General features: G+C 45.7%; 9 protein-coding genes across 11 annotated transcripts; 2 read left to right on the forward strand and 7 right to left on the reverse strand.

Annotated features, from left to right (window-relative positions):
- Nucleotides 1-1,997: 1,997 nt before the first annotated feature.
- Nucleotides 1,998-53,052, reverse strand: LOC132571770 (uncharacterized). Its single transcript, XM_060238562.1, has 12 exons — nt 52,291-53,052; nt 51,589-51,715; nt 49,297-50,729; nt 39,225-39,710; nt 37,057-37,183; nt 36,087-36,854; nt 24,070-24,307; nt 8,022-8,148; nt 7,776-7,902; nt 7,479-7,574; nt 5,226-5,402; nt 1,998-3,986 (listed from the first exon to the last, which is right to left on the reverse strand). Exons 1-12 carry the CDS (start codon nt 53,035-53,037, stop codon nt 2,041-2,043), a joined length of 6,399 nt encoding a protein of 2,132 aa, XP_060094545.1. The 5' UTR covers nt 53,038-53,052; the 3' UTR covers nt 1,998-2,040.
- LOC132571079 (zinc finger protein ZFP2-like) lies at nt 35,248-42,326 on the reverse strand. Of its 2 annotated transcripts, XM_060237743.1 has the most exons (5): nt 42,210-42,326; nt 40,411-40,575; nt 39,225-39,710; nt 37,057-37,183; nt 35,248-36,854 (listed from the first exon to the last, which is right to left on the reverse strand). In XM_060237743.1, exons 3-5 carry the CDS (start codon nt 39,687-39,689, stop codon nt 35,401-35,403), a joined length of 2,046 nt encoding a protein of 681 aa, XP_060093726.1. In that variant the 5' UTR covers nt 39,690-39,710; nt 40,411-40,575; nt 42,210-42,326; the 3' UTR covers nt 35,248-35,400. The 2 variants fall into 2 exon arrangements, with proteins under 2 accessions (XP_060093726.1, XP_060093725.1); XM_060237742.1 differs by lacking the exon at nt 40,411-40,575.
- A 16,008-nt stretch (nt 53,053-69,060) lies between the features above and the next one.
- On the reverse strand, nt 69,061-70,372 carry LOC132571119 (zinc finger protein 239-like). The gene has a single exon (XM_060237801.1). It carries the CDS (start codon nt 70,341-70,343, stop codon nt 69,303-69,305), a length of 1,041 nt encoding a protein of 346 aa, XP_060093784.1. The 5' UTR covers nt 70,344-70,372; the 3' UTR covers nt 69,061-69,302.
- Nucleotides 70,373-71,011: 639 nt separating this feature from the next.
- On the reverse strand, nt 71,012-72,502 carry LOC132571771 (zinc finger and SCAN domain-containing protein 30-like). The gene is made up of 2 exons (XM_060238563.1): nt 71,798-72,502; nt 71,012-71,173 (listed from the first exon to the last, which is right to left on the reverse strand). Exons 1-2 carry the CDS (start codon nt 72,500-72,502, stop codon nt 71,012-71,014), a joined length of 867 nt encoding a protein of 288 aa, XP_060094546.1.
- Nucleotides 72,503-75,998: 3,496 nt separating this feature from the next.
- On the forward strand, nt 75,999-241,205 carry LOC132571772 (uncharacterized). Its single transcript, XM_060238564.1, has 19 exons — nt 75,999-76,056; nt 80,402-80,467; nt 83,983-84,131; nt 88,172-88,271; nt 90,717-91,923; nt 100,674-100,912; nt 102,591-102,781; nt 103,615-104,031; nt 109,315-109,710; nt 110,074-110,147; nt 146,807-147,551; nt 148,822-148,933; nt 149,773-151,608; nt 157,060-157,140; nt 158,446-159,176; nt 166,042-166,159; nt 168,253-169,515; nt 196,220-196,531; nt 240,884-241,205. The coding sequence occupies exons 1-19, from the start codon at nt 76,038-76,040 to the stop codon at nt 241,183-241,185; spliced, it is 8,358 nt and encodes a 2,785-aa protein (XP_060094547.1). The 5' UTR covers nt 75,999-76,037; the 3' UTR covers nt 241,186-241,205.
- LOC132571053 (zinc finger protein 135-like) lies at nt 124,963-134,553 on the reverse strand. 2 transcript variants are annotated; one of them, XM_060237688.1, is made up of 7 exons: nt 134,433-134,553; nt 131,177-131,488; nt 130,836-130,935; nt 129,979-130,049; nt 129,658-129,784; nt 129,015-129,134; nt 124,963-126,960 (listed from the first exon to the last, which is right to left on the reverse strand). In XM_060237688.1, exons 1-7 carry the CDS (start codon nt 134,541-134,543, stop codon nt 125,144-125,146), a joined length of 2,658 nt encoding a protein of 885 aa, XP_060093671.1. In that variant the 5' UTR covers nt 134,544-134,553; the 3' UTR covers nt 124,963-125,143. The 2 variants fall into 2 exon arrangements, with proteins under 2 accessions (XP_060093671.1, XP_060093672.1); XM_060237689.1 differs by lacking the exon at nt 134,433-134,553 and adding an exon at nt 134,212-134,349.
- Nucleotides 178,217-184,665, reverse strand: LOC132571086 (zinc finger protein 883-like). Its single transcript, XM_060237757.1, has 4 exons — nt 184,574-184,665; nt 181,655-182,154; nt 180,774-180,873; nt 178,217-179,879 (listed from the first exon to the last, which is right to left on the reverse strand). Exons 2-4 carry the CDS (start codon nt 182,111-182,113, stop codon nt 178,486-178,488), a joined length of 1,953 nt encoding a protein of 650 aa, XP_060093740.1. The 5' UTR covers nt 182,114-182,154; nt 184,574-184,665; the 3' UTR covers nt 178,217-178,485.
- LOC132571076 (zinc finger protein 436-like) lies at nt 201,402-219,790 on the reverse strand. The gene is made up of 4 exons (XM_060237738.1): nt 219,642-219,790; nt 215,518-216,601; nt 205,009-205,135; nt 201,402-203,828 (listed from the first exon to the last, which is right to left on the reverse strand). Exons 2-4 carry the CDS (start codon nt 216,331-216,333, stop codon nt 202,696-202,698), a joined length of 2,076 nt encoding a protein of 691 aa, XP_060093721.1. The 5' UTR covers nt 216,334-216,601; nt 219,642-219,790; the 3' UTR covers nt 201,402-202,695.
- A 23,338-nt stretch (nt 241,206-264,543) lies between the features above and the next one.
- LOC132571095 (uncharacterized) lies at nt 264,544-272,869 on the forward strand. Its single transcript, XM_060237771.1, has 3 exons — nt 264,544-265,729; nt 267,695-267,956; nt 271,478-272,869. Exons 1-3 carry the CDS (start codon nt 264,938-264,940, stop codon nt 272,164-272,166), a joined length of 1,743 nt encoding a protein of 580 aa, XP_060093754.1. The 5' UTR covers nt 264,544-264,937; the 3' UTR covers nt 272,167-272,869.
- The last annotated feature ends 555 nt before the right edge of the window (nt 272,870-273,424 follow it).

The raw sequence follows: 273,424 nt of genomic DNA on the forward strand, positions 1-273,424 counted from the left end.
AACAACCTGGTAGCCCACCACTCCAGAACTGGTGCAAAAAGGTATGGGAAATCTTGATACAGGATAAACTGACAACGGCTATCGCTTTGCTAGACAATACCAAAGAGGGAGATTGGTTTCTACAAAAATGGTTTGACTTCCTTGAACACGTGAATAGCGCTGACACTATGTTCGGGAAAATGCCGGCAAAATATGTGAACTTCACGATCTATTAACACTGAATTGGACACAACCCATTGATCACTAACTTTCTGTTATATTTGCACTCTGCGAGAGACTTCTCTTTGCTGTAAAAGCTGTCTAACAACAACGAGCGTGACGGCTCATGTAAGGTTATGTCTTGGACCCCGTGTCGGGGTGTGTTGTAATTGTTGAAATGTTATTTAAAATGTTAATAAAAATTTTAAAATTTAATGTTATTAAGTTTAATGTTTTAATGTTTTATATTGTTAAATCTAAAGGTTTTTATCTACTATTGTATGTTTTTATAAAATGTTGTTAGCCGCCCTGAGCCTGCCAAGGTGGGGAGGGCGGGATATAAATAAAATTTATTATTATTATTATTATAGGAGATTGTGAGTCACTCTGAGATTCACAGTGGAGGACAGGATATAAATCCAGTGCCATCTTCTTAGTATTACTACATTATAATATATAATGAAATAATTATACAACTCACAGACTCGTTGCTAACAGGTCATGGTCCAGTACTGGTTCATGGCTCGGGGGTTGGGGACCCCTGCTCTAGAGAACGTCTCTCTTTTCTCCACACACACTCCACTGAACTGTCTCTCTCACACAAAGTCCCTCTGAACCATCCAGTTGTAACACACTTCAATCTCCTATCCAGCCGCTCTCATCCTTACACTATAGGCCTGCATATTAAATCACAGCAACATAATATAAAGCTCCTCATTAAAACACAACAATAAAACACACATATTGTTTACATACAGAAACACCACAGGTCCCAGAGAAGTTGGACTACAGTTGGGGATACCTGGATTCAAATTGTCCTCAGACATGAAATCCAGTGAATGAGATTAGGACACATTTTCTCTCTGTCAAACCTACTTTTCGGAGTGGCAGGAGAGTATTATTAGTTGAGCTTTTAGTGAAAAAGATTCAAATAAAACGTGTAGACAAGAAGCATTGTGAAATGGTGTGACTAAAAAAAAAAACATTTTCAAAAGGAAAACCTGAATCTTCTGCTACCAAAATTCTAATGAGTTCAATATACTCATTATCTAACATGCAAACAAAAAAAAATAAAGAAAAATTAACATACAGGTAATAGCAAGATATATACAAGTATCTAATTACAATAAATAGCTGCCATTGTTAAATGAAAACCTTGTCCAGATGTTTTTTAAGTCTCTGGCTGATGAATTTCTTGTATGTAATAATAATGAATACATGAACTGTTTCCAAAATTCAGTATTAGGTAGAGTTCCAGTTTCCATGACTGGTCAATCAATTCAGCACAGTTGTTGGCATAATCTGAATTAGAGCTAACTGACAAAGGAAATCAATTCCTAATGACAGCTATTAGTGGGAAGTGACTATGATCAAATAAAAAGGGTGTTTATGAAAAGCATCAAAACATTGTCCCTGCTTAAATGTCAAATCCAGTATAGAAGATGTTCAAACATTTCTCCACCTCTTCGCTATCACTTCTAGACAAATTTCTCCCACATTCTCTAACGCATATCACCAGATGTCTAAGCAGGCTCAAATCTTTCTATCAGAATATTTATAGGGATTTTCTGATGTAACAGTCAGAGAGGATGGCAGAGGTAACTCAATGGTATAGCATCTCCTGGGCATGCAGAAGGTTCCAGATTCAGTTCCTGGCATCTCCAGTTAAAATGGACCAGGCAGTAGGTGACGCGAAAGACCTTTGCCTGAGACCCTGGAGAGCCACTGTCAGTCTGAGTAGGCAATACTGACCTGGATAGATCAAGGCTCTGATTCAGTATGGCAGTTATATGTGTTCATTTGACTCTTCTGTGATTGGCATTGGGGCCATTTATATGGTATCTACCCTGCATGAGTCTTTTTGTGGGAAGTAAGGCTTTGGCCATGACGGAAGTCCTTCCCACACTCCAAGCACTGATATGGTTTCTCCCCAGTGTGAATCCTGTGATGAACATTAAGGATTTTGTCGCTTTTGAAGCTCTTTCCACACTCCAAGCATTTATATGGTTTCTCCATGGTGTGGATCCTTTGATGACCAGAAAGCCCTGCACTCTGGCGGAAGCTCCTTCCACACTCCAGGCATTTGTAGGGTTTCTCTCCTGTGTGTATCCTCTGATGAGTACTAAGTATTGATCTCTGACTAAAGCTCTTCCCACACTCCAGGCATTTATATGGTTTCTCTCCTGTGTGAGTCCTGTTGTGTTCAGTAAGATTTCTGTTCCGCCTGAAGCTCTTCCCACACTCCAAGCATTGATACGGTCTCTCTCCAGTGTGAATCCTTTGATGAACAATAAAGCTTTTGCGGCAACTAAAGCTCTTTCTACACTCCAAACATGTATATGGTTTCTCTCCTGTGTGAATCTTTTGGTGAGAATTCAGGGTTGCACTCTGCCTGAAGCTCTTCCCACATTGCAAACACTGATATGGTTTCTCCCCTGTGTGAATCCTCTGGTGAACAGTAAGGCCTTTGCGGCAGCTAAAGCTCTTTCCACACTGGAAACATGTATATGGTTTCTCTCCTGTGTGACTCCTGTGGTGAATATTTAGTCTTGCTCTCTGACTGAAGCTCTTCCCACACTCCAAGCATTTATAGGGTTTTTCTCCTGTGTGAATTCTGTAGTGAACAGTAAGTTGCGCACTGTGACCAAAACACTTTCCACACTGCCTGCATTTATACGGTTTCTCACCTGTGTGAATCCTGTGATGAGATGCAAGGCTTTTGTTACAAATAAAACTCTTTCCACATTGCAAGCATTTATATGGTTTCTCCCCTGTGTGACTCCTTTTGTGAGTAGTAAGGGTTGTGCTCCGAGCAAAGCTTTTCCCACACTGCAAGCATTTATGTGGTTTGTCACCCGTGTGACTCCTTTGGTGAGAAGAAAGATTTGTTTTCCACCTGAAACTCTTTCCACATTCCAAGCATTTATATGGTCTTTCCCCAGTGTGAATCCTTTGATGTACAGTTAGACTGTCACTCCGAGGAAAGTTCTTGCCACACTCCAAGCATTTATAGGGTTTATCTCCACTGTGAATCCTTTGGTGACATGTAAGGTCATTTTGCCGACGGAACCTCTTTCCACACACCAGGCATTTATATGGCTTCATCATGGTGTGAATCTTCTGATGAGTAGTAAGGCCTGTGCTCTGACGGAAGCTCTTTCCGCATTCCAAGCATTTATGTGGTTTCTCTCCTGTGTGAATCCTCTGGTGAATAATAAGTCCTGATCCCTGACTGAAGTTCTTTCCACACTCCAAACATTGATATGGTTTCTCTCCTGTGTGAATCCTGTGGTGAAAAATAAGTCCTGATCTCTGGCTGAAACTTTTTCCACACTCCAAGCAGTGATATGGTCTCTCCCCCGTGTGAATCCTTTGATGTGCACTTAGACTGTCACCCCGAGAGAAGCTCTTTCCACACTCCAAGCATTTATATGGTTTCTCCCTATTGTGACTCCTTCGATGAACAGCAAGACTTTTCATGCACCTAGAGCTTTTTCTACCATGTGAACCTTTATATGGTGTATCTCCAGTATGAATTCTTTCATGGTTCTTTGGACTAGATTTGCAACCAGATCTCTTGTCACTCATAGGGTGCTTATTACTTCTACTTTCCTCATGTCGTTTCTCTTCAAAGAGGATTTCCTGGAGATCCTTGCCTGGAAAGGAAAATGACTTCTTCTTCTGCTTTCCTCCTCTCTTTGGTCTGCCTCGATTCCCAGCTTCTTCTTTTGCTTCCATATCCTCATCCCTTTTCCCATTTAGGGTGCTTGGTTCCCCCTCATCTCCTTCTGGAATACAGACAGAAATCCCGTAAAAGCCCATGGAACAAATACCAAAAAACAGAAATAGTCACAGGTGAAATATTCATACTTATATGGGCCTAGAGAGGCTCCTGAATCCTCTACCAGCGAAGACATTTTGTAAAGGGATAGCCAGAGGAGCAGAACTGGGCTGGTAAGATGGGGTATTGAGGCCTGCTGTTCCTTTTAAATACCCAGAATATAAGCAGCAAGTCAGAGCAAGTTTCTGTTTCGTTTTCTTACATATTACAAGGGAAGAGGAAAAAAAGAAACACCATCTACATTTCCCTTTTACTAAGCAGTACTTTATGTGTCGGACAAACTCCAAAGTCTGTGCAGAAACCTACCATTGCCCTAACTCTGCCCCCTCCCCTTCCTGTCACAAGACTCCTTTTCCTGTGCTAGTAGATCAGTTGTGTCTGATACCACATAGGTGTTAAAAGTGGCACCTGAAGACCACTCCCCTAATAACCATGAAGAGCTGTATCTCTTTGAGGAGTATAGTTCATGAATAAATCAGGCTGGAAGGATTTAAGCCCGTGCTGAACTGAAGACCTTCTCTCTTTTTAAACTGAGGCTCCTTTATACATGTATGTTACCATTGAGTATGGGAACAGTTTCTTTGGGAGAAAAAAATGACTGAATTAATCCTCCTAATCTGACATCATATTAGGATACAAAACATTTTTTTCTTTTGCACTAGACGGAATACCCAGCAGGAAGACACATTTCTTAAAGGCACTGAATAAAGGGGCATCATGATGTGTTTATTTTATCCTTCCAACAGTAAGAGGCAGCGCAGGCTGAGGAAAAAGACTGTCCCAAGGTCAACCAGTGAACTTCACTGCAGGAGATGGGACTCAAACCTGGGACTCCTCTGTGGAGAAACAGGCCTTTCCTCAGCCAAGTCAGGTCCCTCAGCTGCAAGACCCATAACAAGGATGCTTTCCCTCCACTTCCCACAGTTTCTTAGGGCAAACTTTAAGACTCCTGCGCCTGCACTGAGAACAAACCCAACAATAAACCTGTGGTACTAGACTCCTGAGGCAGACGGCATTTCAAAACATCTCCAGTCTCAGACAGGCACCTCCACCCGCTATACCACACTGCCATGCTTTCCACAGCTTGCATTCTGGTTTTTTTAACACAACATCTCTTTCACAATGAAGAAATCCTGCTAGCTGATGGCACTTCTGTGTCTTTGACGCGTCCATAAAGAAAACTTACTCTCAGCCACCTCTGTGTGCAAGTTAATGTTCTCTTGAGAGTCTCCCAGGAAAGACTCCACTGCATCTTCGGACTCAAGGCCTTCCTGTGGAAAACTCTCTGCTTTTATCTCTCTCCTACTCATGTCTTTTTCCAGACAAAGATGGTCAAGCTCCTTGTTCCAGCAAGAAAGGATGGCTAATAAAGGAGAGAACAGCACAGTTATAAGTTTAAAAAGATGGAGCACCCAATCCTGGTCACAAGTTTGAAAGAAGTAAATACTTCTGTTTCAGAGCCATACCAGACCCCAACCATGCAACCATACAATAATCATTAAGTGACTTGCTAAAGTAGTTTTATCTCACACAATTCTAGAAACAGTTGTTTTTTCACCACATAAGGCTCAAGTGCAGTGGAATTCAATTAATCAAACATTTGTAAGTTACAGCTCCTAAACGTCTAAATAGTGACTCTTAAGCTCATAAATAACAAGTCCTGCACAGCAATTCCTCCAGCACAAAGCTTCTATCTGTTTTCTTTTGTAATGGGAGCACTATACTTGACCAAATCATTCCAGGAACACCAATAAAGCAAAGTCACTTTCAGCTACAACGCTTGCAGCTAGCATTAATCTTTTAACAAGTATTTCTTTCTTACTCAAATCATTATCTCAAGTAAATACATCAGTCATCAGTTAATATTTCCTCTAGGCAGCCAACAATAGAGCTTAGAGCCTGAGGCCTTCCCGTGATGTTGCCTCCTGGCTCTGGGTTTCAGAAACTTAGTGCTTGTGAATGTGGAGGTTCCCCTAAGTCACCATGGCTAGTAGCCATTGATAGACCTGTCCTTCATTAATACTGTGTATCTAATTCCATTTTAAAGCTGTTTATTCCTGTGGTCTCATCAGTACATCCTGGGGCAGCAAATCCCACATTTTAATCACTCTCTATGTAAAGTAGCATTTCCTTTTGTCCATCCTGAACCTACTGCCCATCAGTTTCATTTGGATGCCCCTGAGTTCTAGTATTATGGGGGAAATACAACAGTTTCTTTTTGTCAACTCTCCTCACCCCATGCATAATTTTAAAAATCTCCATCTTGTCCCCCCCCCCCTGCTTAATAGTTTTTTTTTCTAAACTGAAAAGTCCCAGACTCTTCAGCCTTTCCTTATAGGAAAGGTGCTCCAAACTCGCTAATTATCTTGGTTGCTCTTCTCTGTAATTCCAGCTTTGCAATGTCCTTTTTAAGACACAATGACCAGAAATGTACACAGTATTCCAAATGAGGCTGTACCATAGATGTATACAGGAGCATTACAATATCAGCAGTTCTCAATCCATTTCCTAATAATCCCTAACACAGAGCTTGCCTTTTTCCAGGTCTCAGATTCAGTGGGAGCTCACAGGAACACAGCTCCTGAACCTTTCTGAGAGTGCCACCTCCTTGTCCATTGAATAGTATGTGCAGCTGCATAACAATCCCTGGATGAGCTCCACCACCTATTTTTCTACAAAATGACCACTACCTTTTTCACTGCTGAAGTACACTGTGTTGACACTTTCATTGAGCCATCCACTATGACCCCAAGATCTTTTCCCCTCTCATTCTCAGCATATTCATAGCCCATTAGCCTGTATCTGAAGACTGGATTTTTTTTGTCCCAAAATGCAGCACTTTATACTTACCGACATTGAAGTTCATTTTCCACGTTGTTGCTCACTACCCAGTTGTGGAGGTCGCCTTAAAGGTCTACACAGCCAACCTTAGCTTTCACCATACTGAATAATTTGATATCACCTGCAATTTTGGCCACTACACTACTCACCCCTAGTTCCAGGTCATTGATTAATAAATTAAATAGTGCCAACCCCAATTATCCTTTTGGGACCCCACTGCTTACTTCCCCCCCATTGTGAGAACTGTCCATTTCATAGAATCATAGAGTTGGAAGGGACCTCCAGGGTCATCTAGTCCAACCCCTTGCACAATGCAAGAAACTCACTAATACCTCCCCCTAAATTCACAGGGTCTGAATTGCTGTCAGATGGCCATCTAGCCTCTGTTTAAAAACTTCCAAGGAAGGAGAGCCCACCACCTCCTGAGGAAGGTTTATTCCTACTCTTTGCATCCTGCCATTTAACCAGGTTTTAATCCATACATGAAGGGATGAGAGGAAGCCATAAGACAAAGTGATCAATATATTCTGGGCTAAGCCAAATGTAACCACAATTGTCAGACAGTGAACGGCCCTTTCCTCCACATCTAAGGGAGTACCTGGGGAGATCTTCACTTCAGCAGAGTCCTGGATGAACATCTCACCCACTTCCTCCAGCCAAGAGATGAGGTCAGGTTTGCAGGTCCGAGATCCTTCTGGGAGGAACAGCAACAAAAACCAACATGTCATTTCGGAGACTTTGTAAAATTAAGATTGTGTACATTGGAGACTCTCATTCATTCTCCAGGGATCTTAAAGAAAAGAAATTTGAGAATCAGGGATCTCTACCACAAAGTTCTCAGGACACTCACAAAATGACTGAGGACCATTCACCCACCAGCCATCTACTTGCTTACCTACGAAGGCCACACTCCCAAAATTCTCCAGCATGACTTCTCTGTAAATAACTCTTTGGTCAGGATCTAGCAGAGCCCACTCCTCCTCTGTGAAATACACAGCCACCTCATCGAAGGACACAGGGCTCTGAAAGCAGGAGAAAGTATTTGCATTTCTATAGGAACACAATTAAGTAGCGGTGTGGAATTTTGTGTTCTTGTGCATGTTACAATGCTTTATGTGGGAAAAATTAGTGAAGTTTATACCTTGCTTTGACATCCTGTACCAGTTGAAAGGCTCCTGTGATGAAGAGAGGGGGACCCAATCCATTCCTTATTCATCTCCGTAGCCTGAGGTTCATGCAGAATGTCACTTTTCTTTCTTCCACCAAGACTGGGATCCAGTCAGTGATCACCTTCTGCTGCATGTGAGAAAAAAACAGTGGGAATGAACATTTATGTTACATTCACAATTCCCTATTTCTGTGTCTCAATACTGTTTCATCTTTCATGTATCCCTTTAGGAATACGACTTTCTAGTGTGGCGGTGTGTGTGTCAAACATAAGGCCCTTCAAATAATCTGGCAGTTGTTGACAATCTCTGGCTTGAACTCCCAGCATCACCCCACCATGGATTGCCTGGTGGCCTTGGCTGGAGGTGGATGCTGCCACATAGGCGTCTCTGGCTTATTGGTGTTTTCTTGAACTGGGTCCCACTGCACATGTGGAATCTGGGCCACTACCCATCACATCAGCAGGTGGGGCAGTTAGCTGAACATCTTCCAGTCCCCTTCCATAGTAGCTTGGGAGCAAGGAGGAACTTGCAGCACCCAGTTACTTAGTGTTTTTTTCCTGGGCCCCAGGCTTACAGCATTGGTGATAAAAGCAAGCTGGGAAAGGGTTTGTTCCCCCCTCCCTTTCAGGCAATGCAGGAGTGTCTGCCCATTGCTGCATCACTGCCTCTCCAGTTCACCCATATGGGTTTTTGTCTGTACCCCCTCCCCGCCCATGGAGACTCACAGTGAAGACACACCAATTCAGAGCTTGCCAGTTGCTGTCCTTTATAAAGTTTATATCTCTGGTTTAAATCTTATCTCTCTGGTACCTGGCATTATGTTTTATGGCATGCATGGCCCAGACTGACAAAGTCACATTTATGTCAGATCTAGCCCTCATAAGAAATGAGTTCGATATCGCTGCTCTAGGTCTACTGTTTACACAAAACAACTTCTGCGCATAATTGTACATTGTTAATATGATTTAGAAAAGCCATAGTGTCTCTTGAGCAGGGCCTTTTTTGTAGAAAAAGCCCAGCAGGAACTCATTTGCATATTAGATCTCTCCCCCTGAGGCCAAGCCAGCCAGAACTGCATTCCTGCTCAAAAAAATCCCTGTTCTTAAGTAAAAGCCAGTTGTCTGGACAAAGCACTTGAGAAAAAGATCCAAATCCTGGAGAAAGGTTCTAAAATAGATCCACACCCTGAAACTATGGATCTTCCTGGAACAGGGAAGGTACCTTTATGGATGAATATGGAAAAGTTTTACTGGTCACTGCACAAGCACACCCTGCGCAGAGGCCACATGGAAAAAAGCCTTTAGATGCTGTCCTCCCACTCCCACAGCTATTGTTCTTCACCTCTGGAAGCCTGATTCTCACTAGCAAGTCTCAAGGGTTTTTTGCTCTTTAAGCCATAAATCAGGGAGGATTTTGGTATCTAAGGATGTTAGAAAGAAGATGCCAATGTTTTTCTATAACTTCCTGAACTGGTTTAGATGTACTGTTGTATGTCTAGATGTACAGTTGCATGTCAAAGGAACTATCATTCTATCAGCACTTCGTTTTTTGTCCCTTGGGGTAAGTAAAGATGTCCTTGGTGTATTGTTAGTCCTAAAGAAGGTTCATTTTAATATTCTGGATATTTCAGAATCCATCCAATACTAGGACCTTCTATTAACTCATTCAGCAATTGTATCTCTAAGGCAGGGGTCCTCAAACTTTTTAAATAGGGGGCCAGTTCACTGTCCCTCAGACTGTTGGAGGGCCGGACTGCCGTTACTGTACAAGGCCGCGGGCCGTCAGTTCTCCGTCTTCTGCATCTCTCTCCCTTCCCCACACCACACACCTCGGCCTGGGAACTCACCTCACCTCGGTATCACCTCACACTCTGTCTCCGCCGCCTCAGCCCAGTGCCAGAAGTGTGCGTTGCTAACGCGAGTTTAGGCTGAACGTCACTTCCGGTCTGATTTTGCCATAACCTGGCGGGCCACATAAACGTCCTCAGCGGGCCGCATCTGGCCCGCGGGCCATAGTTTGAGGACCCCTGCTCTAAGGGAATAATGTATGCTATTCAGAGTCTGCTGCTTTTGCCACTCAGTCATTTTATCTTTTGACAGAGAATTTATACGCAGTTCTCTGAAGGGGCTGCTGAAGGAAAGGAATGGGGAACACAGGAATTAGCAGACAAGAGACAAAACAGTTATGCACAGTGAATATATTTACCAGGACAGCATCCAATATTCAAAGTTGTTGCCAAGCCAGGGTCATACGCATTAAGCAGTCCAAACTACAGCAGATAAAAGTAATATCAGCAAGTATACAGAGAATAATCCAAACACAGTAGCTAAGATTAACATGCAGTATTTGCTGCCAAATGTGACCGTGAGTAATGCAGTACACACGTCCTTACCAGGCAGGAAGAGCAAGCTCACTGACCTTCCTTTTATCCACATACCAATCATGTAACCTAAGCAGAGGTTGCATCAGTCTTCGTGAGTCAGCACAAAGCCTAATCACAGGTGAGGTCATTCCACCTTGCAACAGTAACAAGAAGCACCTGCTGCATGCCTCAGCATGACTTGCAGAAACTACATCACTAGTACTCAAGATGGAGTTAGTTCAGCCATTTTAGGAACTGATTCCTATCATCTTTGATGATAATATACACCTATGCTTTACACACCATTCTGTACAGCTGCTCCAAAACTATCGAAGGCACTAAATCCTGCCTGGATTTAACCCAGCTTCCACCTTGTCATGTATTCAGGATCCTGGCTAACCTACACCCTAATTAACTAAATTATTCAATAGATAGGTTAGAGCCAAGCAGCAACTTAGGCCCAATAAGATTTTTGTGTTATAAACAATATACCGTATTTGCCGGCGTATAAGACGACCCCCCAAAATTTCCACTCAAAATATAGAGTTTGTTATATACTTGCCGTTTAAGACGACCCCCTCTTCCGCACACCTTCCACACACTTTCTCCTCTTTGTTCCTGCCTCATCTAGCGCCGGGTGGCAGAGCTTGCAGAGTAGTCTATCTCTAGACCGAACAAGCGTGGCCCTTTTAAGAGGGATGATTTCTCACCCCCTGAGCTCCCACCCTTAGCCTTCACTGGAGAGGAAGAGTGGCAGAATATGGCAGCTGAGTAGGGAGAAAGCGTTTTGGGAGTTGTAGTAGTGCGTAATATAAACACAGAAAGCAAGTCCCCACCTGAAGAAATCTTATAGTTAGAACTTCAATAGTACAGAAACAACAGAAGAAGAGGAGGGAGAATTTAACAAGGAGGAAAGTAAGTTCAAACACAGGCATATTCAGGTAAAATAAACTAAAGTCTCCTGGCCAGTGTGGTATAGTGGTTGCTGGACTAGAATCTGGAAGACTTGAGTTCAAATCCCCAATCTTTCAGGAATTTAATTTGGTGGTGTTGGGCCACTTTTTCTGTCTCTCCCTCTCTCATTGTTACCCAGCCAGGTCAGAGAAGGATGCCTGCACACGCACGCAAGAGCACCCACAGGCTCGCGCACTTCAAAGACAGCCCCCCCCAACCCCGAAAGCAGCATGTGCGGAGAGGAGCCACTGGTTTTCGTGAGGTTTTTTTCCCTTTTTAAAAATGCCAGCTGGGAGGCCGCTCATCGCTTTAGATGTGCCAGCTTCTCTCCCCACCAGCCAGCAGGCCAAAGGATGCAGGGAGTCAAGGTGCAAATAAAAAGAGGGGGGGGGAGCCATCCTCCCTGCCCTGGATAATATCTTTTTACTGCGTTTTCCCATCCTCCATCTCCGGGGCGAAATTGGAAGCTGGAGAAATGGGAGACCATCTGCAATAAGGGCGTTTACAGCCGAAGCGATACAGGGAAGGGAAGGGGGAATGATCGTTGGTGGAAACTGGGGGTGGGGGGAGCACATCTCTGCCCGCGTGCAGCTACAGTCCCAGACAAACACACCCGGCCAGCAGATCTCTTGCCTCTCCCCCTCCCCGTACAAACAGAGAACGACAGACGGAGCCTGTAAGCAAATGCAAGTCTGGTTTGCCCACCAGCAAGAAAAGGGAGAAAGGCTCGAAGAGCATCCACGGCCCCTTTCTCCTGCTAGATGAAAACTTCCACCTTATTCTCCCCCGAAGCGAGAGCTGCAAGGCAGCGAATCCCTAGGAACAGGAGACAGAAGGTCGCTAAATACCGTAATGTATAGGTGGTTGCTTTGGGTTTTCGTTTCAAGGCTGCAAAGACAGCAGCCAGAGAGCAAGCAACCGCAGAACTCAGAAGGGGCTTACTTCCAAGTAAGCATGGAAAGGATCGGGCTTGCACAGCACCTTTTCCCTCCACTCAGCAAAAGACAGCCTCTCGCCCCCGTGACCCCGTCCCTTGTGCTTTGGATCTACCGTATTTCCCCGAAAATAAGACCTACCCAAAAAATAAGCCCATCACAAATGCATAGAAATCCTGCTAGGGCTTATTTTTTGGGTAGGTCTTATTTTCGGGGAAACACGGTATCCCAACTGAAGTGCACCCGGCGTATAAGACGACCCCCCCACTTGGAGGCATTTTTTTCAGGGCAAAAAAGTCGTCTTATACGCCGGCAAATACCGTACTGCAAAAATCTTATTGTCCACTTGAGGAGATGGTGGGCTAGAAAACTAAAGTAATAAAGTAATCAATCAACCAACCAATCATTTTAAGGTTCTACTGAACTTTAATCTAGCTGTTCTCCCGCAGATCACCACGGCTACCCTCCGAAAATACAGGATTCAAATAAACCCATTTGCCACATGAGATGTCCAGGCCTCTTAGAGGGGCCTTTTCCTCCTCAAAATTTATGAAAGGACATAAGTGTACAATACATGATAAACATGCAAGAGGTCAGCTAAATATTCTGACAATTATATACGATGCAGAGTTAAACTTTAGAAATGTGGGGGGGACTTCTGCTTCCTGAGGTAAATTATTCTTCCCCACTTCACCTTGGTGACTCCCTGGATACCTTTAATTTAACAAAAAAAAGTTTACTGTCACTTCTGAAGAAGGGTAAACACTTATTCTGGTCAAATATAACTCAATTATGCCCCCAGTATTTGCAGCTAAGTGGGATAGAAGGTTCTTTTAGAGCACTACAGTGTCACCACATGCACTCTCAGACATACACCCAGATGACAGACTCCTTTGTCCTTGTGAGAGAGGAGTTTGTTTTTAAAGCACAATAAAGATCTGTTCCTTTCACAGCCACCTTTATCCCAAGAGATGAATGCCAGAACTGTGCTCTGTCTCTGTTCAGTCCCTGCACTTCTCCAGTCCTATTCACCTCAGAACTGAACCCTAGAGATTAGGTGAACTTACTTCTGGATCCTACCGATCCAGTAACTAAAGCCTAACCTCCTATCTCCTGAAGATAGTCTACCCCATTTAACCCAGGAAACATAAACCTTTCCTTTCCCTGTTAAGCTCCATCTCTCTAGCTCTTTACTTGCCAAGGCCTGTGTGAAGAACTGACAGCTTTTCTCTCCTTCCAAAATTCCTCTCCACTCTGCCCCTATCTCAAGGGTTCCACAGCCTCCCATTGACTGATGCCCCCCCCATTCCATATCCTCCCCCCAATTCCATTTGCTATGATGCCTGGAGAGTGGAATCAAACACCCTCACATCCCAATCTGCAGGAAAGGGACAATACAGGTGAATGCTGAACAGTCTAGCAGTTGCTGTAGAAATGCTAAAATAGGTAGGGTTTTAAATGGAACCTTAAAGATTAGCAAAATGTTACTCCTACAAATACTGGAAAAAAACCTTGTCTTTAATATATTACTAGACTGGCTATTTTCAGTGCAATAGTCAAGCAAGGGACCCTCCCCTCCCCCAATTATTATGTACTATAATTTATTAGTTTATGTCAATGTGCGTGGAAGTTCTGCAGGTATGAGTGCCCTGATAAATGCAGCCCCCAGTAAAAGTTCTATGAAGACAAAAACTTCAGCAAGCCAGTTGAAACAGTTATATTTTGGGATTAGGCAATAGAGTAGTAATAGGCAGTCCAAATGGTCAATATACAGTAAGTTCAGTCCATCCAAGTTAGCAGTACAAAGTCACAGTCCAAGAGAGTAGTCTTACACATACCAAGTCATCATCATCATCAATCAGTCCGACAGAGTAACAGCCTCTGATCAAAATAGCTCTCCACTCCTCTGCACGTCCTCCTTCCTCATCAACCCACACAGGACTAAGAGTTAGGCTCTCTGTTGATATGGTGCAGCTAGCCAATCACATTGCTTATTTCTTAACTAGCTGCACATGCTTCTCACATGCATTTCATTAGCAGGTATAGTAGGAGTTACATAACAGTGCATCAGCACTTTTCCCCTTAAAGTGCCCAATGCTGTCAGTTTATTAGCATGTATTAGCATTCTTCTTTTTCTATATAGACCAGGTTTTAGTAAGTGAACACACGAGGGCAGAAAGGTGGGGTATTAATTCTGTAAATAATGACAATAATAATAATGATCCAGCACCCTTGCAAGTCAAAGACTGGTCAGGGCCTGGAGTGAAGCTTCCCCTAACTGCCTAAGGGACACCTCACCCCTTCCCAGATGCCAGCCATCTTCAGTTTCTCAATGGAAGAATGAAAAGCTATAAAATCATTATGGTTAACAAAACAAAAGCCCTGCTAGATCAGACCAAGGACAGAACTGATCTAGCATCTCCTCCCTATGGCACCACCAGGTGACCTGGAAGGCTCACAAGAACTCCTCTCCAAGTAGCATTCATCCGTGCCCTGCCTCTAAACGTGGAGGCTCTCTTTAGCCGCCATTGTGAAGAGCTAATGAGACAGCCGTCCACTGTGAAGGCACTTGATCCCTTTTTAAAGCCCACCTAAGAATGCAGATACTACATCCAGTAGCAGCAAGTTCCACAAGTCGATTAAGCATTAGCAAAGTTTAGCAGCTCCAGTGTGGGCTAACCCTGCTGCAAGATCACACGGTATGGGTGTATTAGGCTGGGGTATATTTTGTAAGCCCAGAGGCTACCATCTCTCTTCCGCCTCTCTCACCGCGCATTTGCAGCTCGTCCTCCGGCCGAAGTGACCCCTCCGGGCTTCCTCCTCCTCTGACTCCTTCCTGCAGCTTCCAAAGACCTCCTTCCACCCGCTTACTCATTTGCAAAAATGTCGAAAAACGGTTTGCACTCTGAGTGCATTAAATCCAAAATAGGAAATACTTATTTTCTCGGAGTATTTAGTTACACGGGATCATGCATTAACTTTTTGGGGGGGGAGAGCCAGAGGAGGGAAGAAAAAAAGAATAAAAAGGTGCAAGCACCAGTCGTTTCCGACTCTGGGGTGACTTTTTACGGGGTGGTTTGCAATTGCCTTCCCCAGTCATCTACACTTCACCCCCAGCCAGCTGGGTAATCATTTTACCGACTTCGGAAGGATGGAAGCTGAATCAACCTTGAGCCGGCTACGTGAACCCAGCTTCCAGCGGGATCGAATTCAGCCCTTGAGCAGAGAGCTCGGACTGCAATACTGCAGCTTTACTACTCTGGGGCACGGAGAGGAGAAAAGAATAGACACCCTTGAAACACATGAGTCTTATAATGAATGCAACGGAATGATTACACAGCATTGTCAAATGCAAGGCGACCTACCTAAAAAAACCTGGCTTTTTAACATGCAAGGATCCAGAGGACCTCAGCATCGCCTGTATTCTTTCCTCCAACCGAGTCCCTTTGTTGTCTGTTTCCAATCATGTGACTGAAAGCACAGCCTGGCAAAGCGAGCCCTATCCAGTTGCAGCTAGAGCACATGGATGTCTGGAGGACCCTCGTGCATCCCCTACCCCACACCTCCTCCAGGGAAGTCCACTCACATACTCAGGAGTCGTTTGTAGGAGGGTAGTAAATTGCAAACTTACGTTGGTAACTGGTGCTTATAGGGTTGCCAAATCAAATTCAAGAAATATCTGGGGACTTTGTGGAGTGGAGCCAAGAGATTTTGGGGGTGCAGCCAAGAACAAGGTTGCAACAAGCATAATTGAACTGCAAAGGAAGTTCTAGCCATTACATTTAAAGAGACCACACACCTTTTAAATGCCTTCCCTCCGCTGGAAATAATGAAGGATAGGGGCATCTTTTGGGGGGGCTCATAGACTTGAACCCCCTGGTCCAATCCTTTTGAAACTTGGAGGGTATTTTGGGGAGAGGCACTGGATACTATGCTGAAAATTTGGTGCCTCTACCTCAAAAAACAGCCCCCCCCCCGAGCCCCAGATACCTGCAGATCAATTCTCCATTATACCCTATAGCAGGGGGGTTGTAGAAAAAGCCCAGCAGGAACTTATTTGCATATTGCATATGATTACAGTATTTAGCACCCATTTTATACATTTTATCTATTTTAAAAATCTATTATGCAATTGATATATTTAAATTGTTTACATTGTTTTATGAATCATGGGATCCCCATGTCTGTTAGCCGCCCTGAGCCCGCTTCGGCGGGGGAGGGCGGGATATAAAAATAAAGTTGTTATTATTATTATTATTCTCATTATTATTATTCTCTTATTATTATTGAGAACGCACGCATAGCTGGTCTTGAGGACAAAAGGAGATTGAGGAAGAATCGCACTGCTACAGCACCAACCCTAAATCAGACCTTTCCCTGCAGCCGCTGTGGCCGGACCTGCCTGTCCCACATTGGTCTTGTCAGCCACCAGCGAGCCTGCAGCAAACGTGGACTATTGCACCCTTCTTAAATCTTCGTTCGCGAAGCCAAGCCGAGAGAGATTATTATTATTATATTGGGCCACACCCCCTGACCACCATTGTTTCACACCGGGCTTTTTGTGGAAAAAGCCCAGCGGGAACTTGTTTGCATATTAGGCCACACCCCCTGATGCTAAGCCAGCCAGAACTGCATTCCTGTGTGTTCCTGCTCAAAAAAGCCCTGCCCTATGGGAATCGGTCTCCATAGGGAATAATTGAGTGCCCAGTAGACATTTTCCTTCCCCCCCCCTGCTTTCTGATGACCCTGAAGCGGGCGGGGGGGGCCTCCTAACTGAGGAATCTCCTGCCCCCATCTGGGGATCTGAGACTTCGTAAATGTGATGTTTGTTATGTGTATTATTTTGGTTTTTTGAATTATGTGTTGGTATAATTATTAATTTGTGATACTGTTAGTTCCTAGCATAAATATGCAGCCTGTTGAAGTATAAATGAAACACGGGAATAGCCGGAATCGTGTTGCTGCACCTGGTGGATAAGCGGACTGCTGCCTGAAAGAAAAGGAATTTGAATACATGGTACTTCCTGCGAGTAAAAGTCACACTGGACAGCAAGTGTTGGTATCTTACAGTGAAATTTGGCATCCAAGAATGGATTTCTTTGATTTTGTGTTATGAAATGGACTGTGAAGGATTCTGAAAAAACTTATAAGGGCAGAAGTGTCTGAAAGAAGAAAAAGGTTATATAACTAAATGGTGTGATGAATACTTAAATTTTATTTGCACAGCTTTGATTCTATGTGTTTAACCCATCTGGGGATCAGCAACCGTAGGTGCACACCAGAGAATTTCAGAAGAAACCAGTTTGTGTTTCATATATTACAGCAAAGTTTTTGACTGTGGGGATAATGAAAAGCTGTAGTTGGTTTTAAAGGAAATGAGTACACAGCTGCATCTGATGGTTTTGATGCCTACCTGTACTCTGGACAAGAGGCTACTGTTAGGAATTGTTTTCAATAGGTAAAAGGGTCAGACAAAGATGTATTTCATCTCGCTGTCTCTTCAGTCTCTGTGCAGAACATATCACCAGAAAAACTAGATTAGATTTCAATGATGGTGGAGTGAAAATTGGCAGAAGCTACATTGAGAGTTTGAGATATGCAGATGATACCACGTTACTGCCAAAGTATTGAAGACTTGAAACCAGTTAAAGCAGAAGGTGCCAAAGCAGGGTTACAGCTGAACATCACGAAGACAGAAGTAATTAGAGAACTGCACAACTTTAAGGTTGACAATGAAGAAACTGAATTTGTTCAAGATTTTTGTGTTCCGTATGTCTTCTGAAGCACCTCCCAATCCAGTGAAGTGCGGGGGGGAGGGGCGGGAGCCAGGAATGTCTGTCTGCTTAGGAAAGAAATGTTTTAGGGAAGAAGCAAATGGAGGCCAGCCAAAATACCCACAGTGGCCACCATTGGTCCCGCAGGTGCCACACTGAGGATCACTGTACTAACCTTAAGAAAGCTTGCTCTTTCAGGCTCTGAGTTCTAAAGCTGTATCTACAGAGGACAGAACAAGTTCCAGTCTTGTTCATTAACAGATTGGCTCTCTGCCTGCTTTACCCATGCTGTCTAGATGGGCAGATGTTCAAGCCGCATAACACTGTGCATGGTTAGAAGCAGGTTTGCATCTGCTGGTCCACCCCAAATAGCTACATATTCAGCCAGATTTATGTACCTGCAGCAGGATTTCTGTACGTACAAACGTGTGTGGTCTTTTGTGCAGTTATCACTGGGGAAAAGCAGCATTCCCAGTTAAGAACATGAGAAACATAAGAGAAGCCATGTTGGATCAGGCCAATGGCCATCCAGTTCAGCACTCTGCCACACAGTGGCCAAAAAACCAGGTGCCATCAGGAGGTCCACTAGTGGGGACAGGACACTAGAAACCCTCCCACTGTTGCCCCCCCCACCAAGCACCAAGGATACAGAGCACCACTTGCCTCAGACAGAGAATTCCATCTATACCTTATGGCTAATAGCCACTGATGGACCTCTGCTCCATGTTTATCCAATCCCCTCCTGAAGCCATCTATCCTTGCAGCTGCCACCACCTCCTGTGGCAGTGAATTCCATGTATTAATCATCCTTTGGATGAAGAAGTACTTTTATCCATTCTAACCCAACTGCTCAACAATTTCATTGAGTGTCCACAAGTTCTTGTATTGAGAGAAAAGTAATTCTTTCTCTACCTTCTCTCTCATGCATAATCTTGTAAATCTCTATCATGTCACTCCTCAATTATCATTTCTCCAAGCTAAAGAGCTCCAAGCGCTTTAACTTTTCTTCATAGGGAAAGGGTTCCAACCCTTTAATCATTCTAGTTGCCCTTTTCTGCACTTTTTCCAATGCTATAATTTTTTTTTTAGGTGTGGTGACCAGAATTGTATACAGTATTCCAAATAAGGCAGCACCATTGATTTATACAGAGGCATTATGATACTGGCCAATTTGTCTTCAGTTCCTTCCTAATACTCCCCAGCATTGCATTGACCATTTTTTACTGCAGTCACACACGGTCTCGACATTTTCAGTGAGTTATCTACCATAACTCCAAGATCTCTCTCTTGGTCGGTATCCGGCAGTTTGGACCCCATCAACGTGTATTTATAGTTAGGATTTTTGGCCTCAGTGTGCATTACTCTGCACTTGGCCTTGTTGAACCTCATTTGCCACGTTGATGCCCACTCACCCAGCCTTGACAGATCCCTTTGGAGTGCTTCACACTCCTCCCTGGTTCACAACCCTGAACAATTTAGTGTCATCCTCAAACTTAACCACTTCACTGCTTACTCCCAACTCCAAATCTTTAATGAACAAGTTAAAAAGCTTCAAACCCAGTACTGAGCCCTGCGGTACCCCACTGCTTACCACCCTCCACTGTGAAAATTGCCCATTCACACTCACTCTCTTTTTCTTATTAATTAGCCAGTTTTTGATCTACAAGAGGACTTGACCTTTTATCCCTTGGCTATTGAACTTACTTAGGAGCCTTTGATGAGGAACTTTTTCAAAAGCATTCTGGAAAGCAGGGTAAACACCACCTATTGCAGGGGTGTCAAACTCATTTCTTATGAGGGCCGGATTTTAGATAAATTAGGTAGCAAAGATATAAACTTTATAAAAGACACAGACAAACACAATTAAATGTTTTGTTTTTTAAACCCTTAAAACATTACCACTGGTGCTTTCTTTGTATCTCTTACATGGGATCCAAGGAACTGGGCAAAGGAAGAGCTTTTTCCTTCCTTCCCCAGGGGACCAGGAGGGGCAGGAGCCTCAGCCAGCAGCAGGAAGATAGGCTTGGCTCAGTAGCTCTGCTGTGTGAGCCTGGCAAAGTAAGCTCTCCCTCCCCCTTCATCCCCAAGGGAGGAGCCTCAGCCAATGGAGAAAATAGACATTTTGCTCTGTAGTTCCTGTGCAATTGAACAAGCCTTGCAAAGCAAGCTGTGATGCAGAAGGAAGCAAGAAAGAGGGAGAAGGAAGCAGATGACAGCCAGTTGCTCGGGGGCCTGATAAGAGCCCTCCAGGGTCCTGATTCGCGCCCCAGACCACATGTTTGACACCCCTGGACTAGAGCCTGAATACTATTGATCACTTGTGCTGGGCCAATCCTCCAGGGGATCCTAGAAATCATGGAGAATGGAACTGGACTGAGCCTTACGTCATTGTCCCAGGAACAACATTAGACAGCTGGCTCTCCAAAATCACCTGGCACATGACATTATCCTAGCCTCAAAGGGGGGAACGTGTACCTTGAGTGGCCAAAAATGTTTTATTAATGATTTATATTCTGAGATATTTGATCAACACATCATGCAAAATGACCACTCAGACACAGCACACTCCAAGGATGGGTTGCTAGGGGGATTTGATCTGTCTGGGGGGGGGGGGGGCGGTTAACTCATGCCTTTGGATCTCTGGGAGGATGGCTCAAACCAATAGTACAATTATTTTTATAGGGCTGATAGTGTTTGTTGTTATATATCTATGCACCTTATGCTGCTTCAAATGCATAGCTATGATGGGAAGAAAATTGGTGTATCATAGAATCAGAGTTGGAAGGGACCTCCAGGGTCATCTAGTCCAACACCCTGCACAATGCAAGAAACTCACAAATACCTCCCCCTAAATTCACAGGATATTCATTGCTGTCAGATGGCCATCTCGCCTCTGTTTAAAAACCTCCAAGGAAGGAGAGTCCACCACCTCCAGAGAAAGCCTGTTCCACTGAGGAATCGCTCTAAAGGTCAGGAAGTTCTTCCTTATGTTGAGCCGGAAACTCTTTTGATTTAATTTCAACCGATTGGTTCTGGTCCTACCTTCTGGGGCCGCAGAAAACAATTCCACACCATCCTCTATATGACAGCCCTTCAAGTACTTGAAGATGGTGATCAGATCACCTCTCAGCCGCCTCCTCAAATGTCAATGAGGCTGAGTCCGCCAGAGAGGCCTCAGAAGTAGCAATTTAGAATGTGATTGTTTAAAAAAAAATCAAAGAAGGGAAAAGAAGGCCAGACTGGATGAAGGTGAACTTAATTCTAGATGCTTTTGTCTGCATTTGTGCTTTGACATTTAAAGCATTAGAATTATTCAGCATAAGATTTTGTATTCTTTAACTGTGTGAAAGGAGACCAGCACAGGGACTTCTCTGTGTTGCCCAGCTTATTCTGCACAAAATAGTGTCTGCATAAGGCAAAACCAGGAAACTGCAACGATGAAATAGCAGTCATTGTCGTATTCATTTGTTTTGATTAATGTTATGATTCTATGTCATAACATGTCCCGTCCCCATCCCAAAAACTGTATTCTACTTACAGGTTATATAAGATTGTCATATGTTTTGTTCAGAATGACCCTCCTTCAGTCTCCTGATGTTTGTGGGCTCTCCTTTGCAATTTCAAATACCTCCCCCCCAACTTTTGCATTATTTATTTGATTTATTTATACCCTGCCTTCCCCATAAAGCGGGCTCAGGGTAGCTTACAGGGTTTAAAATACAGGCAATTAACAATTTTTAAAAAATTAAAAATAACAAGAGTTGCCTCTGTGTAAGTTTATATCGACTCCCAGCACTGCATCTGATCTCAGCCGGGGAGGCTGAAAGTTCCCCAACATCTAATGAGGTACAAATATTTCTTAAAATTAGACAACTATAAGGCTATTCTGATATAGGAGTGTCAGATCCGTCTTCTCTGAGATTGGGAGAAGCTTCATTGACATGTTTTTTCCCAGTGTGAATCCTTTGGTGGGAAACAAAGTTTGCTCTCCTATTAAAGCACTTTTTACACTTACATACATTTATAGGATTTCTCCTTTGTGTGCACTCTTTGGTGGGAAGTAAGATTTTTTTCTCCTACTGAAGCTGTTCCCACACTTCAGACACTTGTATTGTTTCTCCCCTGTGTGAATCCTATGATCTACCGATAGGCTTGTGCTCTGACTGAAGTACTTTCCACACTCCAAGCATTTAATATGGTTTCTCCCCAGTGTGAATCCTTTGGTGGCACGTAAGGTCTATCTTTCGACTGAAGTTCTTTTCACATTCTGAGCATTTATAATGTTTCTCCTCAGTGTGAACCATTTTATAAGAAGTAAGGCCTGTCCTGTAAGTGAAGCTCTTCCCACACTCCAAACATGTATAGGGTTTCTCCCCCCAGTGTGGCTCCTTTGGTGAGAAGTAAGGCCTGGGCTCAACCTAAAGCTTTTTCCACACTACAAGCATTTCACTAGAAAAGGATAGCTGTCATTCTAGAATAACACTGGCTTAACAGTTTTGAATCAGGAAATTAGATCCTAGTTACAGTCTGGGAAGAAAGAGGTTGGTTATGTGGAGATCAATGGGAAAGGAAACAATAGTTCAGACAATTTCACTATTTTGTTAAGCTGTTTATGAGCCATTTTAGATTACAGTGGTTCCACCTGTGAGGCATAAAAACCTTTGATCTAGACTTCTGAAATCAATAATCAAAAGTAGGCTTGGAGGGAAACTTTAACTGGATACCCCAAGCCTGACTGGCTAGGGGGAAAGTCTTTAAATAGGTTAGACAGGATTGGTTAACCAGTCAAAGCTAGTGAAAGGACAAAATGCCATCAACCATTAATCAAGTAGCAGGCTTGGTCCAGCAGCACCCCCAAACTACAGACCGGCTCCTCTGAGGGGAGAGCAGCCCCACCCAAAGCAGAAAACACCTCAAAACCTGACTAGTCCTTCCACACACCCCAACACTTCTGTCTTGTCAGGATTAAACTTCAGTTTCTTAGCATTTTCTTAGCCCTCTTCCAAATTCAAACTGTCTCCTGGAACCAGTTCATAGATCCTACAGCCTCCCAGGATCAGTTGGAAATGTGAGACAGAACCAAATGTTATTTGTATACTGGTGACAACCCAATCAAATCTCCAGATGGCTTCACCTAGCAGATACTGAGTAGCATAAGGGAACCTCATGGGAAACCAGAGGCCTAAGGGCTGAAGCAGCATCATTTTCTGAGACATACCTTCAAAGAAGGACAATAAACACAGCAGAACAATGCTTCCCACTTCCAATCCTGAAAGGATTTGGTAGGACTCCATGATATTTAAAATATTTGTTGCCTTTCCTTCAGGCAACTCAGGAGCCAAGGATCAATGTTATCAAAAGCTGCTGGAGGATCAACTAGGGCAATTTGCAGTGTAAAGACTAATTCATTTTCCAGGGATCTGAAGTGAAATCTGAGGAGGGGGGACAGAGATAAGGAATGAGTAGGGATCTCTACCAAAGATTTCTCAGGACACTCACGAAACTACTCAGGATCCAGGTTCCTAACATTTTCCAGGATGACTGGAAACCCCAGAGGCAGAACAATCAATATATTCTGGGTAGAATGAAGGTCAAAGCACAACTATTATGCCCTCCCTCAGTCTACACATTTAAAGAAGTACCTTTTGAGTGCATGACTTCCTTGGAACCCCAGACAGACATCTTATCCACTTTCTCCAGCCAGGAATGAGGTCAGGTTTGGAAGTCCAAGATCCTTCTGGGAGGAAAAACAACACAAACTGACTAGTCATATCTCTTGAGGCTATGTCCACATCACATACTGTCTAGCTTTTAAAAAAAAGCATTCATCCTTCAGGGCATTTGAAAAAAATGAAATGCGGGGAGGAGTAATGAGGAGTGGATACAGATCTCTACCAGAGAATTCTTAGGATGCTCATAAAATGAACATGGACCACCCACACACGAGCCAATGACTTGCTTACCTAGAGAGGCTACATTCCAAAAATTCTCCAACGTGACTTCCTTGTAAAGAGCTTTTCGGACAGGATCCAGCAGAGCCCACTCGTCCTCAGTGAAATACACAGCCACCTCCTCAAAGGAAACAGCACCCCAGAAGAAGCATTTGCTATCAACAAATAAATCTATTTGGGAGTTTTTATATGTTTGTGCAGAGCATGATCCTTCACGTGGGAAAAGGGAATGGGAGTTCACAGCCAGCTTTGCTTTGACGTCTAGCACCTGCTGAAAGCCTCCTATGACAAAGAAAGCAGAACTTAATCTGGTTGCTTCCTCAACTTTCTGACTTTAGCCTTATGTGGAATGCCTGCTCTGCAAAAAAAAAGCAGTGCTCTAGATCTCCTCAATGATGCCTTTTTGGGCTTGTGGATAGTCCAGGCTAGTCCAGTTTCCTCTGATCTCTAGCAATGAATTCCACATTCAAATCATTCTATGTGTAAAGTAGTATTTCCTTTTTCCTTCATATTCATTCAAAATATCGCCAACCCTTTGCATATCCATGGACACAAATGTCCAAATGCATTGGAAAGATGGAAAGACATCCATACCGTTTAACCAGTTATATGACTGGAAACATTTGTTGCTCATTTTACATATATAAATTCTGGAACTTGGTTTATTTAATCTGTTCGGGAATCAAAGAGGAACGGAAAGGTGAAATGCAAAATACAAAATACTTGGGGTGAGAACTAGTTTGGACACCCCCACCATTTGCTAAAGTAGGAAAATTAATTTCTCAAAACCTTGGGAATGGTCCACCAGTACAGCCTGGAATTCTACTGGGATATGCTCATATTTTGCTTTCAACTGGGAGAGGGTGGTGTTTCTTAAAACTACATTTTACAGCTGGTGGACAGCAGGGGATTAAAGATTAAGGACCACTGCCCTCTATTATCCCTGACACCAGACAGTTGCTCTCATCCCGCAGGATCTCTACTAGGTTTGCCAACCTCCAGGTGGGGTCTGGAGATCCCTCAGAATTAAAATTTATCTCCAGACTACAGAGATGAGTTCCTCTGTAGAAAATGGCTGTTTTAGAGGGTATTATATCTCACTGAGGTCCTTCCTTTCCTCAGAGATTTCCCAACTCAGAGTTAGCAATGTGTATCCCATCCATCTTCCAAGAGCTCCAAGCTTCCCCCTAATCTTAACCAATCAACCACCCTGCAAGGTAAGTCAGTTGGAGAAGGAATGCTTGACCCAATAAGAGTAAACTCAGACCTTCCTCCAAGCAGTTGTCAAAACATATGAACATATGAAGCTGCCTTATACTGAATCAGACCTTTGGTCCATCAAAGTCAGTATTGTCTTCTCAGACTGGCAGCGGCTCTCCAGGGTCTCAAGCTGAGGTTTTTCACACCTATTTGCCTGGACCCTTTTTTGGAGATGCCAGGGATTGAACCTGGGACCTTCTGCTTCCCAAGCAGATGCTCTACCACTGGCCACCGTCCCTCCCCTAATCTTAACTGTTACCCACCTCTCACCCCCTGGTGTTTCTCAGGGCACAAAAATTATTGTATGGCATTATGTGTAGAATAGCCTGGAGATCCTGAAACTGTCTGGCAGCTGCAAGTTCTAGCTCTTAGCATTATGATAGTGGTGAGCTAGGCTTGTTTTTAGGGGCTGAGAGAGCTCTGAGAGAACTGTGACTGGCCCAAGGTCACCCAATTCGCTTTATGTGGAACACTGAAGAATTGAACCCAGTTCTCCAGATTAGAGTCAACTGCTCGTAACCACTGCACCAAAGTGGCTCTCTGCACTTCTGAAGACCTTGTCCCTTTGCTAGGGTTGTCAACTCCAGGTTGGGAGATCTGGGGGTGGAGTCTGTGGAAAGCGGGGTTTGGGGACCGGGTCAAGCCAGATATGATGCCATAGAATCCACCCTCTGAAGTAGCCCTTTTCTACAGGGGAACGAATCTCTGTAGTCTGGAGATGGAGATCCATGGTTATTCGAGAGCACCTCCAGGTCCTACCTGGAGGTTGCCAATCCTATCCCAATCACAGCACAAATCATGTGTGGAGCAACTCCCAATCCCCCAGCCCACCGCTCTTTAAACTTTCCCACCCAAAGTCCTCAGCCAAGGCCCTGCACCCCAGCAATCCCCGCTAAAGCTTCTGGCCCAAAGGCAAGCAAAAGGGAGCCAAACCGACCCCCCCTCCGTCCCCGCTCCAGCTAGGCTGGGCTTCAGCTGCAGCAGCTCCCTTGGCCAGTCTAGCAAAGAAGGCAAAATCCAAAATCTCTCCTCCCATCGGGAGCCCCCCTCCCTTACTTGCAGGACTGATGCTGCACATCAAGGGACAAAACCCCCGCCATAGATTCGGTTGCGGGGGGCGGGGACACGTGTACGGAAGAACAGTGCGATTCGTTGCACTCCCCGACACGTGATCGGGGCAAGACTTCCATAAGAAAGGGGCTTGCTCATTGTTGAGAGGAAACTATAAACGGGGAGCGTCCTAGAAGAAAACAGGGTTTTTGTGGGATGTTATTCTTATGGCTATTGTCTGCTTTAGCCCACAGAGAAGCTTATCTAACTGCCCTCACACGGGCATTTTTTTTGTTCTAGAATGGCCTGCTTGAGGAAGTCAGAACGGTTCCCAATTCTCCTGGCATTTTGCGAACTATGCTAAACTGATTCGGGTGGGGAGCTGCCTTGGTCTGAAGCAGCAGAACAAAGTTTGAGGCCAGCGGCACCTTTAAGACCAACAACGTTTAAATTAGTTTTGCATAATTCCGTTATTTTGAATCATTCAGTTTTGCATTTCTGGGTATAAGCATTCGTGTGCATGCGCATGAAAGCTTACACCAAGAATTTAACTTTCATAGAGACTCATAAGAGTTGGAAAGGACCCGCAGGGTCGTCTCGTCCAACCCCCTGTACAGTGTAGGAAATTCACAAATACTTCCCCCATACAACCTGTGATATCGGCTCCACGTCCAGAAGAAGTGTGTGTGTGTGGGAACCAAAAACACCTTGCCAGGGGTCCTGGGTTTCCTCCCCCCCCCTTCCATCTTCTGATTATGGAGCAGATGTTCCTGGGGATATGTGTTAGGGAGGTATTTCTGAATTTCCTACATTGTGCAGGAGGTTGGACTAGATGACCCTGGTGGAGGAGGTCCCTTCCAAGTTCCAACTCTGTGATCCTCTATGAAAATTTAATTCTGGGTATAAGCTTTTGTGCATGCACACAGAAACTTATACGCAGAATTATGCAAAACTGAATTATTCAGGAGGGCATTTTTACACAAGTAAATAGGGCTGTATTGTAATGAAATGATTTGGATGCTTTAATAAAAGGATAGGGAGTAAACTTTACCATGGCACCCTCAGGGAGGGGGGATACAAAAATGTAACTGGAAGGCAATGTTCTTGCAAGAATTTTGTTTCAGTTTCTCAGGGAGAAAAATAATCTTGCATGAGCATTGTCCTCAAGGAGGGATGTAGACTTCACAGTTTCCACTTCTTCCATGCCATACATAATTTTATAAGTCTTTCATGCTGCAGTGATTTTTTTAAAGCTCAAAAGGCACAAATGTTTTAGCCTTTCCTCATAGGCTTCCCATTTCTGTGCCTGACTTAAGATTTTGAGATGGGGCAACCTCCAAATGTGCCCACTTCTGACCAATGCAACACCAACAGAAGCTCTTTGACCTTTACCTGCCATTTGGCTAACATCTCAGCTGGTTCCCAGAACCTATGGAGCTGTCATGGCAACAGAGAGGACTACTGGAAACATTGGCAGTCATGTGATCTGTCTGGTGAATCTTTCTCCAACATCCTGGAGAGCAGCACTGGCAAGAATGACATATGGGATTGTTTCATTTGTAAAGAAGTTTTAAATTGGATCTTTGACCCTTGACATCTCCAATGAATAGATCTGAGGTAGCAGGGAAGGCCTTTCACTGACTAGTAACCTGGAGTTTCTCTGCCAATCAGAGCACAGAATACAGAGTGGCATGAATCACTGGACAGATTCAGTATAAGGCAGCTCTGTATATTTAATCCCATTCGTTCTTCTGTTCCCAAAGGGGAAAAGATAAGTGGAAGTCCTATAATACAGAATTTAATGAAGAAAACAACCAATTTCAACATAAAACCTGCTTCAGTGCATTTATCCATATTAAATTTAAATAACATGGTGAATGTACTCATTTAAAATTCTCTTCTTGTCACCGGAGCAACTCTACAGCAGGTAATCTTGGTGAAAAACAGTATAAAATGCAGACATTAAAACATCTTAAATGGTAAAAATATCCTGTTCCCAGTGCCAAGGGAATAGATTTGTTCCCTCAGGGACTGCATATGTTTGTCAGTTGGGCTTATAAAGTATTTTAAATTCCTATACATCTATCCTGGGCCCAAATAATTTTCAGTGCAATAACAAAGCTATGCACTGTAGGTAGGTTAATATTTTTTAAATGATAAGAGTCTTGAGGAACCATAAAGACTAACAAATCTATGGGTCATAAGCTTTGGTGGACTGTAGTTAATTTTTAATATATATTTAGGGACCATCTTTTAATTATAATGGCCCCCAAGGTTTATGATGTATGGAGTTTTCAAGACAAGAGACTTCAGATGTGGTTGAGAGTCAGTTTGGTGTAGTGGTTAAGTGTGCAGACTGTTATCTGGGAGAACTGCGCTTGATTCCCCACTCCTCAACTTACAGCTGCTGGAATGGCCTTGGGTTAGCCATAGATCTCTCAGCAGTTGTCCTTGAAAGGGCAGCTGCTGTGGGAGCCCTCTCAGCCACACCCACCTCACAGGGTGTTTTTTGTGAGGGGAGAAGATATAGATTGTAAGCTGCTCTGAGTCTCTGATTCATAGAGAAGGGCAGGGTATACGTCTGCAGTCTTCTTCCTCCTCCTCCATGCTGGTGCCTCTGCATAGCATTCCTGGACTTCCTTGGTGACCTTCAATCTAGGTACCAACCAGAGCTCATCCTGTTTAGATTCTGAGATTTGATGAGCTCAGACTAGGCTGGGTCATCCAGGTTAGGGTACAAACAACTATAATATGGATGCTTTGTGGCCATACCTCTGGGCTGTTGATTGGGATTCCCCCCCCCCCCCAGTTTTTGAAAACTTTTATTGAACAAATAGAGGAAAGAATTACAATAAACATAAATATGGAGGAAATACAGTTAATATATTCAAACAGGATGACCTTATACAGGAGGAGAAAAGCAAAAGGGAGGGTTTTAAACCATGTAATACATTGAACAGGACTGAAACAAGGATTAATATATCACGTTAATGGCTTGATAAGACTTTGAAATTCTGTCTTGGGAGCCAAATAATTGAGAAACAAGAACCAAACTGAAATGAAGTTGGAAGTATAAGGATCTGATTCTCCCTGTTTTGCGGAGTCAGATAGCTTGTCCATAATGCAATACTCCTGAGTTTTTAAGAGCCAATCTTGCAGAATTTCGTTCCAATGTTTGGCTATAACAGTCTTTGCTGCTGCACAAAGATTTTCCAAAAGTGCCAAGTGTGCAGAACCACTGATGTAGGGATGCCACTGGTTAAGGAGTAGGATTTCCATTTTGGACAGAAAATGTGTGTGAATGATGAATTTGATCAAAAATCAATCTCCAAAAATCTGTGAGCTGATGTTCAGTCCTTCTCCCCAGCCCTCTACATAATCTGGCTTGTGAAGATGGAAACAGCAAAGGCCACACAGAAGAGTGGGAAGAAATAGTCTAAACTGTAACAGAGAACAGCCCTAACAGATCACATAGTAATTTTTCTAAGGGGCACAGAATGATCTGAGTAACCAAGTTCTAGTCTACAAAAACTTCTCACCAGAAGAAATCAGTCATATTTTGAGATACCTCAGGCCTCTTGTCAGCGGGGGTTTGTTCTAACTGACCAATCAAGAAGAAAATGATATTGGATTTATATCCTGCCCTCCGCTCTGAATCTCAGAGTCTCAGAGCAACTCACAATCTCCTTTATTTTCCTCTGCCTCAACAGACACCCTGTCAGGTAGGTGGGGCTGAGAGAGTGCTCTCCCAGAAGCTGCCCTTTCAAAGGCAGCTCTGCAAGAGCTATGGCTGACCCAAGGCTATTCTAGCAGCTCTAAGTGGAGGAGGGGGGAATCAAACCTGGTTCTCCTAGATAAGAGTCCACACATTTAACCACTACACCAAACTGGCTCTCAAACACAGATCTCCATTAATCTTTAAAAAACAGGGCTGGTTCAAAGGGTTTTGGCACCCTAAGTGAACTGGGACATCAATGTCCCCCAAACCCAACATGAATACACAAATGGAATGAAACATCAGTAGTCTTATTCCTAAAATCTTACATACCCAGGGGAATGCTGATTGCTGATTTGGAGTCAAGAAGCAATCTTCTCCAGGTCAGTTTGGCCAAGGATCCTGGAGGTTTTTTTACCATCTTCTGGGCATGCAACAAGGTTCACTGCATGTGTGTGGGAGGTATTTGTGAATTTCCTGCATTGTGCAGGGGGTTGGGCTAGATGTTCCCGGAGATCCCTTCCAGCTCTATGATTCTGAAAAGGTTTGTGTATGTGTAAAGTGCCATCAAATTGCAGCTGACTTATGGCAACTCATGGAGCTTTCAAGGCAAGAGATGAACAGAAATGGCTTATCACTGCTTGCCTCTGTGTAGCAACCTTGGGCTTTTTTGAAGGTCTCCCGTCCAAATACTAACCAGGACTGACCCTACTTAGCTTCAGAGATCTGAAAAGATCCAGCAAGCCTGGGTTACCCTTGTCAGGCAACAGAATGTGTCATCAAGTCACAACAGACTCATGGCAACGCCTTCTGTGGGGTGTTACGGGCAAGAAATGAGCCCAGCTGGTTCACCATTTCAACCCCAGTTTTCCTTGGTGGCCTCCCATCCCAGAACTAACTGTGGCCAATCCTGCCTAGCTTCCAGGCTCCGACAAGCTCAGGCTAACTTGGGCTATAGTGAGACTTCCTTCTGAATAAGCATGGTCAACATGCACTGGAGGAATGCTGGTTCAGCTCCTTCTCTGCCCTGCAACCTGGACTTCAAGGGCTGCCAGTGGCTAACTATTTTTAACCCTCCTCCATTATGGCACCCTAGGCATTCTCCTAGGTTTGCTTAGTGGACTGGCTGGCCCTTGTTAAAATTGCAGCTGTGCTCAGCCCCAATTTGGCTAGGGATATTCCACATTGAACTCCCACCCAAGACACACAAAAAGATTATGCCCTTTTAGAAAGGAGCTGTATCAACACACATAGCAAAAGTGTGTAGAAAGAGAGGGGTTAAACCAGGGCTTTTTTCTAGAAAAAGCCCAGCAGGAACTCATTTGCATATTAGGTCACACCCCTGGTGTCACCATTGTTTCACACAGGGCTTTTTGTAGAAAAAGCCCAGCAGGAACTAATTGGCATATTAAACCACACCCCTGACACCAAGCCAGCCGGAACTGCGTTCCTGTGCGTACATGCTCAAAAAAAGCCCTGGCTTAAACTTTCTCAACTCCTCACACAACTGTGTTCTGAATCCGGGCACCCATAATTCATTTTGAATGTAACATTTTTCTGGAACAAATATTTCAAATTCCTTCTGTTCCAGCATCAGTGTATTCCACGTTCAAATGGCCAAATTCATCTTATTGTTCTAGCATGCATTTCTGGTGAGAACACCCATTGAACATTCAGTTGCTTTCATGGCAATAGCTGCACAGTCCTTCCACTGAGAAGTCTCAGAATTGCTTTGCTTGGGTTGAACTTTGCTAGGCTGAGTTCTCAGTAAAGTTCACTTGTGCAAAGTAATGCTAGGCCCGGTCTGTATGCCCCGCTTAAGAACAATATCAAAACTCAAAGTGAGCAGAATTGTTATTGAATGGACTGTGACATTTTGGCACGCAGAGGGAAGATCACTTTTCTGAATCTTCAGAAACTCCCCACAAATAGAAAGTGAGTACAGAAGGGCAAGAAGAGCCCCGTGGCACAGAGTGGTAAAGCTGCGGTACTGCAGTCTGCTCACAACCTGAGTTCGATCCCAGCGAAAGCTGGTTCAGGTAGCCGGCTCCAGGTTGACACAGCATTCCATCCTTCCGAAGTCAGTCAAATGAATCCCCAGCTTGCTGGGGGGAAAGTGTAGATGACTGGGGAAGGCAATGGCAAACCACCCCGTAAAAAAGAGTCTGCCGTGAAAATGTTGTGAAAGCAACATCACCCCAGAGTTGAAAACGACTGGTGCTTGCACAGGGCATTACCTTTACCTTTTTACCTCTGCTGTGTTTGTCTCTGCTGGCAGGGAAGTTTCTTTTTACCTTCCTCACCCCTAATGCACAGTATTGAAAAATGTTATCCTCCAGCCTGCCACCTGAAGTTGTACCATCCCATGTGGTTTTTGACTCTACCATCAACTATCCAACTGTGCATAATCTGAGATTTCGCCCGTTTCAGTAAATGCTGCTTCAAAGATTTCATTTTTGTAGGGGTTCCCCCAGTACCTGTACCTAACCAAGTTCTCAATATTGAAGTAGCTCCTGTCCATGTTCCACACATCTACATCCCTAACCATGTTCTACCCCCCTACCCCAAATAGAACCCATCACCACACAAATTTCCATCCCCCCCGACAAAAAAAACAAACCCTGAGAGATTGCATGTAATAAGCAAAGAACTTAAAAATATATAAATTACTCCTCTGGCTAGTGTGACCGGTAAATATCGGCAAGTTAAGGATATCATACCACTGCCAAAATGCTCGCCAAAAGTAATCCAAGGCTGAGTGTCCTTTCCTGCATTTGGCTGCAGACACACAACAAATGAATCCAGTCACTCCAATGGCACTGCTCTGCCTGGCTGGCTGCCCACACTGTGCCTCTGGGACAAATTTCACATGATTTGAGAGACCCATCATTAGAATATCTTGGTTCTTTTTAAAAACGCTATTTATAGCAATCATACATAGCTGTTTGAAAGACTGGGCATACGTCCCTGAGAGGAGAGGAGTGTAAAATCCTTTGTCACAGTACAATTTATATATTCCCCCCCCCCTGTTTTCTAAGGTGAGAACTAGAAGCAGAGGGTTAGATCCTGTCTGCTTTCTTGCTAAGTCTAACCTAATTATTTTCTTCACTATCACCCCATCCACATAGCATTTAATAAACACATCCCATGATCCTTAATATAGATTTTCTAGTGGTCAAAGAAGAGCCCTCCTTTTTTTACCAGCAAAAAATCTATTTGGATCCAACCCAAATCTTTCCTAACTCTGCCTTTAAAAAAAAACCCAACAGAATGAAAGACATTAATCTCCAAATCATCACATCCTAAGTGGTCTGGACCTCCAAATAAGTGGCTGTCTGGAGGGAAAATTTAGGCTGCTAGGCGGGAGACTTAAGGCCAGGACCTCGAAGGTAGCCTTCTCGGAAGTGCTACCTGTTCCATGTGCAGGGCTGGAGAGACAGGCACAAATTAGAAGTGTGTGGATGAGACGATGGTGTAAGGAGGAAGGGTTTAAGTTTGTTAGGCACTGGGATGCTTTCTGGAACAAGCGGGAGCTGTACAAAAAAGTCGGTCTCCACTTGTCCCCGGATGGAACCAGGCTGCTGGTGCTTAAAATCAAAAAGGTGGCAGAGCAGTTTTTAAACTAAATCTAGGGGGAAAGCCGACAGGAGATGAAATGTCTCTGGTTCGGGAAGACTCATCTCAAAGAGATGAAGGGTTAGCTGATACTTTTCTACCAGGTAATGGAACAGAGTTGTCCACTGAGACGGTGACAAACAGAATGGACTGCCTGCCAGAGTCTCGAGGCGGCAGGAGGAAGGTGGCGGGCGTAGCTTGCCTAGGAAATTATAGATGTATGTACGCAAATGCTAGAAGTCTTCGAAGTAAAATTGGTGAGTTGGAATGTTTAGTGTTGAGAGAAAACATAGACATTGTGGGAATTTCAGAAACTTGGTGGAATGAGGAGAATCAGTGGGACACGGTGATTCCTGGATATAAGTTATACTGGAAGGATAGAACAAGAAGATATTGGATTTATATCCCGCCCTCCACTCCGAAGAGTCTCAGAGCGGGTCACAGTCTCCTTTACCTTCCTCCCCCACAACAGACACCCTGTGAGGTGGGTGGGGCTGAGAGAGCTCTGACAGAAGCTGCCCTTTCAAGGACAACCTCTGCCAGAGCTATGGCTGACCCAAGGCCATGCTAGCAGGTGCAAGTGGAGGAGTGGGGAATCAAACCTGGTTCTCCCAGACAAGAGTCCGCACACTTAACCACTACACCAAACACCACTACACTACACCAAACTGGCTCTGGATAGGGAGGGAAGGGTTGGAGGTGGGGTGGCTCTGTATGTCAGAGAGGGCATACGGTCCAGTAAGACTGAGGTCAGAGAATTAGACTCCCTTATAGAAATGCTTTGGGTTGAAATAGAGGGCCCAAAAGGCAATTTAACTATGGGAGTTTGTTATCGCCCACCAAATCAAAAGACAGAGGACGACTATAATATGATGGAAGCCCTAAAGATGGTGGCTAGACGAAAAAACTGTGTCGTCATAGTTGATTTTAACTACCCACAGATTGATTGGGTCAATTGTTCTCGTCGAGAGAAAGAGACCGAGTTTCTAGATGCTCTCAATGACTGTGCTATGGAGCAGATGGTCACAGAACCTAGAATGATTACAGGCTTGGAACACTTTCCCTATGAAGAAAGGTTAAAACGCTTGGGGCTCTTTAGCTTGGAAAAACGTCGACTGCGGGATGACATGATGGAGGTTTACAAGACTATGCATGGGATGGAACAGGTAGAGAAAGAAGTACTTTTCTCCCTTTCTCACAATACAAGAACTCGTGGGCATTCAATGAAATTGCTGAGCAGTCAGGTTAGAACGGATAAAAGGAGGTACTTCTTCACCCAAAGGGTGATTAACATGTGGAATTCACTGCCATAGGAGGTGGTGGCAGCTAAAAGCATAGCCAGCTTCAAGAGGGGATTGGATAAAAATATGGAGCAGAGGTCCATCAGTGGCTATTAGCCACAGTGTGTGTGTGTGTGTGTATATATATATATATAAATTTTTGGCCACTGTGTGATACAGAGTGTTGGACTGGATGGGCCATTGGCCTGATCCAACATTGCTTCTCTTATGGCTATCTTAGCTTTTCAGGCACCACCTTTGAAAACATGTCCACATACTCCACACTGGGAAAAGACACTGCATAATGTAATGTTGTTTTAATAAGTGTTGATGTGTTACAAGGCCAGCAATATCCAGGATAGGTGAGTCCCCATTCCTTCATTCTAGTTATACTCCTGGAAAGTCCCCCTCCCCTCTGGGTTTTCCTAACACAGCCTTTCCTACAATTTATGTCCTTATGATGGTTCTCCTGGGTGGATCTTCATGTGCCTGTGGAAAACTGAGGAACTACAGAATCGTTTTTCACACACTGCACATTCGTACGGTTTCTCTCCAGTGTGAATTCTCTCATGTACAATGAGGTTTGATTTTTTACTGAAGCTTTTCTCACAGTATGAGCATTTATGTGGCTTTTCGCCTGTGTGCACCACAGCGTGTTTTCTAAGATGAGAGCTAGACACAAAGGTCTTCCCACACTCTGAGCACCCATAAGGTCTCTCTCCTGTGTGAGTTCTCTCATGTATAACGAGACGGGACCTCTGGCTAAAGTTTTGCCCACAATCCAAGCAATGGTATGGCTTCTCACCAGTGTGTGTTCTTTTATGAGTTTTCAGTTGAAAACTGGTCCGAAAGCTCTTCCCGCACTCAGAGCATTCGTACGGCTTCTCTCCTGTGTGGGTGCGCTTGTGTTTGATAAGAGAGGCTATCTCCCTGAAGCTGTTGCCACAGTCTGAGCATTCATGTGGCTTCTCCCCTGTGTGTGTCCTTTTATGAATCACGAGCTGGAAACTGATCCGGAAGCTTTTCCCACACTCAGAGCATTCGTAAGGCTTTTCTCCTGTGTGGGTTCTCTCATGTTTCACGAGAGAGGCTCTCTCGCTGAAGCTTTTGCCACAATCGGAGCATTTATGTGGTTTCTCACCAGTGTGTGTTCTTTGATGAAGCTTTAGGTGGCAGCTGATCCTAAAGGTTTTCCCACAGTCTGAACATTCATATGGTTTCTCTCCCGTGTGCGTCCTCTCATGCTTAATCAGGGCACCTCTCTCAATGAAGCTTTTCCCACAGTCTGAACATCGATGTGGTTTCTCTCCTGTGTGGATTCTCATATGCTTAACAAGGATCCCTTTCTCACCAAAGGCTTTCCCACACTCTGAGCACTCATATGGCTTCTCTCCAGTGTGGGACCTCTCATGTTTAATTAGAGTGGATTTTGCATTGAAACTTTTGCCACAGACTGAACATGTGTATGGCTTCTCTCCTGTGTGGATTCTCTTGTGCTTCACAAGATTTGTCCTCCAGCCAAAACTTCTCCCACACTCAGAACAGATGTATGATTTCCCTCCCTCGTGAGGTGCTTCATGTGGGATGAGGGATACTTTGTGGTTTGAGATTTTCCCACAATGCAGTTTACCCTTCACCTGCACCTGCTGGTTCTTGGGAACACTGATGCTGTGAGGCCATAGCTCCTCACTATTTTGCTCACTGTCCTCACAAAGGAACGTTCTGCTTGCTGGGTAGTTTCCATGATGCCATTCCTCTTCCTGTTCACTTCCATGCCTCTCTTCCATCTCAGGTCCCCAGAAAAAATTTCCTCCAGCTCTTCCCAGTGATATTCCACTGATGCCCTCCGGCTCAGGTCTTTCCACCTCAAGGGGGTTGTCCTCATTCTTGTGCACATGCTCATCACATTCTGGAACAAAGAACCATACGTTTAGGGTGAATAAGGGAAGATACTCTGTGCATACTCTTACAGGTGGCAGGAGGCAAGATGGCCACAATAATGATGCTGAGGTAATGCCCACAGTTGCTTGGAAATTAACACAAAAATGGATTCCTGGACTTTCCAGCAACATCCACTTTGCTGTGGTCCAGGATCCAGTTTTGCTCCTTACCCAGTGGGCTGACTTCCCAATCGCTCTCCTCCTTGATTTCCAGGGGGATCCGCAGCTTGATGATCTCCAAGGGATCTTCCTCTGACTTGGGGGATTTTACTACCTCATATCCCAAGGGGTCTGTTATCTGAAACAGAAGAGGGCGGGAATCAAGACAAATCACAATAAATGATTTTGGAGGGCCAGTCTGACCCATTCCTTTCATGTACTTCTGTAAGGGGTAGGGTTGCCAACCTCCAGGTGCAGCCTGCAGATCTCTCACTCAGCATTCCCTCTAAGCTGAGTTAGCATGCGCTAGCTCACAAATTTTTAGCCGCCAGCTACAGCTCATTTTTGTCTTGGCTCAGGAAGGATGACTCCAGAGCACAATAATTTATGCAGAAGCTCACAACTTTAATGCCAGTAGCCCACAAAGTAGAATTTTTGTTCACAATACTGTGAAGCTTAGAGGGAACATTGCTCCCAGTATTATAGTTGATCTTCAGATGACAAAGATCAGTTCCCCTGGAGAAAATGGCTGCTTTGGAGGGTTGACTCTATGGCACGGTACCTGCTGAGGTCCCTCTTCACAAACCCTGCTCTCTCCTGTTTCCACTCTCAAATCTCCAGGTATTTCTCAACCCAGAGTTGGCAACCCTTGCAAGGCACCTGGGGAAATATAGTTCAGAGGATGCCTGATTTCCACAGTATGGATTGATGCTTGGAAAAACTACATTTTCCATGAGCAACGGTATTCAAGCTAGAAGCTCCATTATAGCAGCTGTGCATGTGTCCAGGGACAGTTCAATTTCTGGGACTCACATATCTGAAGGACAACATCTACCTTTACAGAACCATCCACCACCTTAGGTCAGCCCAGTGCCTTCTTTTTTGAGATGCATGCTTTTAAGAACATAAGAACACAAGTTCAGGTGGTTTAAAGCAACAGAACAAAGTTTGAGTTCAGTGGCACCTTCAAGACCAACAAAGTTGAATTCTGGGCATAAGCGTTCATATGAACGAACACTTTCTCAGATACACTGAAACGGATTTCCACAACTAATCCTCCTTATCTTTACCTAACACTTGAGGAAATCTGTTTCATTGTGTCTATTGCTCTATTATTTGAGCAAAAAATGCTAAGTCTCTACTATTTGAGCAACATTTCCAGTTTGTTGAATGTCACTTTTTCTTTCTAACTTAGTTCTTATATTTTTATGATTGTTCTTCATTTTTTAAAATACAAGCCACTAGGATTGAAGCTGTGGGGGGGATATAATTTTAAAAATGCCTCAGCCTCACAGGATGATAGTAGAGAGTTTGAACACTGACAATGCTATGTAAATACAAGGCAATATTCTTAAAGCAGCTTTCTATGTTCATCGCCTAATAATTTAAATCAAGATCCACATATGGGTCGAGATGGTGTCATGGCTGCCTATTTGGCATTAAAATCTCCCACTTAAAACACGTGTGAAATTCCCAACATGGACTACAGCTCTTATGTCCCCCAGGACAAGAGAAACATGGTTTACCGATGCTATCTCTGGAGCTCTTGGGCTGCCTTCTGGTAATAAATGCCCTAGGAACCAGGCATTAGTTCCCTAGCATCAACACCACCCCCCCCTGGGCTTGTTATATAAACAAATATCAAACCTTCAAAGCTAGAATTCTGTTATCACAGTCCAGAATCTTCTAGGTGTGGGAAGCAGGTGACCACAGGTAGCCAATCCCATGCCTCTGTTTGGTACCACACTCCTAAATCCCCCTATGACATTAGATTAATTCTCTGGTCCTACAGGCAGGCCTGCCTGCCGAATGTATTGTACCCCAGATACTCGCCTACACTAGGGCTGCCAACTTCTGAGTCAGACCTTTGAGCTGAAGTCCTGTTAACAGCAACTGGTTTCACTCCAGGCCAGGAAAAGCTGGACCTGCAGATTTCTACACATCAAAACCTCTGGTAAAGACAGAGGCACAAGCCAGGCCTTTTAATTATTATTATTTATTTACCAGCTGTTTAGCAACCCTTTCAATCTGAGGGCCAGAGAACCTGAACCCAGTTCTGCATTTACACTGGCAGGATCATCAGGAACTGCTCCAGGATCACCAGCTCTGGAATTCGCTCCATGGTGTATCTCTTGGGCTTCAGCCCATGGCTGGCAAAGCTTTCAGAATGGGCTCAGTACCTCTTGGGGTCCCTCATCCTGCCGGTAGCAGAACTCCCTGAAGTGCTGGTGGTCCATCTCCAAGCTGACAATGTCCTCATCCAGAATCTCCTCCTTCACTTTCACTGAAAAATCAGGGGTTTCATTAGTTTCATCACTTTCTCCTGGGGAGTGGTTCCTATGCTCTCCTCTGGGCCACAGTCTCCCATCCATTTTACTGTTGAAGGAGGCCTGGTTTTCCTTTGCGCCATCCTCTGAGGAAGACTGAGGCCACCCCTGCTGAGGAGATTCTGCTGTCTTCAGGAACTCCTGCCACTGGGCACCCCAACACTGTTCTTGACCTTCATCTGGTTCTTGTTTAATTTGTTGAGGACATTCCATGGTTAAAAACTCTCCAATGGTCCCAGCCTGAACAATGGGGGGGTCTCTTCTTGCTTCTGCCAATCTCTCCTCGGATTTGGCTGCTGGTGGCTCCTGTTCCTCCATTTTGAATCTGAGCTGCACTTCCTGGATTGAAACAGGAAGTTCAGAGTTTGAGTGCCAAGTAGGGCCACAGCAACATTTGCTCAAATCATTCATCTAATCTGTTTTCATTGAGTAAAACCAGACACTGAGTTTAAAAAAAACAACATTATGAAAAGATGTTCTGCCATAGGATTGACAACAGCCTGGAGAACAAAAGTCCAGTCTCATTAACACAGGCTCAATGGGATGTTATTTACCAGGTGATATTATTTATGCCATTAAAAAGCATAAGTCTCTGAAAAAGGGGCAAGACATTTTTTTCTCCAGTTTGTTTAGGGTTGCCAGGCCTTCCTTGGCCACTGGAGGGGGACTGGGAGACAGGGTTGCCAGATCCAGGTTGGAAAACTCCTGGAGATTTGTGGATGGAGCCTGGGGTGGGCAGGGACCTCAGTGGGGTACAATGCCTCCCTCCAAAACAGCCATTTTCTCCAGGGGAACTGATCTCTGCAGTCTGGAGATGAGCTATAATTCTAAGGGATCCCCAGGTTCCACCTGGAGGCTGCAGCTGGCATCCCTAGGAAGGAGGAGGGGGAGGAGGAGGAAAGTCTGGTTTTATACCCCACCCTTCACTACCTGAAGGAGTCTCAGAGTGGCTTACAACCACCTTCCCTTCCTCTCCCCACAACAGATATCCTGTGAGGTAGGTGAGGCTGAGAGAGCTCTGAGAGAACTGGTGACTCACCCAAGATCACCCAGCTGGCTACATGTGGAGAAGGAGTGGGGGATCAAATCTGGTTCTTCAGGTCAGAGTCCACTGCCCTTAACTGCTACACCAAACTGGCACAAAAGGTTAACACCAGAACTGTGAACATGTGAAAGATCTTGGAGAGCTGAGGCCAGTCTGATCCTGAAAGATCAAGGAACTAATACAGTATAAGGCAGATTCTTAAGAAGAAAACAGAGCTTAAAATCAGAATGGCCTAACCGGTATCCTTTTTGTTGTATTTTTTATTTGTCTCCTTCTTCCATTTTATCTAACATCCCTGTGGGACAAGTTAGGTTGAAATGGAGTGACTGGTTCTGGGAATCTGAACCCAAGCCTTCAAAAAAAAGACAGGGCCTTTCTGATCATGGCATCCCACTATGGAAACCCCTTGGAAGACCTGCAGTCCTAATCAGCGTGACATCCTTCTAGGTCCCTTGACTTCAATGTACTTAGCAGGATGTAACTCTGCTTTGACTTCATTTTCTTCATTTATTCAAATATGGCTCCCCCACCATGTTCAAAACCGAGATGCCTCAGGCAGTTCCCAGTGTCAGTAACAATTAAAACAAGTGATAAAAAAGGAGAGGGAAACTAGTAATAAAGTAGTAAAAGTCTAAAAATCATGATGCGCAAATCCCACAAAATTGATACAAAAGGAACACAAGAACAATTCTAGTCAGGGGCAACAAAGAAACAGATAACCAGACCAGGAAAAGGGCGGGGGGGGGGGGGGGTGGCTACCAAAATTCTGTGGAGAAGGAAGGATTTTCATCAGGCACCTAAAAGTCAACAAGCTGGAAGCTAAGAGAACCACTGTAGAGAGAAAATTCCAGGTGCCACTATAGAAAAGTCCCCATATCTTGTCACTAAAACTGGGCATGTAGAGCAGACAGCAGAGCCTCTGTTGCAAATCTGAAATGACAGGCAGATTCTATGGTGTGGTCCTTAGAGTCTCTGATTCCGCCAAAGCAGACCTGAGTTCAAATCTCTATTTGGCCTTGAAATGCACTGCATGGCTAAACACAGTCACTTTCTCATCAATTTACTTCACAGAGTTGGTGAGAGGTTAAAGCCAGAAAACTTTGTGCATCAAGCCCAGCTTTTCAGAGGCAAGGGCTGGATAAAAAATATTAAAGATAGCAGATGTCTTGGAATGCCTTTATGAGTATCTTACCAGGTCATGACTTATGGCATCTTAAAGGAAAATCATATACAATATAATTTTCAAACACCTGTGACTACCTGATTCCTTGCCTGTCAGTGTTTGATCAAATGCTGGCTATTTCTTTGCTCAGGGCCTTCATGGAAGGAAGGGGAGACCCCCTTGACATGGAGGATGTCTAAGGGTTGCCAGCTTTGAGTTGGGAAGTTTGTGGAGATTTAGGAATATACCCTAGGAAGAGCGGGCTTTGGGGGATGGGAGGGAATTCAGCAAGGTAAAATTCCATACAGCCCACCCCCCCCCCAGGCAGCCATTTTTTCCAGGGGCACTGTTCTTGGCCTTCTGGAGATTAGATGTAATTCCAGGACATCCAGGCGCTACCTGGAGATTGGCAACTCTATATCCAGAGTAAAAACTGTGCTGATCCATTAGGAGAAATCTCTACCACCACCAAAACCCCATTCAGCAACAATTCCTTTTATCAGGGACTCCCCCCTTCCTTGCATCTCTGTCTCTTTGCAATGCAACTTCAGCCTCTTCTCCCCCCACCCTTTCATGACCATAGATTTCCTTTTTAGCCCCTGCACCTATTTCCTGCCCCCTTCACACTCACCTTCCCCCTGCAGTCTTTACATTCCACGTTTCTCAGCAAAAGGTAGGGGAGCGGAGGGAGGGCAGGAAGGTGGTTTCCTCTTGTCACCCCCCTTCATAATTTTTCCCTAGGCCTCTCTAGGCCACGGAGCTCTCTGCACTTAACCCCTTGAGGCGCTGTGGGAAAACAAACCCGGGTGCGAGGCGAAGAAGCATCTTTACGTGGGGCGAGTCGGAAAGGACACAGACGAATCTCACCTGGAAATACTTCTTCCTTCACATGTTTGCAGGAATCACTGGCACAAGACGTGAGGAAGGTCACTAGGGCAGGGATTATTGCCCGGAGGGTATTTCGTCTGGATGGCCCTCATCAATCTGTTTCTGTAGCAGCAGAACAACACTGGAGTCCTGGACCAGACCATAACTTCTCCCAGGCTATAAACTTTCGTAGACCGGCACACTCAAACTGAATCACAAATCTTCTTGTGGCTAACGGATGCAGCATAAACCTTTGAAGACCAATCCAGAGGGGCACCCTAGAACAAGGATGTCAAACATTTAGCCCAGGGGCTGAATCAGGCCCCCAGAGAGCTTCTATCATGTCCCTGAGCAACTGGCTGTCCTCTGCTTCCTTCTCCCTATCTCTTGCCTTCTTCATAACAGCTTTCTTTGCAAGGCTTGCTCAATCGCACAGAAGCTACAGAGCAAAACCTCTGTTTTCTCCATTGGTTGAGGCTCCTCCCTTGAGGAGGAAGGGGTGAAGGTAGTTTATTTTTCTAGGCTCTTTCAATCATACAGCAGAGCTACTGAGCCAAGCCTCCCTCCCTTCTATTGGCTGAGGCTCCTTCCTCCCATGGGGAAGGAAGGAAAAAGCCATAGCTTACTTTCACCTGGATCCCATGGGAGAAATACAAAGAAAGCAGCTTTAAGACCAATGAGTGCTAACATTTTAAGCATGTTTTAAGGTTTTTTAAAAAATTAATTGTGTTTGTGTCCTTCATAAAGTTTATATATTTGCTACCTAATCTTAAATAGGTACATGCCTGGCCTGACATGGCCCGGCCCAACAAGGTCTCATTTATGTCAGATCTGGCCCTCATAAAAATGAGATTGACACCCCTGTCCTAGAGATTAATTAATTGATTGAGATCCTTAGTGATATAAACTGTCATGGACCAATCTAGTGGCACCTCAAAGCTTCTCCTGGTTAGGAACTTCCTGGACATTTTGGGGTGGAGTGCGGGGTTGCATTAGAAGAAGGACCTCAGAGAGGTATGATGCCATACAGTCCAAAGTAACAGGTTTCTGCGGGGGGACTGATCTCTTTAGTCTCTCAAGATCAATTCCAGAACTCCAGGCAGCCCTAGAAATTGGCAACTGTAATCCATTGTGGGATACAGTGCCATAGAGTCCACCCCTAAAGTATCCATTTTCTCCAGGGGACCTGATCCCTGTTGACTTAAGATGAGCTCTGATTCCAGGAGATCAGGCCTCATTTGGAGACTTGCATCTCTAACTACTTCACACTGGCTCTCACTACATAGATTTGTGATCTAATCCAACAGAGCTTTTCTGATGTCCATTTGGGATCTAGCCTTATGACTTGATACACAGCTACTAAGGGATGAATATGCAGGTATGAACCAGCCCCTTAAGAACACCTGTATTTCTAACCAATTGGTTCCCTAAAAACCAAGACCTGGTTTACACAAATAGCAGATTGAGGTCATGGAATTCTGAAGTGCTGGGCTTAATAGGAACACTTCAGAATGCATGTGAGAATCTTTCTCTAAAGTTAAAAAGGGGGGTGGGGGGTGGAATCTCACAAGTGAAAACCGATCATATCATAGCCTTGCTCATGATCACACAAAACTCCCTAATACTGAATTAGACCCTCAGTCCATCAAAGTCAGTATTGCCCACTCAGATTGGCAACGGCTCTCCAAGGTCTCAGACAGAATCTTTCATTCCCCTTACCACTTGGTCCTTTTTTAATTGGATGGTGGCTCAGTGGTAGAGCATCTGCTTGGTAAACAGAAGGTCTCGGGTTCAAACCCGGCCTCTCCAACTAAAAAGGGTGCAGGCAAATAGGTGTGAAAAACCTCAGCTTGAGACCCTGGAGAGCCGCTTCCAGTCTGAGTAGACAATACTGACTTTGACGGACCAAGAGTCTGATTCAGTATAAGGCAGCTTTATATGTTTATGTTTGAGATATGGAGGACTTATCTGGGACTTTCTAAATGCCAAGCAGATGCACTCTCATTGAGCCACAGCCCCTCCCAAGCAGAAAGCAGCACTAGCTTTCTGCTTGAAAAAGGTAAAACTTAATGGAATATTTAAAAATATAATCTACTGAACAGGTAGTCCAGAATAGTGCCACAAGAGGATTCTGCGACCGGATGTAAAAATAAGGCCTGGTGGAAACAACTGGCCTCTGTTTTAGGTGTGCATGCCAAAGATACAAATCCCTGTGCTCAAAGGCATGGGATTATATTGCTGCAATGCTTATGCTTTAGGGTTGCCAGAATCCCCTGGCCGCCGGCAGCGGATAGGGCAGGGTAGGGTTGCCGGACCCAGGTTGGGGAACTCCTGGAGATATGGGTATGGAACCTGGGGAGGACAGGGACCACAGTGGGGTTAAAGGCTATAGAGCAAGGGTGGCCAAACTATGGCTCAGGAGCCATATGTGGCTCTTTCAAATATATTGTTTGGCTCTTGAAGCCCCCACCACCCTATTGGCCAGCTTGGAGGAGGCATTTGTCTTTTTAAATCACTTCTCCAAGCCAGCCAGTGGCTTGGAGAATACATTTAAAGTAAAGTTGCTTTCTTTCCACCTTCCCTCCCTCCTCCCTCCCCAATCTCCTTCCTTCCGTGCAGCTCTCAAGCATCTGATGTTCATGTCTTGTGGCTCTCAAACATCTGATGTTTACGTCTTGTGGCTCTCAAACATCCGAAATTTATTTTATGTGGCTCTTATGTTAAGCAAGTTTGGCCACCCCTGCTATGGAGTCTACCCTCCAAAGCATCCACTTTCTTCAGAGGAACTGATTTCTGCAATCTGGAGATGAGATGCAATTCCAGGGGATCCCCAGGTCCCACCTTGGAGGCTGGCATTTCTACATGACATATATAAAAAGAAAACAACCATCAACATACATTCATGCATTTTTATTTTAGCAGTTTATTGAATCAGCCCATGACGGGAATCTAAAACCCTTATTTCACAAAATTCTGAAAGTGTGCCCTTGCTATTTTGATTATGTTTGTCATTTGCTGTCCATCTATTCGGTATCTTTTTATCCCACATCTCTTCAAAGGAGCTCAGGGTTCTTTTCTTTACAGCAACCCTACAAGGCAGGTTAGGGTGAAAAGGAGTGATTGGCCCACGTTCACTTAGGGATAGGGTTATCCACCCACATTTATTAGAAGGAACCAAGGTCAAAACAGTGAATCATGCAGAAATGCAGGACGCTGCAGGAGTCTGAATACTGTAGGTGCGCAAGAACCTTTCTGGCAGCAAACTGAGTTTTCTCAAGGCACACAAACATAGGGTTTCTTACTAGTGTGCATTCTCTTGTGCTGAATGAGATGTGCCAGCTGGCTGAAGTTGTACAAGCATTTACATAGCTTTTCACCTGTGTATATGTGTATGTATGTATCTACTGTCAGCCTGAGTAGGCAGTACTGACCTTGATGCACCGAGGGTCTAATTCAGTATTAGGCAGATTTACAAGTGTTAATGTAATAAGAATAATGGCTGCTTTTTTTTTTTTTTTGCAGTCTTAAATTCACAGTCATCTGCTTCTGCCTATAACCGTCTCTTTTGTAAGGGGGGGTCGGGTCATCTTCCATTCACACTCAGCTTTCTTTTGGCAAATGCAGTGTATCCTTGTTTAAAGAATGGCCAATAATCCCAGCAGTGACAGAGACACATCTCACAATTTAATAAGCATGCCATGATATTTACAAGCTCCCCCCCCCCCCTTTGGTCACAAGATTGCAAAAGACATAGTAAAGGATAACACATGAAAGATCAATTAGGAAAGGTAGAAATAACAGGGGTACCAAAAAAGAAGAGTTAATATATCCTGAATGTGCAAAGGTAGACACAGTCGTCACACTAACTAGCCAGTAGCACCCTTGATACTCTAAACAGAAACCCTTTGTGGAATATAATGTAATGGAACTGCTCATGTTTTGCAAGGAAAAACAAATGCTTTAGCTTAAAACTTCTAATTCAGACACATATGCGCCCCTTCTAGCCCATCCCGACCCACCAAAGCAGGGTAGATAGCATCTTATTAATGCAAATAAAAGTTATATTAAAAACATGACTAACTCTAAAAATCCCCCTCCCCAATGCAATGCAACCCCCTCCCCCACACCTGCATACACTCCATCTACAATGCTACAAAGACACTGGTGTCAAAGCAGAAGAATCTGAAGCAAGGTTGTTTTTCTTTCTTTCTTTTAGAGATCAGAGTTCTGAGCAAACATTTCAAAGTCTTTCAGCACTGAGCTTGGAATCCCAGATGCTTGAACCCAAGGTTCAAAAAACAAAAAGAAGAAAACTTTGCAGCACATTGTAAAAATATATACCGTAAATGCCAACGGAAGTTTGGGCCAGACTCTCTGGTGACCAATTTTATGAGGAGCATTTAGACTGATGTATGTTGAGATTCTGTCTGCAGATTCCAATCGGGAATGTGCCCTGGTGTTTGTCGCCCTCTAGGGAGAAGTTCCACAATGTAAAAGATGCAGGCCGCAGTTTGAAATTTCAGCTGAAACCAATCCCATCATTTGAGCCACTGTCCAGCTACATATCTTTACGTAACTCCTTCTGCTAGATCCTGACCACTGAAGAACATCAGAGAACTGCTGCTACACACACACACACACACAATTCTGGGGAAATTTCTAGGTCCCATATTCAGATTCCAAGGCCAATGGTGCAAAATCAGGTATTTTATTACTAAAAATTCCTTGGGAACAGGCTTCCTTGGGAGGTGGTGGGCTCCTGGAGGTTTTTAAACAAAGGCTAGATGGCCATCTGACAGCAGTGCCAACCCTGTGAATTTAGGGGGAGGTATTTGTGAGTTTCCTGCGTTGTGCAAGGGGTTGAACTAGATGACCCTGGAGGTCCCTTCCAACTCTATGGTTCTATGAAGAGATTCCTCTGATGAAGCCTGTTGGTGAAATGCATAGTGAATTTTTTTTTTAATTTCTCGCCTGTTTTGCACTGTTGTCCTTGTCCTTATCTTTTATCTCCTCTGGCTGGTGCAGCCCTTTTACTTTCTTCTTCAAACTCTGTTTGGTCTCACTGTCCCTGTAGCATACAGAACTCAGAATCATAAAATCATAGACTTGTAAAGGGCCATACAGGCCATCTAGTCCAGCACCCTGCTCAATGCAGGATCAGATATGGTAAGGGCTTTTTTTTGTAGCAGGAATTCCTTTGCATATTAGGCCACACATCCCTGATGTAGCCAATCCTCCTGGAGCTTACAGTAGGCCCTGTAGGCTACATCAGGGGTGTGTGACCTAATATGCAAAGAAGTACCTGCCACAAAAAAAGCCCTAGATACAGTTAAGACCAGTAGTTTTCAAATCCGTGTTTTAGGTAAGCTTGCAGTTCCTAGAAATCATACCAGTGATAAGGTCATTAATGGGGGATCTTGAAAAGTCTCTTTGGCTACCATGAACAGTTTTGTTCTTTGAAGCACTGGTTCAGCATCATTCAAGAGTACACACAGAAAACTTGCCAATAGCTTTTGTCGACACCCCTTGTGTTTTAAATTTTAAACATTTTTAATCACAACTTCGAAACACAACATGTTTCATATGCTCCTCGTCGTGTGGAACATACCCAGAATCCTCTCTGACTTGCAGGGATTCTTCACCACACTAGTTCATACAGAAACTGTCCCTGAACACAGAGATTCTGAAAACAACTCTTGCAGAAGAATTCTGGGAGCCTTTTGGGGAAAGCTTATCTGCTATTATTGATTTCATCACAAAGGAATCCCCAATGACCTTTCAAAAAAACCAACAACAAACACATATCTCCCCCAAGGGTTTCTCAGAACAGATTGAAAACAAGTGACCTATATTTTTTCTACAGGCAATGCGATCCACCATGCATTTTCAATGTTTCTGGACACTTTTAGGGTTTCAGTCCTGTATGATTTTCCTGATGCATATGAAGAACACAGGGAGATTCAGGACAGACAAAAGGAAGTACTTCTTCACACAGCGCACAGTTAAAATTGTGGAAACCACTGCCACAGGATGTGGCCAACTTGGAAGGCCTTAAAAGGGGAGTTGACCAATTCATGGAGGACAGGGCTATCAGTGGCAACTCGCTCCCTCTGGTACCAGAGACAATATGCCTCTTTGTACCAGTTGCTGGGGAGCACCAGCAGGAGGATACTGTTGCAGCCTTCCTGTTTGTGGACTTCCTAAAGGCTGGTGGTTGGCTACTGTGTGAACAGAATGCTGGACTAGATGGGCTTTTGGTCTGATCCAACAAGGTTCTTCTATGTTCTTAACAGAGTAATTAATTCCTGATTGAAGCCCAAAAACCAACATGGTAGCAGCAAACCTGTGTTTGTAAACGTGAGTCTGTCTTAAACGGGAATTTTAGGGGCCTGATTTTGGGTTGGGCAAAGACAAGGGCTACTAAATCCTTCCATTCACCTGTGAACTATCTCCCCATGATCAGATCACCTCAGATATTTGCGTGACAAGCTTCCCCTCCTGTTTATCTCCTCATGGTCTGCCACTCCGGTCTTATCACCCCACTGGATTCACTTTGTCTGTGGCCTAATGCCTGGAACTTGGATCACCCCAGAAGACTTTGCTCCCAGCAAGACTCCATTCCCCACACTGGCAGCTTGTTACAGTCTGTCTCTCCTCTCTCCCCAACTTTTCTCCCACCTGGATTCATTTCATTCTGGCTGAAGAAAAGTGAGGAGAAATACTAAGGGAGGGAAATAAGCTGTCTTTTAAAATCAAGACCTCCACCGACACCACTTACAGCTTCCACTCTACATGCTTTTGGGACAGGGCCATGTTGAATAAGATTGAAATTCAGCTGTCATTTGGCTTTAATAGGGCTGTCCTCCTGGGTGTATAATTTCTTGCTCCCCAACCGCAGAGCTATACGTGAAGCCTTCAGCACGGACTGAATGTTTTCCTCGGTGTACTTTCTTATGTTTTGTAAGGTCCGAACTAGAAATGAAGCGCTTCCCGCACTCGAAGCAACCGTATGGCTTCTCTCCTGTGTGTGTCCTCTTGTGAGTAATGAGGGACGACTTCCGGTTGAAACACTTGCCACAATCTGTGCATTTGTGTGGCTTCTCTCCTGTGTGGATTATATTATGGTTGAGAAGGTTAGAACTCGTGCTGAAGCTTTTCCCACACTGGGTGCATTGGTACAGGTTCTCTCCAGTATGGGTCCTTTTATGGGTAATAAGCGGTGCTTTCGCATTGAAGCTTTTCCCACAATCAGAGCATGTGTAGGGCTTCTCTCCTGTGTGGGTCCTCTCGTGGATGATAAGGTGGGTCCGTTGACTGAAGCTCTGCCCACAGTAGGAGCATTTATACGGCTTCTCTCCTGTGTGTACCCTCTTATGCATCATCAGGTTGGTCCGGGTGCCAAAGCCTTTCCCACACTCAGAGCATTCGTAGGGCTTCTCTCCTGTATGGATCCTCTTGTGCGCAATGAGTGAGGCAATCTGATTAAAGCTCCGGCCACATTCTGAACAATGATATGGTTTCTCACCCGTGTGGACCCTTTTGTGCCTGAGAAGCTGGGAGCTGTTGCCAAAGCTCTTTCCACAGTCAGGGCACTTGTACGGCTTCTCTCCTGTGTGGGTCCTCTCGTGCGTGATAAGGGATGACTTCCAGTGGAAGCTTTTGCCACACTCTGAGCACTTATGTGGCTTCTCTCCTGTGTGCACTATGTTGTGGTATATAAGATTCGAGCTGGTTGTGAAGCACTTCCCACACTCGGAGCACACGTACGGTTTCCCACCCGTGTGGGTCCCCTGATGCTTCAGAAGAGATGCCTTGGTGCCAAAACTTTTGCCACAGTCTGAGCACTGGTACGGCCTGTCCCCTTTTGGGAGTGTCCCCTTGTGCGGCTCAAGGGACGTTCCATTCTTGAAGGTTTTCCCGCACTGCTCACATATGTAAAATTCTTCTCCCATCTGAGTTTCCCGATTCGTGGGGAGGTCAAAAACTTCACAGAGATTCCCACACTCTGTGCAGGTCTTTTTGCTCTTACACTGAAGCATCACCTCACTACTTGCATAAAAGGTTTTACCACCTTCTTTACAAAGAATGACCTTCCCCTCTCCTTTCGCTGGATGATCTTCCTGCTGCCTGTCCGATGCCAACTCATTTCTGCCCTCCTCATCCTCCTTGTGAAATGGGACGGTCTTCCCTCTGGCTTTTCCCACAGAGGTCTCAAGGGGCTCTGCCTGCTCAGGTCTTTCTGGCTGAGCACTCTCCTCCTCTTTTGCCATTGTTCGATCATCACCTGGTGGAATAAATGGGAGGCTAATGAAATCACTTCCAAGGAGCACAAAGGACACATGAAACTGCCTTATACTGAGTCAGACCCCTGGTCCATCAAAGTCAGTATTGTCTACTCAGACTGGCAGCTGCTCTCCAGGGTTTCACACCATCTACTGTCAGATGTTTTTATTGGAGATATTGAGGATTGAACCCCCTCCCCACCAGGTACTTTTCCTATTCACACAGGATCCACATATCTTTCCCCCTGCGAAAAAGCAGCTTGGTGAAGGTAAGGGCAGCAATTAAGAACATAAGAGAAGCCATTTTGGATCTGGCCAATGGCCCCACCAGTCCAACCTTCTATGTCACATGGTAGCCAAAACCCAGGTGCCATAAGAAAGTCCACAAGCGGGACCAGAATTCCAAAAGCCCTCTCACTGTTGCCCCCCAAGCACCAAGACTACAAAGCATCACTGCCCCAGACAGAATGTTCCCTCTATAGCTTGTGGCTAATTAGTCACTGATGGGCCTCTGTTCCATATGTTTATCCAATCCTGTCTTGAAGCTTCCTATGCTTGTAGCCACCACCACTTCCTGAGGCAATGAATTCCATGCATTGATTACTCTGGGTGAAGAAGTAAAATTTTGACTAGGGTTCAGCTTTCTCTCTCAGCTGCTGCTCTGATCCAATCTGGAGCCTCCCACAGTTACTCTGGGTGTCCTAAGGACAACATTCCTAGAAATCCTTTCTAAAAATGAGAGGTCAGAATCTTCTCCCAAGGGTATCAGGAATTCTACAGGCCAGTTAGCTCAAGCCACAGAAAAATCCTGAACAGAGTCATGCAATAAACTTTTACCACACTGTAAGCTCCAGGCCTTACCCAGCAAACTGGTCTTCCTGTTACCCTCCTGGTCGGCATCTCTTGAGACTGACATTTTCACAGGGTCTGACATTATCTGCTCCAATACAGAGGAACTAACAGCTGCATCTTCCACAGGTCCCGGTGCCTGAAGCAGAAATGGGGATACAATACTGAGACATAAACAGAGACATGAAATGCCAGCAGACATGTTGAGGGCTTCTATTCTCTCCTCTTCCCACCTCAAACAGTCAGGAACTGAAAGCAGAATTTTCAACTGCCAAGTCAACCAGTCAGAGAGCTCAGTTTCCTGTCCACACAGGAAGCTGCCATAGACCAAGTCAGACCATTGGTCCATCTAGCCCAGTATTATCTACTCTGATTGGCAGCAGCTCTCCATGGTCTCAAGCAGGAGTGTCTTTCCTGACCTTGCTAATGTCAACTGGAGGCCGAACCCAGGACCTGTATGTGCTCTAACAGTATGGTCCTTGCCTTGAGATTGTATGTGAAGCTTCAGTATTCTGGGATGGCATGTGGGATATCTAGTCCTGTATTTTCTGTGGCAGCAGATCATCAAGGGCTTTCCCAGACCAGCCCTGCTGTCTGAGATCCTAGGGATTGAACCTGACCTTTCAATATGCAAAGCATACACTCTACCACTGAATTACAGCCCCTTCAGAACCCACAAATCATATCGGAAAGACATAAACCAGTCCAACAGACATTCCAAGGAAGCCGGCCGCCGTTGTTTTCTCTGGGTCTCTTGGGACAACTTAGCCAGAGCTTCTCAGCCTCTGGATATTTCGTCAAGAACTCTTCCGCCAGGGCCACCGCCTCAGAACAGGTCTCTGGTCCACGTTCCATGACCCAGTTCTGCATTTCCCGAGGCAGGATGGTCAGAAACTGTTCCAGGATCAACAGCTCCAGGATTCGCTCTTTAGTGTGTGTCTCGGGCTTCAGCCACTGATGGCAAAGTTCCCAGAGTTGGCTAAAGACTTCCCGAGGCCCCTCGGCCTCCTTGTAGCAGAAATGCCTGAAGCGCTGGCGTCGCATCTCTGAGCTGATGGTGTTCTCATCGGGTATTTCTTCCTTCACTTTTACAGAGAAGTCCAGGCCTTCATAGGCCTCTGGGTTTTTGTCACCGAAGCCTACCGTGGTTTGGGTCGCATATTCTCTCCTCGGCCAGTGGTTGACCTCAGATGTTCCTTTCAAGGAGGCCTGGAAATATTTAACATCATGGCCTGACTGGGGCAATAAGTTCTTCCATCTTGAATGAGGCACGTTCAGGAACTCTGACCACTGGGCTTCCCAGCCTTGTTGCAGCCCTTCAGTTAGTTCCTGCTTCACAGGATGTGGAACTGCTTTTCCAATCAACTTTCCAAGGGTTTCCGTTCGGACAACACCACAGCTGCTTCCACCCTCTTCCGATTTCTCCTTCTGTTTCAGGCCAGTTGTGCCCGGCTCCTCCATTTTTATTCCCAGCCACAGTTCCTGAGGCAGAAAGGACATTCTGCATTAGCAAGTATCTCCTGAGGCAAATCAGGTAAATGAAAAGGAAATTCCCTCATTCCCAAACAACACTACTTTAAAATTAATTCCATTCCCTCAAACTATTGATTGTCACTACCATGAAGAAGTTATTACTCTACAAAACCAGCATTAAAAGAGGTGGTAAACCTGGGTCTGGACTGCAAGTGAGTGCTGCACATTTTAACACCCCTCCTTAGGAAAAAAAAACAACAGTCTCTGCCCACAGAAAACTAGTGTCAGGGGAAAGGATTCTGTTCCTGAAAAGCTAGCTTAAACTAGGTTGCTGCTGCACATTTGAATATGAACCGCTGATGGAAAACAGGAGAGGATGTCATACCTTGCTTCTGGGCTTCTTGGAGACATCTAGGTATCCACTGGTGGAGACAGGATGCTAGGCTAGGAGGACTGTTTGGTCTGATCAAGCAGGACTTTCTTAAGTTCTAAGCAGGGGTGGAATTCTAGCAGGAGCTCCTTTGCATATTAGGCCACACCCTCCTGATGTAGCCAATCCTCCAAGAGCTTACAAAAAAGAGCCTTGAAAGGTCTTGGAGGATTGGCTACATCAGGGGTGTGTGGCCTAATATGCAAAGGCGCTCCTGTTAGAATTCCACCCCTGCTTTTAAGTATAGCAATCTTTCCTTGGGAAATAACTCCAGAAGGGTAGCAGTGTTAGTATGTCACAACAAAAATGAACAGGACTCTAGCAGTACCATAAGGGCTGAAATCATTTCTAAGCTATGGCCTTCATCCATGGAAGCTGCTGCTAGAACAACAACATGCTGGTCTTCAAGGTGCCACAAACCTTTGTGGATCATTTTGCAACAGGAGCCTCCTCCCCTACCACTCGTGATCAGAAAGCAAAGCTTTCCTTGTCCACAAATCAAGATTTTAAATCAGGATTTAAACCACAGTTTGTAATACCAGCTTGCCAGCAAGAGACAAAGCCACAGTTTGTTAAAGCATCCATTGCACTGAATTGTGGTTAGCTCAAAGAGTTCCTAAACAGGAGAATTTTTCAATCCTAGCTCTGCTTACAAGGAGAGTGGGGAGGGCACATGAAGATAAGAATGCCTTCTCTCTTCACAAACAAATGCAACCTTACTCATGGTGCTTGAACACCCACAGAGAAGCAGAGGGTCCAGATAGGTGCATTGTCCCTTGCAGCAAGGAACACCAAGTGACATTCTCATTTAGAGACATTGAATCATAGAGCTGGAAGGGGCCATACCCCCTGTTCAATACAAGATCAGCCTAGAGCATCCCTGACAAGTGTTTGTTCAGTTGTTGCTTAAAGACTGTCAGCAAAGAATTTTAATTTATTCATTACAAGGTTGGCATCTTGACTCACCTGCGCTCAAGACAGCTCATATTATTTAAAAATGTGACATCTTTTTAAAAAACCACTGCAAAAAACCCTTAACTACCTCACATGTCAAAACATTGCCCGCATCTCAGGGACACAACAGCTGCATCCAGATGGCAAATGTTAAGGGTGGTTAAACTGAAATTCAGCAGCCTAGCTTGTCATTAGGTTTACTGGCTTATCTACCTTGTTCCACTTGTCTTGCATGGAAACCAATCAAGGCCTCCCAAGATTAAAAATTCAACCCACCTACTTTAATACCCTTTTAAACCTTTCTTGATGAAGACAAACTGCAGGCCTGTTCTCAGTGGGAGGCAGCTATGTTGCTACCCCAGGAGCAGTCTGATTCTAGCATACCCACATTCCTAAAGGTTAGGGAGAAAGCATCTTTGGGCATGTGCAGAGTGTACTGTTTAAATCGATGGTGTGGCCTCACTTGGAGTACTGTGTACAATTCTGGTCACCGCCCCTCAAAAAAGATATAGTGTTGGGAAAAGTCCAGAAAAGGGCAACTAGAATGATTAAAGGGTTGCAGCATTTTCCCTATGAAGAAAGGGACCCTGATGGATCCCAATAGTGTGAGTTAGTAGAAAGCAGCTTCATGTGTCTTCATATTTTGGGAGGGCTCAAGGCTCAGTGGAAGAGCCAGTTTGGTGTAATGATTAAGTGAGCAGATACTTATCTGGGAGAACTGGGTTTGATTCCCCATTCCTCCACTTGAAGCTGCTAGAATGGCCATGGGTCAGCCATAGCTCTCGCAGAGCTGTCCTTGAAAGGGTTCAAGTAATTCAGCAGCAGGTTAATGCTCTCTGGCCACGCACAGGAGATTTTTGAAATGTGAGCCGCTCTGAGGTTCGTAGTGGAGGGCAGGATAGAAATCCAATAATATCTTCTTTTTCTTCTTCCTCTTCCTTCTTCTTATGCCAAAGTCCCAGGTTTTATCCTTGGCATCACCAGTTTTAAAGAACCAGGTAGGAGGTGATGTGAAAGACCTCAGACTGAGACCCTGAAGGAGGGCTGCCAGTATGAGTCAGCAATACTGATCGTGGCAGACCTCAGTGATCTAATTCAGTTTAAGGCAGCTTCATGCATTTATGTGCACTTGCGACATAAAAATGTAACATGCAGGTTCACAGTTATGGTATTAACCTTTAAGACCCTAATGGTCAAGGACCAGATATCTTCAGGACCCCCCGAAGAGCATTATGCTTGATTGATAAGAATTTGCTGGTAGTCTCTGGCCTGAGGGACATCTAGCTATCCTTTACCAGTGCCAGGGCATTTTTAGCCCTGGCCTCAACCTGATGGAACTCTCTGCTGAATAACATCCATGCTCGGTGGGACTTAATGCAGTTCTGCAGAGCATGGAGGGCAGAGATGTTCAACCAGACATCTGGTTGAGGACAGCAATAGCTTTCCAGCTGGCTGGCCAGGGCTTTTTTTGTAGCAGGAACTCCTTTGCATATTAGGCTACCCCCCCCCCACCCCGATCTAGCCAATCCTCCAAGAGCTAACAGTAGGCCCTGTAAGAAGAGCCCTGTAAGCTCTTGGAGGATTGGCTACATCAGGGGGGTATAGCCTAATAGGCAAAGGAGTTCCTGCTACAAAAAAAAAGTCCTGTGGCTGGCACTCCTGTTTCTCCTGCCCTCCCCCCTGGGCACTAGCATAGTCTGGCAGCCTTATTGCCATCTTATTGGTCATAGGTTCACCACTGTTGTGTCAATACATTATGGATTTCTAAATTACAGTTGAATTCTGAAAATGTTTTTATTGGTGTACAAAACCCTGAGCCCTGTTTTACAGGTGAGAGCAGTTTTAAAATATCATTTAATAAACTGTGGAATCATTTTTCCCCCACCTCGCTAAATAGAATTCTATCCTCTGGCTTGAAATCCCAGTTCACAGAAGGAATACTAACTCAGGTTAACCCATGCACTTGCATTTTGTACATCTCAAGTAGTCGGAATTAAGTTTCTAACTGGGATTAGAATCATAGAGTTGGAAGCAGCCATACAGACCATCTAGTCCAACACCCTGCTCCATGCAGGATCAGCCTAAAGCATCTCTGACAAATAATCATTCAGCCACGTTTTGAAGACTGCCAGTAAAGGGTAGCTCACCACCTTCCTAGGCAGCTGGTTCCACCTCTAAACTACTCTGTAAAAAATGTTTTCCTAATAGCCAGTCGGTACCTTTTCGCTTGTAATTTGAGCCCATTGCTTCGGGTCCTATCCTCGGCTGCCAAGTGGAACAGCTCCTTGCTCTCCTCTAAATGACAGCCTTTTGAATATTTAAAGAGAATAATCATGTCCCCCCTCAATCTCCTCTTCTCCAGACTGAACATTCCCAAGGCCCTCAGCCTTTCCCCATAGGGTTCTTCCTCTACTGATTCACTCAGTGTAGAGGCTTTCAGGAGCCAAAAGGAATCTAGATCTTGCTGAGGGGCCTGGAATCTCCTGGGCAGAGGGGAGCCATCAGCAGATCCTACTTAGGAGACATGGGAGAGCAATGGATCTGCATGGGGAGTGGTGGGGGGGAAATGCAAATTCTTCAGAGAGGTTGGTGGGGGGGGAATGCAAATTCTTATACCCAACTGGTGATATATTAGCTTGCTGCTTAACTTTGATCACATCAGGAAAGAGATAGAGCTTCCCAAACATTTCTTTTTTTACTTCAACAAATAAATGAGCTTGGACTTGGGGAGGATCATGGAGGCAAGCGATTGTCCTTCCCCCAAGAGCTGCTAAAGGAATTCACGATCGACTGGAGTTCTGCATATTCAGATGCTAACTCTAAAGAACAGTTTCTTTTCCCCAACAGCCAGTTACACTGATTCATTGCGAGGCCCTTTGCTGAGTCTTCAGGTATGAGAAAACTGTGAGGGTCTGTGGCTCAGTGGTAGAGCATTTGCCTGGTGTGCAGAAGGTCCCAGGTTCAATCCCCCCCAACCCCAGTTAAAAGCAGGTGATGTGAAAGACCTCTGCTTGAGACCTTGGGAGCTGCTGCCAGTCTGAGTAGACAGTACTGACCTTGATGGACCAAGGATCCAATCCAGTACAAGGCAGCAGCATGTGTGTACATCTATGCTCTTGCTGGTCAGTAACAAATAAGGAGAAAAAGTTGCAAATCCTGACACACGGCCCACATTATTATCCCATGCACATTCTGCATGAATGCATCTCTGATTATTCGCTTCCCTGGCAGGGGTTGTGTATCACAAGGTCATCATGCCTGACAGCTCAATTAAAATGCTGACTCTGTGTGCACAGTGTGGTGAGTGCCAGTGTGGTAGAGTGGTTAGAATGATGGACTAGGATCTGGGAGACTCCAGGTTTGAATCCCCCCTCTGCCACAGAAGCTTGCTGGGTGGTAATTTGGGCTGGTCATAGAATCACAGAATCATAGAGTTGGAAGGGACCTCTAGAGTCATCCAGTCCAACCCCCTGCACAATGCAGGAAACTCACAAACACTTCCCCCTAAATTCACAGGATCTTCATTGCTGTCAGATGGCCATCTAGCTTCTGTTTAAAAATCTCCAAAGAAGGAGAACCCACCACCTCCCGAGGAAGCCTGTTCCACTGAGGAATTGCTCTAACAGTCAGGAAGTTCCTCCTAATGTTGAGCCGGAAACTCTTTTGGTTTAATTTCAACCCACTGGTTCTGGTCCTACCTTCCAGGGCCACAGAAAACAATGCCACACCATCCTCTATATGACAGCCATTCAAGTATTTGAAGATGATGATCATATCACCTCTCATCTGCCTCCTCTCCAGGCTAAACATCCCCAGCTCCTTCAACCTTTCCTCATAGGACTTGGTCTCCAGACCCCTCACCATCTTCGTCGCCCTCCTCTGGACCCGTTCCAGCTTGGTCACACACACACAGTTAGCCTGACCTACCTCGAAAGGTTGTTCTTATAAGAATGAAATGGATGGGAGAACAATGTAAGCGGCTTTGGATCCCCACTGGGAAGAAATGCAGGATATAAATCACGGGTTTTTAAAGATTTTTTTTTTAAAAAGTAAAACCTATGCAAGGAATTGCTAGGAAACACAGAGTTTAGCTACATCAGTGGCCAGTTTGGTGTAGTGGTTAAGACTGATGGACTCTAATCTGAAGAACTGGGTTTGATTCCCCACTCCTCCTCTACCTGCAGCCAGCTGAGTGACCTTGGATCAGTCACAGTTCTCTCAGAGATGTCCTAGCCCCACACCTCCACATCTTACAGAATGTCTGTTGCAGAGAGAGGAAGGGAAGATGATTGTAAGCCGCTCCAAGACTCCTTCAGGTAGTGAAGAGCGAGGTATAAAACTAACTCCTATTCTTCCTTACCAGGAAGGCTAAGTGGAGCCTAGATGTTCAGAAGCAGTATAGCTCTGAAAAGAAAAGGCTGGGAGGCAACAGCAAGAGGAAGCTTGTAGTCTCCTCCTTCAGGGCATCTACTGTGGGAAACAGGATGCTGGTTAAGATGAACCCTTGCCCTGATGCTACGCAGCTCTTCTTTTGGGGATTATGTTCAGTCACACCTTCTCCTAGCCAATCAAAATTTGTTTCACCCTGAGCAACAAGGCCCTTTTTAACCACCCAGTGCATTTTAAGAAATCCTGCTCTTTCTCCAAAGGAGCTCAGTGCAACCTGCACCGTTCTCCCAGTGTATCCTCACAACAACCCTGTGAGATAGCTGGGGCTGAGGGAGCACAACTGATCTGAACAGAACTGGCAGAGTCGGGTACCTGAACAATATGGTCCAGTCTTGTCCCCATTATCTTACCCTACTGCTTCAATTTCAGGCCCAATTTAAACCCAACGTTAAGGGGCAAGAAGCTTTTATCTGCACAATGGCCCACACATCTGATAGCTGCTTTAAATGGGGCTGCTACACATGGCAAGTTGGCAGACCCTTGGATTGTTCACCAGAGCTAAAGTTCTGGCACTGATACGGAGGATACTATGATTAAAGGTCAAGCTTAAACTACATGCCATTGGTGGGAGATGGGTGAGAAGCTAAGGTTGCCAACTCCAGGTTGGGCAATTCCTAGAAATTTCAGGATGGAGCCTGGGGAGGACCCTCACTGGGCTACAATGCCATAGAGATCACTGTTCTCTCTAAGCTGCAGAGTCTTGTGAGCAAAAATTCTACTTTGTGAGCTACTGGCATTAAAGTTGTGAGCTGCTGCAGAAATTATTGTGCTCTGTGGTCATCCTTCCTATGCTAAGACAAAAATGTGTGAGCTGGAGGCTAAAAATCTGTGAGCTAGCTCCCGCTAACTCAGCTTAGAGGGAATACTGAAGTCCACCCTCCAAAACATCCCTCTTCTCCAGGAGAACTGATCTCTGCAGTATAGAAATGAGCTGTGATTCCGGGGCTTCTCCAGGTCCCACTGACATTTCTATGTCCTGCAGGAAAACTGCACTATCCAAAAAGTCCCTCTTTTGTATAAACTAGCTTAATAAAAGATGCTTCCCTTTTTGCCTTATTTAATACGCTTAACATGGCTAGGACTAGGTGTCTGGAGTGCATCAATAAAGTAACTGTCGCAGCCGATTGATGGCGACCCCAAATAATTTGCAAAGCCACCCCCGGCTGGGGAGGATCCTGAATGGTCTATTTGCGTCGCTGCCCCTTCCTTCCACTCACCGATTTCCTGCTCTTTGTGTTGATCTTTCTCCCCCCGCTCCAACACCCCCATTTCCCCATCCATCCACCTATCCGCCCCCAACTCACTTTTCCGGTTGGGTAGTTGCAATCCAAGGGGGAGGGATCCCTCAATCTTGCACCATCTAAAAATGCTGGATCTTGCCACCCAGCCAGGAGGAGGGACGGGAAGAGGAAGTCAACCCAGAGGCCACCACATTGATGTTTTCTGGACCTTTCTAGGACTTAGAGCTCTGTCTCTTTAACCCTTTCAATAAGCAGCAATATTGCGGCACCTTAAAAACTCACCAATTGTTCCAGCATAAACTTTTTGGGGTGGAGCCTGCGTCCTGGAATGATGTTCAATAGCTTAAATCTCGTGGCGGAATATGTGTGTGTGTGCGTGTGTGTGTGTGTGCGTGCGCGTGTGTATATCTATATGGTGATGATGATGGATAGATGGATAGATGGATAGATGGATAGATAGATAGATAGATAGATAGATAGATAGATAGATAGATAGATAGATAGATAGATAGATAGATAGATAGATAGATAGATAGATAGATAGATAGATAGATAGATAGATAGATAGATAGATAGATAGATAGATAGATAGACAGACAGACAGACAGACAGACAGACAGACAGACAGACAGACAGACAGACAGACAGACAGACAGACAGACAGACAGACAGACAGACAGACAGACAGACCCAAGTTCAATTCAAGAAATATCTGAGACCATTGGGGGTGGAGGCAGGAGCAAGGGAGTGACAAGCATAATAAACTCCATGGGACTTCTGGCCATCACATTTAAAGGGACCACACACATTGTTCCTTTCATAGGGAACAATGAAGAATAGGTGCACCTTCTTTTGGGGCTCATAGAATTGGACCCCCTAGTCCAATCTTTTTGAAACTTGGGGGTTATTTTGGAGAGAGGCACTGGATGGTATACTGATAATTTGGTGCATCTACCTCAAAACACAGCCCACACCAGAGCCACAGATACCCATGGATCAATTTTTCATTATTTCCTATGGGAATAAGTCTCCATAGGGAATAATAGAGTTCCCAGCAGACATTTCCCTCCCCTCCCCCCGCTTTCTGATGAACTCCAGTCCGATGGATGGATGGATGGATGGATGGATGGATGGATGGATGGATGATGGATAGAAAGATGGATGGATGGATGGATAGATGGATAGAAGATAGAAGATAGATGATGGATGGATCGATGGATAGATAATGCACGTACATTCACATAAGCAGGGGTCATTAACACAACTCATTTGCATATGCCACACACCCCTGACATCACCAGAAGGTGTACTAAATTATATCAGCTCAGCATCTACCTTAAAATGCTTCTTGAATTATAATAGAATAAAATCTTACTCCCATTATACTTTTAAAATACATCCTATGTGGCCACAGTGGCATGATAATTTCTATGTCTGCTTATATATTTTGGTCATTTTCCCATTTTTCATGAGACAAAATATTAGAAAGTTTGTCATATCTTAGAGACCAGTAAAATTCTCACAGGGGAATTGAACAATGGAGCACAGAAGCAAGTGGTTATTTTTTTTTTTTTGGGGGGGGGGGGAGAAAGAAAGAGCACAATAAAATTTAGAGATTCCAGAGCTCCACTCCTGTGAGCTCCTGCCCAAAATGAAGCCCTGCAAATAAGAAGGAATAACTGGCAGGGTCTTCAAAGGAAAAAGAGAGACCCATTTCAATCCCTAAAATGAATGGCGGTCTTGGCTAAAAGCTTTAGGCAAATCTCCAGGTGGGCCCTGGAGTTTTCCAAGATGGAGTAAAGTGACCTCCAGACTAGAGATCACGGGGGGGGGGGAGAGACAGAATGGCTGAGGGGGGATATGTGTTGCAGCATCACATCCCTGCAGAGCTCCCCCATCAAACTTCCCCTCCCCTATCCATTGGTTCAAAGTGGATTTAGGTGGCTGCTTCTCTTGTCTGACTCAAGGTCCACTCCAGCCTGACTGGAAAGAGATCTGTCAACCTCATTGTTTATTCCCAATTGCACCCTTCCTCCAGGGGGCGAGGGATAGACCACTTAGATCTCCCTTGCACAAGTCATCCTAATAACAACAACCCTGTGGTCAGTCTGAGTGGATTTATTTAAGTATTAAAAATATTAATATGTCTGCCTTTCTCTTTAGCATCTCAACACCCAAGGAGCATAACAATATAAACCAATCTGCTAAACATTAAAACAAATGGAAAAATTAACAAAATCTTTTTAAAAACTACTTTATGCTTCCCCCTCTCAACACCAGAGTATTTCCGCTTTGCCTGGGATTGGACTCTCCAGAACAGCTTGTTTTGGTAGCCTTGCTGGAAAGCAAAAAAGGATAGAAGCTCTTCTGGCGTCTTCAAGAACTAGGGGTGCCAGGTGCCCCTGGCCATCAGCAGGGGATAGTTTGTGTGTGTGTGGGGGGGGGGGGTTTGCCAGATCCAGGCTGGGAAACATGGAGATGTGGGTTTATGGAGCCTAGGTAAGGCAGGGACCTCAGTGGGGTACAATGCCACATAGAGTCCACCCTCCAAAGCAGCCATTTTTTCCAGGGGAACTAATCTCTACAGTCTGGAGATGAGCTATTATTCCAAGGGATCCCCAGGTCCCACCTGCAGGCTGGCAGCAAGAGGCTCTTCCAGTCTGCCTCTGAAAAAGTTTGAGGTAAGGTTCCAGCATCCAGGTTGGACCTGAAGTAGGGTTGCCAAGTCCAATTCAAGAAATATCTGGGGACTTTGGGGGTGGAGCCAGGAGACTTTGGGGGTGGAACCAGGAGACACTAGGGGTGGAGCCAGGAGACACTGGGGGTGGAGCCATAAGCAAAGTTGTGACAAGCACAACTGAACTCCAAAGGGAGTTTTGGCCATCACATTTAAAGGAACCGCACACCTTTTGAATGCCTTCCCTACATTAGAAATAATGAAGGATAGGGGCACCTTCTTTTGGGACTCATAGAATTGGACCTCCTGGTCCAATCTTTTTGAAACTTGGAGGGTGATTTGAGGAAAGGCATTTGGATGCTACGCGGAAAATTTGATACCTCTACCTCAAAAAAACAACCCCTCCAGAGCTCCAGTTACCCCCAGATCAATTCTCCATTATACCCTATGAGAACAGATCTCCATAGGGAATAATGAAGTGCCCGGCAGACATTTCTCTCCCCCCTTCCCCGTTTCTGATGACTCTGAAGCGGGGGATTGGCATCTCTACTCACAAGTTGCTGAACTTCCAACTTCTTCAAAGTAACACAGAGCAACCAAAGGTCCAAGTTTACCTTTCCTATGCAAAGAACCTCTGAAAGGATTGTGCAACCACAGCCACTGGGAGCAGCCATGTTCTTCTGCTTACTCCCCTGCCCCCCGCCCCCATTCAACCTTAAAGACACAGACACACCATCCATTCAGCCTTACAGACACAAGAGGAAGCCTTTCCAAGCAGAGTCTGAAGCCTCCGGAGGTGGAAAGGCACATGGGGGCTGTGGGGACGGGACTTCCCCCCCTCCTCAGCCAGCTGACTGGGAGCGGGAAGGAGCCTGGGAAAGCAGGAGAACCCCTGCTGGGACCTAGGGATTGGCAAGCCTAACTGAAGTTCTCCTGACTTAACAACTAATCTCCAGACTACAGACATTAGTTCCCCGGAGGAATATTCAGTGGATTCTATACTACAGATTCTAGGCAAAATCCCTCCCACAGTTCTCTGCTCCAAAGCCCACATCCCCAAAATCTCCAGGTATTTCCAGGCTGGAGCTGGTGACGCTAGTCCTGGACTGTTGCCCAATATACCATAGCCAAGAGGGTTACTTGACAGCAGACGTTGCTGGGAAGAATGAAGCATGAAGGGAGAGGCGGTCCTTCCTGTATGTGAGCCCAGGCACTGGCTCTGCTGTGGCAATTAGCAAGCAAATTTGCACACAGGTGATTTGGGGAGACCCAAAGTGGCTAGCAACAATGAGTAGAGGCCTCAGTGCAGGGCTAGATTAACAATTAGGCCAAGTAGGCACTGGCCTATGGGGCCTTTAGGAGCCCCTGGCCGGCTCCCCCACATTTCCCCCCTGCTTGCAGCCCTCCCAGCCTGCAGGCACAGCCAGCAGCTGAGCTGCTCTTTGCCCGACTTGCCTGGTGTGGCTGCTGGTGTTGTCTCCAAGTCTGCCTCTCTCCTGCAGCTTTGTTAAAGGGGCTTTTGAGATGGTGCTTGCAGCGGGGACGGGTAGACGCTCCAACTCTGAGATAATTTGTGAGGGGGCCCCCAAGATTTTGACTGTCTAGGCGCCTGCACAGGGTTTAATCTGGCACTGCCTCAGTGTATATTTGCTTGGGTTTCTGAGGCTATCCCCAACCCCCACAACAGAACAGTGAATTTTCAGTCTGATTCGTGACTGGAGCTGTGAGGATGCATGATAACATTACACGTGGGATGGAGAAAGTAGACGGAGAGAATTTTCCCCGTCTGCCAAAGTACTAGAACTTGACATGAGGTTACCCTCCCCAGGCTTCACCCGTAAATCTCTTTAATGTTCACCCTGCCACTTCAGTGAGGATTTAAATTATGAGTGTCACGAGCTGGGGCCAGGCCAGGCGAAGTCCAGGGGCAGTCCAAGGTCTGTAACCGGTGAGCAAGAGTGTCCAAGGTGCCAAAGCCAAATCGTTGTCCAGGTATCGTAGGTCAGAGGTTCAGAAGCCGTAGTCAGGGGGTCCAGAAGTCAAGCCAAGGTCAGGAGGTCCAAAGTCAAAAGCCGAAGTGGATGCTAGGACGTCAGGTAGATGACTAGTTGCTTCCACAAAGCCTCCTCCCAAAGCCTACAGCTATATAGCCCTCTGCTGGCTGTTGCCCATTTGGGCTAATTGCTGGCTCAGAGAGGCAGCCAGGATCCTGTTGCAACTCAAGCATCCTTGCTCTTAGAAGGGCCAGAATCCTCTCAAAACTCAGGGCTCAGGGAGCGTCTTGCTTGTGAGCGTGCCGCCCTCCTCCGATCCCTGAGGTCCTGACGGAGGCGGTCACGCACACGCGCCACCCGAGAGGGCGAGGCAGGGGGGCTGGGATCTTCTCCAGCAGGAGGCAGGGGCACTGGTGCAGGTGGCAGGAGCACAGTTTCTGCTGCAGGCTCAACTTCCTCTACAGGGTCCCCAGCACCCATGACAATGAGCTGGCAGAACTGCCAACTTCCATTTCAAAACATTTTGCAGTTCTGAACTATCGGAAGTCCACCCAAACTTGGACCCCATTTCAGCCTGCTCATTCAGTAAATAATTTTTTGTTTTGTTTAAAACACTTTTATGCCACCTTTCCACCTGATCAGGGTCCCCAAATGTTCCCAAACTATTCACCCAAACCAACCTGTTATTTTGTGAGATGACACATTCTATTTTATATTCCTACAAATTTTAAAAAGGGAAACTTCGGAGGTCTGTCCACAGACACATTCATCTGTATATATGTCATGGTTTTAGAATTAACACATACAACATCATTTAAGAAGAGAACCTTTGATAATATGTGATTCAAGTAGTCCTGCCATAAATTGTGTATTTATTACACAAATATATTACAATTCTAATCTGAATCCTGCCCTTTCTCTGAAAAGCCTACGGCAGCATCCCACCTCAGAAACACCATAATGGCGCAATCGCAGCCAATGCAGAATTAATGGCTCCCACAGCTTCCTCGAAAGGAGACCAGGCCAGGGACTCATGCAAAGCTGCAGAAGGCACCCTCATTTGCACCTGGATACTTTATGTTCACAGGAAACATTAAAAAAATAATTTCTCACATCATACAGGCAGGGTTTTTTTTAAAAGATTCCAGTGAATGCTATCACACAAGGATATCCTGAGGATATGTGCCTTAGGTTTCCCTATCTTGTTTCTGAATGGCCAGCCTAGGGTGATGTCTACTTTGACTGGGAGCACAACTCTGGGGTGAGGGTTCCCAATCTTTTTGAGGCGGGGGAGCAACTTTGCAATTCTGACAAAGTATGGGGGATGCAACCACAGAATAGCAGCTGCAGCTCCCCTTCAGTCACCCAGTGAAGATAAGAACACAGAACATAAGAGAAAACATGTTGGATCAGGCCAATGGCCCATCTAGTTCTGGCCTATGTCACTCTATGTCACACAGTGGACAAAACCCAGGTGCCATCAAGAGGTTCAGTCCTCCCACTGTTACACCCCACCTCCAAACACCAAGGATACAGACATCACTGCCCCAGACAGAGTGGCTAAGAGCCATTATGGACCTCTGCTCCATATGTTCATCTAATCCCCTCGAAGCTGTCTGTGCTTACAGCGGTGAATTCCACGGGTTAATTACTCTTTGGGTGAAGAACTTCCTTTTATCTGTATCAAACCTGCTGCCCATTTTCACTGAATACCCATGAGTTCTTGTATTGTGAGAAATGGAGACAAGTACCATACTTTTCTCTCTACCTTCTCTATCCAATGGATAATTCTGTAAACCTCTATCAGGTCACCCCTCAGTCAACATTTCTCCAAGCTAAAGGACCCTAACCTCTTCAGCCTTTCTTCATATGGAAGCTGTTCCATCCCCTGGATCATTTTAGTTGCCCTTTTCTGCACCTGTTCCAATTCTATAAATATCCTTTTTGTGGTGCAGTGGCCAGAACTGTACACAGTATTCCAAAAGAGGCTGTACCATAGATTTATACAAGAGCATTATGATTCAACTGTGGTTGTAGCTGCTGCCAAAGCAACATCTTTCAAAAATCCACATAGCAAATCAAATCTCCGATGGCTTCAGCAGGCTCCATCCACTTTTTAAAAATGAGCACCAGGAAAGGTGATGGCAGGTGCCATAGTGTCCATTGGCACTATATTGGAGACCCTTGCTCTGGGTTTTCAGCCAAAGCAGTCCTTCCTAACATCAGTTACAACAACATCTTCTGGCTCAGGGGTGTTAAACATGCAGCCTGGGGGCTGAATCAGGCGCCTGGAGGGCTCCTATCAGTGCCCTGAGCAACTGGCTGTCATCTGCTTTCTTCTCCGTCTCTTTTGCTTTCTTCTGCATCACAGCTTGCTTTGCCAGGCTTGCTCAATTGCACAGGAGCTACAGAGCAAAACCTCGATGTTCCCCATTGGCTGGGGCTCCTCGGGGAGGAAGGGGGGAGGCAGAGCTTGCTTTGCAAGATTCTCTCTACTGCACAGCAGAGCTACTGAGCCAAGCTTCTCTTCCTTCTACAGGCTGAGGCTCCTGCCCCCTCCTGGTCCCCTGGGAAAGGAAGGAAAGATCCAGAGCTTCCTTTGTTCAGTTCCCTGGATCCCACAGTAGACATACAAAGAAAGCACCTTTAAGACCAATGAGTGCTAATGTTTTAAGCATGTTTTATTTTGCTTTTAAAAAATCTTTAATGGTGCTTGTCTGTGTCTGTTTATAAAGTTTCTATGTCTGCTACCTAATCTTAAATAGGTACACACATGGCCTGGCCCAACATGGCTCAGCCTGACAAGGTCTCATTTATGTTAGATCTGGCCCTCATAACAAATGAGTTCGACATGCCTGCTCTAGCTGGAGATGCTGGCGACTGAACCTCTGACTTTCTGCCTGCAAAGCAGATGCCCTGCCACAGAGCCATACAGCCCATGGTGTTAATTCTGTTTTAGTTTTTGCACTTAAGTACAGCACAAAGGGCTGGCATGTGGGAGTTGGCCACGTAGGTGGCCACCTAGGGCGCCATTGATCTCCAGACTACAGAGATTAGTTCCCCTGGCTGGGAGTGGGCACTCCTCCTCCCTGCTTGCGCCTCCTAGTCCAAATGTGCTGCCCTCCCTGCTCAGCCCCTTCTAGATCCATGCTTCAGCACAGATGTGGAAGGGGCTGAATGGGGTGGGAGGGGTGGTGTGCGATGCATTTGCTCACATCGGAGGTGTTCAGAGCAGCTCCGAACACCTCAAAGGCAAGTGAAAGCGTCACACACTGCTCCCACCCAGCCCCTTGCAGGTCAGGGGCTGTGCTGAGCAGCATGTCTGCTTGCCTCGGAGGCATTTGGAGCTGCTCAAAACACCTCAGACGTGAACAAATGCGTCATGCGCTGCCCCTGCCCAGGCTCCACCCCTCAAATCTCCATCTCAAAGGACTGGACAGAGTGATGTGTGCCCTACCTCCTTGCCTGGGGTGCTGGAGACCCCAGTGCTGGCACTGAGCACAAAAGGTTTTGCTTGTGTATTTCCTAGCCCCAAAAGTCCAATGGGACTTGATGTTCAAGTAAAGAGTTTCCCACAGTGTAAGTACATATTTTATCCCTAAAACATTAACAGCCTGCCTTTCCCCCTAACCTAAATTGGGGGGGGGGGGTGGCTTCCATCTAAAACGTAAACCATTTACAACACAGAACAATGCATTCTAATCTACATAGAACAAAGCAAAAACTTATAGGGGGCTGACAAAACAGAGCATATGAAACCCTGACTTGGATAGTCCAGGCTAGCCTGATCTTGTCAGATCTTGGAAAATAAGCAGGGTCAGCCCTGGTTAGTCTTTGGATGGGGGATCACCAAGGAAGCCCAGGATTGCTATGCAGAGGAAGGCAATGGCAAACCACCTCTGTCAGTCTTTTGCCATGGAAACCCAATGCAGTTGCTATAAGTTGGCTCCAATATGACAGACCTTAACTTGCATGTACATGAAGCTGCCTTACACTGTTCATCTATCTGACTGACTTATCAAGACACACAGTGGAGACATTTTAGAACAGGAGAACAGCCCTAGGGACACAACTTAAATCATCTTCCACTTCATGCCAGAGTCCCACTCTGAATCAGGACTTTAAAATATCTTGTGATATGGAAATCCTCATGTATTGTCTGAATAGGCCCTCACTAGCAGTAGGTGTCCATGTTCTGAGTACAAGGGCTGAATTAGGATCTTCTGCCTCCCAAGCAGGAGTTCTATCACTCAGCTCCTACTTTAAAGTCTGGGGCCACCACAAAAAAGGCCATTTTCTGGGGGCCATCCACCTCACTTTTGAAGCTGTAGGCATTTGCAGCAGGGACAAATTCATAGGAAAAAAGGACAGTCCTTCAGATAGCCTGGAACCTACACTGTTCCAAGGGAAGAACCAAAACTTCAACTCCTACTCAGTGGAGATTTTTAAGCGCTAGCCAGATGCGGTCAGATCTTTGTACCACAACCCTTCCTGTCCTCCAAGGGTCATTACAGCTTCATTCCTACATGAGTTTTCTTATGTTTGCGAAGCCCTGTGAGACCGCAGAATCTTTTCTCACAGTCAATGCATTTATATGGTTTTTCCCCTGTGTGGGTCCTTTTGTGAGCTTTGAGCAATGAGGTCGACCTGAAGCACTGGTCACACTCAGGGCACTTAAAAGGTTTCTCTCCTGTATGAATCCTCTCATGCTTAATGAGATTGGTCTTTCGACTGAAGCTCTGTCCACAATATGAGCATTTATATGGCTTCTCTCCTGTATGTGTCCTCTTGTGAACTGTAAAAACTGAGCTGTTCCGGAAGCTTTGTCCACAGTCCGGACAGCTATATGGTTTCTCTCCTGTGTGCATCCTCTCATGTACAACGAGGTGTGGTCTCCGACTGAAGCTCTGTCCACAGTCTGAGCACTGATAGGGCTTCTCACCCGAATGTATCCTCTTGTGCGTTATAAGCTGAGAGCTGGTACTGAAGTTCTTCCCACATTCCAAGCAGCCATATGGCTTCTCACCCGTATGGGTCCTCTTGTGAATGACGAGAGAGGCCTTCTGGTTGAAGCTCTTCTCACAATCTATGCACTTGTAGGGTTTCTCTCCTGTGTGGGTCCTCTCGTGTCTCAGAAGGTTAGTGCGCTGGGAAAAGGATTTGTCACAGTTTGAGCACCTGAAGGGTTTTTCTCCAGTGTGGATTCTCTCATGGACAACCAAGTGTGATCGATCCTGGAAGCCTTCTCTGCAGTATGGACATTTATAAGGCTTTTCCTTTATTTGCTGCCTCTGATTCTCCAGAAGATCAAAGATCTGATGGATGCCATGCTGGAAGGTGCTTTCGTTTAAATCTCTGCGGCCTTCCTCAGAAAGGAAAGCTGCATTTCCTCTCTTCTCTGGGTGGTGGAGCGATCGACATTCTAATCCTTCTGGACTTCCAATCATCTTGACCTCTTCAGTATCCAGAAGGCCATTCATATCAGCTTGTTCCAAGCATCCTTCACTGACATTCCCAGGTTTGGATGTGTCCAAGGGCAGGCTTTCCATAGTATTCTCCCACTCCTGCTCATTGCTCACTAGAACAGAAAGTAAATCAGAACCTGAGTAATCTCTCTCTATCATCAAGATCTGTTCTGTCTGAACCTTTTTGAGTCTGTGGACACCTTTTGAATTCTGACAGTGTGTGGTAGGCACAGCCAGAAAATGGCTGCCATAAAATGGCTGCCACAGCTAACTTTCAATCACACAGTGAAGATTTGTGCTGTGGTGGCAGCTGCTGCCAAAGCAACATTTTAAAAAATTGCACAGCCAATCAAATTCTCCAGTGGCCAATCAACAGCCTTACTGGGCAAAAGTCTCACCTAGCCCCACCTACACTTGGCATGCGCCAGGAAACATGTTGAAAGGCACCATGACACCCACGGGCACCACACTGGGAATACCGCAACTGGTAGCAGGTGTTCAGACAGGGCTGCCAATTGGCCTGGAAAAAAATGTCCTGTCACTTTATTAGGGGCTTAATGGGATGCTGTTTAGCAAGGGAGGTTATTTCCCTCCAAACAAAAGGAAGAGTGTTCACACCCACCCATCCACCCCAACACACTGCTGCTGTAGCCTCAGCAACTGATATTTAGATATACACTAGGTATGAACATGGAGGTTCCACCTAAATGTCCTCTGTTAAAGCCATCTAATGCCTTAGCTTATATACCACATCATACTAAAGAATGCAGTTCTAAATATTTACCGAGAAAGCTGGTTTCCTCCTCCTCCTCCTCTTGCTGATCCTCAATGGAAATGTGCACCTGCATAATGTCTGAGTCATCCTGTTCAGATTTGGGGGAGTTTGCAGCCATGTCTTTAAAAGTCCCCAGAATCTGCAACATAAAAGAGTGATGCAATTTAAATTTCTAGCTAAATGGAGAACAGAACTAGAAGCCAAATTAACATTTCCAGGAAACACACACTGTCCTCTTTCTTCTGTTTTTTCCCCTTCCTTCCATATTTAGTCATTTCTCCCTTCTTTTTCTTTCTAACTTCCTTTTTCTATCATTTTACCTACCTTCCTTCCTTTCCTGTTTTTGTTCACTCCCCCCCCCTTCCTCTGCTTTTCCCCCTTAAAACTCCACAACAAAAAGGCTAGATATTTTTTTTAAATGAAAGCTGGAAAAAAATAGATTGTGGCACTAAATTGATAACTATAATATTATTGCACCATCGTGACCTGTCAATTACCAAAAGACCTCAGCAACCTCCAGTAGCACAGAAGATATAGCAGCTGCTGGCGGAGGCACTTCTGAGGCAACAAAAGTGCAGAAAAATTCTGTTGCTAATGTTGCATTCTCACTAGCTATAAAAAAAAACTGGAGAATTGTTAGTATATGGAAGCAGACCTTGTTTGAAGAGGCAAGAAAATAGACAAATTCCCAGCTCTTGGTTTATACGTTAGGATCAACACAATTTTTTGCAACTTTTACACCTGTCTAAAACATTATCATCACCTTTTGTTCCAGCCTTTCAGCCTCTTGTGGCCTTTTCAAGATGTCCTCTGCCAAAACCACCGCCTGGGCACCAGTCTCAGGGCCGCGTTCCCTCACCCAGCTTTGTATTTCCTGAGGCAGGATGGACAGAAACTGCTCCAGGATCACCATCTCCACAATCTGCTCTTTGGTGTGCCTCTCAGGCTTCAGCCACTGGTGGCCAAGTTCCCAGAGCTGACTGAAGACTTCCTGGGGACCCTCAGCTTCCCAGTAGCTAAACTGCCTGAATTGCTGACGCCACATTTCTGGGCAGGCAGAATCCTCCTCATCCTCAATCTCTTCCTTCACTTTCACAGAAAGAGCTGTCCTTTTGTAGGGCTCTGGGGTTTCTCCACTAAAATTGGTCAGGTTCAGAGTCATACATGCTTTTCCAGGCCCCTGGCTGACATCAGTAGGTACTCCCTCAAAGGAAGCTGGAAATACCTTCATGTCCTCCACTGACTGGGCCTGAGGAAGCTTAAAGTGTTCTGCCTGCCTCTGTGGGGACTTCACTGTGGTCAGAAACTCCGGCCACTGAGTTTCCCAGTGCCTGGATGGCCCCTCATGTAGCTCTTGCTTAATTTTTGGAGCAGCTGTCCCAAGCAGAAATGCCTTGATGGCCCCAGTCTGGACGAGAGAATCTTTTCCTTCCCCAGCGTTGGGTTCTGTCAGGCTCAGCCTCTCCATGTTTAGTTGTGGCTGCAGAGGAATACAAATGTTAATTAAGTGTAAGGGTATGTTTGTGTGGCTAAAAAGCCCCCCCTCTCTCTTAAATAATACTGTAGAATAACAAGAGGGGGGTCCTGAGGAGAAATCCTATTTTTCCATTTTCTTACACACTCTTCTTTGGCTCTCTGTCATCTCCCCTGCTCTCCATCACCTCTCTGCCCCACAAGAGGAGGGTGAAAAGAGGTTTTGCATGTATTGAAGAAGAAAGGTGTTACAAGGGTGTTGGACTGAGTGATTTCAGTGGGAACAAGGGATGACAAAGAGTAGACTACAAGGCTCTGTGAAAAGACAGTAGAAGAAGAACTCTTTCCAAATGTTATTAATTTTGCTTTTGCAAAGTACAAAGCTACCTTTCCACTGGGTCAGACCATTTGTTTACTGAAACTAAAGCAACTTCCTGGGGTCTCAGACAGGTCTTTCCCCATTAAGGCTACCAAGTTCAATATTTCTGTTGGTGTGGCAGTGGCTTCCCAGGGTCTCTGGCAAGGTATCTCTCTTGAACCCAGTGCTCTGACATGAAGTATGCCCCACCGCCACCCTACAAATCTGATTCTGTTTCCAGTTCCTCCTAGACTTATTTCTGGATTTGGTCTCTCTTGCTCCCATCAGTATTTTGGAAAATGAACTGTTTCTATTCCAAACACACTTTGATTCCACCCTGGTTGCACTGTTATCAAACTTCCCACCCTACATAGCTCCTTTGTCCTTTTAAGAATGTAAGAGCCATACTGGAACATATCAGAAGTCCATCTAGTCCAGTTTCTTGTTTCATTTACTGGACAAACAATTGTGGGAAAGGGGCCATAGAACATCCCTGTTCAATCCCTGGCATCTCTTCTTAAAAGGACCAGGTAGTAGGCGATGTGAAAGACCTCTGCCTGAAACCCTGGAGAGCTGCTGCCCATCTGCTGCCCTTGATGGACTGATGGTCTGATTCAGCAGAAGACAGCTTCATCCATGTTCTAAAGAGCCAAGAAACCAGGCACAGAGGCTGCAGCCTTTTCCTGATGTTGCCTCCTGTCCTACCACTGATATTCAGAGGTTTACTGCCTCTGAATGTAGAGGTTCACTTATCATCAGGACTCAGTAGTAGCCAGTGATGGACTTCTCCATGAATCATCCTCTCTTAAAGCCATCTATGAGACTTAGGGTTGCCAATCCCCAGCTGGGGGCAGGGGATCCCCCGATATGCAGGCCCTCCCCCCGCTTCAGGGTCATCAGAAAGCGGGGGAGGTGGGATGTCTGCTGGGCATTCCATTATTCCCTATGGAGACCGATTCCCATAAGATATAATGGAGAATTGATCTGTGGGTATCTGGGACTCTGGGGAAGGCATTTAAAAGGTGTGCTGTCCCTTTAAATTTGATGGCCAGAACTCTCCCTGGAGTTCAATTATGCTTGTCACAACCTGGCTCCACCCGCAAAGTCACCAGATATTTCTTGATTTGGACTCAGCAACCCTAATGAGACTTCAGGATAGATCAGGATAGAAGGGGTGTGTGTATGCCAGGCTGCCAACATTCAGTAGGCCCTGAACTTTTGTACCATTAACAGTAGTTTGATCAGTAAACAATATTTCTAGCAGATAATGCTTTCATTTATAAGCTGTGAAGTGTTCTACTTATCCCTTCTTGCAGATCAAGGGGTTGCTAATTAACTAATTATATAGTATGGCAGTGGATGTGGTATAGCCAGGAGCAGGACCAACCCTGCCACTAACCAAACTAGGTGACTGCCTAGGCCACTGCCCTTCTGGGGTCGCCGAATTGGGCACCCCTCATGTGACTTGAGCGGCCCCCGTGGTGCAGAGTGGTAAAGCAGCAGTACTGTGGTCTGAACTCTCTGCTCATGACCTGAGTTCGATTTCGGCGGAAGCTGGATTCAGGTAGCCGGCCCAAGGTTGGCTCAGCCTTCCATCCTTCCAAGGTTGGTAAAATGAGTACCCAGCTTGCTGGGGGGAAAGTGTAGATGACTGGGGAAGGCAATGGCAAACCACCCTGTAAAAAGTCTGCCGTGAAAATGTCGTGAAAGCAATGTCACCCCAGAGTCGAAAACGACTGGTGCTTGCACAGGGGACCCTTCCTTTCCTTTCCATGTGACTTGGTGACATTATCAGTTGGAAGGGGGCAGAAGTTAGCCTTGTCTAGGGTGCCAGACAGTGCAGAGCCAGTCCTGGCCAGGAGATTATCTAGCAGCCTGAAACTCTAGCTCTTATTATTATTATTTTTTGTGGGGAGTGAGGCTTTATTTTTTGGCATGTAACAAGAGCCTATTTAACACACAGTAAATAACACACTTTCAATGCAATTTTAATTCATTAGGGTTTGTAGAATCTTTCAGGCTCAAGTGCCGTGTACTACTGGAGAAAGTTTTCCTTCCAGACGTTTCATTCTCAGCTGCGGAGAACATCCTCAGTGGCGCAGCCGGAGCAGGCACTCTGACCTTCTTGGCTGCTGGTCAGAGGTCAGGTCAGAGCACCTGCTGGTCAGGTCATAGCGCCTGCTCCGGCTGCAATGCCACTGAGGATGTTCTCCGCAGCTGAGAACGAAACGTCTGGAAGGAAAACTTTCTCCAGTAGAACACGGCACTTGAGCCCGAAAGATTCTACAAACCTTAATGATGTTACCAGCCGTGAAAACCTGAAATCTTTGATAATTTTAATTCACTTTGCAACTGGATTTGGCCATTTCACATAGCAAAATCCACTTGCAAACAGTTGCTGGAGTGGATTGAAATTGCAATTTAGCATGCGTGAAAATGCCCAAGGTCACCCAGCTGGCTTCAAGTGGAGGAGTGAGGACTCGAACTCAGTTCTTCAGATTAGAATCCGACGCTCTTAACCACTGCACCAAATTGGCTCTCTTAAGAAGACCCAGTAGCTGGAAACACTGCTTTTTTCCCGGTCAGTTGACACCCCCAATCTGGAAAGGAGAGGGGCTCTTTGCCCGCCCTTCTCCACTCAGCGCCCCCCGCCGTACGGATTTTCCTCTCCTTCGGGCTCTTTTCTGCTTCAGCTCTTCCTCTCCAATCCTCTCTAGGCTCACCTCTCCCGATTGCTGCGCTTTCCCGCAAATCTGCAGCCACGTCCAAACGGCCAAGCTCAGACCCTCGACAAAGATCAGCCGTTTCTTCCCGTCCAGCCGAGGGAGAAACACAGGAAAAGGAAATTCGGTGCCATTCAAGTTTCCTGCTTTCTCTAGGCATCGAGCTGCTGTCGATTTAACCCTTTGAATTCATTCTAGCAAGCCAGGGGGGAGGGCTAGGCTTGTGTCCTTTGTATCGAAGCATTTCTAAAATGGGAGGTTCTTTTTTTAGATGCTCTGGTTGCAAGGGGGGCGGGGCTTGCAAGGGGGAGTTGCTTGCTGGAGAGTGGGGAAGGTCTCTCTCCGCATGCTCAAGGGTACTCCCTCTTTGATTGACTTCCAGAACCGCGTCTGAAAACAAACTTAAGCCATTCGGGGCGAGGGCAGCAGTACATACAGCGAGCGAGGAGATGGGACGGAGCTATTGGGGTAAAATCAGAGTTGTGTATGCTAGAGCTGACAGATGGGCCATCCAATCCAGGGTGCAATAGCTAATCAGATATCCCCCAAAGTCTAGAACAGAGGTTGCCAAACTGAGGCTCTGGAGCTACATGTGGCTGTTTCACACATATTGTGTGGCTTACAAAGCCCCCACCGCCCCAGCAGCAAGCTTGGAGAAGGCATTTGTCTCTTTAAATCACTTCTCCAAGCCAGCTGGCGGCTTTGAGAATGCATTTAAAGTTAAAGTTGCTTTCTTCTCACCTCTCCTTCCCTCCCCATCTATTATCTATCCTTCCTTCCTTCCTCTCTCAAACATCTGATGTTCATGTTTGTGGCTCTCAAACATCTGATGTGTATTCCATGTGGCTCTTACAGTTTGGCTACCCCTGGCCTAGAAGGTCAAAGCCTTCTACTGCTGTTGCCCCCACCCCACAAGGGGCCTGGAGAAGAAAATGGTCTGCCCTTTGTGTCAACGCTTGATGAGCAGGTGAAATTTTCTTATAGCCTGGAAGTAAATAACAGCATCTGGTAAACAAAATCCCATGATGAAGGTCATTTTTCTCTCTACAGGCATTTGGTAACCCTAGTCATAAGCTGTGATATTCCTGGAAGGAATTTTAAGTATGGTGTTTTTAATTTTCAAAAAACCCACAGAAATAAGATACAGCTAGATTTGACTACTTGGTGCTGAAAAGATGGGACTGACTTCAAAAGCATGTTTTAATTGCCTTAATGTTTTTGTATGTATGTTAGTTCTGGTTTCAACTGTGTTAATAATATGGACTTTTTTGTTGGTTTTAGTAGTTTTTAAAATGCAGTTTTAATTTGTTAGCCACTTTGGTGGCCCTTATGAGGGCAGAGAAGCAAGGTATAAAATAAATAGCCTGTGAAATTGCTCTTTTCTACTGCAATACATTGCAGTATTGCAGTAGAAAAGAGCAAGTGTCCAGTAGCACCTTGAAGACTAACAACATTTGTGGCAGAGTATGAGCTTTCAGGAGTCACTGCTCACTTTTTCAGATACAGCTAGAATGAAAAAATGAGCAGTGACTCATGAAAGCAACTACCCTGTCACAAATTTTGTTAGTCTTAAAGGAACTACTGGACTCTTGCTCTTTTCTACTGCTACAGACTAACACAGCTATCCATTTTGAAAATTCATAATATTTTAATTTTACATTAATGAGAGGTTTTATACCATTCAAGGTGAGCAGCTTGTGTGCCCTTGCCCCCCACCAAGTATTGAGATTCAGGAATCAGCTTGTGATTCAGTTTTATCTCCTACCCACCTACCTGTCTAGGCGATTCTCTGACAAAGCTGGTGTAGAAACCCCCCCATCCATGGTATCTACTGTAACTCCAGTGGTTTGCGTAAGTCTTACATAGAGCCAAAGCCTGTCTTGGTGTTTATTGGATCTAAAAAATTCTGAATGGACGGAGTGCCAATGAAGGTAACTGAGGCTGACAGGGCTACCAGGAGCCCCCCAGACCCACCAAATGAAGACTCCATCTGTGGCTGGTCTCCCAGATCCAACCCAAATAATTATATGACATTTTTCACCTGCTGAAGCAGCCTAAGGGAGGGGGCAAGATCACCTCATCCTACCTTACTGTGGCCTTGCAGCATTTTTAAATGGAAAAATTCTTCTCTAAAAGGGCACCAGTGGTCAGGAGCTGCGCCTTTGGCTGCCATAATGTCTCCTCTGGCTCCTAGACTCTATGGTTCTTCCAAACAGGGTTGCCAACCTCAAATTCCTGTCGATTTGGGGGAGGTGCTTGAGGACATTGGGGTTTAAGGAGTGGAGGGGCCTCAGTGGAATACCATATAGTGCACCCTCCAAAGCCATCATTTTCTCCAGGGGTGGGCCCTGGAGACCCAGAAGACTACAGATCCATCTCTGTAGTCAGGAGACCCAGTTGTAATTCTATGAGAAGTCCAGGCTCCACCTAGAGGCAAGCCTGGGTGCCAAGTTGCAGCATTCCACTTAAATCAGGCCTCACTATGCTTGTGAGAGAGGTAAGGAAAAGCCCTTCATTCAGCTGGGCTTGCCCAGCACATATTTCCTCAAGAAAGGGGAATCGGCCGGAGAACACAGGAGAGCCATGATGGACAGTGGATTCCCAACGGCCAGTGAATCTTTGTACTATCCCGTCTCTCTCCACAAAATAACCTTCCTATCAGCCTCGTTTTCTGGTGGGCCAGAGCCTCTCTTCCTGCCATACTCTTCACACAGAGCTTCCATACGCAGAGACATCAAGCTTCTGAATTCTAGTGCCAGGAGGCAACATTAAGGGAAGGCCTTGGTCTCTATGCCCTAATTGTTTGACCCATGGCAACTGCACAGCTGCTGTATTAGACAGGATACTGGACCAGATTGACCACTGGCCTGATTCAGCATGGATCTTATGTTCTTATTAGGGTTGCCAAGTTCCCTGCTTCCCATAGTACCTATTGTACCATAGAGTTTTCCCTTCCCAATGGCTAGAGCATCCGAGAAAACAATAGAGTCTTCCTGGAAACACCTAGAGCGGCCCCACACACGTGCCACCATTTTGATGATGTCACTTCTGGGTGACATCATTGCGCCAGTGATGTAGGCAGAGGTTCCCCCTGCCAGCCCAATGTGGGCTGGCGGGTTGGGAACCTCCCAGGCGGGGGAACCCTGCTCAGACCAGGGGCTTGGCAGCCCTGGTTCTTATGTTCATGACAGCAGGGAATTTTTAGGCCCTGGTTCATTGCTTCTAGGGTTGCCAGATCCAGGTTGAGAAACTCCTGGAGATATGGAGGTGGAGCCTGGGGAGGACAGGGACCTCACTGGGGTACAATACCAAAGAGTCCACCCTCCAAAACGGCCATTTTCTCCAGGGGAACAGATCTCTATAGTCTGGAGATGAGGTGTGATTCTGAGGGATCACCAGGTCCTATTTGCAGGCTGGCATCCCTAATTGCTGGAGGGTCTAGCCCAGAGGTGTTGAACTCATTTGTTACGAGGGACGGATCAGACATAAATGTCGCTTTGTTGAGCCATACCAGTTGTTCCATTAAATGTACTGCCAAGCACTGGACACATAAACTATAAAAAGGACAGAAGCAAACCCAATTAACAATTTTTTAAACTCAAAATACAAACCTGCTTTAACACTCTTACAGTATTTCCTTACAGTATCTCCTTGATGCCCATGCTCCCATTTCCACCACTCATTACACATTAGCACTGGGGCAGTACACAAGAACATCATGCCCAGCCTCTGTCACCTGACAATAAACGCAATGACTAATTGCCTGCAGACTGGTTAAGAGCCCTGGATGGGCTGCTTCTGGCCTGCGGGTCATATTTTTGACACCCCTGGTCTCACCCATCTAGATAGGATCAAACCTCTTCTGTCGGGTTCCCAATGCATGGCTCCCATTTGAATTGGATCCCCTCTAACCCTCTCTGACTGTATGGTTGCCAGCCACCTGGCAGGGGAGGGAGGATATGGTTGCCATCTCAAAGCGGGGGAACTCCAGGAGCTGGTGGAGCTTGGGGAAGGGAGGGACTTCATGGGGCACAAAGTCATAGAGTCCACCCTCTAACAGGGCTGGCTCTGCCACTAGGCAAACTAGGCAATTGCCTAGGGTGCCAGTCTTCTGGGGGTGCCAAATTGGGTGTCCCCATGTGACTCTGTGATGTTATCAGTGCTGTGGGGGGGGGGGGGGCGCCAGAAGTTAGGCTTGCTTAGGGTGCCAGATGGTCTAGGGCCATCCCTGCCCTCCGAAGTATACATTTGCTCCAGGGGAACTGACTGGAGATGAGCTATAATTCCAGGGAATCCCCAGGTCCCCCTTGGATGATGGTGTTCCTATCTGGCTGGTGTCAGAGAAGGCACACCACCACTTGGTTCACTTGGACTTGAACGTGAAGGCTGGCCTGACACAGAATCTGCAGGCTTTCGGACAGTGATGGCCAACAGTTTTGCTAGGTGCTGCTCCTGTGCTTTTACACACAGCATAAGCTGCAGGTGATGGAAATGCTACACACACACACACTGTGTAATGGTTGCAGCTCATGGAATGCCAGAAGAGCCATGCTGGATCGAGCCAAACTTTCTATCCTTGTGGTGCTGAAAAGACAGTAGTGCTGTGTGGCAAAGGAAAGTCAGGCGCTGCCCCCTAGCATAATTTCCTTTCCCTCCAAGGGTTAAATCAACAGAGCAGAGTTTCACAGAGAGGCCCAGGAATTTGAGAAGGAAGCCCGTGTGTTGAAGGCCCTTTCCTGAACCTGGCAGAAAAGTGGCCTTTTGGTGGGGGAGATTTATTTATTCATTTAAATCCCACCCTCCTTTCTACCAGATTGGCTTGCAGAGAGATCCCTACAAAGGCGATTGCATCGCAGAGCTGGCTGTAGGCAAGGCAGAGGTGAGTGGGTGTTCTGGGAGAATTGCCGGCAGTGATGGGAAAGAAATGGGAGGGGATGAGGAATAGCATTCAGAGAGAAAATAGGTAATACTCCAAATTAAATAAAAGGGGTGTGTGTATGTGGGGGGGGGGAGGTGATTCTACTGCCAACTACTTCTAAACTCCCCAAGTAGAAGGGAGGGGGCATTCTGAAAACAAAAGAATAAAAATTTAAACTCAGAATCTTTAGGATTCCCTCCCATCCCCTCACCTAATATTTCAGAACATTCCCCCCTCCCCCAGAAAAAGAAATCAGGCTTGTGTTGATCATAATAAGGAAGATGACAAAAGAATAAGGTAGCATTTTTCTGGACCTTTGTGGTTTGTCCTGGGATTTAGATAAAGCAATCTGTTGTTTGAAAGTTAAAAAGAACCTTTTCAGGGGTTAAAAAGGCATGCCTGTGCCATTTTGAACACCAGCTCTTTTTTTTGTGTACAGTTGGTTAATAATTTCATTTCACTGTAAATGAAAATTTATAAATCCATAAAAGAGGCATTCTCCCCTTTCGCACGCACAGAAGAGAGTCCTTTTCTACTTGTTAGGATGACCCCATGTACCCATAGTTGAAAACTCCCCAGAAAAAAATGTGTTCCCCTTTGAAGCTTAGTGCTTCACTCATATGAAAATGTGTGCAGATTTTAATGGTTAAAACGCCTGAAATCAATGGACTCAAATGTCTTTATTGGGGGATAGTTTTTCTGAAGGGTAGGCAAAATGTGCTTTCCTCATATGAAAATGTGTGCAGATTTTAATGGTTAAGATGCCTGAAATCAATGGACTCAAATGTCTTTATTGGGGGATAGTTTTTCTGAAGGGTAGGCAAAATGTGCTTTCCTTGGCATGCTAGTTTTCAGTGCACAGGGAACTGGAGAGGGCGTTTGAGGGGCATGCCATCCCCCTGCCTCTTACAGTTTGACAGAATTTTTCCCCAGTGCCCCCACTCTGAGAATTAAGCTGGGTTCATTGGGATCCACACAGGAGATAGAAAGGACAAAAGACCCTGAACGCAGATGAAACTGCGTTACACTAAAGCTGTCTTGGTCCATCAAGGTCAGTATTGCCTAATCAGGCTGGCAGCACCTCTCCAGGGTCTCAGATTGAGGTCCTTCATATCACCTAAAGGTAAAAGGTAAAGGTAGTCCCCTGTGCAAGCACCAGTCGTTTCCAACTCTGGGATGACGTTGCTTTCACAACGTTTTCATGGCAGACTTTTTACGGGGTGGTTTGCCATTGCCTTCCCCAGTCATCTGCACTTTCCCCCCAGAAAGCTGGGTACTCATTTTACCGGCTTTGGAAGGATGGAAGGCTGAGTCAACCTGAGCCTGCTACCTGAACCAGCTTCCGCTGGGATTGCTCAGGTCATGAGCAGAGGGCTCCAACTGAAGTACTGCAGCTTTACCACTCTGTGCCACGGGGCTCTTTCCCTGTATCACCTACTGGTCCTTTTAAAGTGGAAATGCCAGGGGTTGAATTGGACCTTCTGCATGCAAAGCAGAAGCTCTTCCACTGAGCTACAGCCTTTCCCTGAAAAGTCAGAGTGATGGTCCATCTAATCCAGCATCCCCATTTCCCACAGTGGCCCACATGGGATCATGCCCCAGGTTTATTAGCATGTATCATAGAGAATGTCACATTGAGAGTTTTTTTTCCATACAATGAAATACCTCAAGCAAGCCATAGAAGAGTGAGGTTAAAGCGGAAATTATTTTTTAAAAAAATCATGGCAGACTATGTTGGACTTGGAGATAGCAAATCAGGACCTGCCCTGCCCATCTCTGAATGTGGATTGTTTGGTAAATAACAATAACAGTAGTAGTAATAGTAGCAGGGCTTTTTTTTGAGCAGGAATGCACAGGAATGCAGTTCCGGTCAGCTTGGTGTCAGGAGGTATGGCCTAATATGCAAATGAATTCCTGCTGGGCTTTTTCTGCAAAAAGCCCTGTGTGAAACAATGGTGACATCAGGGGGTATGGCCTAAAATGCAAATGAGTTCCTATCAGCCTGTTTCTGACACCAAGCCAGCTGGAACTGCGTTTCTGTACATTCCTGCTCAAAAAATGCCCTGGTTCCAGGACCATTAAAGACTGGGGAAACTGAATGGGGAGGGGGTTTAAATTCTGCCCCATGCGGTTGACAACTGATTTTTATTTTTAAAATATCTGGGATTGTCAAATGGCCCTTTAGATAAGCCCATGATGATTCTGTTCCATTTCCCATGTTCTCAATTTTGTAAGGGTCTCTAAAAAAATGGCAGCCCTTCCTAAAGAAGCACGATTTGATTATAGTTACCCATGTTGTTATCTGGCTTAGATTGCTGCAGTGCTTCCCATATGGGGCAGCTTTTGAAGTTTGTTTAGAAGCTTCCACTTTTAAAATCAGAATCCTGGACTAGTCCAGGGTGACAGTTGGGTGAGGAGGGGCCGCAAGGCTTAGTGGTGGAGCATCTATTCCGTATGTAGAAGCTCCCAGGTTTGATCCCCAGCATCTCCAATAAAAAGGACCAGGCAGTGGGTGATGTGAATGACTACCTGAGAAAGCAGCTGCCAGTCAGAGTAGACAATACTGAGTTGAAGAGACCAATGGCCATTCAGCATAAGGCTTATTTATGTTTATAATGTAGTTTATTGATTGTCCCCCCCCACCCCCGTTAGTTCATTTCGATTGTATTTTTGTAAGGTGCTGTGGGGCCCCACTGGGAATAGGGTTGCCAAGTCCAATTCAAGAAATATCTGGGGACTTTGTGGGTGAAGCCAGGAGACTTTGTGGGTGGAGCCAGGAGACATTAGGGGTGGAGCAAAGATCAAGGCTGTGACAAGCATAATTGAACTCCAAAGGGAGTTCTGGCCATCACATTTAAAGGGACAGCACACCTTTTCAATTCCTTCCTTCCATAGGAAATTATGAAAGATAGGGGCACCTTCTTTTGGGGCTCATAGAATTGGACCCCCTGGTCCAATCTTTTTGAAACTTGGGGGGTATTTTGGGGAGAGGCACTAGATGCTATACTGAAAACCTGGTGCCTCTACCCCAAAAAAACAGCCCCCCCAGAGCCCCAGATACCCGCGGATCAATTCTCCATGATTTTCTATGGGAATAAATCTCCTTAGGGAATAACAGTTCCCAGCAGACATTTCCCTCCCCTCCCCCCACTTTCTGATGACCCTGAAGCGGGGGGAGGGCCTCTGAACCGGGGGATCCCCTGCCCCCACCTGGGGATTGGCAACCCTAACTGGGAAGGGGGGAGGGATTCCTATATCAATATACTTTCTCATTTCATTGTGACACCTGAATGGAAATCCTTACTTGTGTGTATGTTATTTTTCATCTTTACCAATTTTTGCTTCTTTTCCCATTCCTTCGACTTGTATAACCTGCTATAAAATTTAATAAAATCAAAACCTCCCCAAGGTTCTTTAAATTTCACATTTCTGGTGATTCATTGATTCATGTGTGTATGTTTTGGGTTTTTTTCCAGAGCATTTTGGGGGTGAAACTGGCAGTTTCCCCCCCTGGGAAATGGAGAACTGGGCCAAGGAACGTGGCCCAGAAATCTGTGCTCAGGTAGTTGCCTTGGCAGAGGATTTCCTCCTGAGGCAGCGTGAAGCTCAGAGATGGGATCCGCAGGTGAGTGAACTTCATCCTGGTACTCAGAGGGTCCCAGAGCTAGAAACAGCAGAGGGACAGCTGAAGATCTAAGTGGGTCTTAGGCACAGGTTGTAGTTTACAGCTCCCTTCCTCCTCCCCCACCTTATTTTGCTGTTCCCTCTCTTCCCATCTTAAATTTCCCTTCCTTTTCCCATCTCCTATGTCATGGCTCCACTGGAGAGGTAATCACACATTTCCTGATGGAAACAGCACCTTGAAAAAGTAGCCAAGCAGGGCTCCCTGGTGTTCTGGCATCTTATGTTGCTGCCAGATCATCCCTTTCCCAGTCATTGGTTGGACCTTCCAAAAAACTATCTAAACTTTCAAACAGTGCAGCAAAGCAAAATTATTCACATCCTGGCAATCCAATAGCATGTCAGTTGCCATGACACATCACATTCACATCCTGGCAATCCAGTAGCGTGGCATAAGTCCCACCCTATGACGAAGTATGGATGAAACAAGCAACCAAGTCGACCGCTTGTTCGTCAGGGCTGTTCTAATGCACTCATTTGGGGCTCTGAGAAGCATGTATACAAGTACTTTGCAAAGTAGCCAATTTCTTTATGGAATGAACTAACTTCTAAAGAATTTTCTATTCATCTCCGGCATTCAGTGAGATATATATGGACTCTTTAAAAGGATTCTTTCAGAGGATATTGGTGTGCAATAAATGCCTTTGAATATTGTAATTTTACACAGAATGAATTCAATATGTGAATGAATTTGCATGAATTTATTAGATTGTATGAATTCACATAAATATTTTGAATAAAGATTCGTTATTGTGGATTGTGATACTTTCTGTATCTTCTGGTACCAGCCTATGCACAGTCCTCTCCCTTTATTACTTTTTAATCTCCTGGTGGGGCCTGGTGATCTCATGGAATTACACCTGATCTTTAGAGGGCAGAGATCAGTCCCTCTGGAGGAAATAGCTGTTTTGGATGGTTGACTCTATGGCAGAGATGTCAAACACATGGCCTGCGGACCAGATCAGGCCCGCAGAGGGCTCCAATCAGGCCCTCCAGGAACTGGCTGTCATCTGCTTCATTTTCCCTATCCTGCTTTTTTGGGTCACCATTTTGTGTTTCTCCCTGGATAAGCCAGGCAGCAAAGCAGCCTTTCCCTATTCCCCCCTCCCTTTTCCCAAAGGGAGGAGGAGGGAGGAACAGCCTCAGCCAGTGAGGGAGCTTGGCTCTATAGCTCTGCTGGGTGATTAAGTTTGCCAGGTTCAATTAATCACCCTGCAGAGCTACTGAAACATGCCACTCTTCCTTCTCTTTAATGGCTGAGGCTCCTCCCCCTCGTGCCCTGGGGAAAGAAAGAAAGAGCCAGAGCTTCTTTTGCATAGTCCCCACCATTAGGAGAGCAACAAAGAGTGCTTTTAAGAGTAGCAATGTTTTAGTGAAGGTATGAGCTTTTTGCCTTGCTACAGAGAGAGAGAGAGAGAGTTTTGTTGGGCTTCTTATGGGTGTAACTGGGTTCCCCTCCTCTTTTTCACTGTACTAATGCCCTCCAGTCTTTCTCAATAGGAAAGTGTGTGAACTATTTAGAAGAGAAATCTCAACATTAGGCTGAGAGTGTGTTCCACCCCAGGTTTATCCAGCAAATTTTCCTTAATTTTTCTTTCACATTTTCCTTTGATTGGGGGTCCTGAATTTAGACTTCCCAGATAGTAGGCTGACACTGACCACTGTACATGGCTGTCTCTCTGTTCTTGTAGTTGTTTTTTTGGGGGGGAAGTTGTATTTTTTTTTTAGTTGCAGTCATTTTTCCGGGGAAAATTATAGTTTTGTTGACAAGCACATAGCCATGGTGCCTTCACATGTTCTTGCCTAGTACATAAGCAACTTCTGTACAAAAGCTCACAATGCCCAGCTGCTTCATATTCCTCTGAGTCTTAGGCTCAAAGCATTGACCATGAGATGTCTGTAATGAACATCAATGAATCAAAAGTAGGTGGGAAAAGGTAAAAGTGGGCTCTACACTGATCTTCATGAATTCATATGATTTTTACATTGAAATGAAATCAAACCACTATTATTCTGTAGATCCTGTCATAGACTATAGGAAGGACCACAAAAATCATGCCTCCACGATTTGTGATGCCTCACCAATGCAAAAAACAGGGTTCCAAAGCACGGATCCTCATGAATTCATATGATTTTTACGGTGAAATTAAATCAAACAACCATCATGTTGTAGATCTTGTCTTAGACTATAGGCAGCACCAGAAAAATCATGCCTCCACGAATCTGTGGTGCCACAACAGTGGAAAAACATGTTTCCAAACCACAGATCCTCATGGAGCCTCATGATATTTACTTAGGATCCCCCCAATTCACCATTAATTCTTATATCATGTCCATGGGCAGAGTTTGCACCACAGAAATCATGGATCCACAGCTTTGTGGCAGCACCATGGACCAAAAACTTGGTTTTGAACCACGGATCCTCATGGATCCTCATGATTTTTGCTTTGGATCCCCCCAAGCCCACCATCCAATCACATATCGTGTCCATGGGCAGAGGCTGCACCCCAGATAGCATGGATCCACGGCTTTGTGGCAGCACCATGGTGTTGCCACGAAGTTGAGGATCCATGTTTTCTGTGGTGTAAACTCTGCCCATAAACAGGATGTGTGATTTAATGATGATGTTGGGATAACCCAAAGCACAAAGCCATGGATCCATGATTTCTATGGTGTAAGCTCTGCCCATGGACATATGTTATTTGATTGTGAATTTGGCTTGACCCAAAGCAAAAATACGATATAAGAATTGATGGTGAGGTTGGGGGAATCCAAAGCAAAAATCATGAGGATCCATGGTTTGGAAACATGTTTTTCCACTGTTGTGGTGCCACAGATTCATGGAGGCATGATTTTTCTGGTGCTACCTATAGTCTAAAACAGGATCTACAGCATGATGGTGGTTTCATTTCATTTCACTATAAAAATCAAATGAATTCATGAGGATCCGTGCTTTGGAACCCTGTTTTTGTACTGGTGATTTTTGTGGTCCTGCCTATAGTCTAAGACACGATCTACAGAATAATAGTGGTTTGATTTAATTTCAATGCAAAAATCATATGAATTCATGAAGATCCGTGTAGATCTGACTTTTACCCAGACCCAAAGTCGGTTTGCAACTTACAGATGTGCACACCTGAACAGCACATATTCAAGATTGGTACAGCACAGATGTCTGCAGTTATTGATGCAATAATTCATAGCAAGAGGTGACATTTATCAGAGACTGTAAAACAAAATATTGCAAGCGTGCTAATATTTTAAGCATGTTTTATTTTAAAAAATCTTTAATTGTGTGTCTGTGCCCTTTATAAAGTTTATATGTCCGCTGCCTGGCATTACATTTTATGATACACATGTACCTGCCCGACAAGGTCTCATGTATGTCAAATCCGGCCCTCATAGCAAATGAGTTTGACACCTCTGCTCTATGGCATTATACCCCACTGAGATCCCTCCCCTCAAGCCTCACCTTCCTCCCTACATATATATATTTTTCTAAATCCCTGCATATAAAAACCCTAGTATGTCAGGTATGACAAAAGCAACTTTGTCTCAAGCAAGCTAGATTTCCATGAGCAGGGGATTTTTTTAAAAAAAATGGACAAACATTCAGGCATGTGAATTTCTACGTGTGCCCTGGGGTGGTACAGCCCAGATACAAACTGACAAGCTTGCTAAGTGGGGGCTCAGTCATTGTGACTAGAAACTTTCCTGTCCTCTTTGAAGCTTCCATCCATATTTGATGCCCACAGTGCTAACAGTGCTGTTTTAAGTGGAGTTATCCCTTTCTAAGCTTAATGACTTCACTTGGCTTGGAAAGGTATAACCTCTGGGGTTACTGTGGGCAGGGTCTGCCCCCCACTTCTGGAAAGCTGCATCTCCTTCTGCTCAGGTGGCTCAACAGCAGTGTTTGAACATCTGCTGGTACCCCTGTAACAATTCCTATCTCTAAACTTTCTGATCCTCTGCTTTGTTGCACAGGCAGCGGCCATGAACCTGTCTGATATGGAGCAGGCTCCATCAGACGTGGAACAGGAACAGAGCTTTAAACAGGAGGAAGATGAGGACACCATCTCACTGGGTAAGCATTAGCCTCTGAAATGAGGAGTCTTGAGTCCCACATGCTATCCAGATGGCCTACTGTACGCCTTAAGAATCTTAGCAAGGGTTTAAGAAAGATCAGAGCCAGGATCCATCTAGTCCAGCATCTGTTTACCCGCAGTGGTTAGCCAGAGGGCCTTCTGCTGTTTTTGCTAAAGAGCAAAATGGTATCCAGATGTCTATTCTTTCTGGCAACTGAGGTTTCCTCTGGCCATCTTGGCTACTGACAGATTTCTTCTCCTGGAATTGTCTAATCTCCTTTTAAAGCCAATTTCATCAGCTCTCAGAAGCTAAGCAGGGCTAGTATTTGGATGGGAGACTTCCAAGGAATATGGGGCCAAGACAGAGGTATGCATGGTAAACCACCTTTTAAGTATCTTGCCTTTAAAACCCTATGGGATCACTGTAAGTCAGTTGTGATTTGATGGCGCTTCCCCCCCCAGGGCCAGTGCTAGGCTTTCTGGCACCCTAGGTGACTCACCCACTAGCACCCCTCCTCCCCCCCATTATTAAAAAATATAGGGAAAATGAAGAGCGCCAAATTTGAAACTTTTTACATTTTTAATTTTTTTTATAAAAAATATGATAAGTTATTTAAAAAGTTGTGAGAATAAGTGCTTGCTAGCCATGCCAGGAAGCTGGGATAGGATGAGGTGGGAGGCCAAGTCACACATCGGGGAGAGGGGGATGGCTTGGCTTTGTTGAGGGCAGCTTGGGGTTGGGAGAGGACAAGGTGACAGTGGTCAGGAGCCAGAATCATACGTCGGGGAAGGGACACTCAGTGATGCCTCCTAGGCCAGGTGGTGCCCTAGGTGACTGCCTACTTTGCCTACTCCCACGCACCGGCCCTGCCACCACCAATGAGAGGCCATCACTGCATGCAGTGAGTGCCATAAGTTAATTATATGTTGTGTTTAAACATTTTTGTCTGTCTTAAATTTACTGCATCACTGAAAGACATTCCATTCTTGAATCTATAACTGAGAGGCATTCACATTCTAATGTTTATGGGAAGATGGAGAAATAAATTCTCTACAGCTTGCATAATTTTTTTAATGCCCTCTTCTGCCATGGCTCCTTCAATTTCTGTCATGCCCTCTTCTTTCCCCTCTTGTCTATACTGAACACCCATGTACTTTTTGCCCTGTGCTTGCAGGTAAGGTGTTTTGACTTGACCATTTTGATTGTCTTTCTCTGCATCTTTTCCAGCCTTATGAGATCTCTTTTTGAGATGGTGACCTTGCCAAGTATACCACTAGGTCCCAATCAATACTCCCTCTAAGACAGAGGCGGCCAAACTTGCTTTATGTAAGAGCCACATAGAAAAAACATCAGATATCTGAGAGCTGCAAGACATGAACATCAGGTGTTTGAGAGCCACAATACAGGGAGGGAGGGAGAAAGGGAAGGAGGGAGGGAGGTGGAAGGGAGAGGTGGAAAGAAAGCAACTTTAATTTTAAATGCATTCTCCAAGCTACCGACTGGCTTGGCGAAGAGATTTAAAGATAGAAACACTGATGGGGCAGTGGGGGCTTTGAGAGCCATACAATATGTGTGAAAGAGCCACATTTGGCTCCTGAGCCACAGTTTGGCTACCCCTGCTCTAAGCTGTGGAGTCTTGTGAGCAAAAATTCTACTTCATGAGCTATTGGCATTAAAGTTGTGAGCTACTGCATAAATAAGTTTGCTCTGGGTCTATCCTTCCTAAGCTAAGACAAAAATGTGTGAGCTGGGGGCTAAAAAACTGTGAGATAACTCACACTAACTCAGCTTAGAGGGAACGCTGGTGCCAATATGGAATTTCTTTGGTTCAGACTCTCTAAACCAGAGATACTCACCCTGTGGCTCACAGAGAACCACAGTTGCTGTAAGCCAATTTACCGCAATCCTGTAGGGGTTTCAAGGTAAAAAAGACATTCAGAGGTGGTTTGTCATTGCCCATCTCTATGTAGCAGCCATGGATTTCCCAGGTGATTTCCCATCCAAGTACTAACCCTGCTTAGTTTCTGAGAATTTACAAGACCAGGTTAGCTTGGGTCACTCAGGTCAGGGCACATTTACAATTATCTTCAATCAGAATAATCATATTTACTTCCATCCCTGGCTTGAGGCCTGCAACTCAGGGAAGCTCACAGTTTACCTTTTCCTCCAATGGTGGCTTTTTCACGGTAGAAACCACGTGCCAAACACAATCCCCACTGGCCTTTCCAGGAATAGGGCAAGTGCCTCATTGGGGAACCGCGCTCAGAAGAACCACAAGTGGCCTGTCAAAAGCCACGTGTAATTCCCAAGCTTCTGAGTTAGTAGTGTTGCTCCAGATGGAATTAGGCCCCATGTTATACCTTCATTATTTAATCTCCCACGTGGGAGTTATTGTTTCTCTTCCTACCTCAATTAATATAAGCTTTTCTTTTCATCCCCGTAGATGATGGTCAGGTGAGCGAAAGTGAGGAGGCTCACCTTCCACAGGAAGGCTCTGAGCTGGAGGAACTAAATGAAGCATCCTTAGGAGAAGACAAGTGGGCCATTTCTCAGTTTGATGAGATGGGAGAGACATCCAGCAATCACCAGGCATCAGGCAAACTTGAGGGAAGCTACCAAAAGAAGAGAATGGACATTCCTGTTCCACCATACAAGGTGGACAGCTGGGAGCGGAAGGAACCCAGAATGCGGGCGAGAATCTACAACTATGGAGGACTGAAGATGTGTATGGACTGTGGGAAAACTTTCAAGCAGAGCTCTAGCCTGTACAGGCATAGGAGGCTCCATACTGGAGAGAAACCCTATGGCTGTCCAGAGTGTGGCAAAAGCTTCAGCCGGAAGTCTCACCTCATTGCCCATGAGAGGACTCACACAGGAGAGAAACCCTATAACTGTGCAGAATGTGGTAAAAGCTTCAGCCGAAAGTCTCACCTTACTACGCATGAGAGAATTCACACAGGAGAGAAGCCCTATAAATGTGGAGAGTGTGGGAAATGTTTCAGTCAGAGTTCAGCCCTTGTGGCGCACGAAAGATCCCATACTGGTGAGAAGCCATTTGTATGTCTGGATTGTGGGAAGAACTTCCATCGGCGGTCAGGCCTTTCAGCACATGAGAGGACTCACACAGGAGAGAAACCATATAGATGCACAGAGTGTGGGAAGAGTTTTAGTCAAAGCTCAGGACTTCTGGCCCATGAGAGAACCCACACAGGAGAAAAACCATATCGGTGCACAGAGTGTGGGAAAAGCTTTTGTGAACGCACAGCTCTTGTTAGACATTTGAGAACCCACACAGGGGAGAAACCATATACATGCACAGAGTGTGGGAAAAGCTTCAGTCAGAGCTCAGGCCTTTTGGCACATGAGAGGACTCACACCGGAGAAAAACCTTACAAATGCTCAGACTGTGGGAAAAGCTTCGGCCACCGCTCTGACCTTCTCAGACATCAGAGAATCCTGAAAAGAGGAAAGCCATACAAATGCTCTGAGTGTGGGAAATGTTTTGGCCGGGGCTCTGACCTCCTCCAGCATCAACAAATCCACACTGGGGAGAAACCATATAAATGCACTTATTGTGGGAAGTGTTTCAGTTGGCGATCAAACCTTATTAAGCATGAGAGAATCCACACAAGAGTGAAAAAGTGCAAATGAGCTGTTTGAGTGCAGAAGTCACAGATGGTGCTCACATCTGCTGATAGAGGAGAACCCACACAGGAGAGCCATTGTGCAAGAGCTCAGATAGTGGGAAATGACCTGTGGTCAGAGATTGCTCCATATGATGTATCTATAAACAGAAGCATGTGGGAGCAATAATTTTTTCCTGACTACAGGTGCAGGTTTGGGTCTTGTGCCACTAATGACCGGATAATTTTGCTGGAGAAAGAATTTCTGAACTTTTCCATCAGGGGTTGAATCTTCCGCTCCACATAGTAACCACCAGAGAATCTAATGCAATTTCAGAGGCAAATGGCCATAGAATTACAGAGCTGGTAGTAACTGTCATTGGTCATCTAGCCCTTTGCAGCAGCTAAAAATACTTTTAAAATTATATTTAAAACCTAGCCTAGTAATGTTGATGCATTGTATTTTAATAAGGATAGTGGAGTTAATTCTGCTATGCGCCTGCATTTTTTGGGAACTTTTCTCACTGTCCATAGTCCAGCCTCATGTTTTTTTTATGGTGCCATTTCCTGATTTGGAAAAAACCAAACTAATGAAATAGATAGGAAGGAGAAGGAAATCTGATGTTCTAGAAGCATGATAGATAGAATCAATTGTATGCTCTGTGCCCCTTCCCCAAGATAAGGCTACAGTGAACACATATATAATCTGTGTACAGTGTACATTTGATTTTTCTTTATACATGCATTGAGTGATTCTCACATCACATTCAATGAGTGATTGGAACCACACATTTATGCAGGTTCTGGTTCCTGATTTGTATAGTGAATGCACATTGGCTCTTCCTTACAAACAAATGTATGCAGGATGTATGTGCATTCACAGTAACATGTGAATGGGGCTTGTGATAAGCCCTCGTACCAAAGCCCTGATTGAGGAAGGAACTTTATGATATTAAACCTTCCAGTCCCCAGTAGCCACATATTCTCAGGAGGAGCTGGAACCAAGGTCTGTTGCCTATTGCTATCTGTACCTTGTGTTACTATTCCTTGGCAGAGTTTATGTGCAACTTTTAGCCCAGGAATGAAGTCAGACATCCTCTTCTCTAGAATCTCAGGCAGAAAAAGTTCTTTCCTAACACTAGAGATCAAACTTGGGGGGGGGGGGGCTTTCTGCATGTAAAGCAAGTGTTTCTACTGGTTTTGGACAGAGAGATGTCTTTCCCAGCCTAAGATTTTTTGACATTGGTAATTCCAGGGATTGAACCTAGAACTTTCTGCATGCAAAACGGGCTCTAACCACTGAACCACAGGCCCTTCCTGCAGCTGGGTTGATGGAGAGTCATGGAGTATACTGTAAAACTGCCATACTAGTTAACCATGTGAGCATCCAGGAGGGGAAAGAAATGAAAGTGACATGCTTGTTTCTATGGCCAGGTAGGAAAATGAGTATATAAGAAGTCCAACTGAATCAGAGCAATGGTCCATCTAGTCCAGCATCCTGTCTCACTCAGTGGTCAATCAGTTCCTCTGGATGGCCAATAGCGTTGCCAGGTCTGTGTTGGGAATTGCCTGGATACTTTAAGAGCGGATCCAGGAGCAGGTGGGGTTTGGGGAGGGTGGGGCCTCAGCATAGTACAATGCCATAGAGGCCACTCTTCAAAGCATCCATTTGCTCCAGGGAAGCTGATCTCTGCCAGCTGGAGATCAGTTGTAAAAGCAGGACATCTCCAGGCCCCACCTCAGCACAGAGCCTGAGGCCTTCCCCTGGTGTTGCCTCCTGGCTCCGGGATTTAGAGGATTAGTGCCTCTGAATGTGGAGGTTCCCCTCAGCCACCATGGCTAGTTGCCATTGATAGACTTATCCTTCATCAATCTGTCTAATCCCCTTTTAAAGATGTTTACTCCCGTGGCAACAAACTGGGCCATAAAATGCTTTTTCATGCACCTATTATTTAGACCAGCGTTTTTGTCTGTTTGAATGCTATTCTCATTCCAGGGCTAATATGCAAATGAGTTCCTGCTTGTACTAAAAGCCCATGTGAAACAATGATGACAACAGGGGTGTGGCCTAGTATTCAAATGAGTTCCCGCTGAGCTTTTTCTACCACCACCACTCCCAGTTCAGTAGGCCCAGGCTGCTCCCTGGGAGTGCATCATTCCAGAAGCGTGGGGAAATATGGGGTAGATTATGAGAGAAGGGGGGTAGATTGAGTAAGAAGGGATAGGGGGCAAATGGGATGGGGGTAGATTGCTTTCCATCTCCTCCCCACTCCCTTCAGCCTAGGAAAAGGGCAGTCTTGCTCTGCAGTGGGGACCAAAGCAGCTTACATAATTTTCCTCTCCTCCTTTTGATCCACACAACAACCCTGTGAGGTAAGTTAGGCTGAAAATATGTGGGTGGTCCAAAATCACCCAGTCAGCTTCTGCAACAGGAACCTGGGTCTGGCAGACCCTGCTCTGAAACACTGACTGCCATGTCATAGTGGCTGTCATAGGGGGGCTGCTGCTGAACAGAAGCAAGCAGCCGGACCTAGTTAAGTCATGCCAGTCAGGTGGCATCAAGTTGCCCAGAGGTGCTGCCAGACCTAGGAGTAGAAATCCTCCAGGTGGAGGCAAAAGATCTCCTGGTATCACAACTGAAATCCAGACAATAGATCTCTTTCCCCCCAGAGAAAATAAGTGCTTTGGAGGGTGGACTGTATATTATATTGATCTGGTGGCTTCCATAGACTCTACCACAAAATCTCCAGGATTTTCCCAACCAGGAGCAGACAACCCTAGTCAGGACTTTCCCTCAAGGGACAAAATAGGCCTGAAAAGGCCCTCCCCTACCCTTTAACTATAGAACCAAGCTTGGTTGTAGGCAGGGGTTGTTTTGTAGAAAAATAGGTGGTGGAGCTCATCCAGGGCTTGTTATACAGCTGCACCTACTATTCAGTGGACAAGATAGGTAGGTGGGGAGGAGAAGGGGGAACCCTCAGAAAGGTTCAAGACCTGCGCTCCTGTGAGCTCCTGTTGAATTCAAGTCCTGGTTGTAGGGTTGCCAAGTCCAACTCAGATAATACCTGGGGACTTTGGGGTGGACTTGGGAGACTTTGGGGGTGGAGCCAGGAGACTTTTCCATTCCTCCAAAAAGCATGAATAAAAATACAGCAGTGCAGTTCCCCTGAATACAGTCTTCATTTTCCTGTACCCCAGAAGATGGCTGCACTTCCACTAAATGAAAGTGAACATGCACACACACACACACACACTCTGACAAAGCAGCCAAATAAACACAGCATGCACATACTTTTGTGATCTCACTGGGGCAACTGACTCACTGGAGCTGCTAAATATAACCATCAGGTATTTCAACCAGCCCGTTCAGACTAACAGGAAAACAAAAGCAGAGCAGCCTAAGGGGTGGAGTATTACTCCAAGCAAACAGAGGGACTCCGCTGCTTTTCTTCCTTTTATACACTCATCAGGAAGACCCAAGAGCCCTCAGCCAACTGAAAGATGGCTTTCTGTGGCAGTTTCTCTCCTCCCTCTGTCTCCTCTATGAAGCAGTGCCTCAGTCCTCAGCCAATGGAAGACAAAAGACCTTGGTTGATGGTTTGATGGGCCAAAGGTTTACGCAGCACAGTCCCAACCACTCAGGGTGCTCCATTTTGCCACCATGAAAGGACTTTTATTGTATAAAGAATATAGCGCAGAGCTCCATGAGTGGCTATTAGCCAGCCACAAGGCATAGAGGGAGTGCTATGTTTCAGGCACTGGTGCTCTGACTTCTTGGTGCTTGGGGCACAACAGTGGGAGGGCTTCTGGAGTTCTATCCCCAGTGGTGGATCTGATGGCACCTGGGTTTGGGCTGCTGTGTGACATGGAGTTTAAGAATGAATGGGCCATTGCCCTGATCCAACATGGCTTCTCTTATGTTCTTACTGCTTCTCAACATTAAATGCTTACTTCATCTGTTTGAACTGAAAGCCACCAACCGACCCAGCTTCAACAGCAATAGCAAAAAAATGCAGGAGACCAGTGTTTTAATAAATAAAAAGAATTCTCCATTGGAATTGTTTTAAATCTTAAAGATTTCAGCTTTTGTGTACCTGGAGAGTGTGTGCACATGAAAACTTATATCCAGAATTAAACTTTGTTGTCTTAAAGGTGCCACTAGACTCAAAGAGGCAGACACTGGGGCCAGGCTGTACCACAAAACAGTGTTTGGACCACCCCAAGTGACACATCCCCATCTCGGGACACTGTCCCCTTCAAGAAGACATGCAGTGCTGCCCAGTTCAAACACTGCTTCCGGCGCCACAAGCTTCCAATTGGGGTGGCACCTAGAAGCCTGTATTTCAAAGGAGATTTGAATAAGGAATTATTTTGATTGCTTGCCCTCTACACCTCAAAAAGCAATATGGACCACCACATGCCATATACCCCTACATTTAGGGAACTCTGCCCTTCGAGAGGACATGTGCTGCTTCATGGTCCAATGAGCACCCCTTTCTGCTGTGATTTGTTCACAATATAGCACTAGTCTTCATGTTCTCTAAGTGAAGTTGTTCAGAAAAACAGCTGTCTATTTTAAAGCACCCAGTAATGGCATTTTGTTACGGGACTACCACTTAATCTGTCATGATATATTAGATTTTGAGAAGGATGAGGTGAGGGTATGCTTCTGACATCTTGATGAGGTATTCAGGAACTATTGAAAGAGGCAGATTTCTTCCTATGTTTCAGTTCCAAATATTGGAACAGAGAAGGTGAAACTCAAAAGCTAACAGTCTGAGTAAAGAAAGCCAGTGTTGTGTAGTGGTTACACTGTCAGACTAGGATCTGGGAGACCCAGGTTCGCATCCCCACTCTTCCATAGATGCTTCCTGGGTGCTCTCAGGCCTGCAACACATTCTCAGCCTAACGAATCCCTCACAGAATTGTTGTAAGGATAAAATAGAGGAGAGGGGAATGATGCAATCCACTTTGGGTCCTTACTGGGGAGAAAGCTGAAGTATAAATGAAATAAATGAAGAGGTTTAAAAAAAAAAACCCCTTCCCATTGGTTCTGGCCCCTGATTTCTGCATATATTTCGATACCTTTAGTTTTGCTTTGAGAGCCAGTTTGGTGTAGTGATGAAGTGTGCGGACTCTTATCTGGGAAAACCGGGTTTGATTCCTCCCTCCTCCACTTGCACCTGCTGGAATGGCCTTGGGTCAGCCATAGCTTTCGTAGGAGTTGTCCTTGAAAGGGCAGCTGCTGTAAGAGCTCTCTCAGCTAGGGGTGTGCATTTGCTTTGGCGGAACCGAATACACCCCTGAAAAACAGCTGATTCGGCTGTATTAAAGCAGTATAGAGCCGAATTAGATTCTCTGATCTGATTCAGAGCCATATACTGCAGCCAGGAATTGCTGCTGAAATACGGCAGCCATTTGGCCCCATTATACCCTAAGGGTCATTGAAATCAATAGCAAAATAGGATATAATGAAGTGCAGCTGGGGGGGCAGGGGTTTTGAGGTAGAGGCTCTAAATTTTCAGGGAAGCTTCAGGAGTCACTCTCCTACAGAACCCCAAAGTTTCAAAAAGATTGGACCAAAGGGTCCAATTCTGTGGGCACCCAAAGAGGGTGCCCCTATCTCTTCATTATTCCCTACGGGCCACTGAAGCCAATGACAAAACAGGATATAATGAAGTGCGGCTGGAGGGGAGGGGGATTGAGGTAGAGGCCCCAAATTTGCAGGGCAGCTGCAAGGGCTGCATCTTCGCTACATAACCCCCAAGATTTGACCAGGGGTTCCCATTCTAGAGGCACCCCAAAAGGCTCATTTCTCCCAAAGGTGGGGAAAGAGCAATCCATCAGTTTTCACACTGTAATAACTGTAAAAAATGATTGTTGATTTATGAATGGAAGACTCCCTCAAAAAGCAAAATCAAACTTGACCACTGTAGCAACCCCCTCTCTTTTTTGCAAAAAGAAACCCACCCCTAAGAAGGAAGAAGAGGAGTGTGCTTGCAGTTAGGGTTGCCAATGAATAAGAAGCCAAATTATTCAAACACAGTCCTCAAGAAAACCTTTCCAGGTGCCTCTTAAAAGTTGAAAGCGAGGGGGCAAGAAACATCTTTGTGCAGAGGACATTCCCTAACCTTGGGGGCTGCCACCCAAAAGGTCCTCTCTAGTGTGCCCAGCGGATGAAATTGCTTGATTAGAGGGACTGTCCAAAAGTCAGTCTTGTGGCTGGCTGTTTTAAAATAATATACCCATTTTTACCCAGGCAGATCTTCAAGGCTTGGCATGCCCACCAGATCCAACCCCAAACGGTTCCCAGGGAGCGGTGTTTGATTGAGGGGGAGAGGAGAGATCCATTTTCATTGGAACTTCAGAGGGTCCCACCGGTTCCACTCTGGATGTCTTCAATACTAGTCTGAGCGGATTTTGAAGCCAAGGGCCAGGGTTTCAAAGGAACTAATTGATAAAGAACTCAGGAATTCCGAAAGTATCTTTGGAATTGAACCCCAAATTTAGACCAGTCGGAGGAGGGCACAAGGACACAGGATGGCATCTGATCAGAAGGAAATAGCCAAAGAAGAGACTGCTAAGGTGAAGGTCCGTGGATTGGTGCTACCGGTGTGAGATCAAGAGAAGATGAACTGCTTTGAAGGGGAAACGCTAGGGGCCTACTGGCCTACCCTTTGGCAGACCACTTAATACACCTCCAGCTAGGGTTGCCAAGTCCAATTTAAGAAATACCTGGGGACTTTGGGGGAGGAGCCAGGAGACATTAGGGGTGGAGCCAGGAACAAGGGTGTGACAAGCATAACTGAACTCCAAGGGAGTTCTGGCCATCACATTTAAAGAGACAGAACACTTTTCCAATGCCTTCCTTCCATAGAAAATAATGAAGGATAGGGGCACCTTCTTTTGGGGCTCATAGAATTGGACCCCCTGGTCCAATCTTTTTGAAATTTGGAGGGTATTTTGGGGAGAGGTACTAGATGCTGTGCTGAAAATTTGGCGCCTCTACCTCAAAAAACAGCCCCCCCCCCAGAGTCCCAGATACCCACGGATCAATTCTCCATTATTTTCTATGGGAATAAATCTCCATAGGGAATAACAGAGTTCCCAGCAGACATTTCCCTCCCCTCCCCCGCTTTCTGACGACCCTGAAGCGGGGGGGAGGGCCTCCAAACCGGGGGATCTCCTGCCCCCACCTGGAGATTGGCAACCCTGCCTCCAGCTCCCTTGATCAGGGAAAGCATTTACAGCTCTCTAATGAGGCTTGTTCCTTCCTCCTCCTTCTCTTTCTCTAGCCAATCCAGCTTGCCGGAATGCCCCTGTAGTTTTGCTGCAATGTGACCCTTAGGAGACAGGGAGTGCACCTTTTTGTGACATGCCTCAAGCTGTAGCCATGGAAACTGCCTGGATCAGTAAGCCTACAAGTGGCTACCAGCCATGATGAGTAAACAGATTCTAATATGCAAATGAGTGCCTGCTGGGGGGTTTTCTACAAAAAGTCCTGTGTGAAACAATGGTGATGTAATGAAATGTGGCCTATTTGGCCAATGGGTTCCTGCTGGGTCTTTTCTACCAAAAAAGCCCTGTGTCCCTTAATAAAGCCATGCTTGGTAATGCTACCAAAGGCTACCAAGGGACCTGTTGTAGTATAGAAATGGAGCTGCTCTTGGGAACCCTTTGAAGGCAAAAAAGAGGATGAGGAAATTAAGACTGTATTCAGGTGAACTACACGGCTGTATTTTTATTTATTTATTTATTTTAGGGAGTGGGAAAGTGTAGTGTATTGTGTTGAAACCTAACACCACGCGGCCACGCAGCAGAGGTGACTGGGGGGGAAGTCCCCAGGCGACTCCACGTAGCGCGCGGAAGGCCCCGCCAATTACCATCAGTGGCGGGAAGTTTGACTGGCCAGGATTGGACTGGCCAGCTTGGGAGGTTGTTCCGGGTACATGTATATAAAGCGGGTCCCGGCCACGTGTTCTCTGTTCTGTTCTGTGATGCGCTAGTAATAAATCAAGTTGCCTTCTCCACGTCTCGTCTCCAAGAACATCACACTGGTGACGAGGATGGGATGCAGCTAGGAAGGTTTTCCCCTGGGGGAAGCTGCTAACCTGGCTGGGGACGAGGAAGGCGCAGAACCGCAAGGAACCGAGATGCCCGCCACCATGGCAAACTCCAGTGTAACAACGGGCCACCTTGCAGAGTTCAACCCGGCCCACCCGGAGAGGTGGGAGACGTACACCAAACGGGTCGAATGCTACCTGAGGGCCAACATGATCACAGACGACAACCAGATGAAGGGCGTCCTGTTGAGCGTCTGTGGGGAAGAGACCTTCGAGATCGCACGCGGCCTCTCCGCTCCGGCGAAGCTGACCGAGAGGACGTACGGGGAGGTCGTCAGACTCCTCACGGGCCACTTCTCGCCCCAACCGTCCATCATCGCCCGCCGATTCCTCTTCCACAAGAGGGATCAGAAGACTGGGGAGACGGCGGCAGTCTACCTGGCTGCTCTCCACCAGATCGCAGGGAACTGCAGTTTTGACAAGCGGGAGGAGACCCTGCGGGACCGTTTCATCTGGGGCCTCCGCGACGAAAGATTGCGACAAAAGCTCTTCGCCAAGAAGAGCTCACCCTCCAACAAGCCTTCAACGAGGCGACAGCTTTCGAGAGGGCCACCAAGGCATACAGCCAGCCACGTGGCGAGGCGGTCCACCATGACGAGATGGTGCTGGCTGACCAAGAGGACGAAGAGGTGTTCCAGCTGCGGTGGCCACAAGGAGCAGACCCGAGAGCCACCCCAAGACTACGAGCACCGGACAAGCCCTCTACCACCTGATGCGCAAGCTGCGGCGACCCCCACGAGAGGCGGGACTGCCCGTACCGCAACTTGGACTGCCGAAGCTGCGGGAAAACGGGCCACATCGCGCGGGCTTGTCGGGCCAAGACCGGCCGCAGGAGACAGACCACCCACCACGAGTCGACGGAGACCCACACAACTGCGTCAACAAGCCTGCAGGTACTGAACTTGCCCCTCGCAGCCCCCGACAAGGTCAAAATGTCGATCCGCATCGAGGGGGTTCCGTGCCTCATGGAAGTGGACTCGGGTTCCTCCATCTCCATAATCTCGGAGGAAACCCTAAGGAAACTGTGCCCCCGCCGCCACCTCCAACTGAGGCCAGTGGATTTTATCCTGCGGGACTTCCAAAAAAACCCGGTACATGTGGCAGGGTGGGCCCGGGTGCGGGTAGAGAGAGGGGCTTTTAAGGGACCACTGGACATTCTGGTGGTCAAGCGTCAACTAACCACCCTGCTGGGGCTGGCCTGCTTCTGACCACTGGGGATCCGGTTGGAGGGGGTGGAACAAGTACAAACAAGTGGGTTTGGGGATGTGTGCAGCGAGTTCCCCGCAGTTTTCGACGGGTCCCTGGGGAGCTACAAAGGGCCACCCATCTCCCTACCGCTCGATCCCACGGTCAGGCCAATCCGGCTCAAGGCGAGGAGGGTCCCGTTTGCCTTGAAACCTAAAATTGAGGCGGAACTGGACCGCCTCACAGCCCAGGGAGTCTTAGAACCAGTGGCTTACGCGGCGTGGGAAACCCCCATCGTTACCCCGGTTAAGCCAAATGGAGACGTGCGGATTTGTGCAGACTACAAGTGCACAATCAACAAGGCACTCCAAGACAACCCCTACCCCGTCCCGGTGGTCAGCCACATACTGGCAGCCCTGGCCGGGTCCAAGATTTTTGGGAAGCTGGATCTGGCACAAGCCTACCAGCAGCTACCTGTAGACGCCAAAACGGCCGAGGCCCAGACAATAGTGACACACCAGGGAGCCTTCAGGGTGCGGAGGCTACAATTTGGGGTCAGCGTAGCCCCGGGGATCTTTCAGAGCATAATGGACTCTCTTCTTAAAGGGATCCCCGGAGTCCAACCATTTTTCGATGATGTTTTAATCGCTGCCCCGGACCCCAAGGAGTTCAGCAGCCGCCTAAGGGAAGTACTATGCTGTTTCCAAGCGGCAGGGCTGAAGGTCAAGAGAGAAAAATGCTTGCTGGGAGTACCGCGGGTGGAGTTCCTGGGGTTTGCAGTGGACGCGGCAGGGATTCACCCGACAGAAGACAAAACCAGAGCCATCGTACAAGCCCCGGCCCCCACATGCAAGGCAGAATTACAAAGCTTCTTAGGATTGCTGAATTTCTATCACGCGTTCTTGCCACACAAAGCGGCCATTGCGGAACCACTCCACCGGCTGCTGGACAAACAAGCCCCTTGGGTGTGGGGCAAGTGACAAGCCGCCGCGTTCCAGGTGGTGAAGGACCTCTTGGTCTCAAACGCTGTGCTCCACCACTTCGACGAAGCCCTACCGCTGATTTTGGTGTGCGACGCCTCTCCATACGGGGTGGGCGCAGTCCTGGGGCACCAACTCCCGGATGGGAGAGAGGTTCCTGTGGCGTATTACTCAAGGACCCTGACCCCCGCCAAGCGCAATTACGCACAGATCGATAAGGGGACTCTGGCAATCGTGGCGGGGGTGCACAAATTTAATGATTATTTATATGGGCGGCGTTTCACCATTGCCACTGACCACAAGCCACTCCTAGGTCTCCTCACGCCAGATCGCCAGACCCCACAAATCCTGTCCCAGCGGGTATTGAGGTGGAACCAATTTTTAAATTCATATACATACGCCCTAGTACATCGCCCAGGCAAAGCCATGGGCCACGCAGACACGCTTAGCCGCCTGCCGCTTCCCTCGACTGACCCCGACCCAGCCCCAGCCCACATGGTGATGCTAATAGAGTCGCTGCCCGAGCGGCCCCTACACGCCGAGGAGGTGGCTCAGGCTACGGGCAAGGACCGAATCCTTGCGAGAGTTCAGGACTGGGTGGGAAGGGGATGGCCAATGGGTAAGGTAGACAGGGAATTCCAACCCTACACGACCCGCAATGACGAGCTATCCTCACACAAGGGGTGCATACTCTGGGGGAGCAGGGTGCTGGTGCCGCCCCCCATGCGCAAACAGGTCCTCGAGGCTCTACATGAAACCCACCCGGGGATAGTAAGAATGAAAGCACTGGCCCGCAGCTATGTATGGGGGCCGGGCATGGATGAGGAGATCGAGGGGTGGGTAAGAAGGTGCCAGCCTTGCCAGGAATCCCGCCCCGATCCGCCCAGCGCACCAGTCCATCGCTGGGAATCGAACCAGCGGCCGTGGTCCCGCCTGCACCTAGATTTTGCCGGGCCCTACCAGGGGCAGATTTTCTTCATACTAGTTGATGCTTACACAAAATGGCTCGAGGTGATCCCTGTAGCATCCACCTCCATGGCGGCTGCGGTCAAGGCCTTGAGGAGGGTTTTTAGCACACACGGGATCCCCGACACATTGGTGACAGACAACGGTACGGCTTTCACCTCCCAGGAATTCTGGGAGTTCATTGACCGGTACCTCATCCACCACATAAGGTCAGCCCCCTTCCACCCCGCCACCAACGGTCAGGCAGAGCGCATGGTGAGAACGACCAAAGAGGCCCTGGGTTGCATCGTACAAGGGGACTGGGACCACCGCCTGGCAGCCTTCCTGTTCCATAACAGAATCACCCCCAACATGGTAACAGGGTCCAGCCCCGCAGAGCTGCTCATGGGGAGGAAGCTAACAACCCGGCTCGACCGGCTCAACCCAGACAGGGCCACGGACCTCCGCGGCTCCCCCGAAATCAGGGAAGCGGTGCGGGGGTTCTTTCCGGGAGATCCACTGTTCGCGAAGAACTTTGCAAGTGGTCCAGAGTGGTGGTGAGGGTAACAGGGTCCCGGTCGTACGAGGTATCGACAGAAGGGGGGCAGATTCTAAGACGGCACATCGATCAGCTGCACTGCTGCACCGTGCCGGAGGAACCAACAGGGGCCGGGGAAGAGCCAACAACGGGCCCTCCAGATGCGGCCGCATTGGAACCGTCCCTGCCATCGTACGATCCCCCGAGACCGGCAGCGCCAGAGCAACCTGGGGAGCCAGACCGACAGCCATTGGAGGAGCCACCCCCAGGGGAGACGCCAGTCATGGGGGCTGCTGCGACACCACAAGCAACCCCTAGGCGATCAACGCGGGAGCGCCGGGCTCCCGCCTACCTGCAGGACTATGTACATTAACTAGGGGGGGGGGGAGGAGTGTAGTGTATTGTGTTGAAAACTAACACCACGCAGCCATGCAGCAGAGGCGACTGGGGGGAAGTCCCCAGGCGATTCCACGTAGAGCGCAGAAGGCCCCGCTAATTACCATCAGTGGTGGGAAGTTTGACTGGCCAGGATTGGACTGGCCAGCTTGGGAGGTTGTTCCGGGTACATGTATATAAAGCAGGTCCCAGCCACGTGTTCTCTGTTCTGTTCTGTGATGCGCTAGTAATAAATCAAGTTGCCTTCTCCACGACTCGTCTCCAAGAACATCACAGAAAGTCTCCAGGCTTCTCCTCCAAAGTCCCCAATTATTTCCTGAGTTGGACCTGGGAATCCTAGCATGATACAGGTTCCCTTTTTGTGCCCGTGTATGAATAAATTCCCATAGAAATTTGGGATAAACTGGTTTGTGCAAATAAGTGAGTAGACAATGCCAAGACAAAGCAGTGTGGATCTGTCCATTGTGATACACTACACATACAGTGGAATTTGTGTTAGCAAAATCAGTAAAGTGTCTGATAAATGTGAGGCTCAGCCCATATAGAGCAGAGCTGGGAGGGTAGATACAATATGTGCAATTTTCAAGGGGGGTGGAATAGTGCAATAAGCAGATTTCTCCTCTGATGCCAGTTGCATTATGGGTAGGGTTGCCATCCTATTATTCCAATTGTTCTCCAAACAACTGAGGTCAGTTCTCCTGGAGAAAATGGCAGCTTTGGAGGGTAAACACTATGGCATTGTACTCTGCTGTGCTCCATCCCCTCCTCAAACTCCAGCCCTAAAATCTCCAGGTATTTCCGAACCCAAAGCTGGCAACCCTGGTTATGGGTACTAGTATCTATTGGCTAGCGTCCATGCCAACACTGGCAAACGAAAAAACCAAAACCCACCATGAAAAGCAAAACAAAGCACTATAACAATATGGCTGTGTGATGATTTTTTAGATTTTTATAATTTTGTATATAATAACTGCACCCTAGAAAAAATATCTTTCCTACCAATATAGCCCAAGAGTATACAAATGGCCTTTTTCAAAACCACACTGCTATTATATACAACCATGACTCCAAACAAATGCAAAAGCACATACTGTCCCAGTCCTGGTGCATAATGTCCATATATTGCTCATATATTGATCTTACAGTCACCTAGGATTGCCAAGTTGATGTTGGAAAATACCTGGAGACTTTGGGGTGGATCTGGGAAATGGTGGGGTTTGGAGTGGGGGAGGGTCCTCCGCATGGTACAGTGCCACTGAGTCCACCCTTCAAAGCAGCCATTTCTCCAGGGGAGCTGATCTCTGCAGATGGAGATCTGTAAAAGCAGGTGATCTCCAGGCCCCACCTGGAGGCTGGCAACCCTATTTTTCTCACTTCTTCATGGCTTCTGTTCCTAGTCTCAGTCTCCTTCTGATTTCTGGGTTGCAGTCTCCCCTTCGGTTGATGATTGAACCAAGAAAGAAACAATCTCAAACAATTTCATTTTCTTCATTATCAACCTTAAGGTTGTATGATTCCCCAGCAGTGTCCCCTCTAAACTGAGTTAGTGTGAGCTAGCTCACAATTTTTTAGCCTCCACCTCACACATTTTTGTCTTAGCTCAGGAATCAGGGCCCCAGAGCAAACTAATTTATGCAGTAGTCAAACCCTTTGTTCACAACTTTAATGCCGTTAGTTCACAAAGTAGAATTTTTGCTCTAAAGACTCCATAGCTTAGAAGAAGTGTTGTTCCCTAGTAATTACCGTACTTTTGTCTTCTTGATGTTCTAGTTCCTACTTTGGCATTTTCTCCTTTAGTCTTCATCAGTAGTCATTTCAAGTTTTCATTATTTTATGCCAGTAATGTGATGTCATCTGCATATCTCATATTGTCAGGCCTCGTTTTGGCCAGGAGCTCACAGGAGTGGAGCTCCAGAACCTCTAAAGTTTATTGCGCTTTCTTTCTTAACCCCCCCACCACCACCAAAAAAAACCCCTGCTTCTGGGCTCCATTGTTCAACCCCCCTGAGAGAATTTTGCTAAACTCTAAGATGTGACAAACTTTTAATATTTTCCCCCACACAAAAAAATGGGAAAGTAACCAAAACATATAGAGCAGACTGATGGAAATCTTCATCATGCCACTGGGGCCACACAGGAGACAGTAATTTAAAAAGTATAATGGGAGTCAGGTTTAATTAGGACAATTGTAAATCAAGAAGCATTTTAGATGCTGAGCGATAGAATTTAGTCCACCTTCCGGTGATGTCAGGGATGTGTGGCATATGTAAATGTTGTGCTAATGAGTTCCAACACCTCTTTTTCTACAAAATATTGTTAATGTCCCCTATACCAATTTTAACTCCACTTTCATCTAAATCTAATCCAGCTTTCCTTAATGATATGTTCTGAATATAGATTGAACCAATAGGGAGATTAAATACTTCCTTGTCTGACACCTTAGCCATTGAAAAACAGTTTCTCCATATTCTGTTTTAACAGAACTTTTCCAGAGCACAGGTCATACATCAAATCAGATGCTGTGGTGCATGTGTACATTCATATACCCTTCTTTTAAAAGAAAGTTGAAAAACTGAACAACATTTATTTAAGATATTGAGAGCTGGCTCCTTTGGCCAGCCCAATGATTTATTGAATAGCATGTTACCACCAATTCCAAACCAGGCTTGTTGGTTTGCTTATACTACTTATTGTATGCCTTTCTTGCTGAGACTCAAAGGAAATTACACATTTTACACCTATACATAACAACAACAAGCGACCAACAGTGACTAAAGCAGGGTTACAAATTAGAGAGCCATGCATTAAAAATTAGAGAGCCATGCATTAAAAATTATATAGTATACACCAGGGGTGGCCAAATTGCAGCTTGGGAGCCACATGGGGCTTTCATACATATTGTGTGGCTTTTGAAGCACCCCCAGCACATTGGCTGGCTTGGAAAAGGCATTTCTTTCTTTAAATCGCTTTTTCAGTCCTTCCACCTCTCTCTCCCTCCTCTCCCCACCTACCTTCCTTCCTTCCTTCCTTCCTTCCTTCCTTCCTTCCTTCCTTCCTTCCTTCCTTCCTTCCTTCCTTCCTTCCTTCCTTCCTTCCTTCCTTCCTTCCTTTCTTTCTTTCTTTCTTTCTTTCTTTCTTTCTTTCTTTCTTTCTTTCTTTCTTTCTTTCTTTCCCCTGATGTTCATGTCTTGCAGCTCTCAACCATCTAATATTTATTCTATGAGGCTCTTCCATTAAGCAGATTTGGCCTCCCCTGCTCTAGTTTCTCACCTGGCCAACAAAAATGATGGGAAGGAGAACTTGCTTGTCAAATATGCTAGCTGTTTGGCCTAACACTTAAGAGAAATTGCTAAGAGGATTGTTGCAGCTTGAAGAAGCTCATGCGAAACAAGGGTTTAGTACGACCTTGTCCTTGGAAACTTGGATTATTGGCTGCATCCTTGAACAGACATTAAGCATCTGGAGTACTACACCAGGATTTCATGGAATGAGATGGGAAGTTTTACCATAGGATGAAAAGAAAGACTCTTGGTGCTATTCCTTCCTTTTCTATTAAGGACTAAAAGTTATAGTTGTTTTGTAATTTATGATGGTGGAATTTGTGTTTATTTTTGTGGACCTTGTATAATTTAATAACAGAAGCTGGTTTTCACAGTAGGTTATGTACCTTTGATTTTTTTTGCTCAACTGGGGATTGGCAACCCTGATTCATGTTTGGAAATATACTATTTTTAAAAAATGCAGCTCATAGCTTTGCTTCAGTCACCTCAACAAATGATATTTGCAGCCACAGAGACATTATTAAAAGATTTTCTAATGATCATACTGGAATTTTCTGAAACTGTTCAATCTGCCCCTATCATCTCAGTGTTTTTCCTTGTTCTGGTCACTAAATGAAAGGTCTTTTAAAAACCTGAACTACCCATGTCTGAAGATAGCCTTATATTTGCTATAATGTGTGGTGAGAGGGGGGGGGGGGGGGAGGACTGCTTTCCTAAGATACTGTCTCATAAAGCTGAGATCTACTACTGTTTAGAGAGGAGTGAGTCAAAGTATGTTGACCTGACCCTGACAGATTATCTCTGGAGCAACTGAAGACTGGCAGTCCTCATGAAACCAGTTATAATTTAAATTATCCTCCAAATATCCATGTATGCCCATGCAGGCACTAGGCAAAAAAGAGATAATTAGTTTAGAAACTATGCTACTGCAGGATTTACAAGCAGCAGTCAGCTCTTTTTTCCAGAAGCAACCTGAGAAAGTTGTAGAGGGAAGGGAAAAGCATAAAGAGAGCAGAGAATTGGAGCAGAATGAGCGAGCAAAGGTTACTAATGGAAAATCCCCAGATGTCTACGCAGATGATCTCAGTGGCGACAGCTGCTTAGTGCATCCCACCCGAAAAATATCCCACTCCCTAAAATAAAACAGAAACATGCAAGGGAGGGGAGTTGTGTGCTCAGAAAGCAGCCAATACTCTGGAGCGCAACCAGACTGTTGATATATGTGAAGGATGGCTGAATGGATCCCTCCATTTCCTTCCCAGTCGACCTCACTTCCAGTTTAAAATCCAGAAAAGAGCTGCAAGAAAATAACCACAAAGGCCACAGTGAGGTAGAATAGGGGAAATAGAATTTAGTTCCCTTACTCCCTTTTTATTTAAAAATAGACTCTTCCCTTGCTTCAAGTCATCACTGGATGTGTACATATGAGTGGATCCCTTCTTCACTTTGACCCTTAATGTAGCCAGAAACAGTTATTGCTGTGAGTAGATTTGCTAGGCAGCGACCTCATTCATTTAGATCCCACCCTTCACCTCATGTACTTAGGGGTGATGTTTCAGGTTCTCCCCCTCATATCCTCACAGTGAACAAGGTAGTTTGAGAATGTGGCTGACCCATGGTCGCCCTTGCCCAAGTGAGGATTTGAACCCAGTTCTCTTCAAGTCGTAAAATCTCAAATCACTATACCACACTGGCTTTCACTTGGCAGCTGTTGAGTTTCCAGCCTAGGAACAAGAGCCAGGAATAAAAATGGAGGGACAAAGCCCAACAGGACACAAAGAAGAGGAGAAGTTGGAGCTACTTGGGAGAGACGCCTGTGCGGTCCAAACTGGAAGGGGGAGAGAGTATCTGAGAGCCCACAGGAAGTGAAACAGGAGGCTGAGGATGGGCCACAGCAGTGTTGGGAAGCCCAATGGCAGGAGCTCCTGAAGGCAGCAAAATCCCCTAAGACAGGATTCCAAAACCCACAGGCCCCTAAGCCCACACCAGGGAAGGACAGTAAGGAACTTGTGGCCTCCCTCAAGGGAATAACTCTGTCCAGCCAGCTCCTGACAGGGGACTGTGTGACAAAATCCCTCCCTAACTACGAAGCACAAGAAGCCTGCAACAGCCTGGATCTTCCTGTGAAAGTGAAGGAAGAAATTCTAGAGGATGAGGAGGAGAAACCTTTCAGCTCAGAGATCTGGCGCTTTCACTTCAGGCGGTTCTGCTACCAGAAGGCAGAGGGACCCCAGGAGGTCTTTAGCCATCTCCGAGAACTTTGTTACGAATGGTTGAAACCACAAAGCTGCACCAAAGAGCAGATCCTGGAGGTGCTGATCTTGGAGCAGTTCTTGAACATCTTTCCCTCGGAAATGCAGAGCTGGGTAAGGGAACATGACCCCAAGACCTGTGCCCAGGCAGTAGCCCTGGCGGAAAGATTTCTTACTGAGACTGCAAGAGGTTAAGAGAACAGAACCAAAGGTGAGTCACTGTAAAAAGCCCAAGGGGGGAAAGATCAGGGCAACTTCAATGCCAGTGCTGCACCTAAAAATAGTATACATTTATTTTATTTATTACTTTAGATTTCTATCCCACCCTCTCCACATGTAGACTCAAAGCAGATAACAGTCAATTCAAAAACAATTTTAAGGTTACAATTTAAAACAATAAAATAACAATTAAAATACTTTTTGTGGTACTGCTCATGTAGGGCTACATTGGCCCCTGCCTCTCTGACTGGGGTTCAGGTTTCTCCAAGGAGCTCAGAGTGGGCCTTCATGGCTCTCCCCTTGCCACTGTATCCTCACAACAACCCTGCGAGGTAGGTGGGGAAAGATTATATCACAGCCATAGTCTTTGTGTTCAACCACCCACATCTTTCTACATTCTGAATCTGTAGTACATAACACTGGGACTTCTTGTCCGATGTTTAAAGATCTTCATGTATATCAGGGGTGGCCAGCGGTAGCTCTCCAGATGTTTTTTGCCTACAACTTCCATCAGTCCTAGCCAGCATGGCCAATGGCTGGGGCTGATGGGAGTTGTAGGCAAAAAACATCTGGAGAGCTACCGTTGGCCACCCCAATGTATATGACTACAGCACAGAGTTGTCACCTGGAGATATGAGAAGGGCGGAGCCTGGGAAGATGGGGTTTGAGGAGGACAGGGTTTAATGTCAGCCAAAGCAGCCATTTTCTCCAGGAGAGCTGATCTTGGTCGTCCAGGGAACAATTGTGATAGTGGGAGATCTCCAGGTGTCAGCTGAAGGCTGACAACCCTATCACAGCAATCTGGTCAACAATCCAGTTAGGCAGGATGAAGGCTTTTTTGTAGCAGGAACTCCTTTGCATATTAGGACCCCCCCCCCCATGTCGCCAGTCCTCCAAGAGCTTACAGGGCTCTTATCACAGAGCCTACTGTAAGCTCCAGGAGGATTGGCTACATCAGGGGTGTGTGGCCTAAGATGCAAAGAAGTTCCTGCTACAAAAAAAGCCCTGGGCAGGACAGCGCTACTGCCTCCAGTCTGCAAGGGGTGAGGCAGAGTGGTTTGTCCACAATCACCAAGGGGTGGTGGGATTCAGCAGGTTCGCACCAGTTCTATGGAACCGTTACCTAAGAAGAAGAAGACCATAGACTTATACCCCGCCCTTCTCTCTGAATCAGAGACTCAGAGCGGTTTACAATCTCCTATATCTTCTCCCCCCACAACAGACACCCTGTGAGGTGGGTGGGGCTGGAGAGGACTCTCACAGCAGCTGCCCTTTCAAGGACAACCTCTGCCAGAGCTATGGCTGACCCAAGGCCATGCTAGCAGGTGCAAGTGGAGGAGGGGGAATCAAACCCGGTTCTCCCAGATAAGAGTCCGCACACTTAACCACTACGCCAAACTGGCTCTCCTAATGCGCTATCGGTTCTATAGAACCGTTTGTTGGTCGGGCACCCTCGGATCAACGGGGACTTTCCCCTCTAAGTGCCTAAAACTCACCAGTTTCTTTTCCCCACCAGACTGCAAAAAAGCCCAAGCGAACAAGTTAGACGTGCGCCCTGCCAGGAATTACGTCTCACTCCCTCCAGCTCCTTCCAGCTTCACCACTCCCAAGTGTGATTAAAACCCAGGCACCGAGGAAAAAGCAGCTCAAGCTAACCACTGCGGCGCCTTCTGGGACTCGTAGTCCTTGCGCTCGGTAGCGCAGCAGGCAGGAGGCTCGAAAGATTACCAGACCCGGCATGCCCCTCGGCAAAGAAGGGCTCCATTCGCTGGTGCACGCTCGCGGAGTCAGGAAGCCCCACCCACTTTCATTCCTGGAAGGATGAGTAGGCGAAGGTCTGTGGGCTGCAAACGCTTGTGGGGGCGTCGGGCTTGTTTGGTTTTTTTGTAAATGGCAGTCAAATTAGGTGACAGATTTTTCTTTTTGCAGAGAGATAAATATTGGAGCGTGTTGCCATGTATGCAAAACAAGGCTTGATAGCCGGGCTTTTCCCCAGCCAACGGTTGATCTGTTCAGATGGGTTCTGTGGCATGCGTTTGGGTGCCCCAACTGTAGTAGCTTTCAGGTGATGGTAAAAAAAAACCTCTGCCTGGACATGTGAGTCCTCCACCCGTGTTTGCTCAAGCTTGTATAGCCAGCTTTGGTTGGCACACTGCTTTTTTAGGGAGGCCAGTCTTTTAAGCTCACATTGCCAGAGTGACACTTCGTTCTGCAAAGCCGGGGTGTCAAACATCTGACCTGGGGGCCAAATCAGGCCCTCGGAGGGCTCCTATCAGGCCCCTGAGCAACTGACTGTCATCTGCTTCCTTCTTTCTCCTTTCTGTATAACAGCTTGCTTTGCAAGGCTCCCTCAATTGCACAGGAACTGCAGAGCAAAACTTCTATTTTCTCCATTGGCTGAGGCTCCTCCCTTGGGGAGGAAGGAGGAGGAATAGCTTGCTTTGCCAGGCTCCCTCAATCGCACAGCAGAGATACTGAGTGAAGCCTCTCTTCCTTCTATTTGCTGAGGCTCCCCCCCCCCCCAGTCCCCTGGGGAAGGAAGGAAAGAGCCAGAGCTTCCTTTGCCCAGTTCCCTGGATCCCGTGGGAGAAATACAAAGAAAGCACCTTTAAGACCAACAAGTGATAATGCTTTTAGCATGTTTTAAGTTTTTTAGGAAATATATTTGTGTTTGTGTCCTTTATGAAGTTTGTATCTTTGCTACCTAATCTTTAAATAGGAACACACATGGCCCAGCCAGACAAGGTCTCCTTTATGTCAGATTCGGCCCTCATAACAAAATGAGTTTGACACTTCCATAGCAGTCTGTACACTGGTTGTAATGGGCTTGAACCTCCCACCCCCACCCCGCTTCAGGTTCCACTGCAAGATTCTCTGGTTTGATTTTGGTTCTCTGGCTTGACACATTGGCTTGTGGTTCCTCTGGGATTACTGAGTTCTGTAGAAGTTCTGCTGAACTCGCTGTCTGTCAGTGATTCCTACTTGCAGACATGGGGGGGGGTTGCCCTGGAAGCAGCTTGCAGGGTTTTCTGTCCCCCCTTCCACTGGAAATAATGTTCAGAGGCCCATAAAATTGGACTCACTCCTTGGTCCAATCGACTTGAAACTTGGGGGTTATTTAAAGCAGGGGTCCCCAACCCCCAGGCCATGGACCGGTCCTGGTCCGTGGTGTGTTAGCATCCAGGCTGCACAGGGACAGCACTCTTGGCTTCCTGGGTCACAGATCTGGGAAGCTGAGAGCGGTGGGATGGATCAGCGGCGTGTGCTTTCCTCCAAGCCCTGCTTCCCAGGCAGAGAGGAGAGCAGGCTTGCTCCACCACCCCTTTTGCCCACCCACACAGCCTCACTCCAAAGACGGTGGTGGACGAAAGAGGCAGTGTGGCCTCGCTCTGAGGCTGCCTCCCCTTCCAGGGGAGGTGGCCAGAAGCAGCCCCAGTCTCCCCCGTATTTAAAGACCCCCATGGGGGCAGGGACATGAGAGCAGGGTGGCCTGGGGCAGCAAGAACCCCTGCACCACCCCCCACAGTCCGTGGAAAAATTGTCTGCTACAAAACTGGTCCCTGGTGCCAAAAAGGTTGGGAGCCACTGATTGAAAGGACAGGCACCAGCAGCTTCCCTGCGATTGTGGTGCTTGTGCCTCTAAAAGCCAGTTTGGTGTAGTGGTTAAGTGTGCGGACTCTTATCTGGGAAAACCGGGTTTGATTCCCCACTCCTCCACTTGCACCTGCTGAAATGGTCTTCGGTCAGCCATAGCTCTGGCAGAGGTTGTCCTTGAAAGGGCAGCTGCTGGGAGAGCCCTCTCCAGCCCCACCCACCTCGCAGGGTGTTTTTTGTGGGGGAGGAAGGGAAGAGATTGTGAGCCCCTCTGAGACTCTTCGGAGTGGAGGGCGGGATATAAATCCAATATCTTCTTCTTCTAAAAACAACTCCCCCGGCCACCTGGAAATCTTTCAAAACAACTGTTCCATTTCCCCAGCCATTCCCCATACAGAATAATGGTCCTGAAAAAACTGGAAATGGGGGGGGGACCCTCCAAATCCAATTACCATACAGGTATCTGGAATTCAGGAATATTGGAATTACCAATATATTCCCAGTCCAATATACCTGAACCTGAAAAGGTACTTTTTTGGCACGTCCCACCCAGGACCCTGGGAATTATACTGTTATGGACAGTTGTTGGTATTTATGGCGAGAAAATGGTTGGATCCAACACTGAAGAGGGAAAAAATCAAACATTACTAAGGACATAGGTGTATTAACAGCAGTTAGTGACTAGTTTACCAGGTTTCTATCCTGTTTATCCTTTCTATCAAGAGCCAGTTTGTTGTGGTGAAGTGTGCGGACTCTTTATTTATTTATTTATTTATTCGAGATTTATATCCCGCCCTTCCCACAAGTGGCTCAGGGCGGCTTCCAAAATTGATCAAACATGAAAATTAAACAATTTTAAGTATAAAAACAATTAAATATTTAAGCAATTAAAACCTTAAAAACCAATAACATTTCAATTACATATAAACAGATGGCTGGCCAAGTTACATCAAGTTTTCATCCTAGCTAGGTATAAGCTAGCCGGAAGAGGGTCGTCTTACAGGCCCTGCGGAACTGAACCAGGTCCCACAGGGCCCTCACCTCCTCCGGCAGCTGATTCCACCATGTGGGGGCCATAATGGAGAAAGCCCTTTCTCTGGTGGATTTCAAGCGGGCTTCTTTTGGCCCGGGGATAGTGAGGAGATTTTGTGTTCCTGACCTCAGTGCTCTCTGGGGAACATGTGGGGAGAGACGGTCCTTCAGGTAGGCAGGTCCCAGGCCATATAGGGCTTTAAAGGTAATAACCAGCACCTTGTACCGGACTCGGTATATCACTGGAAGCCAATGCAGAGTCCGGAGACCCGGACGAATGTGTCCCCACTTTGGGAGACCCAATAACAGCCGGGCCGTGGCATTCTGCACTAGCTGCAGTTTCCGAGTCCGGGACAGGGGCAGCCCCATGTAGAGGGCATTGCAGTAGTCCAACCTCGAGGTGACCATAGCATGGATCACTGTTGCTAGGTCGTCGCGCTCCAGGAAGGGGGCCAGCTGCCTTGCCCGCCTAAGATGAAAAAATGCGGACTTGGCAGCGACTGTTATCTGAGCCTCCATCTTTAAGGAAGGCTCCAACAGCACCCCCAAGCTCCTGACCCTGTCCGCCGCCGTCAGCGGCGCACCATCAAAAGCTGGCAGGGGGATCCCCCCCCCCTGGGACGCGGCGACCCAAGCAAAGGGCCTCTGTCTTCGTAGGATTTAGCTTCAGCCCACTCAGTCTGAGCCACTCAGCCACGGCCCGTAATGCCCGGTCAAGATTTTTCCGGGGCACAGACCGGCCGGTCATCCATCAGTAGATAGAGCTGGGTGTCATCAGCGTACTGGTGACACCCCAGCCCATACCTTCGGGCAATCTGGGCAAGAGGCCGCATATAGATGTTAAATAGCATCGGGGAGAGAACCGCCTCTTGGGGCACCCCACAATCGAGTGTGCGCCTCCGGGATAGCTCCCCCCCAATTGCGACCCTTTGTCCCCGACCTTCCAGGAAAGAGGAAAGCCACTGTAAGGCCAAACCCTGAATCCCCGCGTCGGCAAGGCGGCCCATCAGTAGCCGATGGTCGACCGTGTCGAACGCAGCCGACAGGTCTAACAACATCAGCACTGCCGAGCCACCCCGATCCAGATGCCGTTGAAGGTCATCCACTAGGGCAACCAACACTGTCTCCGTCCCGTGTCCCGGGCGAAAGCCGGACTGAAATGGGTCAAGGACGGAAGCGTCCTCTAGGAAGGTCTGTAACTGCATCGCCACTGCCCTCTCAATAAGTTTACCCAAAAAGGGCAAATTTGAAACCGGCCGATAGTGTGCCAATTGGGCTGGATCTAAAGATGGTTTTTTTAAGAGGGGACGGACCACAGCCTCTTTGAGTGGCGTTGGAAAGTGCCCTTCCGTTAGGGATCTATTTATGGTATCCCGTACAGGATATCTAAGATCCCTCTGGCAAGATTTAATAAGCCAGGAAGGGCATGGGTCTAATTTACAAGTTGTTGGGCAAGCCGATAAGAGAATCCTGTCAACTTCCTCCAGGCTGAGGGGGCTAAAGCCATCCAGAATATAATCCGAAGACTTGTCTGAAAGAAGACTCTTGTCTGAAAGAACTGGGTTTTATTCCCCACTCCTCCACTTGCATCTGCTGGAATGGCCTTGGATCAGCTATAGTTCTTGCAGAGGTTGTCTTTGAAACAGCAGCTTCTGGAAGAGCTCTCTCAGCTCCACCTACCTCACAGGGAGTCAGTTGTGGGAGAAGAAGATAATGGAAATTGTAAGCCACTCTGAGACTGATTCAGAGAGAAGAGTGGGGTATAAATCTATGGTCTTCTTTTTCTTCTTCTTCTTCTCTTCCTCAAAATTGTTCAAAGCAATTGTTCAAATTGTTCAAAGTTAGGAGCAATCGTGTTTTATTTAATTGGCCAGAAGAAGAAGCCAAGATTTGTTGCAATCAGAATTCTGGACTGGGAAGACTGAAGGTCAGATTCCTGCAAAACTCACAGGCTGATTTCAATCAGTCACTATCAGTGCAATCCTAAAGCCATTTCCCTATGCAGCCCAGTTGCATAGACCTGCGTGAGAGTCTGAGTTAGATCTTTTAAGGATGGTGCTGTGTCTGTCAGCCCCACCTACTGCACAAGGTTGTGCGGATTTAAAGGGGAAGGCTAGTAAACCATGTATAACATCATGAGTACCTGAATACAAAGATGGGCTACATCAGGGGTAGGGAAATGGCTGAGAAGTTGAATGCATTTTTTGCCTTCACTGTGGAAGACGAGAAGTGTTTGCCCGCTCCAGAACCACTAATTTTGGAAGGGGTGTTGAAAGACCTGAGTCAGATTGAGGTGACAAGAGAGGAGGTCCTACAACTGATAGACAAATTAAAAACTAATAAGTCACCAGGTCCGGATGGCATACATCCGAGAGTTCTGAAAGAACTCAAAGTTGAACTTGTTGATCTTCTGACAAAAATATGTAATCTTTCATTGAAATCTGCCTCCGTTCCTGAAAACTGGAAGGTAGCAAATGTCACCCCCATCTTTAAAAAGGGTTTCAGAGGATTTCCGGGAAATTACAGGCCAGTAAGTCTGACTTCAATACCGGGAAAGTTGTTAGAAACCATTATCAAGGACAGAATGAGCAGGCACATTGATGAACACGGGTTATTGAGGAAGACTCAGGGTGGGTTCTGTAAGGGAAGATCTTGCCTCACTAACCTGTTACAGTTCTTTGAGGGGGTGGACAAAGGGGACCCAATAGATGTTGCTTACCTTGACTTCCAGAAAGCTTTTGATAAAGTTCCTCATCAAAGGCTCCTTAGAAAGCTTGAGAGTCATGGAGTAAAAGGACAGGTCCTCTTGTGGATCAAAAACTGGCTGAGTAATAGGAAACAGAGAGTGAGTATAAATGGGCAGTCTTCGCAGTGGAGGACGGTAGTGCCTCTCCCCAAAATACCCTCCCAGTTTCAAAAAGATTGGACCAGGGGGTCCAATTCTATGAGCCCCAAAAGAAGGTGCCCTTATCCTTCATTATTTCCTATGAAAGGAAGGCATTGAAAAGGTGTGCCATCCCTTTAAATGTGAGGGCCAGAACTCCCAATATGGAAATATCTTCAATAAATCTTTCTTTAAACATAATCTAGTTGTCTTTACCTCTTTTACTGTTCTTATTGCAGTATTAAACTACCTTTCGGTATATCTTTTGATATAGTTAAAATGGTCATTAGGACATAGAACCTGTTGTTAATTTATTGAATCCCACCACTGCTAAAGTTGTGAGCTACTGCATAAATTATTATGCTCTGAGGTCATCCATCCTGAGCTATGACAAAAATGTGTGAGCTGGAGGTTAAAAAATCTGTGAGCTAGCTCATGCTAACTCAGCCTAGAGGGAACACTGCATAATGATGAAGGAAATGTCCTTGGTGTGTGTGGTCAGAGATTCTTTCTGTCTTTCGTGGGTTTGTAGCCTGAAGATCAGGTGTAATTCCAGGAGGACTCCAGGCCTTGCCTAGAGATTGGCAACCAACTCCAGATAAAGGAAACCTGCTGTTCCTTACGACAGAGGCTCACAGCATGACTTTGTTAGTCTCCATGCATTTGCTTCTGACCACTGCTCACTGAAAAACATTTGAGGCTTCCCAGGGCTTTTTTTGAGCAGGAACACACAGGAACACAGTCCCAGCTGGCTTGGCATCAGGGTGTGCGTATGTATAAACTGACAGTGTATGTATAAACTGTATGTATAAACTGACAGAACTAGCGTCAAACACCATCGGCACTGTCAGACCAAGTTATTTTAATTGTATTGATTGGTTTTTAATGCTGTTAAACTTAAAGTTTTATATTGTTAAATTTAAATGTTTTATTTATTATTGTATGTTTTATGAAATGTTGTTAGCCACCCTGAGCCTGCCTAGGTGGGGAGGGCGGGATACAAATAATTATTATTATTATTATTATTATTATTATTATTATTATTATTATTATTATTATTATTATTATTGTGGTCTAATATGCAAATGAGCCCCTGCTGGGCTTTTTCTTCAAAAGAAACCTATGTGAAACAATGGTGATGTCAGGGGGTATGGCCTAATATGTAAATGAGTTCCTGCTGGGCTTTTTCTACAAACAAAGCCCTGAGGCTTCCAATCTACCGAATAATCCACACATAAAAGCAGCTAAAAATAGGTTTGCCTGGCGATTTAGGGGTGGAGCCTAAGGAGGTGGAGTTTAGGGAGGGGAGGGTCTTTAGTGTTGTCTAATAACCGAGACTCCACCTTCCAAGGTGCCATTTTCTCCAAGATAAATTATCTGTCATCTGGAGATCAGTTTTGGAAGATCTCCAGGCTCTACCTGAAGGTTGGCAACCCTAATTAGAATATTGACAACATTTAAAAAAAACAAGCAAACAAGGAATAGAGTCATTAGATGACAGACAGGTCCATGATAAGAGGCTAGTTCTTGTGTACTAAATTTCTCTCTCTGCTCCAAAGTCACAGCTCCTGATCTTTAAAACTTGATTGGATTGAATAGCTACAGGGTTTTGATTGCTTCCAAATGGTATTCCCTGGTTGGCTTCTCTGCCAAAAATTTGTTACATTGTGTTTGGGAATGACCAGGATGAAGGTTGCTAGGTCTCCCCTGGCCACTGGCAGGGGATGGTGGTGGGGGAGGGAGTAGGAATGCCAGATCCAGGTTGGGAAACTCCAGATTTGGGGATGGAGCCTGGGGAGGACAGAGACCTCAGTGGGGTCCAGTGTCATAGAGTCCACCCTCCAAAGCATCCATTTTCTCCAGGGATACTGATTTCTGTAGGCTGGAGATTTAGGGGGAGTCCCAGGTCCCACCTGGAGGATGGCATCCCTGTGCCTTCCGTATGGTAGCACACAGCGCTGTAATACTAGGGTTGAATAGAATAGAACTGGAGATCAAGCAGGAAAGGGAAAACCCAACAATTAAGGGGTTGGAGTACCTTCCTGTGATAAATGGATGAGAAGTGTAGAAGGATGAGAGGAGGGATGTGAAAGCAGAGAGTTTTATAAAATGATACACAGCGATGTCAAAGATGGAGGGAGAAGTGCTTATACCATCCATGCTGTCTTAAATGATTGACTTAATGTATTGGTTTAATTGTTTAAACTATTTTGATGTTTTATTGTAGGTTTTAATGTGTTAGCTTGTTGGAATCCGCCCTGAGCCCTTCACGGGAAAGGGCGGGCTATAAATGTACTAAATAAATAAATAAGAGAGAGAAAGAGAGAGTCTGAACTATTTCTTCCTCCTCCATAATGGTTCTATTAGCAGGCAACCAGAGGCAACAGGCTGAGGATAAACAAAGACATATTTCCTCCCCTCATGCATTGTTAATTTGTGGAACTCACTGCTGTGGGACTTGAAAGACCCTAGCAGCCAATACAAATGGGTATGTACCATAAACGTAAAGTAGTGACTCTGACCATTTGTTTACATTTGTATATTTTGAACCAAAATCAGAAGACATACAATAGCAACATCAAATCAGTATGTATGTATGTGAATGTGGCACACAGCTAGATTCTGGGAGGCTCTCACGCCTTGTGTAACTTTATTAGAATATGGTCCTACATCAAATTGTATGTTGTTTTATTATTTTGTCATGTGCCCCGTGGCACAGTGGTAAAGCAGCAGTACTGCAGTACTGTGGTGTGAACTCTCTGCTCACGACCTGAGTTCGATTCCGGCGGAAGCTGGATTCAGGTAGCCAGCCCAAGGTTGACTCAGCCTTCCATCCTTCCGAGGTCGGTAAAATGAGTACCCAGCTTGCTGGGGGGAAAGTGTAGATGACTGGGGAAGGCAATGGCAAACCACCCTGTAAAAAGTCTGCTGTGAAAACGTTGTGAAAGCAACATCACCGGAGTCAGAAACGACTGGTGCTTGCACAGGGGACCTTTCTTTTCCTTTCCATGTGCCTATATGTACAGATTTTGCTGACCACTATCTGTGCAAAAGTGCATTGGGTTGCAATAGTTCCCACTTTTGTATATGGTATTTTTATTTTGCGATGAGTTTACACTTGGGTCAATATTTTTTTTTAACAATTTGATAAATACATGTATTTTTGATGTCTATCAAAGCAATTGGCCCTCTACTTGGTTTCTAACTTACCTTTTCAGTTCTTGATACAATTTTTTGGGTTGCTCCTCCTCTTTCATTCCTTCTCTCTGTTACAGGACAATATTTTGGAAATGGAAATGCTGAATTAGCGTATCCAGCCAAAAAGCCTCTGGAACACCATGGAACAAACCAGAATGGGCATTACATAAATAATAGTACCACCAAAAAAAGGGAAGTAAAAACATAAGAAAAGCCATGCTGGAACAGACCAGTGGCTCATGTAGTCCAACACTCTGTGTCACACAGTGGCCAAAATCCAGCTCCATGAGTGGGGACAGAACTCCAGAAGCTCTCCTGCTGTCGCCTCCCTAAGCCCCAAGAATACAGAGCATCATTGACCCAGGCAGCGTGTTCCATTTATACCAGTGAAAAGACCCATGTCAGGTTGCCTGGTTGGAGGGTCCATCCTTCCGTTCCTCTCTCAGTTGGGCCAGGCCGTGCATGTGTGGCCACTGCCCCCTCTCCTCCTCCTCTAAGGAGCAGGGGTCACTGTCAGCTCATCAGTGTGTATACATGCTGTGTTACACAAAGGCGGAGGTCTCCTATTTAGTTGGAGGAATTCGCTTTCGAGAGGGAGTAACTTAGGGGATCTCCACCAAAATTTACAGGGATGGTTCCTTGAGAACTCTCAAATCAACCAGGCTGGATAACCAGAAAAGGTATTTTATTATAAAAAGAATAAAGAGCAAAACCATATACACACAAAGCACAAAAGGGAACACACAAACTATCTTAAGAGGAAGTAAAAAGGGAGTAGTGGGGAAAATGTTTGCTGTAGGCAGTATTTATTATTTCAAAGACCATGGAAAACAGCGAGAGAAGAGGACCAGTGTTTCTCAGAGGAAAGTTAGGAAGGAAGCTTGCAAGCAAATGGGGGTACTGAGAGAACACACACGACCTCCATGGAGCAGATCGTGTCCAGTTATAGGAAAAATAGACCATAGGGCAGACTGACATTTGTGCACCTAAACAATATTTTGATTGGATTTCCCAGGGTGGACAAAGACCTGGGGAAACTCATGACAGTTTGCATGGCTTGATGAAAATGTTTGGTGTAAATTGGAACTGTTAATGCTTTCATTTAATATATATATATATATATATATATATATATATATATATATATATATAAATAAAGAAATAATAGGGGTACAGAAGAAAAGATATAAAGAGGGAATAGAAACAGGAATAATTATATAGGAATATTTAAATTAATCAAGGACATTCATATTATATACGGTACTTTACATGGAAATAAAATATGTTCTGAGATGTTTCATTTCTCAAATCCCCTTTTGCAATTTTATCATAGCGTTTAAGATTACAGCATCATCAACGAGGGAATATGAGGAACAGTTAAATAGAAATAAGAATATTTTAAATCTATTCCAGCTGTACACCAATGGCTGGGGCTGATGAGAGTTGTAGGCAAAAAACATCTGAAGAGCTACCGTTGGCCACCCTTGCCATAGGGTATAATGGAAAATTGATCTGTGGGTATCTGGGGCTCTGGGGGAGCTGTTTTTTGAAGTACAGGCACTGAATTTTCAGCATACCATCCGATGCCTCTCCTCAAAACGCCCTCCAGGTTTCAAAAAGATTGGACCAGGGGGTCCATTCTATGAGCCCCAAAAGATTGTGCCCCTATCCATTATTTCCAGTGGAGGGAAGGCATTTAAAAGGTGTGTGGTCCCTTTCAATGTGATGGGCAGAACCCCCTCTGGAGTTCAATTATGCTTGTCACAACCTTGCTCTGGGCTCTACCCCCCAATATCCCGTTATTTCTTGAATTGAACTTGGTTTTTATTTTATTTTATTGGATTTATATCCCGCCCTCCCTGTAAGTGGGCACAAGGTGGTGATGGTGGGAGCTACTGATGGAAATGGTCATTAGGGGAAGTGTAAGAATGGGAATGCCAGAGTGTCTCTGGAGGGAGGAGCACAGAAGGAAAGGGTTGAAGTGTGTGCAATGGGGTGCTTGGTGAAACTGCACTTGGAAAGCTATGGGAGGGTTGGAGAAATGCAGCTGTTGGGGGGAGGGAAGGTGCTAAGCAGAACTTTATTTGTAACAGGAATTCTTTTGCATATTAGGCCTCCTGGAGCTTACAGTAGGTCCTGTACTAAGAGCCCTGTAAGCTCTTTGAGGATTGGCTACACCAGGGTGTGTGGCCTAATATGCAAGGAGTTCCTGTTATGAAAAAAGCCCTGGTGCTGAGTGTTTATGTTTGTGGAGGTGGCACACAAGAGCAGGAGTGTGATTGGGAAAGGAAAGGTCCCCTGTGCAAACACCAGTCGTTTCTGACTCTGGGGTGACGTTGCTTTCACGTTTTCACAGCAGACTTTTTATGGGGTGGTTTACCATTGCCTTCCCCAGTCATCTACACTTTCTCCCCAGCAAGCTGGGTACTTGTTTTAGCAACCTCAGAAGGATGGAAGACTGAGTCAACCTCAAGCCGGCTACCTGAAAACCCAGCTTCCGCCAGGGATCGAACTCAGGTCATGAGCAGAGCTTAGAACTGCAGTACTGCAGCTTTAACACTCTGCGCCATGGGTGTGGTTGGAGGCAAAGAGAAAACAGGAGCCTTGAGCCACCTTTGAGAGTTCATGAGATATTGTTGCATCATTTTTATTTTCTAGGCATCTCTACCTGGCTTTTCTCTCCAAATGAGAACTCAAAGCAATTGACAAGTATTGTTCTGCTCATCTGTTTTTGTCTTCACCACTGTGCAGAATCAGTTAGGCTGGGAGAGTCACTGGCCAAAAGTCACACAGCATCTTCCATGGCAGAGTGCGGCTCATAAACCCGGGTTTCCCAGCTATTGGTCCCCATGCCTGTATCTGAGTACCATGGGGTGTGTGTCTTCATGGAAGGTCAGGTTTCTAAGTGGGACTGAAGTGCAAGGAAAGGCCAATGGCAGCTGACTGGAGATTTTGAGGAGCGGATTGGTTGGGATGAATCACACTGATGTGGTGGGAGAAAAGGGCTGGTTTAGGAGTTTTGATCATTGACAGGTGGCCGGTGAAACTGTGGAGGGTTCATGATTTTTGTGGTGGACTAACCAAGTGTAGAGGGCAGTGGGTTCAGTTCCTTGATGAGTTTATCTTATATGTGCACCTTTTTGAGTGGACTTCTCTATGTGTGGATGGAACCCTGAATCATACACAAAAATGCTTCCAGGGCTACAGAGAAAAAAGTTGTTGTATAGATGGAACAGGGTATAGATGGAACTCTCTGTCTGAGGCAGGGGTCATTTTGTAGAAAAGGAGGTGCTGGAGCTCATTGGCATAACCATTTGCATATGACACACACCCAACATCACCAGGTGTACCAAATCAGATCAGATCAGCATCTACCTTGAAATGCTTCTTGAGTTATAATTGTCATCATAAAAGCTTACTCCCATCATACTTTTTAAATTACTTTCTCCTAAGTGGCCACAGTGGCCTGATGAAGATTTCCATCTGTCTGCTTTATATGTTTTGGTTATTTCCCCATTTTTTGTGTGGGGGGGAAATATTATAAAGTTTGTCAAATCTTAAGAGTTCAGCAAAATTATCATGGGGGATTTGAACAATGGAGCCCAGAAACAAGTATTTGGGGGAGGGGGGTAAGTAAGAAAGAACACAATAAAATGTGGAGGTTCTGGAGCTCCACTCCTGTGAGCTCCTGCCCAAAAGAAGGTTTGGTCTGGGGCAGTGATGCTCCGTATTCTTGGTGTTTGAGGGGGGCAAAAGTGGGAAGGCTTCTAGTGTCCTGGTCCTACTGGTGGACCTCCTGATGGCACCTGAGGTTTTTTGGCCACTGTGTGGCAGAGTGTTGGACTGGATGGGCCACTGGCCTGATCCAACATGGCTTCTCTTATGTTCTTAGTGTAATGAGAAAGAGGGAAAAAGACTACTTGTGCAGAGGAGTGGTGGTGGGGAAATGGACTGGAGAACTTTCTCTATGGTGGAAGATTTACTCAAATAGGATTACACATACTGAGTCAGTATGTATAAAGCCCACAGAATGGGACATTCACACGCTCCCCACCTATCAGTGAAAGAATGTCACAAAGGATGCCACTCTAAGCACTCAAATCACAGGGAGCAGTGTGATGCTGTACTGAAGGCTAAGCTTTCTGAAATTGGCATTAGCAATTTTTATCACTTTTGGAAGTCTCAATGACCCCAAACAATGCTCGTGCTTCTAAAATTCTCTCTATGTTTGGGACAGCGCTGTATCTGTGAACAGCTCTTTTCTGTAATAAATTCCATAAATCAAAAGTACATTCTTGGCTTAAAGATACACACTAAAACAGCATACTCAAGATCGCTACAACACAGATATTGACTCCAAATTTTGATGAAATAATTTAAAGCAAGAAGTGTCAGTTATTAAAGACACTTAAAGAAAGGAAATATTAAAAGGCTGTTGATTATTTAAAGCATGTATTTTGTATTAAAAATAATATTGTTAATTGGGTTTGCCTGTGTCCTTCCTGAAGTTTATATCTCTGGTACCTGGCATTACATTTTATGGCACCCATGGCCCAGGCTGACAAAGTGAAATTTATTACCAATATGACCCTTGTAATAAACGAGTTCAACAGCACTGGGCTAAGCAGTTACATGGCTTCTCCTTATGTGGGTTTTCAGATGATGTTGAAGAGCACCACTCTGACTGAATCTCTTCCCACACTCTAAGCATTCAAAGGGTTTCTCCCCTGTGTGGGTTCTTTGATGCTGTTGAAGAGTACCACTCCGACTGAATCTCTTTCCGCAGTCGAAGCATTCAAAAGGCTTCTCCCCTGTGTGAATTCTTAGATGTTTTTGTAGACTGCCACTATGACTGAACCTCTTTGCACACTCTGAGCATTCATAGGGCTTCTCCCCTGTGTGAATTCTTAGATGTTTTTGAAGATTGCCACTGTGACTGAATCTCTTTCCACATTCTGAGCATTCAAAGGGCTTCTCCCCTGTGTGGAATCTTTGATGCTGTTGAAAATGGCCACTCCGACTGAATCTCTTCCCACACTCTGAGCATTCAAAAGACTTCTCTCCTGTGTGGATTTGCTGATGCTGTTGAAGAGTGCCATTCCGACTGAATGTCTTCCCACATTCTGAGCATTCAAAAGGCTTCTCCCCTGTGTGAGTTCTTTGATGCTGTTGAAGAGTGTTACTGTGACTGAATCTTTTCCCACACTCTGAGCATTCAAAGGGCTTCTCCCCTGTGTGGGTTCGTTGATGCTGTTGAAGAGTGCTACTGTGCCTGAATCTCTTCCCACACTCTGAGCATGGAAAAGGATTCTCTCCTGTGTGGGTTCTTAGATGATTCTGAAGACCATAACTGTGTCTGAATCTCTTTTGACACTCTGAGCATTCAAAAGATTTCTCCTTTATGTGGGTTTTTTGATGTTGTTGAAGATGGCCACTCCGACTAAATCTCTTCCCACACTCTGAACATTCAAAAGGCTTCTCTCCTGTGTGGGTTCTTTGATGCTGTTGAAGATGGCCACTCCGACTAAATCTCTTCCCACACTCTGAGCATAGAAAAGGCTTCTCCCCTGTGTGTGTTCTTTGATGCTGTTGAAGATGGCCACTCCGACTGAATCGCTTCCCACACTCTGAGCATAGAAAAGGCTTCTCCCCTGAGTGGATCCTTAGATGATTTTGAAGAACACAACTGTGACTGAATCTCTTCCTACACTCTGAGCATTCAAAAGGCTTCTCTCCCATGTGGGTTCTTTGATGCTGTTGAAAATGGCCACGCCGACTGAATCTCTTCCCACGCTCGGAACAAAGGCTGCCTTTGTTCAGATCTCCTCTGTGGATCTTTTGGTGCACAGTGAGATGTGATCTATATCTGAAGTACTTTCCACACTGAAAACATTTATGCGCCTTCATTATACTGAGCTTTGGGAAGTGTACCTTACACTGTCTTCCATCAGAGAATGCCATCCCAGTCTCTGAACAGATAACTTGTGTCTCTCCTGAGTGAATTCTTTGGTGCTGAACAAGGTCTGATTTCTCTGAAAAGTTCTTACCACAGTCTGAGCACCTATAAAGTTTCTCTCCTGTATGTATTCTTTGATGTCTACAGAGCTCTGCTCTGTGAATCCTGACCTTTCCACCCTCCTGGCATTGATGGGTCTTCTTTCCACTGTGCATTTGTAAACTGACGTTATATTGGGTTTCATCTGAGATGTTCATTCCATATTCCAAGCCCTTTCCTGTTTCCTCCACCATGTGAATGACATCTTGGAAATCTGCCCCTTGGCAAGGAATGCGTTTACTCCTCTTCTTGACCACGTGGCTTCCTTTCTGCCTTTTAGGTCTTCCTTTATTTCTGAAATTTCCCCTCACGTCTTCATTTTGGATTTCACCTGGTGATAGAGGATGCAGTTCCTCATCTTCCTCATTCCGCTGATCATCCCCTGTTGGAATAAGAGGGAGATTCTATTAGAACCCACACAAAGAGGTCCATCTGCACTGGAAGTTCCATCCACACACCAAAGATTTTAGTGGCATCTTTTTAAGCTTTTTCTCTCTAGAAAGAGAGCAGGCAAGAGTCAATGGGACAGTCAGGTTCTCTCCCCCAACCCTCAAACAGGGAATAGAGATCTGGAAGAACAGAGACTAGAAAGGCTTCAGGAAGAAACTTCTGAAGACTTCAGAAAAAGTTTCTTTGACCCAGCCTGACCTAATCAGTGGGAGGAGAAAGATAGATGATAAGACTGCTGGGATAAAGGAGGAGGGGCTCTTTTAGCTTGGAGAAACGTCGACTGCGGGGTGACATGATAGAGGTCTACAAGATTATGCATGGGATGGAGAAAGTAGAGAAAGAGGTACTTTTCTCCCTTTCTCACAATACAAGAACTCGTGGGCATTCGATGAAATTGCTGAGCAGACGGGTTAAAACGGATAAAAGGAAGTACTTCTTCACCCAAAGGGTGATTAACATGTGGAATTCACTGCCACAGGAGGTGGTGGCGGCCACAAGCATGGCCACCTTCAAGAGGGGTTTAGATAAAAATATGGAGCAGAGGTCCATCAGTGGCTATTAGCCACAGTGTGTGTGTGTGTGTGTGTGCGTATGTGTAGACAGACAGACAGACAGATAGATAGATAGATAAAAAAATTTTGGCCACTGTGTGACACAGAGTGTTGGACTGGATGGGCCATTGGACTGATCCAACATGTCTTCTCTTATGTTCTTAAGAGGCCTGACGTTAATGGAGCTCCAGTGAAAACCTGTAAATTTCTAAACTTAGGAACCTGCCTTATATTTGACAACTGCTAGGGTATAGAGAGAGGGAAATACACAGAAATTGCATTTTATCCGTTTCTTTTGAATCCCTTGCTCAGTCTGGTACTCTCCTAAAAGCATGCTTATAAACATTGTCTAGTTAGTAAATACTATCTGCATAAGATGTTTTCCTGCCTGAAGTGGGAAGGAGTCGGTCACTTGCCTCTTGGGGAGATGGGACATGGCTACAGGCAGGGCTTTTTTTGTAGCAGGAACTCCTTTGCATATTAGGCTACATGTCCCTGATGTAGCCAATCCTCCTGGAGCTTACAGTAAGAAGAGCCTTTTAAATTCCTGGAGGACTGGCTACATCAGGGGAGTAATGCCTAATATGCAAAGGAGTTCCTGCTACAAAAAATAGCCCTGGCTACGGGGCTTCTGCTATCCTGTTCTGACTCAACCAACTGTGCTTCAATGAAGAACATGACTCTTGAGTCTACTAGGTTGTCAAGGTCAGTGGGAATCTCTCTCAAGTAGTGCACGATTCCATCCGCTGTGGGTGAGGACTGATTCCTCCACCACCACATCAGTGGGTGCTGTGTGGTTTGGCTGAAGCCGGTTCCCCTTACAGTGTTAACTGGTGGGACTATCCACTGGATGTCACCCGTGCAAGGTAGAACAGCTTCAAAGAAAGCTCTCAAAACCATCTCTACCTAAGGAATGAATGCATCCTTAGGGAGGGACAGTGGCTCAGTGGTAGAGCATCTGCTTGGTAAGCAGAAGGTCCCAGGTTCAATCCCCGGCATCTCCAACTAAAAAGGGTCCAGGCAAGTAGGCATGAAAAACCTTAGCTTGAGACCCTGAGAGCCGCTGCTAGTCTGAGTAGACAATACTGACTTTGATGGACTGAGGGTCTGATTCACTATAAGGCAGCTTCATATGTTCACATATATCCAGGAGGCCACAGTAGGAAAACGTTGATGTGCTTTTGGCCTCATCCACCAGGGCTGTTCTTAGGTAAACTCCTGGAATGTCCAGTATTTAAGGAGAGTGCAGCTCATCAACAGCCACAGTTGAGCTCAGCCTCAGAAGAAGCTCCCTAGTGTCCACATCTGAGGCCCAGAAAGCCTCCCTCCCTCCTTACCTAGCAATCTTGATCATTCTACCAAACCCCAAATTGCCCCAAAGTGAAGCGGAAAGGTCCCCTGCTATTCCTTGCCCAAAACCATGAAGGATACTCACTAGCAGGCAGCTCATGTGGGAAAGAAAGAGTCTCTTGAGATCTTCCTGAGAAACTCTTCAGCCATTCTTTTGAACCAAAGTCTTCGTTGCTCTTCACTGTAGTCTCTCTTCCATTCCTGGCTTCTTTGGCAGAGAGAGACAGAGTGATCGTACTTATATGAGGAAGGAAAGAAATCCAAGGAAGAGGAAACATTCTTATGGAAGGATGGAGCCATGGTCAAAATCAAAGCCCAAAGCCCAACCAACAGAGAGGAGCTAGATCCTTTCCTGATCACTGGCTGTAATCCCATCTGGGGAAGGGGCATGTGGTAGAGGATGGCCACTGAGAAATCAAGATCTGGCCCCTTCCAGAGTCTTCCTGAGGGCCTCTCAGCCCAACCTTGGCCACAGGCCAGGGCACCCTCTCTGGCTTGGGTGAAGGCCACAACACTGGCCTCAGCTGCCCCTGGGTCAGCCAGGGGGCTGGGGTCACTCTCTCTAGCCATGCTGAACTTCCCTTTCCCTGCCACCCCATGTCCTGGAGGCCCCCAGTGTGGGGCAAATAGTTTAGCAGGCCTCACAACCACATACTGCATTTCAATATTGTGATTCATGGCATGCATCATCCCAATGGCAGCAACTGGCACCTGTGAAAGATCCTTACCCAGAGAGGCCACATGCCCATAGTTCTCCAGCATGACTTCCCTATAGAGAGTTTTTTGGCCAAGATCCAGCAGGGCCCACTCAGCTTTGGTGAAATACACGGCCACCTCCTCAAAGGAAAAGGGACACTGAAAGAAAAAGCAGATTCCCTTGCCACAGATCATGCCAGGCAGAGACAACACACTCAACAGACAGGGGCATTCTGGGAGGATGCAGTATGCAGAGCTTGCTATGTGTGAAGGGAGTGGCATTCAAAGCCTCTCATGCTCGGAGCAAAGGTGTCCCTGAGAAAGAAGCAGCCCCCCATTCATCCCCCCCTTACCTGGACAAGAGGGGGAGCAGACATTTGCGCTCCGCTACAAAGATGATGGTTAGATAACATCTCCTTATTGCCTGCAAGGGAGACAAAATCGGAATGGTGAATTCCAGCCTTGGCCAAATGGGACATCAACAGGACATCATGTCCCCCCCTATGCTCCACCTTCAAACCATATTGGGGGGGGGGGGTATCCTCTTTCTGACTGTGGCCTGCCAAAAGCCCCTGGAAAACTCTTAAGCAGGGGCCAAGAAACCCAATTATTGGTCTCTGGCAATGGGTTTTCAGAGGTATACACTGCAGAACATAGCTATGTCTCTCTATGTGTATGGTGCCATTAAGTCACAACTGACTTCTGGGGACCCCTCAGTTATTCAAGGCAAGAGATGATCAGAGGTGGTGTACCATTGCCTGCCTCTGCACAGCAACCCTGGGCTTCGTTGGTGGTCTCTCATCCAAGTACTAACCAGGACTGACCCTGCTTAGCTTCTGAGACCTGATGAGATCAGGATAGCCAGGGCTATCCAACTCACAGGAACATGGAAGTTTTTTCACTGAGGCTAATAGCTCCACCCACATTTGTCTTCATTTCCTTTTTTGAGCCACCTTCAGTCCCTCTAACAGAAGGAATGTGGAATACAGATATTTTAATCCATGTAAATCAGAATGTAATGGTCTTCCATGAATCTGTGCTCCCTTCAAGTGAATGGCCATCACTACATCCCGGGGCACTAAGTCTCAGAAGTCAACTCTGCATAGTGACCAGAAGTATTTCCTTTTCTCCTGTCCCAAACCTTCCACCCAACTATTTGACTAGGTATCCCAATTCCATCTGAAGGCACCTTTACCACTTGACAGGGCACCTTGGGCACATTTCTGGGCCTGCGTCCTCTGACTTTCCTCTGACGAAGCTCCTTCTGCCTCAGAGAACTTCACTTCTGTCTTTACAGCTGGTCCCCACATCTGAAACAACAGGAAGGGAGACTAGTAAGAGAAGAAATAGAAGAGGCTGAGGAGAAGGATCCTGTCCCACTCCCAGACTCCTCATCCCTGCATCCACCAGCAGAGCTGGTTCAATTACAGGGCGAAGAATCAGGGTTGGGTTTTCTTCCCAGCCTAGTAAATTCTCTCAAGGTAGAAATACCCGGCAGGGAAGCCTTAAGATAAAGTCTGTACTGGAATTGAGTGAAGGAAACCCCCTCACCTGCTCTGCCTGCCTCTTCTCCTCAGCCTGACTCAGGAGGAAGCCTTCAGCCAGGGCCACCGCCTGCGAACTGGTCTCTGGCTCACATCCTCTCACCCAGCACTGCATTTCCTGGGGCAGGATGGCCAGGAACTGCTCCAGAATCACCAGGTCCAGGATCTGCTTCTTGGTGCGCCTCTCGGGCACCAGCCAGTGGCTGCAAAGTCCATGGAGCTGACTGCAAACCTCTCGGGGTCCATCAGCCTCACAGTAGCGGAACTGCCGGAAGCATCGATTGCGTCCATCTGCAGTCATTGTGTCCTGAGACAGGATCTGGAGTTGGGAATAAGCAGTGAAGTGGTCAAGTTTGCAGATGACAATAAATTGTTCAGGGTGGTGAGAACCAGAGAGGATTGTGAGGCACTCCAAAAGGATCTGTTGAGGCTGGGTAAGTGGGCGTCAACATGGCAGATGAGGTTCAATGTGGCCAAGTGCAAAGTAATGCACACTGGGGCCAAGAATTCCAGCTACAAATACAAGTTGATGGGTTGTGAACTGGCAGAGACTGACCAAGAGAGAGATCTTGGGGTCATTGTAGATAACTCACTGAAAATGTCAAGACAATGTGCGATTGCAATAAAAAAGGCCAACGCCATGCTGGGAATTATTAGGAAGGGAATTGAAAACAAATCAACCAGTATCATAATGCCCCTGTATAAATCGATGGTGCAGTCTCATTTGAAGTACTGTGTGCAAGTCTGGTCACCGCACCCCAAAAAGGATATTATAGCACTGGAAAAAGTGCAGAAAAGGGCAACTAGAATGATTAAAGGTTTGGAACACTTTCCCTATGAAGAAAGGTTAAAACGCTTGGGGCTCTTTAGCTTGGAGAAACGTCGACTGCGGGGTGACATGATAGGGGTTTACAAGATTATGCATGGGATGGAGAAAGTAGAGAAAGAAGTACTTTTCTCCCTTTCTCACAATACAAGAACTCGTGGGCATTCAATGAAATTGCTGAGCAGTCAGGTTAAAACGGATAAAAGGAAGTACTTCTTCACCCAAAGGGTGATTAACATGTGGAATTCACTGCCACAGGAGGTGGTGGCGGCTACAAGCATAGCCAGCTTCAAGAGGGGATTGGATAAAAATATGGAGCAGAGGTCCATCATTGGCTATTAGCCACAGTGTGTGTGTGTATTTTGGCCACTTGTGTGATACAGATTGTTGGACTGGATGGGCCATTGGCCTGATCCAACATAGCTTCTCTTATGTTCTTATTTCTGGCATAGCTCTTTCCCAGGATTCAGCACCACTCCCACGCTGGGTGGGTTGGGGATTTTCCCTTGATCTCTTGCCTATTACAGGCCCTTCTAGGTCCTCCTCTTCCATCTTCTTCCCCTGGAAGGGAAGGATATTGTAAACTGCTCTGAATGAAGGGCAGGGTATAAATCCAATATCTTCTTCTTCTCTTGGGTCACCACCAACTGTGGAAAGATACCCTTCCTCATGTGGCTACAAAGAAGAGGCAGAAAGTAAATCAAAAAGGCAGAAAGAAACCACAAGAGAATGGAGCTAAATCACTGACCCTGGTCAAGAGATGCCGAAGGACTGGCCCGGAGGATCAGCAGGAGCATCATTGTTGCAGTTTATAGATCAGTATTAGCGTTATTGTGCTATATTATACATCAAGCTTTGTCAGATGTGGCAGTTCGGCCCTTCAGGAAAGCAAACTGTTTCTATTTGGCTTTTTAGGGCTGTGACCACACACACACAAAATAATGCACTTTCAATGTACTTTCCAACTGGAATTTGCCAGTTCACACAGCAAAATCCAGTTGGAAAGTGCATTGAAAGTGGTTTGAACGTGCGTTATTTAGTGTGTCTGATCATAGCCCACAAGTGTGTTCTGGATGATCTCATCTTGGTTTTAGATTACTTAGGAATCAGACTGTCCTAGGGGCTACATCTCAGTGTAAACCAGAACCTGGGATAAAGTGGCTAAGTAGCTTCTGCACTGCTGATATCTCAAGAGGATGGACACCTCATGGGCCAGGGGACGTCCAGCCTCTCCAAGGGCAGAGAGGCTGCCTGGATGAAAGGGAGCAGGAGGCAGTGAACCTCCAGGGAAAGGTCAGATGGGAAGGGGGGGGGGAATACTGGCTCAAATGCATGGCATTTGATGGAGCTGATTGGCATGAATTATTTCCAGGGCTTTTTTGTAGAAAATGTCCAGCAGGAACTTATTTGCATATTAGGCCCACACCCCATGACATCACCATTGTTTTGCACTGGGCCTTTTTTTGTAGAAAATGTCCAGCGGGAACTCATTTGTATATTAGGCCATACCCCTGGCACCAAGCCAGCCAGAACTGCATTCCTGCTCAAAAAAAAGTCCTGATGATTTCTCTCCTCCTGATCAGGTGTGGGACTCCTTTCTGGCCTCCCTTAGACCTTCATGGCTGAGAATTGACAGGTCTTTTTTTTAGCAGGAATACACCAGAAATCCAGTTCCAGCTGGATTGGTGTCAGGGGACGAGGTCTAATATGCAATGAGTGCCTGCTGGGCTTTTCTACAAAAAAAACCCTGTGTGAAGCAATAGTGATGCCAGGGGGTGTAGCCTAATTTGAAAATGAGTTCCTACTCGTTTTTTCTACAAAAAAACCCCGTTTACAACATTCAAATACTGCCGCTCTGCCCCCCACAAGCACCACAAAGGCAGCTAAGAAATTAAATCATACTTCATAAACTCACACTTTGAAAGCATTTAAAGCCCCTGAGAGATATTAACTGAGACCCTGCATTAAGCTTTATAGGAGACATATTGAATGTAACAACAGGGTCTCCGTTAATTACCGGTACTCACAGCATTCCACAGTTAAGAAAGGTACACTTGCCCATCAGCCTCCAATTTCGGTATCTTTATTTCCTTCACTGTTTCCCCCAGAATTAAACCCAATCAGGCCGTAACCCTAAAAACCAAGCTTGTTATTCCTGTTTGGTGCTGGAATCCTCTAAGCTTCTTAATTATGTTGTATACTAATTTGCTGCTCACCCTTAAACCTATACGCATATGGACTGGTAACTTCCATTTCAATGCATCTGAAGCAGCGCGCATGCACACAAAACCTTACACCGTGAATACAACTTCGTTCGCCTTAAAGGTGCCGCTGGACTCGAACTCTGTTCTTCTGCTTCAGACCAACCCCACTCCCTATTTGAATCTACAAGAGCGCCAACATGCTTCTCTTCCGAGCTCCTCCCCACATGTCTTACTTTTGAGTAGACCTTCCCAGGATCCGGCTGTCGGCTTTTCAGCGCTATTACTTGCCTGAAGCCCCTCCTGATTTTTTTTTTTGGCGATTCAGAAGCAACCCCCCTCCCCATACACACATAGACAGGAAAAGAGCCTCTCCACTTTCCCACCGCCCCCCCTCCCGGCTTGGTCTCTCTAGCAAGCAGCTCTGTTGGTTTAACTCCTTCAGTGCTGCAGACGAAGGGAAAATGCTTTTCGTCCATTTTCCGAGGAGCTGCGCCCGGACCTGGACAGAGCGGACTCCAGCCAGGCATGCCCTTCCGGACCCCCTGGGGAGTTCAGTGGGGCTGCTCGGGAATAACTCTTCAGAGGGCTTGTCTGCCAGGGTATCCAGTGCTGTTCAACCATCTCAGAAAACTCATTGGATCACACACACTAAATAATGCACTTTCCAACTGGACTTTGCCAGTCCGCACAGTAAAATCCAGGTGGAAAGTGCCTTGAAAGTGACCTGAAAGCGCATTGTTTAGTGTGTGTGATCGCAGCCTGGTGTGTATGTGATCTAATGTGTGCAGGGCTTTTTTAGCAGGAACGCACAGGGACGCAGTTCCGACTGGCTTGGTACCAGGAGGTGTGGCCTAATGTGCTAATGAATTTCTGCTGGGCTTTTTCTACAAAAAGCTCTATGTTAAACAATGGTGGCATCAAGGGGGGGGGCCTAATATGCAAATAAGTTCATGCTGGGCTTTTTCTACCAAAAAAAGCCCTGAATGTGTGTATATTAAAAGGTGTTCCTGCCTGGCTCATTGGAGCCTATAGGACTGAGCTAGGGGACTCGGGAACAATGGGCAGTAGGATCCAAATCCCTGCTGCCCTGCTCCAATCACGAGCCCCCTGCCGGCTTGAATGGTCCAATAAGGTGCTGGCGAGGTGTATATAGTTGGCCCCGTTCTCCAGTCTTGGGAGTTCAGCTGTTGCCATGCTGTACTTCATGAAAGAGCTTTGCTTGAATGACTGCTTCCTCACCTTCTCCATGCTTTGAACCCATACAGGCAATCAACACCCCCCACCTCTTCCTCTGGCTTGCAGCATCCCTGGCCTGCCGCCTACAGTTGCCAACTCCTGGTTGAGAAATACCTGAAGACCTCTGTAGATTGGAGTTGAGCTGTAATTCCAAGGAATCCCCAGGTCCCACAAGATGGCTTGGCATCCCTAGCTGTATATCAGGGGTGGCCAAACTGTGGCTCAGGAGCCACATGTGGCTCTTTCACATATATTGTGTGACTCTCAGAGCCCCCACCACCCCATTGGCTGGCTTGGAGAAGGTAGATCACTTCTTTAAGTCAAGCCAATGGTCAGCTTGAAGAATGCATTTAAAATTAAAGTTGCTTTCTTTCCACCTCCTCATTCCCCATCCCCAATTGATTTGCTTTCTTTCCACCTTTCTTCCCTCCCTCCCTGACTTGCAGCTCTCAAGCATCTGATATTCATGTCTTGTGGCTCTCAAGCATCTGACATTTATTCCATGTGGCTCTTACGTTAATCAGGCTTGGTCACCCCTGTTGTATAGTATATATACTCATTTTAAAAATAATTCTAATGTAACAGTGTGGCACGTGTAAAGCAGGGATGTCAAACATGAGGCCCGGGGGCTGAACCAGGCCCCCAGAGGGCTTCTATCAGGCCCCCAAGCAACTGGCTGTCATCTACTTCCTTCTCCCTCTCTCTTGCTTCCTTCTGCATCACAGCTTGCTTTGCAAGGCTTGCTCAATCGCAAAGAAACTACAGAGCAAAACCTCTATTTTCTCCATTGGCCAGGGCTCCTCCCTTGAGGAGGAAGGGGTGAAGGTAGAGTTTGTTTTTCCAGGCTCTCTCAATGGTACAGCAGAGCTACTGAGCCAAATCTCTCTCCCTTCTATTGAGAGAGGCTCATTCGTCCCGTCCCCTGGGGAAAAAAGCCACAGCTTCCTTTGACCAGTTCCCTGAATCCCATGGGAGAAATACAAAGAAAGCACCTTTAAAACCAATGAGTGCTAACGTTTTCAGCAGATTTTAAGTTGTTCTTTTAAAAGAATTAATTGTGTTTGTGTCCTTCATAAAGTTTATATCTCTGCTACCTAATCTTAAATAGGTACACACGGCCTGGACTGACATGGCCCGGCCCAGCAAAGTCTCATTTATGTCAGATCCGTCCCTTATAACAAATGAGATTGACACCACTGGTAAGGTTTGCTGGGTAACCTAAGAGTTAATGCGAGAGAGTTCTTCGTGCCTAGAGAGGCCCGCGCCTATATAGGACTTTGCATCACCCTCCCTCTTTGTTGGCCGGAGTCTCGCCTTGGCCGCCCCGCTGCCTGTTTGCAGTAGGGAGACTGTTTGGAAGGGCCGCCTTCGAGAGAGGGGAGTGCAATTGAGCACCTGAGCAAAGCAGAGCGAGGAGGAGAGAAAGCGCAGAGAAAAATCTACTCGGAGGATCCTGGGACTTGAATGGGTAATTTCTTCGCGGGGTCTTTCCAGTGGCGCTCAGTGTTCCACTTTCAACCTTTCTCACAATACGAGAACTCGTGGCCATTCAATGAAATTGCTGAGCAGTCGGGCTACAACGGATAAAAGGAAGTACTTCTTTGCCCAAAGGGTGATTAACACGTGGAATTCACTGCCACAGGAGGTGGCGGCGGCCACAAGCATAGACAGCTTCAAGAGGGGAATGGATAAGCATATAGAGCAGAGGTCCATCAGTGGCTCTTAGCCACAGGGAACTCTCTATCTGGGGCAATGATGCTCTGTTTTCTTGGTGATTGGAGGGGGGCACAGTGGGAGGGCTTTTGGAGTTCTGGCCCCACTGGTGGACCTCCTGATGGCACCTGGGTTTTTTTGGCCACTGTGTGACACAGAGTGTTGGACTGGATGGGCCACTGGCCTGATCCAACATGGCTTCTCTTATGTTCTTCTGTTCTTAGATGGGGGCTCTCAAACTGAGCCTGCATGAAGGAGGGGGGGGGCAGCCGTAGCCAGCCAGCAGTGGAGCATTGAGGGCGACGCCCCCTATTGAATTTGCAGCGCCCCCGCAGCTCGCACTCTGCTGCTGGGCCCCCGCCGGCCACGTGCGCCCGCGAACGCCACAAGGCATAGCATTGTTTCCGGGGCAGAGCACAGCGAGCAAAGCCCTCCAAAGTTGCTGGAAGGCATCTGAGCCGCTGCGTGGCTTCCGGGGCTCCGCTAGGGGGCAGGCAGGAGGCGGCTTGGCCTGGGGCCGGGAGGGCTTTGCGCGGCTGCGGAGACACATGGAGGGCATGGGGCACTTGGGCATGCAAGAGCAGAGGGGAAATGAAAGGGGGAGAGAAGACGCGGAACTACAGACTAAAGTCAGGGGTGCTTTGTTTATTTCAATCTATTTAGCGCCCCTCTGGCGCCTTCTCCAGAAAAAAAAATCCTGTTTAAGGGGCAAAGGTATGCTACTACCCTTGCATATGGAGGATCTGTTCTGGGCTATCTTGCTAAATAACTGCAGATGCACCTGCCTGGACCATATGGATAAACGTATGGAGCAGAGGTCCATCAGTGGCCAAGGGTGGCCAAACTTGCTTAAAGGAAGAGCCACACAGAATAAACATCAGATGTTTGAGAGTTGCAAGACATGAACGTCAGATGAAGGAAGGAAGGCAAATAGATGGAAGGGGAGGTGGAAAGAAAGCAACTTTGAATGCATTTTCCAAGCTGCTAGCTGGCTTGGCTTGGAGAAGCAATTTAAAGAGACAAATGCCTTCTCCAAACCAGCAGATAGGGTGGTGGGGGCTTCGAGAGCCACACAATATGTGTGAAAGAGCCACATGTGGCTCCAGAGCCACAGTTTGGTCACCCATAAGAACATAAGAGAAGCCATGTTGGATCAGGCCAACGGCCCATCAAGTCCAACACTCTGTGTCACACAGTGGCAAAAAATTTTATATACACACATACACTGTGGCTAATAGCCACTGATGGACCTGTGCTCCATATTTTTATCTAAACCCTTCTTGAAGGTGGCTATACTTGTGGCCGCCACCACCTCCTGTGGCAGTGAATTCCACATGTTAATCACCCTTTGGGTAAAGAAGTACTTCCTTTTATCCGTTTTAACCTGTCTGCTCAGCAATTTCATCGAATGCCCACGAGTTCTTGTATTGTGAGAAAGGGAGAAAAGTACTTCTTTCTCTACTTTCTCCATCCCATGCATTATCTTGTAAACCTCTATCATGTCACCCCGCAGTCGACGTTTCTCCAAGCTAAAGAGTCCCAAGCGTTTCAACCTTTCTTCATAGGGAAAGTGCTCCAGCCCTTTAATCATTCTAGTTGCCATTTTCTGGACTTTCTCCAATGCTATAATATCCTTTTTGAGGTGTGGCGACCAGAACTGCACACAGTACTCCAAATGAGACCGCACCATCGATTTATACAGGGGCATTATAATACTGGCAGATTTGTTTTCAATTCCCTTCCTAATAATTCCCAGCATGGCGTTGGCCTTTTTTATTGCAAATGCACACTGTCTTGACATTTTCAGTGAGTTATCTACCACGACCCCAAGATCTCTCTCTTGGTCAGTCTCTGCCAGTTCACACCCCATCAACTTGTATTTGTAGCTGGGATTCTTGGTCCCAATGTGCATTACTTTGCACTTGGCCACATTGAACCTCATCTGCCACGTTGACGCCCACTCACCCAGCCTCAACAGATCCCTTTGGAGTTCCTCACAATCCTCTCTGGTTCTCACCACCCTGAACAAGTTAGTGTCATCCGCAAACCTGGCCACTTCACTGCTTACTCCCAACTCTAAATCATTTATGAACAAGTTAAAGAGCATGGGACCCAGTACCGAGCCCTGCGGCACCCCACTGCTTACCGTCCTCCACTGCGAAGACTGCCCATTTATACTCACTCTCTGCTTCCTATTACTAAGCCAGTTTTTGATCCACAAGAGGACCTGTCCTTTTACTCCATGACTCTCAAGCTTTCTAAGGAGCCTTTGATGAGGAACTTTATCAAAAGCTTTCTGGAAGTCAAGGTAAACAACATCTATTGGGTCTCCTTTGTCCACATGTTTGTTCACCCCCTCAAAGAAATGTAACAGGTTAGTGAGGCAAGATCTTCCCTTGCAGAACCCATGCTGAGTCTTCCTCAATAACCCGTGTTCATCAATGTGCCTACTCATTCTGTCCTTGATAATGGTTTCTACCAACTTCCCCGGTATTGAAGTCAGACTGACTGGCCTGTAATTTCCCAAGTCTCCTCTGGAGCCTTTTTTAAAGATGGGGGTGACATTTGCTACCTTCCAGTCCTCAGGAATGGAGGCAGATTTCAATGAAAGATTACAGATTTTTGTTAGAAGATCCACAAGTTCAACTTTGAGTTCTTTCAGAACTCTCGGATGTATGCCATCCGGACCCGGTGACTTATTAGTTTTTAATTTGTCTATCAGTTGTAGGACCTCCTCTTTTGTCACCTCAATCTGACTCAGGTCTTTCAACACCCCTTCCAAAGTTAGTGGTTCTGGGGCAGGCAAAAAGTTCTCATCTTCCACAGTGAAGACGGAGGCAAAAAATGCATTCAGCTTCTCAGCCATTTCCCTATCCTCCTTCAGTAATCCTTTTACCCCATGGTCATCCAAGGGCCCCACTGCCTCCCTGGCTGGTTTCCTACTTCTAATATATTTGAAGAAAGTTTTATTGTTGGTCTTTATGTTTTTTGCAATATGCTCCTCATAGTCCCTTTTTGCCTGCCTGATCACAGTCTTGCATTTGATTTGCCACAGCCTGTGTTCCCTTTTACTAATCTCACTTGGACTGGTTTTCCACCGCTTAAAGGAGTCCTTCTTACCTTTTACAGCTTCCATTACTTTGTTTGTTAACCATGCAGGCCTTTTCTTATGCCTGTTTGTGCCTTTCCTAACTTGTGGTATGTATTTTATCTGAGCTTCTAGGATTATAGTTTTAAATAGCATCCAAGCTTCCCCAAGGGTTTTGACCGTATGTACCTTTCCTTTCAGTTTCCTCCTCACATGCCTCCTCATCTCAGTGTATTTACCCCTTTTAAAGTTAAACGTGGTTGTGGCAGTCTTTTTGGACAACTCCCTATTTATACAAACGGTGAAATCAATTACATTATGGTCACTGCTCCCAAGTGGCACAATCACTTTTACATCTCTCACCAAGTCTTGGGCATTACTTAGGACCAAATCCAGGATTGCCCCACCCCTGATAGGTTCTGAGACCATCTGCTCCATAGCACAGTCATTGAGAGCATCAAGAAACTCAATCTCTTTCTCTCGACCAGAACACATATTGACCCAATCAATCTGCGGGTAGTTAAAATCACCTATTACGACACAGTTTTTACGTTTAGCTGCTATCTTTAAGCCTTCCATCATATTATAATCGTCCTCTCTCTTTTGATTTGGTGGGCGATAACAAACTCCCATAGTTAAATTTCCTTTTGGGCCCTCTATTTCAACCCAAAGCATTTATAAAAGTGAATCTAATTCTCTGATCTCAGTCTTACTGGACCGTATATCCTCTCTGACATACAGAGCCACCCCACCTCCAACCCTTCCCTCCCTATCCTTCCGATATAGCTTATATCCAGGAATCACCGGGTCCCACTGATTCTCCTCATTCCACCAAGTTTCTGAAATTCCCACAATGTCTATGTTTTCTCCCAACACTAAACATTCCAATTCACCAATTTTACTTCAAACACTTCTAGCATTTGCATACAAACATCTATAATTTCCCAGGCGAGCTAGGCCCACCACTTTCCTCCTGCCGCCTCGAGACTCTGGCAGACAGTCCATATTGTTTGTCCCCTTCACAGTGGACAACTCTGGTCCGTTACCCAGTAGAAAAATAGCAGCTAACCCTTCATCTCTTTGAGACGAGTCCTCCCAAACCAGAGACATTTCATCTCCTGTCGGCTTTCCCCCAAGATTTAGTTTAAAAACTGCTCTGCCACCTTTTTGATTTTAAGCGCCAGCAGCCTGGTTCCATCCGGGGACAAGTGGAGACCATCTCTTTTGTACAGCTCCCGCTTGTTCCAGAAAGCATCCCAGTGCCTAACAAACTTAAACCCTTCCTCCCTACACCATCGTCTCATCCACACATTGAGACTTCTAATTTGTGCCTGTCTCTCCTGCTCTGCACGTGGAACAGGTAGCACTTTTGAGAAGGCTACCTTGGAGGTCCTGGCCTTAAGTCTCCCTCCTAGCAGCCTAAATTTTTCCTCCAGGACCACACGACTGCATTTCCCCACATCGTTGGTGCCAACATGCACCACGACCACAGGCTCCTCCCCAGCACTGTCTATCAGTCTATCTACTACACGCGTAATGTCCGCTACCTTCGCACCAGGCAGGCAATTCACCATACGGTCAGTACGCGGTTTCGCCACCCAGCTGTCTACTTGCCTAAGGATCGAATCACCAACTACCAAAACCCCCCCTCTCTCCCTGCTCAGGGATGGTTCCTTGGCACGAAAGGATACCCGCTCACCAACCGAAGAAGAGGTCCCTTCTAAGGGCGCATTCCCCTTATCCTCAGCCCGGTGCCCTGTTCCCTCTCGACCCTCACGCTCTCTGGCAGCAACGGGGCTGCTACCTTCAGAGCGGGGCTCATCTAATATGCCCCCTAGAGTCTTCCCCAAGTGCCTAACTGACCGTCTCTGCTTCTCCAGGGCAGTCACCTCGGCCTCAAGGGTACGAACTCGTTCCCTGAGGACCAGGAGCTCCTTGCATCGAGCACACACCCAAGACTTCTGTCCTTTGGGCAGATAGTCATACATGTGACACTCAGTGCAAAACACTGGAAAGCCCCCAACCCCCTGCTGGCATTCTATCTTCATTATATATATATATATATATATATATATATATATATATATATATATATATATATATATATGTATGTGTGTGTGTATATATATATATATATGTATGTATGTATGTATATATGTATGTATGTGTATATATATATATATATATAAATAAAAATACAGTCCTCTTTAAATGCTGTTTGTTTAAGTGGCTCCCCTTCTGGAGGGTCAACTTACCTTACCTCAACTTACCTTATTGGGAACTTACCTTATTTGGAGAACAAGGAAATCAGGGATCTGGGTTCCTGGTCCTTAGAGAGCCCCTAGGCGAAGAGCCACAGGCCAAGAGCCCTTTAGCTCTTGCCCTTTGGCAAGGCGCAGCTTAAAATGCAAAGAGGTGGAGCAGAGGCACTCCTCAGCAATCAGCAGCAATCACTCTCAATCTCTTTCACCCTTAGGCCAGTCAACCAAACAAAGAGCAGTCAAGCAAACAAAGAGCAGTTCCCCAGCTATCACACCTTAGAATTTTAGGCAGCCCCACAAACCTTAGAATGAAGTCCTTCAAAACTCAGAAATTCTCAGCAATTTCTCCAGCTGTCTCAGCTATCAGAGCTGCTCTGCTCCTCTCAGACCTCTATACCCCTGGTATAGATGGAACTCTGTTTGGAGTAGTGATACTCTGTATTCCTGGTACTTGAACTAGATAGACCAGAGGTGTCAAACTCATTTGTTATGAGGGCCGGATCAGACATAAATGAGACCTTGTTGGGTTAGGCCATGTGTGTCATAAAATGTATTTCCAGGTAGCAGAGATAGAAACTTTATAAAGGAAACAGACAAACACTTGTGGGGAGGGGCACAGTGGGAGGGTTTCTCGTGTCCTGGTTCCACTGATGGGGCTCCTGATGACACCTGGTTTTTTTGGCCACTGTGTGACACAGAGTGTTGGACTGAATGGGCCACTGACCTGATCCAACATGGCTTCTCTTATGTTCTTAAGGTGTTCCCGCAGTGGCTTACCAGAGCCTCCCGTAAGAGAGGCAGGGAGGGTCTTAGTGGTACGGCAGAAACCTCACAGACAGTTCTGAGTTCAGTTTCTGTGGAAAAGGACTGCAAGAAGCAGGGCTGGGAAAAGCCACTGTTTGAGACCTGCTGCTAACCAGCCTGCTTTATCCATTCATTTATTTACTTTACACCTCACCTTTCTCCTCCCCTAGTGGGGACCCAAAGAGGCTTACCTCATTCTCCTCTCTTCCATCTTATCCCCACAGCAGCCCTGTGAGGTAGGTTAGGCGGATAGTGTGCAGAGGGCCAGTGGTCACCCAGCAAGCTTCCGTTGTGGCAAAGCGGGGATTCAAGTCTGCATTTGACACTGACCAGTGTTCTCTCTAAGCTGAGTTGGTGTGAGCTAGCTCACAGGTTTTTAGCCTCCCGCTTATACATTTTTGTCTTCGCTTGGGAAAACTGGCCCCAGAGCAAACTAATTTAAGCAGTAGCTCACAACTTTAATGCCAGTAGCTCACAACTTTAATGCCAGTAGCTCATGAACTAGAATTTTTGTTCACAAGACTCCACAGTTTAGAGGGAATATTGACTCTGACCTGGGGGTCCCCAGCCTTTTCAAGCCTGTGTGCCCTTTTGGAATTCTGTTACAGACGGATGGATGCAACCCTGAAATGGTGGGCTCTGGAAGCAGAGCCAACTCTAAAATGACTGCCATAGGAGACAAAGGCCACACACAGAAAGGAAGCTTGAGGGCAGGGGAAAGAGGGGTGAGAGGGGATAAAACAAACACCATAGTGGGAGCTACTACTGAAACAATGTTATTTTAAGCTGCACAACCCATCCGATCTGCAGGGGTAAATCAGAAGCCCTGCTGGGTAAGAGCCTCACCTGGCCCCGCCCACTTTCTAAAAACTCTTGTTAGGCATTGGCAGCCTTCGTGATGCTGGGGGCGTCCTGTTGGGGATCGCTGCTCTAAGAACATAAGAGAAGCCATGTTGGATCAGGCCAAAGGCCCATCCAGTCCAACACTCTGTGTCACACAGTGGCCAAAAAAATTATATACACACACATATATATATATACACACACACACTGTGGCTAATAGCCACTGATGGACCTCTGCTCCATATTTTTATCTAGCCCCCTCTTGAAGCTGGCTATGCTTGTAGCCGCCGCCACCTCCTGTGGCAGTGAATCACTTCCTTTTATCTGTTTTAACCTGACTGCTCAGCAATTTCATTGAATGCCCATGAGTTCTTGTATTGTGAGAAAGGGAGAAAAGTACTTCTTTCTCTACTATCTCCATCCCATGCATTATCTTGTAAACCTCTATCATGTCAGCCCCCAGTCGACGTTTCTCCAAGCTAAAGAGCCCCAAGTGTTTTAACCTTTCTTCATAGGGAAAGTGTTCCAACCCTTTAATCATTCTAGTTGCCCTTTTCTGGACTTTTTCCAATGCTATAATATCCTTTTTGAAGTGCGGTGACCAGAATTGCACACAGTCTTCCAAATGGGACCACACCATCGATTTATACAGGGGCATTATGATACTGGCTGATTTGTTTTCAGTTCCCTTCCTAATAATTCCCAGCATGGCGTTGGCCTTTTTTATTGCAATTGCACACTGTCTTGACATTTTCAGTGAGTTATCTACCACGACACCAAGATCTCTCTCTTGGTCAGTCTCTGCCAGTTCACAACCCATCAACTTGTATTTGTAGCTGGGGTTCTTGGCCCCAATGTGCATTACTTTGCGCTTGGCCACATTGAACCTCATCTGCCACGTTGACGCCCACTTACCCAGCCTCAACAGATCCCTTTGGAGTGCCTCACAATCCTCTCCGGTTCTTACCACCCTGAACAATTTAGTGTCATCCGCAAACTTGGCCACTTCGCTGCTCACACCCAATTCCAAATCATTTATGAACAAGTTAAAGAGCATGGGACCCAGTACTGAGCCCTGCGGCACCCTACTGCTTACCGTCCTCCACTGCGAAGACTGCCCATTTATACTCACTCTCTGCTTCCTATTAATTAGCCAGGTTTTGATCCGCAAGAGGACCTGTCCTTTTACTCCATGACTCTCGAGCTTTCTAAGGAGCCTTTGATGAGGAACTTTATCAAAAGCTTTCTGGAAGTCAACCACTGCCCCACACTGGTTCTCTAATGCTGAACTAGATAGACCTGAGGTGTCAAACTCATTTGTTATGAGGGCTGGATCAGACATAAATGAGACCTTGTTGGGCCAGGCCATGTGTGTCATAAAATGTAATTCCAGGTAGCGGAGATAGAAACTTTATAAAGGAAACAGACAAACACAAAGATTCTTTTTTTTAAACTTAAAACATGCTTAGAGGATTAGCACTGTTGTAATATCTTGTTTATTTAACAGTCTAATAACTGATGCCTCTTGCTCTGAATTATTGCATCTAAATCTGGAGATAATGGCCGCGCTGTAGCAGTCTCTTGAGTATGCTGTTCAGGTATCGTTCAGGGGTGTATCTGTAAGTTGTAAACCTATTTTTGATTTTTACAGGGTAGGGTGTATTTAGAAGAGAATATGATGACAATGATGAATTGTTACATTCATTTGACTGGTAGATGGTGTTCTGCAATTCAGATCTAGCCAAGTTCCTGAGCCTGCCTCGGTGGGGAGGGCGGGATATAAATCGAATAAATAAATTTTAAAAATGTATCTTTGCAGGATTCTTTCTGTTCCTAGCAATCTCCAGATGTTTCTTGAGACTTTGAGGCCCTGTTCTGAGGGCTGCAATGATAATGGTAACCCAGAAGCGCTCTAACTCTATTTGCAGGTTTTGGTATTTGTGATCTCCTCCTGTTCTTTGTCTTCTGTTCTGCTGTGTCCTGGGATTACAGTGTCAATAATCCAAACCCTGTTTCTCTTTCCCCCCCCCCCCCTACAATTGTGGTATCAGGTGTGTTATGCTCCAGGTGTTTATCTGTTTGTAATCAGAAGTCCAAAAGAATCTTTGTTTCATCATTCTCTGTGATCTTGTCTGGCCTGTGCTCCATTTTTACAGGGTAGGGTGTATTTAGAAGGGAGAGAGCCATTTTGGTGTAGTGGTTAAGTGTGCGGACTCTTATCTGGGAGAACAGAGTTTGATTCCCCACTCCTCCACTTGCACCTGCTAGCATTGCCTTAGGTCAGCCATAGCTCTGGCAGAGGTTGTCCTTGAAAGGGCAGCTGCCGTGAGCCTCTCAGCCTCACCCACCTCACAGGGTGTCTGTTGTGAGGGGAGAAAATATAGGAGATTGTGAGCCATTCTAAGTCTCTGATTCAGAGAGAAGGGTGAGGTATAAATCTGCAGTCATTGCCGCAGTCCATTGATCTGTTCTTCATTATATTACTAATAACATTACTTATAGTCCTTTCGCACTGAGGCTTCTGGCAGATTACATAGTATAAGTCAAATACATCATTACTTTTGTGTTTGCTGAGATTAAATATGATGGAAGTATCTGGAATGTGTTTGGTTCAGTTGCCAAGTGCTGAACTAAAGAGCATTCATTTTATTTTCTGGTCTAGGATTGATATGGAAGAACAGAATACAATAGGATTCAAATCTGGGGAGTGTTTGGACATTGCTGTTAGGGAACCTCTGATTCTCCAAGTCGGGACCATTGGAGAATTCCTGACTGAGGCAGTTCCACAAAAGGTGAAACAAGAACCAGGAGAAGGGCTACAGCATAGCTGGGAGGCCCAATGGCAGGAGTTCCTGAAGACAGTAGAATCCCCTCAGTCAGGGTTTGAAAACCGACAAGTAGCCCCACCCCGGTCAGAGAAAGAGGTGAAGCGAACTCGGGCCTCTCTGAAGGAAGTGCCTGAAGTCCGTTGTGAGCCTACAGAATGTCGCATAACCCCCATCCAGCGAGGCCTCACCGGAGAAGTCCGTGTGGTCTGTGAGAGGCTGGTTCTTTCCAAGAAAACAAAGGAGGAGAGTGTGGATGTGGAGGACACCATCAGTTCAGAGGCGTGGCACCAGCGCTTTAGGCAGTTCAGCTACCAGGAAGCTGAAGGCCCCCAAAAGATACTGCGCCAACTCCGAGAGCTTTGCCATCAGTGGCTGAGGCCGAACAGGCACACCAAGGAGCAGATTCTGGACTTGTTGATCCTGGAGCAGTTCCTGATCATCCTCCCTTTGGAAATGCAGAAGTGGATCAAGGGACATGGCCCCAAGACCAGTGCCAAGGCAGCAGCCCTGGCTGAAGATTTCTTGCAGAAGCAGCGAGAAGACAAGAAACGGCAGCAGAAGGGAAAAGGAGAGCAGCAGGTGGGGCTGTTTGCATCCTGTGACTTGTCTCAATGAGGCAAATGTGTGTGGTTTCTCTTGTTTGGGTCAATTCCTGTCATTTTAATGAATGTGCATATTTTGTTCTGGTACTATTAATAAAGGGGAGGGAGAAAGAACCTGGCAGGGGAATGCTTTGCTGCTTAGGGCACTGAAGTCTTCTTTCAGCCACTAGAAATCTTATCCAACTGCTAGGCTGGCTTCTGAGTTTTCGACAGGCATTGCCCTGTAAGCATGAGGATTAGAAATCTGGGGGTTTTTACATGAAAGCTTTGGTTCTCAGAGGGCCTAACTACATGTTACAATTTTCTCAGATATATCCCTTGGTCAGGTACCCAGAGATCTCCTAGGCAGGCTTCTCTGGAGCCTGTAGGCTTCACTAGGTCAAAGATCATGACACCCATTGGTCTGTCCAGTTCAGTATTGTCTCCCTTGACTGGTCGTGGCTTCTGGGGTTGTCCACCTTTAGGTGGGCAGCTAAACAAGGGAATTAAGAATTCTTATATTAAGCTGTGATTTACTAATTGTAATTATTGGTTGCAAAGTATATTTTTTCATAGCCTCCTCACATTTTGCTCAACCTTCAGGTGGGGCCTGGAGCTCTCCTGGAATTAACAGTTGATCTCCAGACTACAGAGATCAGGTGACCTGGGGAAAATGAGCTCTGGAAGGTGAACCCCGTGGCATCACATGCCTACTGAGCACTTTCCTCTCCCCAAACTTCATCCTTCTCAGGCATCACCCCCAAATCTCCCAAGAATTTCCAAACCGGATCTGGCAACCCTACACTGCCCTTGAGGGTCTTTGGAAGAAAATAGGCCTTCTCCAGTCTGAGCTTCCTGAGATTATTTAAAGGGAGATGCTGGGGATTGAACCTGGGGTCTTCTCTGTGCAGTGCAGGTGCTCTATCCACTGGGCCATAGGTCTCTGTGTATGTATGAGGACATGATTTTTGCTTTATATTAAATCAGACCGTTGGCCTTTCTTAGTTCAGTCTTGTCTGCTCTGACTGGCAGTGGTTCTCTAAGACCTCAAACAGAGAGCAGCTTTTCCCTGCACTTCCTCCCTGAGATCTTTTAACAGGAGATTCCAGGAACTTGACCTTGGGCCTACCGCCTACAAAGCAGCCTCCTTGCAGTCCATCCTTCTAAGTCCATAGAAGTGAATGGGCTTCAAAGGGAGTAACTCTGTTAAGACTGCACCATAAATTTCCTGTTATGCTTTTGAACTGATCCCCCTCTCTCTCTTTCAGGTATTAGGACCTTTGGAAGATGCAGGTGGGAATGCTGAGCGGGATCCAGCAGACAAAGTGCGACTATCCACTGAGGTCAAGCAGGAGTCTAATGGCCAGGATACTTTGCTCGGTAAGGCTTAGGACTGGTGTCCCCAATGTGTTGCCCGTGGGTGCCACCTTTCCTGGTGCCCTAAAAGTATATTTAGAAAATGGGAAGAACCAGGTGGAGCATTTGTTCAGCAAGACTTCTGACTGGCCATTGAAGATTTGATCAGCTGTGCAGATTTTTTAAAAATAATGTTGCTTTAGCATCAGCTGCTAGCACAGCACAAGGTCTTCACTGTGGGACTGAAGGTAAGCTGCAACAGCCATTTCGTGACTGGCTCTACCTCTTGTGGCATGTGGATGTGCCCATCATGGCGAGTCAGAATTCCAAAGGTGCTCACAGGCTCAGAAAGGTTGGGGAGATTAACTCTTTTTAGGTTTTTCCTGGAAGGCTGGATTCACACATACAGCAGAATGGAATGTGGGAATGAGGTGAGAGAATGGACCTCATTCCCTCTACCCCTAGCTGAAAGTAAGGAAATTATTGAGGTCAGGCTACCCTGGGTCATCCAGGTCAAGGTGGAGACAGCACAGAAATCCACAATTTATTAAGCAAGTTCTATGAATAACATTTCAATTTGGCTCTTCTGCTCAAGTTACTATGTAAATGTGTTTGTGTATGTGGTGCAAGTCACATGGTTGCTTTCCATTTTTCTACTATAGTCTGTTAGAAAACCTAGCAAATTTTAGTCCTTGAACCACTGATGTAGAGGCAAGGAAATTTCTGTGTTTCCTGATCTTGTGGTACCAGCCATAGCAATTTAAGCTGCAGACTGTTTTCCCCCTTTTATTTCCTCATTGAGAGGTCTGGTCTTTCTTGTCACTAATTCACTGTCATCATTTTCTGTGCTCCCCATCCCCTAGGCGGCAACCAAGTGAAAGCAAAGAAAAAGGCCACTGAGCTGGAAAGAGTTAAACCAGTGGGGATCAGTGGACTTTCGTTCAGAAGCACTGAAGGGAAGCTATACCTGAGTCCTGAGGTAGAAGGGTTGCCTAAAAGCCAGCAGAGACCCAAAAGGTGCCAGAAAAGCCCTCCACGGGTAATGGCCAAAAAACCCTTTGTTTGTGAAGATGGTGACACTGGGTTGTGCAAAATTGCTACCCCTGAGGGAATCCGCAGGAGTAAGAGAAACAACGACCACAGAAAAAGATTCCCTCAGAACCCTGGCTTTCTAAAGAACCAGAAAGTGCAAGTGAAGGAAGGCTTGTATAAATGCTCCCACTGTGGGGAAACCTTTCTCAATAGAGCATTCCTTGTTACGCATGAGAGAACGCACACAGGGAGGAAACCATATCAATGTGCAGACTGTGACAGAAGCTTTAATTATAAATCGAATCTTACTAGGCATAGGGGGATTCACCTGGATAAAAAAGGGCATAAGTGCTCAGTTTGTGGGAAAAGGTTTGGATACAGAGCATTACTTGTGGTACATGAGAGGACCCACACAGGAGAGAGACCCTATGGATGCCCAGACTGTGGGAGGAGCTTTAATCAGCAAGCAAACCTTAGTAAGCACCAGAGGACCCATACAGGTGAGAAGCCTTTCGAATGTTCGGAGTGTGGGAAAAGCTTTGCTGCCAAGTGTACTCTTATCACTCATCTAAGGATACATACGGGTGAAAAACCATTTAAGTGTCCAGAGTGCAGGCAAGGTTTCAGTCAGAAAGGGAATCTTCAGAAACACATGATGACCCACACGGGAGAGAAACCATACGAGTGCTCAGACTGCGGGAAGACTTTCAGCCTGAAAGGGCAACTCATTACGCACTCACGAACCCACACAGGAGAGAAACCCCACCAATGCTTTGACTGTGGAAAGAGGTTCAGTAACAAAACTGCCCTCACCATGCACCAGAGAACCCATACAGGCGAAAGGCCATACAAATGCTCAGCCTGTGGAAAAAACTTCAGTAAAATGCAGAGCCTTCGCGTGCACAGGAGAATCCATACGGGAGAGAAACCGTACAAATGCTCAGATTGTGGCAAACACTACAGCCAGAGGTCAAATTTTGTTCGTCACAAGAGAATCCATACAGGAGAGAAACCATACCAATGCCCAGAGTGTGACAAAAGCTTCAGTTTTAAAATATCCTTTGTTCACCATAGAAGAACCCATACAGGAGAAAAGCCATACGAGTGTTCAGAGTGTGGTAAACGATTCAGGCGCAGGCACCATATTGCAAAGCATGAGAGAATCCACACAGGAGAGAAGCCGTTTCCCTGCTCAGATTGTGAGAAATGTTTTACTGACAAAGCCAGCCTGTATATGCACAAGAGAACCCACACTGGAGAGAAGCCATATGGATGCGCTGAGTGTGGGAAAAGCTTCCGGTACAAGCAATATCTTGTTATACATGAAAGGACTCACACAGGAGAAAAACCCTATAAGTGTACAGACTGCGGCCATAGGTTCAGTCAGAGTTCAAATCTGACAGTGCACAGGCGATCCCATACTGGTGAAATGCCATATAAATGTTTAGACTGTGGTAAATGTTTCAGGTATAGCACTGTCCTCGTAGAACATCAGAGAACACACACAGGAGAGAAACCATATAAGTGTTTAGAGTGTGGGAAAATGTTCTCCAGTCCCTCTAGTTTTGGTAAACATCAGAAAATTCATACACGAATGGAGCAACATTCAGATAATGGGGTTGGCCACGGAAAAAAAGGCAAACGAAAGCGTAAGGCATGTTCTACAAGGGACTGATTTAAAAGTGACACAGGTGCATTTTATTGTACTGGAACATTTAGGGTTGCCAGGTCTGGATTTGGAAATTCCTGGATATTTTAGGAGTGGAACTTGGGGAAGGCATGATTTGTGGAGGGGAAGGACTTTGAGGGGGTACAGTGCCACAGAGTCCACCTTCCAAAGCAACCGTCTTGTCCAGGAGAACTGGTCTCTGTCACCTGGAAATCAGTTGTGATAATATATCTCCAGCTAGGGTTGCCAACCTCCAGGCAGTAGCTGGAGATCTCCCACTATTACAACTAATGTTCCCTCTAAGCTGCAGAGTCTTGTGAACAAAAATTCTACTTTGCGAGCTATTGGCATTAAAGTTATGAGCTATTGCATAAATTAGTGTGCTCTGGGGTCATCCTTCCTGAGCTAAGACAATGTGTGAGCTGGAGGCTAAAAATCTGTGAGCTAGCTCACACTAACTCAGCTTAGAGGGAACACTGATTACAACTGATCTCTGGGAGACAGATCAGTTCACCTGGAGAAAATGGCTACTTTGGAAGACAGACTGTATGGTGTTATATTTTTAAACAGTCCCTCCTCTCCCCAAATGTCACCATCCTCAAGCCCCACCCCCCAAATCTCCAGGTATTTCCCAACCTGGAGCTGGCAACTATCTCCAGCCACCACCTGGATGATGGCAACCCTAGCAACATTATAAAGTTTGCATTAAACTACTAAACAAATTCTCAACCACTCTTTACTTGCTTTTCAAAGATTGAATGGAATTAAGGCATGTAAACGTATACATTCAATAAGGTTTTAGTTGATTCATATGGGATAGGTTTTATGTTTCACTCGATCACTTTCGCTATTAAATTCTACATTTAAAGATGTATTTCTTGTGTCTGTTGGGGAAAGAGAGGGTAGAGGATAGCTGCAGGAGTGTGAAAGGTGCAATGGATCCCAAGAGCAGAGTTTGCAGCTTGAATGAGACCCAAGCCAGTATTTGCATACTATGAGGTGGGACAGCTGCCAGGGCCCCAGCGTTTCGGGTACAAGAAGAAGAAGAGATGGTGTTTGTACCCCACTTTTCTCTACCTTGATGAGTCTCAAAAGTGGGTTACAATCACCTTCCTCTCCCCACAACAGGCACCTTGTGTGGTAGGTGGGGCTGAGAGAGTTCTGAGAACTGTGACCGATTCATGGTGCCCCAGCTGGCTTCATGGGGAGGAGGAGTGAGGATTAGAGTTCTCGGAATTAGAGTCTGCTGCTCCACCTCTACACCACACTGCCAGCACCCCCTGTCCAATCATTTGGTAGCAATCATGAATGTGTCTGTTGGGGAGAAGGAAAAGATAGATGCAAATGGGTGGAGAGGAGGGTATGAATGTCTGGTGGTAGGCTGTGGAGAGGAGGGGGAACTCCCTCTGCCCAAGCCCCCCCCAACCCACCCTGAATGAGACTACGGACACTGGGTGTGGTAACGCACCCTCCAACATTGCATAGCCAAAATGTAATGCTCCAATTCTTGCACCAAGGATCACCTTCTAACCTCACCCTCCCCATTCGACATTCCCACTGTACAATGCGCCTGTATGTTCACGCAGGTGCTTTTTACTTCCACACTGTTAAAAGCCATTTGGGTGTTTGTTCTTTTGGTTTAAGAGATGAGAAACCTCATGAGACTGTAGCTGGTTATCAGCAGTTCAAAATACAGCTTCTGAATTCCCTCAGTTCAAACGAGCTTGATGTTCGGCGGCACCTCTCCCTGTAAGCTCTCCTCACAGCCTTTGTGACTGTAGTTAGAACTGAGGGATGCTGCCTGCGTGACAATGAGGGGGGTCTCTGCTGTGAACTCACAAATAGATCAAGGTGGGTAACCGCGTTAGCCTGTCTGTAGCAGCAGAAAACCATCCCGTCGCATCTTAAAAGACTTAACAACATTTGTGATAGGGCAGGAGCTTTTGGGAGTCACTGCTCACCACTTCTGATCCAGAATGTGAATCCGTCTGCTTTATACTTGGAGAGTGCAGTGGTTTCAGATGCGGAATGATACTAGCAGGGAAATTATAATAGCAGGTAATTAACTTGCAAATAAGTAGCTGCAGAGAACCTCCATACACCAAAGATTAAGAGAAAGGGTTTCCGATAGTGTTGCATACTCTTAAGGTGGGAAATTCTTGGGAGATTTGGAGGGGGGAGGGTTTCCTCAGCTGGGTATAATGTCATAGAATCTACCCTCCGAAGTAGTCATTTTCTCCAAGGCAACTGACCTCTGTAGTCTGGAAGTTAGTTGTAATTTCAGGAGATCTTCAGGCCCTGGTTGGAGATTGGTAACCTACGTTCAGACCAGATGTTGCTAGCAGCACTTTCTTAGACATTTCCTGGCATGGGAGTCAGAAATAGCAACTGCCATTCTGGCTAGCCAGCTGCCCCTACTAAGCCTCTCTATGTAGCACATGACATCACAGAATGTTATTTTAACAGTTGTATTTTAATGCTTGCTTCGTGCTCAGGGCAAGTGATCCTGTGCTTATACAAACCCCCCAATCCTGGTCATATTACTAGGAAAATATTTCATCTGTATCACAGTTTCAGGAAGAACAATACAAAGGTGGGGCAGATGCAGTCCACATTTATCATGTCTAGGTGGGTGGTAGAATACATGAGATCACAAAAATTGTCATAATGGATCAGAGCAAGGGCTATTTGGGGTGGCATTTTGTTTTCAAGATGATAAGAGTCCAGTCCCCTTGCCTCGGCATCTAGTACTAAGAGATATATTCATTCTGTAGTAGATCGATGCTGAACTAGATGGACCACTAGTCTGATCCAGCAGAGCTCTTTTTTTTATGTTTTTAGCCTAACCTACCTCACAGGTTGGTTGTTCTGAGGATAACAGAAGGGAGAACAATGTGGTCAGTTTCTTTGGGTTCTCAGGGCAAAAAGTAACAGGTTTAAAAATGAAATAACAATTCTATTTTTGGAGGCAGAACACCTCTGGATGCCGGGTGCTGCAGGCAACTACATGATTAGAGATGGCTAATCATTTTTGCCTTGCTTAAGAACTGTGCTATTTGAAACCAATGGGACATCTATTTCAACATCCTGTTTCCCAGAGTGGCCACCCAGATTATCCAGGAATGCCCACAAGGAGGGCACAGAGATAATCTCCCAACTGTTGACCCCCCCCCCCCCGCACTGGTATTCAGGGGTACACTGCCTCTCGCTATTCAGTCATGACTGAAGAGCATGGATGGACCAAACTTCCATAGCAGGGGTGACGGTGGGGTGAAGAAGACGATGTTGACATGAGTCACAACTAGTGTTAACAACTCTAAACTGGGAAATTGCAATTTCAGGAGATCTCTAGGACCTCACTTGAAGGCTGATTTCATCTGGGCTATGTTTTGTTTTCCTTTCCTTGCAGGGATTAAAGCCTGGATTAAGCAACAGAGTCAAGCCAAAGGTCTGTTGGCCTGCGCTTCACAGCCTGTAGTCAGAGTTAGACGGCCTCATCGATCTAGACCTGTCTAGGCTGTGTTTGTTTTGTTCATTTAATTGCACTAGTTGTTTTAATTGGTAAACTGACATTCTGGTGAATTTCTATGAGCCTCTTTGAGTCCCTTGGGGAGGGGGAAAGCAGCATACAAATGTTGTAAATAAACAAACTGCATTTTTCTAGTTAGCTTTCAAAGCCAACTAAACTAGTGGCTGTCTTCTAGGGTTGCCAACCTCCAGGTTGGGACTCAAACTGCCCTGGAATTACAATTGATTTCCAGTTGAGACAACAGAGATCCATTCCCTTGGAAAAAATGGTTGCTTTGAAGGGTGGACTCTACAGCACTATGGTCTGCTGAGGCCTCTCCCACTACTCTTTGTGGGCTGCACCCCCCCCCCCAAAAAAAAAAATCTCCAGGAGTTTTCTAGTCTGGAACTGGCAGCCCTGGTGAATTCCAGAAGTTAATTACACAGTGAAGGGAAATAAGTGACTTAAGAACATGAGAAGCCATGCTGGATCAGGACAATGGCCCATCCAACACGGTGACACACGGTGGCCAAAAATACCCCAATGCCCTCACCAGTGGGCCAGGACACTATAAGCCCTCCCACTGTGCCCCCCCCCCCAAGCACCACTTGTGAGGTTGCCAACCTTCTGGTGGGGCTTGGACACTTCAGAGAATTCCAGAATTATAACTGGTTTTCAGACTACAGAAATCAATTCCCTGGGAGAAAATGGCTGCTTTGGAGGGTGGACAGTTGTATGGCATAGTAACCCAATGAGGTCCCTCAGCTTCCCGGACTCTGCATTCCCCAGACTTCATCTCCCCAAATCTCCAGCCTAGAGTTGTCAACATCAGTTGTGTCTCACAAAAGCTTCTGTTGAAATGTGTTAGTCTTTAAGGTGCTTCTGGACTTTTGTTTTATTCTGAATCTACTGTAGGGTTGCCAATCCCCAGGTGGGGGCAGGGGATCCCCCGGTTTGGAGGCCCTCCCCCCCGCTTCAGGGTCATCAGAAAGCGGGGGGAGGGGAGGGAAATATCTGCTGGGAACTCTTTTATTCCCCAAAGAGATTTATTCCCATAGAAAATAATGGAGAATGGATCTGCGGGTATCTGGGGCTGTGCGGGGGCTGTTTTTTGAGGTAGAGGCCCCAAATTTGCAGCGTAGCATTTGGTACCTCTCCCCAAAATACCCTCCAAGTTTCAGAAAGATTGGACCAGGGGGTCCAATTCTATGTGCCCCCAAAGAAGGTGCCCCTATCCTTCATTATTTCCTATGGAAGGAAGGCATTTAAAAGGTGTTCAGTCCCTTGAAATGTGATGACCAGAACTCCCTTGTGCTTGTCACACCTTTGTTCCTGGCTCCACCCCCAAAGTCCCCAGATATTTCTTGAATTGGACTTGGCAACCCTAATCTACTGAGAAAAATGGTATGACTCAGGGGTGGCCAAACTGTGGCTCAGGAGCCACATGCGATTCTTTCACACACATTGTGTGGATCTCAAAGACCCCCCCCCCCCCCATCAGTCTGTTTGGAAAAGGCATTTGTCTCTTTACATCTCTTCTCCAAGCCAAGCCAGCCTGCGGCTTGGAGAATGCATTTAAAGTTGCTTTCTTTCTACCTTTCTTTCCCCCTCCCTCTCCTGTCTATCTATCCATCCTTCCTCCCTCATCTGACAATCTGATGTTCATGTCTTATGTCTCTCAAACATCTGACTTTATTCGAGGTTGCTCTTAACATTAAGCAAGTATAGCCTGGTCTGTGTGTTCACTTCGTCCATCCCCCATCCCCTGCGTTTCCCTCTTCCAGCAATCAATAAGCGGCTTTTACAAAAAGCACACAGAACCTTCTCCTGGTTGGTGCCCTAAGGGTTAAATCAACAACAGAGCTCTGATTCTCAGAGAGGCAGGAAATGGAGGGGGAAAGGGGGGAACGAATAGTGAATGCACCTTCCTGTCCCACTGAGCTTGGAAGTGGACATTGGCCTGGCGAGTTTCTTTGGGGAGGAGCAGGCATTGTGGTGCATGGAGAGAACCAGAAATTAAAGGTAAAAAAATTACATTAAAAAATCTGTGCCAGTGGGTAGGAGGCAGAAATTGGTGGGCTGGGGGGACGGAGGGAGGAATTATTGCCAGGGGGGGGGGGGCGGTAAGGAAGAATGAATGACGCTCTGCTGCAGAAGTCACTCCTTTGCTCTCTGCATCTCAGAACCTGGTTACTGTCTCCATAACATAAATGTTTGGAATCATAGAACTGTTCGATGTAGTTATATTTTTTCTGGGTCACCCTGCCAGAGGTGGGGGACAGCAGGATTTGGGTCTAACTAAAGATGGATCCAGTAGCAAGAACTTCTGGCTCGGTAGTTACAGTAGAATTTCATTTATATAGCACTTACAAAGCGTTCAGAACGTTCCACATCTCTTATTGCAGCAATCCTCGCAAATTGTACCCAAAGGCAGTCAAATGTCTCACTGTAGCAGGGAAAGAGCTGAGAAAATACAGGCAACCCAAATTAGCATACATTGGTGTACTACAAGAGGACTCCAGGTAGTTTTTTAAACATGTATTTAAGGTTAGAGTGTGGAACGTGATCAGGGATGGTAAATGAGGGCTCTCCTCAGACCATCCCTCTGCTGAGGAAGTTGCTACCCTCTTCTTTGGCAGAAGGGGTGGCAAATGAGAGCTGGCTTCCAGCTCATCTTTGGCAAGGGAGTTATGTCTTCTGGTGGCACAGATGGCAAATGAGGGCTGTCTTTAGCCTTCCTTTTGCTAAGGAAGCCTTCTTTGCTGGCAGTAGGAGTGGCAAATGCAAACTTTCTTTGCCAAAGTAGTTGTGTTTTCTCTTTTTGTGGCATGGATGGCAAATGAGGGCTGTCCTTAGGCCTTCCCCTTGCTGAGGAAGGTGGTGCTTTATTTGCTGGTAGCAAGGGTGGCAAATGAAGGCTGGCCTCAGACCTTTCTTTCTCAAGGCACTTGTCCTTTCTTTGCTAGCAGCCAACATTGCAAATGAGGACTGTCTTCAGCCTTCTCTCTGCTAAGGAAATTGGTGCTTTCTGTGCCAGCAGCTGTAGTGGCAAGTGAGGGCTGTTCTTAGGCCTCCCTTTTACTGCAAAGTGGGTGCCTTCTTTGCTGGCAGCAAGGCTGGCAAATGAGGGCTGTCTTCAGGCCTCCTCACTTCTGAGGAAGTTGATGTTGTCTATGCCAGCAGCAAGAGTGGCAAATGAGGGCAGGCCACAGGCCCTTCCTATGCCAAAGTAGTTGGTGTCTTCTCTCATCTGATGAGTGGATATTTTTGCTCAAATATGCTTCACTTTGCCCTGATTAATACTGAATTTCCTTTCCTACCGGCCAGGAATAAAAATGGAGGAACACAGCCCAGCTGCAAGACCCTTTCAAAAAGACAGACTAGAGGCAGGAGGGAAAACTTCTCATGCTGCCCAAGTTGGAGCCATCAGAGAGCTTCTGTCTGAGGCAAATCCACACCAGATTAAGCAGGAATCAGAAGAGGGGCTGGAGCACCACTGGGAATCTCAGTGGCAGGACTTTGTGAAGACACCGCCGTCCTCTCGCTCAAGGCGGAAAAACCCACCATTGCCTCAGCCCCTGTCAGAGGAAGGGCTGAGGAAGCTTCCGGCCTCCTTCAGGGCCACAGTTGACGCCAATCAGTGGCTTAGAAAAGAGGGTGTCTCCCAAACTTTGCAGTGTCCTATTGGGAAAGGGCGTGAAGCCTGTGATCAGCTCATTTCCTCTGTGAAAGTGAAGGAAGAGATGGTGGACGAGGACGAGCCCATCAGCCTGGAGATGGAGCGCCAGCAGTTCCGGCGCTTCTGCTATGAGGAAGCCGAGGGCCCTCGAGAGATCTTCATTCAGCTCCAGGAACTTTGCTATCAGTGGCTGAAGCCGGAGAAGCACACCAAGGAGCAGATCTTGGAGCTGCTGGTTCTGGAGCAGTTCCTCATTATCCTGCCCCCAGAAATGCAGAGCTGGGTGAAGGAATGTGCGCCGGAGAGTTGTGCCCAAGCCGTGGCCCTGGCAGAGGATTTCTTGCAGCGGTTGCAGGAGGCAGAGGGCCTGGAAGGCAAGGTAAGCACGTCTCATCCTCACTACACTGAGAAGAGCAGAGATGGCGAGACTAGGTGTAGAACTGAGTGGCACCTTAAAGACTAAGCGTACCTTAAAGATAAATTGAGGTGGGTAGCTGGGTTGGTTTGAAGCAGCAGAACAATGTTGGAGTCCCATGGCAACTAAGACCAGCAAGTTTAATTCTGGGAATAAGCTTTCATGTGCATGCACAGTTCTTCAGATACAGAGAAACAGACTTCCACAACTTTACAAGATGCTTAAGTTCCTGGGTGATAAATATAATCCAATTTCAGCTATACTTATTACCCAGTTACTTCTGCTTCTTGGCTCTAACTAGCTCTTCATGGCAATTAACCTCTATGTGTAATGGTTGTGCATGTTTTGTTTTGCTGTATCTGATGAAGTGTGTGTGCACACGAAAGCTTATACCTAGAATTAAACTTGTTGGTTTTAAAGGTGCCGCTGGACTTGAACTTTGTTCTGTACTTTAAAGACTAATACTAACTGTAGAATTCAGTGGCAGTTTAAAAACTAACAATTTATTTTTATTATTATTAATTTTTATGAGTATCTAGTGTATGCGCATATGCATGAATGCCTGGAAGTCATGGTTGACTTCTGGTGATCCCTAGTGGGGCTTTGATGTTTCAGAGAGCTGGTTTGATACAGCCTGCCGCTCCTGGTTTTCCAAGGAAGTCTCCCATGCAAGTACTTGCTAGTGTTGGCCTTGCTTAGCTTCCAAGATCTAGTGAGATTGGGCTTGCCTGGGCTATCCAGGTCAGGGCTGAATGCAAATAATTTATTTTAGTATAAGCAGGGCTTTTTTTGTAGCAGGAACTCTTTTGCGTATTAGGCCACACACCCCTGATGCAGCCAATCCTCCAAGAGCTTACAGTTTGTTATTGTTGTTCAGTCACACAGTCAAGTCTGACTCTTTGTGACCCCATGGACCACATCACGCTAGGCCCTTCTATCTTCCAGTGTCCTCCTAAGTTCACTCAAATTCATGTTCGTTGCATCAATAACACTGTCTAACCCTTTCCCGTCCCCTTCTTTTACCTTCAATCTTTCCCAGCATCAGGATCTTTTCCAGTGAGTGCTCCCTTCTCATTTGGTGGCCAAAGTATTTGAGCTTCTGTAAGCTCTAGGAGGATTTTGTACCAGATCTTGTACAGCAAAGAGTATTGGGTACACAGGTTCAACAGACAAGTGGTCTGTTCAAAGACCAGCATTCTGACTTGGTATAATGCATGTTCACCAGTAAACTAGCATTGCTTTTGGAAGGAGCCATGGTTCAGTGGTAGAACACCTTTTTGGTATACAGAAGATCCCAGGTTCGATCCCCAGCATCTCCAGTTAAAAGGACCAGGCAGTAGGTAATCTCCATCTGAGGTCCTGGAGAGCTGCTGCCAATCGGAGTAGACAATACTGACCTTGATGGACCAATGATTCGATTTGGTATAAGGCAACTTCATGTGTTATTTAGGTGCCAAAAGGTCCCAATTCAGTGCTGATGTGGGAAGTGCCTCAGAGACACCACTGAGGGCTGGATGAACTAAAGTCACTTGCCAGTAGGGTGGCCAGACCGTCCCGGTCACCCGGGAATGTCCCGCTTCTGGGTCCTAATTCCCGCCTCCCGGCCTGCCTATACCGGGACCATTACAAGTCCCGGTTTAGCCAGCGAGAGGAGCCGGGCATGGGCGGGGCCAGGAAGCGGGGGGAGGCTGCGCTGCTGCTGCCTCTTCTCCGTAGCTGCTCCTCCGAGATGGGCTCAGCCTGAGCCCATCTCGGAGGAGCAGCTGCGGAGAAGCGTGGCAAGCCCCGAATCTGGGTCCTTCTAGGACCCTGAGCAGCAACGCTGGAGGAGCAGGAGCAGGCCGGACTTGCGCCCCGCCCCTCCACTCCCTGCAGGGGCAAAGGCGGCATGCGTGGGCCTGCTTCACTTCTCCGCCCAGCCCCTCTGCTGTGCGGGCGGCAAGGGACATGCTGGGCCGGCCTCGGAGGAGAAGGAGGCGGCCGGAGGAGGAGGAGGCGGCATGGCTGTGGCGGAGGCGCGCTGGCCTTCCGAGCCAAGGACTTGGTAAGTCCGGGGGTGATGCGGAAGGTGGGAGGGGAGCTGTGCTGCGCTGGTAGCCGGAGGGAGAGGCCCTCCTCGCCTTCCCTGCTGGCCCTAGGCTTCCCAACCCCCCCCCCCCCCTTCATCCCCCGGTGGGTCTCCAGAAATCAGGAAGCGGGGTGGGGGTGGGGGCTGGAGGGGGGAGAACATACCTGTAGGTGTAGCAGTTTGTAAAATGCCTGCCCCTTTAAGGCTGGCCTGGGCAGGAAGGAGGAAACAGGAAGGGCTTCGGAGAACGGCCCCTCCCTTTCTTTGCTTTCGTTTTCACAGCAGTCAGAGGGAAGAAGACCAAGTACGGTAGGTGTTTGTGTGTGTGTGTGAGAGGGAGGGGGCCCGGGGCAGGGAGGGGTGATTCCTTGGTATGGAGGCCCTTCCCCCCCTTTAGAAAGCGTGTGTGGGGGGGGGGGGGGAGGGAAATGTCTACTAGGCATTCTATTATTCCCTATGGAGAACAATTCCCATAGGGAATAATGGGGGATTGATCCGTGGGTATTGGGGGCTCTGGGGGAGTATTTTTTTAGGTAGAGGCACCAAATTTTTAGTATAGCATCTAGTGCCTCTCCCCAAAATACCCCCCAAGTTTCAAAACGATTGGACCAGAGGGTCCAATTCTATGAGCCCCAAAAATGGTGCCCCTATCCTTAATTATTTCCTATGGAAGAAAGGCATTTTAAAAGGTGAGCTGTCCCTTTAAATGTGATGGCCAGAACTCCCTTGGAGTTCAATTATGCTTGTCACATCCTTGTTCTTGGCCCCACCCCCAATGTCTCCTGGTTCCACCCCCAAAGTCTCCTGGCTCCGCCCCCAAAGTCCCCAGATTTTTCTTCAATTGGACTTGGCAACCCTAGCTGGCCCGGCCTCCACAGGGTTTAAACTGGCACTGATATGAACTTTGGAACTGTACTCAGATCAGCTCTGATGCCTAGAAACTACCTCTGTGTGCTTGCTGTGTAATAGCACTCAGGATAGTCCTCTTCAAGCTTCAACATCCAAATTTCCAGGAATTTCCAACCCAGAGTTGGTAACCCTAGCTCTATCACAGATTTAGGAGGTCTTTGATTGCTGATTTAGGAGGTCTTTGATTGCTGGGGAGGGGGTCAGCAGTAGGAAGTACCCATACAGGGAGCACATACATTGAAGGTGGAGGTATTGTGACTCAATTCACACCCTACATTTTTTATAAACATGGCACTTAGGTATGCATTTTGCAGGGACAAATGTAGTCATATTCTAATATGTTAAATGTGCCTATTTGCAGTGTTTGGTTTAGCATTCCTTGTTAACTGAACTTTCCAGCACTTATGGTAGATGCATTTCTCTGATGCATAAAATACATATATGTTAGACAATAATTTACATGGAATTTCCATCTCATTATAAAACATTGTGTGTAATTTTGCATAACTAAAGGTAATGGATTGGGCATGCAATAAAAATCCCAGTTTTATTTGATCATTACTTAAGTCCTTTCTTTCATATTTGCATAGTGGCATGATAAGAGTTATAATTTGCTTTGTTTTAATTTAGTGTCAATAAAATTGATTCAGACATCTGTTTCCAAAACAGAAAAAAGTGTTGTTTTTCCAACATGAATTTTTAAAGTAAAAGATTGCCTGCTTCTTTTAAATTTTGCCCCAGAGGTTTTACTTTAAGAGCATATTCCTACAGCTGCAAACCTGGTAGAAATTTGCAAAGTCCCATCCACTCCAATTATCTAATTAACATTGACCAGAGTTTTAATATTGCTGCTTGGTAATTCCATTGGCCATTCCATCTAAGAATTGTACACAAATTTTAAGTCAGCAGCCAATATGGTATTCCTGCAGCACAGATTAGTAAAGCTGCAGTACTACAGTCCAAGCCCTCTGTTCACGACCTGAGTTTGATCCTGGCGGAAGCTGGGTTCAAGTAGCCAGCTCAAGGTTGGCTCAGCCTTCCATCCTTCCGAGGTCGGTAAAATGAGTACTTTCTGGGGGGAAAGTGTAGATGACTGGGGAAGGCAGTGGCAAACCACCCCGTAAAAAGTCTGCCATGAAAAACATTGTGATGTGATGTCACCACAGAGTCAGAAATTACTGTTTTGGAGAATTTGTACCAGTATACCATTAACGTACTACAGTAGCAATTTCTGAAGGTGTGTAAAGCAGAACTAAATTTATTGTGCTTGGAGCATGAGTAGATGGAAAAATTCAGTTGAAAAAAGGAGGCAAATAACAAGGAACATGTTCAGATACTTGATAGCTCACTATAGGAGCAAGGGAAGACATGTACTGAAAGTATATATAATACTGAAATCTGTTGGTTATCTTACAGAATGCAACTAATGGACATGTAGTTTTACTACTTGTGATTGTGGCTTTGGAATTACTGTCTAGAAAGCTCCATTAAGTTCTGTATGGTCAGTAACAATAATAAAGTTAAGCACTTTAAAATTAAGCATTGATGCATGCCATTTAAGACCATGCTTAACTATTTAATTGAAGTTAATAGGACTGAAGTGTTTAGCTCTGGCTAGATTGTGCAAATATATCAGTGTCTTTGCAAATGTTAAAATGCTTCCCAGCTATGGATCTCTTGATTAAGGGTATGCAAACCCCCTCCCCCCATATTTCTTGGTTCAGGTCTATAGGATTTAAAAAAATCCAGTATTTCTGAAAAATCCCAGATCCCAGTATCGGTATGGTATTTGGATCCTGGATTCTTCAGAAATCCCAATTTTTTCTGGGTCCAATAGACCCAAGAAGAAAAATATCTGTAGTTTTAAAAAAACCCGCCCTGACTCTGGGGCTTCTCCTTGCAGCATGGTTTAAATTGTGCTTAAAGAAAAACTGGCCCCAGGATCTGCTTGTGGCAAGGAAGGAGATCACTCCTTGCTGCACACTGACTTGGCTGGGAGTGCTTCTCCTGGAGAAGCTATCCCCAGGATCCATCCATCCATCCTTCCTTCCTTCCTTCCTTCCTTCCTTCCTTCCTTCCTTCCTTCCTTCCTTCCTTCCTTCCTTCCTTCCTTCCTTCCTTCCTTCCTTCCTTCCGTGGCTCTCAAATATCCGATGTTCATGTCTTGCGGCTCTCAAACATCTGACCTTTATTCTGTGTTGCTCTTTTGTTAAGCAACTCTGGCCACCCCTGGAGTAGACAATACTGACTTTGGTGGACCCAAGCACTGATTCAGTGTAAGGGAGCTTTGTGTTTGTGTCTTCTGGTGCTTTCAGACATACCACCCAAATCCTTTCAGCAAAGGCCAGATAGGAGTTATGGGCAGTGTTTGCCTGCAGTGCAATTTTGTTCTCAAATCCTGTATTTACTTCATCAGTATATGGGATAAGGCACTTTCTCAACTGTGCTGCATAATACAGCCTATTTATTTTGTCCTGTTTGCTCTGTTGGCTCTATCTGCGCCACCTTCATCACTTTCGGGGTGTGGATCCCCCAGTGGCGTGGTCTCCCGACTCCCTCCGCCGGCTGTTTCTGATAGCCCTGCGCCCCCTCTTTCATTTGATATGTGTCCCATGCGGATGCCACCCTCCCGCCGGGAGATGCCGCAAAATGAGCCCCCTTGAGGCTTATGGCGGCAGGGCTTGGGGGAAGCGAGCTAGACTGCTGTTCTTTTGAGGGGTCATAGAGTGTTTCGAGCCCGTCCCTGTGGCATCGGTCCCATCGTTGTGGGGCCCAGGGGGCCGGCGCAGCGGCACGCTGAAGCAGCCTGTCGGTCACTTCCGGGTTCCTGTCCTGCATCTCGACCTGTGTTATTAGTGACAGGCTGCTTCGGCGTGCTGCTGCGCCGGCCCCCTGGGTCCCACAACGATGGGACCGATGCCACAGGGACGGGCTCGAAACACTCTATGACCCCTCAAATGAACAGCAGTCTAGCTCGCTTCCCCCGAGCCCTGCCGCCATAAGCCTCAAGGGGGCTCATTTTGCGGCATCTCCCGGCGGGAGGGTGGCACCCGCACGGGACACATATCAAATGAAAGAGGGGTGCAGGGCTATCAGAAACAGCCGGCGGAGGGAGTCGGGAGCCCACCCCACTGGGGGATCCACACCCCGAAAGTGATGAAGGTGGCGCAGATAGAGCCAACAGAGCAAACAGGACAAAATAAATAGGCTGCATTATGCAGCACAGTTGAGAAAGTGCCTTATCCCATATACTGATGAAGTATATACAGGATTTGAGAACAAAATTGTTTCCGGCGGTGATATTTGGGGGATTTTTGGGGACGTCACAGGAAGTGCTGTGAAGTCACTTCCTGTTTCCAGCAGTGGCATTTGGGGGAAATGATGTCATTTGGGGGAAGTGATGTCACTTCCTGCTTCCGGCAGGTGGCACGGGGGGAAATGATGTCACAGGAAGTGATGTCACTTCCTGTTTCCGGCAGGTGGCGCGGGGGGATGATGTCACAGGAAGTGATGTCACTTCCTTTTCCCGGCGGTGGCATGACGTCACCGGAAGTGACGTCACTTCCTGTTTCCGGCGGCGCGTGTGCTTCGCGCGCACACCCCTACCTTCCCCCTCCCCAAGGTGTCCCTGGCTGGCCTTCAGACATTATGGCCACCCTACTTGCCAGTGTTCTGACAACAAGGACGACAACTATCTGGGAGGAGGTTGTTGCCACAGGACTTTACTTGCCCTCCATGACCATCCATTGCCATTATTTGCCATTGTTGTTATTTTTAATAGTCCAGTATCTGTGAACTGAACATTTCAAGCTTCTCTTTATGTCTTGAATCCCATCTCTGTCTTTGTTCCAGATGTCATGGCCTTTGGAAGACGTAGCTGTTAATCCCCCAAAGTCCGAGCAAGATCCGATGAATGTGCAGGTCTCTGCAGAGGCTGAGGAAGAGAGTGATGGGGACACCAACTTTTTCGGTAAGGGACCCTGGGACTTCAGGAGGTTTCTTTGCGGGGATCCCACTTGGGGATCTCTGGCTCTTCCAGCTGCCTGAAATTCTGGGACGGCCCAACAGCTGGAATCTCCAGGATTTCTGGGAGGCTGTGCTGATTGCCCTTCCTTTGCATAAAACTCTCTGGCTAAGTTTATTTCTTGAGAAAGATGCTTTTCATTAAAGGTACTCTGTTTACTAAGTTGCTCAATGCACCTCAGATCTTGGCCTATAAAGACCAGTTTTGTCATCTCTGACTGGCGGTAACCAGTCAAGCATTATCATCTCTGATGGGCAGTGGCCAGTGTTCCAAATCACACAAGAAGCTGCCTTATACTGGATCACAGCCTTCGTCCATCAAGTCAGTATTGTCTACTCAGACTGGCAGCAGCTCTCCAGGTTCTTAGGCATCGCCTACTGCTTGGTCCTTTTAACTGGAGATACCCAGGATTAAACCTGAGACCTTCTGCATGCCAATGAGATGTTCTACCATTGAACCACAGCCCCTTCCCAAAACAATTTGGTATGTGATAAAGGGTTAAACGTTTATCTCCTTGGTTTCTATGGTGCTGCAGGACTCAAATCGGGCTGTTCCTCAAAACAAATGTGCCTTTTACACCTTTAGAATAATAGTGTGAAGATTTAATTGATTAACCAATTCAGTCATTAAGAAAATAAGGGACTTGCTGGATTGGACCTAGAGTGCCTCTAGTCCAGCATCCTGCATCCCATAGTAACCAACCAGATGCCCTGTCCATAAAGAAGGCAAGAAGGAAAAACCCCTCTCCTGCTGTCACTTCCCCATAGTTAATATTTAGCAATCTACTGTGTCTGAACATGGAGTTTCCATTTTTTCATCAAGGCTAACATCTGTTAACAGGAATAATGAATTTATCCTAATCTGCTTTTACAGCTTTTGAAACTCATGATGATCATGTCGTCTTCTGGCAAAGAATTCTCTAAATTATTGCTTTGGACAATTCCTTTTGTCTGCTCTGAATCATCTGCCCATCAACTTCATTGTGTGCTTCTGAATTCTAATATGGTAGAGGGAGGGGGTAAGGAAAGCCTGTATCCATTTTCTGCACTTCTTGCATAATGTTATAAACTTCCATCATGCCCCCATCCCAGTTGTCTTTCTTTTAAACTTAAAATACCCTACAATCCTTTGGAAAATATGTGGTAGGGTATGAGCTTTTGTGAGTCACTGCTGTCTTCTTAAGATACAAAAACTCATCCCCTGATACAAATGTTGTTGGTCTTTAAGGTGCTACTGACTCTTTTCTACTTCTGCAGACAAACTAACATGGTTACCAATCTTAATCCTTTAGAACAGGGGAGTCAAACATTTTATTTTGTGAACAGTCTGCCCTTTCCCAAGATGGGCTCAGGGCGGATTACAACACAATAAAACAGTTAAAATCACAATAAAAGAGTTAAAAATAGTCAAGAATTAAACAGTTAAAACCATTAAATAAAAATGAGAAAAGGCGGCATCAGTGATATAAACATCATTCACAGATAGAGACACAGGATGCAGTGAGTGCAGGGAAGCCAATTAGATGGTGTGAGGACGCCCGCCTACGTCAGCCAAAAGCCTGGCAGAACACAAACAGTTGCAAGTCTCTTCTAAATCTGCCAAGGTTTGAAGGCACATGGTGTAAACTTTATAATGCATGATGGCCCTGTTCTCTACCTTCCCTCAGAGGCAAAATTTTCCCTCTTTTTTTTTTCCTTTTGTGACTGAGCTGCCCTAGTTATATGTTTTCTTCTTTCCTGAAGAATCCTGGCTGTCCTGCTCAGTCACAGTATGATATTTGGGCTGCTGATACAGCCCAGGAACCTGAGGGAACATGCTTTAACTTGATGAACTTAAATGGCACTCAAAGCATTTTTAAATTTAAAAATGACAAAATATTTTATATAACATAGAGGAGAAAGGTCGGGTGAAATCAGGGGTTGAAATTTCTGAGGTAAAATGAGTTCGACACCCCTGCTTTAAAAAATGCTATAATATTGGCGTCATTATTGAGAATTCCCTGTCTTTTGTGTTCCTCAGTGGTTCTTTATTTCTTTCAGCAAGCAATGGCCAAGCATATGAAAATGAGGAAAGCTTCCCTTTTGAAAGGCACTCGCAAGTAGGTGTCAGTGGGCTGTCCTTGGCAAGACTCAACGGGAAATTTTTCCAGGTCTGTGAACTGGAAGAGATGTCTAGGAGTCAGCAGAGGCAAGAGAACTCCCAAGAAAACCAGATAGCCAAGCAAGATTTCCTTTGCAGCAAAAGTGATCGAGACTTACCAAGGGGAACCTTTCAGGAGGGAAGCCATAAAGCAAAGAGAAAACGGGCTAGCCCTAACTGGGAAACGGTCTTACGTCAGAGCTTTGACTTTCCAAGAAATCAGAAAATGCCAAAGTTGTATACGTGCACATATTGCGGGAAGATCTCTAACAACAGCGCACACATGATAATACATGAGAGGACCCACACAGGTGAGAAACCATATAAATGCTCTGAGTGTGGGAAGTGCTTCAGTACAAACTGTAACCTCATGAAGCACACGCGAGTCCACACAGGTGAGAAGCCATATAAATGCTTGGACTGTGGGAGAAGCTTCAGTGACAAAGCCTCTCTTATTGTACATGAAAGAACCCACACAGGGGAGAAACCCTATGAGTGCACAGAGTGTGGGAAAAGCTTCACCTCGAGCTCCAATCTCATAACACACAAAAGGGTCCACACAGGTGAGAAACCTTACAAATGCTCCGAGTGTGGGCAAAGCTTTGTCCACAGGCCACAGCTTGTCATACATATCCGGACGCACACAGGGGAGAAGCCATACGAATGCTTAGAATGTGGCAAAAGCTTCAATCAGAAAGCTGATCTCATTATCCATGGGAGGACCCATACGGGAGAAAAGCCATACGAATGCACTGAGTGTGGGAAGAGCTTCATTTCGAGCTCATACCTTAGGAAGCATGAAAGGCTGCACACAGGAAAGAAAACTCAAGCTGGGGAAGAAACGCACAAATGTACGTACTGCCGGAAAAGCTTCATCAGTCGATCCAAACTTCTCATCCATGAGCGAACACACACGGGAGAGAAGCCATTTGAGTGCGGCGAGTGTGGGAAAAGCTTCAGTACAAGCTCAAACCTGGTCAATCACAAAAGGGTGCACACAGGAGAGAAACCCTACCAGTGTTTAGACTGTGGGCAGAAGTTCAGTACTAACTCGAACCTTGTCAATCATAGGAGGGTGCACACGGGAGAGAAACCATATGAATGCTCAGATTGTGGGCAAAGCTTTGGTCATAAAGCATCTCTTAGGAGGCACAAGAGAATCCATGCAAGAGAGACAACGACTTGAATGCAGTCTGCACAACGTGTTGATTCCAACTCTCTGCATAAATTAGAGGCGAGTTGCTTCAGAAAAAAGATCGTTAGCTTAGGTCCTTCAGTATGGGGCTGCCTAACACAGTTCCAGGTATCTGTTTTACAGAAGGCCAAAAAGCAGGCCAATATTGGGACAGAGACCCTTATATGTTATAAACAAGGCACAGTCAAGACTTCATTGGAAGACTTCACTCGGAGAACAGAAGTGAAGCCATTTCTTAGAAGCACATGCATCGCACAGCGTCACAAAACCGAGTGTCAGTTTTTCCAGGTTATACAGTTGTTTGCTTCATGGGTCATAAAATGTTTTTTGATCCTTTGGTTGTGAGATGGTCCCTGAAATGACTCTTTGCAACAGTTGTTCAGACCCAGCTGCTCCAGATTCCTAAATTCAGGATGCCAGTCGAGTACTTGATTCTTCCTGACTTGCCATGGGCTGAGGGTTATGTTGAGCAAAGGGGTCATGTTGGCATCAGGTCAATGATCCATATATGACTGGGTGGCTTCCATATTGTGGCGTAAGGTGATTCTCCACCCCCTCAAATCCTGTGACCTGGCCTTTCCTTTTCTAATCTGATAGTCAAACCACCCGATCACATTAGTTGTTGGAAAAGACCCTTCCTCTTTACTTTTGACCCTGGAGAGTTGCTGTTTGTCAAAGTAGTAGACAGTACTGAACAAGAGGGCCTCAAGGTCTTACTCCTCTGATGGGGCCCCTTGCCTTGAACACAGAAGATCCCCAGTTCAAGCCTGTTTCCCTTCAGAAGCGTGTCAGGTGTAAGGGAAAGACCAGGGAGAGCCACGGCCAGTGAGAGGAGATAGCTTTGTCTGTTGTTTAGGTCACATTAGCTTAGCCGTAGAACGTCCACTTCACATGTGGAAAATCACAAATTCAGCCTTTGGCCTTTCTCTCCGTGGAGTATCCCTGCCAGCCGGACTAGACAGTCCTAGCATAAACAGGCCAATGTGTTGACTGCATTTCAGGCAGCCTCATGTATTTCTCCCTCAAGAAAGGGACCTCTGTATCTATGCCTTCAGCCTGTAGTGTCTGTGTTACATTGGGTATCTCATGGTGAGTTTGTGAACCCAAAGGCCCTTGGATATGAAGGTTGGTACTGGTAGGCCAAAGTTATCAGACTTCATTTGACTTCTAATAGGACAGTCATGCCCTTCCCTCCGCCTGCCCTGTGGAACTTCCCTTGCCTAGGTCAAGGGAATAAATCTAGTTGTAGGGAACTCGCCTGTAGCCAAGTGAGGTAATGGTCCATGGTGGATTTGACATAGTATACCTAGCCTACTGACATAGTATACTCTTGGGACTCTTAATTTTAGTTTTGTCATTTGTTACCTGAGTTTGATGGTTCATTGGCTGTATTCTACTTTAGGGCTGTGGAATAAACTTTATTGAGTTTGTAAACCTTTGACTCCTGTTGTTGAGTGGCAATGGAAACAAGCAGCAAAAGAAAAGCAGCCAGAAGTATGGTGGAAGATGGAATTTATTTTTTTGAAATTTGAGCTGCAGATCCATCAAGCGACAGATGAGTACCCCTGTTGTTGTGTCAGGACGCAAAACTGGACCAAAGGAGATAAACTGGTCTCTTGAGGATAGAATATTAAAATAGAGTTTGATACAGATTATCCCACCCCCTCTCTAAAGAGGCTTAGGGGTCCTTTAAATGTTTTTTTCTCACAACAACCCTGTAAGGTAGAACAAAGTTTGAACCCAGCAGCACCTTTAAGACTGACAAATTGGGTATACGCTTTCACAAGCATGCACAAGAAAGCTTCTACCCAGAATTAAACTCTGTCAATCTTAAAGGTGCCACTGGACTCAAGACTTTGCTCTATTGCTTCAGACCAACATGGCTATGCACCTGAATCTACCTGTAATATAGAAATGAGGATATTATTATTATTGGATTTATATCCCGCCCTATACTCTAAATCTCAGAGTGGTCACAATCTCCTTTACCTTCCCCCCCCCACACACACACAGCAGACCCCCTGTGAGGTAGGTGGGACTGAGAGAGCTCTTATAGCAGCTGCCCTTTCAAGGACAACTCCTACAAGAGCTATGGCTGACCCAAGGCCATTCCAGCAGCTGCAAGTGGAGGAGTGGGGAAACAAGCCCAGTTCTCCCAGGTAAGAGTCTGTGCATATAACTACACCAAACTGGCTAGAGTAGCATGAAATAACTGACTCAGTGTCATCCAATGAGTAAATAAATCTCAGGAGGAGGAGTAATACGTTCCTCCCTCCACTGCCAGCCTTTGGCATGGGTTGTGGTGAAAAGTGCCACCAAGTCACAGCTGACTTAACAGCGACCCTGTAGGATTTTCAAGACAAGAGACATTCAGAAGTGTACTTTCCTCTGAGCAGCAACCCTGGTAGGGTTGCCAAGTCGAACCCCAAAAATATCTGGGGACTTTGGGGGTGGAGCCAGGAGACACTGGGGTGGAGTTAGGGGGAGGGGGGAAATGGCGCTGGGGAGCGTGGCGAGCCGCCCCGCAGCTGCCGCCTCTTCTCCGCTCGCCCTGCTGCTCCTCCGAGATGGGCTCAGGCTGAGCCAATCTCGGAGGAGCAGCCACGGCGAGCGGAGAAGAGGCGGCAGCGGCGGGGCGGCCTCGCCTGCTCTGCCTCTGGGGTAGAAGCGGAGGGGGGGTGGAGGCGGGCTGGGGTCATGGCGAGCCGCAAGTCCGGGTCCTAGAAGGGCCCGGATTCGCGGCTCGCCATGCTCCTGGCCCGCCTCACCCTCCCCTGCGCTGCTGCCGTCTCTTGGCTGCTCCTCCGAGATGGGCTCAGCCTGGGCCCATCTCGGAGAAGCAACTGCGGTGGGTGGGGAGGGGGCGGCAGTGGTGCAGCGTGGTGGCCTCCGGGCGACTCGCCATGCTCCCCGGCGCCGTTTCCCCCCTCTCCCCCCGCTTCCATTTGGCTCTTTCACACATATTGTGTGGCTCTCAAAGCCCCCACCACGCCATGGGCCAGCTTGGAGAAGGTATTTCTCTCTTTAAATCACTTCTCCAAGCCAGCTGGCAGCTTGGAGAATACATTTAAAGTTAAAGTTGCTATCTTTCTACCTCTCCCTCCCCCATCTATTTGCTTTCTTTCCTCCTTCCCTCCCTCTTACGGTTCTCAGACATCTGATGTTCATGCCTGTGGCTCTCAAACATATGACATTTATTCTATGGCTCTTACATTAAGCAAGTTTGGCTACCCCGTCCTAGTCTGACATGCAAGTCACTATGCCAGGGGTGGCCAACGGTAGCTTTCCAGATGTTTTTTGCCAACAACTCCCATCACCCCCAGCCAGCATGCCCAATGACTGGAGCTGATGGGAGTTGTAGGCAAAAAATATCTGGAGAGCTACCGTTGGCCACCCCTGCACTGTGCCACACAAGCAGTTGTCAACTTTCAGGTGGTCAAGCAATATGAAAAGCTATGAAAAATAACTAACCCCAATACAGAAAATGTGCGGTATATCCAATCTCTTAATAATCACAATATCAACATGAAAATTCAAATACAAAGTTGCTATGATGGAAAGTCCTATGAAAGTTCATAAATACTTGCAAAGTGCATCAATTTTCCATTATCAACACAAGTAGGTCTCCCTTTCCACTCCTTCGTTCTTTCTGTAAAGTGCTTGTGCAGTCTTGATTTTTTTAACCACACAGAGGTCCTCCTATTCATCCCCCAAACCCTCTCTTCCCACGCTCCACCCCCCCACACACAATCTCTTGGTATTTCCCAAACCAGAGCTGGCAGCCAAGGTTTGTTAGGTCTCCCCAGCCACCAGCAGCGGACAGGGGAGTAGGGTTGCCAGATCCAGGCTGAGAAACTCCTGGAGATTTGGAAATAGAGCCTGGAGAGACCACAATGGGGTCCAAGGCCATAGAGTCTACTCTCCAAAATGTCCATTGTCTCCAGGGGAACTGTTCTCTGTAATCTGAGATAAGGTGTAACTCCAGGAGATCTCCAGCTCCCACCTGGATGCTGGCATCCTTACCTGAGCTCCAGGAACGTGGGCAAGGCCACTACCTGTTTAGGTTCACAGCCTCTAGGTGGTTTTCATGTTGAAATGCTGGAACAACTGGAGGAAAGGTAAACTGGAAGCCTCCCTGAGCTGCTCACTAGGCCAGGCAAGGGAAGGCCCATCCTCTTCAATACCCACCACACTTCTCCACAGTTAGCCTCCACAGCACTCAAGATGGCCACCAGGAGGACAGCAAGCTGGCTGCGGAGAAGAAGAAGATCACCACTCAAAGAGCAGGTTGGCCACAGTGAGGAGTGGCTTTACTCCCCCATCTCCACACCCAGCTTCCTGACTTCCAGGTGCCTTGGCAATCTCTCACTCACCTGAGCTGCTGTGCCTCATGCTGAGGAGAGAGACCAGGAGGGCAGAAAGGGAAGCCCCTTCCCTCACTCCAGATGCACAAGTGCTGGCAAAGGCTCAACAGGGGAGGGCAGAGACAAGCCTTCATGCATAGAGGCACTCTGGTAATTATAAAATGTTAGTTACCTATTAACGTTAGTATCTATTTTATGTGTACATTTGGCAGAATGGTGCACAGGGCATACAACAGTCATGTGGCTCCTCTTTATAGTGATAATTGATGATAATGATGAAGGAAACTTTGCCTCTTGAAAGCTCATACCCCCAAAAGTCTTCTTGTTCTCCAAGGTACTGTTAGGAGTCAAGTTGATGGGGTGTGAACTGTTGGAGACTGACCAAGATAGAGATCTTGGGTTCATGGTAAATAACTCATTGGAAATGTCAAGACAGTGTGCGACTGCAATAAAAAAAGGCCAACGCTATGCTGGGAATTATTAGGGAGGGAACTGAAAACAAATCAGCCAGTACCATAATGCCTCTGTATAAATCGATGGTGCGGCCTCATTTGGAATAGTGTGTACAAATCTGGTCACCCCACCTCAAAAAAGATATAGCATTGCGAAAAATGCAGAAAAGGGTAACTAGAATGATTAAAGTGTTGGAACACTTTCCCTATGAAGAAAGGTTAAAATGCTTGGGGCTCTTTAGCTTGGAGAAACGTCAACTGAGGGGTGACATGATAGAAGTTTACAAGATTATGCACAAGATACAGAAGGTAGAGAAGGAAGTCCTTTTCTCTCTTTCTGACAATACAAGAACTCATGGACATTCAATGAAATTGCAATCGGGTTAGAATGGATAAAAGGAAGTCCTTCTTCACCCAAAGGGCGATTAACACATGGAATTCACTGCCACAGGAGGTGGTGGCAGCTGCAAGCATAGACAGCTTTAAGAGGGGATTGGATAAACATATGGAGCAGAGGTCTATCAGTGGCTATTAGCCACAGTGTATTGTTGGAACTCTCTGTCTGGGGCAGGGATGCTCTGTATTCTTGGTGCTTGGGGCGGGGGGCACAGTGGAAGGGCTCCTAGTGTCCTAGCCCCACTGATGGACCTCTTGATGGCACTTGGGGTTTTTTTTGCCACTGTGTGACACAGAGTGTTGGACTGGATGGTCCATTGGCCTGATCAAACATGGCTTCTCTTAAGTTCTTATGTTTTCTTATGTTCTTAAATCATAATGCAATTGTGGCTCTCTGTGAGCTGTGGAGCAAGTAACACTGGTCTGCTCTGATTGGAAGCAGCTTTCCAGGGTCTCACACAGAGGCCTTTCACACCATCTCCTACAGGAGATTCTGGAGACTCTACCTGAGATCATCTGCATGCCAAGCAGATACCCTGCCACTAATTCATGTCCCACCCCTCTTTGAGGAGGGTTGTGTGGAGACTGCTGCCTTTGAGTGCTGTCGTCTCAACCAAGTCACTGGGTGAGCAGTATTGTTGGAAAACACCTGAAAACTTTGGGAGAGGACAGGGTTTAGTGGAGTTGGGAGAGGACAGGGTTTAGGGATGGGAGGGGCCTCAGCATGGTCCAGTGCCACAGAGTCCACCCTTCAAAGCAGCCATTTTCTCCAGGGAGCTGATCTCTACCAGCTGGAGATCAGTTGTAAAAGCAGGAATCTCCAGGCCCCACCTGGAGGCTGGCAACCCTACTTTGAACTGAGTTCACTGCTTCCCATTATTTTCCATGCAGTTTGCAAAAGGCTTCAGAAAGTGAAGAGTTGTGAGAATTAAAAAAGGACCTGCTCATTTCCTTTCCCCCCCCCCTACATGCTGGAAATCTTTGTTCTAAGACCAGGTCCCCAACATGGTGCTCACCCACACCTTTCCTGGTGCTTGCCAAATACTTTTAGAAAGTGGACAGGGCTAGGTGGTCTTTTTCCTGGCAGGGTTTCTGATTGGCTGCACAGATTAAAAGGCTTCCTGTTAAACAGGGCTTCTCCATGCAGTGTTGAAGAGTTACCATCAGTTGTATATAACCTGAGATATTGTGGTTAGTTCTACCTCCTGTGGCAGCCATTTTGTGATTGTACCACTGCCCCTTGTCAGAATTCCAAAGATGCCCGGAGGAACAAAAAGGCTGGTGACCTCTGCTCTACAACTTGCACCATTTAATGTTTATTAAACTAATAAAGGATCTAGGGATCTTAGTGGATCATACGCTGAACATGAGTCAACAGTGTGATGCGGTGGCTAAAAAGGCAAATGCAATTTTGGGCTGTATCAACAGAAGAATAGTGTCCAGATCATGTGATGTGATGGTATCTCTTTACTCTGCTCTGGTAAGACCTCACCTGGAGTCTTGTGTTCAATTTTGGGCACCACATTTTAAGAAGGATATAGACAAGCTGGAATGGGTCCAGAGGAGGGCGACAAAGATGGTGAGGGGTCTGGAGACCAAGTCCTATGAGGAAAGGTTGAAGGAGCTGGGGATGTTTAGCCTGGAGAGGAGGCGGCTGAGAGGTGATATGATCACCATCTTCAAATACTTGAAGGGCTGTCATATAGAGAATGGTGTGGGATTGTTTTCTGCGGCCCCGGAAGGGAGGACCAGAACCAATGGGTTGAAATTAAATCAAGAGTTTCCAGCTCAACATTAGGAAGAACTTCCTGGCCGTTAGAGCAATTCCTCAGTGGAACAGGCTTCCTCAGGAGGTGGTGGGCTCCCCTTCCTTGGACGTTTTTAAACAGAGGCTAGATGGCCATCTGACAGCAATAAAGATCCTGTGAATTTAGGGGGAGGTATTTGTGATTTTCCTGCATTGTGCAGGGGGTTGGACTAGATGACCCTAGAGGTCCCTTCCAACTCTATGATTCTAAACCTTAATCTGCTGTAAATATTGCAGGTTTTTTGCCTGCCATGTGTAAGGGCTGTATTCAGATGTCATGAACTGCAGTTTGCATGCTTAAATCCTGGTTTGTCTGCTTGATTTGGCCACCCCTGGCTTATACCTTGAATACAACTTGATTGGTCTTAAAGGTGCCACTGGACTCAAAACTTTGTTCTGTTGCTTAAGACCAACATGGCTACCAACCTGAATCTATAGACCAGGGATGGCCAAACTTGCTTAATGTAAGAGCCACATAAAATAAATGTCAGATGTTTGAGAGCCACAAGACATGAATGTCAGATGTTTGAGAGCTGCAGGAAATGAATTCCAGATGGTTGAGAGCTGCAAGAGAGGAAGGCAAATAGATGAGGGAGAGAGAAGTTGAAAGAAAGCAACTTTAAATGCATTCTCCAAGCCACCAGCTGGCTTGCTTTGGAGAAGTGATGTAAAGAGACAAATGCCTTCTCCAGGATGGCTGATGGGGGCTTTGAGAGCCACACAATATGTATGAAAGAGCCACATGTGGCTCCCAAGCCATAGTTTGGCCACCCCTGCTATAGATTACAGCAGAGAGAGAACATTCCCTTTTTATCCCCCTTCATCTACCCACCATATTGTTGCTTGAAGATACTCTGTACAGAACATCATGCATCAGCTGTATCAACCCAAAGTGCAGCTGTTAGCATAAGTAATTAGCACAGTTAGACCTTTGTTATTTTGGTATGCATTATGACTGCTCATCTATATGCCTTGGTTTTAATAACTTTTCTTGAATTTCTTCAATAAATCTTTTTTTTTTTTTTTGCTTCATTTTCTTGGGCCAGTTTGGGCCATTTTCTTGGGCCAGTGTGCGGACTCTTATCTGGGAGAATCGGGTTTGAATCCCCACTCCTTCACTTGCACCTGCTAGCATGGCCTTGAGTCAGCCATAGCTCTTGCAGAGTTGTCCTTGAAAGGGCAGCTGCTGTGAGAGCCCTCTCAGCCCCACCCACCTCACAGGGTATCTGTTGTGGTGAAGGAAGGTAAAGGAGATCGTGAGCTGCTCTGAGACTCTTCGGAGTGGAGGGCGGGATATAAATCCAATATCTTCTTGTTCTTGTGAGTTACTGAGTTGACCTGAACCTATCCAGGCCAGAGTTTGGTTACATTATGTAATTGCTCCAAGGCAGGCGCAGCCTCAACACCCTTACTCTTCTGAAATTTGTCTACATGGCATGTCACCTTTTAAAAACTCGAAGGTGAGGATTACAAAAAAAGTTTGAACATAAAATCTATAGCCAGTGTGCACATGCATCACCTAAAATATAAACATTTCACCAATTTACATACTTAAATTTCTAACCTGCCAGCAAATAATGATAAATTTAAAACAAATCTCTGAGAAATTGATCTATTTTAGAAAAAAATAAGCACAAGAAAAATTCAACATTGCTCCAATTACTTTTAGTAGCAGCACATTCATCAATAAGAGTGGGAAAATATTTCAGATTTCACAATACTTTGCTAAAAACATAAAGTTTTAATATACTAGCCCAGCAAAAAAAGTTAATTCCTGCTTTAAAAAAAAAAATGTTCTTTTCGGAGAACATTGGCCAAGCAACTGCTAAATCTACAGTAAATGTTTACAATGTTTTCATGCCATGGCCTTCCCAACATGAACAGCCTTTGAGCTCTGGGTTCACATGTGAATTTTCTGTTCACGAGAACAGAGGGATAAGTGGGCTTTTCCTCATACGTTTATACGGTTTCTCTCGTGTGTGTACTCTTTCATGTTTTCTGCAGTCTGAACTAGATATGAAGGTTTTCCCACACCGAAAGCACTCATAGGGTTTCTCCCCGGTGTGGGTTCTCATGTGTTTTGTAAGAGAGGACCTGTGACTCAAGCTTTTTCCACACTCAGAGCACTTATATGGCTTCTCTCCAGTATGAGTTCTCTGATGAGTAATAAGGTTGGATTTCAAGTTGAAGCTTTGCCCGCAGTCTGAGCACTTATATGGTTTCTCCCCTGTGTGAGTTCTCACATGTTTTGTAAGGGAGGACTTGTCGCTAAAACTTTTCCCACAAATGGAACATTCATACGGTTTCTCCCCAGTATGGATTCTCCGGTGTGTTATGAGGTTAGATTTCCAATTAAAGCTCTGCCCACAGTCCAAACAGGTGTATGGCTTCTCCCCAGTGTGTAACCTCTTGTGGCTGATAAATTGATAACTAGTGCTGAAGCTTTTCCCACACTCAGAGCATTCATACGGCTTCTGGCCTGTATGCTTTCTCTTGTGTATAACAAGGTCTCCTTTTTGGTTAAAGCTCTTCCCACAGTCTGAGCATTTGTGCGGCTTCTCTCCTGTGTGGGTTCTCCGATGTGTCAGGAGATGAGATGTTTGACTAAAGTTTTGCCCGCAGTCAAAACACTTAAATGGTTTTTCCCCTGTATGGATCCTCCAGTGTTTATCAAGGATTTTCCTTTGACTGAAACTTTGTCCACACTCTGTGCAAGTGTATGGCTTCTCCCCGGTATGGATTCTCACATGAGAAACCAGATTGCCTTTCTGGCAGAAGCTCTGCCCACATTCTGAGCACTGATATGGTTTCTCACCAGTGTGTATTCTTTTATGTTTAGTGAGGTAAGAAGTTGTGTTGAAGCTCTTCCCACACTCGGAGCATTCATACGGTTTCTCTCCAGTATGAGTTCTCTCATGCACAATAAGGTCTGCTCGCCTGTTGGCTACTTTCCCACAGTACATGCATGTGTATAATCTATCCCCTTTTTGCAGTTTCTGAATCTGAGGTAGGTCCCAGCTTTGACAGAAGGTCCTTCTGTACTCTGAGCCCATCTGTTTTCCCTCAGACCTCAAGATTCCTCTTTGCAAAGTGCTTTTGTGTAAACTGTGTAAAAAGGCATGTTCTTTAATTGCCCATGGATCATTTTCCTGGCAATTTTCTGTCCCCTGTTGATTCCCAGGCATTTTCTCCATCTCATGAGCCTGGAAAGACATGCTTTTGGCTCCTTCCAAAGATACTCCACTCATGTCAGTTTGCTTTTGCCTTTCTGCCAGAAATGCCTCCTCTTCATTCTCCGACCTTTGGTCACAATCTGACGGAACAAAGAGAGAACCATAAGATAATCCATGCCCTGTACAGGAAACTTCTGCAAAGGGAATAAAGCAAATTAATCAATTTATGTTAAAGAGATCAAGATTCCAGATTTGAAGCCTGGCAACTTCTACTTCAAAGGATCTGGGATAGAAAGTGCTAGGGATGATCCTGCTTTGCTTAAGATCCAAGACAGCTGCTGCTCATGCCCATCTAATTGGCTGGCACTGAACTAGAGAGACCAATTATTTGAGGGCCAAACTACAACTGATGACAGCCATAGGCCCCCATGGTTGTTTTGGCACTTGAAAAGGCACTGGAATTTGTCTATGTGGCACGTCACCTTTTAAAAACTAGAAGGTGAGGATGAGGGGGGAGGGGGGCACAAGCACTCCTGAGGCCAACTGTTGTGTGCCCAATCCAGATTAGGGCCTTGCAACAATTTTCAAAGAACACTTGCTCCTAAAATGGAGTCACTTATAGTTTGGCCCTCAGTCAATTATATAACAGCCCTTCTACATCCCACAACATTTTAACTGGAATCTATCCTGACTAGAGATACGTTATGAACCGCCCCCCAACCTAGGCCGCAGGTCCAGAAAAAAGCCAACTGTGAGGAAAAAATGATGTGGGGTGGGCCATATGCTCCACAATCATCTTTATTTTAAAAAAATCCTTGCCCCACCTTCCTTTAGCATCAGCTGGCAGAGCTGAATTTCAAAGATATAAACTTGTTTGCAGAACATTAGTTCACCCTTCAGAAAGTGTTTCTTCAGGGGACCAGAATCTATGAGCAACATAGAGCCAGGACTGAAAGAAGCAAATAGAGATATGCTGAAGCCACATAGAAACCTCTCCAACATTGAAGGATCCTCACTGTGACCATGACCCTTACCCAGCAAGGTGGCCTTCAAGTGACCCTCCTTTTTGACTGTCTGCATCTTCACCATGCCCGATGAATCCTGCTTTGCCTTAGAACAATCAGATTCTGGCATCTAAAACAGAAATGCAAATTTAGAAACACTGAGTGAAGGCTAACAATTACAAGCAGTATGGAGCAACTGTAGGCTGGACAGAACTGGGTCCAGTGATCTACCTATCCAAGATGCTTCCTGGTTGTGCTCGGACCAGTCACCCTCTTTCAACATAACCTGCCTTTCAGGATTGTTGCAGGGAATAAAGTGGGAACCTCTGTGCAGGAAGGTTGGGACAAGCAGAGCTTTTTTAATAGCAGGAACTCCTTTGCATATTAGGCCACATATCCCTGATGTAACCAATCCTACAAGAGCTTACAGAGCTCTTAGTATAAGGCCTACTGTAAGCTCCAGGAGGACTGGCTACATCAGGGGTGTGTGGCCTAATATACAAATGAGTTCCTGCTACAAAAAAAGCCCTGGGGACAAGCATAGACAGAGAGCCCTGATCGTCCACAAATATAGCCCCATAATAAATAGTGATGTGTAATCCAAGTTTGGGTTATGTTCAGCACCTCATGAAGTAGTTAGATGGGTGAGTGATTCAAAACATAGGATGGAAACTGTGGGTTTTTTAGCTGCCTGGGGTTGCTATGGGTCATGAAGACCAATAGGAAGAAAAATAGTCTGGGCCACCTCCTTAGTTTAGGTGTTCAGACCTTCCCTTCCCACCTCCCCTAATCTTGCTCTGCATGTCAGAGGTAAGAAAGAAACATCCAGATTTCCAGGATCATACATTTCCAGTGTGTTTATCTCTGCCTTCAACCATATGTGAAAAAAGTTTTCAGAGCCAGTTAAATACCTCTCGGGCTTTGTCAGCCTCTTGGTGCCAGCATCTCATCTCGAAGGTGATGGTGTTTTCCTCATGTACAGTCTCTTCTTTCATGTTCAAAGAAGTCATGCTTTTGTTAGCTCTGCAGTCCTCTCCACCACTGTCTGGCAAGGTGTAGATAACACGACTTGCCCTATGCTCCTGGCTCATGTCAGCTCTCCAGAAGGAGAACTGAGACTCCTCTCCTGATAAGGGGCCAAACAGTTCTGGAATTTTCCTTGGCAAGTGAGGGGCTTGTGTTTTCAGAAATGCCTGCCATTGGGCTTCCCATCTCTGTGGTAGCCCATTGTCAGTTTCTGGTATGATTCGCTGTGGATCTACGCTGGTCAGATCTCTGGTGATGGCTCCATTTTGGACAAGATGAAAGTCTCCCTCTCCTGCCTCTGATCTCTTTTCAGCTTTAGGCCCTGCTGGATCCAGCCCTTCCATTTTCAGCACTGGATGGCAGCTTTGGGACTGGAAATTATATCCTGTGTGGAGAAAAGCATTCTGATTCAATCAGGGCAAAAATGTCCTTTCCACAGTTATCTTTTGTCAACAACTCTCTCACAATCTGTTTCTAAGATAAAAGATTAACTGAAGGCCAGGCTAAATGTAATGTCTTGTATTGTTTTTCTTGCAGGGGTAGAGTGAAGAAAAAAGTTCTCAATCTGTAATTTTTAAAAAGTACATTAGATGAGATTTATGTTCCTCCTTAATTTCCTTCTCCCCCCCACCTGAACATACCAACTTCCCTCAACCTTTCCTTTCATGTTCTGTGTTCAAATTCCCCCTTACCGTCTTGATAGTTCTTTTTGACTGATAACCCCCCCACACACACACCCCACACACACAGTCAACTGTGATGCCCAAAATGGAAAGTGCAAAATTTCACTAGCACTCTGGTAGAACAAAGTCTAGTTCCATAGTGGGAGTGAAGGCAAGCTCTGTGCTAATGGCAGCTGCCATAGAAACCAGAGAACATCCAAGGAAAGATCTCTTAAAAGAGACGATGGCAGGAAAGTAAGATTGACAGAGGAAAAAATGGGGGCCTACATAGCACTGAAAATGGCTGCAGTCTCTTCCTGCTTTTTTTCTGTGGAAAAGAGTAAGAGCCTAGTAGCACCATACAGACTAACAGAATTTGTGGCAGGGCATGAACTTTCGTGAGTCACTGTTCACTTCTTCATCCTGCTGCAAATTTTGACCTTTTCTGTGGAGAACAACAAGACTGTGGCTCAGTGGTAGAGCATCTGCTTGGCATGCAGAAGGTCCCAAGTTCAATGCCTGATATCTCCAGTTAAGGATCAGGTAGTAGATGATGTTAGAGGCCTCAGCCAGAGACCCTGGAGAACTACTGCCAGTCTGTGTGGGCAATACTGACCTCAGTGGACCAAAGGTCTGATTCAGTATAGGGCAGTTTCATGTTTTCAAGGCCACTTTATGGTTTATATTCTTTTAATGGACATTTTAAGTGAGGAAAGGTGGTCTAGGAATCTTTTAATAAATCAATTAATTTATAAGCAAAGCTAGAATAAAAGGAAGGAAAGGAGAATGAGGGACAAGGATCCCCAGTGGGGAGAAAGGCAGTATATAAATGAAGTAAGTAAGTACATATTATTTAGTATGCTTTTTTAAAGCAGATTTTACGCTCTTCATACATTTTGATTACACCTGACACCAAGCAGGCCAGGGGACTTTACCCATGCAATATTCTATACACCCAGATTCTTTACTATTTATTTTTTTTAGGAAATGCTTATGCCACTGCTTCAGAGACCCCCCTGAGGTGGCTTACAAAATAAGGCCAAAACCTGTTATTTAGAAAATGTCTCAGCCAGCTCTCCAGGGAACCCATCAATTATGTTCAACCCAAACCACTAGACATTCTACATGCAATGTTACCATGCCAACACATTGCCTACCTACTCTTCAAATCCAGATGTGTTGTTCTTTATCTGCTTTAAACAGGACATGAATGTGCGCAACTCCATACAGTGAAATTCTTCTTGGTAGCGCAGTCTCAAATTTAAACCAGATCCGTAAAAGCCAAGCCAGACATCAGGAGGGCATCTAAATGTCTTCATTCACCTTTCTGCCTGTTCACGTGCAAAATCTCTTCTCACAGCAGTACACAGGTGAGAGGGGCTAACCTTGACCCTCTTCTACCTAACATCATTGTGCTCCATTGTTAGAAAACAGGTTTTCTCCCAGCAGAACTTTTGATCCTGTAAGTGAGCCAGGCTGGGAGGAAAATTAATTTATTATTTATTCAAAGCATTTTTGTGGAGGTCTTCCATCCAAATACTAGCCAGGGCTAACCCTGCTTAGCTTCTGAGATCTGGCTAGCCAGCTCAGGGCTGTGGTGGGAAATAGAAGGACATCCAGGAAAGTAATATCATGTCCGTGTGGACAGGAGCGAAACCGCATCCCCCTCCCCGCAAAAAACTCTGACAACAGGCACCTTGCAGCGGCTTGCACATCTGCTTGCTGTCATGTTCCCTTAAAGCTATGCCCGTTTCAGGAGCGCCGCTGGAAAGCCTTGCATGTCTGCATTGGCTCTCTCTTACAAAGTCACGTATCTCCTCTTTGTCCCCACCACTGATGCCTACTAATCTCAAAACCCTCCTTTCCTTCCGCTTTTTCCCAGCCCCCGTATTTTTAAAGCATGGAGCTCTGCCCTGGTTTGGGTGGAAAAAGGTGTGCGGGACGAATCCTGCTGCTCCACGGGCGTTCCTGATCCGGAGGACAGCTCCCAGCTGGTTTTCCCCAACCTCCCTCTGGGAGGGAATCCTGTTCCTGCTGCAGCCCCACTTTCCTGTCCTCCAAGATCAATGACCTTTCCTCGGCTTTCCTTCCTGCCCATCGCCACGTCTCCGTTTCAAAAAATCCCGTTCCTTCCCCGTTTACCTCTCTGGGAGACGCTGCAAGCCCCTGGGAATCAGCACCGCTGCAAAGCCAAAGTTGCACGTCAGTCCCCAAGGCTGCCTCTTCCCAAAACCATGCAGAAGGACAGGAAAAGGAAGCCCCTGCCAGGGCCTCTCTAGGCGAAACAGCTTCGTCTGGTTAACCCATTCCCGTGTTCATTAAAAAAAAAAAAAGAATGTGGAATTATTTTGCCTATCTGGTCCTGAGCGGAAGGGGGAGTAAGCTGAATGTCTTTTTTTAAAAATGGATTTTAATAGGCTTGCCAACCTCCAGGTAGGACCTGGAGATCTCCTGAAATTGCAGTTGATCTTCAGACGACAGGTAAGGTTACCAGATGATCTCTTTGGAATAATAAAAATGTCCTCTTTTGGGGTTGGGAGGCTGAGCCTGTTTTGTCCTATAATCCCCCAGTGGAGGCAAGCTTCAGTTTAAATAGTAGGGGGATTTAATAGTAGGGAGATTTTGTTTTTTTTTAAATAAACAAACTTTATTGAATGTTTATCAATACAGCGATGACATGTCCATACATTTTACAAAGACAGGATCAGTCTAATGTTAATGACAACTACAAGGTCTAGCAGTCAATATAGCAGAATAAACAAAATTAGTTCAAGATCAAAAATAAATCAATTTCTTGTAAAATAAATTCTGAGGTACAATATTAAGTCCCATTAAATAAATTTGTTATTCCAATAGTAGGGAGATTTGTCATAATGATCAGTTGTTTGAAGTAATCAGTCAGGAAATATGTCTTCTTTTTTTGCTAGTGACAACAGAGATTAATTCTCTGGGAGGAAAAAATAACTGTCATGGCATTATTCTCCACGCCTCAAACCCTGCCCTCCGGGATTCCACTCCCAAATCTCCAGGAATTTCCCAACCCAGAGTTGACAACTCTAAATTCTGTACATAGAAAGTCTCTTCCAGATGTAACGTTAAAACATCGTGGTTGAATTCTTTTTGAACCAGAGAAGTACAAAGAAAAAACGCGCTGTGCTTCAATAAAGACTCAGTATACATCAAACCATTTAAAAGCAGGAAAGCTGGTCAGAGCTGGAATATGCCAGCAGCACACAAAGTGGCACGTTAAAGCAAATCAAGGCACTGCAAAAACTCTAGGGAAAGAGGGAAATTTTGTCAATGCCTTGGCACTAGTTGGAAAAGATGGAGCTGGATTTTGTAGTACCATAATATCAGAAAAAAGGCTGTGCCCCATATAGCCACCACACCATGCTTCGAGTAGTGTGTGATGAGAGGGATTTTCTGACTGAACCTATTACTACAGACTGAACATTCCTTCAGTTTCTCTCCTGTGTTTGATCAGGATTCCTGTAGTATAGGAGGTTCTTGTCACAGTGTAAGCATTCATGACTGTTCCTCTCCTGTGATTAACCAGGCTTGACTTCTATAAGAAGCTTTAGGAAGCCTGAATATTCATTTTTGTTTCTCTCAAGTTTCACTGTACCCTATCCCCCCCCCATCTGAAGAAGTGTGCATGCATACAAAAGCTTACATTCTGAATAAAACTTTGTTGGTCTTAAACAACTTGACTCCTACTTTGTTCAACTCTCACTAAGTGAGAGACAAATTTCAACATTCTTGCACATCAGCCATGGAATTGTAAGTGTCTGTGGTGGGTGACTCAAATCCATAGTTGATGTGAAAGAATGTTGAAATTTGTCCCTCACTGAGAGTGTCTCTATATTATTTACACTCTATATTATTTCTAACTGTCTCAATATTATTGTAAATGGAGAGAGTGCACTCTTTAATGTAATGTTGAAGAAATGTTGAACCTTGATAACTATTGTGTGAACTTAAACATTGGAATAAGATTGGAAAAGAAGTTATCAATGTTAAAATTATGCAATATCTAATTACTGGTCCTGTAGAATAAGAGGTTACTGTTATATATTACACAGAGGTTGTTTGGTGATTTTCTATATTCCATATCCCATGGTCCCTTAGTTTGCTTAGAAACCCACCTAGAAGTCGGCAACCATATTACAGTATTGCTGATAAGGTGAGTGCCAGACCCCCTGGCAGGGTGGGGGGGGGGGGTGGGGGGGTCCCTGCTTTCAGGCCCCATAGAATTTGATCAATAAAAATCTCAATATGCCAGCATCACATAAACAAAATTTAGGAAAAATGGTTCAAGATAACAACCTTCATAGATTACTTCATAAGCAACTTTAGCATTAATTGATCCCCCTCTTAAGCAGGGAAGAATGCTGAAAATAGACACGGTGTGCCTATGTGACCAGGAAGTGACATAGGCATATGAAGGACGACCTTTGGTTTCTAAGCAAAACTCTATGGTAGAAGCTAATTCTACCATAGAGTTTTGCCCCCAAACCAGAGCATCACCCCAACGTGCCTGGTCTTGTCATGGTTTTTTTGGCATTCTTCCCTACTCCTGGTAAATTCACCCCCCATCCCCCACTGGCTGTTCCAAGGGACCTGGCAAGACCACACACTCCCTTTGATTTTCTGGAGGGGGGCTAGGGGTCATCTCTCATTCTAGGCTGCCTTCTAGCCAAGGTTTTCCTACTTTTCTAGGTCCCCTTCCTCTTTCACCCTGATTCACGTTCTCCCTTCCTCATGACTTTAAGCAATGGATGGCACTCTCCTGGAAAAATCTGCAAATCCTCAATTGCTCCAAAATTAGGAAATCTAAACTTTTTTTTTTACAGGTGGGGAAGCCTTTTATTACAGATGGGGAAGGAAGTAGGGAAGCCTGACTTTCTGTACTGATATTTTCCAAACACAAAACCTGTAACCACAAAGAGCCAGCTTCTTTATTTTGAGAAGCTGAAGGGATTAACAGACACAGAGCTCCAATGCCTAGAGAGGCTCCCTCAGTGTGATAACTGGGGAGGGTTGTGAAAAGTGCAGGTGCCTTTCTGATTTTCGTTTTCTAGCTTGAAATTTACCTTTTTGGATTTTCAACCTTGGACAGGCTGCTGCAAATTCCCAGAGTAATGCTATGCAAAGGCATCAGGAAGGGAGGGAAAGAGAGAGAGAGAGGCAGAGAGTTCCTGTTGCCCTTGGACCAAGTTGACCAGCAGTGTACAGAGAAACTTCTTAAGCTCTACTGCTGTGTAAAAAATTGCTAGCTTTTTAAACCAATTCCATGCATTCCAGCTGTGTTGGCGTATTCACTGGAATGCTCTGGATTTGTGAGGCTTAATGATAGACAGCACACTGACTTGTGCTAACTATTTACATTTATTTACAGATTTACAAGTTTAGTTGTTCTGGTATACACTGGACAAAGTGCTTCACCAGACAACACGTTTGAGAGCAGAGATACACTGCATAGATGTTTCCCAGTTATATACATATAACTATATACAAGCACCAATCAGCACACAGTGCTGAGTCATTCTGCATAGGCACAAGTACTCTGGACAGGGAAGCCGACACCTGGGTGAGAGACCCAGAGCCAGCATGCTTGTTGTGCTTGGCCAACACTCCCCATGTTCTTTGGGGCAGGGCTGGAGAGCTGGCATCTGTAGATTGTGTGTTCTGTGGCAGGGAAGCTGGCACCTGGCTGAGAGACCCAGAGCCAGCATACTTGTTGTGCTTGGCCAGCTCTCCCCGCGTTATTTGGGGCAGGGCTGGAGAGCTGGCATCTGTAGATTGTGTGTTCTGTGGCAGGGAAGCTGGCACCTGGGTGAGAGACCCAGAGCCAGCATGCTTGTTGTGCTTGGCCAGCTCTCCCCACGTTCTTTGGGACAGGGCTGGAGAGCTGGCATCCGGGTTTGCTGCAGCCAGGTCTGCAGAGCAGACCTTGAGCAGATTGTGTTTTGTGTGGCAGGGTTCATAGAGTAGATAGATGCATATAGTGCATTTGGTTCCTATAGAGATTCTCTGGTGTGAAGTTAGTTTTGGCTTTGGGTGCCCCAGGAATTGGACCCCCTGGCCCAATCTTTTTGGGACTTGGGGGGTTTGTAGGGGAGAGTCCCCTGCAGGTCCCCTGCAAATTTGGGGGCTCTCCCTCAAACCCCCTCCCCTCCAGGCAGCTTCAAATATACCCTATTTGCCATTGATTTCAATGGCCCATAGGGTATAATGGGGCCGTATATTCGGAAATAGCCGCTTATCTACCGTACATGCAGCTATTCCAACTATGGAATTCAGAAATATACGGGATTCTGTATTCCCCCCCCCCCCCCCGTATATTTCCAAATACGTGTACTACCAGATTTTTTTGTTTTTGCACATCCCTACTTGTTTCTGTACCTTGCGTGCCCAATATTTTATTGTTGTGAACACCTCAGACTTCTTTTTGAGCACATACACCCATGAGAATCTGGAAAAATCATCAACTAAGATTAGTGCAAACCTCTTATAATGTTAAAACTGGCATGCCCCAGGCTTCGGTGGAGCAAATGCACACAATTATCATGAGTTTTTGTGTTAGTTACCACCTGTGCTCCCACAGATAAATTTTCTATAACATAGACATTGTTTTGCAACCTTCCCACAGCAAACACTCGACCACCCTTCATTATTTTATGAACATATATGAACATATGAAGCTGCCTTATACTGAATCAGACCTTTGTTCCATCAAAGTCAGTATTGTCTTCTCAGACTGGCAGTGGCTCTCCAGGGTCTCAAGCTGAGGTTTTTTCACACCTATTTGCCTGGACCCTTTTTTGGAGATGCCAGGGATTGAACCTGGGACCTTCTGCTTCCCAAGCAGATGCTCTACCACTGAGCCACCGTCCCTCCCATTTTGCATGAATTGCTGGCAAAAGTCACAGTAATGTCAGCTTTGTCCAAAGCAAGCACACTTAGTAAATTGTTTTCAAGAGCAGGAACACACAGCACTTCTTTAAATGTGTGTTGAAGTGCTGGGAAGGTGACACTTCCCTGACACCATACAGCAGAGTTCCTGCCATCAGCTAGACTCACATGTTGTAATGTTGAGGAATGAATGTCATGAAGCAGGTATTCGTCTCTGCAAAAGTTCTGAGATGCTCCTGAGTCTAAAATCCACGTCCCACGTGCAGCAGCCACATCTGTGACCACCAATGTGGCCTTCTGGCTGTGTGAAGAACTGTGGGGCAGCCTTCCAGGTCTGCCTCTCTTCTTCCACTCCGGCCACGATCATCTCAGGTGCTTTGGAGACCCACAGCAGAAGCATCTGCGTACTTTCAGAGCAACTTGAGATGCTCCATGCTTTTTACTTTCTGCTCGGCTGGTCTCGCAGCTGGCCCCTTTTGCCTCCTCCACTTTGGAACGCTGCCACATCTCTGAGGAACGCAACTCCCTCTGCTTGTTTTCCTCTTCCAGCAGGCATCCAGTGACGTAAGCCAAGGTTAATCTGTTTGCTTCTGTAGATTCCAGTGAAGTTATCAGCATATTGTAATCCACTGACAGGGAACTGAGAATGATAAACACTTTATCTTCATCTAGTACAGTTTTTCCACGCTGCTCCAGTTGCTGGAAGCATTCAGCCAAAATGTTTAAATGAGCCCACACAGACTCCCCCTGTCTCATTACAGTCCGGTACATGTGATGGGTAATTGCTATCAGAGACCCAGCTGTGCTTTGCATGTACACAGTCTTCAGACTGTCCCACACTTGTTTAGCCTTCAGCTTACCAGATACGTGCACAAGCTGGTCATTTGCCACACTCAAAACAATGGTCACAAGAGCTTTTTCATCCTTGACATCGTCTCCAGCAGCTGCAGGGTCTGGGGGAGCGTCGACATACAGCCACAGACCTTCACGTTTCAGATAATGTTCCATGCAAAGAGCCCACACATTATAATTAGTAGAAGTGAGCTTCTCCACCAGCAGAGCAGTCGGTGCCTGGGCCATGCTGTCGTCTCCGTCCGGCAGCTGGTCCTCAGAATCACTCCCGTCCTCCGAGCTGTTATCAGGAGCCTGGCTGAGCACGTCTTTCTCCTCAGCTCCAGAAGCAGCAGCTGCAGACATCCACTCAGTCACAGGTCACCACAGCAGTTCAGCCTCATTCAGAACCTCCAGATCGCGGCGCAGCGGAAGCGTGCTGGGCCCATAACCCTGTTGGCATATTTGCTGGTATGCTCTGGATTTGTGAGGCTTAATAATAGACAGCTTTTTAAACCAATTCCATGCATTCCAGCTGTGTTGGCGTATTCACTGGAATGCTCTGGATTTGTGAGGCTTAATGATAGACAGCACACTGACTTGTGCTAACTATTTACATTTATTTACAGATTTACAAGTTATAGTTGTTCTGGAATACACTGGACAAAGTGCTTCGCCAAACAACACGTTTGAGAGCAGAGATACACTGCATAGACTCTTCCCAGTTATATACATATAGCTATATACAAGCACCAATCAGCACACAGTGCTGAGTCATTCTGCATAGGCACAAGTACTCTGGACAGAACTGGTATGCACCTGCTAAGGGAAGCTGTCAGGAACTGTCATAGATCACGTGCATTAGACTCCAGACTGAAGTCTTACTAGCAAGCATCCTTGCCTTCTAACACATGTCAATCACCCAATATTGTCTTTGATGTTTCCATTTGGAACTACTTTTAGTGTTCATTGCAACCACAGCCTTTTTTCTGCATTCATCTGGAGATGGGACATCTTTTCCTGGTAATTTTTTCCAATTTTAAGTTTCTGAAGTAATGTTTTTGTCATTTTTCTTTTAAAAATGCAGGCAGGGGGTCTTTTTGCTTCCTTTGTATCACCCAAGACTAGGATTGCCAACCTACAGGGGTTATCCTAGAATCACAGCTACAGAAATCAGTTCCATTGGAAACTGTGTCAGCTTTGGAGGGCATATATATGGTATACCATAGATTCTAGAAGAAATCCTTCCCCAAATTTCCTCTTCCACAGGCACTGTCCCCAAACATCCAAGAATTTCCCAGAAGGAGGTGTCAACTCTACCCTGGGCTCATCAAGCCTCCGTTTTCTTTCCAGGGATGAAAAAAAAATGGAGGCGAGGGGAAGAGCTTGGAGAGAGGAGCTTCTGAGCAGCACAGTTTTGCAGCAAGTTAAACCAGACCCAGTTGAGGACCTTCCACAAGACTGGGAATCCCAACGGCAAGAGTTCCTGAAGACTGTGCAAGCCTCATATTTGCCATGCAAAAACCCACTTCCACCTCACCTTCAGTCAGCAGAATACAGTGAAAATATCCAGATCTCAGTCACAGAAGCAGAGGATTCTCATCAGTGGCCTGGGGAAGAGTGTGTTATGCCAACGGGAGGAACCCATTAAAAGCTGGATCTGTCCATGAAAGTGAAGGAAGAGATTCTTAATAAGGAGGACATTGTCAGCTTGGAGCTATGACGCCAGTGGTTCAGGCAGTTTCGCTACCAAGTGGCCGAGGGCTCCCAAGATACCTACAGCTGACTCAGAGAACTGGGCTATCATTGGCTGAGGCCCGAGTGGCACAGCAAGGAGCAGATCCTAGAACTGCTGGTCCTGGAGCAATTCCAGATTATTCTGCCTCTGCAAATGCAGGCCTGAGTCAGGGAATGTGATCCAGAAACCTGCAGCCAGGCAGTGGCCCTTGCAGATGACTTCTTGCTGGAGACTTATCATGTGAAAAGAGCAGAATAAAAGGTGAAGTTTTGACATTCACACCAGCAGACCACACACATCTGGCAACTGATGGGAGGTTTGGGACATGGGCTGGGGTGCAACAATGTGTGCACATCGCTTCTAGTGAAATCACGTAAATGACATCAGTAGCTTTAGGAATCATCATCTTCGGTTTTACCATGATCCGCTGAGTGGATCCGGAGTGGATCCGGAGGTTTTTCGGAAACTCCGGTTTTTCGGAAACTCCGGCAACATGCTGGAAAACATACTCCGGCGTAAAATCCCTGTAGCGCCGGAGCAAACCGCAGCGCCGGAGCAACATGTGCGAAATCCAAGAGAAGATCCGGAGGTAAATGGGGCGCTACGACGGAGCAAACGCTAGTGCGAAAACGGCCATGGAGTTTCTTTACTTTTACTTCTTTCTGTTTTTACAGCCTGAGTGATAAACAGCAAACCCTCATCCCATGGGAGGAGAACCTAAAAGTTAGTTATTGTGTAACTTAACAACAGCTGCCAAATTTTTTTCCACACACAGAGTGGTTTGTTTATCTTTGTCTCTGAGTAGCCAGGATGATTTTGTTTCTGGAGAAAGAGAGTTCTGATTAAATAACAGGAAGATCAATTCAGCTCTTGGTTCTGATAATTTAGGATAATTTAAAAAAAGACGTTTCTGGCAATTTCTTGAGCTGTCCTCCTGGATTTTGATGGGAAGTGACATAAACATGCATGTGACACTGCCAGGTTTGTGGCAGCAGGAAGCAGGACATGGGTGTGGGAAACGCTCCATCCCTGACTAGGGAACTGGCAAGACTATTTGAATCTAAAGGACTTATACTTAGTTGAACATAAGAACATAAGCGAAGCCATGTTGGATCAGGCCAATGGCCCATCCAGTCCAACACTCTGTGTCACACAATGGCAAAAAATTTTATATATACACACACACTGTGGCTAATAGCCACTGATGGACCTCTGCTCCATATTTCTATCCAAACCCCTCTTGAAGGTGGCTATGCTTGTGGCCGCCACCACCTCCTGTGGCAGTGAATTCCACATGTTAATCACCCTTTGAGGTTTCTTTTATATAGCTTTCATTATTTCCTTGACTTTAGCCCCCAAAGTGTTGTTCCCTCCAAAGCTAAACAGGGTTATGCCATAGCATTTTCACTTCTCACTGAAACCAATTGGACTTCAGTCCAGCTTTGCCTGGCTTGGTACTCTGGGTGTAGTGGTTAAGTGCGTGGACTCTTATCTGGGAGAACCGAGTTTGATTCCCCACTCCTCCACTTGCAGATGCTGGAATGGCCTTGGGTCAGCCATAGATCTTGCAGGAGTTGTCCTTGAAAGGGCAGCTACTGTAAAGAGCTCTCTCAGCCCCACCTGCCTCACAGGGTGTCTTTTGTGGGGATGGGCAGGAAAGGTAAAGAAGATTGTGACCACTCTGAGACTCTGACATTCAGAGTACAGGGCAGGATATACGTAAATCTAATTTCTTGTTCTTCTTCTCCTCCTCCTCCTTCTCCTCAGTGAATTTTCTGCGTACTTTCTATAATCTTCTTTGTGCAGAAGGCGAGGAGCTAAACTTGGCGAGTACCTCTGGTTTTCAGTCTTCCATATATTCAATTGTGTCCTGATTTGCCTACCTCTCTCTGCTTTCAGATTCCAGAATTTTTGGAAAACATGGGTATAGATTCACATACATCAGAGCAAGAACCTCCAGACACAAGGGACCTGGATCTCTCCTTGGAGGCAAAGCAGGAGAATGAAGATAAGGACAATCTTCTGGGTAAGGATGTTATAAATAATTAAAAGGCAAATTACATAAAATAAAAAGTGTGCAATTAAAACATTGATAAAAAATTAATATGGTACCATCATCATAAACAACAAAAATATCTCATCAGTAAGCAATGATTTTAATTGCATTGATTCTGTGATCTCTCAAAATATACCACACATAGGCCCTGTTCACACAGCATGTTGAGTCCATGTTAAACTGACCCGGTTCTGTTCCAAATATCTTTGTTCTGGATATTATTGATCAGACTGCCATACTGCAATTCGAACCAGTCCATGGTGAAACCGTCTTCTGCCGTCCACATGATGGCACCATGCAGTTCTCTTTTTTTTTGTTTCCCCCACTATTATGCAAATAAGTGCATAATGCGCACAAACACATTATGTGCATAGGAACATGAGCATAGGTCAGAAACATTATGTGGTTATGCAGTTATGCGCATATCGCTAAGTAGTAAAAAAAATGGCAACTATAAACTGGATGTCTGAGGCTCCTTTTGCTCTGGGACAGTCTTCAGACATCTGGAAGTTGGTTAATATTGTAGCAGAACTATCCAGAAGGAGAAAATACAAGGTGAAACTGGAGAATTCAAAAAACAAAGGAGCAGGTAACAAAATAATCTGGTTTGGAGGATTGAGCGGGGGGGGGGGGGGCGACAACGATTGACTACCGGGACAGATGTTGCTGTCTGATCAGCCATTTTAATCCGGTAAGAAACAGCAGGGGCACCTAATTAAACCGTGCATCTGAACAGGTCCAGAGATCGCTCAGAATAGCCCAAAGAAAACATAAGGAATTCTCTCTATAGCCTTATAATTCCAGAATATTGTGACCATAGCCCTGTCATGGGTGCTGGGGACCCTGCAGAAGAAGCTGAGCCTGCAGAAGAAACTGTACCCCTGACACCTGCACCCGTGCCCCTGCCGCCTACTGGAGAAGATCCAAGCCCCCCGGCCTCGCCCTCTCGGGTGGCTCGTGTACATGACCGCCTGCGTCAGGATCTCAGGGACCGAAGGAGGGCGGCACGCTCATGAGCAAGACGCTCCCTGAGCCCTGAGTTTTAAAAGGATCCTGGCTCCTCTAGGAGTGAGGATGCTTGAGTCCCAGCAGGATCCTGGCCACCCTCTGAGTCAGCAATTAATCCAAATGGGCAACAGCCAGCAGAGGGCTATATAGCTGTGGGCTTTGGGAGAAGGCTTTGTGGAAGCAACTAGTCACTTACCTGACGTTCTAGCATCTACTTCGGCTCCTGGACCTTTGACTTGCGATACCTGGACTGTGATTCGGTTTTGGCGTATTGGACCCTCGTTGCTCCCCAGCTACAGACCTTGGACTGCCCCTGGACTTCACCTGACCCAGCCCCAGCACATGACAAGCCCAATGTTCCATAAATTTATTTGAAATATTAGCAGAGTTTTTAACTATTCCAGATGAAATCCTTTTCAGGATCATCATGGAAGAGAAGTCTGATAGTTATTTGGAAAGTTGGGTTTCTCCGCTTCTTTGGTTAAAATCTATTGAAGGTCTTTCAGGCCAGTGAGGGAAAATGGAGGGCAGATTTTCTTAGCTCTTCTCTCCTCTAATGACAATTGGTGGTCTTTTGTAATAGAAGTGAATAAAAATAGAGGGCTGGCCTTTCTAGCCCTTCTCTCCACTGCTGGCAATTAATGGTTTTCTGCAGTAGCCATATCAATGAGGAAAAATGAAAGGCTGATTTAAAAAAAAAACAAATCGTCATGATCTTCTTTGTTCTAGCCTCTGATGGGCAAGTGAGGACAAAAAAGGAAGATCTTCAGTCAGGAAGACCTGGCTACATGAATGTTGGCAACATATATTGTAAAAGATATCAAGAGACATTTTTCCAAGATCCTGAGGAAAAAGATATGCATGGACATAAGCACAGACAAAATCATAACAAGGAAAGTCTTCCAGGGAAGACAGCGGAGGAAACCTCTCAGTGTGAGGAACATAATGGAAACTTAAAGGAAATGCTCTTCCAAGAGGAAGCCAGAGGAATGATAAAAGAGAAAGGACAACCACTGAGTACAGTAAACGCTTCTCTTATCACTTGCCTTTTTTTGACAGAGAGAGAATGCAGAAGGGAGAAAAGCCCTTCAAATACTCATTTTGTGAGAAGGTGTCCAATGGAAGAACAAACCTGATGTTCCATGAGAGGATGCATACAGGGGAGAGGCCCTACGAGTGCTCAGAGTGCGGGAAAAGCTTCAGCACCACATCAAACCTTATAATCCACAAAAGGGTATACACACAGGTGAGAAACCGTACACGTGCTCTGACTGTGGGCAGAGCTTCAGTCACAATGCCTCCCTGACCAGGCACAGGAGAACCCACACCGGAGAGAAGCCGTACAAGTGCTCTGACTGTGGCAAAAGCTTCATTCAGAAAGGGGAACTGATTGTGCACCAGAGAACTCACACAGGAGAGAAGCCATACGAGTGCTCTGAGTGTGGGAGAAGCTTCAGCACCAGCTCTCATTTGATAAGGCATAGAAGAGTACACACAGGCAGGAAACCACAGAATTGTTCAGACTGTGGCAAAAGCTTTTATAAGAAATCCAGCCTTATTACATGACAGGGAACATATATGGTTGATGAGAAACAATAAAAGGGCAGAGACTGTGGGCAGAGTGTGGATAAGCTACAGCGCTGTACTCCATTACAGACAGAAGAACAGAAAAGTAGCTCATTGTAGCCAAAGCTTTACAAATAGCTGCCTCTTTATCATTCACTGAAGCAACAGTAGTGGAACATTATATTTATAAATAGCCTAGGCCTGAGGTCCCCAACCTTTTTGATTTTGTGGACACCTTTGGAATTCTGACACAGGGTGGTGGGCACAGACACAAAATGGCTGCCACAGAAGGTGGAGCCAGCCATAAAATGTCAAAGAGTGAGGTGATAACTCTGATAACAACCATAGAGCATGCCCTTTTTTCTGCTAAAGATACAAGCATCTAAGAACACAGTTCATTGATCCGTTAGTTCCTGATGGTGACTTGCGCATAGCAAGTGAGTTTCCGATGGGTCAGACTAGAAGCCCAGCTATCAAAGATCCTGTTTTTCCCGATTGATTGTCCTGTGATGTCCACAGTGGGTCATGCAGGCCAGAGCTGTCTCCTAACGCTGGCTTCTAGCCACCAGGATTTAGGGATGCCAGCCTCCAGGTGGGATTTGGGGATCCCCTGGAATTACATCTCCAGACTAAAGAAATCAGTTCCTCTGGAGAAAACAGATGCGTTGGAGGCTGTGGCATTGGCCTATTACACATCTGGCTGCAGATTTTCAAAGATTTTTCCTTAAACTTGACTTTGGATTATTATTATTCAGTGTGTGTGCCCCTAGGTCTTTAAAAGTGGACTAGATAGATACACAGAGGGGGTGGGCCTCCCAATAGCTGTTCAGCCAGGATACTTAAAGAGTGACATGCTCCAAAATGGGTCATAGTTCCAGATGGGTCATAGTTTGCAGGCTGTATCATCTTCCAACTCTACCGAGCAAGTTGAAACCTTCTCTCAATACTCTTTCCAGGCCAAGGGCATCCCAAGCAGTTGTCAGGGCAACAACTGGGAAGCAGTGAGCCTTCCTTCCCTACAGCTAGCTCTTTGGCTGCATCAAATGGGGGTGGTGGCCCTGCCTGGCCAATCAGGAGTTCTGCTGGCCTTAACTCCATCAGGCACAATGGGAGGGGCTCTGTATTCCAGACTGGGGCCAGACTAGCCAAGAAGGGTGACCTATGGAACCAGCCAGTCTCACCCCAGCTGGTTTGGCCAGCAGCAGTGGCACATCAAACCTGGGTGCGCTCAGGCTTCAGCCAGGAGGATAAAGGGCTTAGAGGGAGCAAAATGAGAGTCAGGCAGTGCCAGCAAGAGGTGGTATTATGAGGGTCAGAACAAGTGCTTCACAAAGAAAGGGGGTAACGGGGGTGGGGCTGTAAGTGGGAAGAGCTCAGGGAAAAGCAGTCTTTCAGGGCAGTGAGCCCTCCAGGAAATTTCCTTGCAACTTTAACTTCTGGACCACCCAAGCTTTCTCCTTGGTACTCTCATTTTCTATGTTCAGTGAATTACCTGCAGGCTCAAACCTAGCATATCAAGGAGATGGGTAGCATGATAAGCTAGTTTTCTCCAACAAGGGATTTGGTTGGGGGCAGAATATGCAATTACCTCCATTTGCAATCTGAAGTGGTACAGGCCATGTCTACCATCTCTGTTGCTGGGAAGTCCTGTGTATTTTATACGCCACACCAGCCTCTCATGTCTAAAATAGGAAAAGGTCAATTTTTAAAGAAAAAGACAATGCTCGGTAGTGACAGAATCCAAACTCTGTCCCCTCTTCCTTACCTTGGCTGTACTCTGTTGCTTTATGGATTTTCCTGCCAGCCTGATTCCAACACCAAAACGAGAGAAGAACCTAGGGACAACCTAGGGTGGGGGAGGGGGCAGGGTTTAGCTCCCCATATCCACACACCACTTTTGGTAACACTTGGCTTTAGGCCATAATGGGTGAACATGTACAAATCCACATTGCTACCCATCCTTACATCTACTTTGGCTTAGAGACCAAAGTTGGCATCCCAGAATACTTTGCAACATAGCCAGATTAGCAAGCCCAAGCAAATCCATGCAGAAGTAGAAAAGAGAAGAGCATGAGGTTGAGTGAGTCCTTGCTCATATCCTGCCCCAGATTTTGTAAGTCTTCAAAGTGCTGCTAGACTATTGCTCTTTTCTACTGCTACAGATAAACACTGTTACCCATCTAGATAGATCCAAGTGGGCAGCTGTGTTGGTCTGAAGCAATAGAACAAAGTAGGAGTGAAGTAGCACCTTTAAGACCAACAAAGTTTTATTCAGAATGTAAGCTTTCATGTGCTAAAATCACACTTCATCAAACAATAGGATGGAATGGCAAATAGTCCTAAATACCCATCTTTATCTATCTGAAAAGAAAACCATCTTCCTTGTAGATTTACAGTATTTACTCAAATACAAGACTAGAGTGTCTCCCCCCCACACAGACACACACACAAAAGTATGGCACTCAAAAAGAGAGGGCTTTTTAAAAAATCTTACATTCACATAAAAGAACAAGATTTGAATCCAGTAACTCCATAAAGACCAACAAGGGTTTTTTGGATATAAACTTTCGAGACTCAAAGCTCCCTTTGTCAGATTTGACTCTCAAAGGTTGCACCCTGGGAAATTTTGTTGCTCTTTATGGTGTCACTGGACTTGAACCTTGCTCTTCCACAACAGACCAACCACTGGAAGCTGTTTGCGTGCAAGTCACTGTTATGCCAAATCATTATGTTAATTTTAAAGAGGGTTGTCATCTTACCGTCAGGGTTTTATTTCAAGCAAATATGGTATAATACATATTTGTAAAACCATCAAGCTATTTTGTCTGGAAAAGGGAAACAAGTTCTTGTGAGCAAACAGAAAAATGATACATGGAGAAAAAATCACCCATAGGAACTTGAAGCCTCAGACTGCTGCATTAACTTCCTCCTTTAGAGTGTTTAATCTCGCACTATTTAAGGATTTGCTGCTCTTCTGCTGGAAGATTGCCACCCTCTGAATAAAATCTTTGTTTTTATCACCTTTGAACTTCATGTCCAGAGACTATTCCCTTCTCATCTCTGTCTTCATCTGTTTTCTGTTTGTTTGTGTGAAAACCTAGGAAGCACTGTTGGCCAGGTTGTAGGCAGTGTGGGAAGAAATAATTAAGCAATCAAAAGCTCCTGCAAACCCAAAGTACCCTCCTATGAAGGTTGAGGTTGCCTGCTATATCTCTGCATGATTTACTGCTCTGATTTAGCCTCCTTCCAATTAGCCCCCATTGAAGGTGACGCATTCTGCCCCATCTTTGTGACTGATATTCTATTTCTCCTGATCTAGGATAATTATTTACTCCTTGATGAGGCTCTATATTGCATTAGTCACAGATGATTTGTGCTTCCTTTCAACCAACTTCCATCAGGATGAGTAATTTTGCCCCACCTCCAGGGCTTTTTTAGTAGAAAAAGCCCACCAGGAACTCATTTTCATAGTGGTCATACCTCCTGACATCAAGCCAGCTGGAACTGCGTTCCTGCTCAAAAACAGCCATGCCCACCTCTATATCCACTGTGATTGGAGCATTCAAGCACTCTTGCCACAGAAGAACCATTGCCTTCATAAGAAGGCTGCCTGTTGCATCTCTGCTTCAGTCACTGCTCTGACCATGACTCTTCTCAATCAGGAGCCAAGGCCAAAACAGCAATTTATAGGTGTACTACATCCAATGAATGTGGATAATTTTTAACTGTACATATTCCAGAAGTATAGCTTAGAGGAAGACAGTTGTAAACATGAAATGTGCTTCCAGTTTTAATTAGGGGGGGAAACCCTTTAAGACTCTGTCCTACATTCTAACCAGAACAAAGGAAAGGGAGAGTCAGTGTTATACAGTGGTTACGAGTGTTAAACTAGCACTTGAGAGACCTGAGTTCAAATCCCCCCTTGTGCAACTTGTTGGGTGACCTTGAGCCAGTCACACACTCTCAGACTGACCTACCTCATAGGGTTGTTGTGAGGATATGCTGAAGGAGAGGAAAATTATGTAGGCTGATTTGGATCCCCAATGGAGAGAAAGGTGGGGTACAAATGAATTAACTAAATAAAATCTTGGTCTCTGAGCTTGTGTCTGAGGAACTTCCTTCAACATCCATTTAGCTGGAGATGGAAACACTATGCTGGACTTGGCAACGCTTGGGTTTTAGCCAACAAGCCTCATTTTTATGCATTCTATTCATTCTGTAAATTCTATTGCAGAGTGCTTGACTCTGGGGACAGTTCGCTACTTTTAATAACTCTACTATGCATTGCCAATTCTGCTGGGTTTGTGTGTGTGTTAATTCCTTTTATTCTGCTGCTGGCTACAATTTTAGGTTTCTTTTAAAAATGGTTTCATAGTTCTATCTTGTTCTAATTTCATGCTGAGAGTTGCCTGGCATGGCATTTCATTGACCAAAATCTTCCCGAATAAACAAATCTGGTAGTGTTAACCCTGAAACCATTCACTGCATTTAATAGTAATATTAGTAAAGCTGATTGACTTATGACCCGCAGCTGAAAGTTACAAGAAAGGTGAGGTAGAGATTGAGATAGAGACAGACAGACAGACAGGGTTGAGAGGAGAGGCAGTTTGTTAGGGGGAAAGAGCTTTATTGGAGTGTGCAAAAGAGTGGAAGGGAAAAAGAACCCAACATTTATCTGAAGATTATCTGAAGAAGTATGCGCACACACAAAATTCTATACCCAGAATTAAACTTTTTTGTCTTACAGGTGGCACTGGACTCCATTTTGTTCTGTTGCTTCAGACCAGCACGGCCACCCACCTGAATCTACCAATGATCAATAGTGAGAAAGAGAAAAGCTGGTGAGAGACATGTCATTTTGTTCATGGGTTTATTTAACACATTTCTTCACGCTGCCTTTCTGCCCCACAGATGTTCAAGGTAGTTTACAGCAACGTAATAGAAGTGAATAATAAGTAAAACCCAAGTGCAACTACCATTCAGAACAGTCTAAACATTTGCAACTAAAACAGCAAGTAAAACAACAGCACAAGAAGGAAAAGTCAGGAACCTACACACACAAGCCAAAATAATAACAAAGAGGAACTGGGCAGGGGCGGGGGCAGGAGGGATGGGAACAAACCACTTCATACACAAATAGCACAAATTTTGCCTGGTGCCTGAAAACACACCAGAAAAGCCCTGCTGGAACAGGCCAAAAGTCCATCTAGCACCTTGATCTCCACAGTGACCAACTTGATAGCATTTGGAAGCCCAAGAGTCAGGCATGAACACAATTGCCCTCCCCTGTTATTTGCCCCCAAGCAACTCATACTCACAGATACACTGCCTCTCCACATGGAAGTTCTACACTACTACCATGGCAAATAGCCATCAATGGACTTCTGGGAATAGCTATTGGAATTTGTCAAGTCCTTCCCCCCAGGTCATCTAAGCTAGTGGCTGTCACAACATCCACCAGGCGGCAAGTTCCACAAATCAATTACGAGTTGCGAGGAAGAGGTTCCTCAAAGAAGGCGCCTGGCAAACGTCTCTTGGGAGGGAGTTCCATTACATGAGGCATAATCACAGAACACGTCCTTTGTCCAGTCAACACTGGCTCATCTCCAAAAGGTGGGGGATTGAGAAAAAGGGCCTCCAATGACAATCTCAGTTGATCGGTGGAGACAGCCCCCCAAGATACCTCAGTCCCATTTCAGAACTGAAAGGTCAACACTAGCACTTTGAATTGTGCCCAGGACCAAACTGGGACCTAACAAAGGTCTTGGGTACACAAGATAAATCACAGCGAGCCCCTGTTAACAACCTGTTGGCCATCGATCTGGAGCAGTCCACTTCCTACTCAGGCAGATTGGCGAACTGCTGACATTATTTCCACTTTCAGTCCCTTTTTATCCCCTAAGGTCTTGACAGATGGATCTGCTTGTCTGCTGCTTTTCCCGCATTTAACTGCTCTCTGGTTTCCTGCAATGGTTTCCACAGATTTCACTTCTCTTTGGCCTTTTACTTGATCGTTCAATTTGGCGCTTTGAAGACTTTTTTCAAAGTGGAAAAGCAGCCTGAATGTTTTTAAAAATATCCGATTTGTTTTATTTTAGATCTACATTGAAGAGTCAACCCTGTCTGGACATCTTTGCAAGCTCTGATCACTTAAGGGTTTTCTCTGTTCTGCGCATGGACCCTCTGATGGCCCATCAGGTGCGCTCGACGATTGAACCTCTTTCCACACTCTGTGCAGGCATATGGTTTCTCTCCAGTGTGGATTCTCTGGTGGCTGATCAGGTTTGTGCTGCGATTGAACTTCTTCCCACAGTCGGCACACTCAAAGGGCTTCTCCCCAGTGTGGATCCTCTGGTGCGTCTTTAGGCTTGATTTGCGGCAAAAACTCTCACCGCAGTCCAAACATGGGTACAGCTCCCGGGCAGAGTGAATATTCTGATGCCGGATGAAGTGCTTGGTTCGGCTGAAACACTCCCCGCAGTCTGGGCATTTGTACGGCTTCTCCCCGGTGTGGTTCTTCTGATGCCGAATGTAGGTTGACTTATCGCAGAAACTCTTGCTGCAGTGTGGACACCGGTATGGTTTTTCACCCGTGTGGCTCCTCTGATGGGTAATGAGGTGATGGCTCTGGCTGAAGCTTTTACCGCACATGGTGCATTTGTAAGGGTTATCCCCTGTGTGCAGCCTCTCGTGCCTCACTAGGCTGGACTTGTCGCAGAAGCGTTTGTTGCAGGCTGAGCAAGCATAGGGTTTCTCCCCCGTGTGGATCCTCTGATGTGAAATGAGGTTGGAGCTCCGGCCAAAACCCTTCCCACAGTCCAGGCACTTGAAAGGTTTCTCTCCCGTATGGATCCTGCTGTGGCTGTTGAGCTGTGAGCTCTGGCGGAAGTTCTTGCCACAGTGCGTGCATTCATAGGGTTTCTCCCCACTGTGGATCCTTGAATGCACAACATAGCCAGACTTGGAAACAAATGCTTTCCCACAGTCCGAGCACTCATAGAGTTTCTCTCCCGTCTGGGTTCGCGAATGCCGGTTCATGAGGGATTTGTCTCGGAACAAATTCTCCCCTAATTTCTTAGTGTTTTTCTTCTCTCTGTGCATGGCTTGCTGGATGGCCATTTCGTAAAGGCTTCCGGCTGGGGAGATGAAGGAGTTACTCCTTTGTTCCTCTGTTTCGTTTCCCTGAAATCTCTTTGGCTCTGCTTGTTTGGAAAAGTCTTCCAAGTCCTGAATTCTTCCTCGTTCAGAGGACATCCTGATGTTCTCAGCTGGCTTCCAAGCACCTGCAGCAACAAAGGGGGAAGGCTGATAAGAGTATGTAAGAAGAAGAGAACACAACTAGAACAAAGTTCGAATTCAGTGGCACCTTTAAGACCCACAAAGTTTAATTCTGGGTAGAAGCTTTCTTGTACATGCACAATTCTTCACTTACATTTTCAAAGTATCTGAAAGAAGTTTCAATGTATCTGAAGAAGAGTGCATGCACAGGAAAACATCTACCCAGAATTAAACTTTGTGGGTCTTAAAAGTATCTCTGGGCTCAAACTTTGTTCTGTTTTCAATAGCGTTTTCTAATTCTGTAATCTGCCTTAAGAAAAACGGACTCTCTATAAAGCAAATAAATAAATGACTTATTCCTTTACTGTTCACAGCAGTCTTGGGTAGCCCAGCTTAACTCATGGTTACCAAGAACACCAAAGAAAACTGGGGTGGCTACATGGAGGAAAGCAAACCACCTCCATTCTTCTCTTGCCTGGAATGCTCTGGGATTGGGGCACCCCATGAGTTGGTTACAGAAATAATAAAAAGTGGAGTCCCCCCCACCTAAGAGCTGGTAACATTCTCAGCCCACCCCAGTTGGTTTTTCCTTCAACTTTGGGGTCCATTTCACCCTCATGTCAAAAGAATAACAAGTTTGTGCTTGGACAAGGGCTATTCTGAAATTAATTTCTTATTATCTGACAAAAAAAAGAAGCTCAAGCATCCAAAACTTAAAAACAAAAACTAGAGAAAAACAGTGCCTCGGGTAGGCAGCATAACAGTATTTTAAGCCCTGCAAAGAGTCCAAGTGAGGGACGTCATGAAAAACAAAAGATTTGATAAATAGATTCATGTGAGGTGAAGTGAGAAGGAGGAGGAGGAGGAGAAGAAGAGGAGGAGGAGATTGGATTTATATCCTGCCCTATACTCTGAATCTCAAAGTCTCAGAGCAATTCACAATCTCCCCCCTCCACCGCCAACAGACACCCTGTGAGGTAGGTGGGGCCGAGAGAGCTCTAACAGCAGCTGCCCTTTCAAGGACAACTCTTGAGAGAGCTATGGCTGACCCAAGGCCATTCCAGCAGGTGCAAGTGGAGGAGTGGGGAATCAAACCCAGTTCTCCCAGATAAGAGTCCACACACTTAACCACTACACCAAACTGGCTCTCGAACCCATTGAGACACAACCCTCCCCCTTCCTTACCGAAGACAGAGGCTTCCCCGTTGTGTTCCAGCTTGACTTCTCTGTAGAGGTGACCAAGAGCCATTTCCAGTGAAGTTCCATCACTCACCGGGAACCGCGGAACTGCCTCGTGTGTCATCCCAGGGCCCTGAAACAGGAATGAGCTTTTGAGTCCAGGCACAGAGATCTGAGTGGAAGCAAGGAGAGCTAGAAAGATTGCTACTACATGGAGGTTTCTTTCCATTTTGGTGAGCAAACTGCAGCACATTTTGGGGTGGGGTAGAGAGCAGCCACACAATGACCTGCTCTAGGTCATGATCAACTTATCTTCTCTCCATCCCTTACTCTCTTTCCCAGCCTGCTTTGCACCAGTTTTTCTGGAGAGAGTGCAATCCAGAATTATCATGCTGAACAGAACATGGCACTTTTTCTTACCTTACAAAAAGGTCTCACCCACATTGACACCATTGGCTGGGATGAGGCAATACATAAATTTAATAAATTAATAATAATAATTTTCCTGCCACCAGCTTCTTGCAGTCACTGTTTCTCCACAGCACTACTGAAGTGCTAAAAAAAAAAAGGTGATTGTTCTAGCAATTGCCCTTTTAAAATTCTTCCCAAAAAAAGCTCCCTGGTGTCTCAGCAGCTTGGTGGCCAGCCAATCTGGTGTGGTGGCCAAAGTGTTAGACTAGGTTCTGGGAGAGCAAGATTCCAATCCCCTATTTTCCATAAGAAGCTTGATGGATTACCTTGGGCCAGTCACACACTCTCAGCCTAATGTACTTTAAAGGGTGGTTGTGAGGATAAAATGCGCAAAATAGAGAATGTTACATAAACACAAAAACATAAGAAATGTCTGTAGGATCAAACCAGTGGTCCATATAGTCCAGCATCCAGTCTTGCACAGTGGCCAACCAGTTCCTCTGGAGGGCCAACAGCAGGGCATAGCGTCTGAGGCCTTCCCCTGGTGTTACATCTAGCATTGGGTTTCAGGGATTTGCTGCCTCTGTTCCTCTCCTACTTTCCCAGGATTCTTCATAAGAAAAGCCCTGGTGAATAAGACCAGTGGTCTGTCTAGTCTAGCATCATCTCTCACACAGTGGCCAGCCAGTTCCTCTGGAGGGCCAACAGCAAGGCATAGACACCTTCCCTTGATATTGCCTCTTATCGCTGGTATTCAGAGAGCCAATAAGGTGCAGTGATTAAGAGTGGCAGACTCTAATATGGTGAATGGGGTTTGATTCCACACTCCTCCTACACATGAAGCCTGCTGGGTGATCTTGGGCCAGTCACAGTTCTCTCAGAACTTTCTCAGCCCCACCTACCTCACAAAGTGACTGTTGTGAAGAGAGTACGGGAATGTGATTTTAGGTTACTTTGAGACTCCTTAGAGTAGAGGAAAGCGGGGTATAATCCCTCTTTTTCTTCTTCCTCTGAACATCAAGGTCCCCTTTGTTCACCATGGCTAGCAGCTACTGATAGGCCTATCCTCCATGAATCTGTCTATGCCAGGGGTGTCGAATTCATTTGTTATGAGGGCCAAATCTGACATAAATAAGATCTTGTCAGGCCGGGCCATGTTGGGCTGGCCACATGTGTACTTATTTAAGATTAGGTAACAGAGATATAAACTTTATAAAACACACGAACATTTTTTAAAAAAGAAACTTAAAAAATAAAGCATGCTTAAAACATTAGCACTTATTGGTCTTAAAGGTGCTTTCTTTGTATTTCTCCAATGAGATCTAGGGAACTGGGCAAAGGAAGCTCTGGCTCTTTCCTTCCTTCCCCAGGGGATGAAGGGGGGAGCCTCAGGCAGTAGAAGGAAGAGAGGCTTGGCTCAGTAGCTCTGCTGTGCAATTGAGAGAGCTTGGCAAAGCAAGCTCTGCCTTCCCCCTTTCCTCCCCAAGGGAGGAGCTTCAGCCAATGGAGAAAATAGAGGTTTGCTCTGTAGCTCCCATGTGATTGAGCATGTTTTGCAAAGCAAGTTGAGATGCAGAAGGAAGCAAGAGAGAGGAAGAAAGAAGCAGGCAAGAGCCAGTTGCTTGGGGGCCCGATAGGAGCCCTCTGGGGACCTGATTTGGCCCCTGAGCCACATGTTTGACACCCCTGATCTAAGCCTTTTAAAGCCATCTATGCCTGTGGCCCTCACTACATCCTCTGGCAGCAAATTCCATAGTTTATTCAGTCATTGTAAGCCACTCTAGACCCTCTTTGGGGAGAAAAGTGAGCTATAAATCCAGTCAATAAAATAAATATCAGCAGAGGGAAAAGTGCAGAAAAATGGTGGCTGATGGAGAAAAGTACACAGAAAACTCCTGAGCAGAAGCTCTGCCACTTGTGTGCCAAGCAGGCCTCAGATTCAGCAGGAGCTCACAGGAGTACAGCTCCTGAACCTTTCTGAGGGTTCCTCCTCCTCCTCCCCACCTACTTTGTCCATTGAACAGTAGGTGCAGCTGCATAACAATCCCTGGATTAGGAGAGCAGGCAGCCAGTCAGCCACCAGGGGCTTAGCCATGCCCCCAGCAGCCCTCATTAACCCCTGGAGAAGCCCACGCCACCCTTTCTCTGCTTTTTATGTGATTTTGGGTAAAGAGTGGCTTGCTGGCCTTTTGGCTGAGGGGGGAGGAGCCAAGGAGAGCCCCAGTGAGCAAGGCCTGCTTGGACTGGCTGGATCTCTAGCCAACTCAAGCTGGCCTCACTTGCCCAGGGCTCTCCTTTCTTGCATTGGAAACTAAGAAACTGGTGGTGACAGTTGAGACTTTTAACTGGGATGGATTCTGACTAATGGGAATAAAGACATGAATGGTAGCCAGGAACCATAAAAGCTTATTCCATTGAGAAGGCTCATATGCCTTTACTTCTTGCCGGCAGAGTAATTACCCAAGAAACAGAGTAATCGGATAACAGATATTAAGAGATTGTTGCCAAAACAGAGTTATGGTACAATATGGTATAATGCGGTTAAGAAAGCAGGGTAAGAGAGTAGAGTTGAGAAAAAAAGAACAAACAAATCAGAGCTGAAAGAGTTGGCAGACTCTAAGAAATAGGGAAAGCAATCAAGGGAAAGTTATGCTAGACCCCCTTCCTCGAAACCCCAAGGGAAAGCGCCGCAGGAGGGAGGGAAGGCTGCTACCCCACCTAGTACAAAAGACTTAGATCAGATCCTGCCAGAAAGAAAAAAACAAGCGGGGAAAAAACAGCAGAGGCCAGCAGAGAAGGGCAAGTGGGAACGGCATCACTCACTGCCTCCACACACCCCCCCCCCCGGCAAGAGACAAAGAAATAATGTTTTTTATGGGCACCCTAGCTGTCTGGAGACAGAAGAAGGAAAGTGGACATTAGTGAGACTGTTGGGGGAATTTGTTATTCCCAACTACCCATCAAGGTTCAAGAGTGCCTATGGGGAAAAGAAGCAAGACGCTGGAGAAGAAAAGATTAGGCACCTAGACTTCTAAGACTCTGGTGGGAGGGAGTACTGCCAAAGCTAGCCTTTCCCGCCTCAGAAGCCGGGGAAAAGACATACCTGGCATTAACTCAAGTCAAGTAAACACAGAGGCACGCTCACTGAATCAGTCTTGTGGGTCAAGGAGAACACTTGATAGCAGATCTAGCCAGAGCCCACCCACCCCCAGCAGAAAAGCTTTTAGAAATTCCAAAGAGGAAAGGGAGAAAACATTGACTTTCCAGCACACCTCACATGCTTAAGGTGAAAAGGCAGTGGGAGGGCAAATACAAGGGAAGAAGAAAACCTGTCACACACGTGCACATGATCACAGAAACACGGAAAACCCTCAGAGAGTGGGTAGAAAAGGGGGTTGGGCAGGATCAAGAAGACGGGGAGGAAGGGCCAATTCAGAGAGGCAACTTAAAGAGTTCCAGGATATCTCAAGCAGACCCCAAACCAGTAAAAGGAAAGACAAAACCTCCTCTCTCTCCCTTTCCCTAACAGAAAAGGTCCTGAATCATGAAGAAGGCTTAGAGTAGACACAGCTTGTTTTGCCGGCAGTAAAGAAATGCAGCACCACCACCCCAGACTCAAATAAAGAAAAGCTTGAGAGAGGAGAGGGGTGGGTGTCCAAATATACATGAGTCCCCTTCAGGAATACCTACAGAAGGCGACCATGAGGTTTAACTCCTGACTGCCCTATAACACTTTTGAAGGCAGATTTGCAGTTCAGTGAAAGGAAGTCACTAGAGGGAAAGAAGGCTATAGGCAACCCAGCAGGCCTTGTTTTCCAGCCTGAATAACAATTCAATTAGCATTGAAAAGGGATTTACAGAAGGAAGGGGGAACACCCTAGTATCTGGATGCAGAGGAGAGGGAACCCTTGAGAATTGGAATCAAATCAGAAAGGGGGCATTCTGCTACATTTGGGAATTATAGATGGTTCACAGTTGAAGATGCAGCCTCTAGTACACACACCTCCTCATCATCCCTAACTAAAGCTTCCTTTTTGAGTCCCAGCGTAAAAGCTCAGTTAGGAAAATAAACAACCTACATTTGGTTTAAAACAGTCTACAAACTGTAAAGTACTTAGGCATTCATACATTTCCAGAAGCCAGAGAGCCCGCAACTCATTGTGAGCCCAGTCTGCAGCTGACACTAAATCCCACAATATACAGAACCCAAAAATACAGACGAAGAACGCTTACCCCAACATGAGGCAGATAGAACTTTTAGAATGTTTAGAGGGCAAATATCCACAGACTCACCACCGCCATGAAGAGATTCCAGCGGCTGAGAGGGGGGGGAAATGGATGGGAGAGGCATAACAAAAAGCATAACTGGCAAGCCAGCCAGGAGATATTGATAAGGCTGCACTTTCACATACTTTCACAGAAGGGAAAAAAAGCAGATAATGGAGAGGGGAGGAGACGGATGGCTGGCAAACCGACAGACAGAAGACAACAATTCTGGCTGCCTCCTCTTTATCCACCCTTCCGTAGAAAGAAACATGATTTCCATGTGTTTAAAGTATAGATGAAATAAAGCATTGTACATTATACCCAACAGGCATATTGGTGGGGGCAGGGGAGAGAGAAAACTAGGACTTGTCTAACATCTGAATAAAGACAAGTGGGAAATCAACTATTTATACATGAGAGAAAGGCCCAATAGGATTCTAACACAGAAAGTAAGTCCTACAAGCAGAGAAATCATGGCCTGCAATGTTTATTATCTGCACTCTATAGCATCTCTTTTACAGCAAAGTGGCTGACTCATGACATCACTTTTGAGGCTGCAACCAACAGAATCCTGTTGCCAGAGGGAGACTTAACCCACAATGGGAGGTAACATGACCTAAGAGAAATCCCCATCCAGAATGCAGACTTGGAACTCTATATTGATGGAAACAGTTTCATGAAAGGTACACTGTTACATAGTAGGGACAGAAAAGACAGTTTCAGCATGGGCAGAGGAGATTTTTTTTGTTTTAAACCAGGCCCTTCAAAGAGCAAAAGGGCAGATTCTAAGTATACAGATTCTAAGTATGCCTTTGGGGTGGTTCATGGGAGAAGGACCCAGTAATGACAGGGTCAAGCCCTTCCACCTTTCTAGATCTGTCGTTATATTGGTTAATACCCTATCTAAATTAATCTTAACTAGCTGCGATAGATCGTTAGGCAAAAAAAGGCCTAAATATTTCACCTGCCCTGTTGTAACTGCTAACTGGAAAGAGCTATAATCTAAACTTCCACACCCTAATGGCATCAGCTCAGATTTAGACCAGTTTATTTTATACCCAGCTAACTTACCGAAATTGTCAATTATTGTCATTACAGCTGGGATAGAATGCTCAGGGTTCGACACAAACTGCAATAGATCATCTGCGTATAAAGCAAGTTTATATTCCAAACTCTTAAATTTAATCCCTATGACGTCCTTAGATTTTCTAATGGCTGCCGCTAAAGGTTCAATACATAAATTGAAAATAAGAGGTGAGAGAGGACACCCCTGTCTCACACCGCGATTTAATCGAATAGGAGGTGATAAATTATCATTAATTTTTAATCGGGATGATGGATTATGGTATAGTAATTTAATCCATTTTATCAATGATTGAGGAAAATTCAAATGTGATAAAACCGAAAAAATAAAGTTCTTATGGATTGAATCCTGTCATTATGGCTTGACCCTGTCATTATGGGGGAAAATTAATACTTTAAAAATGTGCATATTTCCAAAATTAATTTATATTTTGAGAGGCATTCCTATTCTAATCCCTAAGAAATGGTTCAATAAAATCGATGGGATCCTATCTAAGTTTATTTGGGGCTCCAGTCGACCTAAGATCTCTATGCTTAAGCTTCAGAGAGAGGTGAAGGAAGGTGGTTTTGGGGTTCCGAACCTGTTATTATATCACAGAGCCCTTTTATTAGCTGCAGTTAAATGGTGGAATCTTGTCAGCTTGGATAACGCACCGACCTGGGCATCGCTTGAGGGCGCAATGATATTTCCATTGGAGGGATGTTATGCACTAGGTTCGACGTTCTCTGTGATAAAACATCCACTGAGATCAATTACTTCAGCTAGAAAAGTATGGGAGCTGACATTGAAACTGGTTAACGCTGACCCTTTCTCGCATGAAAAAGCCTCTTTGTGGGGCAATCCTTTAATTAAGATAGGCAATAAGCCGGTTTTTTGGCTTCGGTGGATGCACGCCGGTATTGTTTCTTTGGATCAGTTAAAAAATCAAGAGGATGAGTTTATTGCACACTATGAACTTCCAACTCAAATAACATCTTTACCATTATATCAGTGGAATTTTATGCAAATAAAACAAGCCTTGCGAACTGTGTTCGGGCCTGATGCGTTGGCGGCATCACAGTGCCCGCCATTGTTTGGTCAACTGTCTGAGGCATTTGAGCAGAAGAAATCCAATTTAGTGTTGTATAATATACTGAAGGAGATTATAATACCTGACCTATCTGCACTAAATCAAAAATGGAATCTAGAGGTCCAATGTCACGTGAACTTGGACCAATGGGAAGATTGTTGTAATAAAATTAGGAAGTCCACTCTGGACATCAGGTTGATAACTACACAACAGAAAGTATTGCATAGAGTTTATTGGACCCCACTTCGTATGTTTAAGAGAGCAATGCTATCCTCAGCAGAGTGTTGGAGATGTAAGAGCAGAGAGGCGAATCTCACACATATGCTATTTAATTGTGAGGTGATTCAGAATTTTTGGCAACAGGTGTTATTGAAAATAAAGGATACAATTAAACGTCAACTACCATGGCAAGATAGTCACTTAATACTAAACTTTTTTCCGAAAGAATGGAAATTAAAGAAGGGGCAAAAATTATGGTTAGGAAGGGCTCTGTTGATAGCAAAACGCCAAATTCTTAAACACTGGAAACAAAATGATGTAATTTCAATTCTTCTTTGGGAAGATGACTTATTGAAACTTGCAGCTTTTGAAAAAATATCGTTTTCTGGTCGTAGACAAATGTGTCGTTTTAATGAGATTTGGAGTCCATTTATGCAAATGATGAATGTTTAGCTGATTTGATTTGATATCGTTGTAAACTGTATCGCTTTACTTTTCTTGTATTCACTATATGAAAGTTAGGTTGATGTTCTTCTTTCTGATATCTATTAATGTTTAACTTGAGTAACTATTGTAATTTTATGCACTGGGGTTTCACACAAAATAAAAAAAAAAAAAAAATGGGAGAAGGACCCAGATGGGACAGAGAGACTTCTGCTCTACCAGAAGGCTCTACCAGGATGGGAGAAAATCAACCTTCGGGGACCGAGAGCCGCCAAGAGGCTGAGTTCAGCTTCCCCGGAGTTCTTTGGCTCATCTCCAGCATGCGGTGTCTCCATGGATCAGCAGAAGCAGGCTGGAGGTCCCGAGGAGTGGGTCCAGAGGACACAACACTCACAGGACTGTGCAGCTGTGTGAGAGGCTATATCGCAGAACAACGTGGGAAGGGTGAAAGTTGCTGGTTACATACATGGACCTTGTGGAGGGTCAGGGTGATTGGGAAAGGTTTGAAAAGTTCATGGAAGGTGTGTTTTGGGGAACATGAACTGAGCCAGAACCCAGCTCACCGCCTTGGGATTGGGTTCCATCATTTGAACAAGGGAGAGGCTGGTGGAGTGGGAGAGGGTTTGAGTGCTATCATTGCAGGGACCCTGCATGAAGCAGTTAGGAGGGATTGTTAACTGGAGAAGCAGACCAGCCTGGTCCACTTGAGTTGGTCAAAACTGGGACCTGAAAAGGTTAAAAAGGAGCAGGAAAAGGAAAATGAGGCGTTCCTTCAGAAACTTGAGTTTTGAAGCAGCTGTAGGTTGCCTTGTGAGTCTTAGCAAATATATTTGCACTTGGGAATTTGTATTTGGGGTGAAAAAAACAGAATGGAAAATGAGAACAAATGAGGTGGGACTAGCAAAAGGTCTGAATCTCACTAACTCTCATATGCACCATGTTTTATTCGGAGATGAATCACTTTCATCCTGTCTGTGGGGAGCCCAAAATGGTCAAAAGAGAACCGTCAAAACAAATTGCAGAGGTATTTAGCCCGGAATTCGTTTATCAGTGGACGGGACCTCCCTCACAAGAACTGACAGCTAGACTTTCAATTGGGCTTTCCAAAATTATTGCTTTTATTAGGGGTAACATGAGACCAAGAAGGGAAGTGTTTGAGTTTGGAAGCACAGACATTTGAAATGCAAAAAGGTATATTATTCCCCAGAGTCAAACAGAAACCTGCCTATAGGTCAGTTTCTGTTATGTAGACTGGTACATTCCAGGAAGGGTTTACCAAGATCCTTGTATATTTGGCAAGCTTCCTAGACTGATTATTCCCTGGAAGAGGGAACACCACACACACAGGAGAAAAAAACATGCAAGGGGACAGGACTCAGAGGAGCCTAATCCTGGATGAGAGCTGTTTACCAGGAGTCGGTGTACTCACAGATACCGAATATATGGCCTTAGCTATCTCTTTGTTTGGGCTGCTAGGCTTGGCAGCGGCGAATGGGATAAACATAAATGGGTTAGCTTGCCTGGTGGTAACAGGAGTAAGTGAAACATCAAAAGCCATAAGTGGTCAGTGGTGAGATCTCAGAACAACAGAGAGGGCCACTCCAAGATGGCCATAGATGTCTTGCTCCTTAGAGCAAATCATGGATGTGAGGAGCTTGAAAGTGTTATCTGAACTGTAGTTCATTGTCTAAACTCAAGTGACCATTCCCAAATCCCTTGAAGCACATGTGAAAGAGCAACAGAGGTTAACTTGAGGCACCATCTGTAAAAGAATTTCTGGGACCTACTGGGAGGTGTTGGGAATGGTTCCAAGGCCTGGGGTCAAGGGTCAAACTTGTCCTCATGTATGCTTGCCATGCATGTATGCTTTTGCTTGTAATGCTTTTGCACCTGCATTCAATGTATTCAATGTATAGCCTTGCTCATATCACACTTGAAAGCAATGACCAGAGGTTTTCCTCACAGGGGAAGAGAACAAAGAAGAGAAGGGAATATACACAGAGAAAGATCTGGGGTTGATGAAAGTGGAGTGTAGATATCTCGCCTCCATTTTGATTAAAAGAGGGGAGCTGTAGGACACAGATTCAGATTTGCATTAGAGCATGGACAGAGTGTCAGATAGAATTGCACTAATCCAGATCACAGAACTCATTTGCTCCAACCTACCTTGCACTACCGTTGCATTTGAACTGTTATCTTCAAAGTATTATATTTGCAGGGCTTGCTTTAAAAGTACATAGTGCTTTATCTCTCTCTATCCCAGGCCTGAAGTGGTCTGGAACAATGGACAATAGGCCTCTATTAAGAGTCCTTGCTAAGCATAATATATATGAAAGAAAATCCTTTGATAAGGGAAGCTTTTCTCCCTGCCTCAAGGAAGGACCTCCTAGTCTGAAAGGAGCCATCTTGCCCACGCAGTAGAGATTAGGAGTACTGACACATTCTCTGGAACGAAACCAGAAACCGGGAGGATGCTGGATGCCAGGAAGACGGGAGATTGGGAGTAAAGAACAAAGAACTCCCTAAGGAATTACCTCACCCTGGTAGATATGGGTTTCTTTAAGCCAATGAGACACCACAAAAGGCTAAGAGCGAGGATTTGTAACCAATCAACGAGACCTGCTTTGTTATTGGAAATTGTATAAATATGCTATGTTTTTGTAAAGATGGGTTTGAGGAAAGATGCAGGAAAGATGGTGGTATAGAGAGATACGGGTCTTTCCTCCTGCCACTAGTGGTAATAAAGGAATCTCTGGATCAACTCACTTGGAACTCTGGCTGTTGAGTCCCTTAATTTGGGCTGGAGGAACTCAACTCTCAGCACAGATGGTGTGTGCAACAGTTGCTTTTGGCGTGGGGGGCATATGCTAATGAGTTACGCTAATGAGCTCCACCACCTATTTTTCTACAAAAGGGCCCCTGGTGCTGATAAATGTGAAACAAAGAAACATCGCTTCTTAGAAGCAACCAAATCTCACCCTCCCTCCCCAACCCTGGACTGCCCAGAAACGAATTCTCCCACCTGCTGATCTTGCCTCTCGGCCTCTTGCTGCCTGAGGAGAAAATTCTCTGCCAAGGCCACTGCCTGAATGCAGTTTTCTGACCCACGTTCCCGGACCCAGCTCAGCATCTCTTGGGGCAGGATGCTCAAGAACTGCTCCAGGATCACCAGCTCTAGGATTTGCTCTTTGGTGTGGCTCTCTGGCATCAGCCACTGGTGGCAAAGCTCCCGGAGGCGGCAGTAGGACTCCCATGGGCCAGCAGCTTCCTGGTAACGGAACTGCCTGAAGCGCTGCCGTTGGAGCTCGGGACTCCCAGGCTCTTCAATCTTGATCACTTTAATGTCGTCAAGGTCTTTTTGATCTGGGAAGTCTGGCTCATGGTTGGGCTTGGAGGCTGTTCTGTTCAGTCCCAGTATGGGTCTACCCTCTGTCTCTTCATCAGCCCATGGGCTGGTGGCTGCTGCTCCTTCAAACAAGGCCGGGAAGTTCTGTTTAACATTTGTTGGTGTCATCTCTAGACGCTGAGGGGTTCGGTCTCCCAACGGATGGGACTGAACAATCTTCACAAACTCCATCCTTTGCGATTCCCAGCGCTGGGACACTGGACCCTCTTCGGTTTCCCGTTTAATGCACTGCTGTGCTGCAGTTCGACCCTGAGTAGTCGTCTCTGGCTGGGGGTCATCAGGGTCATCTCTGGATCCTCCCAATTCCAGCTCTGGTTTAGGATTCTCCGGCACCAGCCGTTCCATTTTCATGGCTGCCGTTGTGTCCTGCTGCAGAAGAGCCCGGAGATGGAAACCCAGAACTGTGGACCCTCTTGCCCTTTCGGCAGCCATTTTCTGTTGCAATGGGTAACTCTAGCTTTGCTCAGTTCAGGCCTTTCTTCTCATCTGAAGAGGCAACCAAAAGCCACTGGTTTCAGACAAGGAAGCCAAAGGCAGTTTCCACAGAATTCCCACCACGACGTGTCACTGAGACAGGATTGCCACCACGACGTGTCACTGAGACAGGATTTTCACCACAACGTGTCACTGAGAATCAAGGCTGAACCAAAAGTTTTTCAGAGGTTGATGGTCTTCATTTGTTGTAGAGAGACCTTCTTCACTGAAAGAAAGGAATACAAACAAAGAGTATAGTGTGTTCTGGAATAAGAAGAGACCCACTGGGAAAAGACAATAACAGGAAAAGTGGAAGGCAGCAGGCAAAGAGGAAGACCCAACACAAGATGGATTGACTCAGTAAGGAAGCCAGAGCCCTCAGTTTGCAAGACCTGACCAAGTTTGCGAATGGTAAGTTTTTGGAGGTCATTCATTCATAGGGTTACTGTAAGTCGGAAGTGACATGACGGCACTTCACATGCATGAATGGCAGTGTTTGTAAGTTGGAGCTCACTTCATCAGATGCATGGAAGCATGTGTCCATCACATCAACTAGACTTAATCCATTATATGAAAGTAATTTATAGGTTCTGCTAGTGCTAATGATTCCAAGCTGACCAGAGGCCCTGCCCCTGCCACCTCTATGAGGTCCCGCTCCCCAACAGCCCTTCAGGAAAGGAATTTGGGAGGTGGTTAATGACCAGGAGAGACAGGCAATGACCACAGCAGGATCCCTAGCAATGGCTTGAAAGAACAGACCACTTCCTAAGGAAAGGGAAATTGGTCCTTCAACCACCATTACCAACACCACAAACTGACCTAGAAATAGAACAAAGTAGGAGTTAAATGCACCTTTAAGACCAACGAAGTTTTATTCAGAATGTAAGCTTTCGTGTACTCCAAGCACACTTCCTGATTCCTCGTCTGATGAAGTGTGCTTAGAGCACACGAAAGCTTACATTCTGAATAAAACTTCGTTGGTCTTAAAGATGCACTTGACTCCTACTTTGTTCTACTGCTTCAGAACAACACGGCTGCCCACTTGGATTGACCTAGAAATGTAATGGAAGCCAGTGAAGATTTAAAAAAAACCCCAGAGAGATGAGGCATTTGACAAATCCCAGGAAATGACCTGTTAACTGCATTTTGATCCGGCTAAAGGCCCTGAACAGTCTTCAAAGGCAACCTCACAAACAGAATAATCTAATCCAGAGCTGGGGGGAGTGGGCTGCAGCAGGCACACCAGCCTGAGCAAAACTCCATGTCACAGTATACCCTCCCCAAGTAGAAATACCTACCTGAATCTGGTTAGTGTAATCCATTGAATACATGGAACTCATGGAAGTGTCATACTGAATCAAACCACTGGTCTATCAAGGTCACTTGTGTATACTCAAGACAGGAAGTAGCTCTCCAGGGTCTCAGGCTGAGGTCTTTCATGTGACCTGCTACCATAGGAGAAGTCAGAGTTTGAACCTGGGACCTTCTGTGTTCCAAGCAGATGCTTTACCGCTGAGCCATGGCACCTCTCCTCTCCATGCATAATTAGGGTTTCCAACAGGGCTGGGGGGGGAGGTGGACACCTGCTCTGCCCCTTTAAACAGCTGTAAAAGGGGAATAAACCACTTTAAAAGGGGAATAGACACATAGAGAATAAATCTATCAATGGCTACCAGCCATGGTGTCTTAGGGGAACCTCCATGTTCACAGGCACTAAGCCTTTAAATCCCAGAGCCAGGAGGCAACGTTAGAGAAAGGCTTAGGCCTCTCTATGCCCTGTTGTTGGCCTGCAAAGGCACTGGTTGGCCACCGTGTGAGACAGGATGCTGGACTAGATGGACCCCCTGGTCTGATCCAGCAGGACTCTTCTTGGGTTCTTAAACAGAGAAGCTGTTAGATGCTGTTAGGGGAAGGATAAGCTTTTCTCCTGGCCTGATGGCAACTCTGCTTCAGGTTGCCAGGTGTCTTGAAAAGTACAGCCTGGGTTGCCAAACTACCTTTAAAAGTTCCTTAATCCACAGGTGAAGCTTTTCAGGTATGGAAGCCAGCCTGATCCCAGCCAGTGCCTGCAGTGACTGTTCACTGGTACTTGTTCCAGAATTGGCTACCTTATTCCCACCCACCCCCAGCTTCCTGCTGCAGAAAGAGAATGGCTGGTGGGGTGGGTGCTTTCTCTAGTAGGGTTGCCAGCCTCCAGGCAGGGCCTGGAGATTTCTGGCTTTTACAACTGATCTCCAGCTGGCAGAGATCAGCTCCCCTAGAGAAAATGGCAGCTTGGAAGGGTGGACTCTAGGGCAGGGATGTCAAACATGTGGCCTGGGGGGTGAATCAGGCCCCCAGAAGGCTTCTATCAGGCCCCCGAGCAACTGGCTTTTGTCTGCTTCCTTCTCCCTCTCTCTTGCTTCCTTCTGCATCTCAACTTGCTTTGAAAGGTTTGCTCAATCACACAGGAGCTACAGAGCAAAACCTTGATTCTTCCCCTTTGGTTGAGGCTCCTCCCCTTCCTGGTCCCCTGGGGAGGGAGGGAAAGAGTCAGAGCCTCTTTTGCCCAGTTCCCTGGATCCCATGGGAGAAATACAAAGAAAGCACTTTTAAGACCAACAAGTGCTAATGTTTTAAGCATGTTTTATTTTAAGGGTTTTTTTTAAAAAAAAATTGTCATGTTTATCTGTGTCCTTTAAAAAGTTTATATCTCTGATACCTAATCTTAAACAGGAACACACATGGCCTGGCCCGACACAGCCCAGCCCGGCCCAACATGGTTTCATTTATGTCAGATCTGGCCCTCATAACAACTGAGTTTGACAACCCTGCTCTAGGGCATTGTACCACGCTGAGGCCCCTCCCCTCCCCAAAGCCCACCCTCTCCCGGATCCACCCCCAAAGTCTCCAGGTAATTTCCAACCCAGATCTGGCAACCCTATTCTCTAGGGTTGCCCAGGTACCGCTTGCCCCTAATAGGGGGTGGGGGGAAGGGTTGATAGCTCCAGGCTGAACAACTCCTGGAGATTTGGGGATAGACCCTGGGGAGGACAGGGACCTCAGAGGGATACAATGCCATAAAGTCTCCCCTCCCGAGTATCCATTTTCTCTGGGGGAACTGATCTTTATAGTCAGAAGAAGAGCTGTACTTCCAGGGGACCTTCCGGTCCCACCTGGAGGCTGGCATCCCTTTCTTCTGTCTCTCCAGAACCCCCTGTTCAGTAGCACTCCCCGCTTAGGCCTCCTCCAGCTTCTCTCAACCAGACGCAAAGCCGCAGACTTACTTCGGAATCAGTCCAGATCTGTTGCTTATGAAATGCGGGCGTAGACTCTCACTGGTTCGAAAGGGGGAAGGAGAAGCCCCCAAACTCCCAATTTGCAGATTTGTTATTGGGGGGGAGGGAGGGGGGGAGCAGGTCAGGAAGATGCATCCGCTGAAAGGATCCCCTCCCCTTCCTTTCTGGCAACGCCAGCTCTGCCTGTCTGTGTGTTGCTTAACCGTTAGAGGGCCAAGGATTGAATATACGCGCTTCAGACTTGGAATGGATTGATTTCTTTACTCTTTTTATAGGGATAGTTTAAAAAAAATGGTTCAGCGTGCTATTTGATCTGCATCATTCCTTCTCCGGTCCCCGTCTGAATCTCCTTTCTTTCATTCTCCCCCCCACGCCCCCCACTCGAGCCTATTCAGAATCAGTTCAAGTCACTTTTGCACCAGCCGCTCAAAGGGTTAAGCTGACAGAGAACAAAGATTCCTGCAGACAGGCAGGCGCGGGGGGGCGGGGGGCGTAGAGAGGAAATCACGGATCTTTGAATTGTCTCTGGATTCCTTTTCCAGTCCCTCCCCTGAGATTGGAGAAGAGGGATCTAGTTGATAGAGTTGCTAGCAGTGGCGGACTGGCCAGGGTGTCAGCATGCCCGATGGCAAGTGGGCCCCTGATGAAGTGGGCCCCCTTAAACATTAGACTATATGTTTAAAATGTTAATGTCCTTTTAGTAGCTTGAAAATATAATAGACGTTCCAGTATTATTACTGTAATGCAACTAAAATTTTCATTGCCTCCAGGTGGGGTTGCCAGCCTCCAGGTGGGGCCTGGGGATTTCCTGCTTTTACAACTGATTTCCGGCTGGCAGAGATCAGCTCCCCTGGAGAAAATGCAATCTGCATTTACATTTAATATCTACTGCATACTGTCAGTAAAATGTACAATACATGTACACTGTAATTATATATATATAACAAAAATGGGGAAAAGGTACAATTAAAACTTTTGTGAAATAAATGTGTGTGTGTACAATACATGATACATATACACTGTACAATACATGTACACTGTAATTACACACGTTTGTGTAATTACAGTGGGGAGGACTTCAGAGGGGTACAATGCCAGAGAGTCCACCCTCCAAAGCATCCATTTTCTCCAGGAGAACTGATCTCTCTGTAGTCTGGAGATGAGCTGTAATTCCAGGGGATCCCCAGGTCCTACCTGGAGGCTGGCATCCTAAAGATGGGACACATGAAAGCTTATACTCAAAATTAAACTTTGTTGGTCTTAAAGGTCACTGATTAGAGATGCCATTCTATATCCATTATCTGAAGAGGAACGAATGTGTCTAGGGGCTCACAAAATTTGACCAGAGTTCCTGGTTTGTCTTGGGGGGAGATGCTACAAAATTCCCAGTGATCTGTATCAGGCTTACATGGGGCTACTTTTCACATGAGGAGGAGTGTGTAACTTGTAGCCAGGATTTCAGCCTGCATTTCCCAAACCTGAACTCACATGACATAAGAAGTTGCCTTCTACTGAGTCAGATTGCTGGTCTGCCAAAATCACTATTGTCTACTCTGACTGGCAGCAGCTCTCCAGAGTCTCAGGCTGAGGACTGTCACATCACCTATTACCTGAGCCTTTTCATCTGGATATGCTGATAACTGAATCTGGAACCTCCTTGCATGCAAATCTGCCATATAAATGCATGGATTGTGGGGAAAGCTTGAGTCAGAAGGCACAGCTCATCATATAGTAGAAGACCCATATAGGGAAAAACCCTACAAATGTGGCAAGAGTTTCACTCAGTTCTGTCTAACCTTATTACCCATAAGTGGGTGCATGTGGGAGAGAAACCATATAACTGGTTGGAGTGTTGGAAAAGGTTTTATTCTAGTTCTAGCCTAAGAATACATACAGGAGAGAAACAACTTAAGTGTTCCAAATGTGGGGTGTCCTTCAGCCACAAATACTGCCTCATTATACATGGTAAAGGTAAAGGTAGTCCCCTGTGCAAGCACCAGCCATTTTCGACTCTGGGGTGACATTGCTTTCACGTTTTCACGGCAGACTTTTTACAGGGTGGTTTGCCATTGCCTTCCCCAGTCATTTACACTTTCCCCCCAAGCAAGCTGGGTACTCATTTTACTGACCTCGGAAGGATGGAAGGCTGAGTCAACCTTGAGCCAGCTACCTGAACCAGCTTCCACTGGGATCGAACTCAAGTCATGAGCAGAGGGCTCTGACTGCAGCACTGCAGCTTTACCACTCTGCACCACGGGGCTCTTCATTATACATGAGAGCAGGGGTTTTGTGGTAAAAAAAAATCCCGACAGGAGCTCATTTGCATATTATGCCACACCCTCTGACATCACCATTGTTTCACAGGGTTTTTTGTAGAAAAAGCCCAGCAGGAGCTCATTTGCATATTACGGTATGCCACACCCTCTGATGTCACCATTGTTTTACATAGGGTTTTTTGTAGAAAAAGCCCAGCAGGAACTCATTTGCATATTAGGTCACACCCCTAGTGCCAAGCCAGCCAGAACTATATTCCTGTGCGTTCCCGCTCAAAAAAAGTCCTGCATGAGAGGGTCCGCAGGGGAGACAATCATTCAATAACAGATGCAACATTTTTTTAAAAAAAAGAACAGTTTGTTTATAATGATACAATCCAACCCAGCACGTAGGTTCAAAGCTTTCATACATATGCATCATTCTGTGTAAAAGAGAATTGTTCATGAAGGTTTAAGAAATGGATATGGAAGCAGGGCTACATCATAACAGACTGCCCCAGGAAAATGCACTGGGTTTCCTTTGCTGTCATATCATGTTCTGCACTGTTTAACATGAGTGTCACATTTAATACTGCTTTGTTCAGATGATGGCTGCATTTCAAATTTCTGCAATTCCTAGTCCTAGTACACTGCTTACTAGATGTCTCAACCTGTTGATTGCATTGACTGACATCATGTAATCCGCTTCAAGTCTCAGTGAGAAAAATGAACAAGACATAATGTCAATAAATCAATAATTGTAACTTAATCATCATATCTCATCACCATCTGAGATTCAGTTAAGGAATCCAATGCCAGTGAAAAAACCAGAAATTGCAGAATCTTCATTAACAGCAAATTAACAGTGTCAAACGCTTCAGAAAATCTCTGTAAAAATGCAAAAGTTTAGTCAAGAAGATAGATGCAACATTCTTAAGGGGAGGGTCACGACGAGCCTCTTTATGAATCTGTTGTTGTTGTAACCTGATTTTTGCATATAATTAGGGATCATTTTGTAGAAAAAGAGGTGCTAGAGCTCATTAGTACAACTCATTTGCATATGCCACACACCCCTGACATCACTAGAAAGTAATCTAAATTATATCAGCTCAGCGTCTATCTTAAAATACTTCTTGATTTATAATTCTCATAATAAACCTTACTCCTGTCCCATCATATTTTTAAAATGACTTTCTCCTATGTGGCCACAGTGGCACGAAGAAGATTTCCATCTGTTTGCTTTATATGTTTTGGTTATTTTCCCATTTTTTGTGAGGGAAAATATTAGAAAGTTTATCAAATCTTAGAGTTCAGCAAAATTCTCACAGGGGGTTTGAATGATGGGGCCCAGATGCAAGTGTCTGGGGCGGCGGGGAAGAAAGAAAGAGCACAAGCAAATTTAGAGGTTCTGGAGCTCTGCTCCTATGAGCACCGGCCCAAAATGAGGCCTACATGTAATGAAAGACACTTTGGATTCACCTCTTTGGACATGCTTGTCACCACAACATAGGAATGTGGGGGAATAAATCAGTATTTTTTCAGATTCAGGTATATTTGACCTGAAAAAATATCAGGATTCCCAAATACCAAATGCCAGTATAGTATTTGGTTTTGATTTTCTTCAAATTTCTGAATTTTTCAGGTCTCTTATTCCCTATGGGAAAAAATGTCTGGGTGGATGGAGGGGGTGTTTTTAAAGGTACAAGCACCAAAACTCCAGTGGAGCTGCTGCTGCTTTAATAGTCCCCACATTTCAAATAGATGGGACCAAGAGGTCCAATTCTATGGGCCTCTGAACACGGTGACCTAATCATCCTCCATTATTTCCTATGGAGGGGGCAGGGGAGCCCTCCAGGCTGCTTCCAGAGCCAAAACCATGCTCACAAGCAGCAATCATAGGTCAAAAGTCCCCCATAGAAGAACCAACAACAGGCCCAACTGAACCATTTGCAGAAAAATTTGCAGATACCGGTAATCCCAGTAGAACCATAAGCTAATGTGCCAAGACAAACAGAACCAAAGTCAGGCCTGAGAATCTTTGTGGTGGGGGTGGGGGGCTTTTGCAAGTCCAGCAGAATGAATTGCAATGTGCAGAAACCCAGCAGAACCCAGTGCCACTGTGGCAGTGCAAGCTCAGCAGGACAAATGCCAAACCAGAGAATCACACATCCAAGTAAGGGGAGGGGATTCTGCAAGCCCAGCAAAACAAATGGCAATGTGTAGATGCCCAGCAGAACCCAGTGCCACTGTGGCAGGGCAAGCTCAACAGAACCAAAGTGAAATCATAGCAGAACAAATCCAAACAGGGGAGGGATTTTGAAAGAATTGCACAACACTGATTTTTATTTATTTATCTATTTATTTAGGGTTTTTTTTTACTTTGTTAGTTTGTAAACTATGATAAAGTTTCAATAAAAGTTATCTTTATTTTTTAAAAAAACACAGAGGATACAAAGCTACTCTTGCAAATGAGTTTGGGGGGAGGGGACTCTTGAAACTGACAGACACACTTGAAACTGACACAAGCAATCATGCAAGTCCATAACCCCCCTCCCTCGCCCCATCCCATGACATAGAAACAAAGGGAAAGAAAAAAAACACAGTTCATGGGAGCCTACAAATACTGGCTTTTGATCTTCCTGGTAAATCCTGAATTTTTCTGGGATATTTTGAGACTTTTTTTTGGGTGGTGGGGGGGGATCCTGAAAAATTCTTGGGTAGACTTGTGATGCTGAATATATTCAAATAATACCGATAAGTGGGGGGGTTTTTTGGGGGGTATATTTTTGGCTCAAGTGCATTCAAATGCATGCCTTTGCCACCACAAGAATAGACACTGACTCCTCTTCTTCTCATTCTCTGCTGGAAAGCCACTGGGCAGGAGTTGGTGGCTGACATGTCTCACTGTTTTCTGCCCAAGCAAACAGTGATAACTGGTCAAAGCAACAACCCACCCACCCACCCCCCAAAAAATATAGGGCAGGAGGCATCCTTACCATAAAGCATCACTGTTGTCCAAAATACAGATAGGTACAATAGTTAATTCCAAATTAACATGTACAACTGCAGTGTTGCCTTTCCATTAATGTATGTCATTCACTGCTGCTGGGTTTAAAAGAAGAACAGGTCTATTAGCCTTGATAGCTACATGGAACCTCAATGTTTAGAAGCAGTGATAGAAAGTGCCATCAAATTACAGGTAACTTATAGAGACTCTGTAGGGTTTTCATGGCAAATGACGAAGAGAGGTAGCTTTGCCATTTGCCTGGCTCTGCATTAAAAAGGTAAAGGTATTTCCCTGTGCAAGCACCAGTTATTTTCGACTCTGGGGTGACGTCGCATCATGACGTTTTCACGGCAGACTTTTTAGGGGGTGTTTTGCCATTGCTTTCCCCAGTCATCTTCTTCTCCACCCCCCACCCCCAGCAAGCTGGGTACTCATTTTACTGATCTCAGAAGGATGGAAGGCTGAGTCAACCTTGAGCCGGCTATCTGAACCCAGCTTCCTCCAGGATCGAACTCAGGTTGTGAGCAGAGAGCTCAGATTGCAGAAGTGCAACTTTACCACTGTGCAACGTGGGACTGTCTGACTCTGCATTGGGACCCTGTTATTCCTCAGAGTTCTCCCATCCAAATACTAGCCAGGGCCAACCCTGCTTAGCTCCTGAGATCTGATCAGGCTAGCCTGTAGAGCTCTAAATTTCGCTGGGTGAAACAACAGGGATATGGTTGCCAACCTCCAGGTGGAGCCTGGAGACTTCATGGAATTACAACTGACCTCCAGAATATGGATGTCAGTTCCTCTGAAGAAAATTGCTGCTTTGGATGGTGAGTTCTTTGCCATTATACACCACAGAAGTCCCTCCGCTCCCCAAATCCTGCCATCCCCAGGCTCTACCCCAAATCTCCAGGAATTTTCCAACCTGGTTACCTGGAGCTGACAACTCTGTCTCTTGGAATTGGTAACCCTAGGGTTAAGTCTGTAGAGTTTGCCTTGTGAGTTTCCTGTAAGCAGGAGTGGAATTCTAGCAGGAACTCCTTTGCGTATTAGGCCACACAACTCTGATGTAGCCAGTCCTCCAAGAGCTTACAAGGCTCTTTTTTGTAAGCTCTTGGAGGATTGGCTACATCAGGGGTGTGTGGCCTAATATGCAAAGGAGCTCCTGCTAGAATTCCACCCCTGCCTGGAAGCATGCTGACCTCTCTTGGAAACAGAATGCTGAGCTAGGGAGACCTTTGGGTTGACCCAGCAGAGCTCATTTAATAATAGCATTCTGCTGGATAGAGACCCTTTTTATTTATTTTGATAATTTACATCTCTCCTTCCTAGTTTTATATCTCAATCACAATAAAGAGAAACCATTTTTACAGAATATCCACCAATAACTTGTAAACTGATTGAATGGAACACCAAACAAGAATGTTGCCACATCTTAAAACTCAGAGAGGGAGAGAGGGCGGGGGGGGGATTTTTAAAAAGACTTCTCAGCATCAGGCTTAGTAAAGCAAATCAACGAATGTCCATGATCCAGTCAATGCCACTGGCTTCTCATCCTCGGAGATGCTGAAGGGGTTAACTGCACCAAGCTCTCTTTCTGCCTAGAGAGGACCAGCAGGGGCAAGAAGGGGAGCTGGACGCTTTCCTGCACAGCTGCACAGGGAGCTATGAAAAGACCTTCCTGTCCTACCCTGATTTCCTTCCTGGTGAGAAACTTCCCCTTTTTCTTGTATTTACCCATCCTTGATGCATTTGAGGGAGATCTTGCCTATTCTGCCAGAAGGTGTGATGCAAAAGATACCCGGGGCAGGTAAGACTGAAAGCCAGGAGTGGGATCTAAATGGAGGAGAAGGATGTAAGGAGGGAGATGGTCAATGAACCTGCAACCGGAGGTGCAATGAAGTCTCTTTTTGCAAGCTCCAGGTCAGGGAGGGAAAGGTACTGTATCTCAGACACTGCAGTGGTCCATGATCACCAACTTTCTGATCCCCATGGGGCCTCTTCCTTGTTCTTTTCTATTGGTGGGATTGCCTTATTCACATTTTAACAGAATATTGTGGCATCAAACTGAGAGAAGCAGGGGCTTTTGTGAGGACCACACCTCACACAGTGACCATGCAGTCTGACGAAGGCCCTCCTGACAGGTTCAGTCTCACCACTGTCAAGAGTCTTGTGGCAAGAGGTTTATTGAAGCAGAAGCTTTCCTGCACTTCATCAGACACCTAAGGTGACAGTTGTCATTCACAACAGTTTCTATCACAAGGAATCTATCAGTCTTGAAGGGACAACAAAGCTCTTTTGTTTTGGCTACAACAGACTACCAGAGTTTACTTCCCTCCCTTTGGTTTTGTTAGAAAGAGCTTTTTCTTCCCTCTCTTGTAATACTTGAACTCAGGGGTGTCCAAGGGAGTTGACTGAGGAGAGTCAAATGGAAAGTACTTCTTCACTCAATTAGTAATTAAATTGTGGAATTCACTCCCAACGGATGTAGTGATAGCCACAAGCAAAGTTGGCTTTGAGAGGGAATCAGCTTTGTGGAAGAAAGGTCCTTGGGTGGTTATTAGCCAAAGCGACTAAAGGGAACCTCCATATACAGAGGCACTAAACCTCTGGATGCCAGAGCTAGGAGGTAACTTCAGGGGAAAGCCTTGGCCTCCCAAGACTCCTAGATGGCCCCTATAAAGGAAAGGATTCTAGACCTCTAGTCTGATTCAGCAGGCCACCTTTTGTGTTCTTGTTACAATTTTGTAAATATGAACTATTATAGATTCAGGTGCTTTCAGGTCTCTATAAGTGAAATGTTCATGTTGGAATGGGATGATTTGTGAGTTGTGACCCTAGTGCTAAGACACTAGGCACAGAAGAAGAAGAAGATATTGGATTTATATCCCACTCTATACTCTGAGTCTCAGAGCGGTCACAATCTCCTTAACCTCCCCCCGCCCACAACACATACCTTGTGGGGCAGGTGGGGCTGGAAGAGCTCTCACAGAAGCTGCTCTTTCAAGGACAACTCTGCCAGAGCTATGGCTGACCCAAGGCCATTCCAGCAGCTGCAAGTGGAGGAGTGGGTAATCAAACTCGGTTCCCCCAGATAAGAGTTTGTGCACTTAACCACTACACCAAACTGGCTCTCACTGTCCCATTTATTGTGCTGTTAACTGCTGAGATTTGTTTTGAACAGATAAAAATGCATTGCTTAATTTGTTGTCCTCAACATATGTGCCACTTTACAGAATAGCTAAATTGGGGTCCAGTAGCACCTTAGAGACCAACAAGATTTCTGGGATATAAGCTTTCAAGAGTTAAAGCTCCCTTTACCAGATACAGATAGGAATGGAGATCACTGAGCCTTTACATTCCAGTCAGAAGGTAGGAGGGGTGTTGCAAAGAAAGGATGCCATGATGTGAAGGTATAATGCAAAATGTAATCAGAGCAGGGAAGAATCATGTGAATTCCAGGGCTAGTGGGGTGTATTGGTTAAGAGCAGTTAAGAGCAGCAGACTCTAATCTGGGTTTGATTCCCCATTCCTACACATGCAGACAGGTGGGTGACCTTGGGTCAGTCACAGTTCTCTTGGAGCTGTTCTCTCAAGAGCAATTCTCACAGAGCTCTCTCAGCCTTACCTACCTCAGAGAGTGTCTGTTGTGGGGAGAGAAAGGGAAGGAGATTGTAAGCCACTGTGACACCTTCAGGCAGTGAAAAGTGGAGTATAAAAACCAACTCCTCTTCCTTCTCCTCCTCCCCTCTGCAGTCTGAAGCTGTACAGTCAAGAAAGTTCATACCCTGCCACAAATGTTGTTCATCTTTAAGGTGCTACAGGACTCTGGCTCTGTTCTACTGATACAGACAAACATGTATCTTGATCTATAGCCAAGATGCAGGTTAAATTTCTCTGTGAGAAATATGTCTGCACATAGCCCTTTTTTTTTTTATCTAGCACTTAGAATGTTTGTGAAGATTCCAGAGTACTACTAGAGGCTTTGTTGCAGTTTCCATAGCTGCAAAATACCTTTTCCATGTTTAGAAGTATAAATTATTTTTCCTGCTTTGCAGCACTTCTGAATGCTGAATTTCCTTTCTAATCCAAGAGCTGAAGCTAGGAATAAAAATGGAAAAGCAGGATCCAGCAGGACCTGAATCAGGGGGGAAACTGGAGGGCAGCGGAGGAGACCCTCATGTCCTCCAAGGAGAAACCATCCAGGAGGTTCTAACTGGGGCAGCCCCACAACAAATTAAAGAAGAACCGGATGAGGGGCTAGAGCAATGCTGGGATGCTCAGTGGCAGGAGTTCTTGAAGGTGGCCAAATGCCCTTATCCAGAATGGAGACAGCCACAGTTGTCCCATTCTCTTTTGGAGGCAAATCTGAAGATGATCCAGGCCTCCTACAAGGAAATGGCAGATTCCAACCAGTGGCCTAGAGGAGAATGGTTGATCCAGTCCCTGCCAGACCTCCTAGGCGAAGCACAACAGGCCTGCAAAAGCCTCGATTCTTCTCAGACTGTGAAGGTCGAGATTCCAAATGAGGAGGACGCCGTCAGCCTGGAGATGCGACGTCAGTGCTTCAGGCAGTTCTCTTACCGTGAAGCCGAAGGCCCCCGAAAGATATGCCAGCAGCTCCAAGAACTTTGCCATCAGTGGCTGAGTCCTAAGAAGCACACCAAGGAGCAGATCCTGGAGCTGCTGATTCTGGAGCAATTCTTGACCATCCTTCCCTGGGAAATGCAGAGCTGGGTCAGGGAACGTGGCCCCGAGACGTGTGCAGAGGCTGTGGTCCTGGCAGAGGATTTTCTCCTGATGCTACAGGAGCCTGAGAGACAGAAGTCAAAGGTACAAATATCTGGCTTTTAAGCAGGGGTGGAATTCTAACAGGAGCTCCTTTGCATATTAGGCCACACACCCCTGAGGTAGCCAATCCTCCAAGAGGTTACAGGGCTCTTTCTTGTAAGCTCCTGGAGGACAGGCTACCTCAGGGGTGTGTGGCCTAATATGCTAAGTAGCTCCTGCTAGAATTCTACCCCTGCTTTTAAGGAACTCCTGAGAGTTGAGACCTGTTTTTTTTTTGGGGGGGGGGGGAGGGCTGCTGTTGTTCTCCTGTTTTAAAATAGGTTGTCTTTTGTTATTAATCATATTGTGAGCTGCCTCAAGCACAGTTTACAGGAGGTGGCTAATAAATATTTTAAATTTTAAAAACAGCTGATCAGTCTGTTGGGTTGTCAACTTCCAGGTGACACATAGGGATCTACCGCTGTTTCAGTTGATCTCCAGACCACCAAGATCAGTTTCCCCTGAGAAAATGGCTGCTTTGGAGGGTGGCCTCAGTGGCATTGTACCCCGATAATGTCTTTCCCGTCCCCAAAACTCACTCTCCCCAGGTTTCACCCTCACATCTCCAAGAATTTCCCAGCCTACAGCTAGCAACTATAAGCAGGGAAGCTGAGTTCACCAAATATGTTTAAATACCCTGCTTCTCTGAAATAATTAACCAGGATGGGTAGGGTTGCCAATCCCCAGGTGGGGACAGGGGATCCCCCGGTTTGGAGATCCTCCCCCCGCTTCAGGGTCGTCAGAAAGCAGGGGAGGGGAGGGAAATGTCTGCTGGGAACTCTGTTATTCCCTATGGAGATTTATTCCCATAGAAAATCAAGGAGAATTGATCCGCGGGTATCTGGGGCTCTGGGGGGGCTGTTTTTTGAGGTAGAGGTGCCACATTTTCAGTATAGCATCTAGTGCCTCTCCCCAAAATACCCCCCAAGTTTCAAAAAGATTGGACCAGGGGGTCCAATTCTATGAGCCCCAAAAGAAGGTGCCCCTATCCTTCATTATGTCCTATGGAAGGAAGGCATTGAAAAGGTGTGCCGTCCCTTTCAATGTGATGGCCAGAACTCCCTTTGGAGTTCAATTATGCTTGTCACAGCCTTGATCTTGGCTCCACCCCAATGTCTCCTGGCTCCACCCCCAAAGTCCCCAGATATTTCTTGAATTGGACTTGGCAACCCTAAGGATGGGAAAGAAACTTTATTCAAGCCTCAGGCTTTGCATTATGGTTGCCAGCTTCAGACTGGGAAATTCTTAGAGATTTGTGGGTTGGAGCTTGGGTAGGAGCCTCAATGAGGCATAAGGACATAATATCCCCACTCCAAAGCAACCATTTTCTCCAGGGGAGCTGATCTCTGCCAGCTGGAGATCAGTTGTAAAAGTGGAAGATCTCCAGGCCTTACATGGAGGCTGGCAACCCTACTCCTAGACCTCTGCACTGGACTCAGCTTGTTTATGTAATAAGAGAACCACTAGCTGCTATAACAGGCAATCCACATGACAGCGCACTTTTAAAATGTGCGGCTTAGTTTATTATTAAGCATGGAGTTTGACCACTCAGAGACTCGAATGTCCCTACAGCCCTTCCTTAAAAGGAATAGCAGGATTAGTTACACATATGCACGCTCGCAAGCAGAGTTGCTGCATTTTGTATCTAATTTGTGGACATTTCATCATTTTTTTTTTTTTACAAAACTGCACTCCCTGTTCAAGGCCATATAGAGAGAGCCAACTTTTGTTGTTGTTCAGTCGCACAGTCAAGTCCGACTCTTTGCAACCCCATGGACCAAGTCACTTCTATCTTCCACCATCCTCCGAAGTCTGCTCAAATTCGTGTTTGTTACATCAGTAATGCTGTCCAGCCATCTCATCTTTTGCTGTCCCCTTCTTCTTTTGCCTTCTGTCTTTCCCAGCATCAGGGTCTTCTCATTCCCTTCTCATTTGGTGGCCAAAGTATTTGAGCTTCAGCATCTGACCTTCCAGAGTCTGGGTTGATTTCCCTTAGGACTGACTGATTTGATCTTCTTGCAGTCCAAGGGACTCTCAAGATTCTTCTCCAGCGCCACAGCTCAAAAGCATCTATTCGTCTGCGCTCAGCCTTCCTTCAGCTAGGAAGTCTGAATACTCTTTCTTGTTTGTTTGTTTGATTTTTTATACTGCCCATTCCCTGCAAGCAGGGCTCAGAGCAGTGTGCAACAGCACATTAGAACATCATATTGTATGGAACAAAACATTAAAATTTATAATAAAAATCAATTAACCCAATTTAAACAGAAGGCAGTCAAAATTTTACAGATTAATGTTTGGGTTCCTATGGTTTCTGATGAGTAGACTTCAACCACATTGCTGTTCCCTCACCTTTTCTTTAAAAATTGTACAGTGCTAACCTGAATAGCCCCCTGACTACCCAATCTTGACAGAGTTTGGTAGTTAAGCTGGGTTAGCCATGGTTGGTACTTAGATGAGAGACTATCAAGGAAGCTTGTGGGGGGGGGGGCGGTGCCACGCAGAAAAAGGCAATGGCAAACCACCTCTGTCTGTCTCTTGCCTTGAAACACCATGGTCTGGGAGTCGCCATGAGTTAGTCATGAACAGATGGCAGGCACACAGTTGTTACTGACCTGGGGAACTGCATAATGCCGTCTGAAATATGTGAACACAGTGCAAACCAAGTGGGCATGCAGGGCCAAGAGAAAAGTGTGCCTGGAAAGTCTGAAATCTGTATGCTGACAAGCAAATTTACTTTTCCTTTTTGTTTTCCCCTTTCCAGACTCCTGGTCTGTTGGAGGAAGAATTTATTGGTGCCGCCAAGTCTGAGGACAATCCCTCAGATGGTGTACAGATGCCAGACTCCATGGAAACCAGCTTGCTGGGTAAGGATAAGAGTTCATGAGGATATTTGGGGAATCATTCAGCCAAAGTCTGTTTATTTCATACATTGGATTATCTCTTGATAGGGATGCCAGGATTCCCACTACAACTGGAGGCCTCTGGGCAATTCTCTTTGGTGCTCCCCAGTGCCTCAAGCACTGGTGGGAGGGATTGGGAGAGCCATAGAGTTTTTATGAAATGCTAGAGTGCCCCCCTCATGTCACTTCCAGTTTAAACTGGAAGTGGCGTAGGCATAACACCAGGTTACATTAGTTCTGTCTTTTAGACTTTGGCTTAGTTCAGACAGAGGGCAAAATCACAGTTTCATTGAAGTGATTGTGGTTAATGTGATTTTCTGAATATGGGCCAATCCCTTAACTAGAATTAGATAGGATCTGAGTCACAGCCTGAAACAATGGCTTCAGGTTGGCCTATTAGCCATGGCTATTAGTTCGTGAAAGAGCCCCATGGCACAGAGTGGTAAAGCTGCAGTACTGCAGTCCTAAGCTCTGCTCACGACCTGAGTTCAATCTTGGTGGAAGCTGGGTTCAGGTAGCTGGCTCAAGGTTGACTCAGCCTTCCATCCTTCCAAGGTTGGTAAAATGAGTATCCAGTTTGCTGCGGGGGGAGTGTAGATGACTGGGGAAGGCAGTGGAAAGGAAAAGGAAAGGAAAGGTCCCCTGTGCAAGCACCAGTCGTTTCCGACTCTGGGGTGACGTTGCTTTCACAACAGACTATTTACGGGATGGTTTGCCATTGCCTTCCCCAGTCATCTACACTTTCCCCCCAGCAAGGTGGGCACTCATTTTACTGACCTCGGAAGGATGGAAGGCTGAGTCAACCTCGAGCTGGCTACCTGAAAACCAGCTTCCACCGGGGATTGAATTCAGGTAGTGAGCAGAGTTTAGGACTGCAGTACTGCAGCTTTAACACTGCATTGCCATGGGGCTCTGGCAAAACACCCGATTTTTGTGAAAGCAACGTCACCCCAGAATCAGAAACAACTGATGCTTGCACTGGGGACTACCTTTACCTTTTTATTAGTTCATGAACACATTCATATCCAGACAGGCTGTCTCTGCTCAATCTAAATTTTTTATCATACTTCAAAGCAATGATGGGGGTGAGGGCAGAACTTGCACACAGGGGTGATCCCCTACAACTTTGATGCCTCTAGCTTGTGCAGAATCTGTTCTATACACTCCTGAAACTGTGCCTGTCATTTCCTCAGAAAGCACTTTTTTGGGGGGGGGGCTGTAACTCAGACCCTGAAAATCCAATCCTCACCAAATTTGGAAGGCAGCCAGAGGAGAGTCAGATCCACTGCAAGTTGGGTTTTTCTAGTATGGCGGCGGGGTGGGGGGGGGAGGGCTGTTCTACTATGCCATGAACCTCACAAACTGAACCAGTTCGTTTGGCTCCTAAAAGTTTGTGACAGTTCATGATTCACGAACCAGGCATGCCACAAACCAACAAAGTGAACTGCATTTTCCCGGTTCATGCCCATCCCTAACCATAGTTAAAATAAATCAAGGGGAGGGGGCGGAGCGTCGCCGGGTAATGGTGGACGCAAATTAGCACAGCTCCGTTCCTTCCCTCCGAAATCCCGGCCCTATTGCTAAATCGCGGACCGAAAAAGCAGCCCCAAATGGGAAAATCTTTAAAAAACAAAGCAAAGGCGAAGGAAACTCCAAAATCGAAAACGAAGGCGACGGCAGAGACGACCCAGTCGGTAAGGAAGTTTTTCTCCCCCAACTCCTCTCCGAGGCGGGAAAACCAGGAGGCCTTAGTTATGGCAGCAGGGCAACATTCCCCTGGGACTGAGCAATTGCAGACAGACGAGACACCCTTAACAAGAAAAGACATTTTGCAGCTCAAAGAGGATATTCATACCTTCTTTAAGGAGTCTATGCAAAGCTGGCTAGCTCCAATAAATAAAAAAGTCGAGGAGATGGAGAACGACATGGAAGTAACTGCCAAAATGGCGGAACGCAATGCAGAAGCCTCCCTTGCATTGCAGACAGAAATAAAACAAATAAAAATTAAAGAAGCAAGGCTCAATGCTAGAATTATAACGCTGGAAAACCGTTGGAGAGCCTATAATTTGAAATTTAGAGGGATTAAAGAGGGCGCGGAGGAAGACATGGGTATTTTACCCTTTATTAACAAATGGCTGATGGAGGTGTTGGGCCGAGAAAATAGCACAGCTCCGGAGATTGTAAAAGCTATACGTCTGGGACCGTTTGCCTTAGCAAAGAAAGGAAGGCCAAGAGATATATTGGTCCAGTTTGTATTTCCCACGACGAGAACCAGGATACTTCAGGAAGCTAGAAAGAAAGGAGCCTTGAGCTTTGAAGGGCAAAAAGTCCTAGTCCTATTAGACTTACCACCAGAAGCCTTAGAAAAAAGAAGGAACCTGAAATTCTTCGCAACTAAATTGTATACTGAGAACTTTCGCTTCCGTTGGAGCCCTATTTCTGACATTTTAGTGTACAAAGGAGGAGCTCTACTAAAAGCGTCAAATCTACAAACGGGAAAACTGCTTTTAAAGAAACTGAATATTAAACTATCTCAAAAGGAAGAGGAAGAGCTCCAGATCCTTTCCCCAGACGTAGAGGAGGAAGAAGAACAAACCCCTACTGACACACGCTGACAAACTGACAACGTATTAGTGAACAAGAAAAAAGAAGAAGACACAAGGAACTTTTATATTGTGTAGTGTGCAAATTTTAAGTATGTGTATTAGGCCCTACTGTTAGAAGCAGTATTATGCAAAACCACCAGAGGGCAGTGCTAGTTAAGTAAATCAGATAGAACCTATGTATATACTTTAACTAACACATTGTATAGTGAAAGTCAAGTTAAGTATTATTTTACAGGAACTTCAGTTGGTTTAAATATTAAGGGAGGGGGGTAAGTAAATTGTGGTAAATTGAGTTAAATTTGAATGAGGGTACGAATGTGTGTTGATTAAATAAGAAAATGCATTTACGATATGTTTAAATTGAAATGAGGAGTTTCACTCAGTCTGCTTATATCTTTTCAGGAGGGAAGGAGGGAACTTTTACTTTGTACTGTTGTTTATGGAGAAAAGTTGTGACATTTGAACAACGCTCCCGGAGAATAATAGTAGTGGTAACAGGATTATTTTTACTTTTCAGATAAGAAAGCACTGTAATAGCTTTCTTAGCTCTGTTTGGTATTTTTAGAGGAGGAGTTTCTGAAAAGTTTCCCCTAATTAGGGAATTTAGTTTAAAAAGTTTAAAAAGTTGCTTTTTAAGTTAAGTTTTGTGGTGTGAGGTGGTGGGTTGTTGTAACACTACTGAAAATTGTTGTTATTAACATTTTTTTTTTACTTTTACTTTTATTTTTATCTTTGTTAGTTAGATTGGAAGATGACACGCCCATATAAGCTCCTCAGTTGGAACTGTAGAGGTCTCAATAATATTGTAAAACGTAAGAGACTACTTAACACCATGCAAAGAGATAGAGCAAACATAGTATGCCTACAGGAGACGCATTTAAAAAACACAAATGGAAAACTATTGTCCTCAAACTGGTTTAATCAAAGTTATTTGGCAGCAGGAACATCAAAATCTAGAGGAGTAGCAATTTTAATATCGAAATCAGTACCTTTCCATTGCCAAAAAGTAAAAGCAGACCCTAGAGGTCACTATATTTTTATTAGTGGAGAATTGGACGGCCAGCCACTAACAATAGCATCTTTGTATGCCCCAAACGTAAACCAAAAAGAGTTTTTGAAAACTACTTTACAACTATTGTCTGAATTTCAGAAAGGAGAAACAATAATTGGTGCCGACCTAAATTACATATTAGACCCCAAACTAGACAGAACATATAAAACGGGGGAAAAAATACTGAAACCAACAGGTCTACAGAATATATTAGATACATTTAATTTGGTGGACGTATGGCGTGCATTAAACCCTGGAGTAAGGCAATATACTTATTACTCCACCGTTCACCAAATTCACACAAGAATTGATTATCTTCTAGTGAGCAAAAAGTTGGCTAACCAAATTCAGGAAGCAGATATAGGCCCCCGTACAATCTCAGATCATTCCTGGGTTACGGGATCACTTACCACTCAATCTGAAGACAAACAGGGATACCATTGGAAACTGAATAAATTATTGCTACAAGATGAATTGATTTGTAAAAAAATTTCAGCAGCGATAAAGGAATACTTTAAATTTAATACCACCAAGGACGTAACACAAGGCACACTGTGGGATGCATTTAAAGCAGTTATTAGAGGGCAATTAATTGCAATAGCTTCCACTCATAAAAAGGAAAGACAATCATTAATACTAGAACTTACTAATAATATTAAACATATGGAACTGCAATATGCAAAAAAAGGAGGGAAAAAACTGTTAAGAACATTAGAACAGGAACGAAAAAAATTGGAACTATTGGAAACATCTCAAATACAAAAAATTTTACTGATACTCAATCAAAAATATTTTACCAAAACACCTAAATCGATAAAATTACTCAAACAGAGGACCACACAGACGAGGGCCTCCCATCTTATCCATAATATGCGAAATCAACAGGGATCCCTAGTTACTAAGTCAAGTGATATAATTCAAGTTTTTCAGAAATTCTATCAAAAGTTATACGAATCAGAGAACCCAAAACCTGACAAAATTAAGGAATATCTTACTTCAATAAATTACAATGTTAAAATATCTTCGGACCATAAGGCATACTTAGAACAAGATATAACTCCCCTGGAAGTCTCTGAAACCTTAAAGCATATTAAAAACAATAAGGCTCCAGGCAGGGATGGAATCCCTATAGAATTCTATAAGGCCTTTGAGCAAGAGCTGTTGGAGCCCTTAGTACACACCTGCAATTCCGTCATGTACAGTGGAGAAATGCCTAACACTTGGTCTGAAGCAAGAATTACAGTAATCCCTAAACCTGGAAAAGACAAACAAAACCCAGCCTCTTTTAGACCTATTTCTGTTCTAAATAATGACTTTAAAATATTCTCTGCTTTGATGGCCAACAGATTGAATAACGTCATCACAGAATACATACATGACGACCAATCAGGTTTTATCCCCACAAGAACGTTAACGGATAATATCCGTAAAACAATGGATTTAATATTTTTGGGGAAACAAAGACAGGAAGAATCAGTCCTTTTGGCCATCGACGCAGAGAAGGCCTTCGATAGGGTGGAGGTCCCTTATTTAATTACTTTATTACAATATATGGGATTTGGTCAGAAATTTTTAACCTCCATTAAAACTTTATATGCAAAACCTAAAGCACAAATCTATATTAATAATTATAGATCTGAGGACTTGGAGTTGCATAGGGGTGCGAGACAGGGATGTCCTCTGTCTCCTATATTATTCGCACTTTCTATAGAACCGCTGGCCTTTGCGGTACGTAAAGAGAAATCGATAACTGGCATATCAGTAGGAAACGAAGAGTATAAATTGAGTTTATTTGCCGATGACGCAGTTTTTTATGTTACAAACCCCTTTCAATCTATCTCATCACTATTAAATCATATCCAAATATTCAGTGGAATATCAGGTTTTAAGATAAATTATACAAAATCTGAATTATACCCTATCGTATTGTCTCCAAATACTAAATCAAATCTACTAAACGCCTTTCCTTTCAAATGGGTTCAAAAATCTATTCGGCACTTGGGTATACAAATACCATTAAATTTACAGGACCTCTATGCGGTCAACTACAAAGTAATGGATAGTACCATTAAAATACAATTGGAACAGTGGAGCAAATTAAATCTGACTTTGTTAGAAAAAATTGATATGATTAAGACCTTCGTTCTTCCTAAATATTTATTTCTATTTTATAACCTACCCTGTTATATTTCACCTAAGGACTTTGGAGAAAGACAAAAGTTTATTTCTAAATTTTTATGGTCAAATAAAAAACCAAGATTTCAATTTAAGTTAATGACAAGACCAATAAAACAGGGGGGGTTAGGCCTACCTAATTTAGAAGCTTATTATTTAGCTGCAAATTTAAAAAACATATTAATGTATGCAATAAAGCACTGCGGGAAACCGTGGGTAAAAATTGAGGCATCATATCTAAAAAATGACCATCTATGGGAAGCCATCTGGAACACTCCTAATGACAGACACTTTACCACGAACAATAATCCATACCTAGCTCTGACCTTAAAACTTTGGGATAAACACAAAAAAACTTTAATACCATCCACTTCACCGATGGCAAGCTTTCTGGGTCAAGCATGGTTTAAACCAGGACGTGAACCAGGGGATTTTAAAATTTGGAGAGAGACAGGAATATACCAGTTCCAAAATATCATTAAGAATGGGCAAATGCTAACTAAAACACAATTGGAAGCGCAATTTAAAATATCAATCCCATGGTTTCAGTATCAACAAATACATTTTATTTTACATAACCCCAGAATTGTAGAAGTGATTGACAGGCCGCTAACAACATTTGAAAACTTGTTGAAAAAGAATTCAGAACGAACTAAAACATTAACGTCGACTATATATAACTTAATTAATGCTAAAGATTGGTCTGATATTACAACCCAACAGAAAGCTTGGGAGAAAGACTGTGGTATATCCCTCTCCCTGGAACAATGGCAAGCCATTTGGGATTCTTCACTTTACACCACATATTCATTAAATATGAAACTCCAAAACTACAAGCTGTTTGCAAGATGGTACTTGACACCTAAAAAACTTTTTTTGGCTCACATAAAACCAACCCCAGATTGTTGGAAGGGCTGTAAGCAGGAAGGGTCATTTTTACATTGTTGGTGGCTGTGCCCAGTAATTAACAAATTTTGGAGAGAAATTAAACACGTAATTGATATTATTGCAGCAGAAGATATCCCCGTCACTCCAGAATCGTTCCTTTTGAATTTTTGGCCCAACTCAAAACTTTCTAACCTGAGAAAGGAATTAATAAGTCTTTTGTTAATGGCGGCAAAGTTACTGATTGCTCAATTTTGGAAAAGAGATACGTCCCCTACAACACAACAATGGTTGACTAAAGTATGGGAGGTAGCAGCTTTGGATAAACTGGCAATACAAATAAAAGCAATGGAGACACAAAGGAAGAATAATAACTTTATTAAAAAATGGTTTCCGTTTTTTACTTATATAAATTCACAAGAGGATCATCAGAAATATGTTCCAAAGAAATATATTGATTTTTCATATTATTGAATATTATATCTAGATGAATGATAACATATTGTTTAGTTTTATTGACATCCAATGTTGTAAAGAATGGGAGGAGACTTAGAGTAGTCTACGTATAAATGTAACATAGGACTTCATCTTTCAAGAAATGTTTAGATGTTAAAAGTGTATTTGAATTATTAAATGTTGTTAAAATTAATAAAAATTTAAAGTTTAAAAAAAAAAATAAATCAAGGTTTTGTGGTATGTCTGAACGGAGCCACTCTCACGCACAGACTCACACACCATCAGAGTGTTGACTCTTGGAAATTTATGCCCCAAAAATCTTGTTGGTCTCTAAGATATTATTGATCTTGAATCTGCAGATCAACATGGCTACCCAGTTTGGCATAGTGGATAGAAGCACAGAATCAAATCTGGGAAAACCGGGTCTGATTCCCACTCCTCCAAATGCAGTCTGCTGGGTGACCTTGGATTAGTAACAGTTCTCTCAGAGCTGTTATCTCAAGAGCAGTTTTCTCAGAGCTCTCTCAGCCTCACCTACTTCACAGGGTGTCTGTTGTGGGGAGAGGAAGGGAAGGAGATTGTAAATAGCTCTGAGACTCTGAGTGAAGGGTGAGGTATAAATCCAATTCCCCTCCCCCTCCCTTTGAAACTTATTAAATAACTCTCTGTTTATTATAGGAGGCCATGATCAGGTTCTGGAGAACGAAGAGGCTACTTTTCATCTGCAAAGGTCAGAGAGTGAACCACTGGGTGTCAGTGGAATAACCATGGAAAGAGCTAAGGAGAAATTTTTCCCAAGTCCTGAGTTAGAAGAGATTCCTGGAAGTCAACTGGGACTTGAAAGGCACCAGGAAAGCTATTTGTGGAAGATGGCTGAACAAGGTTTTCTGTGTGAAGACAGGGAGCGCAGTTTCCATGCAAGTCCCTTTCAAGACAGGCCTGAAAAATGCCAGAGAACCAGCATGGATGCTGACTTTGGGAAAACCCTCCGTCAAAGCTTGGACCTTCTCAAGACACCGAAGAAACGGATGAGGAAATTTAAATGCTCCTATTGTGGAGCAACCTCCAACATCAGAGCGAACATTGTGGTCCATGAACGGATTCACACCGGGGAGAAGCCCTACTCTTGTCTAACCTGTGGCAAGAGCTTCAGTCGGAAATCGACCCTTGTCCGACACAAGAGGACACACACAGGGGAGAAACCATATGAATGTTCAGTCTGTGGGAAAAGCTTCAGCATTCGCTGTAACCTCTTGCGGCACGAAAGAGTCCACACGGGCGAGAAGCCCTATCATTGTATGTACTGTGGGCAGAGCTTCAGTCGCAGGCTTCTGCTTGTTATACACGAGAGGACCCACATGGGAGAGAAAACCATATAAACTCTTGCAGTGTGGCGAAAGGGGTTTTGCTGTTTTTGCTATTCTGACATGTGTAGGAATTTGCTTCTGAGAGAAGAGCAAGAGTCCAGTAGCACCTTAAGCAGGGATTTTTTTTGTAGCAGGAACTCCTTTGCATGTTAGGCCACACTACCCTGATGTAGCTAATCCTCCAAGAGCTTACAGGGCTCTTTGTACAAGGCTTACTGTAAGCTCCAGGATGATTGGCTACATCAGGGAGGTGTGGTCTAATATGCAAAGGAGTTCCTGCTACAAAAAAAAGCCCTGAACGTAAGTACTAACAAGATCTTTTGGCAGGGTGTGAACTTTCCTGAATCACTGCTCACTTTTTCAGATATCAGTTATCTGAAGGAAGAAGACAACTGCAGATTTATACCCTGCCCTTCTCTCTGAATCAGATTTCAGAGCGGCTTACAATCTCCTTTATCTTCTTCCCCCACAACAGACACCCTGTGAGGTGGGTGTGGCTGAGAGAGCTCTCCCAGACAGGACCAGATCTACATGTTTTTTGAGGGGGGGGGGGCAAAATTAAAAAATGACGCTCTCTTATGGGCTATTCTATCTTATGGCCCCATAGAATACAATGGACTTCATACTCAATTTGGCGCCCTCCCTCCATCGGCGCCCAGGGCAAGCACCCCCCTCTGCCTCCCCCTAGATCCAGCCCTGCTCCCAGAAGCTGCCTTTTCAAGGACAACTCCTGCGAGAACTATGGCTGACCCAAGGCCATTCCAGCAGGTGCAAGTGGAGGAGTGGGGGAATCAAACCCGGTTCTCCCAGATAAGAGTCCGCGCACTTAACCACTACACCAAACTGGCTCTCTATGCTCTCAGTGACTCACAAAATGAATGAGCAGTGATACACAAAAGCTCCTACCCTGCCACGAATTTTGTTAATCTTTAAGGTGCAACTGAACTCTTGCTCTTTATTACTGCTGCAGATAAACAGAGCTACCCATCTTGATCTACCTGCTGGGGAGAAAAACAGCGAGGTTTAGCCCAAGTCCATGGGACTGCATTCACTTGCCTTGGTTCCTCGCCTTCATCCTCCCTCCCCTCCCCTCCCCTCCCCTCCCCTCCCTCCATCGTCTTCCCTGAGGTCAGCATTTAGATTATAAATTCCTTGGGGCAGGGACTAGGCTGTGTTTTCTTTTTGTTCGTGTTCCTTTGATAAAACACCTTGTAAATAAGAAGAATAAATGTTCCTGTTTCGGAGAAGCTTAACAGGGGAAAATACTTACTTCTACAAAGGAATGCAGGGGAAAAGCTATTGTTTGGGTGGTTTTTAAAAATCTGTTTTTTTTTCTGGTTCAATGAGTTTTCAAAGCAGATAACAATACTTTAAGAACAAAACCAAACCAACAAACGTTCACACACAATGAAAACTTTCCAGGAAAATTCCCATTAAATTATCAGTAGACTTATCTTAAACATCTGGGGAAATGATAGAAAACAACCTCAACTGCATCATATTTGGAGGTTAAAAGCCTTCTTTTAAGCTGCTTTTAGCCCAGCAAAGGTAGCTTCCACACTGAATATTTGGTGCAGCTTTAAGGCTGATTGGAAGGAAGGTTATTGTCTTGCTTCCATGTAGCATCAAGGTTCTCTCTTGAACTTTCCTGCACTGGAATTTCCCCGATTTTGCTGCTATCTTTCATAAACCTGCTTTATGATGATCTTTTTAAAAATATCTCATGGGTGCCATGGTTGCTTGGTGCTTGGAAGGCGCAATAGTGTGAGGACGTCTAATGTCCTGGCCCCACTGATGGACCTCCTGATGGCACCTGGGTCTTTTGGCCACTTTGTGACACAGTAGTGATTCCAAGAGTGCCATTTTTGTACGTCTTTTTGCCCACCGGTGCGCAATCTCCGGCTTTTTTTTGGGGGGGGGACATTGGGCTAAGATAGCTATAGTGCGATAGCGATGTTTCAAAACAGCAACACCATAGGGATGCCTGGGCTCCATTGAGATGCCTGAGATTGCTGTGGCTGACACTTGGTAACAAGTGCCCCATTGGATACACAGTTCAAGCAGGAGATCAGGGCACCAGGCATTGGTCTGTCACCTATTGCTATCACTTCCATGCCCACGTGGCAGTCAGGGGAATGTCATTGGTTTGCAGGTGAATCTGAGGCACATTTATGGGGGAGGCTGTTGCCATCTGGAGAGGGGTTGCCCATAGGGCAGCAGGTTTCAGCGGGAAAACAGACCAACAGTGATTGGTGAGACAGATGTTGCTAACCCAGCCTGATGTGCACCCATCCATGCTTACAGGCTATTGGCTGGAAAGTGACTTGTGCCAAGCTGCAGCAGGTATACAAGTTGGGGGGAGGGGCACAGATCATGTTCAGATTGCCAGGCATTGTAAACTCTCTTTCCGCTTGAACTGTGTATCCAACCCTAAGGTGGTGCTGTTTTAATACATCGCTATAGCGCAATAGCGCTATAGCAATCTTAGCCTGATGTCAAAAAACAAACAAACTGGAGATTGTGCGCCGGTGGGCAAAAAAAGGTGTGAAAATGGATGGTGCTCATGGAAGCAAGATAAAAGTGGAATAGTGTGAAATGGCTCGCTTCAATCACAGAACCCTTCCGAGGAAAAAACCCATGTGTTTGAAAACTCCCATCCTTGTCCCAGATTACTCCAGGCTGGCACAATACTTGCTCCCTTCCGGTTTCCACTGGTAAGTGTGAAAAGGGTCACGGTGTTGGACTGGATGGGCCATTGGCCTGATCCAAATTGGCTTCTCTTATGTTCTTATGTTCTTAAGCTGGGATGGATGCTGCATTGACAGGAAAGTCTGGATTTTCCCCAATCCTGGGATACCATTTCCCTACACTTGTCCTGGCCACCATCCCCAATCCTCTGCCACCAGGTGGGCTTTTACGGGGAGGGGAGGTGTGTTAAGTAATGGACGGTAATACTGTAGCAACACGCCCAATGCTGATTAGGCCAGAGGTCCCCAACAGAATGCTCATGGGTGCCATGGTTGCTGCCAACAAATTTCCTGGCTCCTGCCAAGTGTTTTGAGAAAGTGGGCAAGCTAGGTGGTACTTTTGCCCAGCAAGCTTCTGATCGGTCATGGGAAATTTGGCTGTGCAGATTTCAAAAACCCCCAAGGAAGTCCAGGATTGGGATGCAGAGGCAGGAAATGCCAAACCACCTCTGAATGTCTCTTGCCTTGAAAACTCTACAGAGTCTGCATAAGTCATCTGAGTTGACAGCACACAGAAATTAGTGATGTTTTCCTTCTCAAAATACAAACAAAAACAACTGATTTCTAACAGTGAAAGCAACTGATTTATTAGGGAACTCCACAAAACCCCCAATAAATGTATTTAATCCTTTGCAAGACTGGTTTCCCCCACCCACCCAAGGGATACCATAAAGGGAGGTATCTTATATTTCCATACAAATTAGTTACTTTTTGTATGTATAGCACTTGCAGAAGATGAGTTGTCTTCCTTGCCAACAAGTTTTTCCACACAACCACCCCCACCTCAGCATCTGAGCATGGCTATGATCAGTCTCTCACTCTTTGCTTTCTCTCTTTTCCTGTCCCACTTCTAAGGATCTCAAAGAGGTACACATGACCATCTGACAGCAATGCAGAACCTGCGAATTTGGGTGTGTGTGCGTGCTGTATTTGTGAATTTTCTACATTGTGCAGGGTGTTGGACTAGATGACCCTGGAGATCCCTTCCAACTCTATGATTCTTGGGACCCACTATCAACATCACTACCAACATCAACCCTGTAAGGTGGTCCAGGCTGATCAACTGTCCCTGGGTGACCCAGACAATGGGTTCCTCACCTGGGGGGGGGTCTTAACCTAGTTCTTCCAGAGCCCCCTACCCCCAGTTCTCATCCCTCCTGTGTCTCCCACAGAAGGGGTGGGGCTGAGGGAAAGACCTGTTAGAAAGGCTGTTTCTGAAACCTCCAAGGGATGCTTTTAGTCCTTCCATGACCCCTTTTTCCATCATTGGTCAAGAACTACCATCATTGGGGAGGGACAGTGGCTCAGTGGTAGAGCATCTGCTTGGTAAGCAGAAGGTCCCAGGTTCAATCCCTGGCATCTCCCAAAAAGGGTCCAGGCAAATAGGTGTGAAAAACCTCAGCTTGAGACCCTGGAGAGCTGCTGCTAGTCTGAGTAGACAATACTGACTTTGATGGACCAAGGGTCTGATTCAGTATAAAACAGCTTCATATGTTCATGTTCATACTAACTAGAAGGAAGGGAGAAGGGGGGTCACCTTCCTCCACACCTGCCCTGACACTCACTCTGCTGCCAAAGGTGACAGCAGTGCCCCTTTCCCCCTTTTTCTTTCTTTACCCCCCCCCAACAAAAAAACCCCCTTGCTTCTGGGCTCCATTGTTCAAACCCCTGTGAGAATTTTGCTGAACTCTTTAAGATTTTCTAATATTTTTTCCCACCAAAAAAAATGGGAAAATAACCAAAACATATAAAATAGACAGATGGAAATCTTCATCATGCCACTGTGGCCACTTAGGAGAAAGTAATTTTAAAAGTACGATGGGAGTAAGGTTTTAATATGATAATTCTAATTCCAGAAGCATTTTAAGGTAGATGCTGAGGTGACATAATTTAGTACACCTTCCAGTGATGTCAGGGGTGCGTGGCATATGCAAATGAGTTGTGTTAATGAGTAGGTTCAAGTACATCATGTAGCAGATAGGCTCTTCCAAAGATGAGAATTCCCAAGAAACCCTTCCCTTCCTTTTTTTTTTCCCTCATCAAGGAATTAATTTCGCGCAGCGCAGCAGAATGATCTTGCGGACTCCGCTCTCTTCCCGGCGCATCTCAGCTTTAGAAATGCACAGCCAGAGAGGATCTGGTTGGATTTTGTGAGAGAGACCAAAAAGGAGTTAAACGCACCGAGGTTGCTTTTTCCTGCCTAGAGAGGCCCAGCAACACTGGAGAAAGGGGAGCTGCAAATAGTGGAGGCCGCCTTCCCTCCTTGCTGGGGAGAGTCGAGAAAATAGCTGGTGGATCATCTATACTTGGCGCAATTGCTGAGCTGCGGGGCGAAGAGTAATGCCGAGCTGGCAGGAAGGAGCAGGTGAGTTCTGTAGGCAACGGAGGGAGGTTTGGATGCAGGGGAAGGAGGAGTCTCTGGGGTTAGGAAATGGAGGGAGACATCCCAAGGCCAAAGCTCTGCACAGAGTCATCCTTTCCCCCCCTCAAGTCGGGGGAACAGCCCACGTTAGGGCTGCACCGCTTTAGATTGGGCACAGGAACTCACATGATGAACACATATATACATGAATAATACAGCTGAGCTGCCTTATACTGAATCGGACTCTTGGTCCATCAAGGTCAATATGATCTGCTCAGACTGGCAGGGGCTCTCCTGGATCTCAAGCAGAGCTCTTTCACATCACCTGCTACCTGGTCCCTTCAACTGGAGAGGCCAGGGATTGAAACTAGTTTAGCAAGCAGATGCTCAACCACTCTGGGTTGCCAACCTCTAGGTGGGACGAGAGACCTCCTGGTGATACAACTGATCAGGTACAGGGCTTTTTTTTGGAGCAGAATCTCCTTTGTATATTAGGGCACACACCCCTGATGTAGCCAATCCTCTGAGAGCTTACAGGGCTCATAGTGCAGAGCCTATTGTAAGCTCCAAGAGGATTGGCTACATCAGGGTGTGTGGCTTAATAATATACAAAGGAGTTCCTGCTACAAGAAAAGCCCTGATAGGGTTGCCAGCTCTGGGTCGGAAAATACCTGGAGATTTGGGTGATGGCGGCAGGGCTTGGGGAGGAACCTCAGTGTCATAGAGTCCACCCTCCAAAGCAGTCATTGTCTTCAGGGGAAATGAACTTGGTTAACTGTAATAGCAAGGGATCTCCAGGTGCCACCTGGAGGCTGGCAGCCCAAGAGGAAAGTAAAAAAAAAGGGGGGGGGAGGACCCTATGGGAATATGAATGTCAATTAGGAAAAAAAAGTTAAAATAACATTCCAAAAACTGATCAGATTGCAAATATGAAAAACGATGCTTCAAATTACATTTATATGGGTTACATATATATGTGTCTTCCCTTAGCATTAAAACCCCCACTTTTAAAAAAGAAATGGCACTTGTACACATGGGGGTGTTACACTCTTACAATAGCCTCTGCTTTGTACAGTTATAAATTAACAATGTATATAAAGCAAACCAAATGCAAAGCTGATCAGTGGACGACATAGATTAGTTCCCTTGGAGAAAACGGCTACTTTGTAGGGTCAACTCTATGACATTATACCTACTGAACTCACCCTCCCAAAACTCTGCCCTCCCCAGGCTCTGCCTCCCCAAATCTCAAGGAACTTCCCAACTAGGCTTGCCAGATCCCCCCTCCCCCGGGCACAAGTGGAAGATGGGGGTGGGGGTTGTCAGGCTTGCCAGATCCAGGTTGGGAACATATGAACATACGAAGCTGCCTTCTACTGAATCAGACCTTTCGTCCATCAAAGTCAGTATTGTCTTCTCAGACTGGCAGCGGCTCTCCAGGGTCTCAAGCTGAGGGTTTTCATACCTATTTGCCTGGACCCTTTTTTGGAGATGCCAGGGATTGAACCTGGGACCTTCTGCTTCCCAAGCAGATGCTCTACCACTGAGCCACCGTCCCTCCCCTGGAGATTTTGGGATGGAGCCTGGGGAAGACAGGGACCTTGATGGAGTACAATGCTGCAGAGTTCACCTTCCAAAACTCCCATTTTATCCAAGGTTACTGATCTCTGCAGTCTGGAGATGAGCTGTAATTCCGGGGGATCCCCAGAGCCCATCTGGAAGCTGGCATCCCTATCCCAATCTGGAGATGGCTATCCTATGTAGGGGATACACCTCAAATACCCTCTCTCCATAGATATAGAAAGCCATTCAAATCATCTTCTCCCAGATATACTAGCTTTCCAGGTGGAATGGATGAGTGTCCTATAAGGTGAGCCCCGACCAAATTAGGTGAAGCTCTCTGTGAAATTTTCACCTGCCAAAAAAAATTAACAGCTAACCCTTCATCTTTTTGAGATGAGCCAATCTGAGCCAGGGACATTTCATCTCCTGTCAGCTTTCCCCCAAAATTCAGTTTTAAAACTGCTCTGCCACCTTTTTGATCTTAAGCACAAGCAAGCTGGTTCCTTCTCAAGACAAGTGGAGACCATCTCTTTTGTACAGCTCCAGCTTTTTCCAAAAAGCAGCCCAGTGCCTAACAAACTTGAACCCTTTAGCACCCTTTGCACTAAGGACATAAGAGAAGCCATGTTGTTTCAGGCCAATGGCCTATCCAATCCAACACAGTGGCCAAAAAAACCAGGCAGCATCAGGAGGTCCATCAGTGGGGCCAGAACACTAGAAGCCCTCCCACTGTGCCCCCCCAAGCACCAGGAATACAGAGCATCCCTGCCCCAAACAGAGAGTTCCAGCAATATGCTGTGGCTAATAGCCACGAATGGACCTCTGCTCCACGTGTTTATTCAATCCCTTCTTGAAGCTGTCTAAGCTTGTAGCTGCCACCACCTCCTGTATTCCTAAATCAGTATTCTAGGTGGTATCAGTATTCATAAATCACTATTTGTATGAATCACTGTATGAATGACACATACACAGACACCATCTGAACAGTGCTTGGAGACTGAGGATGGATGCATGGATAATACAGAGAAAGATTTCATTGTGCTGAACACAGGCATCTCATAGATATGATTCTCAGCTGTGCTGCTCTAACTCTAATTCCCCTCTCATTGAGATGACAGCAGGGTGATGAGACGACAGGATATGGTTATATGCAGGATATAGTTCAGCAAGAACTCATTTACATATTAGACCACACCCCCAATGTCATTGTTTTACACAGGTCTTTTTGTAGAAAAAGCCCAGCAGGAACTCATTTGCATATTAGGCCACACACCCCTGACACCAAACCAGCCGGAGCTGCGTTCCTGCTCATAAAAAGCCCTGGTTCTATGTGATCAAAGGCTTGGTGTGCCACATGAGGATACATTTAATTGTTTCAATGACTCCTCCTCCCACTGTAGCAGCAGCAACCCGTCGACACCCAGGGGATCCGGTTGAAGAGCAGCCAGAAGTGCCGCAGGATGCAGAGGGAGGAGTGGCATCAATTCCTGATGAGGAGATGCAAGAGGAGGAAGGCAGCGCACTTGCACCGGCCCGGGAGACACCTGAATCAGGTGCTGAGGCATGAAATGCATCATTGACAGATTAATACATTGTTGCTTTGGTGACAGAAATACAATATGCAATCCTGGGTTAGATTAGTGTATTGAGCAATACTAACTCAAGCCTGTGGTGCATTGTGAGCAAGAATTATGCGATATGATGCTATTGAAGATGTTAAAAAAGGTAAAGGTAGTCCCCTGTGCAAGCACCAGTTGTTTCCAACTCTGGGGTAACGTTGCTTTCAAAATGTTTTCACGGCAGACTTTTTACAGGGTGGTTTGCCATTGCCTTCCCCAGTCATGTACACTTCCCCCCCCAGCAAGCTGGGTACTCATTTTACTGACCTCGGAAGGATGGAAGGCTGAGTCAACTTTGAGCCGGCTACCTGAAAACCCAGCTTCCACCAGGATCGAACTCAGGTTGTGAGCAGAGCTTAGGACTGCAGTACTGCAGCCTTACCACTCTGCTGCACTGCATAAACTATATGCAATATGATGCTTTGAAGATGTTAGCTACTGCATAAACTATTTTTCTCTTGCAATTTCACCTAAGCAAACACAAGCACAAGAGAGCAGGAGGCTAAAAACAACATGAACTGGCTCCAACCACAAATCAGCTTGGAGGGATGTTTAACCAGCTGCAGGCACATTGCAGCGCAATGCTAATATCAAGTTTTTACTCTTTTGCCAGCAGTGGCTCCTTTTGGTGATGAAGAGGGGGCCACACAGTCCATGACTGCAGAGATGCAGAGAGGGACCTCACGTGTTGGGGACAGACCACAAGAGGAAATCACCAGCATTAACAGTTTATACAGACTTGAAGAGTCAATCCGTAGGCTGGATAACTTCTGTAGGTCTGCATGTAAGTACAGAACATATCTGGGTCCACAACGCACCATGTCTTGCCAATCAAACACTGTTGCCATCTTTTTCCTTTCACAGTTGCGACTCTCAACTCAAGACTGGACGCCCTAGAGAGGAGCGAGAGAGCAACTAGTAGGGAACTGAGAGTTCTGAAATCCAAAGTTTCAGCAATAAGGGCTGCGAGGAGACAAAGTACTAAGGACTGAAACAATCGTGTAGCCAATACTGCTCTTGTTAGACTGTTTTTCTGCATTTTTTTCTGTACTGTTAATGATATTCAAAGCCCTTAAAGTGAATTAAACTGTTCTTTTCTATAATGATTCAAAGTTGTCATTATGATGTAATTCTAAGGTGTCATGCTAATAACCATAACATGAAGATGCAAAGGAAAGGAAAGGTCCCCTGTGCAAGCACCAGTTGTTCCGACTCTGGGGTGACGTTGCTTTCACAACGTTTTCACGGCAGACTTTTTACAGGGTGGTTTGCCATTGCCTTCCCCAGTCATCTACACTTTCCCCCCAGCAAGCTGGGTACTCATCTTACAGACCTCAGAAGGATGGAAGGCTGAATCAACCTCGAGCCAGCAACCTGAAAACCCAGCTTCCACTGGGGATCGAACTCAGGTCACGAGCAGAGCTTAGGACTGCAGTACTGCAGCTTTAACACTCTGCGCCATGGGGCTCTTATGAAGATGCAAAACCAACACTTTATTATTTATCCAAAAGTAAATTGTACATACAAACAACACTAGAACATTGAGAAATAAGAGAACTGATTCAAGGCCACAAGCTTGCTTGTTTGCCCTAGCCAACTATGGCCTAGGGTTCAAAGAACTGGAGAGCCAGTTTGGTGCAGTGGTTAAGTGCATGGACTTTTATATGGGAGAACCGGGTTTGATTCCCCAAGCCTCCACTTGCAGCTGCTGGAATGGCCTTGGGTCATCCATAGCTCTTGTAGGAGTTGTCCTTGAAAGGGCAGCTGCTGTGAGAGCTCTCTTAGCCCCACCTACCTCACAGGGTGTCTGTTGTGGGGGAAGAAGATAAAGGGGATTGTAAATCGCTCTGAGACTCCGATTCAGAGAGAAGGGCGGGGTATAAATCTACATTCTTCTTTTGAAGCTAACATATGCATGCTTGCTGCCCCTACCTAATTCTGAGCAATCCTGCCTGGCATTGGTTAAAGTTGCAAGGGGACTCTGACTACTGGACTACAGGACTACTCATTACTGCTTTGTCATCCAATGATTTTCTGTAGCTTTGATGCTTCCTGCTAGGGGTATACTGCATGGGGAGATCTGCATCTCTCTTAACTGCTGAAGGCTGCAGGGGAGCTTGTTGGGGCATGGTGGAATCTGGCATACCTGAGAAGACATCCTTCAGTTGTTTTAGGGCATCCACTGCCAACTGCATCACTGCAATGTTCTGCGGAAGAGTCTCATGCAGCACCTGCCTGTCTTGCCTGTCAAGCTCTGAATCTTCCTTTATCGTGTCGAGTTTCTGCTCCTCAAGCTGCATCTACCCATCCAGCCGCTTGCAGCACTTCTCCATTAAATTTGAGTTATGACTCCATTTCAACTCCATTTATGACTCCATTTCAACACTGACCCTCTTAGCCAGGGATGGCCAAACTGCAGCTCGGGAGCCACATGTGGCTCTTTCACACATTTTGTGTGGCTCTTGAAGCCCCTACTGCCCCGTTGGCTGGTTTGGAAAAGGCATTTCTTTCTTTAAATCACTTTGCCAAGCCAGCTGGTGGCTTGGAGAATGCATTTAAAGTTGTTTTCTTTCCACCTCTCCTCCCTCCCATCTATTTTCCTTCCTTCCTTCCATTGAACATCTGACATTCATGTCTTGTGGCTTTCAAACATCTGTCCTTTATTCTATGTGGCTCTTATGTTAAGCAAGTTTGGCCACCTGTGCTCTTAATTATATGCATCAGCTACAATCTGAATCTGTCAATTCTAGCTGGTTATCTTACATCAAAGCTCTCTAAAAACTGTCTAATAGCCTTGCCAACAGAACCTGTTCTCCCCTAAATATAGGGATTGTTCCAAACCCAAGCTTTCCAACTGTATATCTCTATCAACTCCTAGCTATGGGAGGGACAGTGGCTCAGTGGTAGAGCATCTACTTGGTAAGCAGAAGGTCCCAGGTTCAATCCCCGGCATCTCCAACTAAAAAGGGTCCAGGCAAATAGGTGTGAGACCCTGGAGAACTGCTACCAGTCTGAGTAGACAATACTGACTTTGATGGATCAAGGGTCTGATTCAATATAAGGCAGCTTCATATGTTCACATAGCTCCAAACTTGTGCAGAGCCTTTTCCTTGGCCAGATTTAATGTTCTTCCCTCAGCCATTTTATCTGGCAGATTCCAAGGGATTCCTTATACTAGCAGGTGCTGTCCATGTATGAAGGACTGTGTTGAAACTGTCTCATGTTCTTCTCCAGTGTCCTTTCTATCTGGCATTCCATTGGGATCTTTTATATTCCACATTAGCCCAACTTTTAGAGATCTCTGATGATTTTAAGGTTCTTTTCTTGCTTAATAATCCAGATATTGAAATAACTGAACTAGTAGCAAAGTTTCTTCATAGTGTTATGGTTACCCACCCTGATAAGCAGGGGTAGAATTCTAGTAGGAGTTCATTTGCATATTAGGCCACACACCCTGATGTAGCCAATCCTCCAAGAGCTTACAAAAAAGAGCCTTGTCAGCTCTCGGAGGATTGGCTACATCAGGGGACAACCCTATGAGGTAGGCCCAGTTGAAAGAGGGAGAGAGACTAGTTCCAGGTTGCCCATCAAATGACATAGCAATGTTTGGGATTTGAACCCAGGCTTCCCAAATCCTATTCTTCCATGGAGATAGATCAAGACAGATAGATCACAAATCATAGATCAAGATAGATCACAGTCAGTTGTGTTCTGAAGAGAGAGCAGGAAAGGGAGCTGCTGAAAGGATGAGTATTTGCCTTCTCCAAACTGCAGTCTTGTGAGCAAAAATTCTACTTTGTGAGCTACACAGTATTAAAGGTGTGAGCTACTGGCATTAAAGTTGTGAGCTATTGCACACATTATTGTGCTCTGAGGTCATCCTTCCTGAGCTAAGACAAAAATGTGTGAGCTGGAGGCTAGAAATCTACAAGCCAGCTCATAATAGCTCAGTTTAGAGGGAACACTGCTCACATGGTTTCTCTGCTATGTGGGGTTATTTTACAGAATTTATATCCTGCCTTTCTGCCCTTACAAAGGGCACCAAGGTTCTCTTATGCTTAAAAAGATTGCATTTACAACTTAATTGTTGTCATCTTAAATCTTTTTAGTTTCTAAGGTGCTACTGAACTTGAATGTAGCTGTTGTACTGCAAACCAAGAGATGTCCCTCCGAAACTAACTTATTTTACAGCCCAAACATCTGTAGGGTTTTTCATTTGCATGGGAGGTGCTATGTATGGCTCCGTGGTAGAACATCTACTTGGTCCCAGGTTCAAGCCCTAGCATCTCCGATTAAAAATACCTGGCAGTAGGTGACATGCTAGAGACCCTGGAGAGCTGCTCCTAGTCTGAATGGACATATGAACATATGAAGCTGCCTTATACTGAATCAGACCCTCAGTTCATCAAAGCCAGTATTGTCTACTCAGACTGGCTGCTCTCCAGGGTCTCAAGCTAAGATTTTTCAAACCTATTTGCCTATTTGCCTATTTGCCTTGACCCTTTTAGTTGGAGATGCTGGGGATTGAACCTGGGACGTTCTGCTTACCAAGCAGATGCTCTACCACTGAGCCACCATCCCTCCTCAATACTGACAGAACACATTTGTATGGCTTTTCTCCCACGTGGCTTCCACATTTGTATGGCTTTTCTCCCATGTAGATCCTGTTTTGGAGTGTTCTTTCCTGTAATCTTCCTGTAATCTTTGTGCAGTTGGGTTGCCAGCTCCATGTTGGACGATTCCTGGGGATTTGGGGGATGGAGCCTGAGGCAGGTGGGTGTCGTGGAACAGCCAGGCTGTGGAGACAACTCTAACAAACAGCTGGATTCCGTGCCTTTCAGCCACCAGGTAGCTGCACCTGAGTGATTCAAAGAGGAATCACCCTTAGAAGAAGAATGCAGATTTATACCCCACCCTTCTCTCTGAATCAGAGACTCAGAGCGGCTTACAATCTATTTCCCCCCACAACAGACACCCTGTGAGGTGGGTGGGGCTGAGAGAGCTTTCACAGAAGCTGCCCTTTCAAGGCTATCCTTGTAGTCTTCCTGTAGTGAGTTATGTGGAGTAGGGGGTGTGCAATTTTTTCCCCCTTGGTATTTTTTTGCCCCATGGTGCAGAGCGGTAAAGCTGCAGCACTGCAGTCCAAGCTCTCTGCTCATGAGTTTGATCTCGGTGGAAGCTGGGTTCAGGTAGCCAGCTCAAGGTTGACTCCACTCTCTTTCAGATCCCAAAGTCTCCAGGTATTTCCCAATTCAGACTTGGCAACCCTAATCTTGGGCAGTCCGGTTTAAACCAGGCTGCCCAAAAGGGCCTGCAAAGTTGCTGGTCCAGCAAGGAGAGCTGCTCAAGAGAGCCGCAACTGAGTTGGTGGGGAACTTGTCCCTGTAGAATCAGCTGCTTTGTGGGTTCTTTTGGGCACTTCAGTTTAAACCGCACTGTCCAAAAAAGCCCCAGCTGAGCCAGCAGGGAGAGTGGTCTCCCCGCTGCACAGTTGTTTTGCAGGTTGTCTTCTATAGACCCTTTAAGCACCCTCTGTTTAAAGGAACTGCAGAAGAAAGCCCCCAAACAGCTGAAAGGCTGGAGCAATAGCCAATGTCCCCAGTGTTTGACTTGCTTTGTGGATTTGGTTTGCCCAGTGTGAATGAGTCCCTGCAGATATAATAATATATCGACAACAGCAGTGTTCCCTGTGAGCTGAGTTAGTGTGAGCTAGCTCACAGATTTTTAGCCTCCAGCTCACCCATTTTTGTCTTAGCTCAGAAAGGATGACCCCAGAGCACACTAACTTATGCAGTAGCTCCCAACTTTAATGCCAGTAGCGCACAACTTTAATGCCAGTAGCACACAACTTTAATGCCAGTAGCTCACAAAGTAGAATTTTTGCTCACAAGACTCTGCAGCTTAGAGGGAACATTGGACAGCAGGCATATGGTTCTAGAAAAAATGAAGTAGTTGACAGTGACACGGCTTTATGAAACATGGAAGCTGGCATCCAGGCACGTGTCTCAGCTTTCAACTCTTGCTTCAGATTTCAGTTTGCAGACTACTGGCTCACTCCGCCAGTTTCCACATGTCAGCCGTAGAGCCTGGCTGGAATTTATGGACCTTTGCTTCAGTTTTCTACTAATTGATTATTTGACTTACAGTTTCAAGTTCAGCGTTTCAGCATTGAAGTCTGTCTGGAGTTGTTTCTCCTTTACATGACTGTTTGCTGTCAATGGATTAGTGTGATAAGAATTTTTTGATGGTTAGTTAATGGAGCATAGAACATTGTAATTTGGATTTATAGCAACTAAGATTGTTTTTGTTGTTGTTCAGTCGCACAGCCGAGTCTGTCTCTTTGGGACCCCATGTAGCAAATGTTTATTTTGTTGACAAATTCTGTGAGGTTAGTTGCAGTTATAGTTTTCTTAACTGTAATAATAATTTGGCTGTTAATTTTATAGTGTGATTTTTGTACTTGCACAGCCACTGTGTGAGACAGGATGCTGGACTAGATGGATTATTGGTCTGATCCAACAGGGCTTTTCTTATTTTCTTGTTTCCAAATGTTTCTCCAAGGTAGCCCCCACATAGAGCACATTGCTCTAATCTAGATGTATTTATCAGATCATACCTTTAGCAATTAACTGACTTAGGGATTCACAGAGAGTAAAACAAGGGGGGAAATTGGGAGGAAAGATAAGCAAACAACAGAGGAGGAAGTGGCCAGAGGTTCTTGCTTCTTTATATATTTGCTGATAATCTTTCTTCAGCTTTTTCTACTGAGTTCTGACAGACAGACCTTCAGAGTTTTCAACACTCAATGCCACATTAGACATGATGGTTTCCTCGTGTCTGACATGGGGATGCTGACAGCATTTTAAAGCCAAAAATGGGTGATTTAAGTATGCCAGGAGATCTTGATCCTGATTGCACCCTTAAAAAATGGCATTCTTGTAGTGACATGATTATGAGCTGTATCATCCTGGATGAGACTTACTTTTGAGTAAACATGCAGCCATAACATCTACATAGACTGAAGGGCAGCCTCTGCTGTAAGGCTTGTAATCATATTCATGTATTTGCTGCTTGCGATGTGTGTGTAGGTGTTTTAAATATATTTTTAAACTATTGTGTCCCACCATTGGACATTTGGGGGAGGTGGGATGCAATTTTTCACATAAAATAAGCCTGCATGTGGAAGAGGACCAAGGCTGAGGGACTGAGAGAAGAGAGATAGCTTGCCAAAGGCAATCTCCTTGCAATACACTGGTATATGACAGTGAATACACTGGTATATGACAGTCTGCCAGTCTCCAGGGTCTGGAGTTGTCCTGGAATAATAATAGATCTCCAGAGGCCAGAGATCAGTTCCTCTGGAGAAAATGGTGACTTCTGGGAGCTGACTCAGTGGTATTCCATAGATTCTAGGTGAAATCTTTTCCCAAATCTTGCCCCCCTCCCAGAGGCTTGTCTGTTTTGAACCACTCCCAGAAGCCTGGAAAAACGTGAGGCAAACACATATGAGTGAAAGTGAAGATCCTCTGAACGTGCACAGAGTGCCAAAATTCAATCCCTGAGTAAGCACAAGACGACTCTCTATTGCTGCTGTTCTTCCCTGTTCTCATTTCACTGCAAACTTTGATTTATATCGTTTTCTAAAAGCTGGGGAAAAGGTGATACAAGCTAACCTCAAGGCAGAAAAAGAATGCCTCTGGACAATACGCATGGACCACACACACCTTGAATCCACAATCACCAGCCCACCTATTTTCCACGGCCATTTCTGGCATGCTCTACACAGGGATGTCAAACTCATTTGCTATGATGGCCAGATCTGACATAAATGAGACCTTGTTGGGCCAGGCCATGTCAGGCCAGGCCATGTGTGTACCTATTTAAGATTAGGTAGTTGAGAGATAAATTTTATAAAGGACATAGGCAAACACAATTAAATATATATTTTTAAAAACTTAAAACATGCATACAACATTAGCACTCATTGGTTTTAAAGGTGATTTCTTTGTATTTCTCCCATGGGATCCATGGGTCTTTCCTTCCTTCCTCAGGGGACCGGGGGGGGGGGGGGGAGAGGAAGGAATCTCAACCAATAAAAGGAAGAGCATCTTGGCTCAGTAGCTCTGCTGTGCAATTGAGAGAGCCTGGAAAAACAGGTTCTGCCTCCTTCCCCCTTCCTCTCCAAGGGAAAAGCCTCAGTCAGTGGAGAAAATAGAGGCTTTGATCTGTAGCTTCTGTGCAATTGAGCAAGCCTTGCAAAGCAAACTGTTATGCAGAAGGAAGCAAGATATAGGGAGAAGGAAGCAGGTGACAGCCTGATAGAAGCTCTTTGGGAGTCTGATTCGGCCCTCGAACTGCACGTTTGACACCCCTGCTCTACAGGGCTGGCAACCTGGCACGATAAAAACAAAGAAAGCCTCTGAACGTGTGCAGAGTGTGTTTGCACACTAGACCCCCCCTGCGCTTCACGCCAGCAGGAATTCGGCGTCCAGAGAAAGTTTCAAGCAGACTTGAAACTCTTGCAAACTTCTCGTTTTGGAAGCGAACCGTTCGTTCTCCCTTGTTCCTTTCCATTGCTCCGGCAAAAAAAGGGGGGGGGGGGCAACCAACCAACAGTCACTTCTCCCCCCCCCCGCCCGACTTTGCTTGTCATTTGAGAGGGTTAAAGGGACAGAGCCGTGACTCCTAGAAGTGCCCGGAAATGTGAGGGGTGGTGAGTTTCCTTTTCCTGTCTTTGCCTCTTGGCTGGGGTGGGAGGAAGTGGCTGTAGAAGATTCTTTGATTTTTTGTTTGTTTGGCTGGGGTGAACTGCCAAAAACTTGGGCTTGCAGATTTGCCCAGGCTTCAATCAGGAGGAGGCGAGGTAAGAGGAGCCTGGATGTGGGTGGGAGAGATCTAAAGAGAAGGGAAAGTTTAGAGGGAAGGGGGGGGAATCAAATCGGGGTGGGAGTCCGAGCAAAGAAGCAATGCCTTCCACCCTCCCCTCTGCAGCCCGGTCAAAAGGGAGCCCCCCGAATCCATGCAAACTCCCCTTTCTCATCCCCTTCATGCCGGGAGCGAAGATTTGTTCCACGAGATGCCGGGTGCAAAGGAACAAAGGAAAGGATCTCAGTGGCCGAGGACGGACATCCAAAAGGCTCGTGTTGCTCGAGAAACTGCCCATTCTTCGAAGAGCCCCTTCCTCCCAAAATAAGAAAGCATGACTGTGGAAAGACTTCGGTGCACGGCTGTGAGGATTAACAGAAGAGCCGGGCTGGTGGGTGACAGGTTGGCTTCTTGGATGCAGGCGGACTGGCTCTCCCTCCCTCCGATTTGGCGTAATCCCTTTTTGTGGCACTCTCCCCCACACTCCGGATCACACACACAAACCCTTCTATATCATTCCCTCCCGGCTATTGATATTGTACAGTACAGTTTATCGCCTCCCTATTGGGGCATCTATTTCCTGCCACAACAACCCCTTTTTGCAGCTCCCTGTGCTCTTTAGCTTGTGTCACTTCCAATGTTCCCTCTAAGCTGCAGTCTTGTGAGCAAAAATTCTACTTTGTGAGCTGCTGGCATTACGGTTGTGAGCTACTGCATAAATTGGTGTGCTTTGGGGTCATCCTTCCTGAGCCAAGACAAAAATGTGTCAGCTGGAGGCTAAAAATCTGTGAACTAGCTCATACTAACTCAGCTTAGAGGGAACACTGGTCACTTCTCATTTCCATCCTAATTAATGAGCCTAGAGCATGGGGGAAAAGTGCATTTCCTTGCGTAGTGTGGAGGAAAGTAATCTTCCCCACTGGTGAAGGTTTGCGATTGCAAAACGCCTCTGGTTTTACCAGGGGTGGCCAAATTTGCTTAACGTAAGAGCCACATAGAATAAACATCAGATGTTTGAGAACTGCAAGACATGAACGTCAGATGTTTGAGAGCCGCAAGACAGGAAGGGAATAGATGCGGAGGGAGGCAGAGGTGGAAAGAAAGCAACTTGAGCTTTAAATGCATTCTCCAAGCTGGCCAATGCAGTGGTGGGGGCTTCAAGAGTCTTTATAAGTTGTAGATGTAGTTTTGCTGCCATATGTTACTAATAAAATTGTTTATCACAAAAAAGAGTCACACAATATGTATGGAAAAGCCACATGTGGCTCCTGAGCCACAGTTTGGCCATCCCTAGGTTATACCATCAGATTGGCTAGCTCCTTTGTTCAGTTAGCACCTGTATTCCTAATTTCTTCCTGTGAAATGTTTGCCTGCCCTTCTCTGCTTGCAGGGATTTCTCTGGGATTCCTTAGTTGGAGGCAGTATATTTCTTTTGTATTGGATACCAAGGACTTTAAGGATCTCTGTGTCACACAGAGCTCAGCGTGGCATATCTGGTTCTCCTTTCCTCACTTTGTCTTCCCAACAATCCTGTAAGGGAGATTAGGCTAAGAGTGTGCAGCTGGCCAAAAGGCCACCCAGCAAGTTTCCATGGCAGAGTAGGGATTTGAACCCAGATTTCCTAGTCCAATGCTTACCGCCACCACAAAGGACCCTCTTGGGTCAGAACAGATGTCCATCTCAGCATGCTTTGAGTATTTTTATAAGAAGAAGGATTTATGTCCCACCCTATACTCTGAATCTCAGAGTGGTCACAATCTCCTTTACCTTCCCCCCCCACACACACACAACCGACATCCTGTGAGGTAGGTGGGGCTGAGAGAGCTCTCACAGTAGCTGCCCTTTCAAGGATAACTTCTACAAGAGCTATGGCTGACTCAAGGCCATTCCAGCAGCTGCAAGTGGTGGAGTGGGGAATCAAACCTGGTTCTCCCAGATAAGAGTCTGTGCACTTAACCATTACACCAAATTGGCTCTCTTCCTGCTGGGGACATCAAAGATGCATTACAATTGGGAAAAAATTAATAGATTAAAACTCCACCCACCCCTCAAATTAAATCTGATCAGAGCAGGAAGGCACCTGTCAATTAAAACAGAGAAGCAGTAAACATAAAACATCATCACAAAAGTATCATTTGAATGTGTTTTGGAATTATTGATTTTTTAAAAAAAAAAAATTGGAGGGCCTGAAAGGATGGTGTAAGTTTCAACTCTGGGAGTGTGGAGGGAGTTCCATTGCTTGGAGCAGCTACTAAAAAGGCCCTCCTGCATCTTCCTGGCATTTTAACTTCAAATAAAGCAGACTGTTGCAAGAGGGTCCCATGCACTGGTCTCAAGGCTTGGGCAGGTTGATATGGCTAGATGATTCAGACTTGAGCCATTTTGAGCTTTAAAAAAAATTAAAACTTTGAATTGGTCTTAGCAGCAGACTGGATTGTAACAGCACTTGGCCAAGCGCTGGCTTGATATATTAGTTGTGCTGAGCCCCAGTTAGGGCTCTTGCAGCTGTGTTATGCACCATCTAAAAAATTTTGAACTGTCTTCAAGGGTAACCCCACACAGAGTGTATTACAATAATCTAGTCTAGATGTTACAAAAGCACATGCAGTGGTGACCAGGTCTGCTTTCTTCAGTTACAGCTGCAGTTGGAGAATAAGCCTATGGTGGAAACAGGGACCCTGGGTAAATTTTTGAATTTGTATCCTTGTTAATGCCAAGACTGCCAGGAGTATTACCAGCCTGTGTACCTGAGCATTACTGAGGCTAACTCAGATGACCTTTAATCTGTTTAGGCCTCAATTGTTTCTTCAGATTGGCAGCCAGGTTGCCAGAGTCTCAAGCAGAAAAAAATGCTGTTTCTTATATCCCCATCATCTTCTGCCTCAGATTTTTTTTAACCAGTGACGGCAGAGACCTTCTGTGTGCAAAGCCACAGACTCTTGATCTTCTCTTCATAGAAAAGGTGCTGTAACCCTTTAACTAACTTGGCCGACCCTTTTCTGTAATTTACCTGTTAATACCTGTGGGGTTTTGTTAGTGTTCAAAAATATCATAAGATTCTTTGATAGAGTTTGCCACAAAGGACTCCTGCATCTGCTCTTCTGGAATTTGTTATAACAGAAAGGTGGTTTCATCCATGTGTGGCCATTGCTCAGGGGCCAAGGCAGTAAGCAATGACAGCTATGTTGTGTGATTCAGATATCTCTCATCAGACGCACTCAGCATTCATATCACCTCACATAATCTGTGGTGAAATTTCATGGACAGAGCAATGTGGGTGTATGAGAAAATAAGATCTGATGCAGGATTTATCAATTATATATTTATTTATTCCAATTCAGGAATTTCCACAGCATGTGCTGTGAGAGAATAATTAAGGGCTCCTACAAACCTGTAACAGTCACTCACAAAGGAGGCTGGTTGTTGGATCTCTGTGTGATTTACCACTTTAGGCTTTCTAAAGAAACTCCACTGGGGGAGCACGGGGGTAGATAATTCTGTCACCTCCCTCCATTTGATGTGACTTGGTGATTCAGTCACTCCTGATGCAGAGACAAAGCATAATTACTTTCTTTTGTTAGAGGCTGCCAGTTGGGTCTTTTCATGTGCCATTCTAGGCATGTCTTCTTCTAATCAAGGCTCCTCTGAAAGAGGAATATCTTCTAAAAATCATACTTTTCAGGTGGAAGAATCAGAAAGTAAGTGCGCCTCAGGTATCTGAAATCTGGGAAACAGTTACTCAGTGAAGCCACAAATATTGGGTGGGGAGCTGACAGAGCTGCTGAGAAGGGAGGACCTACAAAATTATGGGAGCTGAGGTATCTCTTCAAGCATCTTGTGTGTGTTTATTCTGAAGTAGGAAATCATGTCTGGGGGACCCTTGCTGACTCTTGGTAGTGCTGAGGGATTATGGTGAAAACAGTAATATCAACCTCCACAGGAGGCACTTTGAGTGATGTTTGTGTGACAGGGATTCATTGTTCCTCAGATTGTGGTCTGATACAAACCTTTGTCATATTTGTCAATGACAAGATGAAATTGCATGGGTGGGAGTGGTGTGGGTTTGGATGGCAGATGTCCATCCTTTTTTTTTCACTTTTAAAAAGTCGTCACTGCAATTCAGCCACTGACTTTGCCGTGAGGCACCCTACAACTGGCAGTGACCTCTTCAACAACTGCTTCATGGCACCTTCCTTCCAGGTTACATGGAGATAGATCAACTTGGGTAGCTGTGTTGGTTGGTCTGTAGCAGTAGAAAAGAGCAAGATTCCAGTAGCACCTTAAAAACTAACAAAATTTGTGGCAGGGGATGAGCTTTCATGAGTCAGTGAGTCATGACTCCACACCCTGCCATAAACGTTGTCAGTCTTTAAAGTGCTACTGGAATCTTGCTCTTTTCTCCTAAAATGATTAATTGGGAAATGAGCTCATCAATTGAATCACCAGTGTTCCCTCCCCACAACCTTCACCCTCTGATTTCATATATACTTGTCTGTTTTGTAGTGTCTCATCGAGATGTCTTGACATAGTTTATTTCTCCCTTTGGACAGAATTTTCTATATCCAGAAAACAAAGGGATGGTTCATGGGGATGAAAACATGAGAGTGGGCCACCCCCAGAAAAAAAAATTGTATTGCCTTGTATCACCATATGTGTAATGTTTGTTGATGGCATCCCCATTTACGCACCCAGCTGCTAACAAATCAATTGTAGATAAATTAAATTTGTGATGTAGTGATTAGCGTGTTGGACTATAAGCCATGTTCAGATCATATGGTGTTGCACTAGGATGTAGGAATGTGTGGATGTTAAATGCTCTCAAGTAACTTCTGACTTATTGGAAGAACATGGTTAAAATCCCCACTGTACCATAAGGCTTTCTGGGTAATCTTCGGCCAGTCTCACATGCGCGCGCGCGCACACACTTTCTTGCTCTTCACAACCTACCTCACAGGGTTGTTTTGAGGATAAAATAAGGGAGGGGAAAGCAGTGTATACCACCATAAGGATTAAAATATGCAAAATAAATAATTAAATCTTCCCTCAGCCTTGAGGCTCACTGTGTGACTTTGGATCAGGTACTCCCTTTTGGCTTAAATTACCTCATGGGGCTGTTGTGGGTATAAAATTGGAGACAGGGTTCCACTCAGCCATGAAAGCTCAGTAGGTGACTTTTTCCATGTCACCCTTTTTCGGTGTAACCTATCTCAGAGACGTGTTGTGTGTATAAAACTAGAGACAGGAAGAGAAATGCAGACACTGTCCTAAGCCCCTAAAATGAAAACATAATAATAATTAATTTCTCTGTTATGTGTGTTGATGTTAACCCAGTGTATTAAAAGGCTGGAGGTCTGATTGTGGTATTATGTGGTTAGTGCATGAGTTGTATGTTTAAGCAGCCACCCAAGTGGCTATTTAAAATGCTGAAGAACGCAGAGACAGATTTTTGTGGCAAGGTTGTTCACACAAAATACAGTTCTGTCAGTTTTTAAAGTCACTGTCATTCCCTCCCCTATCATTTGCAAAGGTGGCAAGGTGAAACGATTTATCTGTCACGTAGTCTCACAAATAGCATATCACGTCTCCAGGCAGTCATGTTTCTAACACAGCTTTGTATGGCCCTGAGGAACTTACCATATTGTAGGGCTGCTACAGAAAATCCCTGTCTTGTGTACCCACTAAATGAACATATTTAACTGGTGGAACAATTAGGAGGGCATCTCCCCATGATCTTAATTCCTAGGCAGGAACGTGTGGGAGAAGATCATTTTTCACATTTCCTACTCAACCCACTGAGTTGAGAGGGAATTGCACCCCATCCCACACACTTGAGTTCCTTGTCAGCACACAACTTATATCTATTGAGTTTGGTCATTGCTGATGACTATCTGTCATGTTTAATCAAAAGAAGATTTTTTTTTAAAAAAAATAATCTATTTACATTTATTTATTAAAATGTTTATACCCTGCTTCTTAAATCCCCCCCCCACACACACACACACACAAAGGAGCCCAAAGACAATAAATGCATAAGCAATAGCTCTGTCTTTTTAGCTCATTCCTGGGACATTTCTGGAAAAGAACCCATATAGTTCAGTGTTTGCTCAGCATACTTCTGTATGCCTCTGTATTGACTCAATGCTTAGGGATTTCCTACCCAGTATAAATACATTATTATTTTTCTGTCCCAAATGTTTTGTGTTCCCTAGGTATAGAGGACCTCAAGAACATTCCCACTTCTTGGATTTTGTCTACAAACCCCAAGGCTGTTTGGAGTGTGTCATCCAAGTGGCTGCAGCATCAGCAGAATGATGTCACAAATTCAGATGTTTCTTCCACACCAGCAGTAGGAGACCAGAAGATAAGGGTCTTGTTTTGCCAGCAAGCCACTCTAAAAGGAAAGTGGAGGTGGGGGGGGCAAGGCTATAACCCGCCCCCCAAAATACAGCCTGCTGGCAAGTCTCCTAACAGTTTCAACTCTCTCTGTGCTTCATCATTGACCTCTCAGTTGGCCATTGGGAGGGCCGGGCATCAGCCCTCAAGGGGCCAGATTTGACCCAAGGGCCTCCAGTTTCCAGTCCCTAATCCGAATCTCTCACTAATAAGAAATGGCTACGGGGAGAGGGGAAACAGCTGCCCTTCACCATCAGTTTCAAGGCGCCTCAGAGCCAGGGATGCAGCCGACGATGAAAATGGAGGAGCAGGACTCAGCGACCCATGACCTTAGGGGAGGCGGAGTCCCCCGCTTCCTTCAGGCTGGGTCCATGAGAGAGTTTTTAGCTGGTGAAACTCCTCAACAGGTAAAACAGGAACCGGATGAAGGACCTCAACAGCACTGGGAGACTCAAAGGCCGGAGTTCCCAAAAGCGGTGTCGTATCCTCAGGTGGGGTGGAGAAACCCTCAACTGCACAAGCACTTGCCATGGGACTCTAACTCTTTTCAGACCTCCTATGAAGGAGCATCCAACACTAGCCAGTGGCCAGTTGGAGGATGGGTGCCGCAAACTGTGCCAGGCGGAGAAGCCCCTCCGGCTTATGGCAGCCAGGTTCAACAAGAGAGAAGGAATTATGGTGGTGTGAAGGAAGAGATTCCCAATGAGGATACTGTCAATTTAGAGGTAAGGCGGCAGCGCTTTAGGCATCACCGCTACCAGGAGGCCGAAGGACCTCGCGAGATTTGTCGGCAACTCCAGGAACTTTGCCACCAGTGGCTGAAGCCAGAGCGACGGACGAAGGAGCAGATCCTGGAGCTGCTGATCCTGGAGCAGTTCCTCACCATCCTGCCTCAGGAAATCCAGAACTGGGTCAGGGAACATGGCCCCAACACCTGCGCCCAAGCAGTGACCTTATCAGAAGATTTCCTCATGAGGCAGCGAGAGGCCCAGAGAAAAGAACAGCAGGTAGAAAACCTATTTTGGGTGGTATATCCTCTTCCCCATCAATTGTTCTTGTGGCGGAACCGGCCCGATTCTGCCTTCAGACCCGGTCCCGTCAGCTCCCTATTGAGTCGCCAACTCCTGGAGGGAGCTATTTCTCCTGCCCCTTGGGCTCGCTGCCACCACCTGCTCAGTCCCGGGGTTCAGATTGAGAGGAACAGGACTCCCAATCCCCCTCTCCAGCTATGAGGCCCGGCCTCAAGGTCCTCTGCCACCCTGTACTTGGGTTTCACAGAGACCTCAGCGCTTCTTTGGGGCACCCCTGGAGGATTGGCACCTTATCCAACTGCATGCCTTCCCCCTTTCCCGGGGCCCCCTTCTCAAAAACAGCGTGGTCTCAAGCGGTCTGGGGATCTATGTGGTACAGAGTTTGACTGCCAGCATTTAAACAGTAAAAATATATTTATTTACAAGAGAAAAAGAAAGGAAAAGAAAAACAAAACAAAAACAGTTGCATTTACAAAATTAGCACAGCACAGCACAGCTCAGCACCCGTACAGCACACAGCATAACAAAGAAAAGTTGATTATAAACGCATCCTGCTGGCCCTGATCTAAACTTGCCCTGTCTTGTGAATTACTTACTTAGTCTGCCTGCCTGGGCCCTCCCAGGCAGGAGCCTCCATTGCTCACCGCATGCTCGCTCGAGCGCTGGCTTCCAACTGCCTTTCTCTTCCTGCTAACACACATGCCAAGAACAAAAGCACTTCCTGCCTCTCTAGGAGATTTTCCCCCTAGCGTTGTTGGTTTGGCTCTGGAAGGGAGGGGGGGAGTGAGGGGAAGGCTACAAAGCCCGCTGAGGGATTTACTGACCCCTGCCAAATGAAGCACCACCACTGACTAAAATGGCGTTTCTCCACAGTTCTAGTGACCAATGTTATGCAAATCTTAGGGGAGCTGGAGTGGCTTAGTGGATAGAGCGTTAGACTAGGGTCTTGGGAGATTTGGGTTTGAATCCCCATTTGTGCCCTGGAAGCTTGCTGGGTGACCTTGGGACTGTCACAAACACTGATGCTGGATTAGATAGAGGGCTTTGGGGAGGGGCTCAGCGGTAGACTGTCTTCTTGGCATGCAGAAGGTCCCAGGTTCAGTCCCTAGCATCTCCAGTTGAAGGAACTCACCAGGTGTTGAGAAAAATTCTCTACCTTTAATCCTGGCCAGCAGCTGCCAGAGAAAGTAGTCAAAACTGGGCTCTAGGCAGTCCAACTTCCAGCTAATTCAGGGAGGGGCTATTGCTCAGTGGATTGCATTCTTGCTTTGCATGCAGAAAGTCCGTGGTTTAATCCTCAGCATCTCAAGCTGAAAGGGTCAGGTGATCAGTGATGTCAAGATCCTGGAGAACCACTGCCAGTCTGGTCTAGAGCCAGCTTGGTATAGTAGTTAAGTGTGGTGGACTCCAATCTGGGGAGCTGGATTCCCCACCCCTGCCTTTGAATAGATTTTTCTGTGCCTCAGCAAACAAATGGGTGATTCATGGGGATGAAAACATCTGCCTTTGTAACGTCTAGACTAGATTACTGTAACACACTTTCTCTGGGGCTGCCCTTGAAGACAGTTCAGAAAATTTCAGATGGTGCATAACACTCTAATCTGGAGAGCTGGGTTTGATTCTCCACTCCTCCCCTACATAAAGCCAGCTGGGTGACCTTGGGTCAGTCACAGTTTCAGCTTTCTCAGCCCCACCTACCACAGGGTGTCTGTTGTGGGGAGAGGAAGGGAAAGTGATTGTAAGCTGCTCTGAGATTCCTTTCAGTAGTGAAGGGTGGACTATAAAAGCAACTCCTTCTCCTCTGACCTTGATGGACAAAGAATAGAATGCAGTGTAAGGCAACTTAGTGTGTCTATAGACTTTTGGTGTGGGTTCTTCATACTAAGGTTGTGTGGTCAAGTTGGAAGGCACATGATCCTGTTTCCTTTTTGCCCTTTTCAGGCAATGTGGACATTTGAGGAGGTGGTCATGAACACCCCCATGGGCCAACAGATGCAGTACCCCGCTGTGGCCCAGCAGGTCCATTACCCTACTGTGACACTGCCAGTCCAGTATCCCACCATGGCACAGCAGACACAATATCCTGCTGTTGCGCAGCAGGCCCCCAATCCCATCTTGTCTGATCGACTGCCACTGGATACTGGGAGAACGCTGATCTGCAGAGAACCAATCCCTGAAAATGGGCGGAGTCTACGACCTTACGGTAAGGATTCCCTGCGGCTGCTATTGGGTGATGTGAATGTTCTGAGGGTGTGGTGTGGTGGAAGCTACAGCCAATGGTGTCTTTGTTCAGCTTTTACAGTGTTCTCTTTGTAAATTTCATACAAATGCAAGTTCTGCCATGCAGACATTAGAGCTGGCAGTCTGGGAAAAAGAAAAAAAGAATTGGCTGTCTGCTGCACCATGTTGGAAATCTATCCTCTCTCAATTGAAAATTTCAATGCAAGGTTCTAGTCCCTAAGGCATGAAAGTAGGTGGCTACTCACAAACTAAGTGGGAACAAAACCCAATGGTATAGTTGGTAGGGTGTTCGACTTGTTTTCGGGGAGATCTATGATTCTATGAACTAGACCCAAATCCCAACCTCAGTAGGTGGCCTTGGGAGGTCATTATGTCTCAGGATAACCTACTGGAGAGCCAGTTTGGTGTACTGGTTAAGAGCGGTGGACCCTAATTTGGAAAACTGGGATTGATTCCCCACTCTTTCACATGCAGTCAGCTTGGTGACCTTGGGTCAATCACAGTTCTCAGAGCTGTTCTCTCATGAGCAGTTCTCTCAGAGCTCTCTCAGCCCCACCTACCTCACAAGGCATCTGTTGTGGGGAGAGGAAGGGAAAGGATTGTAAGCCACTCTGAGACTCTGAATGAAGGGTGAGGTATAAATCCAATATCTTCTCTTCTTCTTCTACCTCACATGATTGTTGTGAAGAGGACCTATGTAACTTGAACTCTCAGGGAAGGGTGGGATGTGAAGCAGTCTATCTGGGCCATGTGAGCTCAAAGTGCTGAATCTGTACAGCCAGTATGAAAGGAGTGGGTCTGGTCTGTACGTGTTTGCATAAGATGTTCTAAAGAAGGGGTCCCCTGCCTTTTTGAGCCTGCAGCCACCTTTGGAATTCTGGCACAGCATGGTGGGTGCAGCCACAAAATGGATGCCACAAGACAGCTGTCACTGGAGGTGGAGCCAGTCACAAAATAGCTGCTGCAGCTGTCGTTCAGTCACACAGTGAAGATCCTTGCCCTGCAGTGGCAAATGCTGCCAAAGCAACATTTTTAAAAAACCTGCACAGCCCGTTAGAAGCCTTGCTTGGCAAAAAACCCACCTTGCCCTGCTCAGTTTCTAAAGTACTTGGTGGGTATCAGGAAAGGTTCTGGGTGCCATCTTGAGGACCCCTGCTGTAAAATGGAGCAATATTAAATTAGAACTATTAGGCTGTGTTTGTAGCTATTATGGGTTGGCCAATGCTGACTTTGATCCAGATTACATCTGGAAATAAACATTGCCCCTTACTGCTTCATAATGTGCCTGCAAGTATTTGCAGATGGAATTTGGTGAGATGTGGCAATGGCAAGATACGGACAAATAGGAAGACATTCTGTTCTACAGTCTTTGATAAAGCATTGCTGGAAAAAAACTCAGAAGCTGGCAGGATTTGTTAACCGGGGCAGGAGTGTCCTTGAAATTGTACCTCAGCCTTCTGCAAAGTAAAGGATTGCTTTTTATCACATCTCAAGTCTGAAGTTGGAATAACTAATGCACATTGGGGCCAAGAATCCCAGCTACAAAGAATGCACATTGATGCACATTGGGGCCAAGAATCCCAGCTACAAATACAAGTTGATGGGGTGTGAACTGGCAGAGACTGACCAAGAGAGAGATCTTGGGATTGTGGTAGATAACTCACTGAAAATGTCAAGACAGTGTGCAATTGCAATAAAAAAGGCCAACGCCATGCTGGGAATTACTAGGAAGGGAATTGAAAACAAATCAGCCAGTATCATAATACCCCTGTATAAATCGATGGTGCGGTCTCATTTGGAATACTGTGTGCAGTTCTGGTCACCGCACTTCAAAAAGGATATTATAGCATTGGAAAAAGTGCAGAAAAGGACAACTAGAATGATTAAAGGGTTGGAACACTTTCCCTATGAAGAAAAGTTAAAACGCTTGAGGCTCTTTAGCTTGGAGAAACGTCGACTGCAGGGTGACATGATAGAGGTTTACAAGATAATGCATGGGATGGAGAAAGTAGAGAAAGAAGTACTTTTCTCCCTTTCTCACAATACAAGAACTCGTGGGCATTCAATGAAATTGCTGAGCAGTCAGGTTAAAACGGATAAAAGGAAGTACTTCTTCACCCAAAGGATGATTAACATGTAGAATTCACTGCCACAGGAGGTGGTGGCGGCTACAAGCATAGCCAGCTTCAAGAGGGGGTTAGATAAAAATATGGAGCAGAGGTCCATCAGTGGCTATTAGCCACAGTGTGTGTATATATATATGTGTGTATATATATAATTTTTTTGGCCACTGTGTGACACAGAGTGTTGGACTGGATGGGCCATTGGCCTGATCCAACATGGCTTCTCTTATGTTCTTAACTAGAAAAGACTCTACAGGAAGTTTATGTATCAAGAATGTACTAACTGGAGGGACAAAGCCCTTTAAAAATCTGTGAACTAATTTTTCATTGTACCTTTATTGGACTGTGAATGAACTAGGAGTTGCACTTTAACAGCATCTTTTAGCTGAACCTTTGTGATACAAAAGGATGTCAGTATAGTTGTTGACATTGCATAGTTATTGCTTCATGTTTATTCCCTATCTTTGTTTCTACTTCTTTCCACGATACTCTCTGTTGTTTTACCACCTGGAGGCTGGCAACTCCAAAGGGAGCCTGTGTCCCAGTTAATCTCTAGAAATTCTGCTCGTATACCGGGGTGAGCATGGCCTTCTCCCTGACATGCTTATTTTCTGCATGTGGAGATCTTTTTTGGTTAAGAGGAACATTCATATGAGCATTCATGCCTGGCATAGATTTACCCCCTTTCCAAGGTTGCTTTTGGCTATTTCATAGAATCATAGAGTTTTAACGGGCCCTACAGACCATCTAGTCCAATCTCCTGCTCAATGAAGGTTCAGCATAGAGCAGGGGTGTCAAACATGCAGCCCAGGGGCCAAATCAGGCCCCTGGAGGGCTGCTATCAGTCCCCAGAGCAACTGGCTCTTGTCTGCTTCCTTCTCCCTCTCTCTTGCTTCCTTCTGCATCTGGACTTGCTTTGCATGGCTTGCTCAATCGCACAGGAGCAACAGAACAAAACCTCAATTTTCTCCATTAGTTGAGGCTCCTCCCCCTCTTGGTCCCCTGGGGAGGGAGGGAAAGAGCCAGAGCTTCCTAGTTCCCTGGATCCCATGAGAGAAATACAAAGAAAGCACCTTTAAGACCAACAAGTGCTAATGTTTTAACCATGTTTTAATTTTTTTTTAAAAAAAAATCTTTAGCCATGTTTGTCTGTGTCCTTTAAAAAGTTTATATCTTTGCTACCTAATCTTAAATAGGTACACACATGGTCCGGCCCGACACAGCCTGGCCTTGCCCAGTCTCATTTATGCCAGATCCAGCCCTCATAACAAATAAGTTTGACATCCCTGAGCAGTGTTCCTCCAGCCACTGCTTAAAGGGGCCATTTCCTGTCACCTCTTCCCTCTGTTTTTCCTTGTAGGCCCTATCCAAGAGTTCCGGAGACCCCTCACCAATGCGGAGCGGATGCGGAACCGGAGGATGCGAAACAGGAAGCAGCGCCTGGAGACCAGCATGCAACTTGTTGAGTCGGCTTCGCGGGCCCCCTCAATGCTGCTGGATGCCATGCGAGGGCTGCACAGACAGGACCTGAAAGCCTTTGACAGGGCCCGGCAAGAGGAACGGCAGCACCGGAAGCAGGAGAGGCGGCAGGACAGGGCCACCGCCCAGCTGATGGTCAACGCTATCGAGCGGTCCCACAGTGACCTGGGGGAGTTCTTGGGGAGGCAAACGGTCACCATGGCAGCCATTGCAGCTGTATTTACGGGCCAGAGGTCTGCCCCACAAGGATCACTTCCTAGCTACGGTTCTTATCAGGGGCATAACAACCCGCCTTGGGGCCCTGCAGAGTCAGGGTCCGGAACTACTTTACCATCTGGTCATGTGCCTGGTATATCTTCAGAGCCTGTTCCCGGCCCAGTAATACCCTGTCCGGTGCCGCCTCTGACTGCCTCTGGTGGCATTTGCGACATGGTCCCTGAGCAGCCGCCTCTAGATGGACCGAGGGAGGATTCTACTCCAGACTCACCCACGCCTTCGACCTCTGACTCTGCATCACGTCCCCTAAGCACAAGGCCGCACAGAGGAGTGAAACGGAAGATGTGGGAATGACAGAGATTTCCTTTTCCTTCCTCCCAGTAGTTTTGTTCAGAATTTTTGACACCAGTTTCTCCACAAACAGGGTTGCCTGAATTCCTCTTCCCGTGGAATTTTTATCCAGACAATTCATATATCTATGCAAAAAGGGCTTAAACAAAAGCCCCCCATCGACAGCCAGTGTCAGCTGTAGGTTTTGGAGCCTGTGAGTTTACTGGGGGGCAGGGAAGATGAAAACTTTGAGCTGGGATACTCTGGATTTATCGGTCCGAGCTCCCCTCTTGTAAAATGGGACTGCCCGGCCTACCTCACTGGATGGTTGCGAAAGCAAAGATTGTATAGCACTTTGCAAATGTAAATTATTTTACAAACGCTTATTCGACTTCTCATACCTTTCAAGAAATTTGAAAGGGGGCACGAACTAAATTGAGCTGTGTCAGCTCTAGAACACTGGTGGAACCCCATGGATGCTGCTGCTACTTTTTAAAGAATTACAAAACGTTGTACAGTCTTTCTTGGATTTGCCCTTGAAGCGAGCTTGTTAAGGTGCTTGTGTGTGCGTGTGAAAATCCCTTTTATACCCATTTTGCAGATGGGAAACTGAGGCTGAAGTTCAGCTGTATTTTTAATTAACAGGCATCTCCTGGTATGTGAACAACATCTTTTTGCTCTGGCATAAGCGCCACAAAAGCTTATGCTGGAATAAAAATTTGCTAGCCTTTAAGGTGCTGCACACTTCGTGTTTGTTCTTACTGTGACAGCCTAATGTTGCTACCAGTCTGGGATAGCTGTATTCTCACTTTTAAAAACTAATGGTATTGCAGTTGCTCAGTTGTGAACCCGACCACACATTAGGGATGGGCAGGAACTGGCTCACGAGCCAAAATTTGGCCTGAACTTGGGCTGGTTCAGGACTTGGGAAGTGGTGCTTGGAGAAGATGCATTCCCTGAACATTGACCAAACTTCAGGCTCTTCAGTCTCTTGCCACAAGCTCAACTGTCTCCATCTCCCTTGTGTCACCCCTTTGAATGGGCCGCGCCAGGGAGCCTGAGACAGCTGAGTCAGCAAAAAGGAAGGGGGCGAAATGCCACCTGGGAGGCACTTCATCTCGATATTTAACTCTCCGGCGTGAGGCTGGTTCAATTCAGGGGCCACCATGGACCTTGAACTGAACCGCTATTTTCTCATCCATGCCAATTCTTCAGTAGTGGAAGAACTTTTTCCTTTCCAATGAGAGGAGCTCCGAGCTCTGTTTTTTACCTGGTTCACATG

Source organism: Heteronotia binoei, chromosome 5 (genome assembly GCF_032191835.1).
Source record: "Heteronotia binoei isolate CCM8104 ecotype False Entrance Well chromosome 5, APGP_CSIRO_Hbin_v1, whole genome shotgun sequence".
NCBI lineage: Eukaryota > Metazoa > Chordata > Lepidosauria > Squamata > Gekkonidae > Heteronotia > Heteronotia binoei.

Excerpts from the sequence above, each read along its gene's own strand:
- LOC132571079 (XM_060237742.1), bottom strand. The coding sequence starts at position 39,689 with ATGGAGGAACAGGAGCCACCAGCAGCCAAATCCGAGGAGAGATTGGCA. Across the intron at positions 37,184-39,224 it reads AGGATGAGGGACCCCAAGAG|ATAACAGACCCCTTGGGATA; the intron begins GTACTGAGCCCA and ends CTTCTGTTTCAG. Across the intron at positions 36,855-37,056 it reads TTGGGAAGTCAGCCCACTGG|AATGTGATGAGCATGTGCAC; the intron begins GTAAGGAGCAAA and ends TCTTTGTTCCAG.
- LOC132571770 (XM_060238562.1), bottom strand. The coding sequence starts at position 53,037 with ATGGAGGAGCCGGGCACAACTGGCCTGAAACAGAAGGAGAAATCGGAA. Across the intron at positions 36,855-37,056 it reads TTGGGAAGTCAGCCCACTGG|AATGTGATGAGCATGTGCAC; the intron begins GTAAGGAGCAAA and ends TCTTTGTTCCAG. Across the intron at positions 7,903-8,021 it reads GTACAGGATGTCAAAGCAAG|AGCCCTGTGTCCTTCGATGA; the intron begins GTATAAACTTCA and ends TCCTGCTTTCAG.
- LOC132571119 (XM_060237801.1), bottom strand. The coding sequence starts at position 70,343 with ATGGAAAGCCTGCCCTTGGACACATCCAAACCTGGGAATGTCAGTGAA.
- LOC132571771 (XM_060238563.1), bottom strand. The coding sequence starts at position 72,502 with ATGGAGAGGCTGAGCCTGACAGAACCCAACGCTGGGGAAGGAAAAGAT. Across the intron at positions 71,174-71,797 it reads CTGAAAGGCTGGAACAAAAG|ATTCTGGGGACTTTTAAAGA; the intron begins GTGATGATAATG and ends TTTATGTTGCAG.
- LOC132571772 (XM_060238564.1), top strand. Across the intron at positions 84,132-88,171 it reads CTCAGAGATGGGATCCGCAG|GCAGCGGCCATGAACCTGTC; the intron begins GTGAGTGAACTT and ends TTTGTTGCACAG. Across the intron at positions 104,032-109,314 it reads CCGCCTACCTGCAGGACTAT|GCCCCTAAGCCCACACCAGG; the intron begins GTACATTAACTA and ends CAAAACCCACAG.
- LOC132571053 (XM_060237688.1), bottom strand. The coding sequence starts at position 134,543 with ATGGGGAGGGGGGTTGCTTCTGAATCGCCAAAAAAAAAAATCAGGAGG. Across the intron at positions 130,936-131,176 it reads AGAAGAGGCAGGCAGAGCAG|ATGTGGGGACCAGCTGTAAA; the intron begins GTGAGGGGGTTT and ends CTGTTGTTTCAG. Across the intron at positions 129,135-129,657 it reads TGGGCATGTGGCCTCTCTGG|CCAGGAATGGAAGAGAGACT; the intron begins GTAAGGATCTTT and ends CTGCCAAAGAAG.
- LOC132571086 (XM_060237757.1), bottom strand. The coding sequence starts at position 182,113 with ATGGAAGGGCTGGATCCAGCAGGGCCTAAAGCTGAAAAGAGATCAGAG. Across the intron at positions 180,874-181,654 it reads AGGCTGACAAAGCCCGAGAG|ATGCCAGAATCTGATTGTTC; the intron begins GTATTTAACTGG and ends TTTCTGTTTTAG. Across the intron at positions 179,880-180,773 it reads CTTGAAGGCCACCTTGCTGG|ATTGTGACCAAAGGTCGGAG; the intron begins GTAAGGGTCATG and ends TTGTTCCGTCAG.
- LOC132571076 (XM_060237738.1), bottom strand. The coding sequence starts at position 216,333 with ATGGCTGCCGAAAGGGCAAGAGGGTCCACAGTTCTGGGTTTCCATCTC. Across the intron at positions 205,136-215,517 it reads CCGAGAGGCAAGATCAGCAG|GGCCCTGGGATGACACACGA; the intron begins GTGGGAGAATTC and ends TTCCTGTTTCAG. Across the intron at positions 203,829-205,008 it reads CGGGGAAGCCTCTGTCTTCG|GTGCTTGGAAGCCAGCTGAG; the intron begins GTAAGGAAGGGG and ends TTGTTGCTGCAG.
- LOC132571095 (XM_060237771.1), top strand. The coding sequence starts at position 264,938 with ATGGCTACGGGGAGAGGGGAAACAGCTGCCCTTCACCATCAGTTTCAA. Across the intron at positions 265,730-267,694 it reads CCCAGAGAAAAGAACAGCAG|GCAATGTGGACATTTGAGGA; the intron begins GTAGAAAACCTA and ends TGCCCTTTTCAG. Across the intron at positions 267,957-271,477 it reads GCGGAGTCTACGACCTTACG|GCCCTATCCAAGAGTTCCGG; the intron begins GTAAGGATTCCC and ends TTTTCCTTGTAG.